Source organism: Schistocerca piceifrons, unplaced genomic scaffold (genome assembly GCF_021461385.2).
Source record: "Schistocerca piceifrons isolate TAMUIC-IGC-003096 unplaced genomic scaffold, iqSchPice1.1 HiC_scaffold_901, whole genome shotgun sequence".
Lineage (NCBI taxonomy): Eukaryota > Metazoa > Arthropoda > Insecta > Orthoptera > Acrididae > Schistocerca > Schistocerca piceifrons.
Window position 1 is genome coordinate 1 of NW_025729170.1, and position 288,358 is coordinate 288,358.

The 288,358-nt window shown below is 43.2% G+C and overlaps 1 protein-coding gene across 1 annotated transcript; it reads right to left on the reverse strand.

Moving 5' to 3' along the window:
- Nucleotides 1-5,662: 5,662 nt before the first annotated feature.
- LOC124771264 (heat shock 70 kDa protein 14-like) lies at nucleotides 5,663-162,231 on the reverse strand (the record flags this gene model as incomplete). The annotated part of the gene is made up of 8 exons (XM_047249295.1): nucleotides 162,081-162,231; nucleotides 161,839-161,919; nucleotides 161,459-161,693; nucleotides 94,557-94,755; nucleotides 48,334-48,495; nucleotides 30,691-30,949; nucleotides 21,111-21,326; nucleotides 5,663-5,854 (listed from the first exon to the last, which is right to left on the reverse strand). Coding segments are annotated over exons 1-8 (1,404 nt in total), but the record flags the coding sequence as incomplete, so codon positions are not given.
- Nucleotides 162,232-288,358: the final 126,127 nt, after the last annotated feature.

The following is a 288,358-nucleotide window of genomic DNA, read 5'->3' on the forward strand; positions in this document are numbered from 1 at the left end:
AGACTGGCAGTTCTTACCCCATCAGTATTTCTTTCCAAATTGTAACCAGTGTGTGTACCAAATCATAAATTTTTCCAGGGGTTTACGATGAGTTGTTTACAGACGGCTTTGCTCGTATATCTACATGTCAAATTTATTTCACACATATTTAACATATTTCATGCATATTTGTACATATATTTCGACTATATGTCTAGCGAATTTCAACCTGCAGTTTCATTTTCAGGCATCTTAATGTTTATATCGTATCTGCTGAGCTACATGCTGTATAGTGACATAATTTTGCAGGTACATAAAGTGGCATATGTGATACAGTCTGCAAAATGTGTTGTGAATAGAGTTAGTAGTAATGAAGTAATAAATTAAAAAATCATGCATGGTGTGGCCGTTTCTCAAGCATCTCTCTGTGTGTAATGTCATATCTCCTGTACTGTATGTCATGTAATGATACAGTCTTTTAGGTACATTCAGTGGCACATGCGATTACTGTTTCCGAAATGTGTTGCAAATTGAGTTAGCAGCAAAGAAGTAATAAATTTAACCATCATGCTTGGTGCAGTAGTTTTTCACGCATTCACTGTTTATGACCTCATACCTCCCGAACTAAATGTCGTACAGATCTCTTATGTCCATGATTTTGGTGTTCATGTTTAATTACAAAATAGATTACATGTATGTATGTATGGTCCCAAACTGGTGGTTCGAGAGGTTTGCAAGAAATAAGCTCTTGTCTAATAGAACACCTGACTCTCCATGGCAGTAATGGCAAACATATTTTCACATACTCTCGCTCATGCAGCAATCAAAACTGCAACACAAATGTTTTTCTCCGTCTTATAAAATACCTGCAAAATACGAGAGGTAATACAAACTATTGTCTTAAAAGTTCCTTCCGCCAGGACACAGTTACCTTCCAAATGATACAGATTTTTCTTTTATTAAAAAGAGACTAAAAACTAGTCATCACATCTTTTGTCTAAGAGATCAGTATGATGATGTTCTTAGCTGCAAGGAAAGTAACACTGATTACCTAACAGAAATGAACCACGAAAACTTCCATTCAACAGCAAACTTAGAAAAATGTATCACCCATAGGAAAAGAAATGTTGAAGGTGAAACAATTAACTAGCTGACAATGAGATGGATCAATACTGAGAAGGCTGAACCATTTGCTATCCAATATAAAACTACTTTCTCAGCAGAAATGCCATTTGGAAAAATTAATATCCCCACAAAAAATGGAAACTGACCTTTAGAAAGTCTAGCTGATGTTCCACATGGTCTTCTTTATAGTACATGAAGACTGATCTCCATGGTGTGCGGGAGGGGGGGGGGGGGGGGGGGAGACCGCATTTTCTACTTGTACATTAAGTACTATTTAATTACTTACATTAATACTTGTGATTTTTTCATGTAAAATGGTCCTGTTTGTGTTTATTTGTTTCATAAAATTGCCTGTATTCAAACCACACAATATTTTGTCAACACCTTTCAGTCGGCAATGTGACTCACTCCATACAAAGCAGTTTTTCTTATGGGAGAGACAGCCATTGAATTTTTTTATATATTTATAAAGTGCTGAAAACGTAACCTTAACATCAGTTTATTCTAAATATGCTGAAAAATTTTAGAGCTTTTTTTAAAATAACTCAATAACTAATTGTTTGTACTGAACATTTTCATTTGATGGAGTCAGTCAGCTTGGCTTCTGAATGCCCCATACATGCATACATATATACGCACACCCACTTTTATAATTTGTATGGATGAGGTAAAACTGTGTGGTTGTGCAGCAATTCTGGATGTTCTTCCAGATGCAGTGAAATACATTGCAAGTTATACTGCATTTAAGTACCAAAACAATGGTAAATTGTTAGGTATTCCAGTAGCAAAAAGTGAATTAGAAGAGTCTATTGCAGACTGGATATCAATTACATCTCACGATGATCATTACTCTCCAATACGAGCACGGAAAAACAACATGTTGCAGTTTGAAGGAGAATTTGTTGATTTTAATGGAAACGGAGTGCGCAAACAAAAAAATGTTGTAAAGTCTCTGTGCTCTATTTTGAAACAGTTTCCACACAGTTACTGCTCTTTATGTAGGAACAAGAACATTCATTTAAGGATTAGGTCTCTGAATCAATAAGCAAAATTGGAAACTATAAAGAGATATGCACAAGGAGGAAGCTGCTATGGATTTCACCTTCATCTGATAAACAGCAACAGAAATGTGGAACAGTCTACACTACCATCTGTTTCTACACCAAACAAGTGAGTTATGTTTCATCTTAATTATCATTTCCTAATGTGTAATACATCTGTCATGCCACTTTATTTAATTTGTTTAACTATGTATTGAACCAAATTGAAAGTAAAATGAATGAATAACACCCCAAAGCAAGTGTGGTGCAGTACATCTACTGAATAATCAAACTGCTGTGCTATGCTATGCTGTGCTGCCTCACCGTGATGTCAGCGGGCTCCCGCCAATAGATCGCATTTCTGCTGGAATGTCCCACACCCCCATTCCCACCTCCAGCCTGATACCCCTTCCTTTCAGATGTTTCATGCCATACACACCAACGGTCACCTGACCAATTAATCTGGAAAGGCCATTTATCGTCACTCAGTGAATGTCCAATTGTGGTATTGGCATGCAAATTCCAGCCTTCACCACTGAGCTGACGGTGCCAGAACTGCTGTAGCAGTGGCTTAAGACTATGTCATACACACAGGATGCAGGCATTCAAATTTTCTCTTAGCTTCAGTGTAGGTCAGTCTGTCTAGCGTCTTGTACTCCACGATTTTCCTTTCGTTCTGGAGAATCCTGCAGTCAGGCGAGCAAGGCGAATGGTGCTCTCCACAGCTGACCCAGATGGGAGGCAGGGCACATGGAGTATTGGGAAGTGATGGGCGTCCGCAATCTCGGCATGTGACGCTAGAAGTACAGCGGGAAAACATATGGCCGAACTTCCAGCACAGGGGAGGGATATAGGGCTTTACATCACACCGGTAGACCATCACGTTGACCTTCTCGGGCAATGTATCACCCTCAAAGGCCAAGATGAAGGCACCGGTGGCCACCTGATTATCCTTCGGACTCCAGTCGACACGCCACACGAAATTTACACCTCACCGCTCTAAATTGGTGCGCAGCTCATCATCGGACTGCAAAAGAAGGTCTCTGTGAAATATGATACCCTGGACCATGTAAGTGATGGTTATAGAAATATCCCCCAGCTTGTCACAAGCAAGTAACTCCCGTGACTGGGCAGAAGATGCTGTTTTGATCAAGACTGACCCAGATCTCATTTTGGACAAGCCCTCCACCTTCCCAAACTTGTCCTCTAAATGCTCAACAAAAAACTGAGGCTTCATTGTCATGAAAGATTCCCCATCAGCTCTCTAACATCTAAGGTACTGGCGCGAATAAGATCCGCTGCCATCCTTAGCATGACGTTCTTCCCATGGTGTGGCCAGGGAGGGGAATAATTTGGGGTCATACTTCTGTGCGTTGAATTGAGCTCATGATCGCTTAGAGACTGCTGGTGTTTCACCACCAGTAAGAGATGATGGACTACGCTTCATCATGTGCCATCCGCCCTGATGCCACCCACTCTGACCAGGGGCGCTTCCCACAGGCGCAACCCAGCCGTAGCAAAGGCCACCTGGCAGGATGGCCATTGCCGGGAGTCCCGATACCCCAGAGGATGGGCATCTACCCCTTGGCATACATAGGGAGATAATGGCGCAGGCATCAGCAGAGCAATCCCTGTGTGGTCGGGGGGCTACAACCAACAGGGTATGTGGCAGCCCCACCACAACGGACTGGCTACCGAGCTGGATATCAGGTGCAAAGAAGTCCATGGTCATCGTCGACGTAGAAATTGACACTGCATAATGCATGGTCGAAAATGAACCCAGGAAGGTGTGCTCGCCCAAGAGATGGAGAATGGGCAGGACTGCAATGCAGCAACAAGAAAGTAGGCTAAAGATCTCAATGCACGATGGACACGATCCACCTTATAAGGCACCCTTCCCCAGTTGGCTCGCTCTTCGGGAAAATCCGAAGAATGGAGATCAAACCCTACAGAGGACCATCACATAAAGGCCGAAATGTGTGAAACTCCTTTCAGTCACTTCGTACGACAGGCAGGAATACCTCGGGCCTATTCTAAACCCCGGACCCACAGAGGGATTTCACAACCTTTAACTGAGGAGGAAGCACGTACTGAATTATCTGCTCAAAAACTTGAGAAGCCCTCCCATGCTCAATATTTATTTTGCAATAATACTGACCCTCTATGAGCAGTATTGACAGTCTGTACAATATATTGAAGGAGACTAGAGAGCTTTAAACAATTCTGACACACATTCACTATATGGCAATGTATATTGTACCATGTAAGGGCAGTGATGTGCAATAAACAGCAGTTCCTACTGAGATCAAGAGAAATTCAATTCACACTGAATGAATTTCTGCAGAGAAATGAAAAAATTAGATGACAAAAGATCAGGGCGTGTGCTGGAGTATGTATATTAAAGCATCATGCAGTACTTTGTAAACAGGCACAAACTTCATTTCTCAGATGCCATATACCTCATTGTCCAAAATGGCAGAGGGAACTGAAGCCCATGTGTCATGATAGTCAGCAGAAAAGTTTATTTTACTTATAGTAGTTTTCAGAATTGGCAAATAGGATCAGGGCAGCTGTCCTGTCAGCATAAATGTTTTTCTTCCTTGCACTCCACAGACATCAGATCACATAAGTTTTCAATTAGTAATCAGTAAATAATTGTTTTATTTTTTTTTTATTTTTTTTTGCAACAGTTGTTACCGTAGAGGACACACAGAAAACACAGCATGTGTACACAATAATTTACAATTTCCTTGTTTAATTTTTAATTAGTTTTTGTTGTTTATGAAGCTACAACACAGTGAATGAGCCAGTGGCCCATTGAAACATCTACTGGAAGATTTTCAGGCTAATTTCATCTATTCTGCATAATTTCTGCTTGTGTTTTGCAAGGCAAGCAACAATACATATGAGTTCCACATTTTTGCGCACCAACATGTTCACTACAAAGGCATGAATATTGCGCAATTTTATTGTGCTGTCCTTGGCCTTGCACTTTCCTGCAATATATTGGCACAATACTACTGTGCATACATATTAAGTGTGTGAGGGGCCCCGTCACAAAAGGTGTTCAATAATGTAGAAATATGGTGCCTGTTGAACTTAGCAGAGTAACAAATTATTCACATATTGATTAAACCATTCTTTAAGAATGCCACTCTTTGAATTGGGACACAATCATCTTGGAATCAAGTGTCCTCCTCATAGAACTAAGGTGGTTGAAATTCATGGGTGATCTCTGCTAGTACCCACAGTTTCATATTTTAAAACAGAGGGTTTTTTCATTACTTCGACTATGATTTGTGTGTGTGTGTGTGTGTGTGTGTGTGTGTGTGTGTGTGTGTGTGTGTGTGTTTGACTGGAGGGGAGGGGGGGGGGGGTTCGGCACTGCCTATAGGTGCACTAAGGAATATTCTCATCCAAGTTATCACTTTTATAAATTAAAATTAAATTGTCTGCTAAATTTTTACAAAAAAATCTACTAAAATTATTAGACGGAATGTGTACAAACTTTTACTTACATTTCCCAAAACTACAGCTCCCTGTTCTTTGTCTGTATCATCATCATCATCATCATCATCATCATCATCATCATCAGCTTCAAGAACCTGAACTACTATACTCTCTCCTGAGAGTGTCAATGGAAGACTCTTTGTAACCTTGACCGGAACAGGTGTCTGTGCTGGTATAACCAACACTTTATCATCGTTTGCCTGAAATGCACAGACCACATGAAACTGCCAAATGACATATTAAGGTATTCAACATTTTTAATATTTATTTCAGTAAAGAAATAAGAACCACAGCAAAGTGAATTAGTAGATAAAAATGAAACACACAAAAGTAGTTAGGAAGAAAACTGACAGAAAAATATGACAAAAGTTTAAAAAAATTTGATTTCTTGTTGGTTTTATATAGTTTTATGTTATCTCGCATGAAAGTGGATGAAGGTTATGTCACAATGAATTGAACTTGAAAATAGCAATACAGGAAATGTGGTGCATTCAAGGTATTCTCACACTTTTTGTTCAATTGATTTAAATATTATTATTTTGGTCTACTTAAAAATCAGTTATTAATTAGGATTCTCTCTCTCTATTACTTTTTGAAGCATTTTCTGGCAAAATTGTCTGTTCTTGTAATAGGGCACGTAACTGTTACTCCAACAACCAATAGAAGATCTCACAGCATCCTTATCACATTATACCTAATTATTCCATTTGTTTTGATTACAATCATGCTGTCTCTCCAACACAGCCACTATCACTAAATCTATTAAGCACAAATGTATTAACAAAAGGCATCATACACCTCTCTGTCATATACATGAGAAGAAATTAGGACATTATCATTTTTATCCATTATTCCTTGGTCATAAACCTATATAACTGCTCATAGTTTAGAAATTTTATAGATTAATACCTGATGTTTGTACTACTGCACACTTGTCTTTATCTCAGAAAAAAGACAAAAAAAACCTGATAAGACATCAGCCCTAGGTGACCACACAATGCCAACCCTTCACTGTTTCACCTACTGCCTAAAGCATCATTGAATGAAACTACTGGAAGAATATGCAAACTCAGTCATTAGTGTCAGCATTCAAAACAGGAACCAACAATTTTCCTGCAAGATGACCGGCAGCTGTTTCCAGAAAAACCAGTTTTTCTGTCAATGACACCCAGTCATAGAACATTAAAAAATACATCCACAACTTTCCCCTGTCTGCATGGATGCTGCAGTTCATTTTAAACAATGCTATGGTGCCAACTGTACATCTCATAAGCAAGTAAATGTACTGTGATAACAGAATGCGACTCTTACCTCATTAAATATAAGACAGCATACCATCACCATTAGTTTGGAATTTTAGTGGATCACTGCTGCTGTCTGTGAGAAATATTGTCACATCAAAACAAAAACACGACACTTAGAACTCAAAGCATGTTTATTATCGACACCAAAGCACCCAGACCAGAACTGACCTCCTGCATAGAGACTACAGATATTTATACAGACATTTAATACTCCAGATTATTCAAACATTACAAACATAAGATATTTCTAGAACCTCCCAGAAATGATAAACACTAAATAACAAATAACTGCTAGTGGTCGGATCTGAACTCGTGACCAACAGCACACCCGCTGACAATGCTAACCACTACACTACACCACTACACTTCACGTGCCACAGCTCGCTTCATCATTAGTTCTCGCTGGAGCAGACTACAGCACCCTAGATCTAGATCTCGTTAACGGTCGTCCGTATGGCAGTGCTGGTGGATTCTCACGTTGTGGTCACGTCATTATATCCTCTTCACTAGTACAAGCATTGAAAGTAGCCCCTCCCTTCAAAGCTCCAGGATCCTCGAGTCGGTCTTCAGTTTTCTCGAACCTCCCACCGTCAGTGTGAGTCTCTGGACTGTAACAGGGCTTCACACAGAGGACTCGTGCTTTCATCTTCGTGACAAAGGGTTACAGTCCTCAATGTCGTACGTTATTATGTGACACACAATTAAGGATACGACGAGACCCAAACTAGGACTACAGTAACATTTTCAATAGTCTCACTATCCGCACAGGTATAAAACTCCGTACCGACTCCCCTCGGCTGTACTTCACCGGTCGGTGCTCGGCGTTAAGAGTGCATTCGGTATTTAATCTGGGCATACAGGGTTCATATTCGAGCCAGCTGCTTTGCTCCTTCGGTCTTTGTAATGCGCTTCATTTAGTCATCTCGAGTATCGTCCAGCCGAACCAGGAATAGGGTATCCACAGTCGTTTTGGCCTCGTAACCACAGAACAGAAAGAAAAGTGAGAAGCTTTCAGTTTCTTGCTTCGCTCAGTCGTGTGCGAATGTCACTACAGTCAGTACCGATCCCACTCTCTCTGTTCCGTGTCGACGTACATCAAGACCGTACCTGCCAACCTGTTACTAAAGTGTACTGTGAGGCCATTCGCGTGTGGAAGGCGTGCAGTATTTTCCTGGTCAGCCTCGATTTTCTAATGTTATGTCAGCACGTCCGTAACTGAGAAATACTTTGCTCCATCGAAGAAGCCCAGGGTGTCATCGACACACAGCAACGGACAGACATCTTCCTTTGTGATATTGTTCAGTACCCGAGATCTGACACAGAAATGCCATGTTCCATCTTTGCTCTTCACAAGGACCGTCGGAGAAGACCATCGAAGAGGACCGAGGACACACTAAACATTCAATGCTGTTACCTCACAGCATCATCTCCACTTCCTCCGGGATCATCCGTCATTCTACCAGAGAAACTTTATACGAGTGCCGGCCAATTGGTGAATTATCCTTAGTGTCGATACGGTGTTTTACCATAGGCTGCTTCCCTGGCTGCTCTTCGCTCGGGATTTGAAAGCGTCCGAAAACTGATGCAGAAGGACCACAACTGACATTGTCCCTCGGTGACGTCAGGTCCCATCGGCAGTTCGATACTAGCTTCCTTCCCCGTGTCGTCTGTAGTGGTAGTAGAGCACGTTTCTTCACCGGTGTCACTAAGCTGACCCTCCTGGACTGGTTCGGCTATCTCTGAGCACGTACCTTTAGGGACGAGTTGTGGCTGCTCGTGACACTCCTCGCCCATCTAGAATGCTTATTGTCACCACCGGTCTGTAGATTTCTTTCGGGAGATGTCTTGACGTCGAGGAAGGGGTAACGATGACTTCGGTGGCGAACAAATGCCCGGAAGCAATCTTTGTTATCTGTTGTTGTTGAAATAGCTTTATCAGTGTGTAGCTCTGATCTTCCACACTGTGATGCCCGCAGCAAGTTTCCCCTGAAAATAATATTGTGACTTTGTTCTGTTTAAATGGCAAATTTTAAAGGCTGTGTTCTGTTATCGATAGTTATTCCTGCAATACGTGTTCCTGTCAGCTACACATATTTCCTTTTTGTGACTTCCACACAATTATTTTCATATCACAGAAGGCAGTATTCTTTAGCTAGCAATAAGCATTTGACATAACAGAAAAAGAAGCCCCAGAGTTCACTAGCACCTGACACAGTCGGCCGTGAATGATGTCGGTGAGTTTTCCTGACATCTCGATAACTGTTGTCCGCAGACGATTTCCATCTGTGGCAGCCTTTCGGTGGTTAGCCGAGTGGCCAGTACCTCCGCACAGTGACAGGAAATGCCTATGGCGTGTTGGGGAGTGACCCATTGTGGATACAGTGATTAGCTTCGGTCCACAGATCGACTGTAATCGTTTGCAGTTGACTGGTACTAATAGCACTGTTGTGATTGCTGATGTCTTGTGGCATAATAGTCATCTAATAGTCTTCTTCCGCTGCAGTAGCGTACAAAGTATCCACGCCACCAACAGTGAAAACAAACTGTTTGTTGTCCTCCACTCTCAAATGTCTGTTCTTCTGCAGGGCATTTTACATGGTGGATTAGTTGCTTGTACCTGTGTTAGTTGGATGCTAGGTTATGACCTGACAACAGCAACATAAGTCCAAGTCCATTTTTCATGGCACATCCCACAGGTGGTGGAGATTAGTGTCAAAGAACAATACACTTCTCCTTCAACATTTTCTATTACCTCCTGATGTATGGGGTCTACATTACTGGTCACCAATTCTTGAGTGTACTTGGTCTGACAGTTCTGGCTGCCACAAAATGCTGTCTCTCTTCTCTTACAATCTGGTATATGAGAGTAGTGAGATCATGGTGGTCTTCTTTAACTTCCACAGGGACTACTTTCAGGAATCAACCCTCTTCCTTTCTATTGCTTTTCCTTGATGTGCTTGTACCACTTGATGAATTCTTCTGTTGTTGTAACATTCTGTTGATTGTCACCAAAAGTTTCTTTCAGTTCAGCCTGAAATTCATCCCTGGTATTGAGCTCATCATCTTTGTTTTATTTATTTATTTATAATGTATTTTACATGTACTACATAGGACCATATTAAGTAGCAAATCTCCATGGTCATGGAATGAAGTCAGTATATGAAATTGACTTCAGAAAAGTAATAACACAAAAAATAAAATACACACAAATCCCATGCAGATGACAAGCTGCGAATATATACTAGCATAATCAACAATATAATACAGAATTAACTTAATTGTTTTCCAGGAACTCCCTGAAAAATTGAAAAGAGCGAGCCATGAGGAAAGTCTCCAGTTTAGACTTGACAGTGCAAAGATTACTGCTACGGTTTTTTAATTCTTGTGGCAGCTTACTGAAAATGAATGCAGCAGAATACTGCATGCCTTTCTGTACAAGAGTCAAGGCGCAATACAAATGCAGATTCGATTTCTGCCTACTAGTTGCTAATTCTCGGAATACGCTCATATTGTTAACAACAAACGACACTAAAGAAAATATACACCCATTAAAAAAAGTTAAGCACATAATTGGTTCTCGCATCTCAAATTAAGATAGATATCTTATACTGTATTTTTTGATGTCACGGAGTATTATGCAAATGAAAGCTATACATTCTCTTGGAACCAATTGTGAAATGAAAAAGGAACATTTGGGAAAAAAAGTTGCAATGACCTCCAACATCAAAAAACATTAAATGGTTTGTATAGCACACTGTTCAGTAATGCGTAGGTCCTCAACGAACCCTCAGGCACTCTTGAATGGGACAGGGCGCGCTCAGTACCAAATCATTGCAGGCCTCTTGGGACGTTTGTCCCACTCCTCAATGGCAGCATTCCTGAGAGCTTCAGTCATTAATGGAGGATACTGATGACTAGAAATCGCTCTTTTGAGCACGCTCCATGTATGCTCTATGCAGTTATATCAGGGGAGCATGCTAACCAATCCATTCCTCAGATCTCACATCCTGTCAGATACCAACACACACTGAGAAGTCTCTGCAAAACAACTGACTATGGGTTGTAGAATGTTGTTTTCATACACTGCAGTAGTCATGTTGCCTTCAATTGGAATGAGTGGTGTGCGGTGGCCCTACACGATACCTGGCCATAATAAAATTGAGCCACCGGATTGTTGGTGACATTCCACAGTCATTTAGAGATGTCTATATTCCCCTTTTCGCCTCCATATGCAAATAGAGTTGTTGTCAGGATGCAAGCCTATTTGCAATTCACCTGTTAACAGCATTTTGGTCCATTGGAGTCGTATCCAAGGTTCACGTGCTCTAGCCCCTCTTACGCAAGCACCCCTGTGATGTGGACGAAGTGCTAGAGTCTTGAGAGGTCTTCAGCTGTACGAACCCCTATCATAAAGTCTGTTGTGCACCTATTGGCCTGATAATGATATTTGTGATGTTTCTTTCTCTCATATTCTGTGTGAAGTTGATATCCCCACAGCAACATGCCGTACTTATTCTCCGAGCAAAGAGTCCTCAAAGTTGGTGGAAGAAAAGGGGTTCTAATACAAAAAAATATTATCTAAGCATTGAAAGGTCTCATCACGTGTAGTTCTGAATCAACTTGAATGCAGATTGCAGCACCAGCATTTTGTGCAGTATTGACAGTATTGGTTTTTGACAAAATGTTTAAATATTATAAACAAAATGCTATGTATTTCTACATTGAGTTAATTTGGTTGTGACAGAGGTAAGAAAGTGTTCATATGTCGTGTACTGTACAAGTTGCTCCATATTTTATAAAGTGTAATTTTTTTTTATATATTGCAATTTTCCTTCAATTTGGATACTGTTATGTGTACTTATGTGTGTATGTGTGTACGTAGTATGAAGATTGAAGAAAACTGCAACAAGATGAAGGCACTCAGAAAAGGCCTCCAGAACTGTGGCTTCCAATCGAAGCAGATGAGACCATCTCTCCCAACACTAGCACTGGTGGGGAGATAAAATGTTCCAAGATTCAAGGACCCAATTGAGCTGACGAGCCACCATCCATTCTAGTAACTTGCAGGGGACACTGGTCAGACTGCTGGGCCGGTAACTATCAAGGGATGATATATCCTTGCTAGGCTTAAGGACAGAAACCTCAATCGTCTCTCCACTGAGAGGAGAAAATGCCTCAGAGCTAAATATGATGGATCTGTAGAAAGGCCAACTTTAAGGGCAAGGACGGAATGGAAGGCTGCCACTGATAACCTTGAAGGGTGCGGTGTGTAGCCCACACCCACGATGAAGAGCCAGAAGAACACAGAGGGTACAGAGAGCATTCCCAAAACACCCGTTTGCTCAGGTTGTGTAAGTAACGGGCTTTGGCGCAAAGGTAATACGGAGGACAGGTGCCGCTTCAGATGTTGCAAGGTGCTACAACAATTGCAAACAGTGGTGGCAATAGCCATGCTCTGCCATGGAACTGGCCAATGGTGACTGGTGCCCATCAAGTGGGAACAGCAATGCCCGCAGCACAGACTTTCTCATCTGACACATCACGGACGACAACCTGACAAAGAAGGTGGAAACACGACACGGGAGGTATACAGAGGACAATGACAGAAATCTCAGCAAGGAAACCTGGTCATCAGGAGGTGGGGAGGGAATGAGAGAACCAACGGGAAATGGTCACTACACAGAGGTCATCATGTGGCGGCCAGGAACGAAGGACGAGAGGGGAAGAGAGGAAATCAGTGGCAGAGGTGCCACATGCAGCACTAAAAGAGTAGGGGAACCATCATGAAGATGACACAGGTCATGGTCTGCAAGAAACTGGTCGAGGAGGAACCCCTGACTAGATGAAGAAGCACTGCCCCACAAAGGGTGACAGGCACTAAAATCCCAAGGAGGAGGAAGGGAGGGGTGAGTTGCCGGAGAGCATTTAGGGCAGCAGATATAGGTGGCCTGGCAGGGAGCGAGATAGAGATTGCAAACTGTGATGGCAGAGTCCAAGTGGACCCAAACGGCAACCGCTTCCAATGTGGTATGAATGAGACCCGTGTACTAACAATATCCATACAGACCAACATGCAGACACCCTCAGAAGCCCTCAATGGGCCAACCTGGTTCTGACAGAAAGCACAGAACTCAGTAAGGGACAGTAAGTGAGCATTAGTAAAATGAGATTCCTCAAGAACAACACAAGCTGATGAGTGAAAGGCAATACGGGATTGCAACTCTGGGAGGTGAAGGTAGTATTCGTTACAGTTCCTCACTGAGCGGGTATCGAAATGGGAGTTGAATGGGCTGGAGCCAGTCACGTCACATAAATTAGATGTCAGACTCAGGTTGTGAGCGGGGGAGATGACACCTACAGGAGACATTGTAGGAGGGGGCCTTGTCCTGGTATTTATGTTTTCTCTTCTTCTCTTTCATAGGTTGAGGAGGGCAGAGCACAGAGGGAGAGCACGATTTGAAAGATCCAGAACTGAGAAAGAGGAGGCAACCTTGGGGCACACAGACTGTATGTCCTGTAGCCGAGTTGTGGTAGCTGATGCTGATAGGAGGGGTCACGGGAGGGACACCCGTCACTCTTGGGTGCTGAAGAAGGGAGGCACTTCTATGACCGAGGAGGTGGAGTGGCACCCAGAAGGCAGAGCGTGAGAACCACAGGGGAGGGGCCAAGCAGAGGGGGCAGGACTCTGATAAGAGACACATAAGAGGGCGAAAGGATATAACAGAGGCAAAAATTGAAGACATCAACACATCGTCGATCCAGGAACTTATAGTCTTGTATCTTCCTTTCTTTCTTGTAAGCTGGGCAATCTAGTGAGCACGAAGTGTGATGGTCATGACAATTTACGGACACAGGTAGCAGAACACAGGGGCTCCCCCCCATGAAGTGGGTGGCCACAGCCACCACATAGAGGGTCTGCTGTACATTGGGAAGGCATGTGCCTGAAACCCAAGAACCAAACGCAACTCGTGGGTGGCAGGCTATACAGGCTCACGTCACACCAATCTCACATAACCTTGACCTCTTGAGAGGGTATCTCCCCAAAAAGCCAGAATAAAGGCGGCGATATTGGTGTGGGCATTTTTACGAGCTTTCTGCACATGTTAAACAAAATGAACACACCATTGTTCCAGATAAGCCTGCAGTTCCTCATCAGTTTGAAGGATGAGGCCCCTATGGAAAATGACTCCCTGGACCATATTCAGAGACTGGTGACGTGTAACAGACAGCGGGGCATTGCCAAGATGATCACAAGCAAGAATAGCTGCAGATTGGGTGGAAGAAGAACCTTTGATCGACAGGGAACCCAACTGCATTTTCCACAAAAAATAGCGGATTTGTGGGGGTGAATGTGTCCCTGTCCATCCTAGTGCAGACCCAGTAGCAGGGAAGGTGTTTCAGTCCAAGCCGGCGAGCCTGGACCTCCTCCCAGGGTGTGGCCAGGGAAGGGAAGGTGGCAGAATCATAAGAAGCAGCATTCAATGATACATTACTACTTTAAGACACGGCCATAGGAGAACGGCCAGGTTTTTGGAGCTCGATATGCCTCTTGTGCAAAGTATTCACCTCGATACCACTCACTTCGATCAGGGGCTCTCCCCATGGACGCCACCCAGCCATGACAAGAAGCATCTGGTATGGTGGCCATAGCAGTGAGTTCTGATTCTCCAGAATAACAAGCAACCACTCCTAGGCACATATGAGGAGGCAACAGCTCAGGCATCAGAAGTGTGTCCTGTGTTGTCAAGGGGGTCAGTCAGATGGGTACATAACAGTCCCACCACACGCGCTGGCTAGACGTGCTGGTGATCGAAGTGGAGGGGGGCTATGGCAGGGAGGGAAGAGAGGAGGGAAGTGGGCAGAGGAATCCATGCCATAGACACTGAGGAGGGAGTTCTTCCCCAAATGGCTCACACTACAAACAGAAAATTTAGATGTAAATGGAAGGAGGATAACAGCAGTCAGCTGCAGTGGGACATTCAGTGGAATCATCTTAATGTCCCCGTGTAGCTGACAGCAGTGACCGCCCTTCCATTTACAAATAGTGTTCACAGTTGCAGTAGCTACATGGTGTGTGTTCTTTTGAAGGAACAAACACTACGCATTCACGTAAGTCTGGACGGGCAATGGATCCACTTTCTTCAGTGTGAATGCACGAAATACATCTGACCTCCTGTGGGAAACTGAGTAGCGATGGGAGTATAATTGACAGGGACTGCAGATAGGTACCACTTGGCGGGAGTGTGGATTGGCCGTGAGACGTACCAAAGTAGTTCACACAGTTGCGATAATGCTTTGTCCTGGATGTCACAATGGTTATCGCACCTCCCTAGTAAGCAGGAGATCCCGGGCTCAAATACCGATCCAGTACACATTTTCGCTTGATGCCGCCGATTCCGCTTAATGTCCCCTTCCAATTACATATAGTGTTCACAGCTGTGGGATCTGTGTGGTGTCTGTTGCTTCAAAAGAACAGACACTACACATTCATATAAGAAAATTTAGAAGTGGGGTCAAACCACAAAGAGGGACCAATAACGCCAAAAAGGATGAAAGAGAAAAAGCGAGGGAAACAAAACTGCAAGGAATACAGGAAACCAGATGGATAGCCAGGTCGACGTAAATAAGATAATCGAGGAAGGGGGAGGAGGTGGCAGCGGGGAAGGAGAGAAGGCAGTGAAAGGACACGGGGGAAGGAAATGCAGCCCAGGAAGGAAGAATGGTCTGCAATAACTTGGGGCCCTGTGAGCACCATGCACGAACTCATGGAAGAATTCTGAGCGCCCTGGGGCATGTTAGTTGAAGTGTGCAGGGGCAGTGGGTTACCAAATAATGAGGCTAGGATGATTATGGGACTGGATGATGTGTTTTCAAGATGACTCATCTGCAACTATTGCTTGGTAGTCATACTGACAAAGGATTGTCCTGCATTTGCAGCAGAGTAATGGCTGCTTTCACAGGTTGCCTGGCTTCTGTCCACACTTCTGTCCACATTAAACTGACTAACCACCAACGATACTTTTATTTCAACAGCTGTTATCCCTTTCACAAGAAAAAATCCCTCGCATGCTGCGTAGCCACCCAAGAATGACATATCTGCAGTGGTGAGAACCCCCTTGCTCAACATGCTGAAGCCTTCACAACGGTTTTCACAGACACATGATACAACCCCCATCCCCAAACCTAGTCCACAAACATATTTACTGTGCCATTGCCTCACACATCCCCAATCCTACCACAATCCCTACAAGTCAGTTACAAAGCAGCACTTCCCTTGTGAACCTGCATCACCCTGGCTGGAACAATGGAACCATATCCATCGCCAGGGCTATGATTATATCTCATCCTGCTCTGAAATGAGGGACATCCTACCAGGGATCCTTCCCATCCCTCATAAAGTGGTGTTCTGTCGCTCACCCAAACTACAGAACAGCCTAGCCCATCCCTATGCCAACACTAACTCCCAACCCCATGACACAGGGATTATATCCCTGTGGCAGACCAAGGCCCAATCCAAGCACCCAGCACGTTCTACCCCCATCACAACCACTGCATCTGCCGCAAAACAGCATTGGCACCATTAGTCTATTTTTGTGTGTGTGTGTGTGTGTGTGTGTGTGTGTGTGTGTGTGTGTGTGTGTGTGTGTGTGTGTGTGTGTGTTTTATACTCTAACTCTTCAATGGATAACTACAAAAGTCTGCAAGTGTTCTTTCTTTTGTCTGTGCCTGTCAACATCCCAACACTTCTGCTTTTCATCGAGTGGTCTTTAATCCTAAAGTTTAAGTTCTTTATGTGACGTAAATTTCAACAATTCCATTTCAACTAGTTTTCCACTATAATTATTAGCTTTTTACCTCCTTATATGAAATACCCTTGTTTATGACAATGTGAACTTAAGTTTTCTTCTTGAAATATAAAAATGGATTGTTATCACATCAAGGAATTAGTTATATTTAAAAACAAAGATGATGTGACTTACCAAACGAAAGCGCTGGCACGTCGATAGACACACAAACAAACACAAGCATGCACACAAAATTCTAGCTTTCGCAACCAGCGGTTGCTTCGTCAGGAAAGAGGGAAGGAGAGGGAAAGACGAAAGGATGTGGGTTTTAAGGGAGAGGGTAAGGAGTCATTCCAATCCCGGGAGCGGAAAGACTTACTTTAGGGGGAAAAAAGGGGTATACACTCGCGCGCGCGCGCACATACACACATATCCACCCGCACATACACAGTCTCACAGTTTTGTGACTGTGTATGTGCGGATGGATATGTGTGTGTGTGTGTGCGCGCGCGAGTGTGTGCCCGTCCTTTTTTTCCCCCTAAGGTAAATCTTTCCGCTCCTGGGATTGGAATGACTCCTTACCCTCTCCCTTAAAACCCACATCCTTTCGTCTTTCCCTCTCCTTCCCTCTTTCCTGACGAAGCAACCGCTGGTTGCGAAAGCTAGAATTTTGTGTGCATGTTTGTGTTTGTTTGTGTGTCTATCGACGTGCCAGCGCTTTCGTTTGGTAAGTCACATCATCTTTGTTTTTAAATATATTTTTCCCACGTGGAATGTTTCCCTCTATTATATTCAAGGAATTAGTTATATAGTAATACCTACATCTACATCCATACTCTGCAAGACACCTGATTGTGTGTGGCGGGGGGTACCTTGAGTACCTCTATCGGGTTCTCCCTTCCATTCCAGTCTCTTATTGTTCGTGGAAAGAAAGATTGTCAGTATGCCTCTGTGTGGGCTCTAATCTCTCTGATTTTATCCTCATGGTCTCTTTGCGAGATATACGTAGGAGGGAGCAATATACTTTTTGACTCCTTGGTGAAGGTTTGTTCTCCAAACTTCAACAAAAGCCAGAGCAAACAAACAAAGACCAACACGCATCAATTAAACAATCAGAGGAAAACGAAATCTTAAGACAGCCACCAGAACAAGCACAAATAGAACACGAAGTGACACACATGTTAGATATAGAAGAAAAAATTCAGCTGACATATATAGAATACAAAGACACAAATACAGACATCAGACCATTCTTGCATAGACCGCCAAATAACCCACAAGTCGAAACAACAATAAAAACTATCAACAAAATCATACACAACAAAATAAATGAAAATACAACTATGGAAGAGTTACAACTACTGGTTTATATAGGAGCACTCACTACACTAAATATACACACTAGGCAGAGATCAGAACAAACCAGTACACAGAAGAAACCCACAAAACCAGCATGGCAACACAGGCTACAGATCAGAATAGAAAAACTGAGAAAAGACATCGGACAGCTAACACAATTTATAAGAAATGAAATATCAGACAAAAAACGAAACAGGTTAGGTAAAATCTCACAGCAAGAAGCAATAGAGCAATTAGATGAAAAGAAGCACAAATTACAAGCATTGGCCAAACGACTTAGAAGATACAAAAAAAGTGAAAATAGAAGGAAACAAAACCAAACATTCAACACAAACCAAAAGAGATTTCACCAAACAATAGATAACACACACATTAAAATAGACAATCCACCAAACATAACAGACATGGAACACTTCTGGAGCAACATACGGTCAAACCCGGTACAACATAACAGGCATGCACGGTGGATACAAGCAGAAACAGACACATACAAGATGATACCACAAATGCCTGAAGTGATAATTTTGCAACATGAAGTCACCCGAGCAATTAATTCTACACACAATTGGAAAGCCCCTGGAAATGATAAAATAGCAAATTACTGGCTAAAGAAGTTCACCTTAACACATTCACATCTAACTAAATTATTTAACAGTTACATTGCAGACCTGTACACATTCCCTGATACACTTGCACATGGAATAACCTATCTGAAACCTAAAGATCAAGCAGACACAGCAAACCCAGCTAAATATCGCCCCATAACATGCCTACCAACAATCTACAAAATATTAACTTCAGTCATTACACAGAAATTAATGACACATACAACACAGAACAAAATTATAAATGAAGAACAAAAAGGCTGCTGCAAAGGAGCACGAGTATGTAAAGAGCAACTGATAATAGATACAGAGGTGACATATCAAGCTAAAACTAAACAAAGGTCGCTACACTACGCATACATTGATTACCAAAAAGCTTTTGATAGTGTACCCCACTCAGGGTTACTACAGATATTGGAAATATACAAAGTAGATCCTAAATTGATACAGTTTCTAAACATAGTAATGAAAAACTGGAAAACCACACTTAATATTCAAACAAATTCAGATAACATCACATCACAGCCAATACAGATTAAGCGTGGAATATACCAAGGAGACTCATTAAGTCCTTTCTGGTTCTGCCTTGCTCTGAACCCACTAGCCAACATGCTAAATAATACAAATTATGGATACAATATTACTCGAACATACCCACACAAAATCACACATTTGCTATACAAGGATGATCTAAAACTACTGGCAGCAACAAATCAACAACTCAACCAATTACTAAAGATAACAGAAGTATTCAGCAATGATATAAATATGGCTTTTGGAACAGACAAATGTAAGAAAAATAGCATAGTCAAGGGAAAACACACTAAACAAGAAGATTACATATTGAAAAACCACAGTGACTCCATAGAAGCGATGGAAAAAACAGATGCCTATAAATATCTAGGATACAGACAAAAATAGGAATAGATAATACAAATATTAAAGAAGAACTAAAAGAAAAATATAGACAAAGGCTAACAAAAATACTGAGAACAGAATTGACAGCAAGAAACAAGACAAAAGCTATAAATACTTATGCTATGCCAATATTGCCCTACTCATTTGGAGTAGTGAAATGGAGTAACACACCCCTAGAAGCACTCAATACACTTACACGATCACAATGACACAAATATAGAATACATCACATACATTCAGCAACAGGAAGATTCACATTAAGCAGAAAGGAAGGAGGAAGGGGATTCATCGACATAAAAAACCTACATTATGGACAGGTAGACAATTTAAGAAAATTCTTTCTAGAACGAGCAGAAACTAGCAAAATACACAAAGCAATCACTCATATAAATACATCGGCTACACCACTGCAATTTCATAACCACCTTTACAACCCTTTAGATCATGTAACATCAGCAGATACGAAGAAAGTAAATTGGAAAAAGAAAACACTACATGGCAAGCACCCGTATCATCTAACACAGCCACACATCGATCAAGACACATCCAACACACGGCTAAGAAAAGGCAATATATACAGTGAGATGGAAGGATTCATGATTGCAATACAGGATCAAACAATAAATACCAGATATTCCAGCAAGCATATTATTAAAGATCCCAATACCACAACAGATAAATGTAGACTTTGCAAACAACAAATAGAAACAGTAGATCACATCACAAGTGGATGTACAATACTAGCAAATACAGAATACCCCAGAAGACATGACAATGTAGCAAAAATAATACATCAACAGCTTGCCTTACAACATAAACTTATAAAACAACACGTTCCCACATACAAGTATGCACCACAAAATGTACTGGAGAATGATGAATACAAATTATACTGGAACAGAACCATTACAACAGATAAAACAACACCACATAACAAACCTGACATCATACTCACCAATAAAAAGAAGAAATTAACACAACTAATCGAAATATCCATACCCAATACAACAAATATACAAAAGAAAACAGGAGAAAAAATTGAAAAATACATCCAACTGGCTGAGGAAGTCAAGGACATGTGGCATCAGAATGAAGTTGACATCATACCAATTATACTATCAACTACAGGAGTCATACCACACAATATCCACCATTACATCAATACAATACAGCTACATCCAAACTTATATATACAATTACAGAAATCCGTAATTATTGATACATGTTCAATTACCCGAAAGCTCCTAAATGCAATGTAACATATACCGTACAGTTAAAAGGAAGTGACGCTTGATCAAGGTCCGCGTCACGTCCCATTTTTAACCAGACTTAACGTCTGAGAAAGTAAAGAAATAATAATAATAAAAGTATTTACGCACACCAACCATTCAAAGTCACTCAAGAAGTTCCTAACTGCTGATCTTCACAAGGAGATCATGTGATGATATAGGACTAAATCAGAACTATACTAACTGAGTTCCTTACCTTCATAAAAATTGATTTTGTTACAACTGGGATATCATATGATAGATGATCACAACCTGGGTCAAATGGTTCTTTCAGATAACTACCATGCTTCGCAGCACCCAGGGCAATCAGTTCATCGGGATTTACACTACATAATAACTCTGAATTGGGAAACATTTCTGAGACAGATTGCTGAATTATCGGGATTTTCGCAGATCCACCGCACAGGAGCACCTAAAAGAAATATTTCAGAATTCTGTAGTACACTCATAACATTAGTAGAAATAAGGAAAGGTCTGAAAAGTTAAATAGACATACAAGAGGGAGCTTATGTAACTAGTAACATAAATCTTACTCTGGTCAATATAGTAATTCTTAAACAATTCAGTAATGTGTAATCAAACAATGGAAACTCCAGAAAAGAATATCAGCAATGTAGGAAAAGACAGATTGCTACTTACTGTGAAGAAGAAACAACAAGTTGCAGACAACACAATTAAAAGACACTCACTTATAGCTTTTGGCCACAGCTTCATAAGTAGAAGGCAAAACACACACACACACACACACACACACACACACACACACACACACACACACACACACACACACACAGCCACCAGGTGAAATGATATGTAAAGTAGCACACTTTGTTTGACAGAAACAGCTTTGTGTTTCACAAGTGAGTCAATGGAGGAGCAGCAGCAATGCGAGACAATTTGCAGTATGGTATCACTTATAAATCCTCATGCTCTCTAGAGACAGCATCACAATAAGCATGTGCAGTGCAACAAAGAACAACAATTGTATGATGCCTCTTCCCCATATTTTGACTCACTGAACAGTCAATCACAAATTTATTTCAAATTAACTATACCTGTTACCAATAAGGATGAGAACAGCTTCATGTGTAAGACATCTCAAAATATAAACACAAAAGGTATAAATCTGACAGAAAAAACTACTTTACAAGACAAATAAATGTTAGTTTGAGTTGATATCTTCCTTCTAAATGAAGCTCAGCAATCTACGTACATCACAAAAGACACAATATACAGAATATACTGTATGAGCTACAAAAGGTACATGGCCTAGCCAAAAGAGCAGCCAATTTTCCTTTATATCAGTGTCAATGTGTGCTGGATGTACATCAGTGCACATGACCATTTTCATACATGTCATGGCATTCACACAGCAAACTCTCCACAGGGTATCTACTGTAGACAGTGGAATAAGTCTTATAACATTGGAATAGAACAATTATGGAACACACAGATCTCTTACAGGGTGTATACGGGGACAAGGAGAAAAAATTCCTGGATCTCCCAGTGAAAAATACATTTTCTCCCGTGCGAAAATACACTTTTTCCCTGTTAAGTGACATACTTTCCGTCAGAACTGTAAAACTTATCAATCCTTTGAACGGATATGGTTTTATACAGCAGGATAGAATTTCTCAGCACTTTAGAAAATGAAACTCAGGGGGAAAAAACACGTTCTGGGAAGATCTTTGATGGGCAGCAACATGTATGCTGCATATTTTTGTATTAAGAAAGTATAAATTCGAATTCCACCAAAGGAAAAGTTGATGGCTTAAGTTAATATCCATAGTGTTGCTACACGAAAAGCAAAGCTTTCACATAGAATATTTGTCTCGAATATTAATAAGCTACAGGAGAAGCTAAGCTTTCACATATAATGTTCATCTGTTTAGTGCATGTTCCACTTTAAGATACATCACACAAATACGCCAGTAAAATTTTTAATACCGACATAAATCTCTGATCTTCTGGGCTCAAAATTCTTCTAAATGGCTCGTCATCAAAGAGTTGCTTTTTAAATGAGAGCAAACACTCTGCGATTTAAGAAATTCATTGTACATTCTTGTACATAGTTCCGTTTGCGTAAAAGGAAATTTACTTTGAAAATATCGCTTTTCGAACCGCAATTCTCAATATTTTCCTGCGACCTGTTAAAAATAGATTCATTTCAGCAGTTGCCAGAGAGCACCAGATAAGAGGCGTCACCACGCTTGCACAGCTACGGTGACGTAGGAAGCCCGTATGTTCGTACATGTAAAACATTAAAAGATCTTTCTTACATTATGTCATAAGATAAACAAGACATCAGAGGACACACCAAGAGCATCGGAAGTTCGTGAACCATACTAAAAAGCATAGTTTGACTTAAAGCGCACATTCGCATGTCCAGATTCCCAATGATGTAGGCCTCAACCTCATATTAAGCTTTTCAGTGTGGTTTTCAGGATGTAAATTTTCTTGGTGTACCAGTACTGTATTATCTCATGTTTGGATCTTTATTATGGCATAATTCCGTACGTGCTAGAAGATGGAATCGTGCACTTGAAATGCAGTGAACAGCTGAAACTAGCCTATGGAGTGGAATTAAACACTGCGTGTCAAATTTACTGCCTCAGCAGGAAAGCTTAATAAAAGCAAAATTTCTTTAGAAAACCGACAAAAATAACTACACTGTTCTGCAAGGTGATTAATGCTTGACTGTCAGAAAGGTGGAAATAAAATAAATTCTGAAACTAGTAACACATTTTAGCCTACCATAATTATGTGAATGTATTTTAATTCACTTGATAGCTCCCAACCACAGAAATATGTCTTTTTTTCATTTGACGTGAGAGCAGTAAACGAAGAGGAAACACAAAAATCACTAAACGTAAACACGTGTCACGTGGAGACCCTCCACTATAGCTCAGACTGCTCTGCACACATAAAAAAAAAAAAAAATTCAAAAAAGTTCATTTTGTAGCGCACATCTTTCTGAAGAGTCTGATACATAAAACATGTATCTGAGAGGAAATGTAAGAGATGTTATTTGGTCTTAAGTGTGCCAAAGTGCAGTGCCACGCCTCTTCAAACAACGTTCTTATACCACACATCACTGTATTTCGCTCTGTGTAACTCAAAGGTGTATATTTTGTAACGGATCCCATCAAACTATTTCAGGACTGTGGAAATTAAAATTCCTGTAGTGTCTCTCCTTCTCCCAGTCAGCCGGTTTGACATTCTGCCCCTCTTATTTTTAAAAAACATCCAATTAATACTGGATGGGATTATTTGTAACCAGGAGAATGAGAACTACTCACAAAATCAGGACTCTTTATTACCTATTAGCTAATAACTTGCTCTTCTGTGTGACATAAAATTAAATATAGGATACCTAAAACCAGTAAAGACAAGAGACATGCAAGACAGTACACATTTCTTCAATCCTTAGGTCCTAGTGATTTTTCTCTCTAATCTTGCTACAGCTTTACATGGTGTGCTTTCCTTTCTGCGAAAGAGCTATTACCTCATCAAAGTTTGTCAAACATTTTGCTACATGATAAATCGAAATGTCGTCTAATACTGAAGAAGCTGTTAATACAAATAGTACCCAAGAATGGTGTGGTTTCTCAATCTAACTACATCTGTTTTGTCACTGTTTCCTGGATAAAACGAAATAGGCCATTCCAATACTGCAGCAATTGTAACACACACCAAATAAGGAAGACTGTTTTGGCAATAATGATCATTTTTATATTACAGCAATATAATTCACGAAGTAGCAGCACAAAATATCTATTTTCCTGCTACAATCAAAAAGCTTTATGTTAGGAACTAGTTTCAAATTTCATTCATATGCTCCAGTTTCATGCACGAGAATAAAATTTTTGTATGAATTTGGAATCGTCATATTCTTCCATAATTTGTGTGATGTCCCCATTTCTTCTCCTTCCTCGTACTAACAAACAGTCTTGTCATCATTAACTCTGTAACTATTCCTACTACTGTCAAAACTCATTCTCCGTTTAACTTTACTAACCCTGTCACAATCACTGGTTTAGTTATCCAGCGATTATTCTCCGGTTAGGTGTTAGTATGTGTTCGTACAATGCATTTTCCGCACTACTCCCAGAATGGAACTTAAGCAGCTGCTAGCTCGTGACTACAACTGGCCCTGTCTAATGTAGCGATGTGGCCAAAAATTTTCTGTCAAAATTCACTTTCTTGGATACACCGAGAAGATAATACATAATCTTTCTTACCTGTTATTCCTGTTAGCCATTTATTTCAACTATGGTAATCTGAATCTATGGATTTCGCTAGTAATTATAACAACGCTGAACATTTGCAATTGTTGCCCGGTTCAGATACAACTGTTTGCGCGCCCCCCCCCCCCCCCCCCCACTAGATCCAGGACTGCTGCGCACGCGTCAATGTGGCAGCTTGGGCGCGCCAGTAAAATTTTTCCAGGTACCCCATGTGGCTGGTTGCACAGCCAACAGCCACATTTCTGTAGCCAGAAGCGGGAGAAGGTATCACTCACATGCGTGTGCATGAGCCCGCTCGTAACTGCTTAAATTAATCTAATTTAAACAGTTGTGACGCCACACTCATCGCAGGCAATTCGTTGTTATGAAGCATTGCATAGTCTTCCTACAGCCTTTAACACATTTTGCTGTTGACAGACAGCTTGTACGTGCACTGTGTTATTTTATATGGCGCATTTCCTTTGCAATTTAAGTTTTATTTTCATTTTTTTCTCTCGTTCATGTTTTAATGCTGCAGTATTATTCTGGAGTAGCGGGATACACTAATATCCTTTGTTAGAGTATTGGTTCTTACCAGTCAAAGTTACACAAATTTAACTGGAAACTAAAACAACGAAAAATTTCCAGAATTCTAAAAAATTCCCTGGTTTTTCCTGGTTTTCTCCCGGATGAACAAATTCCCGGGTTTTTCCCAGATCTCCCGGTTGTCCCGGGTCGTATACACCATGTCTTACAGATTGGGGAAAACAGCAACAGTATAGAAGATGCCAACATAAAATATGTTTAAGATCAGGTCAACTGCTTTAGGAATGGCAAGGGAGTGACAGACTGCCTCTGTCAATGCCAGTGTCACCTTCTGACATGAAGAACCACTTTCAGGATTAAAAATTTGTGAAAAATAGACTCTATAAATGACAACTGATGAATTGTGCATTACCAAATGTGCTCCACATCATTGCCCTGGAAGAAGATGGCAAGCAGATATTTTGCCTGCTTAAAGGCAAAATTCATGGAAATCTCTGGAAATTTAATTACTGTGTAATTCTTCCTTTGAATCACACTGATATGAAATGAAACCTTGTGCTTGCAGTTTAGTATGGAATCAAAGTGACAACTGATGCAATAGCACTCATTGTCCTTCTCAAAAACCACAAAGAAAGGAAAAGGAAGATAATAGATTGCAATGTACCGTTCATTGTAATTAGAGAGAGAGAACACAAGCACAGATATGATCAAAATGAGGAAGGAAATAGGACAAGCTTTTCTGTAACGAACAATCCCAGCAAATGCTATATCTATTTCAGAGGGGGAGAGGGAGGGACTATGACAACCCTAAATGTGAATGGCTCGATGTCGATTTGAATTCTGGTCCTTCTGAATATGAATTCAGTGTGCTAACTACAGTGTTCCCTGGTGCAGGGTGGAGTGGCTATGAGCCAGCACGGTGCAAACAGGCGACGGAGGCGAGGTGGGAGCCCGAGAGGTTCCAGGGAAAGGCAGCTACAAATCTAACAAGTTCTTACATTGAGACATCTCAGCTGCTCGATAGACTATCAGTGGCCAGCTGGCCACTGAATTCCACTGTGCTGGCTGCTCACATTCCACACAATACTGATGCGGCTTTTGCCCCGAGCGTTTGCAGCATGTTCTTGACGATGCTGTGTGGCCCCGGCTGACACCCAGCTGAGTCACAGTAGGGGATGCCTACCATGTGAAGATGCCTAGTGTGGATACCTGCTGCACTCTGAGCAGTGGTCAGCCATGCTACTGGAGATGACCTGGTGTAGTCCACTGCAAATTGGGACTAATTGTGGGGAGGGACTTAGTGTATAGAGCTGTTGTCCATCTGTGGCCTCAAACCAGTGACTTTTTATTGGCAGGTCCACGTGGTATCCTCATTTGGCAAAACCCTGTCGCCCCAATTCGGCTACAAGACTAAGAATAAATCCATTACAAAAATTACTTGTACTTATTGTCAATAGCAGTGCACCATTCATTCATGCATATGCAGCACTATCAGTCACGTATCCAAAAAATCCACTGCCACTGTCAGTTTGGACAACTGCCTTGCCCTTTGCTGCATTAGTATATGCAGTACTGCTGAGTTCACTGTTTCAACAAGCTAACCTACATCAAAACACTGCACTGGCCTTGTTGAATTATTACAGTGACAACATCCCGTGCTCGCCTGCTTTCATAGCTGTGGCAATGCACTGCTCAGATTTACTCTAATATGGCCATACATGAGAGTTGAGATAAACTTGGGTATTTAAAAAAAAAAAAAAAAAAAAAAAAAATCCAACCCAGTGGGTCAAATTTAGTTTTTGTGGGTTTTATTGTTTTTTCTATTTTTCACATTGACGATAGTTCAATTAAAATTCCTATTATTAACTTATTCAAAATGTAACCCATTCTTACAATTACTTTATTAGGCCCCTTTTCTTGCCCTGCTAGCACTGCATCCATTGAGAGGATCTTCTCCACCTACTGGCTTGTTTGGTCAAAATTAAGAAATAATTTAGGAGAGAAAGGACCTGACAAATTAGTGAAGATCTAAAAAATTTCTGCATGCTTCAAAAAGAATGTACTTTACATTCATTATTAAAGTTTTTTTCTGGTAGTGTAAATGTTATTTATCTGTGTGTCTTATATGGCAAGAAAAGTTAAATACAATATTAATTAAAAAATTCTTCCGATATTAAATAGTTGCCTCGATGGCTTCTTTGAATTTGAGTAAGGCTAACTATATTGTGTTATACTACTTTACAAGCGCCCCCCCCCCCCCCCCCCTACACACACGCACGCGCACCCGCACCCGCACGCGCACCATTTTCATATCACACTACTTGTTTGTACAAATTACAAATAAATTTTATACCCAAAACAACTAGCAAGTTGCTGACGTGTTAGATACGGCATCAAATCTTTCTTACTAAGCTGCTTATTGCTATTTGCTTAGAAGTCTTCTTTTTGCACTTGTTTTCACTTCTGGCAATTTAAACCTTCATGGCTTGTCCCAGTGCTTCCTTTTCTCTTAATCCTAAATTTACACCTACTCTACATTCACACTACAAAGTTATACTCTCACTCTCTCTTATGCTCTATGGATCTAGTCTACTAAAACCTGGATTATTGGTGGTTTATGCTGATGACTGGCTCTCCACCTCAAAAGAATAAAAGCTACACGCACCAGAGTCAGAGCCACTGTAGCACTTGGTACTGCAGCACTCACATTCATTGTCATATGTCGTCATCCTTCTCTGAAATGCTCTACGTGTTGCATTAAGTGCTTGGATGAAATGACCCCTTCCTGCACAGCAATAGATCATTCCAGGGAATGGATTAGGTCAAGTTCTAGAGTTTGATTAATAAATTTTACATTCTGCATTGGTAACAACTCTAAAGGCACATGCGGCAATTACAACTTTGTCTGTGAGATGTTCAATTGCACAATTCTTGTAATTGTGGCTAGTAGATGGAAGGTTCACCCTCTTATGTCACATGTAGTAACATTTACTAATAACCTACTTACCATTTTAAAGTTCAATCCGTCTGGCCTCCATGAGCTTCCCCAGACTTCTATGTATTCCAAAGGCTCGATACGTGCTCACAAATTGTTATTCAGTGTGTTTTTCTGTCAATGGGTGACCGCCGATATGGTGTGCCTGTGTCTTCTGCACTGAGGAAACTTTATAATCTTCTCACACCATGATGAGCTGCTATGCAATTACAAGAGGTGGTTTGCTAGCCTCAGAGCATACAGTGGAGCTGATCATAAAAGGTTTGGTGGCCAACACTATTTCCGCATGATTGACTGCTTCACAGGTTTTCATCTAGAATGACTGAGCATACTGACACATCACACAACCATAATCAACTTGAGACCAGGCAAAATGCACTATATAAAAAAAAAAAGAGCTCTTAAGTTCTGCCTACTTCCCATATTCTGTGACCAACATATCTAAAAATACTGAGTGCTTCCAGAGTTCACTCATTTTGCTTTCTTACATACAGCAGCACAGTTTGCGACAGACTAATCGGAGTTGAAAATCTTGACAATTGAACTGAAGCAGCTAAGACATATGAACTAATATTCTCATTTATTTGCCTTGCACTTGCTGCTGGTATACACTAGACAGCAATACTCATGGTAAATAAAAGAAGAAGTGAAGATTAGGGTCTTATAGCCCACCAATGACAAGGAAGTGAGACTACGAGCTCAGTGTATGCAGGTATCGGGAACGAAATCGCCCACATCCCTTTCAAGGGAACCGTTCTGGCATTTGCCTACATTTATTTGGAGAAATCACAGAAGTTTAAATTTCACACTGTGTCCCGGATGGTTCAGTGGTTACTGCACCTGTCTAGTATGCAGGAGAGCCCAGATTTGAGTCTCGGTCCAGTACACATTTTCGCTCATCGCCACCAATTCCACTTAACGTCCTGCGGCAGCTGACAGCAGTTATCCCCCTTCAATTTACATATAATTTTTCATAGCTGCAGATTCTGCACCGTGGTGTCTGTTCTTTTAGGCAAACATTATGCATTCACATATTTTGAGAATTTACACACACACACACACACACACACACACACACACACACAGTGTTTCCTAACAGGAAACATAGGTAAGTGAAAAGAACTGGTGAATAATGTAAAATCACCACCACCACCACCACCACCACCACCACCACCACCTTGCATCTGTGACATACAATGAAGAGCCAAAGAAACTAGTACACTTGCCTAATATCGTGTGGAATGTGTGGTTCATCCATAAAGGAGACCAAGTATAGAATACTAGTACAACCCATTCTTGAGTACTGCTCGAGTGTTTGGGATCCCCACCAGGTCGCATAAAAGGAAGCATCGAAGCAATTCACAGGCAGGCTGCTTGGTTTGTTACCAGTAGGTTCGATCAACAAATGATTATTACTAAGGTGCTTCGTGAACTGAAATGGAAATCCCTGGAGGGAAGACCACATTCTTTTTGTGAAATACTATTGAGAAAAGTCAGAGAATCAGCATTTGCTGCTGACTGAAGAATGATTCTACTGCCATCAATGTAGTACATTTTGCTTAAGGACCATGACGATAAGATAAGAGATATTACAGTTCATATGGAGGCACGTAGACAGTTGCTTTTTCCCTTGCTCTATTTGCAAGTGGACAGGAAAGGAAATGATTAGTGTTGGTACAAGGTACCTTCTGTCATGCACCATAAGATGGCTTGCCGAGTACATATGTAGACATAGAGCTTGAAAATTCACCTGAAAGTATGATGCTATGGTCATAGCCTTGAATCACTGACACAGAAGAGCAATACAGTATAATAAAATAAAAAATAAAAAATAAGAAATAGAACATGAGCATTATCACAAGAAGAAACACCTGACTCAGAATTGTTACACAGTGCAAAAGGGAATGGTAAATGGGAGGGTTGGGGGCATGGAAGGGTATGAGGGACTGGGGAAGGGATGGAGAAAGAGTAATGTTGTAAAATGGTAGTAACTCTACCAGATGACTCACCTTGTTTATGTCTCTGCAATCGATACCTGCTTGGCTCAGTGCTTCTTCTATGGGGGCAGTACACATTTTCACAGCTGCACTAATCAAATTTTCAAATCGTGCTCTTGTAACATTGTAGCTAAAGTCTGTTCCTTCACACAAAGACTCAATAAAACAATGAGCTGTACTCATTGTGGACAAAATGTGTTTGCACTGCTCTGCAGCATTGTACAATTTAGCCATAGCACGCCGACTATCATTTGGATCCAACTTCCATTTCCTGCAATAAGAAGAAAGTATTATGTTTAAATGGCCCACACATATTGAATAATGGTATCACTAGTCAGTCTTCCTTCTTTTATTAAAAATTTGGAAAGCAAGCAGTTAAGGTTGTTATAGTAGTTTTTCACCACAACAACTGCTCAGTTTTTGATGTGTTCCAATAAAAAACTCTATAGTAGAATTAAGGGAACTGATAATTACATATCAAAAAGATAGATTACTACTCACCACATATGGGAGGTGCTTGGTGGCAAACAGGCACACTGAAAGAAGACTGTTTGACACTGTAAGCTAAAATACTAAGTCCTTTGTCAGATGTAGACAATCTCTCTCTCTCTCTCTCTCTCTCTCTCTCTCTCCTCCCCGCCCCGCCCCCACCCCTCCATATACACACTATGGCCCAATGTCTCCACTGTTTAAAAATACACACATTTAGACTGTATCTCTTAATACATGGTGTTCTGCATTTATTGTAGCACCACAAAAGGCAGAAATGACAAAAAGGGGGGGAAATGAAATGGCAAAACTTAATTGCGTGCTGGTTCACAGCCACCATAAGAGGCTCATACCAATTGATAAGACCCAATGATTTAACAGGATATTTAAGGTACCTAGATTAAAAGACAGCCAAGTCCATTTCTTTTGAACATGGACTTCCAAGCAGCATTAAAACTTCCATAAAATGTGTACACGTTATTAAGTAAAACGCAATAATATCCTTCAAAATCAATGACGAGTCTATTCAAAAATAACGTCAAAATTGCATTTCAATGCAAAACGCCCAGCTTCAGAGACAATCGCTTCAAAAACTAGTCAACTAACTGTAAAGTTCTTACAAGTTCGTTATATAGGAGACCATGTTCATATAAGCAGACACCTGACTGCACATGAGCATGGAAGACAGTGTTGTTCGGAAGTGGATTTTCTTTAGTTTTGAGTCTAAATATCCTGATATCTGTGACCTGATTTTATATAGGTTACAAACAAATATTCTGTTATGGAATATCATTCATATAAGTGATAAAAACATTCTCTTCCCTGGAAACGGGAGGGGGGCAGGCAATAGTGTATAGAACACTTGTGAGACCCATTATTGAGTACTGCTAGAGTGTTTGGGATCCACATCAGGACGGATTAGAGGAAGACATCAAAGCAATTCAAAAGCGTGTCGGTAGATTTGTTACCAGTAGGTTCAATCAACATGAAAGTATTGCAGAGATACTTCGTGAACCCACATGGTAATCCCCGGAGGAAAGCTGGCATTCTTTTCCCGAAACACTACTGAGAGAACTTAGAGAATCAGCATCTGCAGCCAACTGCAGAACAATTCTACTGCCACCAACATAGCATCACATATGGACTGCACAGACAATGTAAAAGAAATTAGGACTCGTATGGTAGCATATGAACAGTCATTTTCCCCTCACTCTGTTTGCAAGTGGAACAGGAAAGAAAATGACTAACATTCGTACAAGTTACCCTCTGTCGGGCACCATTAGGTGGCCTGCAGAGTATGTATGTAGATGCAGAACAGAGGAGGTTGCAAGGTATTATGTTATTTCTTTCTCGGTACAGGAAATTTTAATGACCAACATAATTTTTTTAATTTTCGTTTCTTCTAAAAATACCACGCAATGCCTGCTCCTAGCAGCTGACTATCTGAGCAATTTAGACAGAAGTCTGGCACTGAACATAATGTCCTGGCTTTGAAGGTGTCTTTCCTGTGGTGTTACCACACCATTGGCATTTGTAGCACCACATTAGATTGGGTACCTAAAGTTTTACTTTTAGTATAATAAATAAAACCTTGATGAGTTCTAGGATAGCCAACTGAATGTTACGGTAAAGGCAACAGTTCTCTACAGTTCACCATTCACTTACATCATCAAATTCCTCTCTTCTGTTATGCTTCCGATTCCCCACTACTTTTTCAGTTCAGCAGTGTCAATGTCCATGACGTCCCTACAACTTACAAGGCCTTATGGTAGCTGAGGGTATCGTGTTTTTCTACTCCACAACAAAGACATTCTGACAAGATTGTGCCTTTCAACAATGATCAAAGTTCAATTTCCTGGTGCAGTTCCAGAGGGTTTTGGTGACTGCTAGTGACCCACCCGTAACATGGAGATATTTCTTTCGTCTTAGTTGGGATCCACATGCATTCCCACAAACAGCTTGGGTTCTGTACAGTCCACCCAGATAGAGAGCACTTACTGCCTATGTAGGTGTTATAAAACTACGGTGTGGCAGGTTCACCTGAGGTTACCACTAACGACCATTTCGCCTCAATGGTCATCCATCGTATCAGCACACATCTATAAGGTCTTTTCTTCTTCTTTTTTTTTTTTAGAGAGAGGGAGGACATCATGCTTCAATTGTCATAGCCATGTAGTGTACCAATTAAGTAAACCTGGCACAAATAATGCTGGGCAAGCCAGTAATCAACAGACTGCACAAAGAGTGGCCTAGTTGGTTGGTTTAAAAGAGTGAGGAAGGGACCAAACTATGAGGTCATCGGTCCACTGTTCCAAAGGAAACAATGCCACAAGGGTGAGAGTAAGACAATGGGACAAGACCAAACAGAATGAAAGGAAAAATGACAACGACTGAAGGTCAACACACTTAAATGGACAAAAGGGGGCAAGAAAACCACAAAGACGCAAAAAACAGGTAGAAGATCTTAAATCAAAAAAGCACGTTACCATGGCTGGCTGACAATGAGGATAAAAAGGAAAAGCCAGCCACTCTGCAACACATTAAAACCCCCACCCTGAAGGCACGAGGGTGGAGGACACACAGGAATGAAGGACACGTACTAAAACTTGGAGAAAATGATAAAACACACCCTCAAGAATAAAATGTAAAACTAAAGCTGCTGTTGAGGCATTATTGCCCAACACTGAAGGTAGGGTGCTGGGAAGGTTAAAAGTCCGCCGCAGAGCGGCGGAAAGTGAGCAGTCCGGCAAGAGATGGACGACTGTCATTCGTGAGCCACAGTGACACTGAGGTGGGTCATCACGAAGGAGGAGGTAACCATGAGACAGCCACGTATGGCCAATGCGGAGCCGACAGAGAAACACAGAGTCCCTGTGAGAGGCACGCACAGAGGTCTTCCACACATTCGTAGTTTCCTTAAGGGCACGCAGAGGCACGCACAGAGGTCTTCCACACATTCGTAGTTTCCTCAAGGGCACGCAGCTTGCTGTGCATACTGAGGTTATGCCATTCTGTCTCCCAAAGCCACAAAACCTTGCGGCGTAATACTGAGCTCAGGTCAGTTTCAGAGAAGCCGATCTCCATAAGCGGTTTCTGCATAGCCCGTTTAGCCAACCTGTCGGCAAATTCATTGCCTGGGATTCCTACTTTACCTGGGGTCCGGACAAACACCACTGAATGACTGGACCATTCCAGGGCATAGACGGACTCCTGGATGGTCGCTACCAAAAGATGATGAGGGTAGCACTGGTCAGTAGCTTGTAGGCTGCTCAAGGAATCAGTACACAGGATAAATGACTCACTTGGGCATGAGTGGATGTGCTCAAGAGCACGAGATATGGCCGACAGCTCTGCAGTGAAAACACTGCAGCCATCACGCAAGGAATGCTGCTCTATATGTCCTCCGTGACCATAGGCAAAGCCAACATGACCATTAGCCATCGAACCATCGGTGTAAACCACTTCGTGGCCCCGGTACGTGACGAGAATCGAAGCTGCAGCCTAGATGTACACGACTGAGGTGTTCGTGAATGAACCTCAAGTGTAGGTGGTGAGGGCAACAACTGAAGTTCAGACAGAAGGGTTTGAACACGAACTGCAAGTGTAAGCCCTGACCTGGGCCGCCGATGCAGGAGATGAACCGCCACGGGCAGGAAAAGGAGACCGAAATTCAGATGCGCAAGAGAACTACAAACGTATGCAATGTAACTGGAGAGCAACTGTGCACGCCTAACCTGCAAAGGAGGGACTCCGGCCTCCACCAGGACACTATTCACCAGACTCATCCCAACAGCGTCTGTCACTAGGCAAACGCCACAGTGGTGCACTGGGTCGAGCAAACGCAATGCTGAGGGTGCAGCCGAACCATAAACCAGACTCCCATACTCAAGGCGGGATTGAACAAGGGCTCTGTAGAGCTGCAGTAGCGTACAGCGATCTGCACCCTAATTGGCGTTGCTCAGGCAGCGAAGGGCATTGAGGTGCTGCCAGCATTTCTGCTTAAGGTGACTGAGGTGAGAAAGCCAAGTCAATCGGGCGTCAAAAAACAGTTCTAAGAATCGATATGTCTCCACTACAGTGAGTGGATCGACATTAAGGTGAAGTTCTGGTTCCAGATGAACAATACAACACCAACAGAAGTGCATTATACACGACTTTGCGGCCGAAAACTGGAAACCGTGGGCTACAGCCCATGACTGCGCCTTGTGGATGGCGCCCTGTAGGCACCACTCAGCAACACCAATACTGGTGGAACAGTGTGAAATTCAGAAGTCGTCTGCATACAGAGACAGTGGGATGGATGGCCCTACAGCTGCTGCTACACCATTAAGGGCCACTAAAAATAGAGATACACTCAATACGAAGCCCTGCAGGACCCCTCTCTCCTGGAAATGGGCCGAACTATGGGAGGCATCAACCTAGACACGGAAAGTATTAAGTGACAGGAAATTTTGGATAAAAAAAACAGGAGTGGGCCTCTGAGACCACACTTGTATAATGTGGCAAGGATATGATGTTGCCAGGTGGTGTCATATGCTTTTTGTAAATCAAACAAGACGGCACCTAGGTGTTGGCATCTGGAAAAGGCTGTTCAGATGGCAGACTCTTGGGACACAAGATTATCAGTGTTAGAGCAACCCTGGCGGAAGCCGCCCTGGCATGGAGTCAGTGGACCACGTGACTCCAGGAGCCAACACAACCACAGACACACCATACACTCCAGGAGCTTACAAAGAACATTGGTGAGGCTGATGGTCCGATAGCTATCCACTTCAAGCGGGTTTTTACCGAGTTTAAGCATCGGAATGATGGTGCTCTCCCACCACTGGGATGGAAAGACGAGACGCAACTGATCCGATTGAAGATGACAAGGAGATGTCACTTGTAGTCAGATGAGAGATGTTTAATCATCTCACCATGGATCTGATCTGGCCCAGGAGCTGTGTCAGGGCAATGTGCAAGGGCACTGAGGAGCTCCCACTATGTAAATGGGGCGTTATAGGGGTCACTGTGGGGTGTAGCGAACGAGAGGGCTTTCCTTTCCATCCACCGTTTCAGGGTGCAAAAGGGAGGGGGGGGGGGGTTAAATCGCCGAAGCAGAGCCTCAAGCATAGTGCTCAGCAATCGCGTTAGCGCCGGTTGACAACACACCATTGATGTTAATGCCAGGGACACCTGTTGGGATCTTGGGATCTGGTACAAAAAAGACGTCTGATCTTCGTCCAGACTTGGGAAAGTGACGTACGGCATCCAATGGAAGAGACTTATCTCTCCCAACACTCCTCCATCCATAATTTGATAATCTGGCGAACGCCGACAAGGAGCCGCTTAAAGGCTATGAGGTGATCCAGGGAAGGGTGCCACTTATGCTGCTGTAGAGCTCGCTGATGCTCCTTAATTGCCTCAGTGACTTCTGTCAACCACCAAGGGGGCATCTAAAAGAGCGAGGGATTGCGTTTTCCTCTGCATTAACGACTGTTGTAGTCACCTGCTCAACCATCACACCCATGTTACCCTGTGGGGGAGAGTCAATGGTGCCCGCAGAGGTGAAAGTTTCCCAGTCCACCTTATTTAAAAACCCATCTCGATAAGTGACCGTTGGCCTGATGCCAGGGCAGTGACAGGAAGATGGGGAAGTGGTCACAACTGCACAGGTCGTCATGTGCTCTCCAGTGGATATATGGGAGACGTCCTGGGCTGCAAATGGATAAATCAATGGCTGAGTAACTACCATGAGCCACAATAAAATGTGTGGTGGCCCCAGTATTTACGAGGAAGAGGTCGAACTGAGACAGTAAAGCTTCGACATCACTGCCTTGGCCACTAAGTACGGTGCCACCCCACAAGGGGTTATGGGTGTTAAAATATCCAAAAAGTAGGAAAGGTTTAGGGAGTTGATTAATCAGTGCAGCTAATACATTCAGGGGTATTGCACCATCTGGAGGAAGATATACATTGCATACAGTTATTTCCTGTGTCGCCCTTATGCTGATGGCCACTGCTTCAAGAGGGGTTTGAAGGGGCACTGTTACACTACAGACTGAGTTTAGGACATAAATGCAAACTCCAGCTGACACACTATTATAGTTGCTACAGTTCCTTTAATATCCCTTATAGCCATGGAGGGATGGGATCCGCACTGCCGGGAACCAGGTTTCCTGAAGTGAAATGCAGATAGCAGGTATCAAGCTTAACAGTTGCCGTAGCTCAGCCAGGCGGTGGAAAAAGTCACCGTGATTCCAATGAAGGATGACATCATGAGACTGGGAAATCAGTACCCAGAACAATCACCTCTGGCTGTTATAACGGCCTTGATATGCCTGGGCATTAAGTCAAACAGAGCTTGGATGGCATGTACAGGTACAGCTGCCAATGCAGCTTCAACACAATACCACAGTTCATCAAGAGTAGTGACTGGTGTATTGTGACGAGCCAGTTGCTTGGCCACCATTGACCAGACGTTTTCAATTGATGAGAGATCTGGAGAATGTGCTGGCCAGGGCAGCCGTCGAACATTTTCTGTATCCAGAAAGGCCTGTACAGGACCTGCAACATGCGGTTGTGCATTATACTGCTGAAATGTAGGGTTTTGCAGGGATCGAATGAAGGGTAGAGCCACGGGTCGTAAAACATCTGAGATGTAACATCCACTGTTCGAAGTGCCGTCAATGCGAACAAGGTGTGACCGAGACGTGTAACCAATGGCAGCCCGTACCATCACGCCGGGTGATACGCCAGTATGGCGATGACGAATACACGCTTCCAATGTGCTTTCAGCGTGATGTCGTCAAACACGGATGCGACCATCATGATGCTGTAAACAGATCCTGAATTCATTCGATAAAATGATGTTTTGCGATTCGTGCACCAAGGTTTGTCGTTGAGTACACATTCGCAGGCGCTCCAGTCTGTGATGCAGCGTCAAGGGTAACCGCAGTCATGGTCTCCGAGCTGATAGTCCATGCTGCTGCAAACGTCGTCGAACTGTTCATGCAGATGGTTGTTGTCTTGCTAACGTCCCCATCCGTTGACTCAGGGATCGAGACATGGCTGCATGATCCGTTACTGCCATGCGGATAAGATGCCTGTCTTCTCGATTGCTAGTGATACGAGGCCACTGGGATCCAGCACGGCGTTCCGTATTACACTCCTGAACCCACCGATTCCATATTCTGCTAACAGTCATTGGATCTCGACCAACGCGAGCAGCAATGTAGTAATATGCTAAACTGCAAGTGCGATAGGCTACAATCCGACCTTTATCAAAGTCGGAAAAGTGATGGTACGCATTTCTCCTCCTTACACGAGGCATCACAACAACGTTTCACCAGGCAACGCCGGTCTACTGCTGTTTGTGAATGAGAAATTGGTTGGAAACTTTCCTCATGTCAGCATGTTGTAGGTGTCACCACCGGCGCCAACCTTGTGTGAATGCTCTGAAAAGCATATCATTTGCGTATCACAGCACCTTCTTCCTGTCAGTTGAATTTCGGGTCTGTAGCACGTCATCTTCGTGGTGTAGCAATTTTTATGGTCAGTACTGTAGGTCCTCAGCAGATGCGAGCATCTCCACCTCATCCCCAGATGCAGACCTTGTAGGTAGCGGTGGTGTGGGTGCCACCACAATTTCCTTGGTCATAGAGGTCTTCTTTTTGGACTTTTCTCTCTGCTCCTTGGGTCTCTCTGGCTGAGAGGGTTTCACTAATTCAGTCTCCGGGACTCAGGATGATTGTGAAACCCTACAACCAGCTACTTTTGGGCACTTGGGCCACTGGCAGCATCATCTTTCCCACTAGCAGAAAGCTGGGAAGGGAGTGACCCAAGGGATCCCTTCCTGGCGAGAGGAGCCGAAGAAGACTTACACTTCTCCAGCTGAGAAGTGGGGCTGGTGTCCCCGATGGTTGGTGGGGCAGTGCTCCCGAAATAGGTGATGCGGGAGCAACAGGAGGGAATTGCCCCCTCCCCCCCCCCCCCCCCCCCCCCCACACCAAGGGGGCAGGCGTAGCCTTCTGGCTCCAAGAGTCGAGTGGAATTCATGGAACTGATGGAGCTACAACTGTTCTCATAGCGGCAGCGTGTGAGGTGGTCATAGCCACAGGGTGTAGGCGCTCATATTTTCTCTTAGCCTCAGTCCAGGGTTTCGTATTCCATAATTTTCCTCTGTTTCTGTAAAATCCTGCAGTCTGGCGAGCAAGGTGAATGATGCTCACCCCAGTTGACACAGATGGGAGGCTGGGCACATGGAGTATTGGGATGTGATGGACATCCATAATCTCAATGTGACGTTGGAAGTAGAGCGGGAAGACATATGGCCAAACTTCCAGCACTTAAAGCACCGCATCGGGACACGGATATAGGGCTTTACATCACAGCGGTAGACCACCACCTTGACCTTCTCAGGCAATGTATCACCCTCGAAGGCCAAGATGAAGGCACCGGTGGCAACCTGATTATCCCTCAGACCCCAGAGGACATGCCGGACGAAATGTACACCTCGCTGCTCTAAATTGGCGCACAGCTCATCTTCAGACAGTAAAAGAAGGCCTCTGTGGAATATAGTACCCTGCACCATATTTAAGCTCTTATGTGGTGTGATGGTAACAGAAACATCCCCCAACTTTTTACAAGTGAGTAAAGCCCATGACTGGGCAGAGGATGCTATTTTTATCAAGACTGACCTAGAACGCATTTTGGACAAGCCCTCCACCTCCCTAAACTTGTCCTGTAAATGCTCTACAAAAAACTGTGACTTCATCGAAACAAAGGAGTCCCCATCAGCTCTCTTACGTACGAGGTACCAGGGTGAATAAGGTTCGCTGCCATCCTTAGCCTGGCGTTCCCCCATGGGAGGGGAATGATTTAGGGTCAGAATTTCTTGCATTGTACTGAGACGTGGAACTCTTAGAGACTGCTGGTGGCTGATCACCGCCAAGTGATGATGTGGTACACTTCATTGCGCATCATCTGCCCCGATGCCACCCACTCTGACCAGGGGCCCTCCCCACGGGCGCCACCCAGCCACAGCAAAGGCCACCTGGCACGATGGCCATTGCCGGGAGTCCTGATGCCCCAGAGTGACAGGCATATCCTTGGCATATGTTGGGAGTTAACAGCGCAGGCATCAGCAGAGCCATCCCCGTTTTGTCAGGGGGCTACAACCAACAGGGTACATGGTGGCCCCACCACAACGGACTGGCTGCCATGCTGGATATGAGGTGCAAAGAAGTCCCTGGTCATCGTTGGTGCAGAAAGCGACACTGCACAGTGCATGGTGGAAAACACATTCAGGAAGGTTCCTTGCCCAAGATATGGAGGATGAGCTGGACTGCAATGCAACGGCGAGGAAGTGGGCTAAAGATCTCTATAGACAATGGACAGGATAAACCATGTAAGGCGCCCTTCCCCAATTCGCTCACTCTTTGGGAAAATTTTGAAAAATGGAGGTCAAACCCTACAGGGGACCACCCCACAGAGGCCGAAACGTATGAGACTCGTTTTTGTCACCTCTTAGGACAGACAGGAATACCTCGGGCCTATTGTAATCCCTGGACCCGCAGGGGGGAGTGTGTGTAGTGATCGGCCGCATACGGTAGGTCGATTAGATCGCTAACTATCACTAGTAGCTGTTGTAACGTTCATACTGTAGGCAAAGACACATTTTTATCATAGCAGTTCATCAACACATTTCTTTATTCGTTTGAATTTTGTAAATGATAGAATGACGACGGAATAAGAGAGATAATAATTGGAAGTGTAAAACTATGTGAAATGGTGTGATTTACATTTAATATTTTAAAAATTACATTCAAATCCTCTGCTTGTAACTTCTTGTTATGCATATTAGAGTGCACAGGTAAAGGTGGCTGTCAGCAACAAATAAGACAAAGTAGATGAGTGTAGGCTTTCACAGAACACGAACGGGGGAAACTGGAGGACACTTCAGATTTGCATGTTCAAGATGATACATGTAAATAAAGTACAGCTATTAAGAAATGGAAAATGAGACTAAAATCATATAATATGGATTTATGTGAGGATTAATGGTGTGAGTGGTCACGAAAACAAATCTGTTATACAATAGAGAGACTTTCATTGACAAAGAAACCATGTGATCACAAGGTGTGTAAAGATACTACTAAAGTGCACTGCTATAAATTAACATTATATGCAGCAAGACTATTTTCTAATACTCTTAATATGCTCCTTGTTATTATTATGTATAAAACATTAACTCCAGCAGCTTACTCATGCAGAAATAATATATGAAAAGGAAGATTTGTTACATATATTAAGACAGAACACAAGTTCAAAAACATTAAGGCAAGTTGTTTTTGAAGTGATCAGCATACAGAGAAGTGTATCTGTGAATTATATAGATACCCACAAAGAAATTTTAAACTATTTATAAGGAATCTGGATTCCTTACTGTGCTATCTGTCAGGCAGCAGCAAGCAGTTAATGGTCTGTGGTGACTTCAATGCACATTTTCTAAAGGATCCTGATAGGAAAAATAGGGAACTTTATTTGGATCACACAATTTGATTCCAGTAATTAACTTTCCAACACAGATGGATAAAGACTGTAGGACCCTAATTGGTTTTAAAGCTCAAAGCCAGAAAAATACCGTTTACCCAGTAACAAATGCTCTCTCTGAACATGATGCACTGTTTGTTAGGATAAATTACCTAGTGCCTTACAGTATGGATACACTTAAGTGGAAATCAGAATAATTAATGCCTCCACAACAGATGTTTTTAAGAACAGCTTACAAGAGATAACCTGAGATGAAATTTATGCTGAACCAAATGCTAAATTAAATTTTATCTATTCCATGATAAATTCATTTAATTATTTGAAAATACCTTTCCATATAAGCTAATTAGAAAGAATATTAAATGGCCATATGAAAACCATGGATCACTACAGCGATTAAAATATCATCTTCAAGGAAAAGGAAAATGTACCTATTAGCAAGAACAAGTATTGATCCAGCTGTAGTTGCACACAACAAAACTACTCAAAATTACTAAGAAAATTTATTAAAAATTCAAGAAACCTTCACATCACGTCAGAAATCAGTAATTCTGACAACAGACTTGGGGCTTTATGGAATGCAGTGAAACGAGAGACAGGACAACAAGGCACAGGGTATCACCACTACTGAACTGAATGGCAGTGATGTAATGATGAGTCACAGGTAGTAAGTACATATAATAATTGGTAGAAAGTATAGGGACATACAGTTAAAGGGGAAAATCACAGCAGTGTGTTGAAACTCTCATAAAATTCAATCATATGAATGTATTACCAACTTCTCCTTCTGAAATTCAGAAAATTATCCATACTCTTGAAAATAAAAGCTCATCTGGTTTAGATAATGTTTCCAATACAATATTATAAAGTTTTGTTCCAATATAAAAAGCATGGTATTATCTGAAATATGTGATGTATCACTAACATAACTCATTTTTCCAAAGAGGCTGAAATATTCTGTTGTCAAACCTCTCTTTAAGAAAGGTGATAAAAAGAGATGTCAGTTCAATAACTACTGACCAGCTTCACTGCTGACACCATTTTCCAAAATGTTTGAGAAAGTGATGTATTCTAGAATATTATCTCACCTTAGCAGCACTGATATCCTCAACGAACCACAGTTTGGGTTTCAGAAGAGTTGCTCTACTGAGAAAGCCATTTACATATTCCCTTGCCAAATTTTACGAGCACTAAATAATAAAATAGCGCCATCTGGTATTTTCTGCAACTTATCTAAGGCATCTGATTATGTGAATCGCAGCATTCTCTTAGATAAATTGAAGTTTGTTGGGATTGATGGTATAATCAACCAATCAATGCCATAGCTACACGAAAGACTGCAGAATGTTGTACTTAGTAAGTCTAGCAATATATTCCAGGGATTTAATTTTGGAACTCTTAAAACAGCTTAGTTCAGCTGCATTTGCACTTAGAATCATTGTAAACCTTGGGGAGACAAATCAGTAAGGTGACATATTTTGCATACTTTAATTCAATAATGTCATATGGAATAATGTCCTAGGGTAACTCGTCTCTCTTTTGTAAGTCTTCGTTGCTCAAAAATGTGGGCCCAGAATATTATGTAATGTTCACTCATGATCATCTTGAAGACATTTGTTTAACTCTAGCAATACCAACACATTTTTCCCGACAGTTGCGCTAAAAAAATTTTTTTAAACAGAAATATTCATTATCTGTTCTTTACTTGCATCAACAACATACTTTTTAAATACATACTAATATGTAAGTAAGGTCCAGAACCTAAAAATATCTTTTACCAAACTCTTAGTAATATCAACGCACTTTCAGTAATGTGGGCTATCAATGAGTGCTACTTTAAGCCCGCCATAAAAATAATTTAAGAAATGGAAATTTCATCAAGATTTTTATTTACAACATACTACTTAAATAGTTACTGATGTGCAAGTATGGACCTAAACCTGAAAATATTTAGTATGACATTCACTGGGAAAGTGACATCTAATCCTAAGATTTAAATTTTTGGGGTAAGTTTAACTGAAAATTTTAAGGCATTTGCAGAATCTGGTAGAAGAATTCATTAAAAATCTATAAATATTTCTTTTTTAATCTTAAAATATAAAGTAACTGACTAGATTACGATATTTTTATAAGGCGGACATTCCACCAGGACATGAGCAAATGTTTGCAAGGGAATGATACTGCCTACGGGTAAATTAAGAGGGATTTGGAAAAAAAGAGAAGCAGCTGTATGAATATCATGAGCTTAGATGGAGAACCAGTACCAAGCAAACAGGGGAAAGCAGAAATGTGGAAGAAATATATAGATGAGCTATACAAGGGAAATTAAGTTGAAGGCAATATTATAGAAAGGGGAAAAGGAAGTAGATGAAGATGAGATGGGAGCTATGATACTGCAAGAGTAATTTGACCTAGGACCAAAAGATCTATGCCAAAACAAGGCCCCTGAGGTACATTTTTATCAGTAACATCTGCTGATGTCCTTTTGAGAACCAGTCATGACAAAACTACGCACCCTGGTGTGCAAAATATATGAGACAACAGGCAAAATACCTTCAAACTTCAAGAAGAATAATTCCAATTCCAAAGGAAGCAGTTGCTGACAGGTGTGACTATTACCAAATATCAGTATAGTAATTCACGGTTGCAAAATACTGAAATTATTTACAAAAGGGAAAAACTGGTAGAAGCCAACACCAGGAAAGATTAATAGCAATTATAAGGGTTGAAGGGCATGAAAGGGAAGAAGTGATTGAGAAGGGAAAGAGACAGGGCTCTAGCCTATCCTTGGTGTTATTCAACTGGTACAATGAGCAAGCAGTGAAGGAAACCAAAGAAAAACTTAGAAATAGTGTTTACGGGTAATCATGCACAGGGCTCAAGTTTATGTCACACACTGTCCGTTTTGCTATCAAGATGTAATTCCACTGTTTATGCCCTGGTTCCTTCTATCTTTAAATTTATATTTATCAACATTTACTTAGCAAATATTTGGTTACATATCCAGTTATTTTCTGAGCTAATATTTCCCATCATTTCAAAATGGTAAGGATCTGTAACAAGAGTTATGCTATCTTGGTTGATTAAATTGCCTTCCCAGTCTCTCATACATGCTTCTCTTATCTGGGCACAAGCAACCCATCCTAATGAATTTTTTGTACCAGTGCTAAATGGCCTTCCTTGTTGGTGGCTTCTTACCATACTTGGTTTTAAGCATCCATTGAACAGCTGTAGTACACTCGTTTTTGTCGAACTCCAACACACAGAAAACCTGCCACGTTTGCGACTAGCCCTTACTATCGGCAAATTACCAAACTACATGGTATACATGGAAAAAACCTACAGGGTTTCTCTTCAAGACGACATGTATGGTATCTGTACAATGTTTGGTTCTTACGCAATAAATAATTGAAAGTGTTCCCGGACTTTATGTACACCCTGTATTAAAGCTACACAGTTTTTCTCCATTACATTATCTCACATTATAATACATTTCACCATATAAATGCAACCTTGCATGGGTTTGCAATACTAGCATTGACAACTGCTATAGCCAATTTTCTGATCACATCCTAATAATTAACAGTAAACCTCAGTGAAGATTCTTTAAAGAATCTAACACTCATGTATAAAACAGTTTCAGACTGTATGATTACTCTACAAACGAGTTAATGTGTTAAATATATTTGACATTAAACATGTAAGTGAGAAGAGTTTAGAAAAGATTTGAAATTACATGTAAAGTTAGTTGGAAGTTGCTAAGTGCTCTCATTCTCAAATTCTGGGTGAATATAGCCTGGACAACTTGCACGCCCTGAGTTACACTGCCTCAAGATACGTACATCATTTCTAACTATAAGACTTTTATTACTGTGCCCGACTTTTAACATAAGATTTATACCTCTTAATGAGTAAATTATGACAGAATTTTAATGTTTTAAATTTGGTCAATAATTAAATGAAATACTGAAAGTCAAATTTTTGTTGCCCTTGGAAGCCATCAGATAGGCAATCTGTAACTGGAATCATGAACCATATGCCAAATAGTGGGTTAGATGTTTAGTAACACAGTTTACACAACAAACGTAAGACTATGAATACATCTCAATACTGTTTCAAATTGCATCATACATGTATTCTATTTCAAGGCAATTTATACTTTTCATCATCACTGAAAACTCATTAATAAACCCAAGACAATTTACTGTTCTTAATATTACTGTGTGGAGTGTAGCCATGTATGGAAGTGAAACGTGGACAATAAATAGTTCAGACAAGAAGAGAATAGAAGCTTTCGAAATGTGGTGCTACAGAAGAATGCTGAAGATTAGATGGGTAGATCACATATCTAATGAGGAGGTATTGAATAGAATTGGGGAGAAGAGGAGCTTGTGGCACAACTTGACTAGAAGAAGGGATCGATTGGTAGGACATGTTCTGAGACATCGAGGGATCACCAATTTAGTATTGGAGGGCAGTGTGGAGGGTAAAAATCGTAGAGGGAGACCAAGAGATGAATACACTAAACAGATTCAGAAGGATGTAGGCTGCAGTAGGTACTGGGAGATGAAGAAGCTTGCACAGGATAGAGTAGCATGGAGAGCTGCATCAAACCAGTCTCAGGACTGAAGACCACAACAACAATATTACTGTATTTCATACACCACTGGCAGTCTTCTGTAGTGTTTGGAAAAGAATTAACAGTAAAATATTATATTTTCAAAGGAGACAGGTGCATTTTGCACATATTGTCAAAATGACCAACTACTAGGAGCGGGACAACAATCATCACTACACATAATACAAAGTGTGATAAAAAAAGTAATAGGAATATTTTTATTTCGTGGGCTTCATACATCTGATCTTCAATTTCTTTCCTTTTTTTCTCTTGTTGATACACATGTTCCTGATATATGTTTGGGATTTTCAGCTGTTTTAAATATTTATTTTATTGTTCACAGTCGAAAAGGTTATACGTGTTTTCAGAGTCCCTGGAAAATGTTTTACTTTCGAAAAAGGTGGATCAAAGAATTTACACTAAATTTTAAACAATGGAAACTCCAGGCAGGAATATCCAACATAGGAAAAGATAGACTGCTACTTACTGTTAGTTGCAGACAGGCACAATTAAAAGATGCTTACGAATACGCTTTCAGCAACAGCCTTCATTGCAAAAAGAGACACACACTCCATTCATTCACACAAGCAAGCACACCTCATGAACTACTGACCGCCAACTCCGGCAGCTGGGGTCAGACCTAAGATGCTGGAGTTGGTGGTCATGTGTGCGTGAGGTGTGCTTGCTTGCGTGAATGAATGGTGTGCGTTTCTATTTTTCCAATGAAGGCCATTGCTAAAAGCTTATTTGAGTCTTAACTGTGCCTGTCTCCAATTTAGTGTGTTATCTTTACAGTAAGTAGCAATCTATGTTTTCCCCACATTGTTGCACTAAATTTTGCTTGAAAAATTGAATAAAGTGTAGCACAACATTTGAAATACTGACTGTGGCTTTTGGCAACTCTACTATGAGTAAGACAAGAATTTATGAGGGGTATGAACATTCCAAAGAGGGTTGAGAAGACAAAGACAGTAACCGTTCTGGATGCCCTAGCACATCATTACTTATAAAGTGGAAGTAGTAAAGAAAATGGCTCTGGAAAACCACCAAATCACCATCAGAGACGTTGCTGATGATGTCAGTGTATCCTTTGGCTCATGCCAAGTTTTTTTTTTTTGTGGGTGTTTTGGGAATTAAACGTGAACCAGCAGCAAAGTTTGCTCCAGAATCATGGAATTTTGACCAAAAACGTCACCACCTAGACTCCACTCAGGAAATGCTGAACAAAGTTGACAACAATCCAGAACTTCTAAATAAGATTAAAACAGGTGACAAAACATGGGTATACGGGTATGACACCAACACCAAGACCCAATCATCCCAATGGAAACTGCCTGAAGAGCCAGGACTGAAAAAAATTCAACAAATTCGATCACATGCCAAGGTTCTTCTCACTGTTTTCTTCAATGACAATTGGATAGTGCATCAAGAGTTCTTGTCTTATGGTTGTACAGTCAATAAGGAACACTACCTGTAAGTTAAGTGCTGTTTGCATGAAGCAGTCCTAAAAAGAAACCTGCCAGAACTGTGGCAAAACTACTCGTGGAAATTGCACCACGATAATGCTCCCGTTCACATCTCAATGCTTGATCACAATTTTTTGGCAAAAGCCAAAAACGTTATGTCACCTCAGCCACCAAACTCACCAAACATGGCCAAATGCAACTTCTTCCTATACCTGAGGTCGATGAAAACAATGAGAGAACGTTGTTTTGACACCCCTGATGAGATAAAAACAGAATCACTGAAGGAGCTGAACATCATAACGAAAAGTGAATTTCAGAAGCACTTCCAAGATTGGAAAAAGTGCTGGCGTAAGTGTATCATATCTGAGGGGGATTACTTTGAAGCGGAAAAGGCTGATGATTATGAATAAACTAAGATTCTTTAGTAAAATAAAAATTTCCATTACTTTTTGATCACAAATCATACATAGGGTAATTATCAACAATATTACAATAACACAGTGCCAAAAAGAGAGACATCTTGTAATAACAGAGACCAATTGAACTCACTGGTGAAATACTTCGGCGAGGAAGTTGGCAAGTATTTCTGTGAACTTGTCCCCTCCGAAGTTTGCTTTATACACATGGCCTTTCACTGTGTACATTCCTGCACAGCACAATACAACTGTAACATCCATTGTAGCTCCCCCCAGGCGATAAACGAGGCACATCCTGCAGGAGGTATGTAATCATTACTCATAAATTATTTATAAATACAAATTATATAATTACAAACAATGTTATACTAAACAACGATTACTCAATTTCTGGATAAAAAAAACACAAAAAATTAAACCCAGTAATTATTTACAAGAACTGACTAATTTATATATGGGAGTATACAGGTTTGATTCCACATCCTACCATCCAAATTAAGGATTACACAAAATAACAAGAAGAATACATAAATTTTCTCACATGACATCTGTCCTCTACGTTCTTGAAAGATGCTGTCACCATTAAAACAACATATTTCATTATATTACAGTCCAAGCAGAAACAACTGAATAACACATGCACATATTTCTGTATGTGGTTTCTTTATTTTATCAGATAAAAAGGAAGAAATATAAAAGTTTAACATTTTGTCAACCCAGAACATTAGGAACAGAACATTAGCTCATGAGGAGATGTGAAGGAAATGGCACTGGAATCAAATTATTATTGCATTTCTCTGAAGTGAGAAGAGGAAATCACAGAAAACTTAAATTAAAATGGCCAGGTGGAGATTTGAACCTCACTCATCTTGAAAGTGAGTTCAGATTTTGGTTTGTTATATCAACTCAATTTGAAAAAATTTAAGAGAATCATTTGATGATTACATTTCAATTATGTCCCTTTTTGCAGCTCTCTCTCTCTCTCTCTCTCTCTCTCTCTCTCTCTCTCTCTCTCTCTCTCTCAATAAAAGTCTGAAGCCTCCACATACCTCACCACCATAAACACACTGAACAATGGATGCCCATACAGGACATGGGGATTTGCACCTAAATTATATTTATACAATTTATATTATATTTATATAATTTATAGGTTTAAGATCATTATCAAGATCTATAACATCTACCACACTGTCTGCAAACACACTTTGGTTCACATAGATAACATAACCAAATATCTGCATTTTACAGTTCTGAAAAATTACACCCTGTTACTGAATTTTCCTTAGCATAAAATGCAAAAGAGACAGAGCCTCAGAATGTAGAACAGCTGTACAGCCGGTACTAGACTGTCTGCGATTCTAAACTGTTACTTCCGGAGCCAACTAAACCAAACAACCAGAAATGAATGAAGTCATCACCAGCCAATGGCACTGCCCGATAACTATGACCTGCTGCCTTTTCAGGGATTGGGATTCTGTTGTATAGGGGTAATTATAAGGAATGTTACTTACAATCAGTGAGGTGCCAGTATTGTAATTTGGCTGGGAATGACTTCCTATGCATGTGAGTGGTGCCAGCTGTGTGCAGCACAAGACAAAGCAATGGCCACAAAGTGCATCAGTGTTCTGAATAACACTGGGCTATTATCCTTCATAAGGAATAGTGTAGTTTGTTCTTGTAACCGTGCCTGTGTGTATTGTGGTTGATGCTTTCATTAGAGTGGTGTGTTAAGAGTTTGCACAAATGCCAAAAACAGAAACAATGACAATCCAGGAAATGGATGAACTCTTGGCAAGGCAGTTTGCCGAGCTAAAGGAGATAAATGAAGCTTTGCAAAGAGAGGGAGACTTTTAATAGCGAGAATGAGCATAAACAAGTGGATGTAGTGGAAGCAAAAGCTTTGGTTAGTTCACCTATCCCTTCTCTGGATCCTGTCACAGCTAATCTAGCAACTCCTTTTTCGGATAGGGCAACCGAGGACGTCTCAATGTTCAGTGATGACCTGGAAGCTGCCGCTAGGTTGGGCAGTTGGTCAGACAAGACATCCTTGGATGTGTCTAAATTACAGTTGGTTGTGATGCAAGCAGCATACATCAGTACCATCAAGTGCTGGATAAAGCACAGACATTTAAGCAGCTTAAGAAGGCCCACTAACCACGTTATCGCAAGCAGAATATTGCAAGGCTTTTTTAGAGAACAGCTTAATGGGTTGTCTCAAAAGTGAAGTGAGTTGGTAGAGGCATTCATAGGCAGAATTAGGAAAATCAATGCTAACTTGTACGAGCTTACACAGAAAGTAGAAGCAGACAGAATTACTCCACAAGAAGAGGAGAACAGGAATCAGATGTGTTTTTAAGAGGACTTCCAGCAGACATGTCAAGGAGAGCGACAATGGAAAACCCGAAGGATTTTGCTGCCACCATTATGGCTGCTAAGCAAGTGGAAGAGATCAATATTGTGGCCTGAGGACAAGATAAGGGTTGTGTGTTTCTTTTTCCACACAAAGGTGAAATGCTACAGCTGTGGACATATGGACCATGTTAAAAAGCAATGCAGAAAACTTCAGTGTTACAAATGTGGGTGGGTACTGACCTTCAGATGATGCGTGTTGCAGAGGTACTGGAATGCAATAACAAGATGGACATGTTGCACTATATTGTGCACTGAAGCCTGGTACATGTGAAGGAAATAGATGGGGATTGTATGGTTTTGGAAAGTGTGGATGATTTTAGCTCTGATAAGTTGAGCTTATAGATTGCAAACTTGGAGATCATGGACGAGTATAATCTGGGTAGGTCGTGTGAGGACCTTTGCCACAACCAGACCATCAACACAATTGCATTATGCGAGAAGGTAAAACAATTTGGAGGGAAGAGATAAGTCAACAATGAAAGCCTTGTTAATATGATTTGTCAACCTGTTCAATCCCGGTCAATCATTACCTGCAATACTGGTAACTCGCCATACCATACCAACGGTTAACAATGCTCTAGTGTATGAGAAGCCGTACAGGATACCTAGGCAGCTCTAACCTATACTGGAAGAATTTATTGATCAACTGCTGGCTGAGGGCAATACTGAAACAAAGTTACAGTCCATGGGCAGCTACCATTGTAATAGTCCTGAAAAAATCATAGAATGGAACAAAAAAGCATAGATTTTGCTGCATGAGCGGTGATGGACAGACATCCTGTACTAAATATAATGGAGATTAGAGAGAACTTAAGTCAATGTAAATACTTCACAATGTGTATGAGGAGTGGTTATCACTGTTGGAAGTGGTTCTGGAAAGGCGGCCAAAGACCACATTTACTGTCCCTTGGAGTCACTATCAATATTTTAGGCTGCCATTTGGTCTTAAGAATGTGCCAGCTATCTCGGAGGCTATTAGTATCCGATGGAGTGCTCAGAGGATTAAAATCAAGACTGTTTTTTATCTCAACAACATAATTGCATTTTCTAAGGATATGGAAGAGCACATGCAATGGTCAGAAGAATTCTTTAAGAGGCTAAATCCAGCACAGTTAACACTCTGTAATGAGAGAAAGATGTGAATATTGACGCACGCCTAACTTCTGCAGAATGTGTTTTCTTACCACCACAAACTACATAGCAGTTTCAATCATTTTTATGGTTCTGTAATTAATAATGGGAATTCATTGAAGAGTTTGCCGAAATTGCTAAGCTATTGAATCATTTGTTGAAAAAAGGTGTGGAATTTCCATAGTCAACTTTTAGACAGCATTTGAAAAATTGAAGGGAGCATTGACAACAAACCTGGTACTGATATTCCCAAACTATGAGGGACAATTTATTCTGTCATGTTTCACTAGGCATGGCCTCCACCTCAGAAGGTATGGGAAGGGGAAGCTGGCAAAGCTTATAGACGACAGTGTAGTGGGTGTTGGTAGGATCACTCATGGAAAAATTCCTGTAGTAGTTGATGTTGAAGCTGCACCTATTTTAGTGTGAAGACAGCTGATATGTATACCTGCTAAAAGGAAGTCCCTCTAACTAAAGGCTTATATTCAGAGGAAGTCATGTTTCCAAGAAGAGAATGAATTAGCATATTTCATCAAAATATAAAAGGTATTAGAGATAAAGTTAGTGAACTGCTTACAGATGTGATTCTGGAATTATTGGTATACTGGAGTACCACATAATAATTTGACAATTCAGGGGCTTCCTTTACCAGGATACAGATTAGCTGGCTGTTTTTCAAGGAGTTCTTTGTGGGGTGGGGAAGTTGCTTCTTGTTGTTGTGGTCTTCAGTCCTGAGACTGGTTTGATGCAGCTCTCCGTGCTACTCTATCCTGTGCAAGCTTCTTCATCTCCCAGTACCTACTGCAACCTACATCCTTGTCAATCTGCTTAGTGTATTCATCTCTTGGTCTCCCTCTACGATTTTTACCCTCCACGCTGCCCTCCAATACTAAATTGGTGATCCCTTGATGCCTAAGAACATGTCCTACCAACCGATCCCTTCTTCTAGTCAAGTTGTGCCACAAACTTCTCTTCTCCCCAATCCTATTCAACACCTCCTCATTAGATATGTGATCTACCCATCTAATCATAAGCATTCTTCTGTAGCACCACATTTTGAAAGCTTCTGTTCTCTTCTTGTCCAAACTATTTATCGTCCATGTTTCACTTCCTTACATGGCTACACTCCACACAAATACTTTCAGAAACGACTTCCTGACACTTAAATCTATACTCGATGTTAACAAATTTCTCTTCTTCAGAAACGCTTTCCTTGCCATTGCCAGTCTACATTTCATATCCTCTCTACTTCGACCATCATCAGTTATTTTGCTCCCCAAATAGCAAAACTCCTTTACTACTTCAAGCGTCTCATTTCCTAATCTAATACCCTCAGCATCAACCGACTTAATTCGACTACATTCCATTATCCTCATTTTGCTTTTGTTGATATTCATCCTATATCCTCCTTTCAAGACACTATCCATTCCGTTCAACTGCTCTTCCAAGTCCTTTGCTGTCTGTGACAGAATTACAATGTCATCGGCGAACCTCAAAGTTTTTATTACTTCTCCATGGATTTTAATACCTACTCCAAATTTTTCTTTTGTTTCCTTCATTGCTTCCTCAATATACAGATTGAATAACATCGGGGAGAGGCTACAACCCTGTCTCACTCCTTTCCCAACCACTGCTTCCCTTTCATGCCCCTCAACTCTTATAACTGCCATCTGGTTTCTGTACAGATTGTAAATAACCTTTGGCTCCCTATATTTTACCCCCGCCACCTTTAGAATTTGAAAGAGAGTATTCCAGTCAACATTGTCAAACGCGTTCTGTAAGTCTACAAATGAGAGAAACGTACGTTTGCCTTTCCTTAATCTTTCTTTTAAGATAAGTCGTAGGGTCAGTATTGCCTCACGTGTTCCAATATTTCTACAGAATCCAAACTGATCGTCCCCTAGGTTGGCTTCTACTAGTTTTTTCATTCGTCTGTATAGAATTCGCATTAGTATTTTGCAACCATGACTTATTAAACTGATAGTTCGGTAATTTTCACATCTGTCAACACCTGCTTTCTTTGGGATTGGAATTATTATATTCTTCTTGAAGTCTGAGGGTATTTCGCCTGTCTCATACATCTTGCTCACCACATGGTAGAGTTTTGTCAGGACTGACTCTCCCAAGGTTGTCAGTAGTTCTAATGGAATGTTATCTACTCCTGGGGCCTTGTTTCGACTTAGGTCTTTCAGTGCTCTGTCAAACTCTTTATGCAGTGTCGTATCTCCCATTTGATCTTCATCTACATCCTCTTCCATTTCCATAATATTATCCTCAAGTACATCACCCTTGTATAGACCCTCTATATACTCCTTCCACCTTTCTGCTTTCCCTTCTTTGCTTAGAACTGGGTTACCATCTGAGATCTCAATATTCATACAAGTGGTTCTCTTTTCTCCAAAGGTCTCTTTAATTTTCCTGTAGGCAGTATCTATCTTACCCCTAGTGAGATAAGCCTCTATATCCTTACATTTGTCCTCTAGCCACCACTGCTTAGCCATTTTGCACTTCCTGTCGATCTCATTTTTGAGACGTTTGTATTCCTTTTTGCCTGCTTCATTTACTGCATTTTTATATTTTCGCCTTTCATCAATTAAATTCAATATTTCTTCTGTTACCCAAGGATTTCTACTAGCCCTCGTCTTTTTACCTACTTGATCCTTTGCTGCCTTCACTACTTCATCCCTCAAAGCTACCCATTCTTCTTCTGCTGTATTTCTTTCCCCCATTCCTACCATTTGTTCTTACGCTCACCCTGAAACTCTGTGCAACCTCTGGTTTAGTCAGTTTATCCAGGTCCCATCTCCTTAAATTCTCACCTTTTTGCAGTTTTTTCAGTTTTAATCTACAGTTCATAACCAATACATTGTGGTCAGAGCCCACATCTGCCCCTGGAAATGTCTTACAATTTAAAACCTGGTTCCTAAATCTCTGTCTTACCATTACATAATCTATCTGAAATCTGTCCGTTTCTCCAGGCTTCTTCCATGTATACAACCTTCTTTTATGATTCTTGAACCAAGTGTTAGCTATGATTAAGTTGTGCTCTGTGCAAAATTCTACCAGGCGGCTTCCTCTTTCATTTCTTAGCACCAATCCATGTTTACCTACTACGTTTCCTTCTCTCCCTTTTCCTTCTACCGAATTCCAGTCACCCATGACTATTAAATTTTCGTCTCCCTTCACTATCTGAATAATTTCTTTTATTTCGTCATACATTTCTTAAATTTCTTCGTCATCTGCAGAGCTAGCTTGTACTACTGTAGTAGGCATGTATTTTAAATTAACTAAGGCCTTTGATTGTGTAGATCACAAAATACTGCTCCAGAAGTTGGACCATTACGGAATACGGGGAGTAGCTCACAATTGGTTCACCTCTTATTTTAGCAACAGACAGCAAGAGGTTATTATTCACAATGTTGAGAATGGCTGTGATGTGGGGGTCTCAGTGGGGTACAGTCAAGTGGGGGCAGACCCTGGGATCGGTGTTGGTGCCACTCCTGTTCCTTATTTATATAAATGATATGCCCTCTAGTATTATGGGTAACTAAAATATTTCTGTTTCCCGATGACACTAGCTTGGTAGTAAAGGATGTTGTGTCCAACATTGGTTTGGTTTCAAATAGTGCAGTTCATGACCTAAGTTCATGGCTAGTAGAAAATAAACTAACACCAAATCACAGTAAGACTCAGTTTCTACAGTTTCTAACACACAATTCAACAAAACCTGACATTTTAATTTCACAGAGTGGGCATATTTAGTGAAACTGAACAGTTAAAATTTCTAGGTGCTCAGATAGATAGTAAACTGTCGTGGGAAGCCCACATTTAGGATCTTGTTCAAAGACTTAATGCTGCCATTTTTACTATTGGAACAATATCTGAAGTGAGCGATCATTCGACACAAAAATTAGTCTACTTTGCTTATTTTCATTCGCTTGTATCATATGGTGGTATATTTTGGGGTAAGTTCTTGTTGTATTGTAGATTGCATTTACTTAAATTTATGGATTGACTTTTTTTGGGTTCATATACATTTTATTTTTATCTATTATTACTTTTATGTTGTAATTTCATGTACTGACATGTTCCATGACCTGGGAGATTTTCTCCTCAGTTTGTTCCTATGGAACTTGACATGTAAATAAAATAAATAAAATTAATTTGAATGTTGATTTTTGTGCATCATTATCTGACAGGCCATTACTAAATTTGATCACAATGTGCTTCTCAATTTGAAGACAAGCTATTGAAAACAATACGTATGATCCTGCGACTATTTCCCCACGCTCTAGTTGCAAAGTGTGACATCTTTATGAGATTGGAAGTTTATTAATGTTATTTTTGCTGTAAATTAGTCAAAAATATAATATTGAAATCTTTACCAAATTAATTTGATGTGTATCTTATAAACTGAGATTGACAAAGTCCTAAGTCTGGAAAGTAAAGTCATCTCATCGAACTGAGAGGTGAAGTGAAAACTATACTTAAAAATAACCCATCTTTAATCCAGTTTCTAAAAATATGGATTGTACCTAGTAAGATGTCCTAGGTCTTTGAGGCATGTGGTTTACAATATATCATGTGAGTTTGGTGTGAATTATTACATCAGTGTAATCACATTATTAATGAACAGTGCAAGAAACACTCCAAAATGTATAACTAAGACGTTGTGAGAAACCATTCATTGCAAAGCATGGTGTTACCAACACACACAAATTATTATTTGACAACACTGAAATCCTGGCACACACCTTGTGTTACTGGGATTCATTTATCAAGAAAGCAGTGGAGATCCACAAGTGTCCTAAATTTTTTAATGGAGTTGATGGCGTCACCTGAATCCCAACATGGAGGAAAGATCTAGAAAACAATATAAACCCCATACTAATGTGAGTGGCTGATCTGTTTCCTTATCATTGTTGTGGTATTATTGGTAAAGCGAGCATAAGCATGAGCATGAGCAGTACTAAAGAAAGCATGAGAGCTTTAAATCTGACATATGTGTTGACTAGAGTTTGTTTACATCTTACAGTTTGTCATACCAAGGTATTAAGGAGACATTTTGGGAACTTGCTTACCTGTTTTGGTGAATTTCAGTAGTTGTTTCTGTTTGAGTGAGTGTATGTTCAGTGAATTCTGGAAGTAGTCAAAGTTACAGGTTTTTAGTTATTCCAAGATAGATACCAGAGACTTTATGCTCATTTCATTAATAATGTATCAAGTTACATCTTCATTTTAATATTTGGTGGCTAAAATCTGCTTCATTTTAAATGATCAAGACTTTTTATTAAAAAAAAAAAATACACGGACTTGATCAAATCTGGTAGAAGTAATATTACTGAATATATTGCTGTGTTAGTCTAGAACAAAATTAGGTAAGTAGAACCCAACAACGTACAGATACTAACTTTATATAAATTAATCCATTGAGTAGGAGGAGTTGTCAAACAGAAATTATTTCAGTTGTTTTTAAAACTTTTATTATGTGCCTGCACCCTTAATTTGTAGGTGATGTTTTCAAATATTTTTACAGCTGAGTAAGTTAAGTTGTGCATAGTAGAGGCAATTTTTTTCCAAGTGTTAGACTTACAAACAATACTACTATTTTTAAATTGTGCCTGATGCCTCACAACAAACTTCATAAGAGAGGTTGTTAGGATGCCTAAATTTTTAAACAATTGCCTTCATGAAGTTTGAGGATGAACACCAGATATTCTCACAGAATATTTCTGTATGATGAATATCTTGGTAGTAAAGGATGTTGTGTGCAACATTGGCTCGGATTCAAATAGTGCAGTTCATGACCTAAGTTTGTGGCTTGTAGAAAATAAACTAACGCTAAATCACAGTAAGACTAAGTTTTTAGTTTCTAGCACACAATTCAACAAAACCTGACGTTTTAATTGCAAAGAATGGGCATATGATTAGTGAAACTGTAAAGTTCAAATTTCTAGGTGTTCAGATAGATAGTAAACTGTTGTGGAAAAGCCAAGTTCAGGATCTTGTTCAAAGACTTTGTGCTGCCACTTTTACTATTCGAATCATATCTGAAGTGAGTGATTATTCGACATGAAAATTAGCCTACTTTGCTTATTTTCATTCGCTTATATCATATGGTATTATATTTTGGGGTAACTCATCCCACTCTAAAATGATATTTTTGGCTCAGAAAGAGGCAGTTCAGGCAATAAGTGGTGTAGGTTCATGAACCTCTTGTCGAACCCTGTTCACGAGTCTGGGTATTTTGACATTGGCCTCTCAATATATATATTCCTTAAAGTCATTTCTTGTTAACAATATTAGCTTATTCCCAAGAATAAGTAGCTTTCACTCAGTTAATACTTGCCAGAAATCAAACCTGCATTTGGATCAGACTTCCTTAACTGTTGTGCAGAAGGGTGTGCAGTATACTGCTGCACCCATTTTCAATAAGCTACCACAAAAATTCAAAACTCTTTCAAATCGAAACCGAAGAGTTTCCTCATAACTCACTCCTATTCTGTCAAGGAGTTCATTGAAAAGTTAAGTTGATACTTTTTGTATGGTTGATTGCATTTACTTAAACTTATGGACTGACTGACTTTCGGGTTCATAAACATTTATTTTTATCTGTTATAACTTTTATGTTTTAATTTCATGTACTGACACGTTCCATGACCTTGGAGATTTGCTCCCCAATTTTGTCCTACAGAACCTGACATGTAAATAAATAAATAAATAAACTAAATAGACATGAACAGTCAGGTGATTGAATATATTCCCAGTTAGGATGTAGATGGCAAGGAACACTTGACAGAATATGCATTGATACAGATGAATAAGTAGAACAGAACTATTCAACCACAGAGATGGAAATGTTGGCTGTTATTTATGCTATTACGTATTTCCACTATTATTCGTACACGAAAAAGTTTAAAGTTGTGACAGACCATGTTGTGTTGAAGTGATTGCTGGGACCACAAGAGGCTCCAAGTATGTTAACGTATTGTGCTCTGAAATCAAGTGAATTTAACTATGAAGGCATATACCAATCAGGAAAGAAAAACAGAATTTTTAGAGCCCAAGAAGGAAGATTTGATTTCAAGTATTTAGGGCACAGCTGCAGTCCACAAAGCACTATGGCCTGTTGTGTAGGAATATGAAATACAGCCCCAGTGTGGTGCCAACTGCGCTTGAAATGATTAATGACTATCATATGAGCTTATACATGGTATTTCATTACGAATGGTCTATATTCAAGGATATTACAGGAACGATCATTCGAAGCGAAAAAATCTGGTAAAGATGGACTCCAAAATGCACGTCGTAAGAGCTCATATTCGATACTGTGAACCAAATCTCTTCTACCATGAGCTCTTTGCTTTCCATATTTTGGTAGGTGGGTAGTATGGGCCAAACCAAGAAAAAATTGTGTACTAAACATAGGCTCTAAAATGCATACCTTAAGAGCTATGAACCCTTGTTCAGTAGAAAAGATGTCTTTCACAGTAGCAAAGCTATTAAAGATATGCATTTTTGAGTCCACATTTACCTGACAATTTTTTCTTGTTGTGGTCCATTCTACCTCATCCCAAAATATGGAAAGCATGTTTCATAGAATCAAAGATGAAGAAAGCTCATAACTGTTACAGTATGCATTTTAAAACAAGTACAGTGGCAAAGACAATGGTGAAAAGCTGGTTGCTGAAGTTTAGTGTTCCTGATACAATAATTACAGATCAGGGCACTAATTTTATATCCAGTATGATTAAGCACCTATGTCATTTACTAAGCACTCACAAGCTCAGGACTAGCCCTTGGCTCCCTCAGTCTATCAGGAAAACAGAATACATTCACTGTACAGTTGGTAAGATGTTGAGTAGTTGTTGTGAACTTCCATCACAATGATTGGTACATTTACCTTCTGTATGTCATGTCAGCTTACAATTCTGATGTCCAGTGTAGTGTTGGTCCATCACCATATGAGGTAATATATGGTACAAAACTGACTTCTGTTTTTGTGGTGATTAAGCCTAAAATTGGAAAAACTGGGAATCAGTTACGAAGTTTGCAATGACATTACACAATGTTTGGAAGAAGGTAAAGACAGCAAACACAGATGCACTAGAGAGTCAATAGCAAATAGGATCACATATAGACCAATTACCACAGCTCAGAATTGGTCAGTGGGTCTTAGTGATGAATCCCTGCTCACCTACGAACAAAACAATGAAATTTCTGATGACGCCACAGACCATAGCAGGTCATAAAAATGAAGTCACTCATTAATGAAAAGTTATAATTACGAACAAAGACTCCCATTGTTCATGATGGACATGTTAAGCCATTTAAGGGAACTGTGATGCTCTACTTCAAGTGCTGACATCACTGCCAGTAGAGAGCACTAAATCTAAGAAAGCAAGGGAAGAAGGATGAGCAAAGTGTACATTATGTGCCTTACGCAATTAGATCACAATGAGGAGTAACAATGATTGTTTTGTTTTAAGACATTAAAACAACTAAGGTCATATGCGTCCATGTCAGAACAGTAGAACACAAAGATGAGAAAGGAGTTAAAAGCAACTACAATCAACGGACAGCCTCTCTTGGAGAAGCAGCCATAAAGACAATGGAGGTCCTGAACTAAAGATTAAATATCTTTCGCCATACTGCTACAACGGATAAAAAGCAAAACACGGTCAACAGCTCTCTCACTGTTCACTAAAATGGCCGATAAATTGGACAGCAAACATACAGTACAACTTAAGTGGTTAAAAAAGGGCATCCCATAAGGAAATGCCAAACAGTTAAACGTTGATGACAATGAGCGTTAAGAAAGTGGTGGGAAACACCACTTAACAAATGATGGCTAAAAAGACAGTGCCCAACACTCAACCTAGCTAAAATGATCTCCTCGTGGCAAGGGGGCCAAGAGAAGGTTGTCCAAGCTACTGGGAGAGGTTTAATTCCCTGCAGCTTATTACTGTGAAGGGAAGACTAGTGGTGATGCCAAAGTGACACCACTTGCTGACAGATGGCGATAAGCAGATCATCGGAAGGAATGGAAGAACTAGCTGGCTGAGGTAGGAGGACTGCAACCTTGGCAGCAGCATCAGCAGCCTCGTTTCGCATCAGACCAATGTGACCAGGAACCCACATAAACATCACTGTGGCCCCATCAAGAGTGAGGAAGTGAAAGCTTTCCTGGACCCACTGCACTAAGGAATGGATGATGTGCATCACACACAGGCTCTGAGGGTATAGAGTCACAGCAAATGACACAATCGAACAGCCTGTGTCGCTGGATGTATAATGTGGCCTGATACAGGGTACCGCTCTGCTGTAAATACTGAGCAGTCTTCCAAAAGCTGACACCAAAAATGCTCTGTGGAAATAACGAAAGCACACCCAATACTAAGGTCAGTCGGAGAGCCATCAGCATTCAAAAAGGTACTACCGCGAAGTTCCGTACGAAGATCGAAAAATCTTATGGGGATAGAGCGAGTCTGGAGTAGTCTCCTTATGAATCAAATGAAGTACAAGGTGAACGTGAGCCGCTGCATGAAGCCAAGGTGGTGAAGGGTTCACACCCAAAGGAAAAGTGGCAGGTAGTTTTAAGTTAATCTGCTGGTGCAATAACCGAAAGCAAACTCCAGGAGATAACAGAGAAGAGGGACATGCACCATACTGACGGTCAAAGGAGGAGGCATAGGATGAGTAGCCAGGCACGGCAGACAAACGGCATGCATACCTGCTGAGGAGAGCATGTATGTACAGTATGTAGTGGGTTGTTTGGGTGCACGACAGCAAGGTCTTCAGCGCCCACTCCCAGTAACAGATTAAGATGGGTGCCAAGAAAATACTCAGAATAGTAAGATAAAACAGAACGTAAAATACAGGTAACAAGCTTGGAAAAATATGTGCCTACCCACACCGAAGTGTGGGACGAAGCATGCTGTCAGCAGTGAAACTTGGACAACACAGGAAGGAAGTGGTAGAGGGACCTAAAACAATATAGCAGATGGGAGTGGCTAGCTGACCACAAGGAAAAAAGGGAGGAGCCAGCCACTTTGCAAGACACAAAAACCTCCAGCCTAGAAGTTTAGACCAGAGTCCAGACACCTCACAAAACTTTAAAATCCTAGACACATACATCTCATCATTAGCTAAAACACAGGGCAGATCCCCATCAACTTGTGCTTCTGCCCTTGCATCACGGTATGAAATGCAGTCTGTTAAAACGTGCCAGACAGAGATGTGCGCACCACAAGCATCACAAAACGGGGGATCCTCCCCCCCGTAATAGAAAGCTATGTGTGAGAGGACAGCGCCCAATCCGAAGACGCACGAGGGTCACTTCTTCCCACCTCAGCAACCGGCAGGAGGAACACCACAGCCGAGTTGTTGACTTCACCAGCAGCAGTTTATTGGCAGTCACCGCCAGCAATTCTTCCTCTCACAACTCCACGCACTTCTTGTGGAGTGCAGAAATGACTGACTGCTCTCTGCAGGCCTCCTTGGCAGCCCGATTGGCCCATATTCCTACATGACCAGGCACCCAGCAGAAGGACACCTCCTTACCCTGCCGTTGGAGCAAGTACAGTTGGTCATATATCAGCTGAACCATCTCCTCAGTTGGGTACAGATTCTGCAGTGATTGTAAGGCACTAAGAGAATCAGAGCAGAGGAGAAATCGATTGCCCCAAACATGATCCATCCACTCCATTGCCTTCAGGATCGCATGGAGCTCCGCTGCGAAAACAGTATATTCATCAGGGAGGCGAATCCGGGTAACATATCAGGTAACATTACAGAACAGCCAATGAAATTCTCCTGTTTGGAGCCATCAGTGTAAATGACGGTAAAACCGTGACGCACACCTAAAATGTCAAAAAACAGAGATTGGAATGTAAAATCTGGTGTACTATCTTTCTTAAAATTAGTCAAATCTAAAATAAGTCTGGGTCTCCGGAGGAGTCAAGGTGGAAATCTGCTTCAACCGTGACGGGAAACATGAAGACAAGCCATATCCATCGCAGAGAGGCAATCCCGTGCATGAATCCCCTAGGGCCGCATCGCTCGTTGCCGGTTATGAAATAGCCGTGCCAGAGGAAGCTGAGCAATGGTATGGCATGCAGGTGTGTATGATATGTAGTTTTACACGCCTGGCGCACCATAAGTAGCCGCCACCACATATGAAGTGGCGGTTCACCAGCCTCTGCACAGAGGCTTGGTATGGAACTAGTTCTGAATGCCCCAGTGGCCAACCGAAGCCCTTCATGGTGCACAACGTTCAACATCTTTAAGTAAGAAGGCCTCTAAGACCCATACACCATGCACCCATAATCGAGCTGAGATAGCACAAACGCCCTGTAAAACTGGAGCAGACAAGTCCTGTCGGCTACCCATGTACTGTGGCTAAGATATTTTAAAATACTTAAAGCCTAAGCGACAGTCGTTTTAGGTCTTTAAGATGAGGTAACCACATAAACTTCGAGCAAAAAACGGGCCCCACAAATCTCACCGTGTCTTTAAAAGCAAGGATAGTGTCCCTCATCCTCAACTCAGTAAAAGGTTACAAACGAACGAGAACGGTGAAAAAGAATACATGTGAACTTGTCAGTGGAAAACTTAAAACCACTCTTCTGCGCCCAGTCATCCAAATGTCTAAGAGTAAGTTGCAACTGATGCGTTGTTGTTGCAAGGCTTGAAGAAGAGCAAAACAAAGAGAAATCATCCACAAACAAGGAACACTGGACAGGACTTTTCACTATGGAGGTAATGCTATTAGTAGTGATGGCAAAGACAGTCACACTTAAAACACTACCCTGAGGGACACCGTTCTCCTGCTCAAAGCAGTCAAACAGGACGTCACCAATTTGGTATCTAAAATATCGTGGCGAGAGGAAAGACTGAATAAAAAGAGGAAGACAACCACGAAAATCCCATCCTTTTAGCTGCTCCAGGATGAGACGCCTCCAAGTGGTATCGTAGGCCTTCTCGATGTCAAAAAATGCACCTAGAAGGTGATGATGGTGGTGGAAAACTTGCTGTATAGCCACCTCCAGGAGGGCAAGGTTATCGAAGGTGGAACAAACCCTCCTGAACCAACACTGAAAGCGACTAAGGACTTGCCGGGATTCTAACATCCAGACAAGGCGCTGGTTGACCATCCGCTCCCAGGTCTTTCTTGTGCAACTAGTGAGGGCAACACTATGGTAGCTACTTGGGCTCGTGCGGTCTTTCCAGGTTTTAAAAAGGGAATTAAAACTGCCTCATGCCACGAGTCAGGAAAGTGACATGACGCCCAAATGGCATTAAAAAGTGCGAGGAGAATTTCTTTGTTGCGCCTTGTGAGGTGCCGTAGCATACTGTAATGGATCCTGTCGTGACCAGGTGATGTGTCACGATAATGCAGAATCCAACTCCCACATGGAAAATGGGCAATTGTAAATTTCATTAGAAGTGGACTGGAAGTCCAGAGTATACCTCTCAGCAAACGCTCTATGGCACTGGAAACCCGGATCCTGACTGGCTGTTGCAGTAACCGTGGCAAAATACGCTGCCATAGTGTGGGCAATGTCTCGTGGATCCGTGTGGAGAGTGCCATTATTCATTACAGCAGCCATGGGTCACCTCCCTCCTCTCCCAGAAATTCTCCTGATGGTCTCCCACACAATGGAACTATTGGTGGAACGATTAATGGCGTTCAGGCACTGTTGCCACCACCTCTTCTTGCTCTCTCTAATAATGCGGCGACATTTTGCCCTCGCCACCTGAAAGGTTGCAAGATTCTCAGCAGTCGGCCGACACTGGAACTGGCGCAGAGCCGCACGCCTGGTCCTGATTGCAGAGCAGCATTCGGCACTCCACCAAGGGACTGGTTGCCTCTTCCGGTGGCCTGTGGACTGTGGAATGGATGCTGTAGTGGCATGGTGGACCATTTTTGTAATATGATCCACCCACGCCTCAACATTCGCACAGTGTTCGAACTGGGCCAACTGGCTATAAAGTGTCCAGTCGGCCCCACTGAGCACACATCGCGGTGGTCTCCATTTGGGACCCACGCCATCTGGCAGGTGAATCCAGATTGGGACGTGATCACTGCCGTGCAAGTCAGTGACCACTTCCCATTGAGCACTGGCGGCAAGAGCTGGAGAGCGAAGCGAGAGGTCAATGGCAGAGAATGACCCAGTCACTGTGCAGAAGTGAGTGCTCTGTCCTCCATTGAGCAAGTAGGCACAGGATGACAGGAGAAGCCTCTCAACTGCTCTACCCCTGGGACAGGTAATGGCAGAGCCCCAAAGTGCATTGTGGGCATTAAAATCACCACAAATAATGAACGGCTGGGGGAGCTGTGTAAGAAGGTCAGTGAGGGCTGCTTCATCAAGTGCATCATGTGGAGGCAAGTACAGAGAACATACGGTCAATGGATGACGCACGTGCACAGACACAGTGACGGCCTGTAAAGTAGTCGTATGAGAGAGAGGCGAGGAGTGGTAGTCCATCCTGACGAAAATACCTACACCTCCTCCAGCTCTCTCTCCACGAAGGCTGTCCTTTTCGTAGAGTGTATAGCCTCATAGCTCAAGGGAGTATGATGGATGGAAATAAGTCTCCTGGGGACACACACACATAGTGGTCTACCCCGAGAGAGTAGACAATGTTCCTCCACATGCGTCCTGAACCCCGGCAAGTTCCACTGAAGTATGGGAGCCACCTATGACGGTGGTAGCACCTTCATCCTGGCTCTCCGATGGGGTGGGGAGACTGCATCAGGTGGAGCAGCAGGAGTGAGGCGAGATGATTGCCCCACACATACGTTATACTCCATCAGCTCTGGGGAAGAGACAGAAGAAGCATCACATAAAAAGACATCTGCATGGTCGGACGGTTTACCACATGATCTGACCCGCTGTTGCTGCTGTATAGGATCTTTCTGCGGTTTGGTGGGCTTTGGGGGGAGCCGACGTGGGAATGGTAATGGACGTACTGGGCTTTGGAACAGCCTCAGCTGTCGGAGGCGCCAAGGGCTGGCCCAAGTTCACCACTGTACCTGTGTCTGCCGTTCGAGTTGGGACTACAGGCTCAAACACTGGCTGCGTTGCACGTGCACTGACATCTGCAGGTGTTAGTGCTAACACTCACCACCTCTGTCTGCGTAGAGGCATCGGCCATTGGAGTAGACTTCTGAACCATGGATGCAAAAGATGTAGCAAATGTGGCAGGTTGCATTGACTTTTACATCTTCTTGGCCTCACCATAGCAGATATGCTCGGTTGTTTCATTTCCTGGACTTTGCATTCCTCTAAAAATATTCGGCAGTCCCTACTCCAAACAGGGTGGTTCCAGAGCAATTTATACATTTGGTTGGAGACGAGCACCCAACTCCTTCATGAGCAGCCTTACCGCAGTTGCCTATGTCGCTTCGCCTTTACACCCTAAGGTGGTATGCCCAAAACGCTGGCATTTAAAACAGTGCATTGGGGTTGGGAAATAAGGCCTCACACTAAGGCAAAGAAAGCCAGCTTCAACATGGTCAGGAAGTTTCGTGCTACTGAAGGTCAGAATAAAGGAGTTGGATTTGCTAAGATTGCCATCAATTCTCTTCATGATATGTTGTACATCAATGATACCTTCTGAAGGCCACTCACGTTGCAGTTCTTCCCTGGGAATGTCGACTAGATCCCGGCATGTCACAACATCTTTGCTATAATTCAAGGCGCTGTGCATTTCAGTGTCTACGGCATACTCCCCAAGGCATTTAGCAGATTAGAGGTTAGTTGCTTGCTAGGAAGTGGAAGTTTCCACTAGCAAGGTCCCATTACGGAAACGCTTCATCGATTTTAAGGAGCCACAGATTCTCTTCAATCTCTTTTGTATATAGAAGGGCGAAACCTTCCCGAAACTACCCTCCTCCTGTTTCACAATGAGAAACACGTTCTGATTACCAGAACGCATTCTGTTACCAAAGACTTTACGTGTCAAAGAAGTGCCAGAGTCAGGGGGACTGCGTGCACAAGCCATCTTAAGAGAGTGGGTGTTAGAACCTTCCAGCAGCCCACCCTTTCTGCTGGGAGGAGGAAAAGAGGATTTCGAAGGATCCATTTCGGTCCCATGAGCAGCTAGGGCACTAGAAGCCCACCTAGACAGAGCCCCACGTGCCTAGGTAAGCCTTATAGAACTGAGGTGCAGCAGGTTCCCCAGAGGTTGTCCACTAACGAGTGTTCCATCTCAACAGCCATGCATCTTATCAGCGCGCAGCACACCTTGAGACTGAGGGGTTGTTTATAAGAGGTTCATTCCATCCTCACGATCCGGGCGGTCAAGCAGAGATCCCCATTCCCTGAGACACACAACATTCCACTGCCGCACAGCATGGTGGTCGCTGAAATATGCCCACAGCTTACGGTGACGGGACTGGCGGCATTTACCAGTTCCCAGCTCAGAACCCCAGGGTCGCCAAGCCCGTACCAGGCACATGAATGCTGAGCCCCTGGGGGCACTGAGGAGAGCGTCATGTATTGTGAGACAGTCACAGTTTGGCAGCTTCTGCATAGAGACTCTCAACCAGGGTAGTGAGAAAGGCGCCAGTGGCCAAACGGATGCCACCATGATGGATTGTGCTTAGACGGCGTAAGATGGATGGATGTACAGATGCATAAATGAAACATTCATAGTCTACTTCCAAAAGGACAAGGGACCGGTGCAAATGGAGGAGGGTGATCCAATCTGTTCCCCAGGAAGTACCACAGAGAACACACAGGATACTGAGGGACAGAGTACAGTGGGCAGCCCGGTACGTCATGTGGGGGGGGGGGGGGGGACCAAGGAAGTTTCCAATTGAGCATGAGCCCCAGAATTTCGTAGTTTCAACAAATGGAAGAGCAACAGCCCCAAGATATAAAGATGGTGGAAGAAACCCATTGTGCCACCAGAAATTCATACAAACAGTTTTGTCAGTGGAAAACTGAAAGCCATTGTCGATACTCCATGATTAAAGAAGATTGAGACAGTGCTGAAGACACAGCGCAAGCAGACAAGTCCATGGAGAATAACAATAGATGGCAAAATTGTCGACAAAAAGGGAGCCGGAAATGCCTGTTGGGAGACACGCCGTAACAGGGTTAATGGCGACAGCAATGAGAATGACAGGATGGAATCGTGAGGCACACCGTTTTCCTGGATAAAGTTCTCCGACAAGGCAGAACCCACACATACCTTGAAAACCCTGCCTTTTGAAAATTCCTGAAGGAAATAGGGCAAGTGGCCTTGGAAGCCCAACATGTATTGAGTAGAGACAATAACAGTCCTCCAGCAGGTGTCCCAGGCTTCGCCCAAATCAAAAAACACTGCCACAGTCTGATATTTCCACAGAAAACCATTATCGTATGAGTTCACATAGTGATAAGATGGTCAATTGCAGAACGGCGTGCTCAAATCCACATTGTACAGTGGTTAGTAAATTGCGAGACTCAAGCCACCATACCAGCCTGTCATGACTCATACAATCCATCACATTCCAAACAAAGCTGGTGAGAGAAATAGGGCAATAGAGAGAAGGAAGGCATCTGTCCTAACTGGGCTTAGGTACATGTATGACAGTGGCTTCACGTAAGCATCTGGGAAACATGCCCACTGTCCAGATACGATTGTACATATGAAGGAGAAAGTGGTTGCCCGAAATAGAAAGGTGAACATCGTCCAGCCCTGGGGTGGAGGAGTGGGATGAAATGTGAACATGATTGAGCTCCCTCATAGTAAAAGCAGTGTTGTAACACTCAATTCTGGGAAGAGAAGGGTATCACCTGAGCCTCAACCCCTCGTTTCCGATGGACGGAGGCAGGGTGACAGTGGGTGGAGCTCAACACCTCCGCAAAATAGTGGTGTTGGAAGATAGCAATAGGATCCACAACATCATTATCTGCTATGGTCAGGACGGAAACTGGGGAATGGACCTTGGTCCCAGAGAGCTGCCCGAGTTTGGCCCACACGATGGAAGAGGGAGTGGAACTGTCAAAAGAACTAGTATTCAGCTGTCTTTTTTGCCATCCCAAAGAACACGACAACACTGCACATGCAAGTGTTTATAACAATTACAGTTCTGCATCATAGGATGATGGTCAAAAATGAGGAGCCCATGTCTCCGTGTGCGAATTGGATCACAGTATACCTCAGTCAACCATGGGACAGGGACATCGTGTGGTGAAGACGAAGTGCGAGGAATGGAATATTTTGTGGTGGTTAGGATAACTTTGGCAAGGGATTCTACCTGGTCATCACAATTGTGGAAAAGTTGTTTGCCAAAGGTCGCTAGGGAGGAGTAAAGCCGCCAGTCGGCTTTAGAAAGCAGCCATTTTGGTTTGCACATTGGGAGGGGGGGGCGGGTGGTGGGGAGTGTGTAGGAGTCAGCAAATGGATAGTGCACAGTAGTAAATGGTCACTCAAGTATTTATCACAGAGAATAGACCACTGGAGGCTACGGGCAAACTGGGCAGTGCGGAATAAGAGGTCCAAATGGGAATCAGTGGGTGTCGAGTCTGACAGGAACATGGGTGTTCCAGCATTAAGGCAGATGAGGTTGAGTTAATTGAGGTCAGCCAAGATGGCATGTCAAGGACAGGTTTGCAAAGAGCCCCAAAGGGGATGATGTGCAATAAAGTCATCGAGCAGCAAAAAGGGGTGAGGGAGTTGCCCAATCAGCTGGTGGTAGTCTGCCCTGGTGACACCGGAAGATGGAGGAATGTAAACAGTACGAAGGGAAAAGGTGAAGCAAGGAAGGAAAATGCGGACTGCAACAGCTTGCAGCTAGGTGTTCAGAGAGACGATGTGACTATGAAGGTCATCCCAGATGAGCAGCATGACTCTCCTACGAGATGGAATGCCACCTCATGGGGGAGGTCAAATTGGACCAGAAAGAAATGCAAAAGGTCAAAGTGATTGTGAGGACACAATTTTGTTTCCTGGAAGCACAGAATAAGAAGACGCTGCTATTCCAAGAGCATCCATAATTCCTACTTGTTGGATCTAAGGCCGTGAATGTTCCACTGGATGAGAGGTCTTAATGGGGAAAGGGGAGGGGAGAAAAAGTGAAGGGGTGTCACCTAGGCAGCTGCCAAGTGCCAGCCTTCGAAGATACTCTGCTACAGGGAATGGTGCAGAGGCTGGAGGATCTTGCTCCACGAGATCTACAGAGGCATCGACATTCTCCCACAGTCACTCTGTGGAGTCCAGGGCAGAAAAACATTTGGTGTTGCGCACTGGTGACACGGAGGTCAGCCAGGTGAGGGTGCCACATGGTGAAACCATTGATGAGGATCTCCATGCAGACGAAGGAGAAGACCGTTTGCCTCTGTTTTACTTCTTGGAGTCTTTGTGGTTGGCAGATGATGATTCAGGTGTTTGTTGGCTGGAGGGACGTGAAAACTCTTTGTAGGAGTATTCCTTCTGTTCTTTCCAGCCTGCTGGTTGTGGAACAGGTGATTTCGCCGAGTGAGGTGAAAATTTGGTGGCCGGTTGCACAGTTGGAGCAGAAAGAGATTGGGATGCTACCATGACAGGGCGATTTTACAACATCTTTTGTGGAACGAGATGCAGCAGGAATGGTATCGTTAACTGCCGGATGGTAAAATGCAGGGTTTCTGACTAGCCAATAACTTACGACTGACTGGGTAAGGTACTTTTTCCATCACCCAGATCTCCTGGACAGCCCACTCATCAAGATACGTGGGACAATCAAGGAAGGAGGCTGCGTGGTAGCCATTGGAATGATACAGCGAGGAGAAGGAGGAGGAGGAGGAGGAGGAGGCGGCAGACACTTGTTCTTGTGAGCATCCATACCACAGGTTAAACATTTGGCCAGGTGTCGACAGGACAGTCGAGTGTCACCCAATGGACTTCAATGAAGCCTTAAATCGGTAAGTTTGGATTTCTGCCTCAGACAGACCATCGATCAGCCTACTGTAAATAACGCCAACGAAGAATTCAGTGTTCCACGGGCCTCGTCACGGTTGTGCTTAACAATCACAAGTAGTCTTCAAAAGTACAGTGCCACTATGTAAACGAGAGCAGGGTTTTACAGGGCCAGTGGTTGCATCAATACCTTTCTGAATGATGACTGAATTAATCGTAGCAAAAGACTGACGTCTTCAGTACACGAAACCACAAGGAACTGCAGTGCAGCTGGGAGGGTCATTGAATCGTTAGATTCTTTCAGTTTATGTTTTGTGTACTGAGATGATGACGTTGGCTAACTGAAGGAAATACCCCACGATTGCCAGCGTCTCTGATGGCACGCTCCTTCCAATTGTGGTGGCCCTCCTCAGAGGGGGGGGCACGTCCACCTTAGGTGATTGTTCACACCTCCCAAATGCCTGACAGAGGGACCAATTGGCAATTTGGGATGGTGACAGCTCAGGCTATCAACCCTCCCTGTGCCCGGCCTGTACCAAGGGATAGGTGTGAACCCTACCTGTCAACCCGGGGATGGGAATTACACATTAGCCAGTCCTCTGTTATGCATCAGATGCATGAGCCAGCCTTCAGGAGGGCGCAGAGAGGAAGAAGAAAAAGAGGATTCTCAAACACTGAAGTGGAGGAAAGATAGGAGAATGGGGAAAAAAACACAGTGGAATGACTGTTATGATATCAGGCTACTGAAAATGCAGGATACATTCCCAAAATTATCCCGTACATGCTCCGCAAGGGAGGGGAAAAAGAATAGCAAGAGGATAGACGTGCAGCACGAAAGGGAAAAGATGCTGCAAAGGCTGGGGCTTCGTGGTAGCCAAGCATGAACTCACCAAAGAATGACGACACTCCTGGGGGGTGGGTGGGGGCGCATTGTGTTTTGGGGCTTCCTTCACAAACATTCAAACGGGTGCAATAACCCTCGTGATTCCACATCCCTTCACGGGAGGTGTAGTGGACACATTACAAAACTGACAATTCAAAACAAGAGTTTTAACCTCTTGCCACTGAAGTTGAGACGTGATGCACAAGAGATAAGGAACAAAATACAAAGACTGCAGGAAACATTTGTGGAATTGCATTGGGAAGCAGAAAAAGGAGTATTAACAAAAATACAGGGAGAATACCAGCGGTTATGACTTTTGTACGAGAGACAGAGAGAACAGTTATATTAGGTAACGGACTTAGCACGACGAGCATTGGCGAGATTAACAAGGATGGGGTAACAGTTCAAATATCAGTGTAGTTCCCACTGTTGAGTGGGGATACACGGTTCATCTGCGCTCAGTGAAATGGAGAGCCATAGGACAATTTGTATTGGTAAAGCAGAGGAAGTGTCACTAGTCTTAGACCGGAAGGAAACCTACGTACTGATGTTGGCATACGATCGTGCCGAAGAGGGAACGGTACAGTATGTCTGAAGAGGTGGGTTCAGGCTAGTGTGCTGGCATGTGAAATACAACTACTTTCAGAGGAGCCAGAAGTAGCCAGATGTCAGAAGGGAGCACTAACATTGCACCCATATTTTCCAAAATTAGGTTCACTATGTATTTTCCCCCACAGGTGGCAATAGTGAACTGCTAAGAGCAAGAAAGGCCGAAGGGAATCACAAGGTTAGAGTTACAGAACGACGGAATGCTAGTCAATGGTATGTAGCAGGGACAATGTTTCGGCTTCCAGCTACTATCACCGGAATAACGATGAGAAATCTGACCCAGCATTTATTGTATTGGCTGGAGATACAGCCAGACATGTTGACTACTAAGAACCTAAACACCAACCTTGAACTGAGAAGTACATCAAACACCAATCAACTGGATAACTGGTAGCAATTAAGGATTACCCAAGTAAGATAGAAGTACAACCTACTTTTTAAATGACAAGGAATAAGTGTGATTGCTAATTGTAAAATGTTTGAGAGAATGTGTTAAGATGCGAGAAAGGGATCAAATGATTGTACTAGTTTGTAAATAACTCAGTGGGAAGACTTTTTCGTGGGGGCACAAGATTGTCCAGAGGACTGACCTTAGTTAAGATGTTTCACCATTAAGAATATGGTCAATGAACTTGTGATTTAGACCAGACTAGAATAAGGAAGAAACAAAGTGTCCCATATACAAAGGTCATTTTGTGAATATATATCAAGAGTTACAGAAGCACTTTAAACAAAATCTGGGGCATACTTTTTAAAGGCGAGGGGTGTGTGGCACCACAAAATATTGTACTTGGTGTAGCCAGGTAAAAATTAAGACACCTTCCCTGGTAATGCAAGAAGCCATAGAAAGCATGAGTGTTAAGCAATGCCCTAGTCTGACGCCAATTCTGTAAAACGACAACATATGGAGAGACGTGGCAGCACTCTGTTGATCACAAACTATGAAGAAAAAAAAAAACTTGTTCAGAGTGTAAGAACATTCATTCAGGGATCTGACAAAGCAGAAGATGTTAGCCAGTGCCTCCAAAGAGTGAAGTTGGTTAATATTACCGCTCTGGTTATGTTCCTTCAGGAGATGACAAAACAAGAACGGCAGAACGAATTTATTTATCACCAGTCAAAAGTGGTGTCAGGCTACTACGGTTTCTTGCCTTTTCCAGGCTTGGGGTGCCGCTGTCTGAAGTGACCAGCAGACTCTCGTAGTCCCTTCACCGCCCCTGTATCGGATCCCTATTCTCAGATGTTCCCAGACATGCTAAGTCTACTGACACCCAGCTACGAAAAGCAACCTATGTTGATCTGCTGTCTACTCATCCAACAGTCTGCAAGCTTCTACAGAATCATAAATCCCATCCTGGGAACTCTACTACTGCTAGTCACAGTGCCACTATTCGTGCCGTGTCTGATGTAACAATATTAGTGCCTCTCTTCCGGCGGGTTTCCTGGTGGCCTACAGTATGAGCGTGGAGACTTGCAGCCAGACTTCCACCATTGCAAGGGTAAGTGGGCTTCCTGTTACCCACTTCTGCTTCTGTTGGCAGACTCCAATGCTGGGGGTTGCATCTCCTGTTTTGGGAGCCGCAATGAGGTCTGGTACGCCTCTGCGAACCCTGTGCCGAGATGTTCTGCTACAACTAGGCAGTGCAGCAGACAAGCAGGAGAATGACCTGCTGCTTCTGACATCAATCACCACGACAACACTGGCCATGAGCTGACAATAGCATCCCTCGACTGGGCGCGTACTGCTCGACCTACAAGCACTATTGGCCTGGAGCAAAGTCCCGACTACTGTTGTTCTCTGAATAACAAATGTTAACGTTGTCAATACTGTTTTCGTAACATCCCAAAAGGAATCTGCCAGGTATCCACTCACCTCACAGCTGCTCACCCTGACCTGGGTGACTAATAATGACCTTCTGACCTTGATCTACCCATCACTGACAGGGACCTCAACAGTCGACCAATGTGGTCATTACAATATGCACTGGTACTGCCCACTTAAAACTCTACAGATATTTCCCTTGGATGCTGTTGAGCCATTACAATCATCGTTACCATTATTTCAACTCTCAATTTGGGGGGGGGGGGGGGGGGGTGCTAATGCCAGAAAATGCTAGAATTGTATTGGAATCCCAGTAGTGCAGTGACATTTGAATCCTAGTAGTGCAGTGAAGTTCGCTGTGATTAATGTATATTCTACTTGTGTGTGTTCCTTGTGTTAGTTATATTAGTTATTAATTTCTATACTCTATATAGTGTTAAGAATGTAGGTTGCAGTAGGTACTGGGAGATCAAGCTTGCGCAGGATAGAATAGCATGGAGAGCTGCATCAAACCAGTCTCTGGACTGAAGACCACAACAACAACAAAAAAAACATATAGTGTTAATATAAAATGAACACTCCTTGGGTCCATCTGCATCACCACTAATTCAAAGGGACAATCTGGCAGGAGCAGTATGATTTTGCAAAACAGACTTATGATGTTGCTGTGTACACAGAGTGGGGACTCACTTTGTTACTGTTCAGTTTACAGACACATTATAGCATCAACATTACGCTGAATTTAATTTCACCTTTGCCTGTTATGTGCCACAATCTGCACAAAATCCCAGCTCCTAAAAACATTTCTGCCATATTACAATTTGGTGACTGTTGCACATCACTCTTTTGAAGAGCTTCCATTCAAAAAATTTGAAGTTCAAGAGCAGTGCAGGAAATATTCACTGAATTTAAGAGATTTAAGAGACTGTGTCAAGAAGTAAAGTCACACAAAAGACCACGCATTGTTTAATACTTGGCTCATCCAGGTTTGCATTGATCCTCCCATATAATATTCTCCACAACTGTGGACTGAGAAAAGTGTGAGCAAATTTAAAGTAACTAACTGTGGCAATATACAACATGACTGTTTGTGCAGTTATCACTTTTACAGCCACACAGTAAATACAGGCAGTATTGCAAATTTCAACAATACAGCAAAGCCTACCAATTATTTCTGATAATACCTAGCGTAAACAGCAACAATTGAATATGCATTCCCAGGTTAAAAGCCCAGGTAAACAAAACCAAATGATTCATTATGAACTGGCTGAGAATGCAGATAATTTTTAGTTCCTTTCTATAGTTCCACTGGACTGACCATTCACAGTAAGATACCTGCTTTCTGGTGTGTTCCAATTTTTTTCCCCCTAAACAGTATTGGATGAGAAAGCAGTACATTTCACGACAATTTCAACAAAGCAATAGAAAAACATCTTCAAATTTTAGCACTGTATTACAGTATAAGCAAACTGCACAACCACTTCAAATACTGTAACATGGCAGTAATTACTAAATTTGTCAAACATTTATCAGAGCTGGTTAGAATGGGACATGGGCAGCACTGGGATTTCAAATCCAGCCTCACCATTGGCGAATCAACACTTTCAATATTCTCTCAACGAATAGCAATCTGTAATTTGTTTTATACACTAGTAGTTTCATATGCCCTTTTACCTGAAACTGCTTCTTAGATCAGTATTTGGAAACTGAACTCAGGAATTTATCAACAATATGTTTCAAGGCAGTCCATTCATCCTCATTTACAGACTATCGTAAGACATTGTGTATAATAATAATCTTCTATAGATACACAATTTCACTTCTGTTTTCTAAGGAAAGTATTTATTGATAAACTACAAAGCAAGGGACTGTCTGTAAGTGCTGCTTAAATTGTTTATTGAGATTCTCATGTGCAGTATAAACAGAAACAGTCTATCACATATACCAAACACACAGAAAAAAATAAATGATGTTCCAATAAACTCATCAAATGTACAATATGCTAAAATGTCCGTAAGGGAGGAAAAGTTAAAAGACAATTGTTGGAAACACATTCCATGATCTCATCTATTCATTACATGCAAAATTGTTAATATATTGTAGTTTCCAAAAATCAAGAAATATGCCATCTATTCAAGTGCCACAACCTACAACCACTGTACAATTTTTGACATGAAAAGAGCAAGTAACATTTTTTAATCTCTGTGAAGATACTTAAAAGGACCAAAAATTATGATTTAATGTCCTCTCAAGGGCAAAGTCATCAGAGTAGGAACAAAAGCTTGGATTGGTTGGGGGGGGGGGGGGGGGGAGGAAATCAGCAATCAGCAGTGTCCTTTTCAAAGGAACCATCCTGAGATTTGTCTTAAGAGATTTAGGGAAGCCACAGAAAATAAAACTCTGGATGGCCATATGTGGATTTGAAAAACTGACCTCTTGAATGTCAGACCACCATATTAGCCACTTTTTCCCCTGCTAGCTCAGATATTTAAAGAAAATTTGTTTAACTTCTTTTTTCTATAAAATACTTATAAAGGTTGGCCCACAGGAAATAGTATATCTTCAATTGGCCACCCTGCAAAGGTGTAGATTATTCACACCATCTACTGGATCTAATCAGGTCCACATCATATGCCATTCAGTTCAGTATGGAACACTGGCCAGTGCATATGCATACTGAGGCAATAGGGGAGTTATGTCACATGCAGAGCATTCCAGCAGTCTATGCTCCATGGTAGAGTCTGCCTTTTCCATGTTCCAGACAGATGAAACAATGGTGTAAGACAGACTGTGGAGCCAGTGTGAAACATAAGGGACCTGAAATGACAATCTGAATGCCAGTAAATATCCAATGATTTCATGCAGCTCTGCAACAAAGCCCACAGTGATCAGTCTGTCACCATTCCAGACCATCACAGATCCTTCACACGTCTTTGCTGGGGATTGTGAAATAGGATTTGAAGTTTCCTCCTTATAAGATGCAAGTGGCTCAACAGTTACAGCGGGGAGATAAAAGTGAGTTGGTACAATTTCCACGCAATGTTACTGGATAGAATTGACCAGTAAGAGGTATTTCTGATGAATCTCGTGATGTTTGATGAAGCAAACTTTCATATGAATAGGTTTTATCAATAAATCAATCTTTCAATATTACTCTAGACACAAATCTGTAGCTCATTCATGAAAAGTTGCAGGATAGCTCACATGTCATCATCTGGTGTGCTTTTTGACAGTTCACTGGAATCATTGGGCCATATTTTTTTGAAGACAACAACAATGGGAAGTCAGTACGTGTCAGTTCTGAGCAGTATGCGGCCTTTATCAATAATTTCTTCAGTCCACACAGTGCAGGGAAGTTTTCATCTAAACACAATATGGTTTGAGAAAGATGGGGCTTTTAACTCAATTACTAAACTGAGGTGCCACTTTCCACATCGATTACTATTATGATTCAGTGTTATCCCATGGCTAGTGAGAGCACCTGATCTTTCGGCAGCAAATTTTTTTCTGTGGGATCATCTTAAGAAAAAAGCTTTTTTCATGGCTCCACAATACTGATCAATTGAAAGCCATGATACATAAGGAGACAGAGAAAATTCTTCAAGAAATAGTTGAGAATTCAACAAGGACCTTCCACAAACCTCTTTAGCAATGTATCACCAATGATGTACATTTTATGAAATAAACTTTTGTTTGGCTTTTCAATAATGGTAACGTGTGTAGAACAGTTACCTATAAGTTATACTGGTCTAAATATAAGCTAAACTTCGTAATAACCAAATGAAAAGTACTACTTCCTGAGGGCAACCCTGTATTGGAACAATTTATTAAGCACTTCTGTGATGTTCTTGGTATGGTTAAACAAATCTAAATTGTAAACCTCTTATTTGAATCTCATCCATTAACCCAACTTGGTAAGGACACCAAATTGCCAAAGAATTGGTCAAATGAAGGTTTCATAGGTGAGCTCCTTTGTGAATAAATTGCACTTCCTACAAATCCTTTCAACAAATAAAAGCCTGGCTGGCATCTGATTTCCCCAAAGTCAGATTTTTGTGTCTAGTCCACCTTATATCACTAAGCACATGAACTCTACATCCTGATTTCTATGACTGATCACTGATTGGGTACTCAAACATTATTATACTTTTCATTTATCTAGAAGCACAATATTAGATTTATTTATACTGACAGTCAGTAATCAGTCTTTGCACCAAGTACTGATAAATTACAAGTCTTTCTGGAATTTGTAACAATTTTCTAATGTCAGTATTATCTGGCACAACATAACACAATAAAGTGAACAGTAATCCTACTGAAACTTCTTGGTGGATTAAAACTGTGTGCCAAATTAAGATCTGAACTGGTAGGAACCTTTGCCTTTTATGGGTAAATGCTCTACCAAGGGAGTTATCCAGAAACGACTTGCAACACCACCCCCCCCCCCACCCCCCCCCCCCCCCCCCACAGTTCTAATAATATTCCTACTGTACTTCCGTTCAGTACACAGGATGCTACTTTATTTCTATTTGTGGATCCCTTTACTAACAACATAGTGGACTCTTATTTGCAAGCAAGTCTTCAATCCTGCTTCATGCCTGTTCCGATATTTTAAAAGCATATAGCTTATTTACTATGCAACAGTGTAGAACTGCACAGCACATCTGATCACAAGGTTTTCCTGAAATGAAAATTACTTAATTGTGACAAATCAAAAGTTGAAACTCATGCTTTCAATTTTCTCGTCCATATAGACAGGAAATCGAATTCGAGCTACTAGGTGCCACCCCCAGACACTCCTACATTGCTGTAGGATAGGCACGGGTAACCTGCGGGCCTAATTCACATAATTACTTAAGCTCACAGACCACTTTTCAAGTGATGCAATATTAGTGCTTCAGGTGCAGGAAGTGACAACTGTAGCACCTGTGACAATGTTTATGGGAGTGACACACCACTATGAATGGCACCCTGCTGCCATTTAAAACAGCACATTTCCTGAGTAGTCAGTAGTTTTCATGTCATTGTCACCTGTTACCAATGTTTACAATCCATCAATGTATAACATAGATGTAGGCAGTACGCAATAAGTAACATGTGGGGGAGTCAGCGGTGGTATAATTGCATTATGCATGTGCAGAGTAAGTAAAACTTACAGTGGTCTGTGTCACGAGTTGCAAACCCGAGGCAAGGTGAGCATCAGCAGAAATATCCAAAAATAGGTCTTGGATGGAGTACAATGTGAGTGCCTCACACTCTCCCCAAAAATTTCTTCTGCAGGTCAAACTGAAACCAATGATGGGCCAAATCCGGCCTGCAGGCAACTGGTTGCCCACCTATCCTATACATCATCAGTACTATTGTCAGTTCTCAAACAGCCAATCACATAAAATTCAAGAAAGGAAAAAGCATTGCAGCATATGCAATAACCAGTATCACAAGCATAAATTTCAGATCACTCCAACTTCTTCAATAGATACCAGGATTTTAACTCTCAAGAGTAAGAATTTTTCATAAGGATGATAGTATTTCAAGCAAAATATTAAAAGCATGTACTTCAGCTACAGCTGATGTTTACATCCATATTTTTAATGCATCACTTTCACAAGGTATCTTTCGAGACCAGCCAAAGCCCAACAATATTAGAAAACTTTTTAAGAAAGGTAATAGGACAGACGTTAATAACTAATGACTAATTTCACTATGAACTTCATTTTCTAAAGTTGCTGCAAAAGGTAATGTATTGAAGAATGGTCATGTCTATCTACAAATATACTGTCAGTCAAAATTTGAATGCCAGATGAGTCTCTCCACTAAATATGGCCTCTACCGTTTCACTGACCACATACTGAAATATCTGACTGGCGAGTCAATACCTACCAGGACGTTCTTGTGATGTATGTATGACATTTGATTTTGTAAATCACAACATTGTTTTGGATAAACTTAAAAAGTTCAGTTTTCAAGGTACAATGCTTTAAGTGGTTGAATTTATACTGCACTGACAGGAAGAAAATGGCCATGTTAGATAGCTCATGAAGTTTTAATGATGAATCTCCCCCTGAGTGTGGACAAATTATTACAGGCATTCCATAGAGTTCAATTCTGGGAAAACTCCTGTTCATGATATGTATAAATGATCTTCCACCTTACAGTAATAAAGCAGAAATGGTGTTCTTTGATGATAATGCAACAATCACAATCAAGACCTTCAGAGGTGTGACAACAGACTGATCAATAAAAGAAATGCTAAAAAATATTGATTCTCGGAATATTACTTAGAAAACATACACTTCACTGAAATCTGTACAAGGCAAGATATATCACCAGCAACAATAATTGAGCACTGGGAGATGGGAAGCATGTAAAATCAATTGTTCAAAATTCCTAGGTGCATATATAGACCAAAACTTGAATAGAAAATCACATATTACAGATTTCTTAAAATGCTTGAATTCAGCAACATTTTCTCTACATGTAATTGCTGATTTTTTTAATGATAGCATTAAAAAACCAGCTTACTTTGCACACTGTCATTCATTGATGTGACTGGAAATAGTTTTTTTGAGGCAATTCTACACACAGACACTAAGTATTCATCATACAGAAATATTCTGTAAGGATATCTGGTGGTCATCCTCAAACTTCATGAAGGCAATTGTTTAAAAATTTAGGCATCCTAACAACCTCTCTTATGAAGTTTGTTGTGAGGCATCAGGCACAATTTAAAAATAGTAGTATTGTTTGTAAGTCTAACACTTGGAACAAAAATTGCCTCCACTATTCACAATTTAAATTACTCAGCTGTAAAAATATTTGAAAACATCACCTACAAATTAAGGGTGCAGGCACATAATAAAAGTTTTAAAAACAACTGAAATAATTTCTGTTTGACAACTCCTCCTACTCAATGGATTAATTTATATAAAGTTAGTATCTGTACGTTGTTGGGTTCTACTTACCTAATTTTGTTCTAGACTAACACAGCAATATATTCAGTAATATTACTTCTACCAGATTTGATCAAGTCCGTGTATTTTTTTTTTTTAATAAAAAGTCTTGATCATTTAAAATGAAGCAGATTTTAGCCACCAAATATTAAAATGAAGATGTAACTTGATACATTATTAATGAAATGAGCATAAAGTCTCTGGTATCTATCTTGGAATAACTAAAAACCTGTAACTTTGACTACTTCCAGAATTCACTGAACATACACTCACTCAAACAGAAACAACTACTGAAATTCACCAAAACAGGTAAGCAAGTTCCCAAAATGTCTCCTTAATACCTTGGTATGACAAACTGTAATATGCAAACAAACTCTAGTCAACACATATGTCAGATTTAAAGCTCTCATGCTTTCTTTAGTACTGCTCATGCTCATGCTTATGCTCGCTTTACCAATAATACCACAACAATGATAAGGAAACAGATCAGCCACTCACATTAGTATAGGGTTCATATTGTTTTCTAGATCTTTCCTCCATGTTGGGATTCAGGTGACGCCATCAACTCCATTAAAAAATTTAGGACACTTGTGGATCTCCACTGCTTTCTTGATAAATGAATCCCAGTAACACAAGGTGTGTGCCAGGATTTCAGTAGGTAACACCATGCTTTGCAATGAATGGTTTCTCACAACGTCTTAGTTATACATTTTGGAGTGTTTCTTGCACTGTTCATTATTAATGTGATTACACTGTTGTAATAATTCACACCAAACTCACATGATATATTGTAAACCACATGCCTCAAAGACCTAGGACATCTTACTAGGTACAATCCATATTTTTAGAAACTGGATTAAAGATGGGTTATTTTTAAGTATAGTTTTCACTTCACCTCTCAGTTCGGTGAGATGACTTTACTTTCCAGACTTAGGACTTTGTCAATCTCAGTTTATAAGATACACATCAAATTGATTTGGTAAAGATTTCAATATTATATTTTTGACTAATTTACAGCAAAAATAACATTAATAAACTTCCAATCTGATAAAGATGTCACACTTTGCAACTAGAGCGTGGGGAAATAGTCGCAGGATCATACGTATTGTTGTTTTCAATAGCTTGTCTTCAAATTGAGAAGCACATTGTGATCAAATTTAGTAATGGCCTGTCAGATAATGATGTACAAAAATCAACATTCAAATTAATTTTATTTATTTTATTTACATGTCAAGTTCCATAGGACCAAACTGAGGAACACGTCAGTACATGAAATTACAACATAAAAGTAATAATAGATAAAAATAAAATGTATATGAACCCAAAAAAAAGTCAATCCATAAATTTAAGTAAATGCAATCTACAATACAACAAGAACTTACCCCAAAATATACCACCATATGATACAAGCGAATGAAAATAAGCAAAGTAGACTAATTTTTGTGTCGAATGATCGCTCACTTCAGATATTGTTCCAATAGTAAAAATGGCAGCATTAAGTCTTTGAACAAGATCCTAAATGTGGGCTTCCCACGACAGTTTACTATCTATCTGAGCACCTAGAAATTTTAACTGTTCAGTTTCACTAAATATGCCCACTCTGTGAAATTAAAATGTCAGGTTTTGTTGAATTGTGTGTTAGAAACTGTAGAAACTGAGTCTTACTGTGATTTGGTGTTAGTTTATTTTCTACTAGCCATGAACTTAGGTCATGAACTGCACTATTTGAAACCAAGCCAATGTTGGACACAACATCCTTTACTACCAAGCTAGCGTCATCAGCAAACAGAAATATTTTAGAGTTACCCATAATACTAGACGGCATATCATTTATATAAATAAGGAACAGGAGTGGCCCCAACACTGAAACGGACTCACATTCCACAACAGCAAACAACAGATTTAGAGATATGGGTCCTATTGCAACATAGGCATTTAAATCTAATACTGCAGAGCATATCTGGCAAGAGCTCTACAAAAATACAAGATAAAACAATTCATTGCATCAACACAATAAGTAGACCTCTAAACAAAATTAAAACTATAATGCAAGTAGTGAAAGAAGTTTGACAGTAGTAGGTGGCTGCTCATCATATTACATCTCATCACGGTTCGTGTTTTGAGACAGCCTTCTTTTCTGCAGCTACCCAACAAAAGCATGAACATTTAATCAGTTATTAAAATAGTGGCAAGACTCATCTGTAAATAAAAAGTATCAATTAGGCTGGAAATGACCTGTACAAATTATGTTAGAGGTACTCTGTCTCAAAGACATGCTGAACAGGGGACTCAATCACTTTATAACTTATGTAGACAATATCAAGGCAATTTTCTTTCTATCAGTAATTTTTTTTTTTTGTTCTCCGGAGAAGAAAATGTTTATGAAAAAAGGAACATATGGCCAAGGACGGCAACCCATCTCGTGGTGGAGTCTTGCTGCTTATTCGTGATGACATTCGTAGTCAAACACTCTCACTCAACATCCGGCTGCAAGCTGTTGCAGTCCGCATTATCCTTCCTCGCTTCACCTTTTCTCTTTGTACCGCCTAAATCCCTGTCATTCGGTTTCAGCAGGGCAGACTTCCTCTAGCTCGTTGGGAAAGTCCCAAATCTTTTTGCTGCTCAGTGACTTTGATGCGCATCACCCCCTTTGCAGCTCTTTGTGAACCTGTCCGTAAAGTGCCCTCTCGGCTGACCTTCTCGATCAACTCAACCTCTTCTGCCTTAACACTGGAGCACCAACGTTCCTTTCAGACTCGACACACTCTTATTCCCATTTGGACCTATCATTCTGCACTGCCCAGCTTGCCCGTCGTCTCGAGTGGTGTGTTCCCTTTTAGACATACTTGAGCAACCATTTCACCACATCCTATCTGCCGACTCCTCCCTCATCTACTTACTAAATTAATTGGCAGCTTTCAAAGGCAGACTGGAGGCTTTACTCCTCCCTGGTGACCTTTGACAAACGACATTTCCCCAGTTGTGATGACCTTACAAACGTTATCCTTACCGCTGCAGAATGTTCCATTCCTCACACTTCCACTTTACCACATCATGTCACAGTCCTTGGTGGACTGACGCGTACCGTTACAATTCATGTGCAGAGACACACTCTCAGCGTTTTTAACACTGGAGAACTGCATTTGATGTGAACAGTCGCGTGCGCAGTGTCATCACCCTCTTTGGGATGCCAAAGGAGCTAGCTGGATTTCATTTACTAATGCTTTTAACAGTTCCGCTCTGTCTTCCATTGTGTGGGCTAAATTCCAACGACTCTCTGGGCCCAAGGTCAATTCACCAATTTCTGGCCTGATCGGAGCAGATGATGTCATTGTGGAACCCATTGCTATATCCACCACCTAGGGCCACTATTTTGCAAATATTTCAAGCTCCACCCATTACCACCCTACCTTCCTCCATTGGAAACAAATGGAGGAGGCTTGGGTAATACCCTTCTCCTCTTAGAATTTTAAATGCTACAATGCAGCCTTTCCTATGTGGGAGCTGATCATTCTCACTGTATCCCCATCTTTCACCCCACAGCCGGATGATGTTCGCATTCAGATGTTGCAGCACCTTTCTCTTGTGGGCTAACATTTTCTGCTTAATACATACAACCACATCTGGGTAGATGGCATGCTCCCCAGATGCTGGTATGAAGCCTTCATCATACCCATTCCTCAGCCCAGTAAGGACAAAGACCTTCCTTCTAGCTACCACCCCTTTTCCCTCACTAGCTATGTTTGCAAGGTTTAGAACATATGATTAATGCCCAAGTGGTATGGTGACTCAAGTCTCGCAAATTACTAACGACTGCACAGTGTGGATTTCAGGCGTGCCATTCTGAAGTTGACCATCTCACCACTTTGGCAACCCATGTCATGAACAGTTTTCTGCAACAATAACTGACTGTGGACGTGCTTTTTGATCTGGAGAAATCCTTCGGCACCAGCTAGAGGACCGGTACCCTCTGTACTCTTTACATGTGGGGCTTTCCAGTCTGCCTGCCACGTTTCCTTCAGGAATTTTTAAAAGACAGACTTCTCAAAGCACGTGTGGAATGTGACTTGTAGGACATTTTTATCCATGAAAATTGGATGCCTCAGGGGTCCATCCTGACATTCGTTGTCCTTGCTATTGCCATTGACCCTATTATGGCCTGTCTCCCGCTGGGTATTTCCGGGTCCCTTTTTGTTGACGATTTTGCCACCTATTGCAGTTCCCCATGGACTTGTCTCCTTGAGCGAAGTCTTCAGCATTGTCTCATTGTCTTCACTCATGCAGCATCAACAATGGCTTTCGCTTTTCCACTGACAAAACCATTTGTATGAATTTCTGGCTGCACAATGGGTTTCTTCCACCTTCTTTATACCGGGTGATCAAAAAGTCAGTATAAATTCGAAAACTTAATAAACCATGAAATAATGTGGATAGAGAGGTAAAAATTGACACACATGCTTGGAATGACATGGGGTTTTATAAGAACTGAAGAAAAAAAAAACCATTTTGCTAGACGCGTGAAAGATCTCTTGCGCGCGTCGTTTGATGATGATCGTTTGCTCAGCTGCCACTTTCATCATGCTTGGCCTCCCAGGTCCCCAGACCTCAGTCCATGCGATTATTGGCTTTGGGGTTACCTGAAGTCGCAAGTGTATCGTGATCGACTGACATCTCTAGGGATGCTGAAAGACCACATCCGACGCCAATGCCCCGCCATAACTCCGGACATGCTTTGTAGTGCTGTTCACATTATTCCTCGACTACAGCTATTGTTGAGGAATGATGGTGGACATATTGAGCATTTCCTGTAAAGAACATCATCTATGATTTGTCTTACTTTGTTATGCTAATTATTGCTATTCTGATCAGATGAAGCGCCATCTGTCTGACATTTTTTGAACTTTTGGTTTTTTTTTTTTTTTTTGTTCTAATAAAACCCCATGTCATTCCAAGTATGTGTGTCAATTTGTACCTCTCTATCTACATTATTCCGTGATTTATTCAGTTCTCAAATTTATACTGACTTTTTGATCACCCGGTCTTGGGCCTGTTGCTCTACCGTTTGTTGAAACTACGAAATTCCTGCGGCTCATGATTGATAGAAACTTTCTTGGTCCTCCCACATGTCTTACCTGGCTGCCCGCTGTACCCTGTCCGTCAGTGTTCTACGGGTCCTCAGTGGTACTTCCTGGGGAGTGGTCTGGACCACCCTCCTCCGTTTGTACAGATCCCTTGGCCTTTTGAAAGTAGACTATGGATGCTCCGTTTATGCATCTGCACATCCATCCATCTTACACTGTCTAAATACAATCTACCACCATCGAATCCATGTGGCCACTGGCACCTTTTACACCAGCCCAGTTGAAAGTCTCTATGCAGAAGTTGCCTAACTACTGCGGTCATAACGACATGATGTTCTCCTCAGCAGATACACATGCCATTTGTCTGCCATACCTGGCCACTCATCTTATGTCGCCTCCTTCAACGGCTTATTTGACCGCCAGTAGGTGTGTCCCTCTTCTCCGTTACCTCCTGGAGTTCACTTTTGGTTACTGCTCCAGCAGCCTCACTTCACGCTATCTGCCACTTTCCCGAAGGATGTGTACCCTTCACCACCCTGACTTTCTGTGGTGGCCCATGTTCACCTTGAACTTGATTCGCTTCCTTAGGAGACTTCTCCAGATTCGATCTATCTGTGTAAGTTTCTCAACCTTTGCACGGAACTTAGTGATACTACCTTTGTGTACACTGTTGGCTCTCTGAATGACCATGGTGTCTGGTATGCCTGATCATTGCCACCGACCATTTTCGATATCTGCTTCCAGAACACTGCTCAGTATTAACAGCAGAGCTCTTTGCTCTGTATCAGGCCACACGGTACATCCAGCGACACAGGCTTTTCAATTTCGTCATCTGCTCGGATTCTCTCAGTGATTTTCAGAGCCTCTGTATGCTGTACACTGTCTATCCCTTAGTGCAACAGGTCAAAGAAAGCTTCCACTTGCTCTGTCTTGATGGATGGTCTGACAGGAAACAAAGCTGCTGACACTGTTGCCAAGGCTGCTGACACTGTTGCCAAGTCTGCAGTCCTCCTACATCATCCAGCTAGTTCTTCCATTCCTTCCGATGATCTCCATGTTGTCTTTTATCAGAAGGTGGTGTCACTTTGACATTAAAATTGGTCTTCCATTCATGGGAACAAACTCCAGGGAATGAAACATCTCCCAGAAGCTTGGCCGATCTCCTCTCTCAGCCCTTTCGCCGCAAGGAGCTGATTTTAGCTAGGTTACGTACTGGGTACTGTCTTTTTACCCATCGTCATTTGTCAAGTGGTGACCCACCATCACTTTGTGCTAACTGTCATCAACCTTTGACCATTAGCTGTTTCCTGACCAAATGTCTCTCTTTTAACCACTTACGTTCTACTGTATGCTTGCTGTCTGAGTTATCGGTCGTTTTAGCAAACGGCACATTGGATGTTGATTGTGTTTTACTTTTTATCCATCATAGCAATATAGCGAACGACATTTAATATTTAATTCATGGTCTTCATAGTCTCTATGACATATTTCGTGTACCTTTCTCCAAGAGTAAGTCCTTGTTTTGCCTGCCTTTCCTTCCGTTGATTGGGCTTAACGTGCAGTCACATTTAACTCCTTTTTCATCTTGGTGTTCAAAGGTTCTGACATGGGCGTGTATGACTTTAGTATGTTGTTGAAGTTACAGTTTGTATGCGGGACAGGAGTGCCAACAGAAATTATTTCTTTTTTCTCTTTTTGCAAGTAGTTTGTAACAACTGTTCACAGCTTGTGACTGGTGGATTACTATTCTAAATAATCTGTTCTTAATTATGACTACAATAAAAACACTACCATTCTTATTTAATTAATGATGACATTATAACATCTAACAATGGAAAATCCAGGATGGAATAATGTCAGTATTATGAAAAAGATAGATTGCCAATCACCATATAGCAGAGATTTTGAGTCGCAATCTGGTCTCGACAACCAGAGACTGTGTGTGACTGACTCTCTCTATCTCTCTATCTCTGTGTGCGTGTGTGTGTGTGCGCGCGTGTGTGTGTGTGTGTGTGTGTGTGTGTGTGTGTGTGTGTGTGTGTGTGTGTGTGTGTGTGTGTGAAAACTTACTTGTTTGACAGTCTTTTAATTATGCCTATCTGCAATTCAACATTTCTGCTACATGGAGAGTAGCACTCTATCCCTTTCATAATACTGACATGGTTTTATGTATTTTAGGTATGCTAGATTCACAATTTCTGACTCATGATGATGACCTATTCAATCGGCAGTTTATATTTCAGAATATAACATTCTTAAGAGGAGTTGGTTGGTTGACTGGATGATTAAAGGGACCAAACTACTAGGTCATCAGTCCCTTTTTCCTCAGACAGACAGGTCTACATGCCTGTAGATCAGATAGCCTACCACACAAAACCCAGGGGAGGAAAACCATAAGGTCTATGAAGGTGAGATAATGGACAAGAAGAAGAAAGAAAGAAAGACAGAGAGAGAGAGAGAGAGCGCACAAGGAATGTGTTCCCTCTAGGGAGCAGCCAGAAGCCTCCGAAAGCACAGTGCAATGCAATGAGGGAACATACAGCCCAGTCCTCCCCCCCCCCCCCCCCCCTTACCAGATTTAGCCCACTCAGAAATCACCTAGGAAAGACTAGCAACATGGACACGATGAGAGAAGTACAGAGAGACAAAAGACGAACAAGTCTAACAGACCATGGGGGGGGGGGGGGGGGGGGGAGGGGAGTAAAAGAGCAGGTAAGGTGAGGACCAGGCTGCACCACAATGCCCAGATAGCCACAGCACGGACTTGGCAGAGGAGGCAAAGAGTGTTCTGCCAACCCATCAATGGGCCAATATGGGTAAGTGGACCTACCTTGAAGAGAGCGGTGAAAGCTCCCTTCAAGAATAAAACGTAAAACTAAGTCAGCCACTGAGGCACTGTCTCCTAACACCAGAGGCAGCGCGTGAGGGAGATTAAGAGCCCACTGCATGGTGGCTAAGTTCGGACAGTCCAGCAAAATGTGGACCACCAGCAAATGGGAACCACAATGACAGAGAGGTGGGTCTTTGCGACAGAAGAGATGACCAAGAGTTAGCCAAGTATGGCCAATACGCAGCCAGCAAAAGGACGATCAAGTCTTTGAGAGAGGCCCACATGAAGGACCTCCACAGATTTGTAGTCTCCTTCATCACCCTACTTTGTTTGGCAAAGTCAGAGTGAGCCATTCCTGATTCCCTAACCTTCATGGCATAATACCGATCAGAGGTTCATTACTGGAATACCAACATCACAAATCAGTTTACAGGTAGCCAGTTTGGCCAGGCTACCAGCAAGTTCATTTCCCAGGATCCTGATGTGGCCTGGGGTCCAGACATACAGGGAACCCTGGATAGCAATTACCAAGGGACGGTGAAGGTAACATTGGTCAAGAGATGCAAACTGCACAAGGAGTTGCTGAAGATGAGAGAGGATCCACCGGTGCAGAAACTAATATGTTCAAGAGCACGAGAGATGGCTACCAACTCCGCAGTGAAAACATTACAACCATTTGGCAGGGAGCACAGTTCAGTGTCACATGCGAGTATAAGCAAAGCCCACGTGACCAGCACCCATTAAGTCATCAGTACAGACTACTTCTGAACCCCAAGATATGACAAGAATGGCTAAAAATTGGTGGCAGACGGCCTCAGAAGGAACCGAGTCTTTCAGATCTGGTGATAGGTCAAGACAACGCTGTGGCCGAGGGATGCACCACGAATGTGTAGTGAATGGGCCTGGAGGAGAGGTGATAGAGGAAACAACTGGAGTTCAGAGAGGAGAGACAGGATGTGGATTGCGATTGTAATCCTTGATCTGGACTGCTGTTGCGGGGGATGGATTCCGGTGTTTCGACGGGATTGTATCAGGGCTTTGTAAAGCTGTGGAAAGGTAGTACGATCTGCATCCCAGCTGGTGTTACTCAGGCAGTGAAGACTATTAAGGTGCAGCTAACACTTTCGATCAATCTATCATAGATGGGGAATCCACGTCAACTTAGGATCTAAGACCAGTCCAAAAAACCAAAATGTTCCCACCACATTGAGTAGTTGGCTGTTGAGGTAAAGTTCTGGTTGAACACTACAATGTTGACAGAAGTGCATAACATGAGTTTTGACACTGTAAAGTGAAAGCCATGGGTGAGGTCCCATGACTGCGCCTTTCCTATGGCACCTTGCAGTCGATGTTCAGCGACATCCATACTAACAGAGCCCTGTGGTACCCCATTCTCTCGTCGGATTGGGGGAGGAGGGGAGGGGGGTGAGGGTGGTACTGTGGGAAGCAGCAAGTTGAACCTGCAAAGTATGGTGGGATAAGAAGATGTGTACAGTAGCTAGGATGTGGGGTCTTAAGCCTTTTTCAGGTCGAAGAAGATGGCTATAAGGTGTTGATATTGGACAAAAGCTGTTTGGATGGCAGACTCCAGGCAATCCAGATTTTCAGTATAGAGTCACCTCGGCAAAACCGCCCTGGGATGGAGGCAGAAGACCCCGAGACTCAAGGAGCCAACACAGCCGCCAGCTCACCATGCATTCAAACAACTTGTAGAGAACACTGGTGAGATTAACTGGGTAATAACTATTCATCTCTAGAGGGTGCTTGCCCTGTTTCAGTACTGGGATGACGATGATTTGTCGCTGTTGCAATGGGAAGTCGCCCTCACTCCAGGATGCAGTTAAAGATGGCAAGGATGTGACACTGACAATCCACAGATAGGTGCTTGATCATCTGGTTGAGGATGTGGTCCGATCCTGGGGCAGTGGGCTAGGACACTGACAAATCCCCACTCACTGAATGGAGCATTATACGGATCCAGGTGGTGTGCAGTAAAAGATAACTGCTTTTGCTCTACCCACTTTTTTAGGACACAAAAAAGGGTTGACAGTTCTCAGACTCAGAGGCTCTAGCATAATACAGAGAAAAATGTGGCATCTGTGTTAGTGTAGATGGCACCATTCAACGGAACACCACCAGGTACACCTGCAGGTGCCTGGTATCTGTAGATACATCTGACCTTGGCTCAAACCTATGAAGGGAAGGTTCACGGTCTGATGGTTGAAGCGTACTGTTCCTTGCATTCTTGTTTCCATCGTTTTATTGGATGGCAGACCCAGGCATGGAGCCACTGAAAGGCAATAACGTGCTTCATCGATGGGTGCCACTTATGGTGCTGGAGAGCTCGCCTACGATCTCTAATGGCCTCTGCAATTTCTGATGACCATCCAGGTATTGTCTTCTGTCGGGGTGCACAGAAGGAACAGGGAATCGCCAAAATCAGCTGCTCAAATAACGGTTGTAGTTGTATTCTGGACTGCCTCATCAATATCTCCATGCAGTGGGGAGCCAAGGGCAACAAAAGAGGCAAAAGCATCCCAGTCAACATGGCTGAGAGTCCATCTGGGCAGGCGTCCATGGGAGTGACGCTTTCTTTCACATCACTTCGGTATAATGTCACCCTGACCTTTTCAGGTAATGAATCACCATCAAAGGCCAACATGAAGGCACTGGTAGCGACACTGTTGTCCTTTGGTCCCCAATGTACATGACTAACGAAGTGTGCACCCTGGCACTCCAAGTTGGTGCATAGCTCAGCATCAGATTGTAAGAGCAGGTCCCTGAACCATATTTAGACTATTATGGGGAGTGACAGTCACCGGTATGTCACCCACCTTGTTAAGAGCTAGTAGCACCCGTGATTGAGCAGAGGATACTGTTTTGGTCAAAATTGACCCACTTTTCATTTTAGAAATGGCTGCCACTTCCCCAAGCTTGACTTCTATGTTCTCCACAAAGAAGAAGGGTTCTGTGGTCAAGAAGGAATCCCCATCAATCCTTGAGCAAACTAATTATTGGGGGGACAGGGGGGGGATATTTCTCTGCTTGCCGCTTAGCCCTATGGAAGGAAACATTTTATGGTCATATCTCTCTGCACTTAAATAGTACTTTCCTTCCATAGAGACTGCTGGGATCATACAGCTACCGGCGGAAGATAACTTCATCCGATTCATTTGCGGCTCATCCGCCATGGTGCCACCCACTTCGAATGGGGGTTCTTGCCATGTGCGCCACCCAGCCGCAGAAAATGGCTACGTGGCCAGTAATCCGTTGCTCGGAGTCCCCGTGTCCCAGTCACAATGGGCACATGCACATAAACCTTGGCATACATGGGAAGTTTTCAGCTCAGACACCAACAATACAATACCCACGTGGCCAGGGGGCTACCACTGTGCAGCTATTTGATGACCACCATGACAGGATGGCCACCATGCTGGAGCTTACACTGCATTGGGTGACCTTCCCTGCATGGTAAACATTTCTGGAGAATCTGAAAACTGATGGCAGGTCAAACCTAACAACGGGGACTATGTCTTTACTTAATGAAAAGTTGTAGAAAACAAAAAAAAGCAGAAACTCTAATCCCAGTCACAAACGAGATCTGAGCTGGGTCTGCATCAAGAAAACCATACAATGGAGAGGCAGAGGGAGAAAGTGACAGTGGAAGTATAAGCTTGCAGGACAGAAATGAAGTAATGCTGCAAAGCATGGGGCCCCATGGTAGCCTAGCAGGTAGGTACTGACACGAGAGTTGTGAGCCCTCAGGGGCTAAATGAGTAATATTGTCATTGAACCTTGGTGGGTCCTTCCCCACATCTCACTACATCCCATCACACAAACTCAACCAGCATGTTTCTGACAAGGCTTGTGAATTTCTCCCATTAATCAATATTCTCCTTCCCAGATGTAAATAGTTGCTCAGATGGTTTGTTGTCATTTTATTGACACATCATGCACAACTTTTCATTCAACACCACTGATCAATGATGCTGCTGCAGCTCTATGTTTGTTGATTCATCCACTTATTTTCACTGAATTGAAAAGTTCACATTTTTTTATTGACAGCATAAATTGTATACTTACATCGTATGTATTCTACTTAGTTGGCTGTCCAAGATAATTTTCAGATAAGATATTTAGTACAATTTCACTTGAACCGCCATCCCTGCCATCTGTGTCATGCACGGCTGGCTAACAGGAACCTCTCCTATGGCTAAAACACGATCAGGTAATTTATCAGAAATATTTTTCCACAAATCTTCCGTAGCATTCCATGCCATCTCAACTGATGTAGTGTGTCACCAATAGATAGTTTTAGTAAGAAATTTTGGCCCACCTTTAAGGCTTAACTTTACCCAAATTATCTATTGTTGACTGCATTTATCTCATTACACAAAAAGAGACTTGTCACATATATATTCCAGTCAGAATTTAAGATTTTGTTTCTAGTTTTACCCAATTTTCTGTTCCACTTGCTACACTAGCTGTTTAAGCACTGTTTAAGCAAGTCACAGTAATTCAGTGATCTTGCCTTGAACACTTGTCCAGTTACCTAATATTCAGTTTTCATTTTCACAGTTGACTTATATGGCTATTTGATCTCCTCAATATGAAATACATGTGAAGTGATCATGGCTCTTTGGTGTTCAACATCTAAAGGTAAACAGGCTTACAAAGTAATTTATCTAAAAAAAAAAAGGATGCAAACTATACTGCAAACTAGACATATTGCCCTATTGAAGGAAATTCTTTCTGCGGGTACTGCATGCCTAACCAATTCAGAGAGGCACTTTAAAATTCTACATCCAATACAGATTAAGTCAAGGAATCTGCACCCAAGATCACCAAAAAATCAATGGAGCCTCTAGTTTAAATCAACCTGGCTCCAAACCAAGGATTCCAATCAATACTGGGCATGAAATAACAAATTGTGAACTGTGATTCCATTAGACGAGTGACAATAACCCTGTTCACCACCAGAAGGAACTAAGATGATGACAAGCATTACTTACAACCAGCTGTAACCATTGCACTAAACAGATGGCTGCAGAGCTGCTTCTGTATCTCAGACGAGACCTTCCCATAGTAAACATATGGGATATCCAAAGGACTTCCTTTATGATCTGATTGTTATTTCCCTGAGGAGATCCATCATCTGCGTTAAATTGGAACACCTAATAATGAGCAATCTGACCGTAGTCTAGATCATGCAGGATCATTGACCTCAGGGTCAAAAGATAAAGCAACTGATGTAGGCTCATGTAACAACAGTAAACATGTCTTTCTCATATACACTTCACTATAAAATAATATTTTACTGCTATTTATGCAGATTTCCTCAACAAACTGAACCACTGACATCTTAACATAAAAGTTTCATCTGTTAATAAGAAATTAATAATTTATTTGGAGAAATGTAACCCACAAAACACAGCACTGAAACGTATCACTGTGGAATGTTTATCAGCTCTATTGATGAAAACATCAGCCTATGTGCACATGCTATGCAGTGTTTTGGGGCCAAAGCCCTCAGAGTAAAGTCTAAGGAGAAAACATGCATTCCTCCAATCTTATTTAGGCTAGTCAATAGTGGAAACAACAATTTCAATAATGAGCAGCATATTCGCCCTAAAATATATGTTAACAATGTTGAACACCTCATTTCGTAGCTAAAGATCATGCAGATTGTTTCATAACTTATCACCAACACCAAGAATAACATACTGCATTACAGCACTCACCCTCTCTCATCTGGGGACTCAACACCATAGCCTTGAGCAAGCAAGGCTGCTATAGGTTCACTAATTACTTGCAGAACATCGAATCCTGCATCTTCCGCAGCATGTGCCAGTGCCTGGCGACTACACTTTGAAAAATTTAAGGGGACACACAGGACTGTGCGCAGATCTGTATCTGGAGGTACACATGTGGAAGCAAAGCCTGAAACAAATAACAAAAAAATAAAGAAATGCTTTACATTACTACCAAACCACAAGCTTCATATTTGTATACAAACACTATATTTATTGTTGATTGACAGCTAGCTGGCTGGTCGTCAGTAGAGTCAATGCCTACAGCTTATTCTTTTCCATCAAATAATTTGAAACACTTAAAAAACTCACAGTACAAATATGATGCAGCACTGGAAAACTTGTTAAATTGACATGCGACCCCATTAAAAGCAGGATCTTGCATTCGCAACATAAGTATTCCTGTAAATTGCTTTGTTCTACCACCAAATTCCTCGAAAGTTACAGAATCAGAAAAGCTACCCATAGATTAGTTCGGTACCTGCATCAAAAATTTGTAATTCATTTTTTTTAGGGGCAGGAACATTTTGTGAATGGGCCAAAGAGTTTTGTTACTGTAAAGTATTGATTCCACTGTGAGAGTACTTATTAGTTACATGTTCAAAAGGAAAACTCTAATAGTTTAATCATTTTGTGTAATAGGACAGTGTGAAAAAATGAGTGAAAAGTCACCGAGACCAAATCATTCTCTCTATTTCAGCAATCATATTCCCACTTGACAGCTTCTACAAGCAAAACATGTCAAATCACTACACCAAAGGAAGTCAGCATTTAGAAGATAGAAGTATATCTGTGATAATACAGGATGGATGTATTTAACCATTGCACTACCTGATAAAATCTGTAGCCACTCTTTGGTGACTATGTCTTTTTATCCTGCACAAAAAATGTGTATAAAATTTTAAAGCCCAAAACTTCTTCAAATTGGCTGCCTTGTTAGGATCCAATTCTGTACAGATTGCTCGCAAAGATAGCAACCAAAGTAAGATTGTAATTTTGACATGTTACATATACACTGTCCAGTCACATTAATGTGACCATCAGTCGAAAGCCTGAATAACCACCTTTTGCTGCATAGACCACTGCGAGACATGCAGGAATAGTGATAGTGAAGTTCTGGAGGGTAACAACACGGATATGGAGCCATGCAGACTCCAGTGCCATGGCCAGAATGTGACAGGTTTCTCTTGAGAATCCACCGCGAGAACAGCTCGATCGAGGTGGTCCCACAGATTATCAACCGGGTTTAAATCCAGAGGGTCTGGTGGCCAGGGGGGTACAGTAAATTCATCCTGGTGCTCTTCATACCACACACACACACACACACACACACACACACACACACACACACACTCACACACACACACTCACACACACTCACACACACTCACACACACTCACACACACTCACACACACTCACACACACTCTGTGACACATTACATTGTCCTGCTGGTAAATGCCATTGTGTGAAGGAAAAAACGAACTGCATGTATGAGTGAACATGGTAACCAAGGCTAGATGCATACTTATATCAATCATCTGTGCCTTTCAGAATGACAAAATAACTCGGGTAATGCCTCGAATATATTCCCCAGACCATAAAGCTGCCTCCCCCAGCCTGGACCCCTTTGCTTTCAGATGATTCACACCGTGCACACCAATGGCCAGCTGTCCAATGGAGCATAAAACGTGATTCATCTGAAAAGGCAACCTGTCACCACTCAGTGGACACCCAGCTGCAGTGCTGGCGAGCTAATTCCAGTCTTTGTTGCCGATGAACACCAGTTAGCAAGAGTGCACAAACCAGGCACCTGCTGCAGAGAACCATACACAGCAATGTTTGCTGAACGGTCATTGAGGAGACATTTTTGGTAGCCATGGGTTTATCTGGGCAGTCTGATGCGTAGCTGTTTTGGAAATTCTTCCACCCTTGGCCTGAAAGTCAATGATCATGTCCTTCTGGAAGTCAGATAAACCGCTCTGTTTCCACATTATAACGACTGCGATGTTTTCCATGTTCCCCAACACACTTTATATACCCTCCCCCGCTGGCGCTGCCACCTGCTGTTTGTGAGTGGTTATTCATGCTGATTCCAAACATAGGCAGTGGTCACACTACTGTTACTGGATTGTGCATAACACCTTTGTCAGTCTCTGGATTAATTACAACAGAGATATGTTGCAATTTTTTCCAGCTAGTGTGTTGAACAACAGAATCATTTTAAGTAATTACTGCTCACAATCTAACAATGCGGGTATAGTATTAAGAATGGAGTGTCGAATGATACAATTTATACTCTGAGGAATATCTCCTATGATGCCCAAATGGATCATTAAGTAGTTAAGATCCTACTGTCAGTTTATAAACTAGTTGTATTATAAGAAAAACATGAAACAGACAGTATTAATACATAACTGACAAACAAAGAATCATAATAATATGAGTAAATATACTGCTACAGATTTCTGAAAACAACTATCAGACAACATATATAAGTGCCTGAAGGTCAGTGCTCTTAGTATCTTTTCTTAATAATGTCTGTAGCTTCTGTCTGTAGTTTTTATGCTTACACTAGCAATTAGTGAATAATGGAAATCCAGTCAACCATGTTTTCAGACAAAGATAAAGAAAAGAAGGAAAAATAATGTCTAAGGTAGGGTGGACAGTGATCAGTGATGTCTGAGTAAGCTGTATTGCCTACTCAAGTTGTGTACACACACACACACACACACACACACACACACACACACACACACACACACAAGTTACAACTCTTACAACACTAGACAGTATAAAATGTAATTACAATTTTTCTACTTTGGAGCAAAGCAGTTTGATACATTTCTTAGAGTAGCTTAATACATTTAATCAAGAAACAAATTTGCTAACTGAAAACCAAGTTTGCACTACTTTCTAACTAAAGAACAATCTCTGTGAATTTAGTTTAGTAGTGGCATTGGTGAGCTCTACTGTAAAGAATGGAAAGTTTGAAAAGTCATCACCCCTCTGTGTCATAAAAGGTGAAGTATTAGTTTATTTGGCCAAAGATGGTGTCAACAACCATTCCATGGTACACTTGGATGTATACAACTAAAATGAATTTGGGGGACCACAGGAAACCTAAGTCAGGCTGGCTGGACTGGGATCCAAACAACTTTCCTCCAAAATACAAGAACAGCATTCTTGATCACTAACCACCACATTCCATCAGTGAAGCTTAAAGAAGTCTACACACACTTTTGGTAAAACTCCATCTTATTCTTTACACTCCCTATACAGTTTTTGATGTACAAATCTAAAACCACTCCTGATCATAACTGTTTGTTGAACAGATAAATTATGCTTGAATTCAGTAAGTTCCCAAGGTAATTATTTGATTCATTACTGTAGTCATACTTGAAAAGACAGATTCATCTCAGATATTTAACCAGAGTTATGTCAGTAACAAGCATTTCACGGCAAGTCACATGGGGGATAACAACTGCAAAGCAAAGCAATAATCTGAAGGTCCCATCATGATCATAGTCCATGGTGGGCTTCAGTTTATTAGTAAAATATTGGAAAACTGTGGTATCCTTACAAATTTACTATGGAATATTCCTCAACCATCTGGGGTGAGTGACTGAAGCTCTGATAAAGTCAGAGGCTACACATGTGATCTGGCAGACATTGTGAGAAATATGTCAACAAATTGATGAAAATGAATATTGGAAACTTTAAGTGGTTCATCCCGCAGTTCTCCACATTTCTTCCCATAAATGTGTATTACGTAAATTTAAATAAATTCAACAGAAATAGCACGAGGTACAGAAATTAAACTATTACAGCATGTGAATGAGCGGATAGGTATTCGCAGACAAACTGTGAGAGCCACACTGCACCTGTGGTCATACAGCTCAGGGAGTAGAAGTATTGACTACGAAAGGCATAGGTTCAAGTCTGAGATTCAGTCAAGTGAAAAGTTTTATTCTGAAGGAAAATTTCATTACATGTACACTCCAATGTAAAGTGAAAGATTCATTTTTATTAAACACATGTAATCATATCAGCCATTTCAAATGGAAAAAAAAGTAGCAAAGCAATTATTACTTCTTGTTCATTCTTACGACACAAACCCAGGCCCGAGGACTGCATGGGTAGCAGAGGCCAGCAGATTGCACAGTTACAAGAGTGATGGAAGGTCAGGACAGAGGGACTGGTCCCCCACCTCCACAGGCACACACACTGTGATCCTCTCAACCATCCTCCAGTGAGAAGGGACACGAGGCACAGGTGGCGGTCACCTTAGTTCCAGCCTGAGCATCGGAAGTGACGACAGGGTGCCAAATGCGACTGTGGTCACAGCCAGAGCTGTTTCGTGTTGGTGGGTCAGACAGTCATGTCTGGCCTTAACATCAAGCCACTGATGCTCTCTGTCACCAATGATGACCCCTTGGGTCCATCCCAGACACCAACTGCATATGCATGCCCAGACAGACATTCCACCCACATGCAGGCCTATAGGCAGGTTTGGCACACAGCACAGGATGCAGGAGGTCTAATGGTGTACAATACCAACTCAAATGCAGTATTTCAGCCAGATGATGTCTGCAAGGTCTTTAGCAGCTGTGTTTTAAATGTATGGACCATCTGCTCAATCTCCCCATTAGGAGCACAGTGAAACAGGGTGGTTATCGCATTACAGCCACAGACAGCCTAAAGCTGCATCTACGTAAATGGGGGCTAATTATCCAACACCAGGGAATAAGTGGCACTCCCTCAAGGTAGAATACCATCATGAGGTCACAAGTGGTAGAAATGGTGGTAATGAACAGCATCCACGCCACGTAAGGGAAGTTTTGAGAGGGTGGCCACCACCAAAAGCCACATAACAACCTGAAATGTCACGGTAAAATCAACGAGGACCTTCTCCGACAAGTTATCAGGATGGGGCCACGACGAGGAACCTTGACCGTGGGACAAGTGATTGAGAGATCAGGCATGACACGAGCCGTGTGCGCATTCAATGTCTGCATTGATGTTGGGCCAGTACACGTGCTGTGGGGCTAGTGCCTCCATACATGTCCTCCACCAATGACAAGCACAAAGGAGCTGGAGGATGCGGGGACAGAGCGAGGATCGAATGATGGTCAGGTTTTCGAGAGTCCTCTGCAGCCATCATTAAAACATCATTTGTAGCATTGAATCAGTAGCATAACATGAAATAATTGTGAAAGGCTAGATCAGTAAGGCTCAAAACATTCTCTGGACACCTCTCCAGTACCTCAGACAAAACTTTCAACAGGACGGGATCGTGAAACAACACAGTGGATACCTCACGTGCAGTCAGAAGGAATTGAACCAGGATTTATTGTGGATGTTGGTCCAGGGGAAACAAACTGTTTCCTTGTGGTTGAACTGCACATTGGCACCAAGAGGAATTGGGGGTAGGGTGTTCACGTTGGTGAGTTGGGTGAAAGTGGATTTCAATTGATACCCAATCAAAAACAATGCCCAATTCTGCAGACAATGCATCATCTTTTCCAGGAGTTTAGAACAATGCACAAACAACAAAATCAAGGCTTTGAGCTTTGCAGTCGCTCAACAGGTGTAATTTGCTGCCATACAGTCTACATTCCAGAGGTGAGAGCAACTGGCCATTCACTACTACCCGACACCTTATGGGACAAAACAACCGCTATACCATATCGGGAAGTGTGTGTCTCGAGTGTCAAGGGCAGGTCCAATGCATATAGTGTCAGTCACAAGGCCACCTTGAAACTGTACTTAATGTTCTGATATGCCAATTGGCAGGTGGTCAACCACACAAATTTGACACCCTTCTTGCATAGTCGATCTAGGGGATCTGTGATTTGTGCCACCTAGGGAATAAACTTGGCACAGAACATGATTCTACCCAGAAACAACTAGCTGCTTAAGGTCAGTAGTGGCCAACATATTAGTGATTACGTCAATGTGGTCACACGTGTGCACGATACTATAGCGACCTGGGGTCACTGGGGCCTCTAAGGTACAGAGGCTGTGAAGTGGTGGGTTGTGGAAGCAGTGGTGCTGGCCAGGGATGGACAGGTATAGTGTATTTTATATTTCTTGAATTACAGCACTGGAGTGTCTAGATAAAGGAGACCATAATTAGGGTGATTTGGGGTGCAGCAAATGCAGAGCGCATAAGATATCAGCTGTTGTTGGTGCAAAACTTGCAGAAGTGGAATCCCCTGCCTCTGTGAGAAGACTAATCACGGGGCTAGTCCAGAAGGCACCAGTCGCAAGTCGGACCCCACAATGGTTGATGGGATCTAGTATCTACAATGTTGAAGGTGACACAAAACCATAGACAAGACTCCCGTAGTCTAAACGAGACTGGGCATGTGCTTTGTACAATCGCAGGAGAATAGAGTGGTCTGCACCTCAGGTGGTATCGCACAGACATCTGAGAACATTGAGACGTAACCAGCACATCCTCTTCAGCTGGCGAAGACGAGGGAGCTGTGTCAACCGGACATCGAAGACCAGACCCAAGAAGAGACGGGTGTCCACCACCTCGAGGGATTGGCCATCGAGGAACAGGTCCGGATGAGGATGGACTATATGGCGACGGCAGAAATACGCGACATACAATTTGGTCACCGAAAACTGAAAGCCATGGGAGAGAGCCCAAGATTGCACCCGGTAGATTGCCCCCCTGTAGACAGCTTTCTGCAGCGCCCACGACAGAGGAAGCGACATACGTACAAAAATCGTCAACATACAAAGACGCGAACACTGTCGGCCCAGCAGCCACTACCAGTCCATTAATGGTGATGAAAAAAAGAGGGACGCTCAGTACAGAACTCTGTGGAACCCCATTTTCTTACTGATGGGAAGTGCTGTAGGAGGAACCAACTTGGACCCGGAAAGAGCGACATGAAAGAAAGTTATGGATAAAAATGGGCAGAGCACCACAGAGGCCCCAGTCGTGAAGGGTGGCGAGGATGTGGTGGCACCAGTTGGTGCCGTAGGCTTTATGCAATGAGGTGTTGCCAATGCGCAAAAGCCGACCGGATAGCAGACTCCAGGTGGAATAAGTTATCCAATGTAGAGTGGCCACGGCAGAAACCACCTTGAGTCGATGACAAAAGGTCGCAGAATTCGAGGATCCAAACCCCCCCCCCCCCCAGCCGCCAACTCACCAGGCGTTCAACGAGCTTGCAGAGGGTGTTGGTAAGGCTAATTGGACAGTAGCTACCCAACTGAAGAGGTGGCTGCCCAGGCTTCAACACCGGAATAACAATGCTTTCCTGCCACTGGGTAGGAAATACCCCCTCACTCCACAGATGGTTGAAAAGGGTCTGTACATGACGGTGGTCAGCCACCGATAAGTGATGGAGCATTTGGTTATGTATCCAATCCAGTCCAGGAGACGTGTCAGGACGAAGGGTGAGGGTGCTGGCGAATTCCCACTCGCTAAATGGGGCATTACAAGGCTCCAAGCAGCGAGAAATGAAAGACAAAGGCAGTCGTTACGAGCGCTGTTTGAGGAGGAGGAGGAGGAACAAGGGCGGATACTGAGTCGACGCAGAGGCTTGGGCAAAGTGTTGAGCGAAACACTCTGCAACAAAGTACAGATGGGAAGGACAACACCATGCACAGAAATTCCTGCAACGGGACAATAGCCAAAAATTTGCATGAGTTTTGCCCAGTCTTGTGAAGAGCAGGTGTGTGGTCCTATGGCAGATACATACCATTACCAGCAAATCCGTTTCTGAAATTTGATTGCAGCAATTTCCAGAGTCCACTATGGGACCATCATACCATCATTTGACAGGGGAGGGGGGAACCCCGAGGAAGAAGGGATGGCTGAAACAGCTGTGGCAAGAATGGCGGCAGTTAAAGTCTGTGTAGACTCATCAATACTACGGTGTGGTAGTATGGGGGGGGGGGATGGTAGCAGAGGAGAAGGCACCCCAATCAGCTTTAGAGAAGGCCCACCTGGGAGGGTGACGGAGCAAGACATACTGAAGGAAGGTCAAAACAATCGGGTAATGATTGCTGTCGCATAAGTCATCGTGGACACCCCACTGAATGGAGGGGAGAAGGCTGGGACTGCAGATGATGAGGCCAATGGAAGAGAAAGTGCCTTGTGCCACACTTAAGTCTGTGGGAGTACCGGTGTTACAGAGGTCAAGCGCTGCCAGAACAGATTCAACTGTCCTGCCCAGGGCAATAGTCGGGTGACTACCCCAAAGAGGGTTGTGGGCATTGAAGTCCCCTACAAGCAGGGAGGGAGAAGGGAGTTGTTGAAGAAGGGTGGTTAGGGCAAGGGATGTGGGTGGCCTGTCAGGCAGGAGGTAGAGATCACAGATTGTGATTGGAGTGGTCAGATCGACCCTGACAGCAATTGCTTCCAGAGTGGTATGGAGGGGAACCCATTTACTAAAAATGTCTTTCCGCACCAAGGTGCAAACACCACCAGAAGCCTGCACAGGGCCAATCTGGTTTCAACAGAAAGCATGGAACCCATGAAGGGTGGGTGAGTAAGAATTGACAAAATGGGTCTCTTGGAGAACAATACAAGCAGCAGAGTAGGAGGAAAGAAGGGGCTGCAACTCCAGGAGGTGACGCAAATAGCCATTACAATTCCACTGGAGGATTCTCAAGCTGGAGTCCAAATGGCAAGCGAACGGACTGGAACCGGTCACGCCACCGAGTCGCCATCCATCACCGATAAGGATGGAGTAATGTCCATATAGGTGGGGTCAGACTGTTGGTTCATTGGCTGGAGGAGGGGAAGGTGGCACATCAGGGGGGTACCTGAGGGGCCTTTCGCTTGTTCCCTTGTTCTTGTGTTTCTGCTGCTTCTCTTGTGATGGAACAGAAGGGCAGACTGCAGTGTGGTAGGACACAGAATTACACCTGACAATAGCGGCCCCCACCAGCCGCAGATCATGCGGCCTATGTGGAGCTGCAGATCACCTTTCAGGGGGTGCCGGGAAGAGGAGTCCCGGGAGGGAGCTCCAGTACCATCGGCTGCCAAAGAAGGGGAGCGCTTCTCTGGCGGGGGAGGGGGATTAGCACCCAAAGGGGTGAGGGTGAAAGGGAATTTGGGCGCGGCTTGGAAGAGGAGGGGGTACGAAGGGGAGTGGACGTAACTGAAGCAAAAGCAGAAGTTAGAGGCACAGGATGGAGACGGTCATACTTTCGACAAGCCTCGGTGTAGGTAAGTCGATCTAAAGTCTTGTACTCTTGAATCCGTCATTCTTTCACATACACCAGGCATGCTGGCAAGTGCGGAGGATGCTGCGCATCACAACTGATGCACACAGGCGGAGGACCACAGGCACTCCCCTCATGGAGGGGGCGCCCACAGTCACCACAGAGGTGATAACTGGTGGAGCGGGAAGACCTGTGTCCAAACCGTAAGCATTTAAAGCATCTCATCGGTGGTGGAATGTAAGGTTTTACATCACACCGATACACCACCACTTTTACCTTCTCTGGGAGGATATCCCCCTCGTAGGCCAGAAAAAAGGAGTCTCTATCAGTGTGATTGTTTTTAAGGCCTCGCTGTACAATGTGGATAAATCGGACTCCTTGCCGCTCGAGGTTTGCATGGAGCTCCTCGTCAGTTTGGAGAAGAAGATCCCAGTAGAAAATGATACCCTGTACCGAGTTCAAAGATTGGTGGGGTGCGACGGAGACTGTGCTGTGGTCGTAAGTCCCCTAGAACTTAGAACTACTTAAACCTAACTAACCTAAGGACATCACACACATCTATGCCCGAGGCAGGATTCGAACCTGCGACCGTAGCGGTTGTGCGGTTCCAGACTGTAGCGCCTTTAACTGCTCGGCCACTCCGGCCGGCCTCTGCAGACTGGGCAGGAGAAGATGTCTTTATGAGCAAAGAACCGGACTGCATTTTACTCGTGGATTCCACTTCATGATACTTATCTTCAATCGCCTCAACAAAAAAACAAAGGCTTGGTTGTGGCAAAACTCTCACCACCTGTCCTGATACAAACCAGGTACCGAGGGAAAGGTTTCAACCCAAGTAGGCAAGCTTGACCTTCTTCCCATGGGGTGGCGAGGGAGGGGAAGGCCAAAGGATCAGAAGGACTATCATGTCTACTATCACTCTTAGAAATGGCCAAAGAATGGCCAGGATATTGAAGCCTTTCCCACTTCATATGCAAGGCGTCTGCCCTAGTACCACCCACCCTGACCAGGGGCTCGCCCAGTGGGCACCACCCCGCCATAGCGAGGGCCGTCTGGCACGGCAGCCATTGCTGGGAGTTCTGATGCCCCAAAGTGATGAGCATCAACTCCTTGGCATACACGAGCCGTTAACAGCTCAGGTACTAACAGTGTGATCCCTGTGTTGTCAGGGGGCTCAGCCAGTTGGGTACTTAACAGCCCCACCACACGGACTGGCTACCATGCTGGTGACCTAGCATGAAGGGGGGCCAGGGTGCAAGGGGGAAAATGGAGGGGTGGGGAGGGGAGGCTGAGATGAGCCTCCAACATGGAAACTAGGTAGGGAGTTCATCCCCAAATGCTCACACTGACGGAAAATGTTGGAAATGGAGGTCAAACTCCAAGGGGACCAAAACGCTGAAAAGGAGATGGAAACAGCAAACTAAACAATTGCACATACCAAAACAAAGCCGGGAGGAAAGCCAAGTCGACATGAATTCCACCAAGAGGGAAAGGAGGGGCCACGGGGAAAGGAGCAAGGACAGGAAAGGAAAGGAGAGGAACAGGGACGGTAATGCAGGTCTGGGAAAAGGAAGGAGACTGCAAATAGCTCGGAGTCCTGTGCACGCCACACACGTACCCACAAAGGGACTGTCGGCCCCCTGGATGGACATACGACGTAACTTCCAACATTGAAAACACCACATTGGGGGAGGGATATAGGGCTTCACATCACAGCAGTAGACCATCACCTTGATCTTCTCAGGTAATGTATCTCCCTCGAAGGCCAAGATGAAGGCACCGGTGGCAACCTGCTTATCCCTCGGACCCTGATGGACACGCCAAACGAAATGTACACTTCGCCATTCTAACCTGGTGCACAGCTCATCGTCGGACTGCAAAAGAAGGTCCCTGTGAATTATGATACCCTGGACCATATTTAAGCGCTTATGGGGCACGATGATTACAGAAACATCCCCCAGCTTGTCACAACAACTGAGTAACACCCGTGACTGGGCAGAGGATGCTGTTTTGATCAAGACTGACCCAGATCTCATCTTGGACAATCCCTCAACCCCCCCCCCCCCCCCAAACTTCTCCTCTAAATGCTCAACAGAAAACTGAGGCTTCATTATCATGAAAGATTCCCGATCAGCTCTCAAACATATAAAGTAGCGGGGCGAATAAGAGCTGCTGCCATCCTTAACCTGATGTCCCTCCCATGGTGTGGTCAGGGAGGGGAACAATTTGGGGTCTTAATTCTGTGTGTTGAATTGAGCCTGTGAACGCTGAAAGACTACTGGTGTTTGACCACCAGTAAGAGATGATGTACTACGCTTCATCGGGTGTCATCCGCCCTGATGCCACCCACTCCAACCAGGGGGGCTCCCCATGGGTGCCATCCAGCCACAGCATAGGCCACCTGGCAGGATGGCCATTGCCAGGAGTCCCGATACCCCAGGAGGATGGGTATCTACCCCTGGCATATGAGGAGAGTTAATGGCGCAGGGATCAGCAGAGAGATCCCTGTGTGGTCAGGGATCTACAACCAACAGGGAACATGGTGGCCCCACCGCAATTGACTGGCTATGGTACTGGACATCAGGTGCAACCAAGCAAACAAGTCCATCATCATTGTCAGCATAGAAACGATACTACACAGTTGATGGAAAAATACGTACCCAGGAGGGTGACCTCGCCCAACAGTTGGAGAATGAGCAGAAGTGCAAATCCACGTCAACTAAGGATGTGATGGGTATCAGCGCACGATGGACACGATGCACCATGTAAGGGGCACTTCAGGAAAATTTTGAAAAATGGGGGTCAAACCCAACAGGGGACCATCACAAAGGCTGAAACATGTGAGACTCCTTTTAGTCACCTCTTACGACAGGCAGGAATACCTCAGGCCTATTCTAACCCCCGGACCCACAGGGGAGTTTTTAGACAGTGTAAGAAGGATGGACATGCAGATGCATAAACGGAACACCCATAGCCTAGTTTTGAATGGACAAGGGATCAGTACAAACGTCCGATCCCCTCCCCAGGAAGTACCACTGAGGACACACAGGACACTGAGGGACCAGGTGCAGCATGCAGCAAGGCAAGACACATGGGAGAACCATGAAAGTTTCCCATCAAGTGCGAGCCCGAGGAATTCCATTGTTCCAGTGAACGGATGAGCAACAGGCCCAAGATGTAAAGATGGTGGAAGAAACCCAATGCGCTACTACAAATTCATACAAACGGATTTGTTAGTGGAAAATCAAAAGCCATTGTCAATGTGCCATAAGTAAGACGATTGAAACATCGCTGAAGATGCCTCTGAAGGCAATAAATCACAAAATCATTACTGAAACAGGAGCCAGAGATGCCTGGCGGGAGACAAGCCATTATAGAGTTAATGGCTATAGCAAAAAAGGATGACACTCAGGATGGAGCCCTGAGGCACTCCAATTTCCTGGTTAAAAGCGTCCAACAAGGCAGAAACCACAGTTACATTGAGAACTCTGTCTTGTAAAAATTCCTGAAGGAAATGGGGCAAGCAGCCTCTGAAGCTCTTCGTATGGAGAGTATGAAGGATACCCGTCCTCCAGCAGGTGTTATAAGTTTTCTCCAAATCAAAAAACACATCCCACAGTCTGGTACTTCTGCAGAAAACCATTCACGACATGGATTGACAAAGTCATGAGATGGTCAACTGCCGAACGGCAGGCTAGGAATCCACACTGTGCAGTAGTTAGTAACTGCGAGACTCAAGCCATCATACCAGCCGGGCATTAATCATACATTCCATCAGCTTGCAAACACAGCTGGTGAGAGAAATGGGGCAGTCGCTGGAAATCTGCTCAGATGTCATTGTATGTATGGAGGAGAAAATGCCTTACCCACAAGAGAAAGGTACTGCAACATCTGAATGTGAACATCGTCCAGCCCGGGATGAAGCAAGAGTGTGATCTAGCTCCCTCACAGTAAAGGTGGCAGGATTCACAATTATGAAAGGAGAAGGGTATCACCCGAGCCGTCTCCACTCATTTCAGATGGAAGACGGCAGGGCAATAGTCGGTAAAGCTCAAAATCTCCAGAAAATAGCGACCTAAGGTGTTGGAAACAGCTGTGGGGTCCAAGACGACACCATCTGCTACTGTTAGGCCGGAAATTGGGGAATGGACCTAGGTCCAAGAGAGAAAACAAGTAAATGGAATCTAGCTAGTATTTTTGCTGTCCCGAAGAAGCCTCCTCCAATAACTCCTTTGACCACCTGCATGGGGCATGCCCCTCTTCTCTAATACCTCCTGGAGTTTGCTTTTGGCTAATGCACAGCAGCTTAACTTCATGCTACCTGCTACTTTTTCTTTGGGTGTGAACCCTTTACCACCTTGGCTTCGTGCAGTGGTCTGTGTTCACCTTTTACTTCATTGGATTCCTAAGGACTTGCTCTGTCCCCATAAGTTTCTTGATATTCGCACGGAACTTCATGGTAGTACCTTGGTGCACATTGATGGGTCTCTGACTGACCACGATATTGGGTATGCCTTCATCACTGGCACTAAACATTTTTGATATCAGCTTTCAGAACACTACTCAGTATTTACAGAGCTGGCCCTATATATATATATTAAATATGTCTGCTTGAGTCTGTATGTGTGTGGATGTATATGCGTGTGGATGTATATGCGTTTGTGTGCGAGTGTATACCTGTCCTTTTTTCCCCCTAAGGTAAGTCTTTCCGCTCCCAGGATTGGAATGACTCCTTACCCTCTCCCTCAAAACCAACATCCTTTCGTCTTTCCCTCTCCTTCCCTCTTTCCTGATGAGGCAACAGTTTGTTGCGAAAGCTTGAATTTTATGTGTATGTTTGTGTGTCTATCGACCTGCCAGCACTTTCGTTTGGTAAGTCACATCATCTTTTAGGGCACAAAACTGCTACAGTCATAAGCACCCATTCTGTGGCTTAGTGAAGGGTAAAAAACCGTATGTCAAATCAGCAGCAATGGGAGCAAAACTCAAGTAGGAGGGAAACTAAAAACGGAAGGAAATCTTAGAAAATTGCTATTGACGGGAGTTGTTTTCTCCAAAAGAAAGCTTCAAATGACCGATGTCTTCTTACTAACACTGATAAACTCAAGGATGCGATAAGGTGAGCGTGCATCATAAGTGAAAGGTGTCTCACCGTCCACAATTGAGAGCAGTGGGGACAAAATGGGGGATGATCCCCACTTAGAAGATGTCAGTGGCTAAAAAGACAGTGCCCAATCCGGAGTCTAGTTAAAATTACCTCCTCCCAACAGCAAGGCTGGGAGGAAGAGGTCCAAGCGCAGGAAATAGGTTTTATGTCCCGTAATTTATTATCCTGAAGTGCAGACCAATGTGTGTGCCATAAAAGAGCAACACGATGACACAAAATGCTCTGTAGATCGGCAAAGGGAACCGTGTGAACAGTGGGCCAAGGAAGAGAGACAGCAGCCTTTGCCAATATATTGGCTGCCTCATTTCCGCAGATACCAACATGCACTGGGATCCAGAGGAATGCCACAGTGAGAGGATGGGGGGTGGACAATCACCCTCATGGGCATCCCTGCCACAGGTAACGCATTTGGCCACATTGGAACATGACTGGGTGGTATGATTAAACCTCTGACACCGATAGCAACATGTAGGGTTGGGGATGTACGGGTGAAGTGAAATTACCTCATATCCCATTTTAATGTTCGATGGAAGTTGAACTCTGTCAAACATCAAGAAGAGAGTGTGGGTTGGTACCAATTCCTTTTCAACTCTTTTCATTACTCGATATACTACCATTACTCCCTGATCAGACAGGTAATTTTGAATGTCCTCATTTGATAATCCGTCAAGTGATCGGGTATAAACCACCCCACGCGATGAGTTTAATGTATGGTGTGCTTCCACCCGGACAGGAAAGGTGTGTAGCAGTGTAGTTCGAAGCAATTTGTGTGCTTGGAGGGCACTGTCTGTTTCTAACCACAAGGTCCCAATTGCATAACTGGGAACAAGACTTTACAGGACACCTTTCTGAATAATGAAAGGGTTTACTGTTGAGAAGTCTTGACCTTCACAAGATCAAGAAACAACTAGGAACTTTCTCAGTGAGGGAAGAGTTTTCTGTGGCTGAGACTCACTAGCTTTCTTTTGTGGAAGTAGAAGAAACCATTGCGAAAGTATCACCCATGATTACTGGCGTCTCTGATGGCGCAGTCCTTCCAAGTGGGGGCCCTCTCTCAGGGCACTCCCACCTTAGGTTATTGTCCACACCTCAGATCACACCTTCCGAAGAACTGACAGAGGGTCCAATGGGCACGTTCGGAAGGTACCAGCTCGGCTAATCGCCCCTCCCTGGGCCTGACCTTTACCAGGGGTTACGTACATGTCCTACTTGTCTACCCGGGATGGGGAATTACGCATTACCCCATCACTGGCTACACGTGAGAACACATTGGTCGGCCTTCAGACACCCACACGGAGGAAAGAAACAGGAAGGGAGGAACAAAGAAAAAGGATAGAAGAGAAGAATTCTCAATAGCCCAAGTGGAGAAGAAGATAAAGAGGACAATCATGGAAAAGAAAAGGACAAAGTAGGGACAGAGACTTTCCATTATAGAGATGAAAGAAGAGAAACCACGTCATAGAATTACAAGCGTCCGTCTCCAGATGTAAATGTGAAACATACTTCCAAAGAGAGGGAGAAGGGGAAGAGGAAGGGAAGGGGCGGGGTGGGGGGAGGATGCAGAAAGGGAAAGTATGCAGCCCAGAAAGGAAAAAGAGCTACACTAGCTCAGGGTCCCGTGCTTGCCACACACACATCCACAAAACAGTTGTGGACCCCCTGGGTGGGCCAGAGCCTCTTGCGTGCTGCACACCATCCATCCCTTAGTGCAGTGGGTCCAGGAACGCTTTCACTTCCTCACTTTTGATGGGGCCACTGTGATGTTTATGTAGGTTTCTGGTCACGTCAGTCTGATGGGAAATGACGCTGCTGTTACTGCTGCCAAGGCTGCAGTCCTCCTATCTTGACTAGCTAGTTCTTCCATTCCTTCTGATGATCTCCTTATTGCCATCTGTCAGCAAGTCGTGTCACTTTGGTAAGACCATTGGTCTTCCCTTCATGCGAACAAGATCCGGGGAATTAAAACTCTCCCAGCAGCTTGGCCGACCTCCTCTTGGTCATCTCACCATGATAAGATCATTTTAGCTAGGTTGCATGTTGGGCATTGTCTTTTTAACCATCACCATTTGTTAAGTGGAATCCCTCACCACTGTATGCTCATTGTCATCAAACTTTTATGGTTCGCCATTTCCGGATGGAATGTCCCTATTTTTTAACCACCTATGTTCTACTGTATGTTTGCTGTCTGAATTATCGGCCATTTTAGTGAGCAGCGAGGGAGCTGTCAACCGTGTTTTACTTTTTATCTGTTGTAGCAGTATGGCGAAGGACATTTAATCTTTAGTTTAGGACCTCCATATTTGATGGCTGTTTCTCCAAGGGAATGTCTGTCCATCAATTGGGCTTGTAGTCGCATTTAACTCCTTTTTCCTCTTCTGACATGGGCGTGTATGACCTTAGTTGTTTTAGCACCTTAAAACAAAACAAAACAAAACAAAACAATCATTATTACTCCTCATTGTGATCTAATTGCGTAAGGCACTTAATGCACACTTTGCTGATCCTTCCTTCATTGCTTTCTTAGATTTAGTGCCCTCTATTGGCGGTGATGTCAGCATCTGCAGCGGAGCATCACAGTTCCCTTAAATGGCTTAACATGTCCAACGTGAACAATGAGGGGGTCTTTGTTGGTAATTACAACTTTACATTAATGAGTGAATTCATTTTTATGATCTGCTATCGTCCGTGGTGTTGTCAGGAATTTCTTTGCTTTGTCCTTAGGTGAGCAGGGATTCGTCACTAAGACCCACTGGCCAACTCCAAACTGCAGTAATTGGCCGATATGTCCTCCTGCTTGCTCTTGACGGTCGATTGCTTCTGTGTTTGCTTTCTTTAACTTCTTACAAACATCATGTAACGTCTTTGCAAACTTCGTAACTGATTCCCAGTTTTTCCAATTTTAGGCTTAATCACCTCAAAAAGAGAAGGCAGGTTTGTACCATATATTACCTCACATGGTGATAGACCAACACTACACTGGACATCAGAATTGTAAGCTGACATGACATATGGAAGGTAAATGTACCAATCATTGTGATGGAAGTTCACAACAACTACTCAACATCTTACCAACGGTACAGTGAATGTATTCTGTTTTCCTGATAGACTGAGGGAGCCAAGGGCTAGTCCTGAGCTTGTGAGTGCTTAGTAAATGACATAGGTGCTTAATCATACTGGATATAAAATTAGTGCCCTGACATCGAAATAAGTGTCCAAGGAATAGAAAAGCAACTGGAATCACTTGACAGAGGAAAGTCCACTGGACCTGACGGGATACCAATTCGATTCTACACAGAGTACGTGAAAGAACTTGCCCCCCTTCTAACAGCCATGTACCGCAAGTCTCTAGAGGAATGGAAGGTTCCAAATGACTGGAAAAGAGCACAGGTAGTCCCAGACTTCAAGAAGGGTCGTCGAGCAGATGCGCAAAACTATAGACCTATGTCTCTGACGTCAATCTGCTGTAGAATTTTAGAACATGTTTTTTGCTCGCGTATCATGTCGGTTTTGGAAACCCAGAATCTACTCTGTAGGAATCAACATGGATTCCGGAAACAGCGATCGTGTGAGACCCAACTCGCTTTATTTGTTCATGAGACCCAGAAAATGTTAGACACAGGCTCCCAGGTAGATGCTATTTTCCTTGACTTCCGGAAGGCGTTCGATACAGTTCCGCACTGTCGCCTGATAAACAAAGTAAGAGCCTACGGAATATCAGACCAACTGTGTGGCTGGATTGAAGAGTTTTTAGCAAACAGAACACAGCATGCTGTTATCAATGGAGAGACGTCTACAGACGTTAAAGTAACCTCTGGCGTACCACAGGGGAGTGTTATGGGACCACTGCTTTTCACAATATATATAAATGACCTAGTAGATAGTGTCGGAAGTTCCATGCGGCTTTTCGCGGAGTAGTATACAGAGAAGTTGCAGCATCAGAAAATTGTAGCGAAATACAGGAAGATCTGCAGCGGATAGGCACTTGGTGCAGGGAGTGGCAACATAGACAAATGTAATGTATTGCGAATACATAGAAAGAAGGATGCTTTGTTGTATGATTATATGATAGCGGAACAAACACCGGTAGCAGTTACTTCTGTAACATATCTGGGACTACGCGTGCTGAACGATTTGAAGTGGAATGATCATATAAAATTAATTGTTGGAAAGGCGGGTACCAGGTTGAGATTCATTGGGAGAGTCCTTAGAAAATGTAGCCCATCAACAAAGGAGGTGGCTTACAAAACACTCGTTCAACCTATACTTGAGTATTGCTCATCAGTGTGGGATCCGTACCAGATCGGGTTGACGGAGGAGATAGAGAAGATCCAAAGAAGAGTGGCGCATTTCGTCACAGGGTTATTTGGTAACCGTGATAGTGTTACGCAGACGTTTTGCAAACTCAAGTGGCAGACTCTGCAAGAGAGGCGCTCTGCATCGCGCTGTAGCTTGCTCGCCAGGTTTCGAGAGGGTGCATTTCTGGATGAGGTATCGAATATATTGCTTCCCCCTACTTATATCTCCTGCGGAGATCACGAATGTAAAATTAGAGAGATTCGAGTGTGCACAGAGGCTTTCAGACAGTCGTTCTTCCCGCGAACCATACGCGACTGGAACAGAAAAGGGAGGTAATGACAGTGGCACGTAAAGTGCCCTCCGCCACACACTGTTGGGTGGTTTGCGGAGTATAAATTTAGATGTAGATCTGTAATTATTGTATCAGGAACACTAAACTTCAGCAACCAGCTTTTCACCATTGTCTTTGCCACTGCACTTGCTTTAAAATGCATACTGCAACAGTTATGAGCTTTCTTCATCTTTGATTCTATGAAACATGCTTTCCATATTTTGGGATGAGGTAGAATGGACCACAACAAGAAAAAATTGTCAGGTAAATGTGGACTCTAAAATGCATATCTTTAATAGCTTTGCTACTGTGAAAGACATCTTTTCTACTGAACAAGGGTTCATAGCTCTTAAGGTATGCATTTTAGAGCCTATGTTTACTACACAATTTTTTCTTGGTTTGGTCCATACTACCCCCTACCAAAATATGGAAAGCAAAGAGCTCATGGTAGAAGAGATTTGGTTCACAGTATCGAATATGAGCTCTAACGACGTGCATTTTGGAGTCCATCTTTACCAGATTTTTTTGCTTCGAGTGATCATTCCTTTAATATCACTGGATATAGACCATTCGTAATGAAATACCATGTATAAGGTCATATGATAGTCGTTAATCATGTCAAGCGCAGTTGGCACCACACTGGGGCTGTATTTCATTTTCCTACACAACAGGCCATAGTGCTTTGCGGACTGCAGCTGTGCCCTAAATACTTTAAATCAAATCTTCCTTCTTGGGCTCTCAGAATTCTGTTTTTCTTTCCTGATTGGTGTATGACTTCATAGTTGAATTCACTTGATTTCAGAGCACAATACGTTGACATACTTGCGAGCCTCTTGTGGTCCCAGCAATCACTTCACAAATTTAAACTTTTTCGTGTACAAATAACAATGGAAATACGTAATAGCATAAATAACAGCCAACATTTCCATCTCTGTGGTTGAATAGTTCTGTTCTGCTTATTCATCTGTGTCAATGTATATTCTTCCAAGTGTTCATTGCCATCTACATCGTAACTGGGAATACATTCAATCACCTGACTGCTCATGTCACACGACAGAATAAATTCTCACTCATAGTTTGGGAACACTGGTACCAGGTTCGTTGTCAATGCTCCCTTCAATTTTTCAAATGCTGTCTGAAAGTTGACTACGGAAATTCCACATCGTTTTTCAACAAATGATTCAACAGCTTAGCAATTTTGGCAAACTCCTCAACAAATTCCCTATAGTAATTACAGAGTCCTAAAAATGATTTAAACTGCTTTGTTGTTTGTGGTGGAAAGAAAACAATTTCAGCAGAAGTTAACCAATTTGTCTTTTTTTTTCTTTTTTGTGGGGTTTTAGGGCACAAAACATCTAAGGTCATGGGCACCCAGTAGAGAACCACAGAATGCTGGGACCGCAAGGGTAAAAAATCGTTGCGAGGTGAAAAAAAAAAATCTAAAACATCAAGACGTTATGGAAGAGTATCTGAAAGACATCGACAAGACACCGGAGTCACCAGGTCGAAATCAGATCTCTTGTCATATTACTGCTTTTTAAAAAACTTAAAAAGCAAGCCACAGCTCGCACGTCATCTACCAAAATGTCTGGCAAAGCGGTGGTAGCGCAACCCTGAGATGTACGTGGCTAAAATATGGGCAGAGGACCAGGAAATGTCTGACCGTTAATGGCTGGCTACAGAAAGGACAGCTGGTTGCAGGGTCACCACTCAACAAATGGTGGTGACTAAAGCGGCAGTGCCCTGCTCGTAACCAAGCTAACAGTACTTCCTCACGTCGAGACAGCCAGAACGAAGTCGACCAGGCTGGTGGGTGAGCTTTGGCTTCTCTTAGTTTGTTCCCATGAAGGGAGCACCACATGCCAAAGTGAGATGATGCGCCAATAGAGGAAAGTACAAATATCTTGCAAGGGAACAGAGTAAGAGGCGGGCTGACCACAATGGACAGCGGCCCTGGCTGCAGCATCAGCTGCGTCATTCTCAGGCAAACTAACATGACCAGGAACCCACATGAACATCACTTGGGCTCTCCCATCCGGGAACAAATGGAGGCAGTCCTGCATCCGCCGGACGATGGGGTTGACTGGATCGGGATCATCTAGACTCTGAAGGGTACTGAGAGAGTCGGAGCAGATCACACAACGAGTGAGCTGCTGCCTACGGACGCAGTGAACAGCCTGATAGAGGGCACAAAGCTCTGCTGTAAAAATTGTGAACTGGTCAAGAAGCCGGTATTGAAACTTATCGGTCCCGACGACAAAAGCACAGCCAACACCGAATGGTCTATATTCAGGGATATTAAAGGAACGATCATTCGAAGCAAAATAATCCGGTAAAGATGGACTCCAAAACGCATGTCGTAAGAGCTATGAACACCTCATATTCGATACTGTGAACCAAATCTCTTCTACCATGAGCTCTTTGCTTTCCATATTTTGGTAGGGGGTAGCATGGACCAAACCAAAAAAAAATTGTGTAGTAAACATAGGCTCTAAAATTCATACCTTAAGAGCTGTGAACCCTTGTTCAGTAGAAAAGATGTCTTTCACAGTAGCAAAGCTATTAAAGATGTGCAATTTAGAGTCCACGTTTATCTGACAATTTTTTTCTTGTTGTGGCCCGTTCTACCATCATTGTACAAAAATATGCTATCGGCAAGTTGTGAGCGATAGGTCAGCTGGGGAGTCAAATTCTTCGGGAACAAGCTGAGGTGAAAATGGAAACAAACCTGTGTCTGAAGCCAAGGTGGTGAAGGGCTCTCCCCCATTCGGAAAGTGGCAGTAAGTGTGAACTGCAGCTGCTGAAGCAGGTGACGAAAGCTGTCACCGGGAGGCCACAGAAAAGAAACATATATCTCGTACTGGCGGTCAAGAAAAGGTCAAAGGTTGGGTGGCCCGGCAGCATGGAAGAAAGCCGATACGCATACCTATCGAGTATGATGTCATGCTGGTATGACAGTGGTAGTTCACCAGCTTCCGTGTAGAGACTTTCAACAGAGCTAGTACAGAAGGCACCGGCGGAGAGACAGATCCCCGAATGGTGTATTCGGATGGCCTAAGATAGAAGGCCGTGCAGAGGAGTAGACAATGCATCCATAATCCAACTTGGAGTAGACAAGAGATTGATAGAGGCGGAGGAGGGCAGTCCAGTCAGCTCCCCAAGAGGTACCACTCAATACATGAAGGACATTGAGGGATTGGGTGGAGCGTGAGGCCAGGTAGGACATGTGGGGAGACCAACTGAGTTTCCTATCGAACATAAGCCCTAAGAACTTTATTGCATCCACGAACGGGAGAGCATTTTGGCCCAGTCACAAGGACGGTGGAAGAAATGCCTTGTTCCACCAGAAGTTGACGCAAATGGATTTGGTAGTAGAAAAGCGGAAACCATTTATGACACTCCACGAATAGAGATGGTCCAGACAACACTGAAGACAGCATTGCAGGAGACACATCCACTGGGAGCTGCAATAGATAGCAAAGTCTTCAACAAAAAGAGAGCCAAAAATGCCAGCTGGAAGGCAGTCCATAATAGGATTGATGGCTACGGCGAAGAGGACGACACTCAGTAAGGAGCCCTGAGGCACCCTGTTACTTGTGAAAAGGTGTGAGATAAGGAGGAACCTACACATACCCGTTAAAAATTCCAAGATGAAAGTGGGAAGACGACCACACAGGCTCCATGTGTGCATAGTACGTAGAACGTAGAATGCCTGTCTGGCAACACGTATCATAGGCTTTCTCCAAATCAAAGAAAACGGCCACTGTTTATCGCTTCTGCAGAAAATTATTCATGATGAACATCAACAGGGTGACGAGATGATCAACCACTGAGCACCGCTTTCGGAACCCACACTGAACATTAGTAAGAAGATGGTGTGACTAGAGCCACCACACTAATCGACCATTTATCATGGGTTCCATCACCTTACAAACGCTGCTGCTAAGGGAAATTGGACGATAGCTGGAAGGAAGAGATTTTATCTTTACCAATCTTAGGTAGGGGAACAATAGTAGCTTCATGCCAAAGTGTGGGAAATACACTGTCAGTCAAAATACAGTTGTAGGTATTCAGGAGAAAGCGTTTTCCCACAGGAGGAAGATTCTGCAGCATGAGGACTTGGATTGTATCGGGCCCAGGAGCAGAAGACCAGGATGAGGAGAGAACACACTCGAGCTCCCTCATGGTAAAAGGAGTATTGTAGCATTCTCGATTCAAAGAGAGAAAAGAGGTTGCACGAGCCTCCTCCGCCTGCTTCCGAGGAAGGCAGGCAGGATGGTAGTGGGTGGAGCTAGAAACCTCCGCAAAGTACCGGCCCAAAGCACTGGAAATATCGACAGGGTCGACTATGACGTTTCCCGCCACAGTCAGACCAGGAATCAGGGAGGGGGTGGTAGTCCCAAAAAGCCAGTGCAGGACACCCCAAGTAAAGTAAAGTAAATCTGTTGAACGAGCTGGTGAAGGAAACCCAGCATGCCTTCCTGCTTTCCTTAATAGTGCAACGGCACTGTGCACGTAGTTGCTTGTAGCGGATGCAGTTCGTTAACATAGGACGACAGTGAAAGACACGAAGCGCATGTCGTCGGACACGAATCGCATTGCCGCACTCCACAATCCACCAAGGGACCCGGACCCAATGGAGAGAAGTAGTAGTATGGGGGCTAGAGGATTTGGCAGCTGAGAGAATAACATCCATGAGGTGCTCGACCTGATAATCACAGCTGGAATTGGCCGTTTGTCAAAGACTGCCAAGGAGAAATATAACCTCCAGTCAGCAAGAGAGAATTACCAATGAACGGGCAGCTGTGGTGGGGTATGAGTGTACAGGCGAGTCACACAAGGGAAGTGGTCACTCGATTAAGTATCGGAAAGAGCACACCACTTGAGAAGTCGAGCGAGCTGAGCACAGCAGATCGAAAGGTCTAAGTGGGAATAAGTGTGCGTGAAATCAGGGAGAAACGTGACTTTGCCACCGTTAAGGCACACAAGATTAAGATGATTAAGAAGAACTGCCAAAAAAAGAACCTCTCGGGCAGGCGACAGGCAAGCCTCAAAGAGGATGATGGGCACTGGTGTCAACGAGGAGTAGAAAGGGTGGAGGAAGCTGAGCAACAAGCTACATCAGGTCTGCCCTAGTGACAGCAGAAAACGAAGGGATGTAAACAGTGCAGAGGAAAAAGGTAAATTCGGGAAGGAAAACTCGGACAGCAACTGCTTGCAGGTGGGTGTGCAATGGGATAGGATGATGACAAACATCATCTCGTAGAAGCAGCATGACCCCAACTACAAGCGAACATTGCGATTGCAGGAGCAGCTGGAGGTACACCCTGTTAGACTGAAGGCCATGGATATTTCATTGTAAAAGGGCCATAAAATTTAGGAAAACTGGAGAATGAAGAAGAAACACTCACCTCGACGGCCGCTTAGGGTGAGCCGTCGAGGGAGGATGGCCACTGGAATCCACGGGTGGAGGATCTTTGTCCATCAATTCAGCAGGATCAATGGAGCTTCCCCGGTGTCGATCAGTTGAAAAGGGCTGACGAGTCAAAGAGGGGGAAGACTGTTTGCCTTTAGATGATTGTTTTAGCTTTTGGCAATTGGCAGAATGGCCAGACGGCTGCAAACTCGAAGTACGCAAGAAATCTTCCTGGGAATATTCCTTTATGAATTGACGGTTCACTGGCTGCATTGCAACTGTCTTCGTCGGTGAGGGTGAAGAACGGGTAGCAGAATCCGCAGCCAGGGAAGCGGGAGATGGAGTGTCAGCTTGAAGGCCACCATTGAACTGAACTGTAAGTCACAAGTTTGCGTAGCCGTGTTTTTCATGGGATGGGGTGAGGCTAACACGGTGCTGTAGCTTCCAGACAAAGGGACAGTCGATTTACGGCTTGCCGACAGTTTCCGGGCAACAGGAAAAGGTACCTTCTCCTTCACCCTTATCACCTGAACAGCCCGCTTGTCTTGATAGATGGGACAAGACAAGAAGAAGCAGCAGCATGGTCTCCATGACAATTAACGAGTGGGGGGAAGGAGGTGGACAGGTGCCTTCGTGTGCATCCCTGCTGCAAGTGACACATTTGGCTGTATTTCTACATGACGTTCTGGTATGATTGAACTGGTGGCATTTATAACATCTGAACAGATTGGGAATTTACAGGCGCACGGGGCCTGCATTTATCTTGGTAGGAAGCGTTAACTGAACTAAAGTCAGGAACAATGTGCGAGGCAGCTTCCTTTTTCATAACTCGATGAACAGCATTAACACCCTGATCCGATAGATAATTAGTTATTTCACACTCTGTCAAACCATCCAACAGCCAGTTGTAGATAACACCACGGGACGAGTTAAGTGTCCTTGTGAGCCTCCACTTTTAAACGATATTTGTGGATGATTTGGGCCTTGAATAGTTTCTGGGCCTGGAGAGCACAATCAATTTCCAAAAGCAGAGTACCACTGCGGAGTCGAGAGCATGACTTTACCGGGCCGGTGATGCCATCAACGCCTTTCTGTATAACAAAGGGGTTTTCAGTAGTAAAAGTCTGGTTTTCGTCTAAACGTGAGACCACTAGATATCGAGGCGCAACAGGAAGAGACATTGAGGCATGAGCCTCATTCCACTTTCGTTTACGGGAAACACTCAGAGAAAGAGAAGGAAAGTCAGTCATTGGGAGAAAGTCGCCCACGATTGCCAGCGTCTCCGATTGTGCGCTCCTTCCAGCCAGGGGCCCTCCAAAGGGGAACTCCCCGCCTCAGGTGATTGTCCTCACCTCAGGTCACACCTCCCGAACGACAGACAGAAGGACCAATCAGCAGAGGAGGAAGGTAACAGCTCAAGCAATCACCCCTCCCTGGGCGTGGCCTGTACCAGGCGGTACATGGGGGGCCTATATTCCAACTCAGGGCTGGGAATTACCAATTACTCAGTCTCTTGCAATGCGACAAACGCATGGGTGGTCATCAGGCACACACAGGGAGGAGAAAAAAAGATATGAAGGAAAGGAGGAAAGAAAGAATGGCCCCAAACACCGCAGCAGAGGAAAAAGAGAGCGGCACACGGAAAGAGCGGCACACGGAAAGAGCGGCACACGGAAAGAGCGGCACACGGAAAGAGCGGCACACGGAAAGAGCGGCACACGGAAAGAGCGGCACACGGAAAGAGCGGCACACGGAAAGAGCGGCACACGGAAAGAGCGGCACACGGAAAGAGCGGCACACGGAAAGAGCGGCACACGGAAAGAGCGGCACACGGAAAGAGCGGCACACGGAAAGAGCGGCACACGGAAAGAGCGGCACACGGAAAGAGCGGCACACGGAAAGAGCGGCACACGGAAAGAGCGGCACACGGAAAGAGCGGCACACGGAAAGAGCGGCACACGGAAAGAGCGGCACACGGAAATACACTCCTGGAAATGGAAAAAAGAACACATTGACACCGGTGTGTCAGACCCACCATACTTGCTCCGGACACTGCGAGAGGGCTGTACAAGCAATGATGACACGCACGGCACAGTGGACACACCAGGAACCGCGGTGTTGGCCGTCGAATGGCGCTAGCTGCGCAGCATTTGTGCACCGCCGCCGTCAGTGTCAGCCAGTTTGCCGTGGCATACGGAGCTCCATCACAGTCTTTAACACTGGTAGCATGCCGCGACAGCGTGGACATGAACCGTATGTGCAGTTGACGGACTTTGAGCGAGGGCGTATAGTGGGCATGCGGGAGGCCGGGTGGACGTACCGCCGAATTGCTCAACACGTGGGGCATGAGGTCTCCACAGTACATCGATGTTGTCGCCAGTGGTCGACGGAAGGTGCACGTGCCTGTCTACCTGGGACCGGACCGCAGCGACGCACGGATGCACGCCAAGACCGTAGGATCCTACGCAGTGCCGTAGGGGACCGCACCGCCACTTCCCAGCAAATTAGGGACACTGTTGCTCCTGGGGTATCGGCGAGGACCATTCGCAACCGTCTCCATGAAGCTGGGCTACGATCCCGCACACCGTTAGGCCGTCTTCCGCTCATGCCCCAACATCATGCAGCCCGCCTCCAGTGGTGTCGCGACAGGCGTGAGTGGAGGGACGAATGGAGACGTGTCGTCTTCAGCGATGAGAGTCGCTTCTGCCTTGGTGCCAATGATGGTCGTATGCGTGTTTGGCGCCGTGCAGGTGAGCGCCACAATCAGGACTGCATACGACCGGGGCACACAGGGAGAACACCCGGCATCATGGTGTGGGGAGCGATCTCCTACACTGGCCGTACACCACTGGTGATCCTTGAGGGGACACTGAATAGTGCACGGTACATCCAAACCGTCATCGAACCCATCGTTCTACCATTCCTAGACCGGCAAGGGAACTTGCTGTTCCAACAGGACAATGCACGTCCGCATGTATCCCGTGCCACCCAACGTGCTCTAGAAGGTGTAAGTCAACTACCCTGGCCAGCAAGATCTCCGGATCTGTCCCCCATTGAGCATGTTTGGGACTGGGTGAAGCGTCGTCTCACGCGGTCTGCACGTCCAGCACGAACGCTGGTCCAACTGAGGCGCCAGGTGGAAATGGCATGGCAAGCCGTTCCACAGGACTACATCCAGCATCTCTACGATCGTCTCCATGGGAGAATAGCAGCCTGCATTGCTGCGAAAGGTGGATATACACTGTACTAGTGCCGACATTGTGCATGCTCTGTTGCCTGTGTCTATGTGCCTGTGGTTCTGTCAGTGTGATCATGTGATGTATCTGACCCCAGGAATGTGTCAATAAAGTTTCCCCTTCCTGGGACAATGAATTCACAGTGTTCTTATTTCAATTTCCAGGAGTGTAGCTGTTATAACATTCAAGATCCCAGCATAACTGGCAGGCAATCAACCTTTCAACCAGATTGCAGAGACCATCGGTCCATCTAAACAGATAGTAACTATCAATGGAAATGGGATTTTGATCAGCTTAATGATGGAACAATGACACTAACTTGCCACTGTGAAGGGAAGACACCATTGAGCCAAATACGGCTTAATATCCTGAGAAAAGGCAGCAGTTGAGTAACAGTCAGACTTGTATCAGTGAAAGGTTCATTACATAATTCGGCATGCCAAGATGTGAACAATAAGGGGATGTTTTCATTTCATCTTGAAAGCAGTCGCATAAGAAGAGGTCACCACCATCGTCATGAAGGGGGACGGAAAGTTGTAAATCTTTGGCAGTCCAGTCAACTACAGAGCTTGGCCCACACCTGAGGTACAGAGGCATACGTTCCCAGGGAGGAGACTTAGCACTCCTAGAATTTCTTACTATTGTGTTTAATTAGATAGTAAGCCTTAGCATGAAGTCACTTAAAGGTGATACAGATCGTCTGCAAAAGATGTTGCTAGAAATGTTGCAACATACTTTGGCAATCCTGAACAGCTATTGCAATGTCTTTAGTCCACCATGGCACCAGTCGGTGATGGAGGGGACCCGTAAAATGGGGAACAGCAGCTCCAGCAGCATGGGTGATCGCATCAGAGATCTTGCACATCCTTATCAATGCAGTCTAATAGAGAGGGGGCGAAGTTAACGGTATAGTTATACATCTGCCAGTTGGCTCTTCAAAGCAGCCGCTGTTGTAGTCAATCTATCTGGCAGTATCATGTAGTGACCAACACAGAAAAGCCACGAGATTGGGGGAAGAGATGGTAGATCGACAGGCGAAAAGATGTCATGGGGGCACAGAAGTGGGTTCACTGTCGACGCACAGTTCACGGTCAATAAGAAGTTGGTCAGTCAGAAGACTCCTACCAGAAGAAGTGGTATGCCCGTAAAGGAGGTAGTGTGGATTGAAGTACCCAAGTAGAATAAGAAATTGGGAAAGTTGCTGCAATAAGGTGGTCACACTCACTGAAATATCAGTACACTGGAAATCACCCCTTTTTAATCTGGCTGTTTAACTTACAGAATAGAGCACAAAGCTATAGTGGAGGACAAACTCGCACATGGGATAGGTAATATCAATTATACTATTAAAGATATATTATTGCATAAATAAATTAATTTATGAGGCATGTCCGGAATGTAAGTATTGTTTTGGGGGAAAAATAAAAAACCTCATAAAACATTTTTTCAAACTAAAATTTATTTTTACAAGAAAGATCATTTCTTAGACTATTTTTCTACATAGTTGCCACCATTGTTCAGACATTTGTCATAGAGGGAAACCAACTTTTCTATGTCCAGTTCATAGAAAGATGTTGCCAGTGAAGACAGCCAATGATGAACAGAGTTTTTCTGAGTATCAACACTGTCAAAGCACCTTCCTCCAAACTTGAGCTTTACATTCAAGAACAAATGATAGCCAGAAGGTGCAAGGTCAGGGCTGTACAGTAAGGTGATCGAACCGCTCCCAACCGAATTTCTGAACAAGGTTTTGTGTGAAACCAGCAGAATGGGGACATGCATTTAATGAAGCAACACAATGCCTGGACTGAGCATTCCATGCCTTTTGTTTTTAATTGCACGTCAAAGTTTCCTCCATGTTCCACAGTACTGAACTGCACTGAGGATTTCACATCTGGGAAGGAACTCAACAAGCAGAAAACTATGCAAAAACTGGTTGGTTGTTTGACTGGGGTTGAAGGGACCAAACAGCAGGATTATCAGTCCCTTGTTTCAAATGCTGTCCATTGAGACAGACTGACATCTCACAAAAGTCAAAACAAGAAAAGCTAAAAGGCTAAAAAACATAGAAGTGCAGTCGTGTTGTCAATGGTGAAAACAAAATGAGGGAAGTCAAGAAGTGAGCAACTCTAAGGCTATGCTAGAGGCAGGAAATATTCCACCTCTGATGCAGTACAGGCAAGACCACCTGCTATTCAAAAGCGTTCAACTGCTAGAATGTGGAAGTGTGTATTGTAAAAGGAGACTAACCAATTCTAAAAAGTGGTAAAAACAGAGTAAAAGGGAAAGAAAAGAGGATCTTGGCCAAGGAGGGGAGTCAGGGATCTCCAAACACAGCTTACAGTGGGAGACACCCCAACCCTCATCACCCTGCCCCTACTCCAGAGCGAGAGGAGGAGGAGGATATTAGTGTTTAATGTCCCGTCGACAACGAGGTCATTAGAGACGGAGCGCAAGCTCGGGTGAGGGAAGGATTGGGAAGGAAATCGGCCATGCCCTTTCAAAGGAACCATCCCGGCATTTGCCTGAAGCGATTTAGGGAAATCACGGAAAACCTAAATCAGGATGGCCGGAGACGGGTTTGAACCGTCGTCCTCCCGAATGCGAGTCCAGTGTGCTAACCACTGTGCCACCTCGCTCGGTACTCCAGAGCGAGATTAAAAACCTTAAAACTGAGAATAAAAACCACTTTCATGGAGGAAACAGAACCAGTTCGACCATCCGCGAATCTTTTGCCAACATTAAAGGTAAAGTGTGGGGAAGTCTGTACTTAGTACGCAGAGCCAAAAGAAGGGGGCATTCCACCAGAAGTGGGCTACTGACTGGAAGGCTCCACAATCACAAAGTGGGGGTGGCTCATTACGCAAAAGAAAACCATGGGTCAGCCTGGTATGGCCAATGTGGAGATGACACAGGGTGGTCTAGTCCTTTTGGGAGAGATGGAAGGAAAAACGCCACAGGACAGGTGTCACCTTAATTGCATGAAGTTTAATAGACAGGGAGGTAGCCTCCCAAGAGTTGGCCCATGATTGTGTGAAGTGGGATTTGATGTGAAGCCGTAAATCCGCCCCATGAGGGGTTACAGAGAAGGGGAGCGTCAGTGACTGCTCACAGAGCTAAACAATCAGCAAGCTCATTACCTGGTATACCCACATGACCAGGGACCCAAAGGAAGTCACCGGAACAACAGCACAGTGAAGATAAGCGAGACAGTTGTGGATGGTCGAGACCAAGGGATGGCGGGAAAAACCCCGGTCAATAGCGAGAAGCCACTCGAGTCCGTACATAGCAAAACACGGTGGAGTTGGAACTGTTTAATAAAGGTAAGGGCCTGGGAAATTGCCATCAATTCCACAGTAAACACGGCACATGTAGTTGGCAGGAGATGATTTTCCATGTCAACGGAGGACGTGAAGGCATATCCCACACAATCAGCAGATTTAGAGCCATCAGTGTAAAAAACAACAGCACCCCAAAACTCCCATAAAATTTGGTCGAAAGCACAATGGAACACCATTAAAATCATGGCGAAGAGACGCAAGGCAGAGCCCAACTGGTAAACCCGCCTGAGGGCGGGAATCAGGTGGGCAACGTCCTTGGTCTGGGAACAGAACAGGAAAGGAAGGATGAGTGGGGGAGGAACGGACAGCAATTCCATAAGGTGCTGCACGTGTTAGCCTTGTATTTAGCCATATTCTTAATTTTTCCTTTAGGAATGGTCAGTTTCCTGAACGATTAAAGTACTCAGTAGTAAAGCCACTTTATAAGAAGGGAGAAAGGGATAATGTAGATTATTTTAGAGCTATTTCTATGCCATCAGTGTTTGCTACAGTTATTGAAAAGGCTGTGTATGTAAGGATAATTGATCATTTTATATCACACGATTTGCTATCAAATGTAGAGTTCGGCTTTAGAAGTTGTTTAACAACTGAAAATGCTATATTCTCTTTCCTCTATGAGGTACTGGATGGGTTAAACAGAAGGTCTCGAATGCCAGGCATATTTTTTTTATGTAACTCCGGCATTTGACTGTGTTGATCACAAAATATTGCTCCAGAAGTTGGCCCATTATGGAATATGGTGATTTACTCACAATTGGTTCACCTCTTACTTTAGCAACAGAGAGTAAAAGGTCATTATTCATAATGTCGAGAATGGCTGTGATGTGGGGTCTCAGTGGGGATGCCCCAGGGATCAGTGTTGGGGCCACTCTAGTTCCTTATTCATATAAATGATATGTCCTCTAATATTGCGAGTAACTCTAAAATAATTCTGTTTGCTGATGACAATAGCTTGGTAGTAAAAGATGTTGTGTGCAACATTGGCTTGGTTTCAAATAGAGCAGTTCATGACGTAAGTTCATGGCTTGTAGAAATCACAGTAAGACTCACACAATACAACTAAACCTGATGTTTTAATTTCACAGAATGGGCATATGATTAGTGAAACTGAAAAGTTCAAATTTCTAGGTGTTCAGATAGATAGTAAGCTGTCGTGGAAAGCCCACACTCAGGATCTTGCTAAAAGACTTAATGCTGCCATTTTTACTATTCGAATTGTATCTGAAGTGAGTGATCATTCGACACGAAAATTGGTCTACTTTGCTTATTTTCATTCACTCATGCCGTATGATGTTATATTTTGGGGTAACTCTTCACATTCTAAAAGGATATTTTTGGCTCAGAAATGGGCAGTTCAGGCAATAAGTGGTGCAAGTTCACGAACCTCTTGTCAACCCCTGTTCACGAGCCTGGTTATTTTGACATTGGCCTCTCAATATATATATTCCTTACTGTCATTTCTTGTTAACAATATTAGCTTATTCCCAAGAATAAGTAGCTTTCACTCAGTTAATACTTGGCAGAAATCAAACCTGCATTTGGATCAGACTTCCTTAACTGTTGTGCAGAAGGGTGTGCAGTATATTGCTGCATCCATTTTCAATAAGCTACCACTCGAATTCAAGAATCTTAGCAGTGATCCACGAGCTTTCAAGTCGAAACTGAAGAGTTTCCTTGTGGGTCACTACTCCTATTCTGTCGAGAAGTTCCTTGAAAACTTAAGCTGCTTCTTGTTGTATTGTTGATTGCGTTTACTCAAATTTACGGACTAACTTTTTTCGGGTTCATAAGCATTTATTTTTATCTGTTATTACTTTTATGTTTTAATTTCATGTACTGACATGTTCCATGACCTTGGAGATTTCCTCCTCAATTTGGTCATACGGAGATTGAGGTGAAAATAAAAAATAAATAAATAAATTCATACACTTCCTATGTGATTCCCCCTTTGTGTACATTTATCTTGGGACTGATTCAAGCTAACTCAAAATTAAGAAACAATATAGAATACATGAACAAGTTTGGAAAGTTAGCTTTCTCTTAAGAAAGTGCAGCAAACTGTAATCAACCGAGAATTTGGGACATTAAGAGAGGGAACACATTTTTCTCTCTGTGCAAATAGTAGGATTTAGTCTCACAATAAAATGTCATTAGAGATGAAGCACAAGCTTGGAAGAGATGAAGCACAAGCTTGGAAGTAGAAGGGTGGGGAAGGAAGTTGGCTATATCCTTTTTACAGGGACCAACCCAAGCATCTGTCTAACAATTTAGGGAAACCCCAGAAGATCTGTATCTGAATGATTGGATGATTGTGTGAACCACAATCTTTCAGAAAGAAAGTTCAACTTCCACTTGGTCTTTCCCAGTAATAAATACTGGACCTGCATTCAGGAGGATGGTGGTTCAAATCACTTGGTCTATCACAGCAAAAGAACACTTGCAAACAGTCTACACACATATGACTGAATCACCAACAACAGATAATTAAAACTGTACCACTAACAGCTGTATGAATCAGATGAAGTAGTGTCACATAAGTATGCCACTGAAAGGCATGGTCTCCTTATGGCGATATTTAAATAGCAATCACTGTAAAAATGAAGTTGCGGCAACAGTGTGCATACATAGTCAGAGGATGAGCAAACGACTAATTGGCAATTCATGTAGAAGAGGACATTAGCACAGGGAGAACTGACCTCCTCCTCCTCACCACCAACTTAGCTATGCTACTATAGAAGACTTTTCTGGCAGACACTGGAGTGGTAGTGATACATTATCCAGAACACCACATGGTTTTGAATCAGTTGATTAACCATCAAATGTGGGGAAGCTTCAGTTAGTTTTGAGGGATTTGGTTATGATCAAACTTTCTTCGCCAAATCTCCCTTAACTGGCATCACTAGTATAACAAAATTTGCAGTGTCAGACATTACCCATACCCACCCTCCCTCCCTCCCTTTCCTGTGCATTAGAATTAAACTGGATCAAAAATTTTCAGGAAACATAACTTACCCCTTCTCTTGCAATTTTTTTAAAATTTCATTTACAATCTACGGGGTGAGGCAAACAGAAGTAGCACTGGGAACATAGTTCCAGTGTACAATGAAACACAGCAGAGAAAAGGAAATACAGTACTAACAGAAAACAGCAGATCTTGAAAGTAATCACCATTTATCTCTTGGCACTTTTGGGCCCTTATCAGCAAGGTGCTGAAGATGGATCGAAGCTGATCTGCTGGAATTACTGCAATATCATCTGATATGTTCTGCTGCAGTTCTTGAAGACAACGAGGGTTGTGGCAATACACCTTAGACTTGAGGGCTCCCCCCCACAAATTAATCTCACAATGATAGATCAAGTGACCTGCTTGGCCAGCCAGGGCCACAACAAGACTGACCTCTCCTAACAACTCAGTAAGGCATGTAGACTGTGTAAATGTGCTCTAAAGGTTCAGCCGGCTGTATGGGGAGTTGCTCCATCGTGCTGGAAGTAACTGTATGTCTTTTCCCTCTCTGTCAATGCTGCCACAAATGGTCGTCTAATCATATATTCTTGCCCGAGCTACTTTTATTTGCCCCACACTGTACGTACCAGAATACTAGGAGAAGATATGTCTATTACTCAATAAAGGTATTTAGACTTCAGCCGCCAGTTCTAGTTTGCATGACAAGAAAGATCAAATATGCCAAAGTGCATTAGATATGGTGGAAATGTACACATCAGGCTACACCGTATATAAATCTGTTATCAAAATCTTTATGTTTGATACACATTCGTTGACTTCCTGCTCACGATCAAATTGCAGCCTTCCAAATTAATGTAAACCTGTCATGAAAATCACTGTTTCGGGATAGGTGGCACTACCATACTCCAGCCAGCAGCTGGTGATCTAATTTTAAATAGTGTGAAGCAGCCATACCTAGAAGAAAATTTAGCTCAAGCTGATAATTACATTTCTTATAAATCTTAATGTCAAGATGAGAAAACTAATACATCTCTGTGATCCAAGAGCAGTACGGGTCATTCCTTTAAAATTATAGTTTGGTAGCTCCTAAGGCGACCATGACAGGATTTAGTCATATTCAGTACATGGGTACCTACATATCTTAATAGAAAACTGCCAAATAGCACTGTTATAACTCTAACCATTTTTGATAAATTCAAGTTTGAAGACACAATGGTGTGTACTGGTCATTAGTAAAGAACCAATTTCTGTATTTTCACACACTTGCTACTCACTAATGAGGTGACCTACAGACCTCAAGTTTTTTAGGCATCTACTATGCCAGTCAGTAAGTTGATATATTGCATAAAAAGTAGGATACATCTTCAGTTTTTTATTAAAAATGTTGAGAAACACACTTTTCCATGATGTGCTTTACATTTGTGATTTCTTAAAATCATAACATTCCAGAGGGGAACAGTACAGACTTCATCTTATGCACTGTAACTCTTTAGTGCTAGTATCAAGTATAAATGGCAATTGAAACTGGTAGTTCTTACCTTCACTTAAAGATGACTCCATCACAAAAAAAGTCAAATTTGACGAATTTCAAAGTCCTGTGGGGTACATAGACAACTGTATCACAACTTTATTTTTTGCTGAAATTTTTACATATCGGGTAACAACGTTAGGTGCAAAGAAGAAAATGAAAATGCCACTTACACATGCCATCCACATTCAACACTACAGAGCACCGATAAATAAAAACGTGTATTCTTTGTTTTTTTCCCCCAAATATATGTGTGGTTCACCTGTGGATAAGAACTGTAAACACTTCAGAGCTGAAAACAGTTATCAGTCTTTTTCTCAGTACATATGTTGCACAACATGGCACTGATCGAAGTAGTAGGTAGTGATTCAGCTACCGTAAAAAACAGGTTGATCCAAAATGTGTGTAAAATGTAACAGAAATGTAAGAAATGGTATCTTGGGTGATTTGTGGGATCATTGGAATCACTTCACTTGTGCAAACATTACCACAAATGACCAACCTGAAGAAAGCACAGAGTGGATTTGTCCTAGGTAACATTGTAAAACTTATCTGATGAAGATAAAACTTCTTTGTTATGAATTATTGCTGAGCTACAAGAGTACTTAAAAATACTGAGTGATGAAAACCAAAGACTCCAGCATACCTTGGAAGAGAGTAATCATCAAGTATGTCTCAATATATCTAAACCAGAAGGATTGCCAGAAAGCAAGGGTACGACTTTAATAACTCACAATAACAGGTCCAGCAGAGCATGCGAAACTATGAAATCAAAGAGGAGTCCTTACAAACCCATCAACATGAGAAGGATTTTGTTCTATCAATTAACAACAAACACAATTCATTCCAAAACATGGATGATATTGAAATCGCATCAGCATGCTCATCTGGTAAGGCAATGCAAGACACTCAAAACTTAGTAAATAGCAAACTAGTATATAAGAAGAAATGTAAAATCAAGATTAACACAGACAGTTATGCGCGAGGATTATCAGTTATGTTAATGGAAAGTGGACCTTCTGTGCCGGAAGAGTTTAAAATAGAAGGAATTGTTAAATTAGGGGCTGGTTTGCAAGATGTTTCAACATCTATTAAGAAAGACGGCACAGCCCCCTAGTACAAAGAATTTGTAGTAGTAATGGCTGGAGCGATCAACATCAGCGGAAATGAGAGGAAGACAGCTACATTGACACTGAAGAAGACACTAAGTGTTAACCCACACCAATATGATTATCATCGATGTGCTTCATCAACATGATTTGCCTCAGTAGTCATGTGTGACTAAGGAAGTGGAGCAAACCAAGAAGAAGTACAAAGCTATCTGTAAACACTTTAGGAATGTTTCCTTACCTAACACTAGTTGTTACCGCAGAGTTTGGCATACCAAGCATGGCCAACATCTCAACAAACTAGGTAAATGTGTTTTAAGTGATGCAAGTCTAAGAATATTATTGGATAAACTTAGGTAGGAAGACAGGTCAATACTCTGGGTTATGTTTCAACTGAGATGATAAAAAACTTACAGGATTAGACCAGGTTGGATGTTCCAGTGCCACATGAACACAACCTGATCAACTTTTACATAGTAACATTGGCCTACGTCAATTAAGTATATATGAAAAAAGTAATGCCAAAAGTAGAGTTTAGGACAGGCTACCTCAATGTTCAAGGTATGGCAGTTACAAATCTAATAGTTAATGATTTTTCAAATGAAAACATGTTGGACATTTTATATTTAAGTGAACATTGGTGTAAAAAGGAAGGGCTTAGGTACAAAGTACTGAATGATTACACATTACCTAGTTGGTATAATAGAGGACTCGTCTTCATCACTTGCATGGGGGAGGGGGGGGGGGGGGGGGAGGAGGAGGAGGTAGCAACACACATAAAAACATCTCTTGGGCCAAACTGTGGTAGGTCATATCTCAACACCCTTTGTGTTGAAATGCATTAATGCAATTGGAAATATCACATCTAGTAACAGAGTCTTGAGCTAGATGTAGGAGTAGTGTACAGGCCACTGATGACCTCTTAATGTACATCTGTACTATACCAAAATGGGAAACAGACAAATTCTCATCAGTGGGGATGTCAGTTCAAGTTTTGACATACTGCAGCACAAAAAAACTGTGACTGAGCTCAAACATGTGCTTCAACAATTTAACCTTTTGTATGTTAACTGTAAACCTACAAGAGGCCCTACCTGTCTTGGCAATATATTTACAAATATTAAGAGAACTTTTATGTCCTCTAATGTAATTAGTGTCTCTTTCTCAATCATGATGCAGTATTTATTAGACGTAGTATTGTAACTTCCAACACCTCCAAACCAAAATCTAGAATTGTGACTACTAGAGCAATTAGTAAAGAGAAGATTGATAGGTTTAGACATGCCCTCACTTGTTAAAACTGGGACTCCCTTTTCAGTAGGCTTCAACGTTGTTCCTCTGATACTGTTTTCACTGAGTTTTTCTCTGCATTTTTAAATATGTTTGAAAGCAACATTCCTCTGGAAAAATTACAAGAATATTAGTAGCAGCTTAAAAATAAAAAAGGATTGGTGTACTCCAGAGTTAGGGCAATTGAAAAATACTGTCATAATGTATTCTGGTGCAAATATAAAAATTATCCTCAACTGCATAAAGTATTGTATGCTAAAGGTATATATAGGTATAAAGGTATATGCAAGTATAAATAAAATAGAAAGAAACATTCCACATGGGAAAAATATATTAAAAACAAAGATTCCATGACTTACCAAGCGGGAAAACGCTGGTAAATAGGCACAATAAAAAACACACACAAACACACACACAAAATTTCGAGCTTTCGCAACCCACGGTTGCTTCGTCAGGAAAGCGGGAAGGAGAGGGAATGATGAAAGGATGTAGGTTTTAAGGGATAGAGTAAGGAGTCATTCCAATCCCGGGAGCGGAAAGACTTACCTTAGGGGGAAAAAAGGACAGGTATACACTCGTGCACACACACACATATCCATCCGCACATATACAGACACAAGCAGACATATTTAAAGGCTGACTTACATCTCTGCCCATACTCTTTACCTTTAAATATGTCTGTGTGTGTGTGTGTGGGGGGGGGGGGGGGGGGGGGGGGGGGGGCGCGCGAGCGAGCGAGCGAGTGTATACCTGTCCTTTTTTCCCCCTAAGGTAAGCCTTTCCGCTCGCGGGATTGGAATGACTCCTTACCCTCTCCCTTAAAACCCATATCCTTTCATCTTTCCCTCTCCTTCCCTCTTTCCTGACGAAGCAACCGTGGATTGCGAAAGCTCGAAATTTTGTGTGTGTGTTTTTTTATTGTGCCTATATACAAGCATAGATAGGTAATCGATGAAGCAAATGAACTACATAATATAGCAAACTGAAAAGTCAACATAAAAAGCCAGGAGTGTAATCAACTCTATTGTACACACCAAACAAATTGATATTACCATAACCCAAGAAGAATTTAATAAATTTTGCATCCAATCTACAGAAAATATTAGTAGTACCACAAATAAACCTCCATGAAAATGCACTTAGTATAATGGATAACTGGTTCGAAAAGCATCCCCTGGGCATGTTTACTTACACGGAAGAATGTCCAAAAACCATTCCGAAAATAGTGAAAAATTTCAAAAGCTAAGCTAGTGTTGATACCTATAAACTGTCTTGCAATTTGTTGAAAGACGTTATTGACTGTATAATTTATCCCCTAACTTACTGTGAAAATATATGTCTAGGTGATAGTAAGTTTCTTGATCTACTAGAAATTTCTGGAGTTGTGCCTATATATAAAAAAGGCAAAAAGAACAGTCCCGCTAGTTGTAGGCCTATATCCATAATCCCTGTACTCTATAAAAATTTTTATGATCAAGTTAGTACTTATCAAACAATGGAAACTGCAGGTAGGGAAAAAAAAAAAAAAAAAAAAAACCACACACACACCGCCGTCACCAACTCCAGCATTCTGGCTCGAGATGTTGGAGTTGGCGGTCACGTGTGCTTGCTTGTGTGTGTGAACGATGTTTGTGTGTCTCTCTTACTGATGAAGGCTGTCTTTTAACTGTGCCTGTCTGCAACTTAATGTATCTTCCTTATGGTAAGCAGCAATCTGTCCTTTCTTCCAAGTTAGTGTTTACTTGGATAAATTGGATACAATTAGTGACAAATAATTTGGATTTAGAAAAAGTAAATCCACAACTGATGCAATGGATTCTCTAGTAAAATTTGTCCTAGATGTGTTCGAGGCTAAGGGGTATTCCCAAGCTACATTCTGTACCTGAGCAGAGCTTTGACTGCACAGAGCATGATACTTTGTTGAATAAGTTATTCTACTATGGTTTTGATGGCAACAGCTTAAATACGTTTCAATCTCTGCTACAGAACTGCACACCAAGTTTTTTTTTTTTTTTTTTTGGTGGTTTTAGGGCGCACAACGTCAAAGGTCATTAGCGCCCAGACTACGTTACGAATGCACCGCGAGGCACAAGTTTAAAACAGCAACTAAAAGGGAAAACACGATAAAAGACAGATTGACAGGCATAGGATTAAAAAAAAAAAAAAAAAAAAAACAGCATAATCAAATGCCCTTATACAGGTTTGTCAAGTTGATAAAACGAAGAACGCGAGCAGCTGCTCCTGGGTCATCCGCTAAAATGGCATCTAGAGTACATGGCAGGCCAAGATCAAGACGCAGTGTATTAAAATCCGGACAGGACGTTAAAATGTGGCGGACCGTCAGCAATTGCCCACATGGGCAGAACGGCGCCGGCGCAGCCGTCAGCAGATGGCGATGGCTGAACCGGCAGTGTCAAATTCGTAACTGGGCCATAACGACCTCCTCCTGCCGAGAAGGGCGTGAGGAGGACGTCCAAGCCGCGGGAAGAGGTTTCAAGGCCCGAAGCTTTTTTTTTTTTTTTAGGGCGCAAAACTGCTATGGTCATTAGCGCCCGGTCCGTGACTTAGGAAACAGTAAAAACCGAAAATGGAAACCAGCAGCAGTGGGAACGAAACTCAAAAACTTGGAGAAACTAAAAGCAGAAGGAAGGCTTAAAAATCCACTACAGAAAGGGGTTGGTTGTCCCCAAAAAAAAAAAAGCTTCAAATGACTGACGTCATTTCACTGGCACTAATAAACTCGAGAACGCGATCGGCCGAGCGCGTGTCATCTGCTAAAATTGACGATATATCAGGCGACAGCTGTAGACAGGTGCATAACGGAGTAAAATGGGGGCACTCAATTAAAAGGTGTCTTACCGTCCAAAGCTGAGAGCAGTGGGGACAGAGTGGGGAAGGATCGCCGCTTAAAAGATGTCGATGGCTAAAAAGACAGTGCCCTATCCGGAGTCTATTTAAAATTACCTCCTCCCGACGACGCGTTCGGGAGGAAGAGGTCCAAGCACAAGGAAGAGCTTTCACGTCCCGCAATTTATTATGGGGAAGTGTCGACCAATCTGGGTGCCATAAAAGAACAACACGATGACATAAAATGCTCCGTAGATCGGCGATGGGAATCGATTGAATAGCTGGCCGAAGAAGAGAGACTGCAGCCTTGGCCGCAATATCAGCCGCCTCATTTCCACAGATACCAACGTGTCCCGGGAGCCAGAGGAACGCCACCGAGACGCCCCCAGGTGGAGCAAGCGCAGACAGTCCTGAATCCGGTAGACCAGAGAGTGCACAGGGTAAAGAGCTAGGAGACTGAGGAGAGAGCTGAGAGAATCTGAGCAGATAACATACTGTATCCGCTGATGGCGGTGGATGTAGTGGACAGCCTGGAGAACAGCGTAAAGTTCTACAGTATAAACCGAACACTGGTCAGGAAGCCGAAACTGATTTAGGGTGTTGCCAACAATATAGGCACTCCCTACACCTAACGATGTTTTCGAGCCATCAGTGTTAATAAATGTGGCTTCCTTCATTTGTGCACATAGAGCAGCAAATGCCCGGCGATAAACAAGTGAAGGGGTACCATCCTTGGGAAATTGACAAAGGTCACAGAGCAGGCAGATCCGGGGACGGAGCCAAGGCGGTGCTGTACCCCAAGTTGTCAGGAAGGTTTTAGGAAAGCGGAAGGAAAGAGAATGGAGCAGTTGACGAAACGCGGACTCCCGGTGGTAGTAGGGAGGAGGGGCGGCCTGCATACCCTACATCAAAGCAGGTGTCGAAAAAAATGTCATGGGCTGGATTAGCAGGCATGGAAGACAAATGGCTAGCATAATGACTCAGAAGGACTGCTCGCCGATTGGACAGTGGAGGTTCAGCAGTCTCAGCATAAAGGCTTTCCACAGGGCTGGTGTAAAAACCTCCAGACACTAAACGTAATCCTCGGTGGTGGATAGAGTCGAGACAACGAAGAATAGACGGCCGAGCAGAGGAGTAAACTATGCTTCCATAGTCCAATTCCGAGCGCACTAAGGCGCAATAGACGCGGTGAAGGGCCACTCGGTCTGCTCCCCAGGACATACCATTCAGGACACGGAGGGTGTTGAGCGATCGCAGACAGCGAGCCGAAAGATAGGAAACGTGGGAGGACCAGCACAGTTTTCTGTCAAACATAAGACCCAAGAATTTAGCGACGTCCGAAAATGGAAGGTTGACATGTCTTAGATGTAAGGAGGGTGGAAGAAACTCCTTACGTCGCCAAAAATTAACACAAATGGTCTTACTGGGAGAAAAACGGAAGCCGGTTTCGGTGCTCTAAGAGTAGAGGCAATCGAGACATCCTTGAAGACGTCGTTCAAGAAGGCTGGTCCGTTGAGAGCTGTAGAAGATCGCAAAATCGTCCACAAAGAGGGAGCCCGAGACATCAGGAAGGAGACAATCAATAATTGGATTTATGGCAATAGCAAACAGTACAACACTTAGCACGGAGCCCTGGGGTACCCCGTTTTCTTGGGAGAAAGTACGGGAGCGAGTAGTGTTCACCCGCACTCTAAATGTGCGCTCTGTCATAAATTCGCGAAGAAAAAGGGGCAGCCGACCTCGAAAGCCCCAAGAGAACAGTGTGCAGAGGATGCCTGTCCTCCAACAGGTATCGTATGCTCTCTCCAGATCAAAAAATATTGCTACTGTTTGGCGTTCCCGGAGAAAATTGTTCATGATATAAGTGGAGAGAGAAACAAGATGGTCAACTGCAGAATGATGCTTTCGGAAACCGCATTGGGCAGGTGTTAAAAGACTCCGGGACTCCAGCCACCAAGCTAAAGGGCAATTCACCATACGCTCCAAAACCTTACACACACTACTCGCGAGAGAAATGGGGCGATAGCTAGAGGGGAGATGTTTGTCCTTTCCAGGTTTCGGAACAGGAACGACGATAGCTTCCCGCCATCGTCTGGGAAAAGTACTGTCGGTCCAAATTCGATTATAAAGGCGAAGGAGGTAACGCAGACTATGGGTTGATAAATGCAGGAACATTTGGATGTGGATACCATTCGGTCCTGGGGCGGAGGAGCGAGAAGAAGAGGGTGCATGTTGGAGTTCCCGCATGGAGAAAACAGTATTATAGCTCTCGCGACTTTGAGAGAAGAAAGCAAGAGGTTGCACTTCCGCTGCATGTTTCTTCGGGAGAAACGCTGGTGGCTAATTTGAAGAGCTCGAAATCCCAGCAAAGTGTTTACCCAAGGAGTTAGAAATTGCGACGGCGTCCACTAACGTATCACACGCGACAGTGAGCCCAGAGACCGGGGAGAAACTAGGCGCGCCTGATAACCGTCGAATCCGACTCCAAACTTCCGGAGGAGGGAGTGAAGGTGTTAAATGAGCTAATAAAGAATTTCCAGCTCGCCTTCTTGCTATCGCGGATGATGCAACGGCATCGCGCACGGAACTGCTTATAGCGGATACAGTTGGCCAAAGTAGGATGGTGGCGGAAAACGCGAAGAGCACGTCGCCGCTCACGTATTACGTCACGGCATGCCTCGTTCCACCAAGGAACTGGGGGGCGCCGGGGCAATTCGGAGGTGCGTGGTATTGAACGTTCCGCAGCTGTAAGAATAACGTCGGTAATATGTGAGACCTCATCGCCGACGCTAGGAAAGTGACGGTCATCGAATGTCGCTAGAGACGAGAAAAGTGTCCAATCGGCTTGGGCAAACTTCCAGTGTCGCGGGCGCATATAGGGCAGTTGGGGCTGCAGTCTAAGGACACATGGAAAGTGTTCACTCGAGTGTGTATCATCAAGGGCGAACCATTCGAAGCGCCGAGCTAGCGGAACAGTACCGACCGAAAGGTCCAAATGAGAGAAATTTGTAGTAGAGGCAGACAAAAACGTAGGGACCCCAGTGTTGGGGCAAACTAGATCCGCTTGGTGGAAGACGTCTAGCAATAGTGAGCCACGTGGACAAGGATGTGGAGATCCCTAAAGCGGGTGGTGGGCATTGAAGTCCCCAACCAGCAAATAGGGGGGTGGAAGCTGACCAAGAAGATGAAGGAGATCAGCTCGTGCCATTGGTGTGGATGATGGAATGTATACAGTACAAAGAGAAAAGGTATATCCAGAAAGGGAAAGACGGACAGCGACATCTTGGAAGGAAGTGTTTAAGTGGATTGGGTGATAATGGAGAGTATCACGGAGAAGAATCAGGAGTCCTCCATGGGCTGGAGTGCCTCCAACAGAGGGGAGATCAAATCGGACGGACTGAAAAATGGGGGAGAACAAAGCGGTCATGGGGACGCAGCTTTGTTTCCTGAAGACAGAAGATGACCGGCGAGTAGGATCGTAAGAGGATCGACAATTCATCCCGATTGGCTCGAATGCTGCGGATATTCCAGTGGATAATGGACATAGGGTGAACAGAAAATGGAGGAATGTGACCAAGGTTGCCGTCAACTCAATGACTGCTCAGAGCTTGCGACCGACAGCATGGAATGGCATTCAGCCGAAGGCAGAAGATCCTGATCCATAGGTTGTTCAGGAGCAGCTCCTGCCACCAGCGATCGGCCGGTTGATCGGTCGCCAGCAGTGCGCCTCGGCGACACAGAAGACGGCCGAGGGCGATTTCCGCCAGGTGGTGCTGTAGATGAGACACGCCTTGGCGGAGAAGGAGATGAACTGGGTTTCTTATTAGCCTTCTTGGAAATATGATGTTTAGATGAAGGAGGAACCGATGGTTGTGAAGTTAGGGTACGTAAAAAATCTTCACGAGTATGCTCTTTTTTCAAAGTCTTGGTGTCTGACTTTTGGGCTCGAGATTTAGCAGAACCCGATGAAGAGTGAGCCATAGAGTGGGCAGGCGAAAGTGGTGAGGTTGAACGGGCGATCTTTGCGCTGGCCGATCTGACGACCGTGGCACTAAAGGTGAGGTCACAAGTCCACGTGGCCGCCTCCTTTGTTGGCTGCGGATAAGCAAGGACAGTGCTGTATTTTCCTGTCTGAGGCATGGTGGGCTGTCGACTGGCGAATAATTTTCGAGCAGCAAAGGTTGACAGCTTTTCCTTCACTCTGATTTTTCGTCTTTAAAAATGGGGCAATCTCGAGAGGAAGCAGCGTGGTCACCCATACAGTTGATGCAGCGAGGGGATGGACATGGACAAGCACCCTCATGGGCATCCTTGCCACACGTAACACATTTGGCCGGATTGGAACAGGACTGGCTGGTGTGATTGAACCGCTGACATTGATAGCAACGCGTAGGGTTTGGGACGTAAGGGCGAACGGAAATTATCTCATAGCCTGCTTTGATTTTGGATGGGAGTTGAACTTTGTCAAATGTCAAGAGGACAGTGCGGGTTGGAATGATATTCGTGTCAACCCTTTTCATAGCTCTATGAACAGCCGTTACACCCTGGTCAGACAGGTAGTGCTGAATTTCGTCGTCAGACAATCCATCGAGGGAGCGTGTATAAACGACTCCACGCGTGGAATTTAAAGTACGGTGCGGTTCCACGTGGGCAGGGAAGGTGTGGAGAAGTGAAGTACGCAGCAATTTTTGTGCCTGGAGGGCACTGACTGTTTCTAACAACAAGGAGCCATTCCGTAATCTGGAACAAGACTTTACAAGACCTGCAATTGCGTCGACACCTTTCTGAATAATGAAAGGGTTGACCGTGGAGAAGTCGTGACCTTCATCAGACCGAGAAACAACAAGGAACTGTGGCAACGATGGAAGAACTGTCTGTGGCTGAGACTCAGTGAACTTACGCTTGTGAGCAGACATAGTGGAAGGTGAGGAAACCATTGCAGAAGAATCCCCCATGATTACCGGCGTCTCCAATGGCGCGCTCCTCCCTTGTGGGGGCCCTCTCTGAGGGCACTCCCGCCTTAGGTGATTGTTCACACCTTCCGACAAACGGACGGAGAGACCAATCGGCACTTTCGGAAGGTATCAGCTCGGGTAATCACCCCTCCCTGGGCCTGGCTGTTACCAGGGGGTATGTACGTGTCCTACCTGTCTAACCGGGGCGGGGAATTATGCGTTACCTCGTCACCGGCTACGCAGGAAAATGCGTGGGTAGGCCTTCAGACACGCACAGGGAGGAAGAAAGAGAAAGGGAAAAACAAAGAAAGGGAAAGGAAAGAAGAGAGGTCTCAAACGCCGCAGCGGAGAAAAGGGTAAAGAGAAGAGGTAAGGAAAAGAGAAGGACAAAGGAAGGATGAAGACATACAAGCAGAGACGGCGAAGAATGCGTTACATTTACGAACGTCCGTCTCCGGACGTAGGCACAAACCATACTCCCAGAGGGGGAGAAAGGGAAGGAAAGAGCCAGAGGTGAGGGGTGGGGGGGGGGGGGGGGGGCGAAGACGGGGGATAGGGAAGGATGTGGAAAATGAAGGTATGCAGCCCGGAAAGGAAGGAGGGCCATATTAGCTCGGGGTCCCGTGCTCGCTACGCATGTATCCACAAAAGAGTTGTGGACCACCTGGGGGGCCGAAGCTTGTTGTTCGTAAGTGCAGCCCAATCGGCATGCCACAGCGATAAAATGCGCCGACAAATGACCCTGCTACAATCTGATGAAGGGACACAACAAGAAGCTGTCCGAGGCTGGAGGACCGCAGCCTTGGCTGCGGCATCTGCAGCTTCGTTCCCAGGGATACCGACATGGCCAGGAACCCACATAAAGCTAACCAGAGAACCGTCGTCCACCAGCTGCTGAAGAGAGCGTTGGATCCGGTGCACGAAAGGGTGAACTGGATACGGATCACTTAGGCTCTGGATGGCGCTCAGGGAATCGGAGCAGATGACATAAGCAGAATGTCGGTGGCGGCAGATGTAAAGAACAGCCTGGTAGAGGGCAAAGAGCTCAGCTGTGAAGACCGAACAATGGCCATGGAGCCGGTATTTGAAACTTTGTGCCCCGACAATAAAAGAACACCCGACCCCGTCATTGGTCTTAGAGCCACCTGTATAAATCAAGGTCATATTAATGAACTTCGAACGAAGTTCGACAAAACGGGAGTGGTATACCGAACCGGGGGTAACCTCCTTTGGGAGCGAGATGAGGTCAAGGTGAACGCGAACCTGAGCCTGGAGCCAAGGTGGCGTGTGGCTATCGCCCACTCTAAAGGTTGCAGGGAGTGAAAAATCAAGGTGTTGAAGGAGGCGACGAAAGCGAACTCCAGGGGGTAGCAGGGCAGAGACATACAACCCGTACTGACGGTCGAGAGAGTCGTCAAAAAAGGAATGATAAGACAGGTGGTCGGGCATTGACAGTAGCCGACAGGCATACCGACAAAGCAGTATATCGCGCCGGTATGCGAGTGGCAATTCACCGGCTTTGGCATGAAGACTCTTGACAAGACTAGTACAAAACGCTCCGATTGCAAGACGTAAACCCCGATGTTGTATGGAGTTGAGGCGGCGTAAGATGGACGGCCGTGCAGAGGAGTATACGAAGCTCCCATAATCCAGCTTGGAGTGGACGATCGACCGATATAGGCGAAGTAGGACGGTTCGATCTGCTCCCCATGACATACCACTGAGAACACGGAGGACATGTAGAGAACGGGTACAACGGGTACAACGGGCAGCCAAATATGACACATGTGGAGACCAGCTAAGTTTCCTGTCAAATGTAAGACCTAAAAATTTTGTTGCCTCCACGAATGGGAGAGCAACAGGACCGAGTCGTAAGGACGGTGGGAGAAATTCTTTGTAGCACCAGAAGTTAATACAGACCGTCTTCTCGGCAGAAAAACAGAAGCCATTGGCGACACTCCAGGAGTAAAGACGGTCAAGAGAACGCTGAAGACAGCGCTCCAGGAAACATGTACGCTGCGCGCTGCAATAGATGGTAAAATCGTCCACGAAAAGGGAGCCTGATACATCAGCTGGGAGGCAATCCATTATTGGATTGATCGCTATGGCGAAGAGAGCGACGCTCAAAACTGAGCCTTGTGGCACCCCATTCTCCTGGCGAAAGGTGTCTGACAGGACAGAACCCACACGTACCCTGAACTGTCGATCCATTAAAAAGGAACGAATAATAAGTGGGAGGCGACCGCGAAGGCCCCATGTATGAATGGTGCGAAGAATGCCCGCCCTCCAACAGGTGTCGTAAGCCCTCTCCAAATCAAAGAACACAGCCGCGGTCGGGTGCTACCGCAAAGAGGTTATTCATAATGAAGGTCGACAAGGTAACCAGATGGTCAACAGCAGAGCGGCGCCTACGAAATACAAATCGTACATTGGTAAGTAGGCATCGAGATTCGAGCATCCAAACCAAACGAGAGTTAACCATTCGCTCCATCACCTTACACACACAGCTGGTAAGCGAGATGGGTCGATAACTGGAAGGCAAGTGCTTGTCCTTCCCCGGCTTAGGAATCGGTACAACAATAGACTCGCGCCAGCATGCGGGAACATGTCCCTCAATCCAGACACGATTATAAGTATGAAGAAGGAAACCTTTACCCGCAGGAGAAAGGTTCTTCAGAATCTGAATATGAAGAAAATCAGGCCCTGGAGTGGAGAACCGTGGCCGGGCAAGTGCATTTACGAGTTCCCGCATGGTGAATGGGGCATTATAACTTACACGATTCGAGGAGCGGAAGTTACGTGGCCTAGCCTCCTCTGCCTGTTTTCGGGGGAGGAAGGCAGGGTGGTAATGAGCGGAGCTCGAAACCTCTGCGAAAAAGCGGCCAAAGGAATTGGAGACATCCTCAGGGGCCTCAAGGACGTCATTCGCGACCGTCAAGCCAAAAACTGGTGAGTGGACCTTAGTGCCAGATAGCCGGCGCAGGCTATCCCAGACAACAGAAGAAGGGGTAAAACTGTTGAAGGTGCTTGTGAAAGCAGCCCAGCTGGCTTTCTTTAATAATATGACGACACTGCACACGTAATCGTTTATAATTGATACAATTCGCCACTGTAGGGTGGCGTTTAAAGGTGCATAAAGCACGTCGACAGGCACGTAAAGCGTCCCTACATGCTGTGGTCCACCAGGGGACCGGTACGCGACGTGGAGAAGAAGTAGTGTGAGGGATGGGATATTCAGCAGCAGTGAGAATGACTTCCATGAGGTGTGCGACCTGACTATCGCAGCTTGTGAAAGTTTGATCCTGAAAGGTCGCCCTGGAAGAGAAGAGCCCCCAGTCTGCTTTGGAGATGTTCCAACTAGTTTAGCACGGAGAGGGGGTATGATGCAGGAGATGGATAACACACGGGAAGTGGTCGCTCGAATATGTATCAGAAAGTGCATACCACTCACATCGGCGCGCAAGTTGGGTAGTACATATAGAGAGGTCTAAATGGGAATAGGTGTGATATGTGTCCTAAAGAAAAGTAGGGGCGCCAGTATTGAGGCAGACAAGATTGAGCTGGTTGAAAAGGTCTGCTAACAGAGAGCCCCTCGGGCAGGATGCTGGAGAGCCCCAAAGGGGATGGTGGGCATTGAAGTCTCCAGTTAACAAAAATGGTGCAGATAACTGAGCAATAATTTGCATCATGTCTGCCCTGGTAACGGCAGACGACGATGGAGTGTAAACGGTACAAATGGAAAATGTAAAAGTGGGGAGAGTAATTCGGATGGCAACTGCCTGCAAGCCGGTGTGCAATGTGATGGGATCGTAGTAAATATCATCCCAGACCAGCAACATAACCCCTCCATGAGCCGGAATACCTACCACAGGGTGTAGGTCAAAACGCACAGAGGTGTAGTGTGCCAAGGCAATTTGATCGCATGGGTGTAGCTTCGTTTCCTGGAGGGCTACGACGAGCGGACAGTGCAAGCGGAGCAGCAACTTCAAGTCCTCTTGGTTTGAGCGAATGCTGCGAATATTCCAGTGAATAAGTGCCATCGTGAGAAGAAAAGGAAGATGAAAGAAGGGGTCACCTCGAAGGCCGCTGAGGGCCTGGCTTCGAGCGAGCTCTGCCACCGCTATCAGTAGGCGGACAGTCATCGTCCATTGGTTCTATAGGTTCATCGGCCATCTTGTTAAGATGGCCGGGAGGGGGAGCTTTCTCTGCAGGTGAACAGCCAGATGTTCGGCTACCAGCGGTGCGGCCAAGCAAAAGGGATGACGGCCTGGGGCGGCATCGGCTGGGTGGCGCAGGAGAAGAAATGTGCCGTGGCGGAGAAGGAGAACTGTGCTTCCTATGAGCCTTCTTGGAAGGTCGTTTAGTTGAAGTACTGGTCGATGGCTTGGAGTTCGAGGTACGTAGGAAGTCTGCACGGGACGGTTCCTTCTTGAAGGCCCATGCATCTGACTTCTGGGTCTTCGTCTTGGCAGAAGCTGATGAAGGTGCTTGTGTCTGAGGGGTGACGGGAGGAAGAGGAGACATCGACCGCGCGATCTTGGCACTGGCCGAACGGACGACCGTGGTGCTGAAGGTCAGATCGCATGCCTGTGTCGCCACCTCCCTGGTAGTCTGAGGACAGGCAAGGACAGTACTGTATCTCCCCGCTGGGAGCAGCGTGGGCTTCCTACTAGCAAATAGCTTGCGAGCAGCCGAGGTGGACACTTTCTCTTTGACCCGAATTTCTTGGATACAGCGTTCTTCCTTGTAGATGGGACAGTTGCGGGAGGACACTGCATGGTCACCATGACAGTTCACACAACGAGGAGACGGAGGTGGACAGTCACCCTCATGGACATCCCTGCCACAAGTGACACATTTAGCCGCATTGGAACAAGACTGGCGAGTGTGATTAAAATGCTGACACTGGTAGCAGCGCGTAGGTGTCAGGACATAGGGGCGAACAGAAATAACCTCGTAGCCCGCTTTGATGTGCGACAGCAGCTGAACACTATCAAAGGTCAAGAAAAGTGTCCGGGTCGGTACAAGGTCATTGTTGACCTTTTTCATGACCCTACGGACAGCCGTCACGCCCTGCTCAGCGAGGAAAGACTGAATCTCCTCGTCAGTCAATCCGTCGAGTGATCTAGTATATACAACACCATGAGACGAATTCAAAGTGCGGTGAGCCTCCACCCGGACAGGGAACGTGTACGGGAGTGTGGCCCGAAGCAGTTTTTGTGCCTGAAAGGCGCTCTCAGTTTCCAGTAACAAGGTACCATTACGCAACCTGGTACAACACTTGACCGATCCGGCTATGGAATCTACGCCCTTCTGGATAACGAAAGGGTTGACAGAGGAAAAATCCTTTCCATCCTCAAATCGAGAAACTACCACGAATTGTGGGGCAGGCGGTAGTACTTTTGTCACTGGTGGCTGGTCAAGTTTCCGTTTGTGGGCAGAAGTCGAGAGAGAAGAAGAAGAGAAATCCATTGCGGAGGAATCCCCCATGATTGCCAGCGTCTCCGATGGCACGCTCCTTCCTTGTGGGGACCCTCTCAGAGGGCACTCCCGCCTTAAGTGAATATTTACACCTCAGGTCACACCTCCCGAGAAACAGACGGAGGGACCAATCGGCATGGTCAGAAGGTATCAGCTCAGGCAATCACCCCTCCCTGGGCCTGACCTTTACCAGGGGGTATGTGCGTGCCTTACTTGTCTACCCAGGGTGGGGAATTACGCGTTACCCCGTCACCAGCTACGCGTGCGAACGCGTGGGTCGGCCTTCAGGCGCGCACAGGGAGGAAGGAAGAAGAGGAAAAAGAAGAGAGAGAGGGAGAGAGAGGACAGACTGTCTCAAACCCTGAGACGGAGACCGAAGAAGGCAAGGAGAAGGAGGCAAGGAGAAGGAGGCAAGGAGAAGGAGGCAAGGAGAAGGAGGCAAGGAGAAGGAGGCAAGGAGAAGGAGGCAAGGAGAAGGAGGCAAGGAGAAGGAGGCAAGGAGAAGGAGGCAAGGAGAAGGAGGCAAGGAGAAGGAGGCAAGGAGAAGGAGGCAAGGAGAAGAAGGCAAGGAGAAGAAGGCAAGGAGAAGGAGGCAAGGGAAAGAGTAAGGAAGACAGTGAGATGGAGAAGAACAAAGAAAGGAACCAACAATGGAAGGAACAAACGAGAAGAAGTGAAAAACCAAAATGACCACAAATATAGGTCGTGGAACCATCCGTCTCAGGACACAGGCGCTAACTACCCCCTTGAAGGGGAGGGACTCCTTTTAGTCGCCTCTTACGACAGGCAGGAATACCTCGGGCCTATTCTAACCCCCGGACCCGCAGGGGGGCACACACCAAGTTGTGTGCATTGATAGCGAGAAGTCAAATTTGGTTTATGTTAGGCCTGGAGTGCTACAAGGATCGGTGTTAAGACCTTTATTGTTTTTATTACTAATCCGTGTTTATTTATAAATTCTCACATGACAACATCAGCAACATTGACTGGATATGCCAGTTGCTATTATAGCCGACCAACAGGCTACAACAGGGAAGCTGACAAGCTCGCACACTAACGCACAAAGAAACCGCCAACACCGCCCTACACTGTTAATCCAATATACAACCTATCAAGACACTAAATGATGATGAACCTAACTGTTACTGGTATGCTGACACTGACCGAGAAGCTGCAGCCGCCGAGAAACACCACTGCACAACATCAAAGGCATCTGCCTGCAAGATACCCACTAGAATCAAAATCTAGCCTTGCGTGACCTGTTGCAGACAGCAAGAAAACTGCTACTGCTCGTAAAATCTGACCCAACTATCACACAGGTTTCTTTCCCTTGGCTCTTGCCTTGGCACTTTTTTCCCTTTTGCCCTTCAAATCGCTGCCTTTCGATCAACTTTCGACTCAATCTATCTCCAGATGAGCGGATATGATTGGTTAATCATAACCAGACATATGCAAACATCGCAGTACCTACAAGGCCAACACAAAACATCTTTGCATATTGGTTAGTTTTCACTGAGTGAGGCCTCGCAGGATGTGGGTACTGCGATGTTTTCTTACTAAATGAAAGGCGCTAACTACCCCCTTGAAGGGGAGGGACTCCTTTTAGTCACCTCTTACGACAGGCAGGAATACCTCGGGCCTATTCTAACCCTAAATGATGATGAACCTAACTGTTACTGGTATGCTGACACTGACCGAGAAGCTGCAGCCGCCGAGAAAGACCACTGCACAACATCAAAGGCATCTGCCTGCAAGATACCCACTAGAATCAAAATCTAGCCTTGCGTGACCTGTTGCAGACAGCAAGAAAACTGCTACTGCTCGTAAAATCTGACCCAACTATCACACAGGTTTCTTTCCCTTGGCTCATACACAGACACAGCAGACATGTCTGTGTATGTGCGGATGGATATATGTGTGTGTGTGTGTGCGGATGGATATGTGTGTGTGTGTGTGTGTGTGTGTGTGTGTGTGTGTGTGGGGCGTGTTTATAGGTGGCGTATTGTTGCGGTCGGTGGTTCTCTCTGGTGGTGTGTTTATGGGTAGCGTTTTATGTGGCATATGGGGTTCACTTGTGTGGTAGCATTGCATGTGTGTAGTATCAGTGGTGACTGTGCCTTCAGTGGAAAATATTTCAATGAATTAATGATTTTGGTCTTGTTATGTTGACGTTACTGTAGTTTCTTTTCTGTTCATGTGTAAATTTTGGTAAATTTCTTTGCTTTTGTCTTTGGTAGGTATGGATATGACTGACAAGGTCAACAGTTTTTGGTTGCCTGCGATGATGGGGGACAGTGCGTTGTCTCTAATAGAATTTCTTCAGCAATGCGGGCTGTTGGCTGAAGCCGTGAAGTGTTCAGTGTGTCGTGAAGCAATGAGACTTACTAAAGTTTTGGCGTCTCTGACCAGGGATGGCTATATGTGGATGTGTCGTAAGGATAACAGGTCAAGGGAAGTGTTTGATTGCAATTTTGATTTCCTAGAAAGTGTGTGTGTGTGTGTGTGTGTGTGTGTGTGTGTGTGTGTGTGTGTGTGTGTGTGTGTGTGTGTGTGTGTGTGTTTTCGATGTATTTTCATGTTTGTTATGTTTACGTAATGAAGTCATAGGCGCCATATTGGAGTCATAGTGGACGGTCGTTTCTGCCATACTTGTGACGTCATGGGTCAAAGCAGACGGGTGGAATCAGACGCTTCTGTATAAGCTACTAGTAAACAACCTCTTTACCCAGTTGACAAATGTATTGGAAATGAAAATGCTGCTCTCTAACATATAATTTCTAGTATTACCTATTTCATGTAAACTAAATTACATTGATATAGTAGTTCATATAGAAATGTACGCTTATGACTGTCTATTGCTGTAAGAGCTGAATGATAATAAATTATTATTATCATTATTGTTACTATTATTATTGTTATTATTTCTTTCTTTCTTTTCTCAGACGTTATGTCTGGTCAAAAATGGAAAGTGACGTGGACCTTCATCAAGCGTGGCTTCCTTTTAACTGTGTGGTATATGTTATATTGCATTTAGGAACTTTCAGGTAATTGAACATGTATCAATAATTATGGATTTCTGTAGTTGTTTATACAAGTCTGGATGTAGCTGTATTGCATTGATGTACTGGTGGATATTGTGTGGTATGACTCCTGTAGTTGATAGTATAGTTGGTATAATGTCAACTTTATCCTGGTGCCACATGTCCTTGACTTCCTCAGCCAGTTGGATGTATTTTTCAATTTTTTCTCCAGTTTTCTTTTGTATATTTGTTGTATTGGGTATGGATATTTCAATTAGTTGTGTTAATTTCTTCTTTTAGTGGTGAGTATGATGTCAGGTTTGTTATGTGGTGTTGTTTTGTCTGTTATAATGGTTCTGTTCCAGTATAATTTGTATTCATCATTCTCCAGTACATTTTGTGGTGCATACTTGTTGGTTGGTTGGTTGGTTGTTTGAGGTTAAAGGGACCAAACAGCAAGGTCATCAGTCCCTTGTTTCAAATAGACTCCATTCTGCTAACGGGACATCTCAGAAAAGTCAGAACAATAAAACGGAAAAAGGGGAAACGTAAAAGGGCAGTCACATTGTCAATAGTAAAAACAAATGAGGGAAGTTGGCAAGAGAACGAACCCAACACTATGCTGAAGCAGCATAGCCAAGACCACCTGTTACTTAAAAGGTACAACTGCTATAATGCAGAAAGTACGTATGGGAATAGAAAAACTAACCAAGCCTTAAAAAGAAGGGGTAAAAACAGAGTAAAAGGGAAAGAAAAGAGGATTCCGGTCAGGGAGGTGAATCGGGCATCTCTGAACACTGCCTACAGTGGGAGACACCCAAACACTCACCGCCCTGCCCCAACACCAGAGGGAGATTAAAAACTTTAAAACTGAGAATAAAAACCACTCTCCCGGAAGAAACCTAGAACCAGAGAGACCATCCGGGAATCGTCAGCCAACATCAAAGGTAAAGTGTGGGGGAGCCTGTACTTAGCACGCAGAGCCAAAAGAAGGGGGCATTCAACCAAAATGTGGGCCACTGACTGGAAGGCTCCACAACCACATAGCGGGGGTGGCTCATCACGCAAAAGGAAACCATGGGTCAGCCTGGTATGGCCAATGCGGAGACGACACAGTGTGGTCGAGTCCTTGCGGGAGAGGCGAAAGGAAGAACGCCATGGGCCTGGATTCACCTTAATGGCACGAAGTTTATTAGACAGTGGAGTAGCCTCCCAAGAATTGGCCCATGACTGTGCAAAGTGGGATTTGATGTGAAGCCGTAAATCCGCTGCAGGAGGGGTGACAGAAAACGGGGGGGTAAGTAACTGCTCCCCCAGCCAAACGATCAGCGAGCTCATTACCCGGGATACCCACATGGCCCGGGACCCATAGGAAGTCAATAGAACAAGCAGCACGGTGAAGATCAGCGAGATGGTCATGGATGGCAGAGACCAAGGGATGGCGCGAAAAACACCGGTCAATAGCAAGAAGGCCACTCATCGAGTCCGTACATAACAAAACGCGGTTGTGTTGGGATTGTTTAATAAAGGTAAGGGCCCGGGAAATTGCCATCAATTCCGCAGTAAACACCCCACATGAGGGTGGCAGTAGATGATTTTCCGTTCCAACAAAGGACGTGAAGGCATACCCAACATGATCAGCAGATTTAGAGCCATCAGTGTAAAAAACAACAGCATCCCGAAACTCCCATAAAATTTGGCGGAAAAAGGAACGGAACACCACCGGGGGGATGGAATCTCTCGGACCGCGGCGGAGATCCATCCGAATTCGAGGCCGAGGAACTAACCAAGGTGGGGTGGAGGGGAGGGAGCGAGGAAGACAGGACAAAGAAGGAAGCCGAAAATCACGGTTAAGAGACGCAAGGCGCAGTCCAACCGGTAAACCCGCCCGAGGGCGGGAGTCAGGCGGGCGACGTCCATGGTCTGGGAATAGGATAGAATAGGAAGGATGAGCGGGAGAAGAACGGATAGTAAGGGCATAAGACACCAGAAGCTGGGACCGCCGAACAGAAAGGGGGGGGGATCCCAGCTTCAACCAGGAGACTATCAACAGGGCTAGTAGGGAAGGCACCGGTGGCCAAACGGATACCACGATGGTGGACCGGATCCAGCACGTGCAGCGTGGAAGGAGCAGCTGAACCATAAACTTGACAACCATAGTCCAAACGTGACAGAACTAAAGCACGATAAAGACGGAGGAGGAGGGAACGGTCCGCACCCCAAGAGGAGTGGGCAAGGAAGCGAAGGACATTGAGTTTACGGAAACATCCTACCTTCAGGAGTCTGATATGGGGCAGCCAAGTGAGCTTGTTGTTGAAAAGAAGACCTAGGAAACGAAACTGTGGAACCACAGGCAATCTTTGTGCAGCGAGATAGAGCTCTGGATCAGGGTGGACCGTAGTACGGTGACAGAAGTGGACCACTCGCGATTTTAAAGGAGAGAATTGAAACCCGTGTGAGAGGGTCCATGCAGAGGCACGCCGTATAGCCACCTGGAGCTGCCGTTCTGCAGATGGCATCGAGGAGGAACTAACCCAAATGCAGAAATCATCCACATACAGGGCAGGGGCGACCAAGGGACCGACAGAGGCCACAAGTCCATCGATAGCAATGAGGAAAAGAAGGACACTCAAGACAGAACCCTGTGGGATGCCCGTCTCCTGGGTCCGTGGAGAACTAAAAGCAGTACCAACTCGAACTCTGAATGACCGATGGATCAGGAACTGGCGGATAAAAATCGGGAGTGGGCCCCGAAGACCCCACTGATGAAGGGTTAGTAAGATGTGATGGCGCCAGGCCGTGTCATAGGCCTTGCGAAGGTCAAAAAACACTGCAACCAAATGGCGGCGCTGGGAAAAAGCCTGCCGAACTGCGGATTCCAAGCGAAGTAAATGATCGATTGGAGATCGTTCCTCTCGAAAGCCACACTGGTAAGGGGACAATAGATCCCGAGATTCGAGGACCCAAGTGAGCCGACGGGCTACCAGCCGTTCAAGTAACTTACAACCAACATTGGTCAAACTAATTGGCCGATAGCTGTCAACAGATAGGGGGTTCTGACCATGCTTAAGGACAGGAACCACAATGCTATCCCTCCACTGAGAAGGGAAGTCACCCTGGAGCCAGATACGGTTAAACACCCGAAGAAGATGGTGCCGTTGTGGAGCACTGAGATGTTGAGGCAGCTGGTTATGAATGGAATCTGGGCCAGGGGCCGTATCGTGAGAAGAAGATAGAGCAGAAAGAAATTCCCATTCAGTGAAAGGTTCGTTGTAAGATTCTGACTCACAAGTGGTGAAACATAAGGTGACAGCTTCAGCCTGCTGTTTTTGATGAAGGAAAGCAGCTGGATAGGAGGCCGACGCTGATGCCACTGGAAAATGGGTCGCAAGATGTTCTGCGAGAACTAATGGGTCCGTACAAATGCCATCTGGGAGGTGAAGGCCTGGGAGGGTGGACTGCCGATGGCAACCTTGGAGAGAGCGAAGTGTAGCCCATACCCGTGACAGAGGGACAGTGGAACCAAGGGAAGAAACGAATCGTTCCCAACATATCCGCTTGCTCTGTTTGATTAAATAACGGGCTTTAGCGCGAAGGCGCTTAAAGGTAGAAAGGCTGGCTACAGATGGGTGCCTCTTAAAGTGTTGCAAAGCTCGACGGCGATCACGGATGGCAATGGCAATGGCCGTACTCCACCACGGGACTTGCCGACGACGAAATTGTCCAGATGAGCCCGGGACAGCAAGGTTAGCAGCGCGAACAATCGCGTCAGACACGTCACGTAGGACGTCATCAATACAACCCAACAAAGAGGGAGAAAACTCGACCTGTGCAGTATATAGAGGCCAATCGGCACAGTGGAAAGACCAACGAGGTAACCTCTCCATCGGGGAGCGGGAAGGGAGCGTGATAATCAACGGGAAATGGTCACTATCACAAAGGTCGTCGTGTGGCGACCAGTGTAATGAAGGGAGGAGAGAGGGAGAAGAAAGAGAAAGATCAATGGCAGAAAAGGTACCATGACCACCACTGAAATGAGTAGGGGAGCCATCATTAAGAAGGCACAGGTCGTGGTCTGCAATAAATTGGTCTATAAGAAGACCTCGTCTAGATGGAAAGGCACTGCCCCACAAAGGATGAGCATTAAAATCCCCAAGGAGGAGGAAGGGAGGAGGAAGTTGCTGAAGAAGGGTGGTTAAGGCAGCAGGTGTAAGAGTCCTGTCAGGAGGGAGATAAAGATTGCAAACTGTGACTGCAGAGTCTAAGTGGACCCTAACAGCAACCGCTTCCAATGTAGTTTGGAGAGGAATCCACGTGCTAGCAATGTCTGTACGGACCAACGTACAAACGCCACCAGAAGCCCGCAAGGATCCGACCCAATTTCGACAGAAAACACGGAACCCACGGAGGGTCGGTGAGTGAGCATCAGTAAAATGAGATTCCTGGAGAACCACACAAGCTGCAGAGTAGGACGAAAGAAGGGATTTTAATTCTGGAAGGTGACGATAGTATCCATTACAGTTCCATTGGAGAACCACAGAACGATGGTTTAAAGGAGGGCTGAACATGCTAAATCCAGTCATACCGCCGGGTCCCCACCCGTCACCGACAAGGAGGGGGCGACATCCATAAACGACAGGTCAGAATCCGGTTGTGAAGTCGGGGAAGGGACCTCCGTTGACACCAGAGGCTCTTTGTCCCGGGACTTATGTTTCTTCTTCTTTTCAGGCTGAGATCGAGGAGGGCTGTGTGGCATAATGGAGCCAGCTGCAGCAAGATCAGGAACAGAAAGAGACCGGGCGACCTGGGGGCTGATAGACCGCGGCTCTCGCGGTCGCCGCGCTGCAGCAGACCTTTGACCTGGAAGGTGCCGGGAAGGGGCATCCCGGGAGAGGCGCCCTTGACCGGCAGATGCCGAAGGAGTGGGACACTTCTCCGGCTGGGGAGGGGGAGCAGCGCCCAGAGGAGAAGGTGTGGGAGCCGCAGGGGAGGGGGGAAGGAGAGGGGTCCGGGATGGGGGTAAGGAAGGGGGAGGAAGGGATGAAGATGTAACCAAGGCGTAACTAGATGTCATGGACACAGGGTGCAATCGTGCATATTTCTTACGGGCCTCTGTGTAGCTTAAACGATCAAGGGACTTACACTCCTGTATCTTTTTTTCTTTCTTATAGACTGGGCAATCTGCTGAACGTGGAGAATGACTACCATGACAATTTACACATACAGGAGGGGGAACACAGGGACTCCCCTCATGGAGTAGACGTCCACAGTCACCACAGAGAGGGTCCTGGGAACAGCGAGAAGACATGTGGCCAAAACGCAAGCACTTAAAACACCGCATAGGAGGTGGGATGTACGGCTTCACATCACAGCGATAGACCATAATCTTAACTTTCTCAGGAAGGGTATCCCCTTCAAAGGCCAGGATAAAGGCACCAGTATCAATACGATTATCTTTAGGACCCTTCTGAACACGCCGAACAAAATGAACACCCCGCCATCCGAGATTGTCCCGAAGTTCCTCATCAGTTTGAAGGATGAGGTCTCTGTGAAAAATCACACCTTGTACCATATTTAGAGACTGGTGAGGGGTAATGGACACGGGAATTGTGCCAAGATGGGTACAGGCACGAAGGGCCACAGATTGGGCAGCCGAAGCAGTTTTTATCAGCAACGAACCCGACCGCATCTTGCTCAGGGAGTCCACTTCGCCGAACTTGTCTTCAATGTGTTCCACAAAGAATAAAGGTTTGACACTGGTGAAAGTATCTCCATCAGTCCTGGTGCAAACTAGATAACGGGGGAAAGGTTTTGCCCCTAGACGACGGGCCTGACCCTCCTCCCAGGGGGTAGCCACGGAAGGGAAGGCCGAAGGGGCAAGAGAAGAAGCACTTGGGGAATCAGTACCACGCAGAGAGACGGCCGCAGAAGAGCGGACAGAGTTTTGGACCCGTATGCGTTTCATCTGCATAGCGTCCGCCCTGATACCACCCACTCCGATCAGGGGCTCTCCTCACGGGCGCCACCCAGCCACAGCAAGGGCCGTCTGGCACGGCGGCCATTGCCGGGAGTTCCGATGCTCCAGGAGGACGAGCAACCACTCCAAGGCATGCATGAGGAGGTCACAGCTCAGGTATCAGAAGTGTGATCCCTGTGTGTTCAGGGGGCTCAACCAAAAGGGTACATAGCGACCCCACCACACGGGCTGGCTACCGTGCTGGCTATGCACCCTAGCATCAGACAACGACGTAAAAGAAAAGGTGGAATGTACTAGGAGGGCACACGTCGGAGACACTAGGTAAGGTGCTCTTCCCCAAATGGCTCACACTACGGAAGAGAAATTTTGGAATGGAGGTCAAACCCCAGAGGGGGACCAAGGAATGCCAAAAGGAGGAGATGATTACGCAACAAAGCCGGAGTATAAAACCAACAGAACCAGGAGGATAGCGGGGGCCAACATAAGCAAGGACACCAATAGAGGGAGGGGAGAGGGCGAGGGGAAAGGGGTATGGAGGGGAAAGGAGGGGAAGGGAAAGGAAATGCAGCCCGGGAGAGAAAGAAGGCTGCAATGGCTCGGGGCCCCGTGCTCGCCACGCACGTATCCACAAAAGAGTTGTGGACCCCCTGGGGGGGTGCATACTTGTATGTGGGAACGTGTTGTTTTATAAGTTTATGTTGTAAGGCAAGCTGTTGATGTATTATTTTTGCTACATTGTCATGTCTTCTGGGGTATTCTGTATTTGCTAGTATTTTACATCCGCTTGTGATGTGATCTACTGTTTCTATTTGTTGTTTGCAAAATCTGCATTTATTTGTTGTGGTATTGGGATCTTTAATAATATGCTTGCTGTAATATCTGGTGTTTATTGTTTGATCCTGTATCGCAATCATGAATCCTTCCGTCTCACTGTATATATTGCCTTTTCTTAGCCATGTGTTGGATGTGTCTTGATTGATGTGTGGCTGTGTCAGATGATACGGGTGCTTGCCATGTAGTGTTTCCAATTTACTTTCCTTGTATCTGTTGATGTTATGTGATCTAAAGGGTTGTAGAAGTGGTTATGAAATTGCAGTAGTGTAGCCGATGTATTTATATGAGTGATCGCTTTGTGTATTTTGCTAGTTTCTGCTTGTTCTATCAAGAATTTCCTTGAATTTTCTACCTGTCCATAATGTAGATTTTTTATATCGATAAATCCCCTTCCTTTCTGCTTAATGTGAATCTTTCAGTTGCTGAATGTATGTGATGTATTCTATATTTGTGGCATTGTGATCGTGTAAGTGTATTGAGTGCTTCTAGGGGTGTGTTACTCCATTTCACTACTCCAAATGAGTAGGGCAATATTGGTATAGCATAAGTATTTATAGCTTTTGTCTTGTTTCTTGCTGTCAAATTTTTTTCAGTATTTTTGTTAGTCTTTGACTATAATTTTCTTTTAGTTCTTCTTTAATATTTGTATTATCTATTCCTATTTTTTGTCTGTATCCTAGATATTTATAGGCATCTGTTTTTCCCATCGCTTCTATGCTGTCGCTGTGGTTATCCAATATGTAATCTTCTTGTTTAGTGCGTTTTCCCTTGACTATGCTATTTTTCTTACATTTGTCTGTTCCAAAAGCCATATTTATATCATTGCTGAATACTTCTGTTATCTTTAGTAATTGGTTGAGTTGTTGATTTGTTGCTGCCAGTAGTTTTAGATCATCCATGTATAGCAAATGTGTGATTTTGTGTGGGTATGTTCGAGTAATATTGTATCCATAATTTGTATTATTTAGCATGTTGGATAGTGGGTTCAGAGCAAGGCAGAACCAGAAAGGACTTAATGAGTCTCCTTGGTATATTCCACGCTTAATCTGTATTGGCTGCAATGTGATATTATTTGGATATTAAGTGTGGTTTTCCAATTTTTCATTACTATGTTTAGAAACTGTATCAATTTAGGATCTACTTTGTATATTTCCAATATTTGTAGTAACCATGAATGTGGTACACTATCAAAAGCTTTTTGGTAATCAATGTATGCGGAGTGTAGCGACCTTTGTTTAGTTTTAGCTTGATATGTCACCTCTGCATCTATTATCAGTTGCTCTTTACATCCTCGTGCTCCTTTGCAACAGCCTTTTTGTTCTTCATTTATAATTTTGTTCTGTGTTGTATGTGTCATTAATTTCTGTGTAATGACTGAAATTAATATTTTGTATATTGTTGGTAGGCATGTTATGGGGCGATATTTACCTGGGTTTGCTGTGTCTGCTTGATCTTTAGGTTTCAGATAAGTTATTCCATGTGCAAGTGTATCAGGGAATGTGTATGGGTCTGCAATATAACTGTTAAATAATTTAGTCAGATGTGAATGTGTTGAGGTGAACTTCTTTAGCCAGAAATTTGCTATTTTATCTTTTCCAGGGGCTTTCCAATTGTGGGTAGAATTAATTGCTTGGGTGACTTCATGTTGCAAAATTATCACTTCAGGCATTTGTGGTATCATCTTGTATGTGTCTGTTTCTGCTTGTATCCACCGTGCATGCCTGTTATGTTGTACCGGGTTTGACCGTATGTTGCTCCAGAAGTGTTCCATGTCTGTTATGTTTGGTGGATTGTCTGTTTTAATGTGTGTGTTATCTATTGTCTGGTAAAATTTCTTTTGGTTTGTGTTGAATGTTTGGTTTTGTTTCCTTCTATTTTCACTTTTTTTTGTATCTTCTAAGTCGTTTGGCCAATGCTTGTAATTTCTGCTTCTTTTCATCTAATTGCTCTATCGCTTCTTGTTGTGAGATTTTACCTAACCTTTTTCGTTTTTTTTTCTGGCATTTCATTTGTTATAAATTGTGTTAGCTGTCCGATGTCTTTTCTCAGTTTTTCTATTCTGATCCGTAGCCTGTGTTGCCATGCTGGTTTTGTGGGTTTCTTCTGTGTGTTGGTTGGTTCTGATCTCTGCCTAGTGTGTATATTTAGTGTAGTGAGTGCTCCTATATAAACCAGTAGTTGTAACTCTTCCATAGTTGTGTTTTCATTTATTTTGTTGTGTATGATTGTGTTGATAGTTTTTATTGTTGTTTCGACTTGTGGGTTATTTGGTGGTCTATGCAAGAATGGTCTAATGTCTGTATTTGTGTCTTTGTATTCTATATATGTCAGCTGAATTTTTTCTTCTATATCTAACAAGTGTGTCACTTCGTGTTCTATTTGTGCTTGTTCTGGTGGCTGTCTTAAGATTTAGTTTTCCTCTGATTGTTTAATTGATGCGTGTTGTCCTTTGTTTGTTTGCTCTGGGATGTTTGAGTCCATTACTGTATTTTCTTCTTCTTCTGATTGCACATTATTTTGTTCCAATATTTGTTGTACTTGTTGTTTGATGTTTTCTAATTCTGACTGGTGTATCCTGTTATTTTTTATTATTACACGGATCTGATCAGCTAGTCATTGATCTGTTAAAAATTTTAATTCTGGGTATCTGATTATAAATGTTGTGTATACTTGTGATCAGTATCCAGTTGTGTTGGTTCCTAGGTTTGTTGCTTGGTAATAACAGAGCATGAGGTGTCAATTAACTTCATCTGACCATCTCATCCTCTGTTTTTGTTTTCCTTCTAGGGTGGTTGCAGGAAGCATATCCTGCAAAACACCTCTATTTGGATTTGAATCATTTTCCAGTTGGCTAGCAGTGTCGTTACCATTGTGGGCGGGCATAGGGTTCAAGTGTCATCCCCGACCATGACGGCGCTTGTCCAAGGCTTCTTTAGTTCTGTCCTGAACCAACTAATCACACTAAAAGGGGGATTAGCCCTATTAGTGGTTTGTTCTTTTTCGTCACCTTTTACGACTGGCAGAACATACCGAAGGCCTGTTCTTTTCCCGGGCCTCCACCGGATTTTTTATTATTATTTCACTGTTAGTTGTCTTTTCAGTGTAAAGAATTACAATAGATAACTTTGGTGCACAAATGAGGCGATATATTTCTATTCTGTTTTACTGTAAATTAAAAACAAACTTCAGCGAAAACTAAGAAAAGCAGCAAGCAATAATGAGAGACGTTAAGAACTTTGAATATATACCGGTATATGCTGATATAGAACCTCCACAAAGAAAAATTTCATAAAAAAAATAAAAAAAATCAAATACAAAGATGGAAACTGCATTTTTAAAACACACACACCTTGCATATAACTGTTTTCCTTGATATCTTGATGCAGAAATGAAATGAGTTCACTTAAAGGTAAGAGATATGATTTTTCTCCAAAGCACTTATTGTCATGTTTATAAAACTGTGCACCATGTCTTTGTAATGATAGGACATCTGCCTTAGACGTCACAATGGCAAAGGGTAGCCAAACAGCATCATTCCAACTGGACCATGAAAGGAATTGTGAATCTGTAGGGGGCATATAGTTGATCTCAACATCTTTAAATTCACGTGATTGGTGGAAAATGTGTCTTGTGTACCAGATTTTGTGGAATTTGAAAGCCACATTCTGCTCAACTTGCAATCGTTCCCAAAAAGCATTTTCACGAGTTTCCATAGCAACAGTGCTCCCATTTGCATTCATTGGAAGTCTCTTCATTAGAAAGGTGATAGTAGCAATGACTAGAAATGCTTGTTTCAATTGGGTTTCTGAAACTGTCACTGTGCTGTACCTGTATTTCAAGAAACCTTCATGCAATTTTATGTGAATCTTCTTGTTATGAACCATTGTGGAAGGAGTCTTTAATTCCTTGCACAAAGTCTTGAAATATTATCATTTTCGTAAGATATAACTACTTCTTCTCTGACAATTCCAGGTAACATCTTTTGACCACTCCTGCATTCTGGAGCAGCAATTAAACCATGCATCTCTTTAATTGTTCTTTCTCCAAGTCCGATGTGCTCTAGGACACCAACAGTAGAAGTTACTCTGACAATACTCAATAAAGGTGGAGCAGATAAAAACTTGAAACTGTCCATTACGAGCTGAATTCTACATTTCTGAGTTAGGAGCTCCTTATATCGGAAAATTGGTTGCATTGTTCACAGGGCACTCCAGACAATACAGGGTGCTAATATGCTTTGCTTCTTCACAGATCAAGTAACATTAAGGTTTCTCAGAACACAGGTACAGTATAGCAATGACATTTCCAGTAATGTGATTGCACCACACATTACTACTCACTGCAATTAACACCTTTATAATAAAGAGACTTCCCACATATAAAAAAGGAGCAGTGTCGCAATGGGAGCTCATGAAATGGTTTGCAGAAAAGGTTGCAAGTCAGGCAGAACGTGGCTTTCAAATACAACAAAATCTGGCACACAGGACCCATTTCCCAGGCATCACATGAGTTTAAAGATGTTGAGATTAACTGCATGCCTACTGCTGATTTACAATTCCCTTCATGGCTAGCTTGGAATGATGCTGTTTGGGTCCCCTTCTCCAATGCTACTACACGTCAGGCAGATTCCCATCATTACAAAGACACAGTGAGGAGTTGTATAAACATGACAACAAGTGCTTCGGAAAAAAATAATATCTCTCACATTTAAGTGAACTCATTTTGCTTCTGCATCAAGATGTCGAGGAAAACAGTTATATGCAAAGTGGAAGGGTTTTAAAGTTAGTTTCCTTCTTTATATTTGAATTTGTTTATCAAAATGTTCTTCGTAATATTTTTGTATCTGTACATATAAGTACATATTTAAAGTTATTACTGTGTCTCATTACTGCTTACACCATTTCTTATGTTTCATTTAACTTGTCTTTTTAAGTTGCAGTGACAGAATATGAATGTATCACCTCATTTGTGCACCCACATTGTCCCTTAATTCCTTACACAGGAAAGACACTTAACAGAGAAATACAACATACCCACTGAGAAAAATGATTCATAACTGTTTTCAGCTCTAAATTGTTTATAGTTCTGACCTACAGGTCAATTTTTCAAGGAATACACGTTTTTATTATTAATGCCCTGTATTCTTTGCAGATAAGATTGCTGACAGATATATAAACATTTCAGCAAAAAATCATATTGTGATTCAATTGTCTATGTACCCCACAGGACTTTGAAATTTGTCAAATTTGCCCTTTTTTGTGATGGAGTCATCTTTAAGTGAAGGTAAGAACTACTAATTTCAATGCCAAAAGCTTGTCATTGTTATTTATACTTAATGCTAGCACTAAAGAGTTATAGTGCGTACGATGAATAGTGCATTTTTTCCCCTCTGTGAAGTTATAATTTGTAAAAAATCACACATGTAAAGCACATCATGGAGAAAGAGCAATTCTCAACGTTATTCATAAAAAACATAGATGTATCCTACTTTTTATGCAATATATCAACTTAATGACTCACACAGTACATGACTAAAATACTTTATGTCTGTAGGTCACCTCATTACTGAATAGCAAGTGTCTGAGAATACGGAAACCGGTTCCTGACTAATGACTGGGTACCCACCCATGAATCTTCAAACCTGAATTTATCAAAAATGGTAAGAGTTAGAACAGTGCAATTTGGCAGTTTTACTACTGAGACATGTGGGCATCCATGTTCCAAATATGACTAAATTCTGAAATAGCCACATTTTCACCCCCTGTGATATTACATGGAATGAACCATACTAGCTACTCGTAGGAATATGAGATCGGGGCGATACGCATAAAACATTTCTACATACCAAACAGCTTTTTGTAAATGCACGTCATGGCTCCTTCTGGGGTATACACAGCAATCTTGTCTTCATCTCGGATTTCATATTTCAGGCCTCCTTCAGTCACTATTTTACATTTCACTGACTTGATATGATGCTCAAGTTCGTCGTCAGGAATACTGTCATTTAAGAGTTTCTTATTGCGAACGATTGTACATGTGGCATTTCTAACAAGAGCTGCCTTCGCTGGGAGTCCAACAGTCTGAAACACATTCGATCTCTTAAATTTTGATCACGAAGCGGAATTACGGAACAGTGGTAAACCAACTAAATTAAGAAGTAACAGGCAATTTGAGCTTAGAGGGCACTATTCAAATAAACTGCTGCTTAGTACAAAATTTCCTTACCTCTTCACCGTCTACAAACGCGACTATTGCAGGCATTATTCTGTTGCCACTGTCGTCGGCTATAATATCAACTTTCCCATCCTGAGAAACAAAACGTAAAATAATGTCAAAGTTACATTGATATGATCTTATTAGAACGTTTCTCACGAATACATTCGGGCTAGAAGAATAATCGTTCATGACTTCACTTCTGGCACATTAGAAGTTCTCAGTGAACAACAAATATGAAAAACATTACCAACCTTACAATACGCCAAGCAGGCTGAAGAATTACCCACATGAATGCCAAAAACACCAGCCATTTTGTTAGTCTTCGACGACAACAAACCGCACACGATGCGCGAACAACACACTACTGCCGCCAAAACTCAAATATTAACGCGTCTTTGTTTTCCTCTGCATAGCGTTCAAAGAAGTATTCTGCTGTCAAAGACGTAATCAAGGATGTTAGAAGGGGAGATATGTCAGTCATAAAAATAAGAAATACGAAAATATTCAGTAATTAGTACGAATTTCATTTTTCCAGATGCCACTAGCGAAATAGCGCATTATTAAAGAAATAAAAATATCAATACTGAATTGTTAATTGAAAACATTTTCATAAAAAACCAAAATGAAATTGTTATCCATATTATCTTTCGCGTTTCATGGTGTTTTTTCTGTGTAGCTTAAAAATCTGATATTTGTTAATTGCAATGAGCGCAATTTTCCATCAACTCGTTTAGTATAATTAATTGTGTAAAGGAACGTCTGTCGGTAATAACGCGGATAAGTCAAGGCTGTGCATAAATAAGCCAAAATCGTTTTGCCTATTTATTTGTTATCATCTCACCAAAATTAAAGAACAGAAGAGTGGGATCATGTAGAAATGTGTAATGAAATAAGTCCGATATTTCCATGTATGACAGACTTAATTAGTATTTGCATTTGTAATGGGTGAATTTTTCCCTGTGAACTGTTGTGATACCTGCCTATTACGAACGCGAGATCATTTTACTTTGCGTTCGTCTTTAGTATCCGAAAGATTTCCAGCTCCTGCTGGGTGATAAATTAGTGTTGTAGAAGCTGTTTAAAGTCGTAGCAAACACCGCAGTACCTTGATCTCTGTTGTTAAACACTACTTGTATGCAATTTCGTCAGTGTCATTCCAACCCATCTTATCGTGCTTTAATAATTGAGACATGGATGTAAGAACATACTAGCAGTGCGGGACTGCATGAAACAAATACTGCACTGTATGACCATAACGAATGTTCCTGATGCGTTGCTACATTCTCTTTCCACCTTTAAAACTCTGCAGCAAAAGTTAAAAGTGTGTGAATCACATACACAGAAAGCTTATGTGGCACTGGCAACAATAAAATAATTTGGCTTCTACAGAACTTCAGCCTAAATTTGTATTGTCTCATGCATACGTATCTTTCACCTAGACAATGGTACCATATTCTTTAAGGTCTTCCTTTTTTTTTCTAGTTGTGTTACAAAAAATGCCGCAACACTCCGGTCACAATTTTCAGTTTTTACGTTTTCTCGCAAGGAGTCAATTTCTTCCTAGGCTATTCGCTTAAATAATTCACTGAAAATACATCACAACCCACGTTATCGCACTAACTACAGAAACTCAAAACTACTTTAGCACGATGACAACCCAAACTCAAATGAACACAATGTTACCCGTTAAACTCAGCACGTCTATTTTTACCAGCAGAGGGCACCAGCAAATATAACAACATGGCACCTAGAAACACAACCAACTCAAAAACTCCACATCGTCGTGACGTCACACACCACAATACCATTACGTCACGGGTCAAAGCAGACGGGTGGAATCGGACGCTTCCGTTGATCCAGCCAGAAGGCATAAACAAAACAAAAAAAAAAAACTTCTTTAGGTTGGCCATTGCCACTGCTTGTTCTGTCATTGCGCATTCTTCAAGAACGTAATTATGAAATTAATTTCACTGACAAAAGTGCCAATGATAATGTGTGAGGTGGTGATGGTTGGTACAATTTTAATTAAAATCTATAATACAAACGTAAATTTCCTATCCAATCCTTATAAAAGTATATTTATATATTCTGTGTGTGGTATATTTTGAGTTATTTAGTTTCAATGTCAAGTAGTAAGGGGTACCCTTTACTACTTGAAAATAGTACAGTTACTAAGCGCACCTCCTTCCGCATGGAAAGAAACCTGATAGTTTCATTATATTGCACTGATAAATGAAAATGGAAGTGGCACATATACACACTTTCATGTTATTCTATGGAAGTCTCTAGGAGACAACACATTTAAGTTAAGAAAGGTTCCTCTACACCCAGGGTCACCTTGACTGCTGGCTGGTGACAGTCTGGGATAGGAAGGGAAAAGATTAATTGGAGGATGTGAAGTCATACTGCATATTAATGCAAGGGCCTACTAAATTAATTTTCTGGTGATAAATCCATTGCTCTATATAGATTAGAATCACAAGTCTAGTAAATTTTGGTTTCAGTTTGCAGGCCTGTAATTTCCACAGGGTTCTCATATACATCTACATCTACATCCATACTCCGCAAGCCATCTGACAGTGTATGGCAGAGATCGGTAGCTGTTCATCTCTTACCGAGATGATTGAACATAGAAAATGTGGCAGAAATCAGAGATGTTTAACTTGAAAGGATTGCTTTGTGGTGTTTACATAGAATGATCCACTAATGTCCTTTTTCATTACATTCCTCACAGAATCAAGCAAATACTTCCCGCCTTCCTCCCCTCATCTGATCTAATCCTCTGGAAACTGATTTACTTGAATGTCAAACATTGCTCACATTGAAGCTACCACTTTGGAAACAGCTGCTGACATTTCAGGTAATGTAATGTAATGTATTAAGTGCTCTAGGTTGCTGTATGTGTACCCATCCATGCAAAAGTAGATACATCCAAAAATAATTTAGTCTTCCTCTGATAACTAAATTATAACTGGGAATTCACACACAATGTTCTACAGAGAACTTTAAAGTGTGGCTAACAAGCTATATCTTTGGCCTGGTTTATATATATTTTTTCCAAGTTCTTATTTTTGTATGTGCTGGCAGTTTATTGTGACCCCTGTAATTTGTATATGGTTAGGAAATCCGTGTATTTACGCATCGTAATGTGCTGTGATTGTATATCTCACATTGTACCTGAATTTTATTGTAAATGACTAATACATTTTTTAAATGCATGACATGGAGCTATCTATCTTTCATTGCACTACAAGTTTCAGCATTATTTATTCACCAGTTAAATGTCATAGGAATAAGAACAATCTACATGAAGATTACCTACCAGCTGTCCACCTGGATGAATGGCCACTACCAAACTATAGCCAAGAGGAAAGTAGACCACCCTGTGGCACAACATGCAGCTGAACACAACATGCCTGATTTCAATGGCTGCTTTACCAACCAAGCCATCCACCACCAGCTTTTCTCAACTGCACAGATTGGAGTTACCCTTACAACACATTCTGTGATCCTGTAATTATCCCGGACTCAACCTATGGTAACATACTGTCCCCACACCCTCCACCCAACATTTCCCACCCTCTCTGTCCTATTACCTCCTCCCCATTCTCATCGCCTACACTCTTTCTTTGTCATCCTCTGCTAATGCACCTGCCCATCTTTCTCTGCTCCTCTCCTTTTTCATTCCATTTTCCCCAATTCCCTGCTCCACAACCTCCTGACGCTGTGCCTGATAGCGTTCTAGTACCTGCACACCTCGCAAGATGACACTCCTTTCTTCCCTAACCTATACACTGCTAGCACTTCCCCTTCCCTCACCTCATTCAAATTACTGCTTCTATCTTACAGTATAGTTGCACTCCAGCCTGTGCTGCCAGAGTTGGCAGTCAGGAAACGATGGAGAGGCTTCGGTCCTGCCGTAGCCCTAACAGTTCACAACCCCACAACAGACCACAGCAGACCACCCACCCCACTGCCGACCCACACCAAACCCAGGTTTATTGTGCAGTTCAGCCCCCATTTGACCCCCCCCCCCCCCCCCCCCCCCCCGGGGAACATCTCATACCAGACAAGTGTAAACCCCAAATGTTTGCGTGGTAGAGTAATTATGGTTTACGTGTACATGGAGACAGAATTTGACATAGTGTGACTGAGGTGGAATAAGGGGAACCAGCCCTCAATCGCTGAGGCTTCCCACTCGGGAAACAGCGCATTAGACTGCACGGATATCTGCGTGAAGTGTGCTTGCTTGTAGTAATGAATGGTGTGTGTTACTCTTTTTCCAATTGACTGTGGCCGAAGGCTTATGTGCAAGTGTCTTTTAATTGGGCCTATCTGCAACTTAGCAGGTTATCTGTATGGCAAGTAGTAATCTATCTTTTCTGCTCTGTTAAAAGTACCAAATACATAATGTAAAAACGAAAAGATGGAAAAGGTTTCACACAAAGATGAAAGTTCCAGGTATTGAAAATGAGATCTTTTTATCAAAACAAAGTTATTTATCAAAATGCAAGTATAGCTACAGGTCTCTGATTGTTAACAAAAATTCAGTCTTTGAAGCAATCAAACTATGTGTGTATCTGAAGTACAAAACATAAAAGGTGCTACTCAAGTAATTTCATTCTTCTATAATATTGTTAAAAAAATACAGATTATTGGCACTACTGATATATCTAATAGATTAATGTGCACATCACAACAAGCAAAGTTTGATTACTGCACCATGCTTTAAAGAGAACAAAATGTGTGTGCATTATTTATCAAAATATTTAAAGATCTGTTGTATAAATTACGAAACACATGTAACATTACTGTTGACCTAACTTTCAGCTTATAAGTGCACTTGCCAATGACTGAAAAATGCTGTCACTCTGTTCAAACTACATGACACCTCAATGAAACAACATTGATACACCTTCATACAGGTTGGAAATGAGGGTTGATATGCTTTGAACTATCCATTTTCAGCTATTTTAGAAAGTCACCCAGGCATTATAGTGCATCCATGCTAAGTTATTAACTTTATCTTGTATTACAAAATGTTCTTGATCTTCTGCTGACATTGCTAACTTATGCTATTACATAGTGGAGACTACAAGAATCTTTGATGAAATAACATGCTGAACAGTGGACTGCGACTGCCACAACCTTAATTATGGGGACTGCCATGGTTGATACTACTGAGCGTAATGATGGTCATTTGATATGGTGACTACCATTACCCTGAATGTATGATGGGTACTGTTAGGGTATGAGGCTACTTGACACTTTGCCCCTATACAGGGTGTTACAAAAAGGTACAGTCAAACTTTCAGGAAACATTCCTCACACACAAATAAAGAAAAGATTTTATGTGGACTTGTGTCCGGAAACGCTTAATTTCCATGTTAGATCTCATTTTAGTTTCTTCCACCTACACTCAATGGAGCAAGTTATCATGATTTCATACGGGATACTCTACCTGTGCTGCTAGAACATGCGCCTTTACAAGTACGACACAACATGTGGTTCATGCATGATGGAGCTCCTGCACATTTCAGATGAAGTATAAGACCGCTTCTCAGCAACAGATTCGGTGACCGATGGATTGGTAGAGGCTGACCAATTACATGGCCTCCATGCTGTCCTGACCTCAACCCTCTTGACATTCATTTATGGGGGCATTTGAAAGCTCTTGTCTACACAACCCCGGTACCAAATGTAGAGACTCTTAGTGCTCGTATTGTGGACGGCTGTGATACAATACACCATTCTCCAGGGATGCATTGGTGCATCAGGGATTCCATGCGACGGAGGGTGGATGCATGTATCCATGCTAACGGAGGACATTTTGAAGATTTCCTGTAACAAAGTGTTTGAAGTCACCCTGGTACATTCTGTTGCTGTGTGTTTCCATTCCATGATTAATGTGATTTGAAGAGAAGTAATAAAATGAGCTCTAACATGGAAAGTAAGCGTTTCCGGACACATGTCCACATAACATATTTTCTTTCTTTGTGTGTGAGGAATGTTTCCTGATAGTTTGGCCTTATCTTTTTGTAATACCCTGTATGTCACCATGATACAGCAAAATTGTAACCAATTCTCCCATTTTACATACAGTTATAGATAAAAAACGAGCTCCTGGCCAGGCCGTGAATGCCAAAGGGCTATCCACTGGCCACCGTGTCATCCTCTGCATTGCAGTGTCAAGCAGATGTGTTATTGAGGGACATGTGATCAGCACACTGCTATCTTGGCCTTTTGGCACATTTTCTGGACAGTGGAGCCACTACTAGTCAGTCAAGTAGCTCCTCAGTTGCAATCACAAGGCTGAGTACATCCCATACCAGTCCTCCACCAAGGAAAAATCCTTGGCAGTATGGAGGACTTGAACCCAGGTCCTCCGTGTGCCAACCATTTATGCTGACCAGTCACTTATGTAGGCAGACAGTTATAGATTAGGCAAAAAATGTAATTGTACAAATTGCCCCATACATTGTCAATGGTACACGAAATTATAACAAATTGCCCCAATACACCTCGTGTTTCACAAAACTAACAAATTGTATCGTACGTCATCATTGTGACATGAAATTGTAACAAATTGCACCATATGTTGCTAACTAAGAATATGTATAAATGACATCAGCATAAATGACAATGTATGAAACAATTTCTTAGCAGTTTGTGTAACAATGACAATGAAAAGGGCTGTCTACTACAGTTTTGTGCAAGAATGTTGATGTATGTGGCTATTTTTGATAATTTTGTGTAAGAGTTGTGATATCTTGCACTTTCGTGCAACAACGTAGATGTATGGGGCAATTTGTTACAATTTTGTAAAGTAGTGCTGATGAATGGACCCATTTTTTTGAATTTTGTTTCGTGTTTGGGATACTATTTAAGATCCAGATCCAATAGCTGATACTCACTGTTGGGTTATAGCCACATGTGTCAACTTCTGCTGTTAGAATACTATTTGAGACCCAGTAGCTGACACTCACTGTCAGGTTATGCCACATACACTACAAGCTTTTGGTATTAGAATACAGTTTTGAGATCCAGTAGCTGAGACCAACTGACAGGGCATTATTTTTTTAATTGTTGAGTAAAATCGTACATTAAAAGTAATGGTAGTTGTACTGATCAGGATAATAGCAATCATCATGTAAACTTACTATCATGACACCAGTAGTATCCAACATGCGTTTCAGCTCATGGTAGACACCTTAATTGGGATAATGGCAGCCGCCAGTGTTAAGAATACTATTTGGGATTCAGTAGCTGACACCCACTCTCTGGTTATATCACATACACACACTGTCACCACAGATTTGGGGTATGGTGGAATTTGTTACAATTTTATATAACATGGTGATGTATTGTGGCAATCAGTTACAAATGTGCTGTAACATAACGATGCATAGGGCAATTTGTTACCATTTTGCTGTAACAGGCCTGTGTATGGGGTAGATTTGGAAATTTGTGTCAAGTTCTATGGGACTAAACTGCAAAGGTCATCGGTCCCTTGCCTTGTCGTTGTTGTGGTCTTCAGTCCTGAGACTGGTTTGATGCAGCTCTCCATGCTACTCTATCCTGTGCAAGCTTCTTCACCTCCTGATACGTACTGCAGCCTACACCCTTCTGAATCTGCTTAGTGTATTCATCTCTTGGTCTCCCTCTACGATTTTTACCCTCCACACTGCCCTCCTGTACTAAATTGGTGATCCCTTGATGTCTCAGAACATGTCCTGCCAACCGATCCCTTCTTCTTGTCATGTTGTGCCACAAGCTCCTCTTCTCCCCAATTCTATTCAATACCTCCTCATTAGATATGTGATCTACCCATCTAATCTTCAGCATTCTTCTGTAGCACCACATTTCGAAAGCTTCTATTCTCTTCTTGTCTGAACTAGTTATCATCCATGTTTCACTTCCTTACATGGCTACACTCCATACAAATACTTTCAGAAACGACTTCCCGACACTTGAATCTATACTCGATGTTAACAAATTTCTCGTCTATAGAAACACTTTCCTTCCCATTGCCAGTCTACATTTCATACCCTCTCTACTTCGACCATCATCAGTTATTTTGCTCCCCAAATAGCAAAACTCCTATACTACTTCAAGCGTCTCATTTCCTAATCTAATACCCTCAGCATCACCCGACTTAATTCGACTACATTCCATTATCCTCGTTTTGCTTTTGTTGATGTTCATCTTATATCCTCCTTTCAAGACACCGTCCATTCCGTTCAACTGCTCTTCCAAGTTCTTTGCTGTCTCTGACAGAATTAAAATGTCATCGGTGAACCTCAAAGTTTTTATTTCTTCTCCATGGAATTTAATTCCTACTCCAAACTTTTCTTTTGTTTCCTTTACTGCTTGCTCAATATACAGACTGAATAACATCAAAGAGAGGCTACAACCCTGTCTCACTCCCTTCCCAACCACTGCTTCCCTTTCATGTCCCTCAGCTCTTATAACTGCCATCTGGTTTCTGTACAAATTGTACATAGCCTTTCGCTCCCTGTATTTTACCCCTGCCACCTTCAGAATTTGAAAGAGATTATTCCGGTCAACATTGTCAAAAGCTTTCTCCAAGTCTACAAATGCTACAAATGTAGGTTTGCCTTTCCTTAATCTTTCTTCTAAGATAAGTCATAGGGTCAGTATTGCCTCACGTCTTCCCATATTTCTACGAAATCCAAACTGATCTTCCCCGAGGTCAGCTTCTACCAGTTTTTCCATTCGTCTGTACAGAATTCGCGTTAGTATTTTGCATCCGTGACTTATTAAACTGACAGTTCGGTAATTTTCACATCTGTCAATGTGTGCTTTCTTTGGGATTGGAATTATTATATTCTTCTTGAAGTCTGAGGGTATTTCGCCTGTCTCATACATTTTGCTCAGCAGATGGTAGAGTTTTGTCAGGACTGGCTCTCCCAAGGCTGTCAGTAGTTCTAATGGAATGTTGTCTACTCCCGGGGCCTTGTGTCGACTTAGGTCTTTCAGAGCTCTATCAAATTCTTCACGCAGTATCATATCTCCCATTTCATCTTCATCTACATCCTCTTCCATTTCCATAATTTTTTTTTTGTTTTTTTTTTGTTTTTTTTTTTTGTTTGGGGTTTAAGGGCGCTCAACTACTGAGGTCATTAGCGCCCAGTCACAAGTGTTAGAGCACATAGAATCTAGTAAAACTCAAGGGGGGGGGGGGGACCCCAGAAAGTTCTTACAAAGATGCAGATAAAATAAGTGAAGGAGTTAGATGAATTTGGACAAGCCAGTCAAAGCAATGAAACGAAGAACACGAGCAGCTGCTAGAGCGTCATCAGCTAAAATATCCTGTAAAGTAGATGGAAGAGACAGGACAACACGAGACTGACTAAAACGGGGACACGACAATAAAACATGACGCACTGTTAATGCATGACCACAAGGGCACTGCAGGGCTGGGTCACTGGAGAGTAGGTAGGCTAAACCAGCAATGCCCAATCTGCAACCTGGTCAGAAGGACCTCTTCTCGCCGAGATGGTCAGGAGGAGGTTGTCCAAGCAGTTGGGATCGGTTTTACTGCCCGGAGCTTGTTTCCTTGAAGTGATGACCAAGTATCCCACCACAAAGACACAAGCCTCTTACAAACAACCCCACTAATGTCAGATGACGGGACACAATGGGAGGCTGGCCGAGGCAGGAGGACTGCAGCCTCATTCCCAGGCACTCCTACATGGCCGGGAACCCACAGAAAGCTGACAGGAGAGCCATCAGCAGCAGAAGAATGGAGGGACTGCTGGATCCGTTGCACCAAGGGATGGACCGGATATGGAGCTCCAAGGCTCTGAAGAGCACTGAGTGAATCAGAGCAGAGTACATACGATGAATGGCGGTGGCGGCGGGCATACTGAATGGCCTGATGGATAGCAAAAAGCTCGGCCGTAAACCTGGAACACTGGTCGAGGAGCCGGTATTTAAAGGTGCCGGCCCCGACGACAAAGGCACAGCCGACACCATCGTCAGTTTTGGAGCCATCAGTGTAAATAAAGGTGCGACTGGTAAGTCGCACACGAAGTTCGACAAACCGTGAGCAATACACTACAGCCAGAGTACCCTCCTTCGGGAGCGAGCTGAGGTCGAGATAAATATGAACCGGAGCCTGGAGCCACGGTGGTGTCGGGCTCTCACCCTCTCTGAAGATGGTAGGGAGGGCAAAATCCAATTGTCGAAGTAGGCGACGAAAGCGGACTCCAGGGGGCAGCAGGGCAGACACATACAATCCATACTGACGGTCGAGAGAATCGGCGAAGAAGGACTGATAAGAGGGGTGGTCGGGCATTGACAACAGCTGGCAGGCATACCGACAAAGCAGTACGTCGCGCCGGTAGGTCAATGGTAATTCGGCAGCTTCAGCATAAAGACTCTCGATGGGACTAGTGTAGAATGCTCCGGTCGCAAGACGTAACCCCCAATGGTGGATGGAGTTGAGACGGCGTAAGAGGGATGGCCGAGCAGACGAGTAGACGAGGCTCCCATAATCCAGCTTTGATCGGACTATGGACCAATACAACCGAAGCAGGACAGTGCAATCCACTCCCCAAGATGAACCAATAAGAACTCTAAGGACATTAAGGGAACGTGTACAAAGGGCAGCCAAATAAAAGATATGCAGAGACCAACAAAGTTTCCTGTCCAGTGTGAGCCCTAGAAACTTAGTTGTGTCCACGAATGGCAGAACAACGGGACCGAGATGTAAGGATGGCGGAAGGAACGCTTTATATCGCCAAAAGTTGATGCAAACCGTCTTCTCTTCAGAGAACTGGAAGCCATTTGCCACACTCCATGAGTATAGGCTGTCTAGACAACGCTGAAGGCAGCGCTCCAGGAGGCATGTTCTCTGGGCACTGCAGTAGATCGCGAAGTCATCGACAAAAAGAGAGCCTGAGACATTAGGTGGAATGCAATCCATAATTGGATTGATCGCTATGGCAAAAAGGGCTACGCTCAAGATGGAGCCCTGAGGCACTCTGTTCTCCTGGAGGAAGACGTCGGACAATACGGAACCCACACGTACCCTAAAACTTTGATCTGTTAAAAAGGAATCAATAAAAAGAGGCAGGCGACCGCGTAGACCCCACCTGTGCGTAGTGCGGAGGATACCTCCCCTCCAACAGGTATCATAAGCCTTCTCCAAATCGAAGAACACGGCTACCGTTTGGCGCTTTCGAAAAAAGTTGTTCATGATGAATGTCGACAAGGTCACAAGGTGGTCAACAGCGGAGCGGCAGCGATGAAAGCCGCATTCAACATTGGTAAGTAGCCATCGAGATTCAAGAAACCAAACTAACCGAGCGTTAACCATGGGCTCCATCACCTTACAGACACAGCTTGTAAGAGAAATGGGGCGGTAACTAGAAGGAAGGTGTCTATCCTTCCCAGGTTTGGGTATAGGAACAACGACAGCGTCACGCCAATGCATGGGGACTTGACCTTTGGTCCAGACGCGATTGTAGGTACGAAGAAGGAAGCTTTTGCCTGCCGGAGAAAGGTGGGCCAGCATCTGAACGTGAATGGCATCTGGCCCCAGAGCAGAGGACCGGGACAGTGCAAGTGCACGTTCGAGTTCCCGCATAGTAAAGGGGGCATTATAATTTTCCAGATTCAGCGAGTGGAAGGAAGGTCGCCGAGCCTCTTCTGCCTCTTTCCTGGGAAGGAAGGCAGGGTGGTAATGGGCGGAGCTTGAAACCTCCGCGAAAAAGCGGCCGAAGGCGTTGGAGACATCCACAGAATCAACAAGGACCTCATTACCTGAAGTCAGGCCAGGTACCGAGGAGTGGGCCTTAATGCCCGACAGCCGGCGCAGGCCACCCCAGACGACAGAAGAGGGAGTAAAACTGTTAAAGGAGCTGGTGAAAGAGGCCCAAAAAGCTTTTTTGCTGTCTTTGATGACTCTACGGCATTGCGCTCGGAGTCGTTTGTATCCAATACAATTCGCCAACGTAGGATGGCGGCGAAAGGTGCGTAAAGCACGTCGTCGAGCACGGATAGCGTCTCTACAAGCCTCATTCCACCAGGGGACGGGAACGCGATGTGAAGAAGAGGTAGTACGAGGAATGGAACGTTCGACAGCATGGATGATAACAGCCATGAGGTATTCGACCTGACTGTCACGACTGAGAAGTTCGTGGTCCGGAAAGGTCGCCAGGGAGGAGTAAAGTCCCCAGTCTGCTTTCGGTGTGTTCCAGCTCGAAGGACGTGGGGATGGGGTGTGGTACAGGAGACGAACGACACAGGGGAAGTGGTCGCTCGAATAGGTGTCAGAAAGGACATACCACTCGAACCGACGGGCAAGAGTGGTAAAACAAATCGAGAGGTCCAAGTGGGAGTAGGTATGAGTAGAGTCCGAGAGGAAAGTCGGGGCGCCAGTATTGAAGCAGACAAGATTGAGATGGTTGAAGACATCCGCCAAGAGGGAGCCTCTCTGACAGGATGCAGGAGAGCCCCAAAGGGGATGATGGGCATTGAAGTCGCCAAACAATAAAAACGGCGGAGGAAGCTGAACAATCAGGTGCATCATGTCAGCCCGACTAACTGCGGATGACGATGGAGTGTAGACAGTACAAACGGAAAAAGTAAAGGCAGAAAGAGTAATACGGACAGCTATTGCTTGGAGTGGGGTGGTCAATGGGATGGGATGGTAATAAACATCGTCCCGAACGAGCAACATGACCCCACCATGAGCTGGAATACCGTCCACAGGGGTGAGGTCAGACCGCTCCCAGGTATAGTGGGGAAAAGCAATACGGTCAGTTGGGCACAACTTGGTTTCCTGGAGACCAAGGACGAGCGGACAGTGCAGGCAGAGGAGCAGTTGTAATTCCTCCCGATTAGATCGAATACCTCTTATGTTCCAATGTAACAAAGCCATCGCTAGTCAGAAAAAAGGGGGAACAAAACGGGTGAAGAGCTGGTCACCTCGATGGCCACAGAGGGCCAGGTTTCGAGGGAACAACGCTACAACCGGCGGGAGGCGGATCCTGTTCCATCGAGTCATCGCCAGCTGTGGCCACTTTCCCGGGTTGCGTAGGAGGGGCAGCATCATTCGCCGACATGAGGTCAGCTAAGCGCCTGGCAGCAGAGCGTCCCGGCGAAACTGAGGACGGCCGGGAGCAGGATAGGGGTGAGGATACTGTGAAAGGAGTGGACGCGACTGAGGCAAACGAAGTTGTCAACGTCATGGGATGGAGGCAGTCATACTTCTTCCTGGCCTCAGAATAAGAGAGGCGATCCAAAGTTTTTAATTCCTGAATCTTCTTCTCGATCTGATACGCAGGGCAGTCTAAAGATCTAGGCGAGTGGTTGCCAGGACAATTGACGCACCAAGGTGTTGGGGTGCATGTATGTTCCTCACGAAGAGGACGTCCACAATCGCCACAAAGGGGCTCAGCCCCACACCGTGACGACATGTGACCAAAGCGCAAACACCGAAAACAGCGCATAGGAGGCAGGACGTAAGGTCGCACGTCGCACCGGTAGCACATCACTTTTACCTTCTCCGGGAGAACATCCCCCTTGAAGGCGAGGATAAAGGCCCCGGTGTCGATGCGACGGTCTTTGGGGCCGCGCTGGACTCGCCGGAAGAAATGCACGCCTCGGCGCTCCAGGTTGGCCCTGAGCTCCTCATCAGATTGCAGCAGGAGGTCCCGATGAAAAATAACCCCCTGCGTCCTATTCAGTGCCAGATGCGGGACAATGGACACTGGGATGTCCCCTAGTCGGTCGCACGCCTGGAGCGCCGCCGACTGAGTGGCGGAGGTGGTCTTAATAAGAACGGACCCCGAACGCATTTTACTGAGAGCCTCGATTTCCCCGAAGATGTTCTCGATGTGCTGGACAAAGAACATGGGCTTGGAGGTGGCGAACGTCCCCCCATCGGTCCGAGAACAGACTAAATAGCAGGGGAAGTACTTCCCCCCAAGCTGGCAGGCCTGTCCTTCCTCCCAGGGAGTGGCCTAGGGGGAAAGGGCAGGAGAACCAGAACCAGAGACAGTACCTTTCTTTTTAAAAGACTCAGCCGCAGAGCGACCTGATACATGTTGTCGTTTCATCTGCGAAACGTCCACCCCGATACCACCCACTCTGACCCGGGGCTCTCCCCACGGGCGCCAGCCAGCCTCAGCAAGGGCCACCTGGCAGGATGACCGTTGCCGGGAGTCCTGATGCCCCAAGGGAACGGGCATCTACTCCTTGGCTGACGTGGGGAGGGTGCAGCTCAGTTATCGGCAGTACGATCCCTGTGTCGTCAGGGGGCTACAACCTAGAGGGTACATGACGACCCCACCACAACGGGCTGGCTACCGTGCTGGATTTCGGGTGCCATGGAAAGTCCATCATGATCGTAGGTGCAGATGGGGACGCACTATGGGCGTAACTTATGCAACCCATCAGGCGTTTAGGCCCAATTTGAGGAATAGTGGGTGTGGTTGCTACGCCGTTACAATGCTGAGTGCCAAGGTCTTAGTGCACTGAGGACCAGTGAGACACCATGTAAGGTGTCCTTCCCCAAAAGGCTCGTACTTCCGTAGAATTTTGAAAAATGGATGTCAAACCCCAAGGGGGACCATTGCATGAAAGGCCGAAACGGTTGAAACTCCTTCTAGTCGCCTCTTACGACAGGCAGGAATACCTCGGGCCTATTCTTACCCCGGACCCGCAGGGGGATTTCCATAATATTGTCCTCAAGTACATCGCCCTTGTATAGACCCTCTATATACTCCTTCCACCTTTCTGCTTTCCCTTCTTTGCTTAGAACTGGGTTTCCATCTGAGCCCTTGATATTCATACAAGTGGTTCTCTTTTCTCCAAAGGTCTCTTTAATTTTCCTGTAGGCAGTATCAATCTTACCCCTAGTGAGGTAAGCCTCTACATCCTTACATTTGTCATCTAGCCATGCCTGCTTAGCCATTTTGCACTTCCTGTCGATCTCATTTTTGAGTCGTTTGTATTCCTTTTTTCCTGGTTCATTTACTGCATTTTTATATTTTCTCCTTTCATCAATTAAATTCAGTATTTCTTCTGTCACCCAAGGATTTCTACTAGCCCTCGTCTTTTTACCGACTTGATCCTCTGCTGCCTTCACCACTTCATCCCTCAAAGCTATCCATTCTTTGTCTACTGTATTTCTTTCCCCCATTCTTGTCAATTGTTCCTTTGTGCTCTTCCTGAAACACTCTACAACGTCTGGTTCTTTCAGTTTATCCAGATCCCATCTCCTCAAATTCCCACCTTTTTGCAGTTTCATCAGTTTTAATCTACAGTTCATAACCAATAGATTGTGGTCAGAGTCCACATCTGCCCCTGGAAATGTCTTACAATTTAAAACCTGTTGCCTAAATCTCTGTCTTACCATTATATAATCTATCTGATATCTTCTAGTATCTCCAGGGTTCTTCCATGTATACATCCTTCTTTCATGATTCTTGAACCAAGTGTTAGCTATGATTAAGTTATGCTCTGTGCAAAATTCTACCAGGCGGCTTCCTCTCATTTCTTAGCCCCAATCCATATTCACCTACTATGTTTCCTTCTCTCCCTTTTCCTACTCTCGAATTCCAATCACCCATGACTATTAGATTTTCATCTTCCTTCACTACCTGAATAATTTCTTTTATCTCATCATACATTTCATCAATTTCTTCGTCATCTGCAGAGCTAGTTGGCATATAAACTTGTACTACTGTTTTAGGTGTGGGCTTCGTGTCTATCTTGGCCACAATAACGCGTTCACTATGCTGTTTGTAGTAGCTTACCCGAACTCCTATTTTTTTATTCATTATTAAACCTACTCCTGCATTACCCATATTTGATTTTGTATTTATAACCCTGTATTCACCTGACCAAAAATCTTGTTCCTCCTGCCACCGAACTTGACTAATTCCCACTATATCTAACTTTAACCTATCCATTTCCCTTTTTAAATTTTCTAATCTACCTGCCTGATTAAGGGATCTGACATTCGACACTCCGATCCGTAGAACGCCAGTTTTCTTTCTCCTGATAACGACGTCCTCCTGAGTAGTCCCCGCCCGGAGATCCGAATGGGGGACTATTTTACCGCCGGAATATTTTACCCAAGAGGACGCCATCATCATTTAATCATACAGTAGAGCTGCATGCCCTCGGGAAAAATTACGGCCGTAGTTTCCCCTTGCTTTCAGCCATTCGCAGTACCAGCACAGCAAGGCCGTTTTGGTTAATGTTACAAGGCCAGATCAGTCAATCATCCAGACTGCCGCCCCTGCAACTACTGAAAAGGCTGTTGCCCTCTTCAGGAACCATACGTTTGTCTGGCCTCTCAACAGGTACCCTTCCGTTGCGGTTGCACCTACAGTACGGCTATCTGTGTCGCTGAGGCACACAAGCTTCCCCACCAACGGCAAGGTCTATGGTTCATGTGGGGAGTCCCTAGCCTTACACACTACTTACTCTAACTTATGCTAAGGACAACACATGAACCCATGCCCGAGGGAGGACTCGAACCTGCAACGGAGGGAGCAGTGCAAACCATGGCAAGACGCCCTCGACTGCGCAGCAGTGTAGGGGGTCAATTTGTTACTATTTTACTGTAAAATGGCGATGTATGGGGCAAATTGTCATATACTCTCCATTGTGCAGTATCATAAGTTAGCATTATCAGCAGAAGATGCCAAACATTTTGTACTGCAAAATGAAGTTGATACACTAACTTGGAGTCACTATAATATTTGGGTGACTCAAAAGTTGTTGAAAGTGGGTAGTCAACAGCTTAACAACCCTCATTTTTTTACCTATATGAATGTCTGTTCAGTGTGCTAGTTCATCAAAGTGTCATGTATTTTCCACTGCGAGACAGCAGTTTTCAACAAGTACACACTTTAAGCTATAAGTTAGATCAGCAACAGTGACAGTGTGTTTTGTAATATTATGGAACAAACCCTAGTATTTTTGATAAATAATATAGACAATTTTTAATGTTTTTAAAGTGTGATACAACAATCGATTTAGTCTCATTGCCTAGCGCAGTTTTGCCTATAACTTATGTCAGTAGTCCAAATAAGTGAACCATGTGATATTTTAAAATGTTATAGAACAATTAAAGTATGACAGTACTGACATGTATGTTTGGTAAGTGAAACCTTTACATATTTTGATAAATAAAACAGACGATTTTATTTTGGTCCAAAGACTGAATTTTCGACCATGCTCAGTGACCTGCACTTATACTTGCATATTATGATATACAGTCCGTGTCTGTTATGTACAAAAAAATCTTTACATATTTTCATAAGTCATTTTATTTTGGTGCAATAATCGAATTTTTGGGGTATCGAAATTTCCGCTCTGTATGGAACCTTATCTAGTTTTCATCGTTATATTTGTGTTGCAGTTTAAGCTATATAATGCATTAAAGAGCTCATTAAACTGTGCCATTTTTGATACAGTATGGTATGTTCAAGGGTCAGAAAACGTAATGGTGGCTAAACATGCTACCAAAGATAGATCCCAGATCAAAAGTAATTGAAAAGCTAAAGTAATTGAAAAAGCTATAGTAGCCAGGTAATAACATTAATTATATTTTTCTTGGTGCATCATTTTCTTTTCTCCTAAACTGATGCTTGCTCAGTTTATACTTGCAACACAGCCTCAATTAGGTGTAGGATGAAGCGTCAACGGCTACTGCAGCATTTTATTTTCAGCCACATGTGTTTTGTACTATTATCGAAAAATTTAGACATAGAAATAGCATTGCAAACTTAATTTTAGAGCCAACAGTCGTGTTTTATGCGTCAGGTCCAAGTTACTCAGTAACTGCGCTCTTGCAGTAGCTGACACATCATTTTAACTAGCATGTGTTTATAGATCAATAATACAGATGATATAAACGTGGAAACAATATTGACATTATCATTGTTTGTGCTTAGAAATTATTGATAAATACTACAAGACATGGACGTACTGCAAGTTACACACTTTATGTATTTTTGACAGACATTTTGGATATGGAAATAACATTATCATAAACATTATGTTGCTAATGAAGCTTATGTATTTTTGAGATATATTTTAGACTTGAAATTAACATTATGACCTTTGATAGGCATATTATTTTATCTAACATGTGCTTTGTACAGCTACAGAATAATAATACTGACAATTTAGATTGGTTGTTTGATTTGGTGAGAAGGGACTAAAGAACGAGGTCATCAGACCCATCAAATTGGGGAAGAATGGGGAAGGAAGTTGGCTGTGCCCTTTCAAAGGAAAAATTCCGGCATTTTCCTGAAGCGATTTAGGGAAATCATGAAGAACCTATATCAGAATGGTCTTAAACAGGTTTGAACCATCATCCTCCCGAATGTGAATCCAGTGTGCTAACCACTGCGCTACCTCATTTGGTGACAATTTAGTTGTGTAAATATTTAATTTGGGGGTCCATTGTGCCTTACACCAAGTGAGGTGCAGTGATCGAAATATGGTCTTTGAGAAGTGTAGCTTAATCTGCAAGTTTGATCAGTGGTAGTGTCAGAAGCATTTTGATATATTATAAAGATATTTTAGATGTGAGAATATTTAACTTTAGCATTCAGTATACCCTGCACCAAGAGTAGTATAAAGATCGAACTATGCTCACTGACCACTGTGAGGTACAGGGAATAAAGATAAGGACTAGCTATTTCGTTACAATGGTTGGTAAAATACTAGAATATCATTGGCTGTTCCATTTTAATATCCAGTATAATACTGGGCAGTGGTTGGAGGAGAAGGATAGGGATTGGAGGGGGGAGGGAGCTGGACATGGCTTAGGAAGAGGACGTGCCTTACCAATTTCTTGGACCGTGATGTAACATACAAAGAAAAATTTTGTCCCAGAAATTGTTTTGCTCTACAATTTAAGACCACCAATAGCATTTAGGTAGAATACCATTACTGAGACTCTAATCTATCATTTGAGAAACAATCCTGATAGGTTAGAGATAAGAAGACATTCGTAACGATTCGTTAAATACCAGAAATAGGGTAATAGAGGAAAAATTAAAATTTTTAAAAATACTATCACCTAATACTGAACAAGGGCCTCCCAGGCATTGGCATAAGTTTTGGTGAGATTGGTCATCTTCCATTGTAACTAAGTACGCATGAACTAGTTTCGAGTTTTCCTGCCCCTGCCAAAATTTTATCCACAGTTGCTAATTTGGTCTATAAGATTATTTTGAACTTCCTACCAAGAGGGTGTGAGATGCCTCTTTACATACTGCAGTTGCCTTGTTCGGAATCCCTGTCCCTGTCAAAATTTGCATTCCCACTATGGGGAGCAGGAATGTGGATGCAGTGACCTACTTCCACTTTTGATGTCCCTAGCACTATTAGCTCAATACAGTGTCAGTGTTCAACAATCGCTGTCTTGTATTAGAGAATCGCACCTGTCAATTTTGTAGGAAGGTAGTGAGACCTGGACAACTTAGTCTGGAAACGAATGTTTTGTTGATAAACTACAAAAATATGTACGGAGTCAGTCACATTGATAAAAGACCAATATTTCGAATAGAAATCATTTACTCATAAATGCTATGATCTTTATCATATGTTAGTAATTCGAAAATTCTTACTTGTAGTGATACTTCGTGATGAGTGTGTCTCACCCATCTCTGGTTTGAGAATATTTTTTCACACAAGTGACTCATGATATGGTGCCCCACCTCACTTCTCCTTTTTCTCATACTCATCTGACCATGTTAGTTTTCGTTACTAACCCGTTCTCTGCTGAGGACGTGTATACACATCCTGCTATGCCGATCTCGAGGTGCTGTGGACGTGTATAAGCTCGCCGTTTGGGCTTTCCTATTGCGCTGTGGACTTCTGCGTCCTGACCTGTTGAGTTCCCGCTGCTGTGGACGAGTTATTTACACGTCTTGCTGAATAAAAATGTTTGGTGTATTTATTATACAACGTATGTGCCTTAGTGCGTGTTATCATTCGCAAAAAACGTCGTTTCGATATCTTGTATCGTTTATGAGGTATGACTATTGTTATGACCACGTGATTCCCGATGTGCAAGGATGTGAATGAGTTCATTGCTCCCGACCGTCCGTCGGATATAAAACCCAATAACTAGTGTACGAAATGAGATATTGTTCTCCTCTCAATTTTAAATAAAATTTCGATATCCTACATACATTTCATTCTCAGCAATTTTAGGGCTAAAATTAACCACATACAACGTTGACGCAATGCACTTTTACCTCTGCAGACTCTTAAAAACTTTGTGCAATGTTTTACTTAATTTGACGTCGCGCAGTAAGTATGATGGATAGCGAAAAGAAATTCAGATCCTTATTGAGTGAAGATATCCGACTATAAGATGCGCAAATATCAATTTTTTTCATCTGATTGTTTTCGAAATATCGAATGGTAACTTTTGTGTTAGCAGACGAGCCAACACCGTGTTACGAGTGGAGGCCGAAATGCACGCGTTTTAGCTCACGCAGGCTGGCGTGATGAGGTAAGAACTATACTGACGTGAGGTCTGGAACATGACAAGGAATGAGAATCCAGAAAGCGGACGTAATTAGTTTGATACTTTAATCCATTAATGATGAACGTCGCTCTTGACTTACATGATTCACAATATGATCTGTTCAGAATACATACTTGAAGACAGTAATTATAGTGACCGAATATGGCGCCTTGCTAGGTCGTAGCAAATGACGTAACTGAAGGCTGTGCTAAACTATCGTCTCTGCAAATGAGAGCGTATGTAGTCAGTGAACCGTCGCTAGCAAAGTCGGCTGTACAACTGGGGCGAGTGCTAAGGGGTCTTTAGACTAGACCAGCCGTGTGGCGGCGCTCGGTCTTCAATCACTGATAGTGGCGACACGCGAGTCCGACGTATACTAACGGACCGCGGCCGATTTAAAGGCTACCACCTAGCAACTGTGGCGTCTGGCGGTGACACCAGAGTAACTATTTCGTATCGGCCAGAACGCTACCTCTCAGCACGGGCATTCCAACATTTAGTGAGTAGTAGAGCCATAAAAAAGCCACCCTCGCCATATAATGGAGAGAGCATGTCTGCAACAGCAAAAGGACTAATTGTGATATTTCGTGTATAGAAATATTTGGTTGTGACGCCTCTGATGCCCCTTCCACATTGGCACCTCTCTCATGATGGTGCCCCAAGTGATGATTTGTGTTGTTTGGACTTTAAACAGGGTGGGCCCAGGCTCACTAATAATATTCTTGGCCCACCTTCTGATGTACACAAAAAAGATGGTCAAATTTCAGAATAGAAGACTAAAGCTAAAATTAAAATAAACTGTATATATGAAGGGGTCGGAGAGATAGTCACAAGCCACATCGAACTAGTTTTGAGATACAGCGAATTTAAAGTTCCACGGAGGTCTGAAAATGTTTGATACAAAATAGAAACCTTATTTGTACTGCAAACACTTGCTTAATAATTGCGAAGCATGTTGTTAAATAGTCAACTCTCTACATGCTATAAAATATTAATTTTAGAATGATTCTAATTAAGATTTAGTCAACGGTGGCTTATGACTATATCTCCCAAAAAATTGTTTAAAACATAAAGTATGAATTTGTAAGGATTTATTTTAACTGCTCTTACACAGCAAGCAGAATATATAATTTTTACACATTAATATACACGTATCAGGCATCTGAGATGTATAAATTACTTTTTCCTTAATACAGTTACATCAAGGAAGTTCCTCTACCTCATCATTGTACTCGTTATTTCCAGCAGATGAAGGAAAGAAATCTTGATTTGCTGCAGGTATGTATATCATAAGAGACAGTACATCACCAATTTTTTTCTGGTTAATTGGTAGTGACTTTCTGTACTTTATTGGCAGCTGATATGGATTTGGTTCAACTAGCCTTCCTTTCTTTTTGACACGAATATCCACTGACATGAAAGCTCCTATGTCTGAATAAGAGTGCTTTACACTTAGCTTGAAGGGATCTTCAGACTCAAACTTAAAGTGAGTAGCTTCACAGTAATGGTTGGGATCTACAGACGTCGATTCTGTACGTTTTGAGATCAATGTCTCCAGGCTTTCCAAACATCTGAAGTCTTCTATTTCCATTTTAGTTACAATGAAAAGTTTTGGACTCGCAGATTTTATTACGTCTGCCCATTCATCTGGAGTGTACACTGTTGGACGTCTGTTTCTTGCATACCGTTCAATGCGACCAAAATCACGACCGCAAGGTAGCATGGTGTGACCTACCACAGGGAAGTAATGCTGTAGAGAATCAAATCTTTTGGTAGCGACAAGGGATCTTTGCAAAGCAATAATAATCCAGTTCTTTGCCTGACCCTTGCAGTTGTCTGTGATTATGTGGAGATGTTTTGTCTGATGATTAGTTATCTTCAAGTACTTCAATAAGCAGCTCCCAGCCTCATCTGAACCTCGTCCTCCATCTTTCTCGCTCCACAGAAACGTATAACCTTATTTGATCCACAGTCGTTGATACCATAATCGTATGTCCATATTTTCCTCTTGTAAAATGCTCGACCAACTGTTAGTTTAGGTGTGGGGAACGTTTGCTGCATGTCCATTGCTATCACATGATGCTCTTTCGAATTTTCTTTAGCCAGAGCAGTTAAATATGCAATCATATTCTGTCCTCTGTCAGCCTTTTTGAGATGCAGCTCATATTGTTGTTTCTTTTCTGTGACTTCTTCGGCACATAGTTCTGGGTTATTTATTGCAATTAGAAATCCATGAATTCTGAACAGGTGTCACTTTTTGGTAGTTTGAAGCCAATGTTAGATTCAGATACGATAGTTTCTCTGAATTTACTTTCAGATACTGCAGGAACCTGCTTTTCCTTGCAGCATTCTGAGTATTTATCTCGAAATAAGGAAGCAATTGTGAAATCACAATCCAAATACACTTTATTAAAAAACTAGAGACCCACCTCGATTGCGAAAATAGCACCTCGAGGCGGGTTTCTAGTTTTTTAATATATTAATCAACGATTGCTGACGCGCTGCGATGTTGAAGGTTCTCAAATACACTTTATTGAGGTTCTGTTGCCTACTGTAATGACTGTTATACACTCCTGGAAATGGAAAAAAGAACACATTGACACCGGTGTGTCAGACCCACCATACTTGCTCCGGACACTGCGAGAGGGCTGTACAAGCAATGATCACACGCACGGCACAGCGGACACACCAGGAACCGCGGTGTTGGCCGTCGAATGGCGCTAGCTGCGCAGCATTTGTTCACCGCCGCCGTCAGTGTCAGCCAGTTTGCCGTGGCATACGGAGCTCCATCGCAGTCTTTAGCACTGGTAGCATGCCGCGACAGCGTGGACGTGAACCGTATGTGCAGTTGACGGACTTTGAGCGAGGGCGTATAGTGGGCATGCGGGAGGCCGGGTGGACGTACCGCCGAATTGCTCAACACGTGGGGCGTGAGGTCTCCACAGTACATCGATGTTGTCGCCAGTGGTCGGCGGAAGGTGCACGTGCCCGTCGACTTGGGACCGGACCGCAGCGACGCACGGATGCACGCCAAGACCGTAGGATCCTACGCAGTGCCGTAGGGGACCGCACCGCCACTTCCCAGCAAATTAGGGACACTGTTGCTCCTGGGGTATCGGCGAGGACCATTCGCAACCGTCTCCATGAAGCTGGGCTACGGTCCCGCACACCGTTAGGCCGTCTTCCGCTCACGCCCCAACATCGTGCAGCCCGCATCCAGTGGTGTCGCGACAGACGTGAATGGAGGGACGAATGGAGACGTGTCGTCTTCAGGGATGAGAGTCGCTTCTGCCTTGGTGCCAATATTGGTCGTATGCGTGTTTGGCGCCGTGCAGGTGAGCGCCACAATCAGGACTGCATATGACCGAGGCACACAGGGCCAACGCCCGGCATCACGGTGTGGGGAGCGATCTCCTACACTGGCCGTACACCACTGGTGATCGTCGAGGGGACACTGAATAGTGCACGGTACATCCAAACCGTCATCGAACCCATCGTTCTACCATTCCTAGACCGGCAAGGGAACTTGCTGTTCCAACAGGACAATGCGCGTCCGCATGTATCCCGTGCCACCCAACGTCCTCTAGAAGGTTTAAGTCAACTACCCTGGCCAGCAAGATCTCCGGATCTGTCCCCCATTGAGCATGTTTGGGACTGGATGAAGCGTCGTCTCACGCGGTCTGCACGTCCAGCACGAACGCTGGTCCAACTGAGGCGCCAGGTGGAAACGGCATGGCAAGCCGTTCCACAGGACTACATCCAGCATCTCTACGATCGTCTCCATGGGAGAATAGCAGCCTGCATTGCTGCGAAAGGTGGATATACACTGTACTAGTGCCGACATTGTGCATGCTCTGTTGCCTGCGTCTATGTGCCTGTGGTTCTGTCAGTGTGATCATGTGATGTATCTGACCCCAGGAATGTGTCAATAAAGTTTCCCCTTCCTGGGACAATGAATTCACGGTGTTCTTATTTCAATTTCCAGGAGTGTATTTCGGTATGGCGTTGAGAAATTCTCTAACACTTTGTACAGCCTCGTCTTGAAATTTATGTGGGTAGTTTCCATGTTTTCCTGAAAGAGAAAAAAGATGAGCTTATATCCTCTTCCTAACAGAAATATTCGTATAGCACTCAGTTTGAGTACATTCCTAACTTATAGCACAGAGGAACATGAAAACCTCTTCCATCTTCTTTTGGCACTGAAAATCCCTGCTTCATTTGATGTTGCAAATTCCTCATTCTTCGTGCTTGTATCTGTAAGCCATGAACCCTTAGGAAAGCTTCCTTGCAGATCATGATTTCTATTCTGCATACCCTCACATTATAAGAAAATGTAACATCCCTGGATGATATTTTCTTGGAAGTCTTTTTTGGATAGCTTTGAAAGAAATTATGACAAATATAACAAAATGAAATAAATATACAAAATATTAAACAATTTGTATTTAAATAGTGAACAAACATCCGCTTTTTCGGTTCCACTTTCATACAGCTCATGAGGTAAGTATTCTGGGCATTAAAGGTTCTTATGTCCCAAAATGAATGAACAATGTTTTCTTCCTCTCCAAGCAGTTTTGTGAAGCATTTATTTAAACAAGTACAGGGACTTCCTATAGTAGCAGCCTGAACAGTCTTGGGGGTTTTTAAAGACTTACATCGCTGACCAGCATTTTGTCGACGTTTTGCTTTATTTTTCTTCCACTGATCAATATTTCGCTTTCTTTTTCGTGAAGGCTTTGGTTTTTCGGGTGATTCTTCATTTATTCCACTTATTTCAAGCTATAATATGAAGAGCAAAATAGTCTAAGAATTTGCGTGAGATATAGTGATAAGCCACACAAAATACTAAATTTCGCTAAAATCACATTAATGAGAAAATATTTTTTACACATCTTTTGCCTTTAAAACTACATTATTGCAGCATTAAGCAGTAATATAAATGTGCCCAACAAGTTTCATCATTAACGCACAGGATGGCTGTCAAATGCGTTGGCAATGTTGTGAGAAACAAAGTCACAAGCCACAGGAAATTAATCACCAGAAATATCCCGTTTTATATACTTACCGAAACATCATCTGAGCTGGAACAGCTGGTTGATGGATGCCAAGATTCATCACTGTTAGGATCCAAAGGGTAAAGCTCTTCACTTCCTCTAATCTCTGTGTCAAATATGCGTTGAAGACCCGAAGACGCTTCAGACGTTCCTGACCCACCTGCCATTTAGCCGTGGCTTGTGACTATGTATCTTCTGAAAATACCACCAGATGGCACAGCATGGAACTGCACTCCACCATAGCCTACCATCTGTTGCAGTAACACAGAACTTTTTCAACACATTGTGAAGAAGACATTGTTAACATGCCGCAACATGAAAAACTCAATTTTGTGAAAGTTGTGGCTTATGACTATCTCTCCGAGCCCTTCATATTTACAGGCATCAGGTAAAGCACTCCATCAATTTGTCAAACAGATTTGTATTGTCCCGTATTATAGCTGTAAACCGAAACAAATATATTTGAAGTGAATTTTATGAAAAAAGCTAACGTCAACCTATATACTGATGCCTACATGCTGAGCTACAAGTTAACAAACCAGTCGATCGATCTATCGAACCAACAGTTCTTCCCCAGTTTTTGTTTTCTATTGGCACGTAAGTTTTATAGTTTGCATTAATTGTGAACAATATAATCATATTTAGTATCATCATGGTGTGTGATTTGTTTATTGTAGTGAATTGTATGTGATCATAGTAACATGACAGAACAGCTTAGCATATCAGTTTTCTTGAGTCGCCAACGAAAAGTTACTAAACCAAATTAGGACATTACAATCTCTTTGTCTGTAACTGAAGAGTTTAAATTTCACGATCCAGGAAATGAAGTATATAAAAATCTTTTTATGATCATGAAACAGTAGCAGAAGAATTAAAACAGTTGTAAAATGAAAATCTGAATGAAAATAAAATTAACGATTTATTTTCTATTCCTAGCAATAGCCCCAGCATCTGCTTGAGTTTGTGATACATCCACAAAACCTACTGATGAATCAAAAAAACCTCTATTATGGCATTTTCCTTTTCACTTGTACTGAGACAAATGAAAATTCCAGCCAGGTTGGTACGAAATTCGCCCATGGCTGGAATATAGTATCATACGTGATGCTGCATTTTGTTGTATGTATCGATTATTGCATGCCCAAACTGAAGACAGAAAAACAGAATTGGTTAGTTTTATGAGTGAGTGTTTCAGTAATTGCAAAAGAGCAACTGGGTCTAATTCTCCCTATAAGTAGCATGAGAACGCCTGCGCAGCCACTGACCGAGCGCGGCGTCGCATTCCCCGGACTGCGCGCATCAGCATGTCTCCACCACGACACGAGCGGTGGGGTTGAGCTACCGGAAAATGTATTGGGAGAACCAACAATAAAGAGGAAGATAGCTAATAACAGTCACCTTCTACCCAGCCACGCCTTACAACCCCAACCACGACACTCGCTCCGGTCATCGTATTACAAAATGAAATTCTTAGCACCATAATCATGATCGTGCTAGAACATATCCCAGATGAAGCAAAACAAGCCCAGTATTCTGAGTTGATTAGTCAAAAGACTATTCAAAAACTGAGTAACTATCAACTGTAATTGAATAATGTTTGCCAGCCGCGGTGGCTGAGCGGTTCTAGGTGCTTCAGTGCAGAACCGCGCAACTGCTACGGTCGCAGGTTCGAATCCTGCCTCGGGCATGGATGTGTGTGATGTCCTTAGGTTAGTTAGGTGTAAGGAGTTCTAAGTTCTAGGGGACATATGACCTCAGATGTTAAGTCCTATAGCGCTCAGAGCCATTTGAACAATTTTTGAATACTACACTCCTGGAAATTGAAATAAGAACACCGTGAATTCATTGTCCCAGGAAGGGGAAACTTTATTGACACATTCCTGGGGTCAGATACATCACATGATCACACTGACAGAACCACAGGCACATAGACACAGGCAACAGAGCATGCACAATGTCGGCACTAGTACAGTGTATATCCACCTTTCGCAGCAATGCAGGCTGCTATTCTCCCATGGAGACGATCGTAGAGATGCTGGATGTAGTCCTGTGGAACGGCTTGCCATGCCATTTCCACCTGGCGCCTCAGTTGGACCAGCGTTCGTGCTGGACGTGCAGACCGCGTGAGACGACGCTTCATCCAGTCCCAAACATGCTCAGTGGGGGACAGATCCGGAGATCTTGCTGGCCAGGGTAGTTGACTTACACCTTCTAGAGCACGTTGGGTGGCACGGGATACATGCGGACGTGCATTGTCCTGTTGGAACAGCAAGTTCCCTTGCCGGTCTAGGAATGGTAGAACGATGGGTTCGATGACGGTTTGGATGTACCGTGCACTATTCAGTGTCCCCTCGACGATCACCAGTGGTGTACGGCCAGTGTAGGAGATCGCTCCCCACACCATGATGCCGGGTGTTGGCCCTGTGTGCCTCGGTCGTATGCAGTCCTGATTGTGGCACTCACCTGCACGGCACCAAACACGCATACGACCATCATTGGCACCAAGGCAGAAGCGACTCTCATCGCTGAAGACGACACGTCTCCATTCGTCCCTCCATTCACGCCTGTCGCGACACCACTGGAGGCGGGCTGCACGATGTTGGGGCGTGAGCGGAAGACGGCCTAACGGTGGGCGGGACCGTAGCCCAGCTTCGTGGAGACGGTTGAAAATGGTCCTCGCCGATACCCCAGGAGCAACAGTGTCCCTAATTTGCTGGGAAGTGGCGGTGCGGTCCCCTACAGCACTGCGTAGGATCCTACGGTCTTGGCGTGCATCCGTGCGTCGCCGCGGTCCGGTCCCAGGTCGACGGGCACGTGCACCTTCTGCCGACCACTGGCGACAACATCGATGTACTGTGGAGACCTCACGCCCCACGTGTTGAGCAATTCGGCGGTACGTCCACCCGGCCTCCCGCATGCCCACTATACGCCCTCGCTCAAAGTCCGTCAACTGCACATACGGTTCACGTCCACGCTGTCGCGGCATGCTACCAGTGTTAAAGACTGCGATGGAGCTCCGTATGCCACAGCAAACTGGCTGACACTGACGGCGGCGGTGCACAAATGCTCCGCAGCTAGCGCCATTCGACGGCCAACACCGCGGTTCCTGGTGTGTCTGCTGTGCCGTGCGTGTGATCATTGCTTGTACAGCCCTCTCGCAGTGTCCGGAGCAAGTATGGTGTGTCTGACACACCGGTGTCAATGTGTTCTTTTTTCCATTTCCAGGAGTGTATTTACATGGTAACACGCTCGAAGGTATCTAGGCTTTGAACCATCAAAATAACTACACGCGTCTCCTTTGATAGTCTGCATATAAAATAAGTAGCACACTGTGAAGATAATTTAAATTACTGTGTTGCACAAACTACAGTTCTGAGTGGTTCTTGTGTAGTTGTTCAAGCTCTTAAGCAGGGAAGTCACACAAGCCATATATACATGCTGTATGAACCATAAGTTGAATTTCATCATAGTAGCAACATGTAGAGGGATCAAGACACAGTAGATTTTTTTTGTATGACACTGCAGGAACTTTTATGAGTAGGGGAGCAGTGCAGAAAATGTTTATTGACGCACAAGAAAACTGAAGAGGGGAGAAATGAAATTAAAAAGTTTGTGACACTAGATGGACTTGTTACTATGGCTTATGTTTGGCTACGAATAAGACAGTTGAAGGTACCATTGTAACCCTAATACACATTCTGGCAGAAAATTCAGAACGAGATTTAGAAGCATTAGGGTTTTGTGCAAACTTCAATTTTTATTTTCTTTTTCTTTTATGTCTGTTCTCAAGTTTGCTAGAAAAGTGCATCAGTATATGGTTTCCTTCAGGGCAAAAACTGTGATATTGTTGCTGGAATCAACTTAATAGAAGCTACAAGTGATCATTTCAACCAAATGCATAGATCAGGCTTAGGTTTCACTTGTGTATGGAAAGAGAGTGTAGATATGGCAACAAAACTAGGTGCTGATGTTCCCAAAGACTCTGCTTTTCTTCGTAGAATTCGAAAGCTGCCAAAACATCGTGATTAATAGGTTTGTGATTTGCTGAATAAAGATAGTCTGGAACCTGTATAACCAACTGGTTTCAAATATTTAGTATATGATAAAGTTTTATATATAATAGACAATGAACTTGAGAGATATTTTATTTCAAACTCCAGAATAATTAAATAAATCACTTGGAAATTAGTTGACAACATACTCAGGCAAGATGGCGTCTACTGTGGTTGTTCATAGTGATCAAGCGAAAAAAGTTACAGTTTTGTCGTAAAAAATGCGAATTGTGGGAAGTGTGACAGTGAAATAGTGAAATATTGAGATCCTTTTGTAGCAGTAATGGTACAGGTACGAATGTTATGCTGCTATGTAAAGATAGCAGCACATTAAAAGTGTTTCAGTTGAAGTGAATCTGTATTATTTCTCTTTCCCATGTACTTGACATTAACGCTGCCAAGATTGATAGTTAGTTCCGTGTTATAACGTTTTAAGTAGGGAAAGTTTAATTATAACCACCCGGTACGTCAACAATACATGGTGTAGCCGGTATGCTCCCTAACCTGTGTCCTTTATTGCACAAAACTCGTTATTTAACGTATGGTATAACCACGTATCTGCGGTAAGAAAACGTTGCGGCATTTTTCCTAAAACTGCTACAGTGAAAAACGCCCATATAGCCTTACCCTTAGCCTTAAGCTAAACAGCAGTCAGTTTAAAAACAATGAAGAGAAAAAATCCTCAAAGGAAAGAAATCAGCCCTCCACAATCAAGTGCCTTGTTTCGACTCTCTCATTACCGGTATTTTCTCACAGAGAAGATGGTATTCTTCGCTTCTAAACTGAAACGTCTATTAATTGAACTCGCCCCTCCTTACATTCATACTTAGGTAAATTTCTACAGACGCCCACGCATCGATGAAACTCTTCCTTTAAATACCAGTCTTGCATCTTTCTTCCCAAGGCTCGAGTTTATATGGTCGTTAACCCTTAAGTCAGTGCTAACAGATACTCATATACAGGATGGTCCATTGATCGTGACCGGGCCAAATATCTCACACAATAAGCGTCAAACGAAGAAAACTACAAAGAATGAAACTTGTCTAGCTTGAAGGGGAAAACCAGATGGCAATATGGTTGGCCCGCTAGATGGCGCTGCCATAGGTCAAAAGGACCTCAACTGCGTTTTTTAAAATAGGAACACTTCAAGCTGTCGTTGCTTTGAACCTTCCCTTTGAGTACAATAGTAGATTCCGTTACATTGAATGGAAAAGGCACAATGCCAAGTTCTGTCCTGAAGAGTAACTCTTCTAACAGTCTGTGCTTTGAACCTTTTCCGGGGGTTCAGAATTAGATTCTGATGAACTTCTGCAGCATTTCTGTATCAATTGGACCTTCACATTGACAATGAAACACACAAACTGCATCCATATTGAATACAAAAGGGACAATGCCAACTTTTGTCCAGGGGAGTAACTCTTTAAACAGTGTGTGCTTTGAAACCTTACTGGGAGTCCAGTATTAGATTCCGATGCACCACTGCGGGTATACTGTAACCCTTCGCCCTTCATATAGACGTTGAAACAAAAAAAAATGCATCGGCATTGAATACAAAAGCCACAATGCCGACTTCTGTCCAGGTGGAGTAACGCATCAAAATGTCTGTGCTTTGAACCATTTCAGAGAGTCCAGTAGTAGATTCCGATGCACTACTGCATTTTTACTGTAACCCTTGGACTTTCTTATAGACAATAAATCACAGAGATTGCATTGTGATTGTATACAGAAGGCACAAAGCCGACTTGTGTTCAGAGGAAGTGACGCTTCAAACAGTCTGCGCTTTGTACCTTTTCTGGGAGTCCAGTATTAGATTCCGATGCACTACTGCAAGTTTAATGTAGCCTTTGGGCCTTCATAGTGACGATGAAACACTGAAAATGATTCGGGATTGAAGACAAAAGGCACAATGCCGACTTCTGTCCAGGGGAGTAACGATTAAAACAGTCTGTGTTTGAACATTTCCTGCGAGTCTTGCAGTATATTCCGATGCACCACTGCAGGTTTACTGTAACCCCTGGACTTTCACATTGGTGATTAAATACAGAAATTGCATCGGGATTGAATACAAAATCCACAATGCGAACTTATGTCCAGGGGGAGCAGCGCTTCAAACAGCATGTACTATGAACCTGACCTGGGAGTCCAGTAGTAGATTCCAATGCACCACTGCAGGCCAACTGTAACCCTTGGACGTTCACATTGCCGATGAAACACAAATGTTGCATCGGGATAGAATACAAAAGTCACAATGGCTACTTCTGGCCATGGGCAGTAACACCTCAAACAGTCTGTGACCTTTCCTGGCAGTACAATAGTAGATACCGATGCACCACTGCAGCTTTACTGTTACCCTAGGACCTTCACATTGACGATGAAAAACAGAAACTCCATCGGGATTGGATACAAAATGCACAATGACGACTTGTGTCCATGAAGAGTAACGTTTCATATAGTCTGTGATATGACAGTTTCCTGGGAGCCCAGTATTAGATTATGATTCACCACGACATGTTTATTGTAACCCTTGCGCCTTCACATTGACAATGAAATACAGAAATTGTTAGTAACGCTTCATACAGCCTGTGATATGACACTTTCCTGGCAGACCAGTAGTACATTCCGATGCACCACTGCAGGCTTACTGTAACCCTTGGGCCTTCACATTGACGATCAAACACAGAATTACATCGGGATTGGATACAAAATGCACGATGACTTCTGTCCAGGGCGAGTAATGCTTCATACAGTCTGCGATACGAAAATTTCCTGGGAGACCAGTATTAGATTCAGATGCACGACAGTAGGCTTACTGAATCCCTTGGATGTTCACAGTGACGATGAAACACACTAATTCCATCTGGATTATATACAAAATGCCACAATGCCGACTTCAGTACAAGGGGAGTAACGCTTCAAACAGACTGTGCTTTTTCCTGGGTGCACAACAGTAGATTCCGATGCACCAAAGCAGTTTTACTGTTACCCTTGGACCTTCACATTGACGATGAAACACACAAACTGCGTAAGGATTAAATACAAAAGGCACATGCGGACTTCCGCATAGAGTGAGAAACGCTTCAAACAGTCTGTGCCATGAACCTTACCTGAGAGTCCAGGAGTAGATTCAGATGCACCACTGCAGGCTTACTGACTGTGCTTTGAACCTTTATTGGGAGTCCAGTAGTATATTCCGATGCACCACTGCAGGGTTACTGTAACCCTTGGACTTTCACATTCACCTTGAAACACAGAAATTGCATCGGAATAGAATATAAAATATCACGATGCCGACTTCTGTCCATGGGGAGTAACACTTCAAATGGTCTCTGCTTTGAACCTTTTCTGGGAGTCCAGTAGTCGATTCCGATGCACCACTGCAGGCTTACTGTAATCCTTTGACGTTCACATTGACGGTAAAACACAGAAATTGCTTCGGGATTGAATACAAAAGGCACAATGCCGACTTCTGTCCAGGTAGAGTAACGCTTCAAACAGCCTGTGCCTTGAACCTTTACTGGGAGTTCGTTAGTATATTCCGATGTATCACTGCAGGCTTACTGTAACCTTTGGAGTTTCACATTGACCTTGAAACAGAGAAATTGCATCGGGATGGAATACTAAAGGCACAATGCGCCTTTCATGACCCGCCTTCCAGCGGAAACGTCCAAGCCATGAGATGCCGATACATGATATTCTGAAGCCACTACAAACAGAATCTCCGTTAAATTTTCAAGAAGACACATTTGGACGTTCCGCCAATCAGAGGCGTTATTGACTCCTGGAATTCTGGTACATAGACTAATTTAATTTTAAAAATTTAAAAATTAAGAAAGTAAATAAGTGAAAGAAAATAAAAATATATATACAGGGTGTTCCACTGATCGTGACCGGTCAAAATATCTCACGAAATAAGCGTCAAACGAAGAAAACTACAAAGTACGAAACTTGTCTAGCTGGAAGGGGAAAACCAGATGGCACTATGGTTGGCCCACTAGGTGGCGCTGCCACAGGTCAAAAGGATCTCAACTGCGTGTTTTTAAAAATAGGAACCCCCATTTTTTATTACATATTCGTGTAGTATGTAAAGAAATATGAATGTTTTAGTTGGACCACTTTTTTCGCTTTGTGATAGATGGTGCTGTAATAGTCACAAGTTGATAACAGGAAGTTACGGTATATTGGTAATTTTTACTTATGGACCGTCTGACAGCAACTGAATAAAACACAATTTTAGTGCCATACGCGTTTCGCCTTTATTTTCTGCAAGGCATCATCAGTGGCCTGGAATATGTACATATGTTAGCTATTTAATTTACATTTTTGTCACAGTGCCTATAGGTTATAAACAGTTCTGGTGGTTGGTATTTCCTATTAAGTAGTAATGTTTTGAACTGTACTTACAGGTTGCGTGGACAATTTCTTACATATTACGCTCCTGTTGCATTTTGTGTGTTGTTCTTCTTCTTATGAACGCCAATTTGCGGTTTTTCCCCACATTCTACAGTACTGTGAACTGAACGCTTGTTTTAATGCAATGTTTTAGTTTCTGTTGCCGACTGTCGAATGTTTTTGCCAAAGATCGAATGTTATTGCCAACCCTATGAGTGTAACTACTGAAGTATCTGTGGGCTGTTCGTGTATGCATGTGTGTGTGTGTGTGTGTGTGTGTGTGTGTGTGTGTGTGTGTGTGTGTGTGTGTGTGTGTGTGTGTGTGTGTGTGTGTGTGTGTGTGTGTGTGTCCAGATGGTGTGGGGAAGAGCTTTTTTGTTTTATGTAATCATTTCCTTTACTAAGTGTAGTAGGGAGCCTGTGCTGATGTGAGTTTGTTCATTTATCACATGTTTGTTTTCTGCTATGGCTTTCTGGATGTGGAAGTTTTCTTGCATTTGTATAAGATGTTTGTCATGGTTGCTTATTCTCATTATTTTCATTTCTTGTTCCATGTTTGTAGGATTATGGTTATAATGTTTTAAATGCTCTGCAAAAGTGGAATGGTTTGTTTCATACTTCCAACCTCTGATATGTTCTTTGTATCTTGTTTCAAAATTCCTGCATGTCACGCCTATGTATACTGCATCACAACTTTGACAGTCAAGTTTATATATTCCTGATTGTTGGAATTTGTCCCTCTTGGTAGCTGGCTGGCTTAGGTGTGATTGAAGGGTTTGCCCAGGCTTATATGCTATTTTGAAACCCTGTCTCTTTAGGATGTTTGCACCTCTGTGTGTTAGTTTATGTGTGTAGGTCATGGTGTATCATCTGGTTCTTTTCCGTGTGGTGTTGTCATTGTGTGTGTTTGTTGAGTGTGTTCGTAAGTTTTCAGCTTGTGAGTTCATTTGTATTCTGGAAATGTTGTGTTAGTTTTGTATTTGTGCTTTTATTTTTTGATTGATCGTGTGTACCACATGTGTGTTATACCCGTTGTTCCTAGCTATTTGTATGATTGTACTCACATCTTGTTCATAGTTTCTCTTGCTGAGTGGGATTCTGTGTAATCTATGTAACATGTGTCTTAGTGCTGCAAGTTTTTGGCTGTGGGGGTGGTCGGATGTGGAATGTATTATTGTGTCTGTGGCTGTTGGTTTTCTAAAGATGTTAAATGTATGTTTGCCATTTTATTTTTTAATAGTAATGTCAAGAAAATTTATTTGATTTTCTTTTTCAAGTGTGAATTTTATGTTCTGATGAGCTTTGTTTATTTCTGAATGGAGTTCATCTATTTTTTCACTTGGCTCATCTACCAGACAAATAATGTCATCCACATATCCTTACCAATATGTGATTTTGAAACTTTCATTTGTGGTTATCTTTTCAAATATCTGATTTTCTAGGTGACTGATGAAAATGTTTGCTAGTGTTCCTGATATTGGGGATCCCATGGGCAGTCCATCAGTTTGTAGATAATATTCTTTCTCAAACTGAGAGTAGTTTTGTTCAGTTGTCAGTCTGAGCATATCTGTTATTTTCTTTATTGCGTCTGTGGTGAGGTTGCTGTGGGATGAGAGATTTTGTTCTATGATTTCTATTGTTTCTGTGATAGGGATGGAGGTATACATATTTTCTATATCGAATGAAATCAGTGATGCTGTATGTGGTACCTGTATGTTCTGTATGTTTTCTACTAGGTTTCCTGTGTTTATCACTGTTCTGTTTTCTACTTTATAGTGTTCTGTAACTAACTTTTGGAGGTGTTTGGCTATGCGGTATGTTGGGACTTTCTTTAAGTTGACAACAGCTCTCATTGGCATTCTGTCTTTATGTACTTTCAGTTGACTGCGGAGTGTTGGTGCTTGTGGGTTTTTCTTTGTTAAGTAGTATTTCTGTTTGTCTGTGAGTGTGTGTTCAATGGTTCTCAGTGTTCGTTTCACATTTGCCTGGAATCGTTCAGTTGGATCTGACTTCAGTTTTTGTATGGCATTGGTATTTATGTATTCCTTGGTTTTTGTGATGTATTGCTCTTTATCCATGAATGCTATTACATTTCCCTTGTCTGCTCTTGTTATTAATATGTTATCGTTTGTTAACTTTTGTTGTAACCTTTTCATAGTGGCTGCTTCTGTTTGGTTGTTCTTATTGTGTGTCTGCTGTGTTTGTTTTATTACGCATTTTATTTCTTCTTTTACTAGTTCTCTTGTCAGTCCTATGTTTATTTCATAATTATTTTGTTGTTCTTCACGTGTAAGGATGTGTTCAGTTTCTACTATGAGATTTTCTATGTAATGATTGTTCACTTTGCTATTGGTGCAGTGTTTCAAACCTTTTTCCAAGAGCATTTTTTTCATTTTCGTGTAATTCTGTCTCTGTTAGGTTAACTAAGCGTGGATGGAATGTGTGTTGGTGTTCACGTGGTTTCACATTTAAAATGTTAATGTATTTTTGCGTCTTTTTTACTGTTGGTTTCATTATCTTCTGTTTATGTTTGTTTTGTAAATGTTTCATTGCTGTGTATGTGTTGTGTTCAGTTTTTTCTACTAGTGTCATGAAAACTGCGGCGTTAGCTACGTTTTTTGCCAATTCTAGATGAGTCTCACAGAGCATCATGTTTATGTGCTGTTTTTTCGAATAGAGCATCTTAATTTCATGTAGTAACCAATATCGTCCTGCAAATGACTTCGACTTTTGTGCCACTGTAGAACTGTTTTTAACCTTTAAATTAATGTAACTTGGAATTAAATCGTTCTTTTTGCATGTTTTGTTGAATTTTATGGGCTGTATCGTCTTATGGAGTTTCAGATGTATTTTCTTGAACCTGTTGTGCACGTTGACAGGGAACGCTTGGCATAGCTGTCAGACGGTCCATACGTAAAAATTACCGATATACCGTAATATTACATGCAACTGAGGAAGACAGGACTACAAAAGCTGAAGATAACAGGAAGGTTTTTTAAATTAAAATACAGAACATAGGTACGTTTGAACATTTTATTTCGAGTGTTCCAATGTGATCCATGTACCTTTGTGAACTTATTTCTGAGAATGCATGCTGTTGCAGCGTGATTACCTGTAAATACCAGATTAATGCAATAAATGCTCAAAATGGTGTCCACCAACCTCAATGCACTTGGCAATACGTGTAACGACATTCCTCTCAACAGCGAGTAGTTCGCCTTCCGTAATTTTCGCACATGCATTGACAATGTGCTGACGCATGTTGTCTGGCGTTGTCGGTAGTTCACGATAGTAAATATCCTTCAACTTTCCCCACAGAAAGAAATCAGGGGCCATCAGAACCGTTGAACGTGCGGGCCATGGTATGGTGCTTCAACGACCAATTCACCTGTCATGAAATATGCTACTGAATACCGCTTCAACCGCACGCAAGGTATCTGCCAGACATCCATCGTGTTGGAAGTACATCGTCATTCTGTCATGCAGTGAAACATCTTGTAGTAACATCGGTAGAACATTGTGTAGGAAATCAGCATACATTGCACCATTTAGATTGCCATCGATAAAATAGGGGCCAATTGTCCTTCCTCCCATAATGCTGCACCATACATAAACCCGCCAAGGTCACTGATGTTCCACTTGTCGCAGCCAATGTGGATTTTCCGTTGCCCAATAGTGTATATTATGGCGATTTACGTTACCGCTGTTGGTGAATGACGCTTCGTCGCTTAACAGAACGCGTGCAAAAAATCTGTCATCGTCCTGTAATTTCTCTTCTGCCCAGTGGCAAAACTGTACACGAAGTTCAAAGTCGTCACCATGCAATTCCTGGTGCGTAGAAATATGGTACGGGTGCAATCGATGTTGATGTAGCATTCTCAACACCGACGTTTTTGAGATTCCCGATTCTGGCGCAATTTGTCTGCTGCTGATGTGCGGATTAGCAAAATGGCTCTGAGCACTATGGGACTTAACTTCTGAGGTTATCAGTCTCCTGGAACTTAGAACTACTTAAACCTAACTAACCTAAGGACACCACACATATCCATGTCTGAAGCAGGATTCGAAGCTGCAACCGTAGCGGTTGCGCGGCTCCAGACTGTAGCGCCTAGAACCTCTCGGCCACTCCGGCCAGCGCGGATTAGCCACAACAGCAGCTAAAACACCTACTTGGGCATCATCATTTATTGCAGGTCATGACTGACGTTTCACATGTGGCTGAACACTTCCTGTATCCTTAAATAACTTAACTATCCGGCGAACGCTCCGGACACTTGGATGAAGTCGTCCAGGATACTGAGCAGTATACATAGCACACGCCCGTTGGGCATTTTGTTCAGAATAGCCATACACCAACACGATATCGACCTTTTCTGCAATTGGTAAACGGTCCATTTCAACGCGGGTAATGTATGACGAAGCAAATACCGTTCACACTGGTGGATTGTTATGTTATACCATGTACTTATACGTTTGTGACTATTCTTGTTTCATGAATTACGGCTACAGTGCTGTATGTGACATTTGAATCATATTCATGTGGGACAATTGTGCATGAACTCGAGCTGCATAGCCATGGAAGCAAGCTGTATGGACGAAACAGCGGCTTCAGGAAGATGGCTACAATTACTATGTTACCGGTACATCAAAAGTTTGCACTAATAAACGTCTGCACTAATAAAATAATTATGTGCTCCATGTTCGGAAGATGTGCTGAATCCGCAACCCTCTTCCTTTTTTAATGAATATCGCTCAAGTTGGCATTGAGAACTTTATTGCGTCCACTACCGGTTTCGTATTTTGCATCAGTCCATTTTTAAGTTCTTTGGAAAAATTCTGTGCAGAGGGACAACGTGGACGCAGTAGTTTCGAACAGCATCTAGAGTGCTTTTCATTAAATGAATAAGAAAATAGTATTTTCTTTCGAGTCCAACGATCGCGCAAAATGTTTTTACTTCTCTGACCCTTCACTATCGCAGACTGCTGTCAACTGTTTCAAAATTCCAACCGACATTCACCACTCCAGTGGTAGGCTTAAGGTACTCGTGCTGGGACAGGTGCTACTTACGTAACGTAGAATGATGTTTATGGAAATAACTATGTACGCAATGGCTTTGTTTGTCACTGCTTGGGGAGTTTTCTTTTCGTGCAGAAGATTTAAAATCATTCTCCAATATTTCTTGGGTCAGCCAAGGGACCAAAAGCCTCAAGAAGACACATCCAAATGAAGAAAAAAAAAAAAGGGAATGAGTTTTTCTTTTACTACTATGCTATGCAAGGTACGTAGGTCTATAAAAAACCGCACAATTCACACAGTCCTGTCAGTAAAGCATTCTCTGCTGTACTTCTCACCCACATTCAAGTACTCTTCCTATTTGTAATAGGGCCAGGTAAGTTCACCTAGTTGCAGAAGCGTCAAGGATATGTATTTATGGGATTTCTGTTTACTGCAGATGTTTATGTGTAGTCTCATCATGTATTCATCATGATCTTGGAAACTGTTTATGACACTAACATTCATGAGTCAAAGTTGGAATCCGTGAAATCATACAAATAGTTGGGTGTAACTCTTTGTAGGTACATGAAATTAAACGATCACATAAGCTCAATCATGGGCAAAGAGGGTGGCAGACTTTTGGTTATTGGTAGAATACTAGGGAAATGCAGTCAGTCTACTAAAGAGACACTAATAGCTTATGAATCACTTGTGTAGCCCATCATAGAATATTACTCATGTGTATGGAGCCTGTATACCAAATGGGACTAACAGGCAGTAATGAATGTATACAGCTGATGGCAGCAGGAATGGTCACAGATTTGTTTTATCTCTGAATGAATGTCACAGAGATGTTGAAAGAACTGAACTGGCAGATCCTTGAGGATAGACATCAACTAGCCCACAGAAGTCTGCTTACAAAGTTTTGAGAAGAGGCTTTAAATGATGGACTGAAGAATATACTACAATCTCTTGCTTATCACTCATATAGTGATCGTGAGGACAAACTTATCGATTAAGTACGGCACACACAGTGGCATTTCAAGAGTCATTCTTCCCACATTACATGTGTGAGTGGAACAGTCAAAAGCCCTAGTAACTGGTGTTGGTATGATGGGACATACCCTTTGCCATGCAGTTAGCAGTGGTTTACAGAGTATGAATATAGATTTTACTACCATACAATTCCACTGCCCATACATAGGTGCAAATTTTAATCTAACTACAGATATTAAATACTATGCCACACTAGGCTCACAGCCAGTTAAATGCAGTGTATCAAAAGCAGAAGAGAACTTCATGCAGATGTTTTTAAACTTATTTGTTTAATTGTTCAGTAATATAAAAAAATTCTTTTCATTACTGTCTCTGACATGGAAGTTAATACTATTTGATCATGTCAATAGCCACTTCTTGTCATAATAGTACTGATACCAACAAACCAGGATTCTGCTGCCATGATTATTTAAAGTTATGATTTACTTTAACTGCCTTGAAAAGTATTAATTTATTATTGGTGTCCAATATCTGTTATGATATTTCGTCACTTATTTACTCTCCAAGCAGTGTGTGAGCTTTACAGAGGTAGCCAATGGAGTTAGAGCAAATATGGATCATCCAGATCAATTTATGAGTTATTTTAATATCATGAGAATCTACCTTCAGTGAGGGGATAAATGGCATATAAAGTTTTCTCTCACCACATACTACCACCACTCCCCCTGTCCCAGCTGGCAGCTGCTGCCGAGCGGTTCTAAGCACTTCCACCCGGAACCGCGATGCTGCTACGGTCACAGGCTCAAATCCGGTCTCGGGCATGGATGTGTGTAATGTCTTTAGGTTAGTTAGATTTAAGTAGTTCTAAGTTTAGAGGACTGATGGCCTTATATGTTACGTCCCATAGTGCTCAGAACCATTTGAACTATTTTTGAACAATACAGTCCCACACACTTACAAACACACTTATTCATTTCTGTTTAAGAAATACACTTTTACGTGATAACTCCCTGGCAGACACCATCTCTAATATGCAGCACCATACCTTGCAGACGTACAACTCTCCATTTTAATAATCTGATATTTGTCATTTACTTCAAAACATTGCTAAAATGATCTTCAACAGTGTTTCAGCTAACACTGAGGAGCTAATTTACCATCACACTGTCATCGAGTTCATTAGAAAAGGAGTCAGCTTAGTTGTAAAAGCGTGGAGAAAGAGATCAACTATAGCTTGGATGAAAGATTTCTCAGTGTGAGATACTGACATAGAAGTTTCCCACTAAGTTTTGACACAGTTACATGTTCAGTCCTATTTTAACCTATGGATGTGGGAAAATGAATGCTAGAAATGCCATTTTATGCCACTCAAAGCTGATGGAAAATCAGATGCTGTCTAATTTGTGTCTTCATAATTGATTTTATAGGCCTAATGTTAATGATAAAGGCTACTTTCAACACTAATAGGAGTGGGAGTGAGAGAATTCTAACCAATTTCAGCTGTAAGTAGCGTGTAATCAAACCCCATTCTTATCTACTATTGAACAAGTGCACTTCTGACCTAGTGTAGGTGCTGCTCAAGCAAGTAATGCAATGTGTTCATGACACTGCCCAAGGAAATGTTCAGAATCTTTGTCAGTTTATTTAATTATCAACAGTTTTAACTTATTTATTTTTGATGAGACAGATTAATTAAACTCTGTAAATGGAGATTTCACTGCAGTTATGTTACATTCATGCTGATACATGTTCCTTAAGTGGTCCTTTCTAAATAAACTATTGCTGTGATACAGTTATGTGCCTTTTACATATGGGTGTGGCATTGTTCTTTTATTGGTGTGGATTTCAACACTTCACTGTATGAATTATGACATCTGAATATCTTCCTAACGATACATGTCCTCCTTTATCCAGCCTAGGGCAGATTATGAAAGGAATGAATGATAATACGCATCAGTTCAAAGTTTAATTGAAATAATTTTATGTTCGCATCCCCCACTGATGTGTAATGTGAGGAATTTTAGTATGTTCTTGGCATATTGAGTGAAAATTATTTTTTAAATTTACTAAAACAGATTTATTATAGACAGATAATTACATTTTCATGCCTCTACTACTAGACATGATTTTTTTTTGCAGGGAGACAAAAGCATCACCACTAAAACAACCTTGTTTCCCATTTCATCTATCCATTATCAGCCTCATGTGGATACAATGTACACAGTGCATTAATCTGGTAGAGGCTTTATTATCATTTCCTTAGAAATTTTTCTAATGAAAGATGTTAAAGTAAATGAAAACTGCTTTGCATCTTTTAATACGAACATGACTAATTTGAGAGTGTAGAAATTGCTGTAGATTCTTGCAAACTTTCACAAGTGCATAGGTTTTAATCATTTCTTTTAACTGTGACTGAACTTAGAAAACCAACTTTATGTGTCAACTTAAAGTAAGTTATTTCGTTTTTATTGGTACTCCAAATTGAGAGTCACTTTTATGAAGTGTTCAGTTGAAGTGCACCCTGTGATGGAAGTTACTTTTACAGTGGTGAATTTTGTTAGGCACCCATTTTGGAAGCAAATTGACATTACTGACATATACTGATCAGTCAGAACATTATGACCACCTACCTAAAAGCCTGTATGTCCACCTTTGGCATTGATAACAACAATGATGCGTTATGGTATGGAATCAGTGGGGCCTTGCTAGATCGCTGGAGGGAGCTGGCACCACATCTGCACACGCAAGTCACCTAATTCCCGTAAATTACTGGGATGGGGTGGGGCGATGTCCTCCGACGCCACGTTCAATCACATCCTGGATGTGTTTGTACGGGCTCACATCTGGCAAGTTGGGGGGGCCAGTGTGCTAACTGGAAATTGCTACTGTGTTCTTCAGACAACTCTGTCACTTCTGGCATTGTGACATGGTACATTATCTTGCTGGAAAATGCCACTGCTGTCTGCAAACATTATCCTCATCAAGCAGTGTGCACGGTCTGCAACCAGTGTACGATAATCCTCGGCCATCTTGATGATTTGCACCAGCTCAACTGGACCCACGGATGCCCACGTGAATGTTCCCCAGAGCATAATGGAGCTGTCACTGCCCTGTCTTGATTCTGCGGTACAGCTGTCAAGAAGCTGTTCTCCTGGAAGATGACTGATTTGCGCCCTCCCATTGGCATGATGAAGAGGTATCAGGATTCATCAGCATCAGACCTTGTGCCACTGACACTGTCCCACCTTCCAGTACCAATGATCACGTATCTATTTCAGTTTCAGTTGTCGACATCATGATGTTAACATTAGCACATGTATGTGTTGTCGGGTGCAGACTCCCATCATAAGGAGCGTTCAGTGCACTGTGTGTTCAGTCACACTTGTATTCTGACCAGTATTAAAGTCTGATGTTACTTCTGCCACAGTCCACCATGTGTCCTATTTTACCAGTATGCCCAGCCTATGACATCTGACACCTGTAATGAGGGGTGGTCGCACAACTGCACAGTGTCTGGATGTGGTTTTACCTTGGTTTTGCAACATGTTGAAGACTCTCACCACAGCACTCCTCATACACCTGAAAGCTATGCAGTTTCTGAAATGCTCATGCTGAGCTTCCAGGCTATCACAATCTGCCCTTGGTCAAACTCAGACAGGTGGTGTGCCTTACTCATTCTGCACATGGACAGCACACTCACTGACACTACATGCACCATGTATATGACTGACTAGTAGTCATTCCACACACGTCACTCTGCTGTCACCTGGAAGGGTTTATATCAATGGTGGGTTATTGGTCACAATGTTCTGGCTAATCAGTGTTAAGGTTATGTAAACGTTACTCTGGTGCACCATTTGCACTCAATACTTGCTAAAAATTTAGATTTTTAGCTGCAGCAATATAATGAAAGTATTTTATGAATAGGCTTTCCCCTGTGGCCTTCAACATGTTCGCATTTTACACATATATTGCATACATTTCCTCCACCCCCCTTCCCATCTCTAACTTTTCGTCGTCCTGTCATTGTGTCCACCTCATTCTCCCTTCCTGCTCCCTCTGTCCTTACCTATTCTCTCCTGCTATCTATCTCTGTCCATCTCCTCCTCTATTCATTTCGACATTCCCGTATGTGGTCCCATCCGCATGTATGGCTGCTGTATAACAGGTCAAAAGAGCAGGTCAATACTACTCCCACAACACACGTATCATTTGTGAGTGAGGCAGCCTACATATCTGAGGCTTGGGAAACCTTTTCTTGCCTCTTACTTATAGCCTGCCATGAAAATTATCTTCATAACACATGCCAAAATTACCCCTACACAACATGCCTGTCTTGCAGGGCAGCATGTAAGGCACAGTCTAAAAAATAGTGGTTTGGACTGAAAAACATTCCTGGAGAATAGCTGTTATTCATCTTCTGGTTTGGTTGGACCAGATCAGTAGCATTATCAGTCTCTTGAGAGAGCTGACAAGAATAGTCAAAGGTGTCACATAAGGAGCAAGCATGAGGGAGAACTGCAGTAGAAGTATCACTTATCTCCTAGTTCATATGGAGTTCTTCAAATTTATCCTTATTTTCATGGAATTGGAAATCAAATTATTTGATGGTAATAATAGTAGCTTACGCACCACTCCCTCTTCCCTACTATAAAAAAAATGTAAACATTTTCTTTTCTTACGGCATTGTATTACATTCATGAGTAACACTTAATTTAACAACATTTGAGAACTCGATGTTCCGTTAAATTATAAATCTTGTCAGGCCAAATTTCCAAAACATACCCACCGTACATTATGGCATAGACCTACACACAAAACCTGTGATTTCCAGTGCCTACCAGGCTACTCTGCACACTGCAATATTTCTCATGATGGCACACCTGGAGCTCTGTAGTGGTTCTGGAATGAACTTTGGATACCCCTCAAACAAGTAGATCAAGAACTGAGAGAAAAATTTAGGAATACCATTAATGTACAAAAGTTTTTATGTGAAATTTTTGTAAGAGATATTACTTTTTGCTGCTTGAATTTAACACAAAGAAAAAGTGAGACTAACTTTTAATTAGTGCTCCAGGGTGGAAATCTTTCTACTGCTCACGCTGAAAAATTCTGCAGCTGCAAATTCACATAATCATACTTATTTCATCTTATTAACTGACAGGGAGTTTCTCTTTGACATTGCCGTAATAACATTAAAATTAATGAAATATGAGCAGTAAGAACATCATGTAAAAAATATGATGTAGGTGTACATTCATATCACAACATCTGAGCATATTGTGGGTAGTAGTTAACAGTTTGTGTTAGATCAGTTAATATATTGTGTTGTACATTGAGGTGACTAAAGTCATGGGATAGTAATATATGAAAATGTAAAGATGGCAGTAGAATTGTGTACACAAGTTATAAAAGGGCAGTGTATTGATGGAGCTGTCATATGTAATTCAAATGAAAAGGTTCCGACATGATTATGGCTGAATGACTGGATTTAAGAGACTGAACATAGAACAGTAGTTGGAGCTGGACTCATGGGATATTCCATTTCAGAAATCATTGTGAACTCCAATATTCCAAGATCCACAGTGTCAAGCGTTTTCTGGCAATACCAAATTTCAGGCATCACCTTTCATGACAGACAATACAGTTTCCAATGGCCTTCACTTAATGATGGAGAGCAGTGGCGTTTGTGTAGAGTGTCAGTGCTAATCAGACAAGCAAAACTGCATTAAAAAAAACCGCAGAAATCAATGTGGAATATATGACGAACATATCTGTTAGGACAGTGTGATGAAATTTGCTATTATTGGGCTGTGGCAGAGATGACCAATGTGAATACCTTTACTGACAGCACTAAATCACCTGCAGTGCCTCTTCTTGGACACTAGATGGCTGGAATACCAAGGCCTGGTCAGATGAGTCCCAGTTTCACTTTGTAAGAGCTTATGGTAGGGATCGAGTGTGTCACAGACCCCTCGAAGCCATGGACCATGTTGTCAACAAGCCACTGTGCAAGCTGTTGGCAGCTTCATAATGGTGTGGGCTCGGCATACATGGAACGAACTGGGTCCTCTGGTACAACTGAAAGAATTATTGAATGTAAATGGTTTTTTGGCTATTTGGAGACCATTTGCAGCCATAGATGGAGTTCATGTTCCCAAACAATGATAAAATTTTTATGGATGAAAATGCACCATGTCACTGGGCCACAGTAGTTTGTATTTTAAGAACATTCTGGATGATATGGCCAAATGATTTGGCCACCCAGACTGCCTGACATGAATCCTGTCAAACATTTATGGGACGTAATTGAGAGGTCAGTTCACGTACAAAAATCCTGCATCAGCAACTCTTTTACAATTAAGAATGGGTATAGAGGCAGGATGGCTCAGTATTTCTGCATGTGACTTCCAATGACTTTTGGAATTCATATCCTCAGTGCTGGCAATTTTCTGGAGGGAAGATTATGTTCTTGTCATGAAACACCTATTGAAAAAAATTAGAGAATAAGCCCCTGTGACAGACCACAGAACAACTTTACTGCACACAGTAAAGATCATGAAGAGAAAAGAACACTTCTCGAATTTTCTCCTGTATTGTGGCCGCCATACCTCGGTTCATGCTAAATGTTAAGGTCCTAGGTCAACTGCAAGGCACCTAATGCGGCCAATAATTGTATTTTCGATAACTAAAACGTGACTTGTACTACTCCTTACATGTCGACTGCATAAACTTAGAAGCTTCTATTTCGTACAGAGTGGTGCGACTGCATACCTCAGCAGGCGACATTAATTGCCAGGCGATAAATGTAAATGTTTCCGAGAGAAAAGCGGCCAATGTGACGATCTGTCAATACGTCATTATGAAAACAAATGACAAAACGCTATGTTTACTTCGGTTTTTACTACACAGTAACACTTTTCGCATTTTCTCCTGTATTGTGGCCGCCATACCAAGCTGAGTTACATACAGGTTACAAATGTCACCTGTGAAAGATGATGAGAACAGCTAGTTATGTCTTTAGATTTTTCTGTTTTCTTCGTAGATTAATTCTTAAATTCCATTAGTTTTCTTCTATTTAAGAGGTGCAGTCTCACATTTTCATAACTTTAAAGTGTAAATTCAGGCAGTGTGTAGCAAAGTAATCATTTCTCTTGAACGACTAACTACACTGCTCGGTTAGGCATGTGGACCGTCAATGTGGAGGCTGGCTGTCCGGCCTCGCCCATTCCTCTGTGAGTCACTCCTCCGACGGCATCTGAGCAAGCACACAGGGGGAGGGGTTTACTACTTATTGGGACCACTGGTGTTGGACACATTAGGGCGATCCTTAGGGAAATATTGTTCAGAGCCAGAAAGATAGCCAATATGCACTCGGTATGTCTGTCAGGGAGCCTCATACGAGATGAGGTGGCTTTGCCTGTGGCTATCGTGCTTGCAGGGTGCAGTCATCTGCGAGGAGTGGCATCAGTTCCGACAATGCCTTTTGCAAGGGTTCCGAGGTCATCCTCGGTTCGTACAGATGACTGGTGTAGGTGGTGGAGGCTGCTAGCCTCACATATGGAGTGCAACCACAGCTCATGATGTGCAGTATTGTTTCCAGAGTTGACTGGGGTCCTACGGTCTGGAGCTGAGTGGACAATCTCTGCCAGAGGCTTTGTTGAGTCTGACAGTCTTGGCTGGACCTGCATTATTGGGTGGATAATTGTAGGACTCTCCTTGACAGGTCAGGGTGCACTACACAAAGGGAGCAGCTACTCAGGTAAGTACTTGCGGGGTGCAAATGGTGGTTTTTAGGCTAGATGGTAGTCTGAGATACTCTGATGAACACTCATCAGTTGACATGCAGATAACAAAATCAGACTGCATTCAGAGTGAAGACACTTTGAAAAATTTTATCAGTTAATTGTTGAAGTATTTGCAAGAAAATTCCCAAATTTATTTATTTATTTACGTATGGCTTATTTAGCCTGACTAGATTAGAGTCTCAAGGCCCTAACTTGTGTATGACCAGGAACAACACATACAAACAATATTACACAGAAAACACAATAATAATAATTTGCATTATTAATGAAAAATAATAACTGATAATAACAGTAACATTAATAATGATGATAAAATAATATATTATAACAATAAGTTAAGACACAAAAAACTCAATGCTAATATGTTGGATTATTAATAAAAAACAACCCCCCTCCCCCCATGGGCCTTGCCGTTGGTGGGGAGGCTTGCGTGCCTCAGCAATACAGATAGCCGTACCGTAGGTGCAACCACAATGGTGTGGTATCTGTTGAGAGGCCCGACGAACGTGTGGTTCCTGAAGAGGGGCAGCAGCCTTTTCAGTAGTTGCAGGGGCAACTGATCTGGCCTTGTAACCAAAATGGCCCTGCTGTGCTGGTACTGTGAACTGTTGAAAGCAAGGGGAAACTACAGCCGTAAATTTTCCTGAGGGCATGCAGCTTTACCATATGGTTAAATGATGATAGCATCCTCTTGGTTAAAATATTCCGGAGGAAATATAGTGGGTGACAATGGATGGGGGGTAAGGAATGAAAGAGGAAGCCACCTGGTAGAATTTTGCACTGAGCACAACTTAATTGGAGCTAACACTTGGTTCAAGAATCATAAAAGAAGGTTGTATACGTGGAAGAAGCCTGGAGAAACTGACAGATTTCAGATAGATTATATAATGGTAAGACAGAGATTTAGGAACCAGGTTTTAAATTGTAAGGCATTTCCAGGGGCAGATGTGGACTTTGACCACAATCTATTAGTTATGAACTGTAGACTAAAACTGAAAAAACTGCAAAAAGGTGGGAATTTAAGGAGATGGGACCTGGATGAAATGATTGTACAACCTCTGGTTTAGAGTTTTAGGGAGAGCATAAGGGAACAATTGTCACAAAAGGGGGAAAGAAATACAGTAGAAGAAGAATGGGTAGCTTTGAGGGATGAAGTAGTGAAGGCAGCACAGGATCAAGTAGATAAAAAGATGAGGGCTGCTAGAAATCCTTGGGTAACAGAAGAAATATTTAACTTAATTGCTGAAATGTGAAAATACAAAAATGCAGTAAATGAAGCAGGCAAACAGGAATACAAACGTCTCAAAAATGAGATCGACAGGAAGTGCAAAATTGCTAAGCAGGGATGGCTAGAGGACAAATGTAAGGATGTAGAGGCACATATCACCATGGGTAAGATGGATACTGCCTACAGGAAAATTAAAGAGACCTTTGGAGAAAAGAGAACCACTTGTATGAATATCAAGAGCTCAGATGGAAACCCAGTTCTAAGCAAAGAAGGGAAAGCAGAAAGGTAGAAGGAGTATATGGAGGGTCTACTTGAGGACAATATTATGGAAATGGAAGCGGATGTAGATGAAGATGAAATGGGAGATATGATACTGCGTGAAGAGTTTGACAGAGTAGTGAAAGACCTGAGTCGAAACAAGGCCCCCCGGAGTAGACAACATTCCATTAGAACTACTGACAGCCTTGGGAGAGCTCGTCCTGACAAAACTCTACCACCTGGTGAGCAAGATGTACGAGACAGGCAAAATACCCTCAGACTTCAAGAAGAATATAATAATTCCAATCCCAAAGAAAGCAGGTGTTGACAGATGTGAAAATTACCAAACTATCAGTTTAATAAGTCACTGCAGCAAAATACTAACGTGAATTCTTTACAGACGAATGGGGAAACTAGTAGAAGCTGACCTTGGGGAAGATCAGTTTGGATTCCATAGAAATATTGGAACACATGAGGCAATACTGACCCTACGACTTATCTTAGAAGCTAGATTAAGGAAAGGCAAACCTATGTTTCTAGCATTTGTGGACTTAGAGAAAGCTTTTGACAATGTTGAGTGGAATACTCTTTCAAATCCTGAAGGTGGCAGGGGTAAAATACAGGGAGCGAAAGGCTATTTACAATTTGTACAGAAACCAGATGGCAGTTATAAGAGCTGAGGGACATGAAAGGGAAGCAGTGGTTGGGAAGGGAGTGAGACAGGGTTGTAGCCTCTCTTCGATGTTATTCAGTCTGTATATTGAGCAAGCAGTAAAGGAAACAAAAGAAAAGTTTGGAGTAGGAATTAAAACCCATGGAGAAGAAATAAAAACTTTGAGGTTCACCGATGACATTTTAATTCTGTCAGAGACAGCAAAGAACTTGGAAGAGCAGTTGAACGGAATGGACGGTGTCTTGAGAGGAGGATATAAGATGAACATCAACAAAAGCAAAACGAGGATAATGGAATGTAGTCGAATTAAGTCGGGTGATGCTGAGGGTATTAGATTAGGAAATGAGACGCTTGAAGTAGTATAGGAGTTTTGCTATTTGGGGAGCAAAATAACTGATGATGGTCGAAGTAGAGAGGGTATGAAATGTAGACTGGCAATGGGAAGGAAAGTGTTTCTATAGAAGAGAAATTTGTTAACATCGAGTATAGATTCAAGTGTCGGGAAGTCGTTTCTGAAAGTATTTGTATGGAGTGTAGCCATGTAAGGAAGTGAAACATGGATGATAACTAGTTCAGACAAGAAGAGAATAGAAGCTTTCGAAATGTGGTGCTACAGAAGAATGCTGAAGATTAGATGGGTAGATCACATATCTAATGAGGAGGTATTGAATAGAATTGGGGAGAAGAGGAGCTTGTGGCACAACTTGACTAGAAGAAGGGATCGGTTTGTAGGACATGTTCTGAGACATCAAGGGATCACCAATTTAGTATTGGAGGGCACCGTGGAGGGTAAAAATCGTAGAGGGAGACCAAGAGATGAATACACTAAGCAGATTCAGAAGGATCTAAGTTGCAGTAGGTACTGGGAGATGAAGAAGCTTGCACAGGATAGAGTAGCATGGAGAGCTGCATCAAACCAGTCTCAGGACTGAGGACCACAACAACAACAATAAAAAGTTATAATAATAATAAACCCCGTGGAGGTCCGGGAAAAGAATAGGCCTCCGGTATGTTCCGCCAGTCGTAAAAGATGACAAAAAGAACAAACCACTAATATGGCTAACCCCCCTTTTAGTGTGATTACTTGGTTCAGGACAGAACTAAAGAAGCCTTGGACAAGTGCCGTCATGGTCGGGGACGACGCTTGAACCATATCCCCGCCCACAATGGTAACGACACTGCTAGGCAACTGGAAAATGATTTAAATCCAAATAGAGGTGTTTTGCAGGATATGCTTCCTGCAACCACCCTAGATGGAAAACGAAGACAGAGGATGAGATGGTCAGATGAAGTTAATCGACACCTCATGTTCTGTTATTACCAAGCAACAAACCTAGGAACCAACACAACTGGATACAGACCACAAGTATACACAACATTTGTTACCAGATACCCAGAATTAAAATTTTTAACATAACAAAGACTAGCTGATCAGATCCTTGTAATAATCAAAAATAAGAGGCTACCCCAGTCAGAATTAGAAAACATCAAACAACAAGTACAACAAATATTGGAACAAAATAATGTGCAATCAGAAGAAGAAGAAGAAAATACAGTAATGGACTCAAACATCCCAGAGCAAACAAACGAAGAACAACACGCATCAATTAAACAATCAGAGGGAAACATAATAAGACAGCCACCAGAACAAGCACAAATAGAACACAAAGTAACACACATGTTAGATATAGAAGAAAAATTTCAGCTGACATATATAGAATACAAATACAGACATTAGACCATTCTTGCATAGACCACCAAATAACCCACAAGTCAAACCAACAATAACAACTATCAACACAATCATACACAACAAAATAGATGAAAATACAACTACTGGTTTATATAGGAGCACTCACTACACTAAATATACACACTAGGCAGACATCAGAACCAATAAACCCACAAAACCAGCATGGCAACACCGACTACAGATCAGAAAAAAAAACTGAGGAAAGACATCGGACAGCTAACACAATTTATAAGAAATGAAATAACGAAAAGGGTTAGGTAAAATCTCACAAGAAGCGATAGAGCAATTAGATGAAAAGAAGCAGAAATTACAAGCATTGGTCAAACGACTTAGAAGATACAAAAAAAGTGAAAATAGAAGGAAACAAAACCAAACATTCAACACAAACCAAAAGAAATTTTACCAGATAATAGATAACACACAAATTAAAATACACAATCCACCAAACATAACAGACATGGAACACTTCTGGAGCAACATATGGTCAAACCCGCTACAACGTAACAGACATGCATGGTGGACACACGCAGGAACAGACACATACAAGATGATACCACAAATGCCTGAAGTGATCATGTTGCAACATGAAGTCACCCGAGCAATTAATTCTATGCACAACTGGAAAGCCCTTGGAAAAGTTAAATAGCAAATTTCTGGCTGAAGAAGTCCACCTCAGCACATTCACATCTAACTAAATTATTTAACAATTACATTGCAGACCCATACATATTCCCTGATACACGTACACAAGGAATAACTTATCTGAAACCTAAAGATAAAGCACACACAGCAAACCCAGCATTAACATGCCTACCAATATGCAAAATATTAACTTCAGTCATTACACAGAAATTAATGACACATACAACACAGAACAAAATTATAAATGAAGAACAAAAAGGCTGCTGAAAAGGAGCACGAGGTTGTAAAGAGCAACTGATAATAGATGCAGAGGTGACATATCAAGCTAAAACTAAACAAAGGTCACTACACTATGCGTACATTGATTACCAAAAAGCTTTTGATAGTGTACCCCACTCAGGGTTACTACAGATATTGGAAATATACAAAGTAGATCCTAAATTGATACAGTTTCTAAACATAGTAATGAAAAACTGGAAAACCACACTTAATATCCAAACAAATTCAAATAATATCACATCACAACCAATACAGATTAAGCGTGGAGTATACCAAGGAGACTCATTAAGCCCTTTCTCGTTCTGCCTTGCTCTGAACCCACTATCCAACATGCTAAATAATACAAATTATGGATATAATATTACTGGAACATACCCATACAAAATAACACATTTGCTGTACATGGATGATGTAGAACTACTCGCAGCAACAAATCAACAACTCAAGCAATTACTAAAGATAACAGAAGTATTCAGCAATGACATAAATATGGCTTTTGGAACAGACAAATGTAAGAAAAATAGCATTGTCAAGGGAAAACACACCAAACAAGAAGATCACATGTTGGATAACCACAGCGACTGCATAGAAGCGATGGAAAAAACAGATGCCTATAAATATCTAGGATACAGACAAAAAATAGGAATAGATAATACAAATATTAAAGAAGAACTAAAAGAAAAATATAGACAAAGACTAACAAAAATACTGAAAACAGAATTGACAGCAAGAAACAAGACAAAAGCTATAAATACTTATGCTATACCAATATTGACCTACTCATTTGGAGTAGTGAAATTGAGTAACACAGACTTAGAAGCACTCAATACACTTACACAATCACAACACCACAAATATAGAATATATCATATATATTCAGCAACAGAAAGATTCACATTAAGCAGAAAGGAAGGAGGAAGGGGATTAATCGATATAAAAAACCTACATTATGGACAGGTAGACAATTTAAGGAAATTCTTTATAGAACAAGCAGAAACTAGCAAAATACACAAAGCGATCACTCATATAAATACATCGGCTACACCACTGCAATTTCATAACCACTTCTACAACCCTTTAGATCACATAACATCAACAGATACAAGGAAAGTAAATTGGAAACACTACATGGCAAGCACCCGTATCATCTGACACAGCCACACATCGATCAAGATTCATCCAACACATGGCTAAGAATAGGCAATATATATAGAGATGGAAGGATTCATGATTGCAATACAGGATCAAACAATAAACACCAGATATTACAGCAATCATATTATTAAAGATCCCAATACCACAACAGATAAATGCAGACTTTGCAAACAACAAATAGAAACAGTAGATCACATCACAAGCGGATGTACAATACTACCAAATACAGGATACAGCAGAAGACATGACAATGTAGCAAAAATAATACATCAACAACTTGCCATACAACATACACTTTACTGGAACACCACATAACAAACCTGACATCATACTCACCAATAAAAAGAAGAAATTAACACAACTAATCGAAATATCCATACCCAATACAACAAATACACAAGATAACAGGGAAAAAAATTGAAAAATACATCCAACTGACTGAGGAAGTCAAGGACATGTGGCATCATGATATAGTTGACATTATACTGTCAACTACAGGAGTCATACCACACAATATCCACCAGTACATCAATGCAATACAGCTACATCCAAACGTATATATACAACTACAGAAATCTGTAATTACTGATACATGTTCAATTACCCAAAAGTTCATAAACGCAATGTAACATATACCGTACAGTTAAAAGGAAGTCACAGTTGATCAAGGTCCATGTCACTTTCCGTTTTTAACCAGACATAACGTCTGAGAAAGGAAAAAAGAAATAATAAAGATATAGTAATAAGAACAATAAAATAATAGAGGCATTATGAATGATATTGATTAGTTTGAAGCCTTCCTTGGTATTAGAAGAAGTGGAAGAAATAATGGAGGAGGAAAGGGTTGAAATTAAAGTGACAATGGCTTGTGGGAAAGAAGGTAATATCAACAGAGAACTCTGTAAAAAAGAGGAGGGAAAAGTGGAGGGGGAGGGAGGGTTGACGACAGTGAGTTGCAAGAAGAGATACTTCACTGTTGTGATATAAAGCGAGTCATTAGCTCTCTTCTGAAGTTTGAAATGATTTTATTTCTCTAATCTTTTGAGAAAGATTGTTCCAAAGTCAGGATCCTCATACAGAAAATGATTTACAGAAAATGGCAGTGCTGTGTTGTGACGCAGAGAGGAGTTTATTTTATTGAGAATGAGTATATCTGCTGTGCTATTCAGACAGCAGTGTAAGACTTGAAGATAAATAGGCAGGAGTGCAATGATTGAGAAGATGATGCAGCAAACCGCGTGGAGTGGCCACACAGTTTGAGGCGCCGTGGCATGGTTTGCACCCCCTCCCACAGGAGGGGCGAGTCCTCCCTTGGGCATGGGTGTGTGTATTGTTAGTTTAAGTAGTGTGTAAGTCTAAGGACTGATGACTCACAGGTTTGGTCCCTTAGGAATTCCCACACATTTGAACATCTGAACGATGCAGCCAACACAGTGTATGTCTATCAGCACACAGGCATGGCAATTGTTCATAGGAGTGATATGGTAAAAATAGTGTAAGTCACAAATGTATCACAGAAGCATTTCTCGTCAGTTTCAACTGACATGAGGTCTCACACGAAAATCCTCAGAGAATAGGATCACCGTAAACAACGAGGGGAGTGTTAGTGATTCTACAAGTTTCTTTTTAAGTTCGAGAGGAAATATCTTTTTGTATTTCTGTAGTGAATGAAGTGTTCTGCATCCATCGTGATAAGGCAAGTAGGTCAGCATTTACTTTCTGGATGGCTGAGCGAAGATTTGTTTGGCTTGCACTTACGTATAACTGCAGGTCATCAGCATATAAATCATATTCACAGTGGGAGACAATACTCGACACATCATTAATATATAACGAGGAAAGTAATGGGCCCAATACAGATCCTTGTGGGTCCCTTGACACTAAGCTCTTTCTCTGTGACTTCTCTGTTTCAGTCATTACACATTACTGATGGCATGTAAGATATGAGTGGAACCACTGTACAGCATGATGTGTACATTATGAAACCGATTCTAAAAAGTACTGGATGGATCATTTCTAGTCTGCACATGCCTTATATGTGAAACCAGAAGCTTTAGAATTCTCCAGTGAAGAAGAATTTTTAAAATGGAAAGAAGAAATGGAATGTGCTACACATTCCAAATTCATTAAAAGCTGTGGCACTAAATTTTACAATGATGGCACCAAATGTTGTCATGTTTGCCATCGCTCAGGTCATTATCTCCAAAGGTGATGGGAGCAGACATCTAAAATTGACAGGGAGCAACAAAATCAGTGAAAAGTGCCCTGCAAACATTAAAATCTAATACAAGGAAACAAAATGCCATGTTACTTTTGTGTCAACTCATGTTGGTCACGATCTGGACCTAGGTCATCTGAATCTGACAGAAAAAGAATGGATGAAGATAGCTGAAGACATTGCTGCATGAATCTCATTTCCTACTGTCCTCCAAACAATTGAAGAAATAGTGCACAATTCAAATTTGGAGAAAGTGCATCTTACAATGATGCAGGATTTGCATAATTTGCAGCTGCATATAAACTGTCTTCAAAGTCAGTCAGACATACAAATGATGTGATCAGTGTTGAAGCTTGGGTGCAAGAAGTGCAGCAAAGTGATAATCCATGTGTATTGTTCTATAAGCCTCAAGAAACAATGATCTACACCCTGCACTGAGAAGTGAAGACTGTGTTAATTATAATGAATGACATAAGCAAAATATAGAAGTGATTGTATTTGTGTTGATGGAACTCCTAGCCTAAATGGCTACGATTTTGAAGTTACAACATTACTTGTACTGGGTGATATGAGGCAAGGATTTCTGTGTGCTTTCCTCATATCTAACAGGAATGACTGATGTTTTGAGTATATTTTTCAATTGTGTCAAGTTTCAGTTTGAACATATTTCCCCGAAAGTATTCATGACAGTTCTGGCTGAATCGTATAGTATTGCTTGGAACAAATCAATGGGATCTCCTGAAATGAGACTTTTCTGTACCTGGCATGTCGACAGAGCTTGGAGAACCAATATTAAGAGCAAAATTCAAAATTTTGACAAGAGAAATGAGGTGTACAAACTCCTTAAGACGTTAATGCAGGTAAGAGACATTGCCGTGTTTCAGGTATCGTTGATAAAAGCACTTCAGAAACTCAACAGCGATTCAGAAACATCACAATATAGTTACTACTTCCAGATGTATTATGAAAAAGATGTGAAGTGTTGGGCATATTGTCATAGGATGCAAACCGGCTCAACACAGACATGCACCTGGTTAGTATGCATAAGACACTGAAATACATACATGGTAACGCAAAGCAGGTAAAACATTTGGATAAAGGTATACCTGCATACATGTTGCTTGTAACAGCAAAGCTCTTTGACAGTCTCTCTTAATTTCTCTCCTTTCCGGTACTTACCCGCTTCACCTTCTTTTCTGCTCTCTGTCTAAACTGCAACACTTTACTGTCTGCCACTCCCACCATAATATCCTTCCACCTCCCCACCCCAGCCTCCTCCTTACCACCACCCAGTTGCCACTGGTGCAGCTGCTCGCAGTGTGGTTTCAGTTTGCTGAGACTGCAGGCGCGCACGCGTGCGCGTGTGCGTGTGCGTGTATATATATCCACTGCTGACAAAGGCCTCATTGGCCGAAAGCTATAATTGTGTGAATCCTTTTTGTTGTGCCTATCACAACTCAGCATATTGAGTGAATGCTTGGAGAATCCAGTGCTTTCTAAGTATGGCAGATTAAGTATTTGCAGGTTCCAGCAGAACTGATAGAATTACTGGGTGAAAACTCAGTGGCATACATGGCAGTGAGATATGCAACGTTTATCACCTGGTATGTGAATGTAATTCTGTGAAGTGGACCACACTGCATGTGATTTATCTTTTATTTCACACATACTCAATGCCATGTTTCTGTTCTATGTATGGAACATGATTTAAAAGCCTGTAAGTGTCAGTACATGTGGGCAACAAACTGAGCCAACCAAGGCAGCAACAGCTCCCACACATCACACCAGGTATGCGATTATTTCTGCCTTATGCACAGTAGTGAAATTCCTTGTGAGACATCAATGAATTTAAATACACTCAATGTTACTTTTCTGTGCCAATGCCCAATGCCTGTATTTTGATTTAATGTTTAACTGCTTACTCACAGTGGCTGTCACTGAGTAAGAGGGGCAAGCTTTTGACATAGCATGACAGCAAGAGCTTCCACACAGCCCACTAGGTATGAGATTAATTCTGTGTTATGCACAAAACTGAAATGCCTTGTGATACGTCTACGAATTCAAATATCCTCATTGTCACTTTTCTGTTCCAATTCACAATGACTGCATTTTGATTTAAGTTTAATTGAATGCTATTTTTTGTTTTATGTTTATATTTTCTTGGTAAATACAACTTGAGTCTTGCTCTTGTTCCATCGTCATGGACAGAAAGGTTTGCGCAGTAATTACCAATGTTATTTTTGATATGTACAACTGGCTGGTAAAGGTGTTCACATGGTGCAGTTAGAATCCACAGTGTTTAGAACAGATCTTTGCAATGACCTCAACTATTATTTTTGGTTATCATTCTTGTGGCTCTTTTCTGAAGTTCAAAAATTGTGTTCATATTTTGTGCATTTTTTCCTCAAAACAGAATGCCATAGCTAATAACTGACTGTACTTATGAATAGTATGTAACTAAAAGACTTGGCATGTTATACACTGATGATGGGATTCTAAGGGCATAACATGCTGATGACATTTTGTTTGCAAGTATCTTTGTGTGTTCTCATCACTTCAACTGAGAATCAATATTCATTCCTAGAAATTTTGCATTGTTAGACAGTCTATAGAAGTGAAATCTACATTTAACATTGTCATTTTCCCTCTTCAAACTGAAATTCATGGCATTCATTTTCGTTATGTTAAATGTCACTTTGTTGCTTATTGACCAAGGCACAGATTAGACAATTTTAATGTCCTTCACTGGAATGTACAGTGTTTATCTAATAAGTTGGAAGTAGTGGAAGATGTCATAGAGACTTATCACTTAGATGTAGTCTGTCTCGTAGAACACTGGTTAAAGCTTGATGAAATAGATCTATACTGGCCTGAGGGCTACACCCTAGCTGACAAATATCGTAGAACTAAAAAATCATGGTGGGTGTGATATTTCTAAAAAAGGGATTAAATATGAACCAACAGCAAAAGTTAAAGCATTATCTACAGAAATGTTATGTGAAATTGCAGCTGTTAGGTTAACAGATTTAAATTTAATAGTTGTAGCTTTGTACTCAACTAAGACTGGAGGCAATTCAACAGATGATTTTATTAACAAGTTAGTGTCTTTATGTGAGACAGTCTGTAAGTATAAGTGTAGGAAAGTAATCTGTGGAGATTTCAATTTGAATTTTCAGTTGTCCACTATCTATAACTCATATGCAAATAATTTATTAAATTCTTTTGGTCTTTATATTCCAACCACTGAAATAACAAGGCCACATTATAAAGGTACTAGTACCTGTATTGACAATATATTTGTATCAAATTAGTTAATGCATCTCAAGTCAGAGATAATTAAGACCTGAGTATCTGACCACTGGCCACTACTTCTTAGAACAGATATAACAAGAAATTGTAACACTGACTCAGTGCACATGGCAGGAAAGAAAGTATGTGTGGTCAATTATGATAATCTAAATATGTTTAAGTCTCATATTGATAAAAGTAATTGGTTGCAGGTTTATCGAGAACATGCAATAGATAGAAAGGTGGAAGAACTCGTACCTACTCTTTCTGTATATGCTAAGATGTCCTTTCCCATTAAGTTACTAAATAATAAAAAGGCACTAAGAGTAAATAAGGTCAAGAATGAAAAGGTGTTGAAGATCAAGAGGGAGTGTGATGAATATTGTGACTGGTATAGAAGTATAGGTTCTGAAGTATTTAAAGACATGCTCACAGTGAAAAAGAAAAGATCAAGACAGGCTTTAAGGGAAGCTAGGTGTAAAAAAAATAAAGATATAATACTAACATCTGAAAATAAGACACGTGGAATGTGGAATATCATTAACAGTCAGTGCAACAGGAAAATGACTTCACAGGCTGAAGGCAGTAATCTGAATGCTGCACAGTTAAATACATAATACATTCTTCACTGAGAAGGTGCAGGATATAATAAAGGTGATTGGCACTTCCAATATAGCCACTGGCCATAAATACTACCTGAGAAACACCACAAAGCCTGAAAGTATATTTAGCTTTAAACTGGTCAAGGTACAGGATGTTACTAATATACTGAGGAAAATGAGGAACAGTTTTAGTAATGACGTTTATGGTTTAAGTTCAGCCATGTTAAAGTGTGATTCAGTTCAACTGCCAGAATTGATAACACATGTAGTAAATACATGTATTTTGGAGGCTCAGTTCCCAAAGGCACTAAAGTTTGTTAAAGTCACTCCAATACACAAAAAATGCAGCCTCTCAAGTTGTGATAATTTTAGGCCTGTTTCAATTGTGCCAATCTTTTCTAAAGTGATAGAAGCTATATTAAATAATCAAATAGTAAAATACTTTGAAGAAAACAAAATCTTCACTGACATTCAATTTGGCTCCAGATCAGGGTTAGGAACTGTTAAATCTGCCTTATCACTTTTAACACAGTGTGTGAAGCAACTAGAAAGTAAGCTAGTGGTTCAGAATAAACTCTTTGATTTATCAAAAGCTTTTGACACTGTCTCATGAAATCTTATTGAACAAACTGCAATTCTATGGCTTTACAGGAAGTGCTCTGGAATTGATAAAATCTTATCTAAGTAATAGAGTGCAGAAGGTGGTTTTTAATGGTGCAGAATCAGATTACTTACCTGTGGGCATGTTCTGTACTTGGCCCAATTCTATTTATTATTTATATAAATGACTTACCATGTAACATAGTTGGGCCGTCAACTAGGACGTACTTATTTGCAGATGATCTTGCAGTCTGTATAACTGCAGAAACAGCACAGAAGGTGAAATATGAAGCAGACCAGAGCACTGTCAAAGTTGAAAATTGGTGTAAAGCTAATTCCCTTTGTGTCAACCAAAAAAAAGAATTTCTTCTTGAGCTCAGCATTTATGAAACTGATGAATTTTTAAGGGAGGCAAAGAATATGGTATGACTACACTTTGTGATCAGTTTTTATATGCTTCTATATATGAGTAAGTCTGTAATTGGCTAAATTTACTATGCAATATCAATTTGTACCGGAAGTTTCTCTGTTTTGTTTTTGTGTGAAGGTACCATAATTATTTGTGTAATATTTTCTTGTTTTTGTAATTATTTGTGTAACATTTATACTATCTATTATTGACTTTTGTAATGCCCTCTGAGGTCTCTATGACAATAAAAATCAATTGATTGTAAACTTCCGTGAAAGTTTCATTTGCTTTTTCTGAGAGTAGTTCTCTTGTTTTCTCAGTGACTATAATATTGCTGTCATCAGCGAAGAGAATTTTTTCGCCATGAGAAACACTACTGGGAAAGTCATTGATGTATATCAGGAATAGTATTGGTCATAATTTGATACCTTGCGGAAATCGCATATTAAAGTATTTTTGGCCAGCCGTTGTGGCCGAGCGGTTCTAGGCACTTCAGTCCCGAACCGCACGACTGCTACGGTCGCAGTTTCGAATCCTGCCTCGGGCATGGATGTGTGGGATGTCCTTAGGTTTGTTCTGATAAGTGTTTTACTAAATGTTTAGATCTATTTGAAGTATGTGTTATCACTATTCTTTGTACCCTATCTGCTAGGTATGATCAAAACCAGTCCTTAGCTACCACTCTTATTCCTAATGCTTCTAATTTATTTAATGGAATCTTGTGGTCGACTGTATCAAAGGACTTAGAAAGATCATGAAGGAACCTTCTGACAGACTCTTCTTTATCAAGAGCATCAAGTACAACTTTTGTGCATTCTACCACAGCGGACTCCATATGTTTGCCACATTAGAAATGAAACTGATTCACTTAAAAGATTGTATTTATTCAGGTAATTCATTAATCTGTTTTTCATAATTGCTTCTATTATTTTTGAGAATGGTGACAACAGGAAAACTGGCTGGTAATTTTCTGCATTACCTTTCTTAACCAAAGGCACAACTCTTGCCTGTTTTAACTGCTCTGGAAATGTCCCTGATGTAAATGATTTATTTATTATGTGTGTTAAGGGACCTTGTATAACCTCTATGCATTGTTTTAGTACACACATTGGTACTTCATCTAAGCCTACTGACTTTATTTTTTAATTTTTGAACAGTTTTACTGGCTTCATTATTTCTGATTTGAAGTAACATCATTGTATTTAGTGCAACATTATTTACAGGGGTTATATTTGTTTTGGGGAATTTTTGTTGTAACTTCCCTGCCATACTTTAAACATGCTCATTTACATAGTTTGATAAGTGTTGTAGCTTATTTATTACCTTATCCCCCTCCCTTAGCAGTATGTTACTCTGTGTTTCCTTGCCTCTCCCCATTCCCATTTTTATAACATCCCAGACTGCCTTGCTTTTATTCCCTGCATTATATATTACTGTTTCATTAAACAACTTTTTTGCAGCTATCAGCACCTTCCTATAGATCTTTTTGTATCTATGATAGAAATTGAAGAATTCTGGATCATTGTGACTCTTTTTCATGGAAGTGAGGTATTTAAGTGTTTGGGAGGACTTCTTAATACCTGCTGTTATCCATCTACTTTTGTGTGACATTGATACAGACATGCATACTTTTGGAAATGCCTTTTCAAAGTTCAATTTAAATAATGTGGATTCTTATTCACATTGGTTTCCTTATACACTTCATCCCAGCATTGTTTTGCTAGTTCCTTTGAAAAATCTTATTTTCATTTCTGATGGATGTCGTTTGTAGGCTTGTAGTTTAGGGAATGATTTGATGTCTCATTTTACTGTTGTTATTTGACAGAGATGGTCTGATAATCCGAGATCTTTTACAGCTACATCACATTTTTCCCTGTCCATATTTGTGGCCACATGGTCAATTACTGATGAAGTCACTGTAGTAACCCTTGTTGCACTATTGACCAATAGGGACAGGCCAAAACTTTGAAGTATATTTATGAGGGTGCTGCTGGATTCATTTATGATATTCGTGTTGATTTTAATGTCCCCACACAGAATTGTGCTGAGCTTTGTACTTGAGACTATTTAGAAATTCTATTAATTTATTGAAAAACAGTGTCCACACTATCACTGGGAGATCTATACACACACAAAATTATTAATATCTAGGTGATATCAAGCCCTGTTAATTCAAACTGCTGGAGATACTCTTTAGGCAGGGGAACCTGTTGTCTAGATTTATCCTAAAAAAGTCCTACTCCTCATACTGATGTCAACAGGTATTTGACCATGTGTGGCCTGAGATCCACCCCCTATACTTTCACGAATCAGCTGTACCAATCTTTCCTTGCCAGTCCTGTTTAGGTATAGGCCACGACTAGTGAAACCCCGTCTGGCGATAGTCCCGACAGGCACCAGAGAAATGTGAGCAAAGTTGGCTACCCTCAGAGCAATCCCCAACCCCACATTGATTCGCCTCACATCTCCATCAAGGTGTGGCCAACTGTGACACCGGAACAGCTCAACAAAGTGTACGTTGGTGCCACGAGTCAGGGAAGCTATCTTTCCCAGGTCACCACCTATGTCACATGCCCCATCCCTGTCCAAACTGTTTCCCACCCCACCCACTATCACTACATGGTCTTCTTTTGTAAAGTCCTTACATAAAGACCCTAAGTCCTCTATTGCATGACTTAGCCCTGCATTTGGCTGGAAGATACTGGTGGTCTGGTATGCTGCCCCTAAACTTTCCTGTAACTCGGGGCCTACAACTCACCCATGGCTACTACCTAGCAGCAGCACTTTCTTCTTCCTAACATTTTGTGTATTTCTAAGCTTCTTGGCCTCATTTGAAGTGTGCTGCACATTTCTTGCTCCTCTTTCTACCAGAGGCTCTGGCAGTGGTAGACCCATGTTTTTGGGGTTGATGATAAAACTATCAGATCACTTTCTCTTTCTTCCTATCCTCCTACAAGCTGCCAGCTCGCAACCACCCTCCTCCTCCCTATCTCTCTTGATCCTTATCAGTTCCATCCTTGCTTCCTTCAACTGTGCCTCAAGGGCACAGATTTTCCTTTCCTGTACCCCAATCAATATGTTCCTTGCATACTCTGCAGTTCCAGGAGAGAGCCTCTTCTGTTCTCCCAACATTCTCCCCACTACATCTCCCCCCACCTCTCCCTCCTCCAGTGAAAATATTTCCTACAATATTAGCAACAAATCCCTCTACTCTCAACACTATAACAGCTTCGACATTTCTCACTCGTGATCAGTTTCGAAAGAATAATTAAGTTTTAAATTTGTCAAGGACACTAGATTGGCTATATGTAAACAAAAACAACACGAAGGTCTTACGTGCCGTTATTGTTGTTTTTGTACTGATTTAGAGATACAATGACAGAAGAATGTATTAGTAATTACGTTGCTGTTAGAGAATTTACTTTAGTGTTTGGTTTATAACTCCAAAAATGTATGCCTTGATCACCTCTAACTAGTTAACAATATGAAATGTGTTAGTTAAATACAATTTAAAAACTTTTAATTATTCTTTTATTGTGACAATAGACACTGATGAAACTAGTAGCTGTCTTTCTTAAACGAATTTTGCACTATCAAGAAAACTTGAAAAGAATTTGTGTTTTGGCATGCAAAATTTCACGTTATGTTGCAATTATCGGGACTTCAGATTACACGAAGGTGCTTTTCTTTTTTTTTTTTTCAAGAATAAGCTCTATGGGGACGCAAATTTTCAGTTGTGTGACAAGAATGGACACTACAGCAAATATAAGAAACAAAGGAAATTTAAATTTGACACTATTTCCTCTCAAATAAGTTCTTTGGGCAATTCCTGGCCGATTTGGAGAATTTATCCTCTCAGACGTTGGGTGTTGTGTTGCACTTATCATCATTTTACCTTTTGTTTAGATGCAAAAAAAAAGCAGTATCAACTGATGTAGACTTGCAGTAGGCGGCCGATTGCTCCCGCATACGATCTCCTGGCCAGAAATGCCATACTGTCATTTCATTTCACGCTAGGTATGAAACTGATTCTCTGTTATGCACATTATTGAAATGCATTGTGAGTCATCTCTGAATTAGTATATGCTCAGTCAGTTTAATATTAATTTGCAAGGCTCTAGAGTAAGCAGTGTGTAGTTGTGTGCACTATGGTCCATTGTCGTGACCCCTAGCATGGCAATACAGCATGCGACTGTAACGTGTCAACAGCACTGGGTAGTGTTGTCTACTTCACTGGATGGTGGTGCATGAGAAATAGAGTTGTCACGATGGCCAGTCTGACCTCAGTACCGCAGGTTTGCATGTTGGCCAGTGGGTATTTGGAGCAAATCCATTAATACTCAGATATGAAGATTTGTTTATCTTTGAAATCACGGAATCATGTTTCTATATATGCTCCATACCCCCTCCCCACTCCCCAGTGGAAGGGGGTCACAATTATTTTGTGAGTTTGTGTATGCAGCACATGAGGCTTCTAGTAATTGGATCCTATCTGCATTAACTTTCCCGTGCTCGTCCATCCCTGTCCTCAATCCTTCCCCTCTTCCCCTTCTTTAGATCTCTGTTTCCTTGCTTACATTGGCCTGGCTATCTTTTTTTTCTATCCCTTACAGTATTATTCTTCTTGCTTTACACTTTCCTTTTTGGAGTTTTTGGTCCCTCTTTGGGGATTCAACTCCTCTAAATTTTGTCTCCATGGTGTGAGCCAGCTGGGGAACACCACCATACATGAAGTCTTTGGCATGTGGCCTTACCACCTCTTCCATTTTTTACCTGACACCATTGTCCTTTTTGTGCTAAGCATAGTAGTCATTTCGTGTGCTTGGGGTGTTATGTACTCTTTTGATAGAGTCCTCTGAAAACACAGGGATGATAGTTCTGATACATGAGCTGCTACCTCCCTGTGTATGCCTAGGAGTAGTGGCTTGTCATTCTGGAGCATTGGAACTCCCAGCAACAGCCCCTATGCCACGTGGCCCTTGGTGTGGCTGAGTAGTGCACAAGGGGAGAGCCCCTTATTGCTTTTGGTGCTATCAGGGTGTACACTGTGTATCAAACACATCAGACTTAAAACTGCCATTCTATGGCTGCCCCTTTAGTCAGGAATTACTTTTCATGGTACCCCTCTTCAACCTACAGCTTTCCCCTCCCTCGATATCCCCCACTCGCTGCCCTTTTGGTTCAACAGTCTAAGCTCCTTGTTTCCTATCCCATCACCATCTTCTCTTTTCCCTCACACCCCTTCTATTTTATATTTTAGCAGCTCCAGGACATTGCCCACCCTTCAGATGAGTTTAGCAATTGGGCTCCACCTTGCTGCTCTTTGCCATGATTTTTATCTTCCCTCTTTGTCCTGTTCTCCATTCTCTCCAAACACTTCCTTCCCCTTGGTTAGTTCCTAGATCCCAGATTCAGAGGGATCTCTTCTGGGGGGTCTTTGTTTCATTGTCGTTCTGCCAGATTTTATGGGAGTTTCAGGCTGCTGTTGTGTTTTAATGTAATGGCTCTAGGCTCTAAATCTGCTAATCGCAAGGGATGTGCCTTCATGCCTTCTGCTGGCAAGTAACACCATTTCTTACCTGCCACATGTTGCATGTGTACTGCATAGTTAATGACCATTTACCAGACTCTTCAGTATGTTAAACAGTCCTCTCTCACCCACGTTATGTGCAGTCTCAACAAGTGCCCTTGAGGCTATCAGACAGTGGTTTTCCCTCCCTCTTCTTGGTCTATGACATCTTGACCATGCTGGTTGTTCAATTGACTTTCTTTGGGTTCCCACTCATGTGGGTATCCCAGGTAATGAGCTGATGATCCTGTGGCTTGGGGGTGTAGCCCTTTTCTGTGACCTCTCTGGTGCTGGGTTTGCAGCTTCGTGTCAGATTCCTGTCAGATTCCTTTTTGCTCAGCCTTGAGCTGATTCTTGGAGGCCAACCCCCTGCCCAATAAACTTATTGCGATAAGGGGACTCGCCGCACGGCCCACTGGGGATCTACCATCCTCTGCGATCTTCGTATTGGTCATACAAGGTTGAATCATAGCCTCTTACTCCATAATGATCTGTTCCCCACCCCTCACTGTCAACCATATTTTACGAGACTCCACTATCATTTCGCCTTTTGCACTAAATACGCTCTTCCATTCTCCATTGTCACAGATGGTAGCCGACAACCTTACATACTTACATCTGTCTTTGGTTTTCATCATAAAAGTGGTTTGTCCCCTAGATTTAAGTACATGAATTCTCTTCCACAATTGGAGGCCCTCAGTTTGGAAGGCCTTCATCATTGCTTTCATGCTGGTCAGGTTTTCCTCTCCATTTTGAGTTGTTTCATCCCCGCCCACTCTTCTTGTGTCGTCTCCCCCTCGTGTTGTCCCCATTGTGTCGCAGTCATGGTGTGAAGTGGGAACTGGGGTGGGTTAGCAGCGATTCCAGCACCATGTCACACACAGCGCCATTGGGGTGTCTTATAATCTTCCCCTTCCGCCCTCCAGTTCTTTACTCTTCCTGCCACCCAAGTGTTCCGTCAGCATCTTCATTTGCCTGTTTTGCTTTGCCATCGACTAGATTGTGCTGTTGGTTTGCTGCTCCCACAGTCTGTCACTTTGGATCTTGGGCCTAATGATGTCACTGTTTGGTCCCTCTCCTCATTCAGACAATCAATCAGCATCTGCAGCCAGCAGGCAAGCAGACTAGGTATCTGATCTGTTAGCGTCTGTGTCAGGGTGTTACTAGCATTAATGACAAGTTTGAAATTATTACGTGTTTCCAAATACAAATAGGCATTTTTGTTCCCTGATAAATTAGAACTACAAAACTATATGCCTAAATTTAGGAAATAATGACCAGTTAAAAACAGAACATTCTGGAATAAGAGTTATTTGGTTACAGATAACTTTTGAAATAGGGGAATTTAAAAAAAAAAGTAAAATTATACTGCAAATTGGAACAAAAAAGGCTTTCAGTTGAGTTATATTGCTACATTCAGAATTACTCATTACTAATTCCAACTGCATGTGTTTATACTGATACTGAAATTATTATTTATTCGCAAAATTTATTTTTTGGTAAATGAGTTACATTATCAGGAAAATTTATTGTGAACAATCAGGTGTTAGTATATTCCTTGCTAGAATATGAAAATATTTAATCTGTTTAACAGTTGTACTAGTGTTACTAGATCAAAAATAAATACATATACCAAGTTGATGATTGCAACTCACTCTGTTGTAATTTTGGGATGGTTGTCAAATGTGTGGCCATCACCAGCAGTGCACTGAGCCTCAATCACAGTGATAACGGCTTGGGAGGGGATTGACCCAGCGATGCTAGCATTCTAGGTTGGTGGCACAAGCCCCATCAGTTTCTGGTGATCCCACGTGTCAGCAGAACTGCCGTATCAGAGGCTGGTGAAGAAGGAAGGAATATCGACATTTGACATTCTGTCAACGGTGAGGTCGTCAGAGACAGAGCAAAAGGTCTGATGGTTTCAAGGATGGGGAAGAAAATCGGCCTTTGCCTTTCAAAGGAACCATTCCAGCATTTGCCTTGATTGATTTAGGGAAATAATGGAAAACCTAAAACTGGATGGCAGGACACGGAATAAAGCCATCATGTTCCTGAATAATGTGGTGTAAACCTTCATCCAGAAGTGTTCTCAGTAACTTTGTTTATTCTGTATCAGGAACTGCCATGGGTAGGCAGCTTGAGGAATTTGTTTTCTTTGCTGAAAACAGTCTCCTCTGTGGTGCACGTTTTCTCTTGTGACTCCTTTGTGTGCTAATGAAAGAGATACTACTATTGGCATGAACAGCATCTACACTAGCCTTCAATGAAGTTACCATTTTGTTGGCCAGCTGAACTTGAGTAACTAACATACCAGAAACAATTTCTGCCAGTACCTCTGTGTCACAGGAACTGACTGGCTTCAGAATTTTCTTCTCTCTCATTAATGAAAGAAATGCCTCCAACATTTGTAACTAGTACATCTGGTAATTCAGAAATTTCAAACGGATTTTCTTCTGTACTCTCTACATGGCAAACATTATGTATATGCTTGGACATATTTAACTTAATGCTATAATCAATACATGCGTAGTAATATCTATGAATGCTTACTTTACAGTCAGTGCCCACTAATTTGGCTTACAGTGGAAAATATTTTCTTCCAAAAGGCAAACTTCAAGTGATTTTGTGGCTGGTGCTTCCCAACCTCTGCCTACCTTTCTAGTTGAGTCCTTGTTCATCAAAATACTGAATTTGCGCTTATGGTGAATGTTTTTCATTTTACTTGTTAGTTTTTCTTTCACAATGACAATGAGCCTGTCAAACAGATTTGCTGTTACAAGCAACGTGAATGCAAATATACCTTTATCCAAATGATTCACCGGCTTTACATTACCATGTAGAGGAACTGGTGGTAAAATGGACCCTGCAACAAATATGCCCCCCTTAATATCTTAATAACATTTAGCTGAACTGTAGTGTTGATAGCTGGAACTAGTGTACTAGTATGCTCACTGGCCTGTAGGAGCACTGGAAGCAGGTCAGTACAGTGGTTGAGTGACTGAGGTTATATTTTTCAAGCTCCTGTTCAAAATTGAGAGGTATGTGAATTTCACTTTATTAATGAACCATTATTGGTTAATACTTAGATGCAAGCACCATGCATACAACCTAGTAAGTATTGGCATCAGTTTCAAATAGAGTAAAAGGTGTGGTATTATTGCATTTTTAAGCTGTTTACACTAGTTTACAAGGTGTAAGTGACTGTAATATGGACCCCAGGGTCCATATTATAAGCAGACCGTTAAATCTGGCACCTAAATGAACCCCCACAAGGCAGGTGTGGGATGAAAACAAAATGTGAGAGGCAGTGTCTGCTGTTGTAGGAAAAACGATGGGAGTTAAAAAAGCAAGCATCGAAACATTTTGCTGTCCCAAAAACAACTCTGCGCCAGTATGTGTATGAGGCTAATACCTCACAGATGGCAGATGTTGAAACCAAATAGCTTGGAAGAAAACCAGCTCTATCAGCAGCCCTAGAAAGTGAACTAGTGGTTTACTTACAGTATATAGAGACGAAAATTCTATGCTTTTACTAGTATGGATGTTAGAAAAATGGCCTACCAACTTGCAGTTAGGAATGGAATTGCAACAAACCTCAGAAATGAAATTGCTGGAAGGGTTTGTCTTGACCATTTTCTTCGACGTCATCAAGATAAGCTTTCAATTAGAAAGCCAACTGGAACATCATATGCTCGAGCAAAAGGCTTTTCCCATTCTACGACTTGCTATAAGCTGAATACTGGAAACAAATATCCAGAAGATCGTGTATGGAACGTTGACAAAACAGGCCTTAGTGTAGTTCAGACTAAGATACCACAAGTAATTGCGAGCAGAGGTAAACGCCAAATTTGTTCTCTGACAGCTGCGGAGTGTGGGTCTCTAGTAATGGTCATCTGTTATCTGTTTGCTGAGTGCAGGAGGTCTTTATGTTGCCCTGATGTTCATATTCCCGAGAACGGAAGAGGGGGGAGACCATTGTTTCAACTGATTTGCTGTACAATAAAAGAGTTAGAAGCCATTATTAAGAAAAAAGAGGAAAAGAACTTTGCCAAAGACCCCCTAGTGAGATAAGCCTCTACATCCTTACATTTGTCCTCTAGCCATGCCTGCTTAGCCATTTTGCACTTCATGTCGATCTCATGTTTGAGACGTCTGTGTTCCTTGTTGCCTGCTTCATTTACTGCATTTTTATATTTTCTCCTTTTATCAATTAAATTCAATATCTCTTCTGTTACCCAAGGATTTCTAATAGCCCTTGCCTTTTTACCTATTTGACCCTCTGCTGCCTTCACTACTTCATCCTTCAAAGCTACCCATTCTTCTTCTACTGTATTTCCTTCCCTTGCCAAAGAGAGACACTATATCATAGGATCCAACATGTTTGCTTTCATGGAGCATCCACTGCCAAACATTCTCGCTGTAGTGAGTCTTAAGTGCACCCATAAATGTACGATCTAGCGGTTGCAGGACTAGAAAAATTAGCCTCAATAACTTGGTCATTCTTAGGCGGCAGTTCATTGTTACAATTTTCTGAAACCTGCCAGCTTGATCATCCTACCTGTTGGCGTGGTCTTTAGCTGGCGTGCTAGGTGAAGGCAATTCCAATCGTTCAGCTCCAGATATAATAAACCTCTTCCATAACAGTTGTGATGATAAAATTTATTATAGGTTAGCGACAGATCCATTTCACGTTGACGTGGATGTGGATGTGGATGTGTTGCCCGACAAACTACAAGAGGAAGTCTTAGAAATTAAAAATGATTCCACAGCGAAGTAAGACTTGAATAAGATGGATAAGCCTTTATTTTGGGTGAAATATCTCACGGTGTATCCCAGCACAGCAGAACAAGCACTGAAACTGTATTTACCATTTTGAAGCACTTATTTGTGCAAAAGAGCATTTTCAGAGATAGTGGCGATAAAAAATGAGCTTAGAAGCAAACTCAGTATTGCCAATGATTTACGTTGCGCAGTTTCTGCTATTCAGCCAAGAATTCAAAATCTTGTCAAAAATATGCAAGCTCATCCTTCACATTGATTTATTTGTTTGTTTCTTGCCATATGTGTGTGGAAATAATATTTTTATAATAAATACGTCACATAAGAACTTGTTATTTTCCTCCTAACTATCCTTACAAGTAGGTAATACTGTAAAATTACAAAAAACTATTTCGAAGAAACAATATAAAATAAACATAGTGATTCTGATTTAAATATAGATACTGCGTATCATCCCTATGGATTCTGATGTAACGTGTGGTATATTATTTCAATTAATAATAGTATTTCTTCTGGCTGAAGACACAGCGAAAGTTTATCCTAGATATAGCAAGCGTAGTCCTAAAATCGTATACTGGTGAAGAAATGGTGTGCAGCAAGGGAATATAATCAAGGTAAGGAAGTTGTTATATTCATATTTTTTGAAGTTCTGTGTAGTCTGCAAAATTATTTCGTAAAACTTATTTTTATATTGTTTTTATTTTTTTTTGGTTCTGGGAACTGAGCCTTTGTCGCTGTTCGGTAACTGTCGTCGTTGACATAAATGCCAACCTATGCGCAATGACAATGGGGAGCGCTATAGGCGTACAAATCAGTGATGTTCGTTAACACTGTGACTGAGTGACTATTTTTGATAATGAGTGAAAGTAATAAGCTACACTCAACTTAAAATAACGGCCCGCATCCACTAGTCTGCAAAGGTCGCAACTATTTTTCCTTGTTTACCAAGGACTTTCTTTGCTTTAGGAGTGGCTTATAATCACTAGACTAGACTGATGACGTAATAACTGTGACTCGATACATTAACAGCCCACCATGTTACTTGACGTCACCATCAAATTTTTCAATAGTTTCTTGATAATTAATAAAAATCTCTTTTTTTGGGGGGGCAGGGAAGTTTTCTTTTCAGCAGAAGGGGGGCATGACAAACAAAAGTTTGGGAACCTCTGGACTACATGATGTCCATAAACTTGTACTTAGCTCTCGTCTGTAGAACATCACGTCATTCTTCAGCAAATAATGGTGACAAATGTTAACCGAGTTTTTATCTTTCCACTTATGTTTGACCCTTAACACCTCTGGGTCTTTGTTCTGTTCGTTTGAAATGTTTGAGAAAGCTGTTTTATGTAGTTTTCAAAAGGAAGTCCTCTTATGTAGTACATACCAATTTGGTCTTCATCTGCCCCGAACTTCGTTTTACTTGGGTTTGCACCATGTGGACACCGGGCGAAAGGATTTGCTAAGGTGTTTGTCGGCCCTGGACGTATTTTACATAGAAATCATACTCTTGCAAGATTAACATCCACCCTGCTACTTCCTTTAGGTTTGTCTCCTCGTCACACATCTGTGTAATCGTGTTTAATTTGGATTTTAGAACTTGGCAAGTATTCTTTAAGTGTGACAGTACTTCACGCTGAGATTCTGGGGAGTCGTCTCATTGTATATTAAGTGTATGTGTACTCGCACCCTGATTCTACTCGTTATATTTGTTATCGGCCACTGTGAGTTGCAGATTCATATTTTCAGCTGTGTTGTCATTTATTACGACGCTGTTTTCTATGTCTGGTGTGGTGATTACATAGTCTGGGTAATACTACCGTACTGTGTCCTCATATGTCCCAAAATTGTATACATTTGGATCTGAGTTATCAGACCACATACTTTACTATCTTGTTCGTTTTCCGATCCAGACGAAATATTGGCTCTTATTTTCCTCTCCATTATCGACTTGTTCTTCCCGGTTTTGTTCGATTCCCTCTACCCACAATGCCTCAGACACTTTCTGCTTGTCTTACAAAGTTTTGTGGAAGGATTTTAGTAGATCTTGTAGCTTGTCGAACTTTTGATCAGGTGTACTTATCCGTACTTCCCTCTTTTTTTCTATGACCTATATTAGCGGTATTTTGTCGGTTAATACTATCGTCTTGATCAATCCTAACTTTACCGGTTACAGCAGGATTTGTATCGAGTCCGATGTCAGTTTTGTCTGCCAGGAGGAAGTCTGCATCGGTGAATACGGACGGGTCCGTGGGCCATACTCCAGTAGCTTCGAAACCTTTGATAGCGGTTTTCATTGTTGCACTTTTGATGAAAGCTGAACCAAAAAGCTTTGAAATTTGAAAGACCACCGCAGCCTGCACATCCCTCGGTCCATACGCGGAGTCAGTGGAGCGGAGAGGCGACTGGTATATATACCACACCACCCGCCAGCCTAAGACGTCCGTCAACAGGAGTAACCTGACGATGATGGCACGCTACGCCGTGACTGGAACACGATAGTAGGAAAAGGAAGAGAAGGAAACGTAGGTGAATATGGATTGGGGTTAAGAAATGAAAGAGGAAGCCGCCTGGTAGAATTTTGCACAGAGCATAACTTAATCATAACTGCATGCCCGAGAGACCTTCAGGCACATTCATATTATATTAATATCCAGAAAAACTTTAATTTCTTATCATTACTGAATTTCAACACAGTCTAACATGTGTTGGACTGTGACGATACGGTAACAACTTTGATACAGCTTCCAGTTTGCGGAACTGGCGGCTGTTTAGGGGAGGCCCTTTGGGCCGGACTTAATCCGGGTGAAATCCTGGCACTAAGGGCACGTGTCGGTTATGCCGTCGGCACACGGACTGTTCATTCGAACGTAGAGCATTCAGAATGCCGAGTTTCTACCGTCATAGCATGGAAAACGCACGCTGGGGAGTCTTTCCAAACGTGCGGAGCAATATCTAGCAAGACAGATATTCTGAAAGTGTGTGTGAATGTCGACCAACGAGATGGAAGAACGCCGCGTACGTCACATGCACGCCATCTTTCTTCAGTACAGACTCGCCATACGCCATACTGGCTTTCAGTTGATGTTGGTTTCAAGGTATAGTCTGTCTGTAAACTCGAGAGCGAACAGCGCTTTTCGTGGTGCAAGTGGCATTTTCCGGAAGAACCCTGCCACTGGCCTACAGGGGCACCCAAAATCAGTTGCCCGTTACCTGTCTAGCGGCGCAGATCGGCGTGCAGTGATGTACAATACGTCGTTTCTGTTCGTGAGGTCTTAATTGCCAGTGTCAGTCAGTTAACGTTGTGTAGGCCATACTCACTGACATACATCGGTATCCGGAAGTGCTGGACAACCACGTTGCATTGCAAGAAAATTGCAGAAAACGAAGAGGAGCTATTTGCGGACTACATTTCCCCACCATGTTATAGTTCTGGGTGGAGATTTTCATTTGCCAGATATACCGGGTGATCAAGAAGTCAGCCGGCCGAGGTGGCCGAGCGGTTCTAGGCGCTACAGTCTGGAACCGCGCGACCGCTACGGTCGCAGGTTCGAATCCTGCCTTGGGCATGGATGTGTGTGATGTTAGGTTTAAGTAGTTCTAAGTTCTAGGGGACTGATGACCTCAGCTGTTAAGTCCCATAGTGCTCACAGACATTTGATCAAGAAGTCAGTATAAATTTGAGAACTGAATAAATCACGGAATAATGTAGATAGGGAGGCACAAATTGACACACATGCTTAGAATGATATGGGATTTCATTAGAACAAAAAAAAAGTTCAAAAAATGTCCGACAGATGGCGCTTCATCTGATCAGAATAGCAATAATTAGCATAACAAAGCAAAGATGATGTTCTTTACAGGAAATGCTCAATATGTCCACCATCATTACTCAACAATAGCTGTAATCAAGGAATAATGTTGTGGACAGCACTGTAAAGCATGTCCTGAGTTTATTGCGAGGAATTGCCGTCGGATGTTGTCTTTCAGCATCCCTAGAGATGTCGGCCGATCACGATACACTTGCGACTTCAGGTAACCCCAAAGCTAATAGTTGCACGGACTGAGGTCTGGGGACCTGGGAGGCCAAGCATGACGAAAGTTGTGGCTGAGCACACGATCGTCACCAAACGACGCGCGCAAGAGATCTGTCGGACATTATGTGAGCTTCGTTTTTTTTGTTCTAATTAAACACCATGTCATTCCAAGCATTTGTGTCAATTTTTACCTCTATCTACATTATTCCGTGGTTTATTACGTTTTCAAATTTATACTGACTTTTTGATCACCCGGTAGACAAACATTCATAACGGGTGGCAGGGTCAAAGAATCCAATGAAATTTTTTTAAGTGCTTTATCTGAAAACTACCTTGAGCAGTTAAACAGAGAACCGACTCGTGGCGATAACATATTAGACCTTCTGGTGACAAACAGACCCGAACTATTTGAAACAGTTAACGCAGAACAGGGAATCAGCGTTCATAAAGCGGTTACTGCATCGATGATTTCTGCCGTAAATAGAAAAATTAAAAAGGTAGGAAGATTTTTCTGTTTAGCAAAAGTGACAAAAATCAGATTTCAGAGTACCTGACGGCTCAACACAAAAGTTTTGTCTCAAGTGGTGGTGGTGGTTAGTGTTTAACGTCCCGTCGACAACGAGGTCATTAGAGACGGAGCGCAAGCTCGGGTTAGGGAAGGATTGGGAAGGAAATCGGCCGTGCCCTTTCAAAGGAACCATCCCGGCATTTACCTGAAACGATTTAGGGAAATCACGGAAAACCTAAATCAGAATGGCTGGAGACGGGATTGAACCGTCGTCCTCCCGAATGCGAGTCCAGTGTGCTAACCACTGCGCCACCTCGCTCGGTTTGTGTCAAGTACAGATAGTGTTGACGATCAGTGGAAAAAGTTCAAAACCATCGTACAATATGCGTTAGATGAGTATGTGCCAAAGAAGATACTAAGAGATGGAAAAGAGCCACCATGGTACCGCAACTGCTGCGGAAGCAAACAAACATAGCCAAAGCCTTGCAGACAAACAAAAATTACGCGAAGCGAAATGTAGTGTGAGAAGGGAGGGCTATGCGAGAGGCGTTCAATGAATTCGAAACTAAAGTTCTATGTTCTGAATTGGCAGAAAATCCTAATTTTGGTCTTATATCAAAGCGGTAGGGGGATCAAAACAAAATGTCCAGACACTCTGTGACCAAAACGGTACTGAAATAGAGGATGACAGACTAAGGGCCGAAATACTAAATGTCTTTTTCCAAAGCTGTTTCACAGAGGATGACTGCATTGTAGTTCCTTCTCTAGACTGTCGCACAGATGACAAAATGGTAAATATCGAAAAAACGACAGAGGGATAGAGAAACAATTAAAATCGCTCAAAAGAGGAAAGGTCGCTGGACCTGATGGGATACCAGTTCGATTTTACACATGGTACGCGAAGGAACTTGCCCCCCTTCTTGCAGCGGTGTACCGTAGGTCTCTAGAAGAGCGTAGCGTTCCAAACGATTGGAAAAGGGCACAGGTCATCCACGTTTTCAAGAAGGGACGTCGAACAGATGTGCAGAACTATAGACCTATATCTTTAACGTCGATCAGTTGAATTTTGGAACACGTATCATGTTCGAGTGTAATGACGTTTCTGGAGACTAGAAATCTACTCTGCAGGAATCAGCATGGGTTTCGAAAAAGACGATCGTGTGAAACCCAGCTCGCGCTATTCGTCCACGAGACTCAGAGGGCCATAGACACGGGTTCCCAGGTAGATGCCGTGTTTCTTGACTTCCGCAAGGTGTTCGATACAGTTCCCTACAGTCGTTTAATGAACAAAGTAAGAGCATATGGACTATCAGACCAATTGTGTGATTGGATTGAAGAGTTTCTAGATAACATAACGCAGCATGTCATTCTCAATGGAGAGAAGTCTTCAGAAGTAAGAGTGATTTCAGTTGTGCCGCAAGGGAGTGTCGTAGAACCGTTGCTATTCACAATATACATAAATGACCATGTGGATGACACCGGAAGTTCACTGAGGCTTTTTCCGGATGATGCTGTGGTATATCGAGAGGTTGTAACAATGGAAAGTTGTACTGAAATGCCGGAGGATCTGCAGCGAATTTAAGCATTGTGCAGGGAATGGCAATTGAATCTCAATGTAGACAAGTGTAATGTGCTGCATTGAAAGATAGATCCCTTATTTAGCTACAAAATAGCAGGTCAGCAACTGGAAGCAGTTAATTCCATAAAATATCTGGGAGTACGCATTAGGAGTGATTTAAAATGGAATGATCATATAAAGTTAATCGTCGGTAAAACAGATGCTAGACAGATTCATTGGAAGAATCCTAAGAAAATGCAATCCGAAAACAAAGAAAGTAGGTTACAGTACGCTTGTTCGCCCACTGCTTGAATACTGCTCAGCAGTGTGGGATCCGTACCAGATAGGGTTGATAGGAGACAGAGAGAAGATCCAACGGAGAGCAGCGCGCTTCGTTACAGGATGGTTTAGTAATCGCGAAAGCGTTACGGAGATGATAGATAAACTGCAGTGGAAGACTCTGCAGGAGAGAGACTCAGTAGCTTGGTACGGGCTTTTGTTGAAGTTTCGAGAACATACCTTCACCGACGAGTCAAGCAGTATATTGCTCCCTCCTACGCATATCTCGCGAAGAGACCGTGAGGATAAAATCAGAGAGATTAGAGCCCACACAGAGGCATACCGACAATCCTTTCCACGAACAATACGAGACTGTAATAGAAGGGAGAACTGGTAGAGGTACTCAAGGTACCCTCCGCCACACACCGCCAGGTGGCTTGCGGAGTATGGTTGTAGGTGTAGATTTAACGAGCGTTCGATCGTCTGTAATGTTATGTTACAGCGTGTGTTAAGGAGGTGACACGAAAAGAACTGTTGGCTACTGTTAACCGTTCCAAGCAAAGTGCTCCAATTTATGGAAACGTCAGCCTCGCCACAATAGGACGCTTAAGGACGGAACGCGAAAAACCGCGTGGTTTACAGGGATCGCCACGAAGGAAAACTAGTAATTTTGGGAGGAAACCCGTCGTCGTAGACAATTTCATAAAATCGATCCTTCCACAAACGATGGAGGACTTTTACATAAACCAAAAAATAGTGCCGACATTGCGGAAACTACTTATTGCCGTGAAACAAAAAATCCATTTTCCGTGTTTAAACCAGTTTTACTCATAATAGACTCACCAAAAGGAGTATTTAACTTCCCTAAAATTCCATACACTTTATTCTTAAAACAAACTTTATTAAAGACTTTCTAATCTTTTTTACACAAAACAAATAATCGTTGATGCTACCAAAACACATGTATACTTTTTGACAGCAGACAATAGAGCAAATAGCCAATGTGTATAACGTTGTACACATACTTTTCAGACACGTTTACGAAGGCAGTGACAAAAAAATTAGTGCAAATCGGACTAGTACAACACACGAAATTGTAAATTTCTTGTTACTTTTTAAACATTCATCGTGTTGCAAGACTTGTTAAGTTTCAACGCAGTCCTTAAAGAAAACTTCTATCCTTTAGTAGAAACACAAAGTGAGAATAATTCTTAAATTCTACAGATTCATTGCGCTTTATGGGGTAGCAGTAGAGGAACATACATTCACATGAACAGGCATTCGGTTCCCATGTTTGCAGAAGAATCCTGACTTACGTTCATATGTTATTATTTACTCTATAGCGTTGTGTTTCGGAAGAAGCTATCGTCTTTTGTATTCTTTACGGTATTAAAACATTTGTCTAAAAATTAACTCTGCCGGGCCGTATATGTACACGGGGTCGCCACCGATTTAAAGCGCGCGCCGAGGTAGCTGGTAATGTGATTCTTGTTTGCGCCTCAGCGGATCCGAATATTTTTATTACTAGTCTTCCTTTTTCTATTAGGATCTGATACTTTCTCTTCAGTGCAATAAAAGTATATTCTCTAATATTCGATGTTACATAAGTATAAGTACGTTCCATCTGAGGAAGGAGTTTGTTCGAATGGTTTAATCTACAAGACAGATTGCACTACTTGCAGTAAGATATTTCACACTCTTGTTATAGTTTTCTTATTTCACATGTTGTGAAGATTCTGCTGTTGAATAGGAACGATTGTAAAATAAGACTTTTAATCGCGCTATTTGTTACCGAACTTTTAGAAGCTGATGTCCTTTCTGACTGGACTTAACACTTCTCTTTCTGCCTTATAACACGTCCACAGATACTACAGGTAAATAAATTAGTGAAATCAATGTGAAGTGGAAATTAGAAAATAAATGAAAAACTTAGTTTAGCTTAGAAGAGTTACACACTGGCAAACAGCGGGCAGAGCAGCAGAGGCAATGACCGTGAAGTCAGCACGTTCAGGAGAAGCCATTGCCCTCCCCACAGAAGCGGAAACTGTCGCCCGTCCGGCTCACGTGTTTCTCAGTTGTCACATGTGATCAAAGGCCCTCGCCTACATTCCGAGAGCCAATGACCGACGTTAAGAAGATTCTTCGCGAAGCTTTTCGGCGTGACAGAAGAGGCAATGACCGTGAAGTCGTTCACCTCCAGTGAACTGAAGTGAATGAATACGCGAGACGCAGTGGGCCCGACAGTAGTAACTTTCAGTTCAGTTCCGGTACAGTCGGTGCTGAAGACCGTCATGCAGGAAGAGACTACATCGTACACAGAAGCACCGAGTCCGCCGCTGTAATGGAATAGCGAGCAGCAGCCTCGGCGCCAGAAGACAGAAGTTAGAAGGTATTTGAGGCTTGATTTTTATGTACCCGAGTGACTCTTGAGGACGGGAAGGAGACTGCCTCACATCAGCAGTCACGTGTGACCTCGGACGAAGATCTGACAGCCGAAGACTGGCAAGCGGGAGTCCGTCGTTCGAGTCAGGGACACTGGCCTTCTCGCGCCGCTCCGCTGGCCGACACACGACACACGCGGCCGCTTAGAGAAGAGAAACACTGGGACGCCACATCCGAGGTATCACCGTCCGATTCACAACTTCGTCCTCCATAATTAAACGGGCCACCTCGCGATGCGCGTCTCCAGTCAACTGGGCGAAATGGCGACACGAGATACACACCACCGTGTGTAATCAGACTCCGCCGCTCACGCAAGCAGAAGGCTTTGCAAACGACACAGCTGCCGCTCTCACAGCCAAAACAATCCAGTAAGGAAACCATTGTACAAAACTTTCCATAAAAGTTATCTTATGTAAAAATGCTTTTTGATTCTATCTCATACCTGAGCCAAGGGAGAACCCACCCTGCACAAATGTTGTTAAGAGAGGAAAAGTAATTTATTTAGTGTTTTTCACACTGACACAATGCTTTAGAATCAAATGCCCTTTCCAGTAATTCTCTTCCTGACAGTTGACCAGCGCCAACAGAGAAAACCCAGTCACAATACGGAGTAGCGGGGAGCAGAGAGTATTCGTCGTGAGGGGTACCGTTGAGAATAACGACGACTACAGATACGACGTGTCCTCTGTGACAGGGGATGAAAAGCAGTTCGGTATAAAATTAACGAAGAATGTTAACAAGTTGGAAATTACTACAATAATAGTGATTGCGATATTTCTGTCGGCAGTTTAAACCAAGTAGGTGAGCGAGTAAGGTAACCAGGAAAATAACTGCAGTTGTGCCATAGCATACAATGTAAAGAATTTCAGGTAGATAGTGTCAGATTAAGTAATACTACAGTTGATGGTAACAGTCGAAGACACTAGTAGGAAGACAATTGCGGAGTTACAGTTACAAGAACAATAGGTAAAGGCACAGAAACAGAGATAGTTGCAGAGTTGATACAATTTCAAGATAGTATTCAGAGAAGGAGAGATGTTGCAAAAGATTAGTCTTAAATTAAGGTGAGAGGTGTTAAGTTTTCGCTTTGGCTCGCGTTAGTTTCTCTTAATGCTGTTCAGTCCTGACAAGTTTGTAAATGCATTCTTTTCAGGGGCTGTCTTAATTACGCTGCCGTCCAGAGTCCGTACATTCTGAAGGCCGAAATGGGGTGTGGCGCTGTTTTAAATCCTTAGACGGTACTTTGTAAGATCTTGTCTTATTGCAAGCCCTGTTCTTGCTATTTTTTTCTTCTTGTGGCTGAAGATCTGCGTCCTTTTTCGGTGTGAGACAAACTTAATTATTAGACGAGATTTCGAAGCACCTTATAATCTACGCACCATCCAATAACTCATACCAATGTCTACCTTACCTATGTCAGTGCTTAATATTTCTCGTGCAACCTGTATAAGGAGGTCGTCTGTGTCTTCCGGCTCATCTTCGCTACGCCAAACAGCCGCACGCTATTTCGCCTTTTTATGTAGACTGAAGGTGAAGTGAGGAGAAACGAAACGGAAGGAACTATTAAGGTAAGCTGCCCTGGGACCTTACGCGGAATCAGCGGCAATGCGGGAAAATGTATGCCACACTGGGACTCGAACCCGGGGTCTCCTGCTGACAAGCCGTCGCGTGAACCACTGTGGCAGCCGGACACGGCGCCGAGTGCTGCCTCGGCACCCCCCCGAGCCCGCCTACACCCCCTACCGGCTGTGCCCTCCACTCTCCCTACTCTGAGAACGCAACTGTGCGTCCGCACTCAATGTGGTAGATTCATTGCTCGTAGAGGCGAATCAGCTATATGAAAGCGTGTTGTCTGTTTATTCAAACATGTCAGAAAGAACAGACATCGCGTATCCCTAATATTTCGCCTTTACTCCCCTCTCGGAAATTAGTCACACTCAAATTATTCTCGGGACCGAGAGCTGTCAGACTCCAAGTATAAAGCTCTGAAATGTTTACCGATTCGTGAAACGTGTATCGAAAAGACATATTCAATGCCACTGTGGGGGAAGCGTTTACCGATTGCGACAAAAACGTTGTTTCTACTCCAGTCGGATTTGAGTGTGGCTGTGAAGTTATCTGGTAATGTATGACAGGTCTAGGTGAAAAGAAGGTAATGTTGGATGTTATTACCGGCCTCCCGATTCCGTCGAGACAGAGTTATTCAAAGAAGGTCTACGCTCAGTAGTGCGGAAGTACCCAAATCGTGCAGTATTAGTTCCGAGCGTAGACTAGGACACCTATGGATTCGTTACAAGGTTTCCACATAAGTAGCCTTGCTAAGTACCGTTGAACACGTTTTTTCGAAAACGTGTCTTGAGCAGCTAGTTCTAGAGTGCACATACAATGCAAATACACACATAAAAAAATCTGCATGGCCCCTGTTCCCAGAACTCGGGAAGATAAACGTTGACTGTGGATATCGTATCACACACACAGTCCCTTTGACTGTTTAAAGATGTCACTAAACCCGACCAAAGATGTGAGCAACCGTGTATGAGCAGCGCCTATTACACAGACGGGGTCCGACAGCCGATCCGTTCCAGTCATTCCACCACAAAGTAGGTACACGGCTCGTGTTGTCTGTAGTTCAACCGTGCCTAGACCTTCAATACAGCGGTCCGCATTGTTAGTTTGTGCCAGGAAGGGCTCTCAGCAAGGGAAGTGTCGAGGCGACTCGGAGTAAACGAAAGCGATGTTGTTCGGACAGAGTAGATACAGAGACACGGGAACTGTCGATGACATATCTCGCTCAAGCTGCCCGGGGGCTACTACGGCTCGGAGGAAGCCCGACAGCAACGCCAACATGTTGAGTAATGCTTTTCGAGCAGCCACAGGATGTCGTGTTACGACTCAAACTGTGCACAGTAACCTGCACGTCTTCACTCCCAACGTCCGTGGCGAGGTCCATCTTTGCAACCACGACACCGTGCAGCGCGGTACAGATGGGCCCAACAACATGACGGATGGATCTCTCAGCATTGGCATCACGTTCTCTTCACCGATGAGTCTCATATATACCTTCAACCAGACAATCGTCGGTGACGTGCTTGGAGGCAACCCGGTCAAGCTCAACCCTTTAAACACACTGTCCAGCGAGTGCAGCAAGATGGAGGTTCCCTGCTGTTTTGGGGTGGCATTATGTGGGGCCAATGTATTCTCTGGTGGTCATGGAAGGCGCCGTAGCGGCTGTACGATACGTGAATGCCATCCTCCGACCGATTTTTTTAATTTTTTTAATTTTTAGTACAACGATATCGGCAGCATACTGGCGACGCATTCGTCTTCATGGACGACAATTCGCGGCCCCATCGTCTTGTGGCTGACTTCCTTCAGGATAACGACATCGCTCGACTAGTGTGGCCAGAATGTTCTCCAGACATGTGCCGGCCGGAGTGGCCGTGCGGTTCTAGGCGCTACAGTCTGGAGCCGGGCGACTGTTACGGTCGCAGGTTCGAATCCTGCCTTGGGCATGGATGTGTGTGATGTCCTTAGGTTAGTTAGGTTTAATTAGTTCTAAGTTCTAGGCGACTCACGACCTCAGAAGTCAAGTCCCATTGTGCTCAGAGCCATTTGAACCATTTTTCTCCAGACATGTACCCTATCGAACATACCTGGGATAGACTGAAGAAGGCTGCTCATGGTCGACGTGACCCTCCAACCACACTGAGTGATCTACGCTGAATCGCCGTTAGGAGTGGGGCGATCTACCTTGATGAACTTGTGGATAGTATTCCACGACGAATACAGGCGTGTATTAATTCAAGAGGATGTGGTAGTGGGTATTAGAGGTTCATGTGTGTACACCAATCTGGGCAACCACCTCTGAAGGTCTCGCTGTATGGTGGTACAACATGCAATGTGTGGTTTTTATGAGCAATAAAAAGGGTGGAAACTATGTTTATGTTGATCTACATTCCAATTTTCTGTGCAGGTTCCGGAACTCCAAGAACCGAGATGATGCAAAACTTTTTTTTGAAGTAAGTATTTTAGAGCATGTAGCTACAAAGATGCCTGGACTCACCGACGGTGTCACTACAGAGACAGGCGTTAGTGATAATGACATCATCATAGCGACGATGGTTACTTAAGTTATTAAATCAATCAAGAAAGCTAGGAGAGTAGTTTTGCTAGAAAGAGCAGAAAAGCGGTTGTTAGAATCTCAGACAGCGAATGGACATTATTTAGTTCCAGTATGATGGATGAAGAGTAATTATAGGTCAAGTTTGAACAGATTGTAAATCGTACTGTGGAAAAGTATGTGCCTAGTAAGTGAATGAAGGATGGAAAAGATACATTGCGGAAAATGATGAGGAAACAAAGACTGTTGCACTCTCAGTTCAAAATAGAGCGGGCTAACGACAAGTAAAGGTTAGTACAGATTCGAGCGTCTGTGGAATGATCGATGCTCGAGCATAAAGCTGTCACCGTTATACCTTAACAAATTATCTTGAAGAGATCGCGAGACTACTCTGGTCCTACGTAAAACCGCTAAGTAGGGCGAAGCTTTTGCCCAGTCGTCGACCAGCCTGGTGTGCTAGTAGAAAACAACAAAACGAATGCCGCAGATTTATTTCATGTTTAAGAAATATTTCACGCAGGAGGATCGTAGAAACATACAGTCGTTCAACTCTCGTGTCGACACCATGGTAATGGACATTATGGCCTAGAGAAGCAGCTGGAAGATTTGGTAACAAATTAGTCGCCAGGTCCTGACGGAATACCGATTCGGTTTCAGAAACAGTACTCTACGGCATGGGCCCCTTACTTAGATTGCATTTATCGCGAATCTCTCGCCTAACGCAAAGTCCCAAGTGACTGGAAAAAAGTGACTCCTATATACACTACGGGCCATTAAGATTGCTACTCTACGAAGATGACGTGCTACAAACGCTAAATTTAACCGACAGGAAGAAGATGCTGTGATTTACAAATGATTAGATTCCCAGAACATTCACTCAACATCGGCGCCGGTGGCGACACCTACAACGTGCTGACATGAGGAAAGTTTCCAACAGATTTCTCATACATAAACAGCAGTTGACCGGCGTTGCGTGGTGAAACGTCGTTGTGATGCCTCGTGTAAGGAGGAGAAATGCGTACCATCACGTTTCTGACTTTGATAAAGGTCAGATTGTAGCCTATCGCAATTGCGGTTTATCGGAGCGCGTCATTGCAGCTCGCGTTGGTCGAGATCCAATGACTGTTAGCAGAATATGGAATCGGTGGGTTCATGACGGTAATACGGAACGTCATGCTGGATCCCAACGACCTCGTATCACTAGCAGTCTAGATGACAGGCATCTTATCCGCATGGCTGTAACCGATTGTGCAGCCACGTCTCGATCCCTGAGTCAACAGGTGGGGACGTTTGCAAGACAACAACCATCTGCACGAACAGTTCGACGACGTTTGCAGCAGCACGGGCAATCAGCTCTTAGACCACGGTTGCGGTTACCCTTGACGCTGCATCACAGACAGGAGCGCCTGCGATGGTGTACTCGTCGTCGAACCTGCGTGCACGAATGGCAAAACGTCATTTTTTCGGATGAATCCCGGCTATGTTTACAGCATCATGATGGTCGCATCCGTGTCTGGCGACAGCGCGCTGAACACACTTTGGAAGCGTGTATTCGTCATCGCCATACTGGAGTATCACCCGGCGTGATGGTATTTGGTGCCATTGGTTACACGTCTCCGTCACCTCTTGTTTGCATTGACGGCACTTTGAACAGTGGACGTTACATTTCAGATGTGTTACGATCCATAGCTTTATGAAAACAAATGACCAAAACGCTTTGTTTACTTCGGTTTTTACTACACAGTAACACTTCTCGCATTTCCTCGTGTATTTTGGCCGAGATACCTCGGTTCATGCTAAATCTTAAGGTCGTAGGTCAACTGCAAGGCACCTAATGTGGCCAATAATTGTATTTTCGATAGCTAAAACATGACTTTTACTACTCCTTACATGTCGACTGCATAAACTTAGAAGCTTCTATTTCGTACAGAGTGGTGCGACTGCATACCTCAGCAGCCGGCATTAATTGCCAGACGATAAATGTATATGTTTCCGAGAGCAAAGCGGCCAATGTGACGATCTGTCATTAAGTCATTATGAAAACAAATGACAAAACGCTATGTTTACACCAGTTTCCGCTACAGTGACCGTCTCATATAGAAATTTCACAGGTCGAAAATTTACGTTAGAAATGTGTAGAAACAAAATCCTGTAAATATAACAGTGTCCGAATAATTTTCGTCGGCATTGTGGTACATTCAAGCATTTACACACATTTCATAACTCTTAAAGTACAATTCTTGGTTTCCAACGTCCTTTTTCACAAGTCAGAGTCCCTAACCACTACTCATTATTCCTTACCGTATTACACATATACATATTCGTCGTCGTAAAAATAACACCAAAACACCTCAGTCACATCTCAAAAACGTCGTAGCTTTATGCAATAATTTCAAAACCTAAAAAAAATTCTCTGCTCATTTCAATAGTGTCATCTACCTCAAACGTACTTTAAAATCATGCTCCCTTACCAAATATATCATTCAAAGCTCTCATAGTATCACAATGATTCCGAAAAAATGTGAACAGTTTACAAAGTACAGACAAAATACAATTTCATAAGTGTGAAGTTACCCAATTGTGTAATTGCGTAAACATGTGTCACTGATGTAGTGAAAAAAATGTTTATCTCTCAGTTAAATGATCAGATAGCTGTGTAATTCTGTGTTAGAGAAATATGGTACCGATGTGTAAAGTTGTATGAGCAAATACCATATTAGCTTGGGCTCCTTGTGCTTGCCAAACGCATGGTACACAAAGTACGCATGTAACCCCTGAGGATAAATGTAATTATATCCTCAAGTGTTACAGATTACAGCAATGGAATGAAATGTATCACGGAAAACTTTCTTTGTAATTCAAAAATCTTGAAAAATAAATGGCTTAAGTACAAAATTGATCACTCAAATGCATGTCCTGTAGCGCTAAATGTGCGTCTTGCTGTAAGATAATTCTGTGGAAGTGTCGTAGTTATCGTCCTCTGTAAGCAAAGTTCTGCTGAAGTCAATGTACTTACCTCATCATAAACGAAAGTGAAATGCTTTGCGAATAGATATCTTAGTTGTTATGTTTATTGGCGTGATGAAGAAAGTACTGTACAGTAACGTATTGTTGTGCCACGAAAAAGGCTGTCTCATTGTTGCTATACCACAAAGGTACTACTAAAACATGTTTTACTTCCCAGAAGAATTCAGAAAAACTGTGCAGATATAAAACAGATACACCGCAAAAGCAACAAGGTAAATTATGTCACACATTAGTAGCGTCGTGATATAGTCGATGATGATGATGATGATTATGATTATTATTATTGTTATTAGTGTTTTAGGGCGCACAACAGCGAGGTTATCAGCGCCCGTTCCCAAAAGTTCAAATCAGAGCCGAATCGTGAGAGAAGTGGTATTGTTCAAATTGCAAGATTGGACACAGCACATCAAAACGGAGATAAAACTAAAAATAAAATAGCAGTACAAACAGGGAAAAATAAGTAACGGTGGCTGAGTGACCACTTACAAATAATGGGTGACCAAACCACTGGACAGCACATTAAGACTTCAATCCCAATATTTTGGGAAGAAGGCCAGACATCACACAAAAACGTAAAACTCTAGTGACACTCGCCTCATTATTAGTTAAAAGAGAGGGTAGGTCTGGTGGGAAACTGAAATCTTCCCTCAAACCTGCATGTAAAACACACTCAGTTAAAATATGCCGTATCGACAACTGTGTCCCACATGTCTGACACGTTGGTGGCTCCTCACGACGTAACAGAAAACCACGTGTCAAAGGACAATGTCCTATTCTAAGCCGTGTAAGGGCTACTTCCTCAGCGCGTCGTTGTCGGAAGGAGGTGAGCCACGGTCGGACAGAATCCTTCACCGCTCGCAACTTCTTATCCCTCACGTCCAGCCACTGAGCCTCCCACCAACGCATGGCCTTCCGAGTCACGAAAGACATAATGGCCTGCAGGGGGACGGAACAGCGAGCAGGAGGTGGGATGGAGCAAGCCTCCTTGGCAGCCGCATCTGCAAGTTCATTTCCAGGAATCCCTATGTGCCCTGGAACCCAGCAGAAAATCACATCCTTACCCTGCTGTTGCAAGAGCAGGAGTGCGTCCTGCACCTCTTGCACCATCCGATCTGCTGGGTACATTTGTTGAAGAGCGTGTAGAGCACTTTGGGAATCGGAGCAGATGATGAATTTCGTGCCACGATGTCGGCGCATATGCTCTAATGCTTGCAGAATGGCAAACAGTTCTGCATAGTAAACTGAGAACTGCTCTGGGAGCCCTATCCGATGGACAGTATCGGGAAACACAGCAGAGCAGCCCATAAAATCCCCCTGTTTAGAACCATCCGTGTAAACAGTAGTAAAATCGGAATGGCGTTCTAAAATCTCAGTAAGTTTAATTTTAAAAAGGCGGTCCGGGGTACAATACTTCCTGTAAGCAGCCAGATCAAGAAGTAATCTTGGCCTTTGTAGTCGCCAGGGAGATCCCCTACTCCATCCCTGGTGGAGGACCTTAATGCCCTCCTGGTGTACCGACTCGAGACTCCTTTGCACGGCTGCCAAACGGCTTTGTTGCCGCCGGACGGTGGCGGAAGAGACGTGCCAGTGCCGGCTGGGAAAAAGTGTCGGACGCCAATGAAAGAGGAGTGGACTTGGTCCTGTACGCGTGCCGTACCACGAGAAGAAGACGCCGAAAGGACAGCGGAGGCTCTCCCGCCTCGACACACAGACTAGCAACCGGACTCGTGCGATAAGCCCCCGTTGAAAGCCTAATACCCTCATGGTGAATCACATCCAACATTTGGAGGTAGGAAGGTCTTGCAGAGCCATAAGCTTGACATCCGTATTCCAGTCGAGGTCGCACAAAGGCCTTATAAAGTTGGAGCAGACGTGCCCTGTCAGCGCCCCAGGATCTATGACTGACGCATCTAAGGACGTTTAAAGCCTTGAAACAGCGGACCTTTAGATCCTTTAAGTGTGGCAACCATGTGAGCTTCTCATCAAAAATAAGCCCGAGATATTTCACTTTTTCCATAAAGGGGAGAACAGTGTCTCCTAGTTTTAAAACAGGGAGATTAAAAAGAGAACGGGAACGGTTAAAATCTACACAAACGGTCTTCTCCAAAGAGAATTTAAAGCCCGTGGTCTTAGACCATTTCTCCAATCGCACGAGTGTCAGCTGTAATTGGCGTGTAGCAGCTGTGACTGAGGAAGACGCACAGAAAATGGAGAAATCGTCCACAAACAAGGAGCACTGCACGGGCCGTCGTACTGTGGACGCAATACTATTGATGGCAATTGCGAAAGCTGTCACACTGAGGACACTTCCTTGAGGGACACCGTTCTCCTGCTTAAAACGGTCAGACAGGACATTCCCAACCTTATACGTAAAATACCTGTCTGACAAAGGATCGGATGAGTGTGGGTAAACGCCCACCGAAACCCCACTCACAAAGCTGCCGCAAAATGGTATGCCTCCAGGTAGTATCGTACGCCTTCTCCAGGTCGAAGAAAACCCCGATAAGGTGTTGCTTACGTAGGAAAGCATCTTGTATCGCTGTTTCGAGTAGGATCAGGTTATCTAGGGTGGAATGATACCTCCTGAATCCACACTGGCAGCGGGTAAGTAAGGATCTAGATTCGAGAACCCACACCAGGCGCCTATTGACCATACGCTCAAGTGTCTTTCCGACGCAGCTCTTGAGACTAATGCTACGGTAGCTACTGGGTTCGGTCCGATCCTTCCCTGGTTTTAAAAGCGGAATTAAAAATCGATTCTTTCCACGAACTAGGAAAGTCGCCTGTCTTCCAAATTTCATTAAAAAGTTGAAGGAGGACTTCCTTTGACCGCAGATCCAACTGCTGCAGCATGCTATACGATATCAGGTCTGGACCAGGTGCGGTATCCCGAGATATGGACAGTGCAGAGTCCAACTCCCACAAAGAGAAAGGCTGGTTGTATTCCTCAGTCTTCTGTGAACGGAAATCAAAACCAGCCCTCTCTTGTGTACCCCGATAGCGCAGAAATTCTGGGTCCTGGCTAGAATCGGCCGTAATAGTTTGAAAAGATTCTGCCAACGCCCGGGCGATGTCTCTCGGAGATGTTAGGAGACACCCCCGCTCACGTATAGCGGCTAGTGGCGGTCGAGAGTATCGCCTTGAGGTCCTCCTAATGGCTTCCCATACTTTGCTTGAAGATGTTGACCTATTGATGGAGTTCAGGAACTCACGCCAAGACCTCCGTTTACTCTCCCTAACGATTTTCCTCGCCCGCGCCCGTGCTATCCGGAAAGTTGTCAGACGCGCAGCAGTGGGGCACCGACGGAATCTCCTCAAAGCCGCCCGCCTGTCTCTGATGGCGGTACGACAGTCGTCATTCCACCAAGGGACAGGCTGCCTCACAGGTGTTCCCTTTGACTTTGGTATGAATACATCAGCGGCATTGTGCATCACCGCCGTAATGTGATCCACCCAATCCTGGACGCCTTCACACCGTTCAAAAACAGCCAACTGCCGGTAGAGCGTCCAGTTTCCCTTCCGGAACAACCATTTCGGCGGCTGTGCGACACGACCCATTTCAACTGGCAGATGGAGCCAGATAGGGTAATGGTCGCTGCCATGAAGGTCGTTGTCGACGACCCACTGAGCAATGTCCGCAAGCACAGGCGAACAAATAGAGAGGTCTATGGCAGAAGACGAACCTGAAGCGGTGCTAAAATGCGTGGCCTGACCTGTGTTCAGCAGTATGACGTCGGAAGTCCTGAGCAACTGCTCAATCATCTGGCCTCTGGGGCAGGTTTTGTTGGAACCCCATAATGCATTATGAGCATTAAAGTCTCCTAAAATTAGAAAGGGACGGGGTAGCTGATCAATGAGCCGTGCGAGGGCTTCACTGTCAATGAGCTCAGCAGGTGGTAAATACAAGGAGCACACTAACATGAACCTGGGCCAGGATCCGAGCTGCAATCGCTTGTAGCGTCTTGGTTAAGGTCACAGGTGAGGAGTGGAATGTGTCCTTAATGAACACTGCCACCCCACCCTGAGCCCTATTACCAGTCAGGTCGTCTTTCCTGTACATGTGATATCCCGTAAGTGCAGGCGTGTCAGTCTCTTTAAAATGTGTCTCTTGCAAAGAGATGCAAATGGGGTTTGCCTGTACTAACAGCCGCAATTCTGCAAGGCGAGGTCTGACTCCATTCAGATTCCACTGAAGTATGGGAGCCATATCAGCGTTTCGGTTTAGATTTCCCCCTGTCTTTGCGCCGCGCTGGTGAGGCACTTTTAGAGCGAGTGGCAGCAGAGGGGCTGCCAGGTTCTGGGGAAGAGGTATCAAAATCCATGACAATGTCCTCATCAGTCAGGGATGCCATGACATCCGATGGTGCCTTTGGCATGTGTGACGTCAAACGCCGTGCCCCTTTCCCTGGTCCCGTTTTCTTTGTGGAAGCTGGGATTGGGGGAAGTGGAGAGGCACTCTGTTTCTGGAGGGCCTTCGAAGGCTTCACTGGAGCTTTCTCTGCAATAGCGGTGGGTGCAGGCGGAGCAGCCTGAATAGCTATATCGTTAGTGGGGGTGCTCTGGCAGGTACAAACACAGGTACAGGTATTTGTGGAGGATACTGCGACGCTGGACATGGTCTGCGTCGAAGCGTCTGCTCGCGACGCACGGTGGTGCACCAAGGAGGCATAGGATGTGGCAAAGACAGGGGGTTTTGTAGCCCTATACTCTTTTTTGGCTTCCACATAAGGTAGCCTCTGTCACCTTGATCTCCTGACTTTTTCGTTCTTCCGCAAAGACGGGGCAGTCTCTGCTCCAGACGGGATGGCTCCCAGAGCAGTTTATACACAGCGCTGGAGATGTGCAGTTGGTCCCAGCTTCATGAGCTGCCTTGCCAGATACCGCAGGTTGGTTCACCCCCACAACTCATTGTCGTATGGCCAAATCGCTGACATTTGAAACAGCGCATAGGGTTAGGTATATAAGGCCGAACCCTAAGTCTGAGGAAACCAGCCAGAACGTATTCAGGTAAGACAGGCGAATTGAAAGTCACAATGAAAGTGGCAGATTTCTCAGTGACTCCATTATTTCTACGTGTCCTTTGTTCCACGTCTACAATCCCCTGTGTTGCCCATTCTTGCTTCAGCTCGTCGACATCGATATCCATTAAATCACAGCAGGTGACAACGCCTTTACTGGAGTTGAGGGAATTGTGCAACTCGACAGTAACATCATACTCGCCTAACTTGGGTGACTTCCGAAGCAGCTCCACTTGCGATGCCCTAGTAGTCTCAACTAACAGGGTACCATTCCTCAGGCGTTTGATAGATTTCAGTGTACCTGCGAGTCCTAAACCTTTATGTATGTAGAAAGGAGACACTTTTTCAAATGAGCTCTCCTTCCTCTTAATCACGATGAAAACATTGTCATTTACGACTCCATGAGCCCTGTTACTCTTTTCCATCTGCATATCTGGAGGACTAGCCTCCCTCATGCGCTTGACTGATTGCGAAGTTGGTGAAGGGAAATACGTGGTTGCCATGTGCGTCCCACGAGCAGCTAGGGAACGAAACGTCAGCCCAGACAGAGCCCCGCATGCCTGGGTAAGCCTTATACAACTGAGGTGCGGCAGGTTCCTCAGAGGTCGCCCGCTAGCGACTGTTCCACCTCAACAGCCATGCATCTTATCGGCGCGCAGCACAGCTTAAGATTGAAGGGTTTTTTAGAGAGGTATGTACCATCCTCGCGATCCAGGCAATCAAGCGAAGATCCCCGGTCCCTGCGACACACAACGTTCCACCGTTGCGCCACACGGTGGTCGCTGAAGCATGCCCAGAGCTTACGGTGTCAGAGGACTGGCGGCGCACAACAGTCCCCAGCTTGGGGATCCCGGGTTCGCCAAGCCCGTACCCAGCACAGAAATGCTGAGTCCCCTGAGGGGGATATAGTCGTGTAGCTGTCAAATAAACTTACCACTGTCACCTGGTATCTCTCAGAAAGCACCTTGAATCCATAATGTATTTTCAAGTAAACCAAAATGTTGCATTAAAATCTCATTAGCAGTACTGGTAAATGTTCTAAGTATGTGAGCCTTATAGTCGTTACGTAAACGTGCAACTAACAAGCAAGAATGTACACAATAACACTGTGTCGTCTGTTCACAATGCATTCGTAATTTCTGTTTAAATAAGTTCTCTTGGTTCTTGACTGGATATTTAACTTCAAACATTGTTGCATATTAACAGATTCTAAGTCTGACAAAGCATACTAGTAATGTAAAGTGAAAAGTTATATGGCAAAGACAAAGTTAAAAAGCAAATTATCTTTCAATAAACTGTTTTACATGTGAAATGTGGTGTAAACCTTTACTCTTCCTAGTACGCAGAGTTTCAACTTCAACGCAATTATCATGTGGTATACGTCGGATTCTGTAAGGTCCATAGTAAACTAGAAAGAATTTGTGACTCAAGTGTTTCTTCTTATGTGGCAACGAATGAGCTTTAATGAGAACTTTCTGACTAATATACAATTTCTTTGCATTTGCTTTACCGTGTAGTTTTCTCCTTTTGTCTGCTGCAGATTTTATATTTTTAAGAGCCAAATCAATTATGTCTTTGTGTCGAAGTTTACGGGTATTCGGGAAAGATACAAACTCTCTGATTCTGTTCGGTGGTTCTTCATTCTTCAGTACAAGAATAGGTGGTAAAGCAGTGGAATCATGAGGCATTTCATTCAGCACATTTTGAAATAATTGTAAATATGTGTCCCAATGCTGATACTTTCTGTGACAGTCTGCAAAGCTTATTGATTTCTTTCATAATCCTTTCAGACAGGTTGCAATGTGGTGAGTACAATGAAATAAAAACAGGTTTGATTTTATGATTCCGAAGCATGCGTGACCAAACAGCAGATCTAAATTGCGGTCCGTTATCTGAAATGACTTTAGCAACGTGGCCAACTTCACGTAAGAAATTTTTAACAAAGGCGTTGGATACAGATCGTCCAGTGGCTTTACGTAACGGAGTGAAAGAAACAAATTTTGAAGTAAGGTCAACAGCGACTAGAACGTACGAAAATCCATTCGATGTTCTGACAAGGGGTCCCGATAGATCAACTGCAGCAAATTCTTTTAATTTAGAAGGAATGATAGGAAACAACAGAGCACGATTTTTTTTTGTGGGGTTTACAGGCGCTCAACTGCTGAGGTCATTAGCGCCCAGTCACTGTTGTTAGAGCACATGGAATCTAGTAAAACTCAAGGGGAAGGGGGGGGACACCAGAAGGACCTGACAAGGATGCAGATAAAATAAGTAAAAAGGTTAAATGTCTTTGGACAAGCCAGTTAAAGTTATAAAACGCAGAATACGAGCAGCTGCTCGAGCGTCATCAGCTAAAACATCTGGTAAAGTAGATGGCAGGGACAGGACAACACGAAATCGACTAAAACGGGGACACGACAATAAAACATGGCACACTGTTAATGCCTGACCACAAGGGCACTGCGAGGCTGGGTCACCGGAGAGCAGGTAGCGGTGGCTAACCCGGCAATGCCCAATCCGCAACCTGGTCAGAAGGACCTCCTCTCGCTGAGATGGTCGGGAGGAGGTTGTCCAAGCAGTTGGGAGCAGTTTTACTGCCCGGAGCTTGTTTCCTTGGAGGGATGACCAAGCATCCCACCACAACGACACAAGCCTCTTACATCCCCACGAACGTCAGATGACGGAACACAATGGGAGGCTGGCCGAGGCAGGAGGACTGCAGCCTTGGCTGCAGCATCCGCAGCCTCATTCCCAGGCACTCCTACATGTCTGGGAACCCACAGAAAGCTGACAGGAGAACCATTAGCAGCGAAAGAATGGAGGGACTGCTGTATCCGTTGAATCAAGGGATGGACCGGATAGGGAGCTCCAAGGCTCTGAAGAGCACTGAGTGAGTCAGAGCAGAGTACGTACGATGAATGGCGGTGGCGGCGGGCATACTGAACGGCCTGATGGAGAGCAAAAAGCTCAGCCGTAAAGCTCGAACATTGGTCGAGGAGCCGGTATTTAAAGGTGGCGGCCCCGACGACAAAGGCACAGCCGACACCATCGTCAGTTTTGGAGCCATCGGTGTAAATAAAGGTGTGATCGGCAAGTCGAGCACGAAGTTCGACAAATCGTGAGCAATACACTGCAGCCGGACTACCCTCCTTCGGGAGTGAGCTGAGGTCAAGATAAATATGAACCGGAGCCTGGAGCCAATGTGGTGTCGGGCTCTCACCCTCTCTGAAGGTGGTAGGGAGGGCAAAATCCAATTGTCGAAGCAGGCGACGGAAGCGGACTCCGGGGGGCAGCAGGGCAGAGACATACAACCCGTACTGACGGTCGAGAGAATCGGCGAAGAAGGACTGGTAAGCGGGGTGGTCGGGCATAGACAACAACCGGCAGGCATACCGACACAGCAGTACGTCGCGCCGGTAGGTCAATGGTAACTCGGCAGCTTCAGCATAAAGACTCAACAGGACTAGTGTAGAAGGCTCCAGTCGCAAGATGTATCCCCCAATGGTGGATGGAGTTGAGCCGGCATAAGAGGGATGGCCGAGCGGACGAGTAGACGAAGCTCCCATAATCCAGCTTCGATCGGACTATGGACCGATACAAGTCAAGCAGGACAGTGCGATCCGCTCCCCAAGATGAACCAATAAGAACTCTAAGGTCATTAAAGGAACGTGTACAAAGGCAGCCAAATGAAAGATGTGCAGAGACCAACAAAGTTTCCTGTCCAGTGTGAGCCCTAGAAACTTAGTTGTGTCCACGAATGGGAGAACAACGGGACCGAGATGTAAGGATGGCGGAAGAAACGCTTTATATCGCCAAAAGCTGATACAAACCGTCTTCTCTTCAGAGAACCGGAAGCCATTTGCCACGCTCCATGAGTAGAGGCTGTCTAGACAACGCTGAAGGCAGCGCTCCAGGAGGCATGTTCTCTGGGCACTGCAGTAGATCGCGAAGTCATGGACAAAGAGAGAGCCTGAGACATTAGGTGGAATGCAATCCATAATTGGATTGATCGCGATGGCAAAAAGGGCTACGCTCAAGATGGAGCCCTAAGGCACTCCGTTCTCCTGGAGGAAGACGTCTGACAATACGGAACCCACACGTACCCTAAACTTTCGATCCGTTAAAAAGGAATCAATAAAAAGGGGCAGGCGACCGCGTAGACCCCACCTGTGCATAGTGCGGAGGATACCTCCTCTCCAACAGGTATCATAAGCCTTCTCCAAGTCGAAGAACATGGCTACTGTTTGGCGCCTTCGCAAAAAGTTGTTCATGATGAACGTCGACAAGGTCACAAGGTGGTCAACAGCAGAGCGGCGGCGACGAAAGCCGCATTGGACATTAGTAAGTAGCCGTCGAGATTCAAGAATCCAGACTAACCAGGCATTAACCATGCGCTCCATCACCTTACAGACACAGCTTGTAAGAGAAATGGGGCGGTAACTAGAAGGCATGTTTCTATCCTTCCCGGGTTTGGGTATAGGAAGGACGGCATCACGCCAACACGTGGGGACCTGACCTTTGGTCCAGACGCAATTGTAGGTACGAAGAAGGAAGCTTTTGCCCGCCGGAGAAAGGTGTGCCAGCATCTGAACGTGAATGGCATCTGGCCCCGGAGCAGAGGACCGGGACAGTGCAAGCGCACGTTCGAGTTCCCGCATAGTAAAGGGGGCATTATAAGTTTCCAGATTCAGCGAGTGGAAGGAAGGTCGCCGAGCCTCTTCTGCCTCTTTCCTGGGAAGGAAGGCAGGGTGGTAATGGGCGGAGCTTGAAACCTCCGTGAAAAAGCGGCCAAAGGCGTTGGAGACAGCCACAGGATCAACAAAGACCTCATTACCTGAGGTAAGGCAGGTACCGAGGAGTGGGCCTTAATGCCCGACAGCCGGCGCAGGCCACCCCAAACGACGGAAGAGGGAGTAAAACTGTTAAAGGAGCTGGTGAAAGAGGCCCAACAAGCTTTTTTGCGTTCTTTGATGACTCTACGGCATTGCGCTCGGAGTCTTTTGTATTCAATACAATTCGCCAACGTAGGATGGCGGCGAAAGGTGCGTAAAGCACGTCGTCGAGCACGGATAGCGTCCCTACAAGCCTCGTTCCACAGGGGGACGGAAACGCGACGTGAAAAAGAGGTAGTACGAGGAATGGAACGTTCGGCAGCATTGATGATAACAGCCGTGAGGTATTCGACCTGACTGTCACGACTGGGAAAATCGTGGTCCGGAAAGGTCGCCAGGGAGGAGTAAAGTCCCCAGTCAGCTTTCGGTGTGTTCCAGCTCGAAGGACGTGGGGATGGGGTGTGGTGCAGGAGACGAACGACACAGGGGAAGTGGTCGCTCGAATAGGTGTCAGAAAGGACATACCACTCGAACCGACGGGCAAGAGTGGTAGAACAGATCGAGAGGTCCAAGTAGGAGTAGGTATGAGTAGAGTCCGAGAGGAAAGTCGGGGCGCCGGTATTGAGGCAGACAAGATGGAGATGGTTGAAGACATTCGCCAAGAGTGAGCCTCTTTGACAGGATGCAGGAGAGCCCCAAAGGCAATGATGGGCATTGAAGTCGCCGAACAATAAAAACGGCGGGGGAAGCTGAACGATCAGGTGCATCATGTCAGCCCGACTAACAGCAGATGACAGTGTAGATGGTACAAACTGAAAAAGTAAAAGCAGAAAGAGTAATGCGGACAGCTATTGCTTGGAGTGGGGCGGTCAGTGGGATGGGATGGTAATAGACATCGTCCCGAACGAGCAACATGACCCCACCATGAGCTGGGATACCGTCCACAGGGGTGAGGTCATACCGCTTTGAGGTATAGTGGGTAAAGGCAATACGGTCAGTCGGGCGCAACTTGGTTTCCTGGAGACCAAGGACGAGCGGACAGTGCAGGCGGAGGAGCAGTTGTAATTCCTCCCGATTAGATCGAATACCTCTTATGTTCCAATGAAACAACGTCACCGCTAGTCAAAAAGTTGGGGGAACGAGATGGGGAAGAGCTGGTCACCTCGACGGCCGCGGAGGGCCAGGTTGCGAGGGAACAACGCTACAACCGACGGGAGGCGGATCCGGTTCCATCGACTCGTCGCCAGCTGCGGCCGCTGTCCCTGGTTGTGTAGGAGGGGCAGCATCATTTGCCGACGAGAGGCCAGCTGAGCACCTGGCAGCAGAGCGTCCCGGCGAAACTGAGGACGGCCGGGAGCAGCGCCTCACGGATGGAGCGTCAGACGAAACGCGCCGGGGTGGAGATGGGGATAGAGACTTCTTCTTTGAGGCCTTCTTCAAAGGCCGAGGAGGCACAGGGATGGTGGGCCGGACCCGAAGAAGGTCCCCACGCGCGGGGTCCGTTTTGGAACGCCGGACCTCGGAAGCTGGGGTCCGGAACGTTTCCCCAATGGACGCCTGAGAAGAGGATCGCTTCTCATGTGGCGGGGGGAGAGGAGGAGGAGGAGGAGGAGGAGGAGGAGGAGGAGGAAGGGTGGCCCCTGGGGCAGAGGGGGCGGGGGCCACGAGGGAGGATGATTTGGAAGGGAGGGATTTGGGAGGCGGAGGCAGAGCCCCCTGATGGGCAGAGGAGGCAGGGGGGGCAGGATAGGGGTGAGGATACCGCGGAAGGAGTGGACACAACGGAGGCAAACGAAGTGGTCAACGGCACGGGATGGAGGCGGTCATACTTCTTCCTGGCCTCAGAATAAGAGAGCCGATCCAAAGTTTTGAGTTCCTGTATCTTCTTCTCCTTCTGATATGCGGGGCAGTCTGAGAATCTAGGCGAGTGGAGGCCAGGGCAATTAATGCACCGAAGTGGTGGGGTGCATGTATGTTCCTCACGAAGAGGACGTCCGCAATCGCTACAAAGGGGCTCAGCCTCACACCGTGACGACATGTGCCCAAAGCGCAAACACTGAAAACAGCGCATAGGAGGCTGGACGTAAGGTCGCACGTCGCACCGGTAGCACATCACCTTTACCTTCTCCGGGAGAACGTCCCCCTCGAAGGCGAGGATAAAGGCCCTGGTGTTGATGCGACGGTCTTTGGGGCCGCGCTGGACTCGCCGGACAAAATGCACGCCTCGGCACTCCAGGTTGGCCCTGAGCTCCTCATCAGATTGTAGCAGGAGGCCACGATGAAAAATAACCCCCTGCGTCCGATTTAGTGCCAGATGCGGGACAATGGACACTGGGATGTCCCCTAGGCGGTCGCACGCCTGGAGCGCTGCCTGCCGACTGTGTGGCAGAGGTGGTCTTGATAAGAACGGACCCTGAACGCATCTTGCTGAGAGCCTCAATTTCCCCGAAGATGTCCTCAATGTGCTGAACAAAGAACATGGGCTTGGAGGTGGCGAATGTCCCCCCATCGGTTCGGGAACAGACCAAATAGCGAGGGAAGTACTTCGCCCCAAGCCGGCGGGCCTGTCCCTCCTCCCAGGGAGTGGCCAAGGGGGAAAGGGCAGGAGAACCAGAACTAGAAACGGTACCTTTGCTTTTGAAAGACTCGGCCGCAGAGCGACCTGATACGTGTTGACGTTTCATCTGCGAAACGTCCGCCCCGATACCACCCACTCTGACCAAGGGCTCTCCCCACGGGCGCCACCCAGCCTCAGCAAGGGCCACCTGGCAGGATGACCGTTGCCAGGAGTCCTGATGCCCCAAGGGGACGGGCATCTACTCCTTGGCCGACGTGGGGAGGGTGCAGCTCAGGTATCGGCAGTACGATCCCTGTGTTGTCAGGGGGCTACAACCTAGAGGGTACATGACGACCCCACCACAACGGGCTGGCTACCGTGCTGGATTTCTGGTGCCATGGAAAGTCCATCATGATCGCTGGTGCAGATGGGGACGCACTATGGGCGTAACTTGTGCAACCCATCAGGCGTTTAGGCCCAATTTGAGGAATAGCGGGCATGGTTACAACGCCGGTACAATGCTGAGTGCCAAGGTCTTAGTGCACTTAGGACCAGTGGTACACCACGTAAGGTGTCCTTCCCCAAAAGGCTCGTACTTCTGTAGAATTTTGAAAAATGGAGGTGAAACCCCAAGGGGGACCATCACATGGAAGGCCGAAACGGTTGAAACTCCTTTTAGTCGCCTCTTACGACAGGCAGGAATACCTCGGGCCTATTCTTACCCCGGACCCGCAGGGGGACGGAGCACGATGTGAGATAGTAGATGGTTTAGCCTTTTGACAAAGTTTACAAATCGACAGGACTCTTCGAATTCTCTTTTCCATATTGTTAAAATAACAAGTCGTTCGAAGAATATGATAACGTTTTCGTGGACCAAAATGTGCGTAGCTGAAATGAATGTACCAAATGAGCTTATTAACAAAATCGCCAGGAATGCAAAGTACCCATAGCTTGTCATCAACAGTGTAGCGTTTGAACAGTATGTTGTTTCTAACCAGATAATAATGCCGAATGTGTGTGTGTGTGTGTGTGTGTGTGTCTTTTCATGCCATTTGCTTTTGATGTCTTTCCAAATCGGATCTTTATCTTGTTCATGAGCAATGTCCTTTAAAGATGTGGTGATGAAGTTTTCAAAGGCGACTTTCTGAATGTAAAGAATACTGAAATTTTTCTCGAGGTTGCCTTCTGTGGTACTTTTCTCAAGCCCAGCCGGTGCGCCTGACAGTGCGTCCGCAACAATGTTCTCCTTCCCGGGAATGTAGACTATTGTGAAGTGGAATTCTTGCAGAAACAATGCCCAACGTTTTAACCTGTCATGATTTAATTTTGAAGACATAAGAAATTGTAATGCACGATGATCACTGTATACCTTTACGTGCTTACCAGAAAGAAAGAAATGGAATTTGTTAAATGCCCAAACGATAGCTAAAGCTTCTAATTCAGTAACGGAATAATTTTTTCAGATTTTGTTAGCACTCGGCTAGCAAAAGCAATGGTTTTCTGAACGGTAGTGTCATTTTCTATGGCTTCTTGAAATAAATGGGCACCAAGACCGACTTTAGAAGAATCCGTGCTAAGGCAGAAATCTTGTGACAGATCTGGATGTGCTAGTATTGGCGCATTAAGTAGCGATTCTTTCAAAGAATTGAATTCCAACTGTGCTTGTTCGTCCCAGTTCCAAATAGTATTTTTTTCCAGTGAGAGAACAAAGTTTTGGTGTAACAAGAATTTGCATATTCAGAAAACGACGGTAAAAATTTACGAGACCTAGAAAACTGCGGACTTGTTTTTTTGTGGATGGAACTGGAATGGCTCTGATTGCTTCTAACTTTTCAGGATCTGGCTGAATGCCTTCAGAAGAAATAATATGTCCCAAAAACCTCACCTTTGACCTGCCGAATTCAGACTTTTCCAAGTTAACTGTAATTCCAGATTCTGCAAAAATACGTAACAAACTGTTGAGGATGCGATTATGTTGTTCCCATGAAGCTTCTGCTATTAGAATATCGTCCACATATAAGGTGATGTGACGTTTTAAGAACTCAGGTAATATGGAATTTAGCCCACGAATGAATGCGGCTGAAGAAATGTTCAAACCAAAGGGACGTTTCCGAAACTGATAGACGCCAAAACAAAGGAAAGCCGTGTATTTTCTACATTCTGGATGAAGTTCGATCTGATAAAAGCTGGATCTGAGATCAATGGAAGACACTTGTACACCATTAAAATTTTGAAGAAGTTCTTCCAACGTTTGCGGCCTGTCTGTTTCAGGAATAATTATAGTATTGATTTGTCTCGAATCTAAGAAGCCTGATCGATCCATTTTTCTTCTCAACAACATGTAATGGATTGTTGTATGAGCTTACTGCAGGCTCAATAATACCCTCGTCAAGCATAGATTGTATTTCTGTTCTAACACGGTCCCTATAATGTGCTGGAATTACATATGGTCTAACAAAATTTAGTATGCTCACGAACACGAAATTGGTATCGAAATCCCTTGATTGTTCCTGTTTTATGAGTAAAAACAGTGGAATGTGCTTGTAAAATCTCAAAAAGGTCCTGCCTATCAGTGTCATTACAATTCTCAATTGTTTGAACTTTATTCTGAATTAACTCATTAATTTCAAATATGCCGTCGATATCATCCCTGTCAGTACTTGCAGAGTGATTGTTGGTGTCTAGTTCCGTAGAAAATTCCGAACTGTTGTCTAACAGAAGGTAAAGCCGATTAATTTCCCCGTCATGGTTTGAGAGCCAATCTTCAAATTTCAAAGCTATTGATTTACCTTCCTTCTCTAAACTTATTTCCACATTGTGAAAGTTTAAGATTGCTTTGTATTCATTCAAAAAGTCTACTCCCAATATAATTTCCGTCGACAATAATGGAACAATAAGAAAGTTCATAGAGAAGCTGTGGCTTTGGCAAAGGAATTCTAAATTGGTTTGTTGGGGTACATCTACACTTTTTCCAAAGATTGCACCTTGTAATTTAATCTTACATACCGGAAGTGTGGGGCAATCGTTCGATTTGTTGCATTTGCTAAAAGCTGTTTCACTAATTACTGAAATGGGACTGCCAGAGTCAAGTACTGCCGTAAATTTTACGTCATTTACAGTAATGTGAATCACAGGATATGCAATGTTATGTTTTATGTCGTGTTCCTGGCGTAAGATGTCCCTAATGTCCTCCATTTTTACGTAATTACTAGCTACGGCAGCTGCGTCGTTAGTTTCATACGTACGTTTTGTGGCTGCCGGCGGTATGAGTCATTGCCTATTGTCTCTTTGTTGGCGCGCGTCGTTATTGGGGTTTGGAGACCTAACTTCTACAAATTCATTTTGTCGAGAGGGCCCTGCTCTGTTTGAATCCCGCCAGTTCTGATGCAATTCAGGTCTGTCGTTACGATCATATCGTCTGTCGTCATGTCGGTAGTTCCTGTAGTTTCTTTCTTCTCGGTTAAGTGGTGGAGAATTTCTCCCTGAATTATCACTGCACGGTGGACCGTTGCGTCTAAAGTTATTCTGTCTCCCGTAATAATAATTATTTTGGTTCCCATATTGTCTGTTTCTCTGATTGTCTCTGTGATAGTCATTACCGCAGAGAGGTGATCTTTCCCTGTAATTATTACTACTCTGCCACCGATTGTCATACGGGTGGTGTCTGTTTTGGTCACGATTTGTGTGGTGAGAATAGCCTTGTCGCGTCCAGTTATCGTTTCTGTCGTCACGGAATTGCGACGGATGTGACCTGTAGTGATTGTTTTCCTGTTTTCGCATCCCGCAACTGTGTGTCAATTTCTAATTCTTGTAAGAGTCCCTGAAAAGCTTCAATGTCGTCTTTGCAACGTCCTGCCAAAATAATGTGTCGTAAATGTTCAGGTAATTTGATTAAGCAAATGCGGATGAGTTCTGAGGGGCTGTATGGGTTTGACAGGTACTGATTCTTGTGCAGCATGTCTTCAAAATATTTCACAAGACTGGAAAATTCAGATTGTTCGAAATGTTTCATCATTATGATGCCATGTTTTACTCAGTCTTGTGTGGCTTGAGACCAATATGCTGAGAGGAAGGCATGGTAAAACTCTCCTTCACTGTGGCAATCGTGAATGACCGATCGCATTCTTACAGCTGGTTCATTCTCTAAGTAGCCACACAAATTCTAATCTGCGCTCTAATGACCAGTTGGGAGGAAAACAATGAGAGAATTGATGGAGCCACGCTTCTGGATGAATGTCATTGGCAGAATTCTTAAATGTTTTGAATTTACGTGTAGTAATGAACAGCTTATAGTCAAAGTCATCATGTCGGCGAGTCGCATATCTGTCATTGTTACGTCGTTTCGGCGGTTCCATTTCAAAACTCGGTGCACCTTGCCAATTTCTTTCATAATTTCCGAAATGCGCTGTGTTGTTATTTTGTGGCTGTTCCGTATTTCTATGTCCCTCTTTCTGTATTGGGGCGCGAGTGTCCTCTGAAATACGTAATTCTTGTATTAACTGTGTCAGCTGATCTTTTACTTCCCGGATTTCTCTTTGGTGTTGCGTATTAATCTGATTCTGATTTTGTTTGAATTTCCTTATTTGTTTGCACTCTTCTGTGTCATTCAGATTATCATCTACCTTCGTAGATAAATTAGTGACCTGATCCGAATGTTCGGCTACTTTCTCCGATAGTGAACACATTTCCTCAGTGTGTTTTTCTGAACCAAGTTTCAGAGTGTCCATTTGTGTTGAAATCTAATCTACTGTGTCCTTTAAGTTTTCTTGAGTTTTTGCAAGTTGCGTAGCCGAATCGGTAGATGCAACCGAGTCAAATTTAGCTTGCAAGGTGTCGTGATTTTCATGAACAATAGTTTGCAGTTCTTTTATGGCTGCTTCGTGACTCTGTAATGCATTTTCGTGACGCGAAAAAATAGGTTGGAAATGCTCACAAATTTGTGTTTTTACGTCATTACAGACTTTTTGACATTTCGATTCGATGTTATGTAACTCAGTAGTTAAATCTTCACGTGTGTGTTTAAGCGTGGTGTCTAACTTTTTAAGATTTTGTTCCACTGTGTCTAACTTTTGAAGCTTTTGCTGTGTTTGTCTCTGATTTTGTTGCATTTGTTGCATTAATTGCAATAATAATGTATTAGTGTCTGGAATCTGTTTCTCTATGCTTTTTGGCAGTGCATTTTCACCGGCAACATGCACACTTTGACAAGCAGAAAATGTGTCTCGACTCATTTGAGAAAACGGTGAGGACCCAAAACCTAAGTCTACAGTTTTTGCAATATTGTGTTCTGTAATTTCGGATTCCTGAGGCGAGCTGTTGCCGACCGATCGATCGATAATGCTTCCTTGTTCACTACCTGTTTCACTGTCTACATTATTTGCCGCCCGCTCCATTTCCCTATGCACAATTACCAAATTACTACTTCGAATGTCTTAATTCACTACACAGTGGTGCTGATAAACTACGCTCGTCGTCACTATTATTTCTCAGTTTACTTTGGAGCCTAGTGTTACGTTTTTCACACGCCATTGTCACAATATTTCACACGACAACACAAACACACAATTTGAAGAGCAAAAATAGGGGAACACATTAACATAGCACTGAAAATAATATCTAGATAATTGCAGCTGCGAAATACTTGGTGCAAATCCACATGCATGCCACAACTGTTTTACTGCACAACAACGAAAGACTGCAACTACAAAGGAGATTCTCTCTACAATTACGCGCTAGCAATAAACAATAGCTACACTAATTACACAAACTACAAGAAAAAATCAGAAGATTCCAGTGAGGTATCCTCAGCTAAGGGTAGACATATGAAACGTCCCCTTAGAACAATTGTACAGGACTGTGCTTAACCTGACAATATTTTTAGCGCAACGCAATCTGACTTTCAGAAATCCCTACAAAAGAATGGCACTGACTAACAACCTATGCATTTCACAAATCGCTTACCTCACAAAAATCTTCATTACTCTAACTACTGCAGTACAGCGAGCGCCACTACTGCCAGCTAAATAAAAGATTCAAACTACGGAAGGCACTAACTACTGATAGGGATAGTTAGCAAGTGAAAGATATTAATAGAGAACAAACAATGTATTTACCTTAATATCATCAAAAGTCATAATATATATAGCAGTTCATGACAAAGTACAAAACTCCGCCATCTCTCTCCCCACATCCACCACTGCTGGCGGCTCACCTCCAACTGTGCAACGCTACGCGCTGTTTGCATCCAGCTGCCTAACACTACCATGGCGAGTATTACAACAATGCAAAGCAGCCACAGACTGCTACGTAACGTTGCCAATAAGAAAACAAACAGCCTACTTACAAGGGTAGTGTTTCGGTAGGGCAGTTTTCTTGGCCAATTACCTTCGCTCTCGTGACCCTTTTGCAAGTGAACCTGGTACTTGGCTGTGACTTTAGTTCTAAAACGCAGCTGGTGTTGGGTTATTTTGGTGGGCTTTTCATTTGTAAGTTTGCTCCTCTGCAGAAGTTTGGTCTCTGTGAATGTTGGGAGGCGTTGTCGTCGGTGGTCCCTGCCTTTCCGGTAGCTTCTGTTGATGAAGGGGATATTAGCCACCTTTCGCCCCAGCAAGGTCGGCAGGTGCGTGAGTTATTAGGAGAGCTTCCGGATTTACTGAGAGATAAACTGGGGGTGACTAACATTCTGGAATATGACATTCGTTTGACCGATGACGTTTGTTAGGCAGTCCCCGTACCGGTTGTCTCCTCCCAAAATGAAAATACTACGAGGGAAGGTACGTAAAATGTTAGACCAGGGGGTTATTCGTCCCTCCACATCTCCGTATGCCTCCCCGATATTTCTGGTCCCAAAACATAAAAAGGGGGGGGGGGGGAGATTTCAGGCCAGTAGTAGACTACCGACGTTATAATGAGAAAGTCATTTTGGAATCAGTACCCTTTCCCGACCTCCACAACTCCTTTACTTGGTTTGCTGGCGCGATTTGGTTTACTGTACTTTACTTGAATCAGGCCAATTATCAGATTCCTTTGACTGAAAATTGTAAGCATGTTACTGCCTTCTGTACCGATTGGTATCTGTATGAATTCAATCGCGTTCCATTCGGTCTTGGTACTGGGGCTGCTGTTTTGACCCGTTTATTGTTGGGCGATTTAAAGTTACGTTGCGTCTGCAATTATTTAGGCGATCTAGTTATAGTAGGTCATTTGAAGAACATTTGCCTCAGGTCCTGGCTAGGCTCCAGACGGCCGGTCTAATAGTCAAACCACCTAAGGTTACGCAGGCGAAACCACAAATTTCCTTTTTGGGCCATATCGTCTCGAGGCAGTCAGTCCGGATCGATCAGGATCGCACGAAAGCCTTGCGCGCCTTGTCCCCCTCACAAGGATAAGCGGGCAGTGGCAAAGTTCATTCGTATGGTGAACCACTACCCCATACTACCCTCAGGGATCTTTTAAAGAGCGGGTGAGTAGAACTTGAAATCAGCCCTCATAATTTACCATCAAGGTAGTCCGAGTAGGTGGGACTCCAATTTACCGTAGATCAACTTTTCGCACTTAATACGGCGGTACACGAGGCGTTGAAAGTTTCTTCAGCTTCTTTATTGTTCGCCTATCTGGTCAATTCCCGCTTGTCGAACTTGTGGCCGATTTAAGACCTAATCCCCGAGCGGGTAACCCAATGTCTGATTAAGAGGAATTGGAATGGGGCGCGCCGAAATATTGCTGCCGCTCATGGTAGACAGGCATTGAGATGTAATCGCAATCGGCGGCAGGTTAAGTCCGGTTAAGTTTGCTTTCGGTTACCAGTGCGTGGTCACCTTTGGCCGGGGGTTGGTGGGGGAGGGGGGTGGGAGGGAGGTTGAGGTGTAGTTGTGTCCGGCTCTTCGAAAAGCGCGCCAGGCAGAGTGCTTTCGCTTCCCATCTAGTGTTTGCGGTGGCGCTTTCCGTTTGGCGCTTACATGGCCTGTCCATTAATTTATTCCAGATTATTTTCGTCATATTGGATACGACATTTGGAATTTTTCAATTTTGATATAAAAATCGTTATCAGAAGGGTCAAAACCCCATCATGCCCATATTGGACCAGATTTTAAACTTTTGGCTAAGTTTCCAGGATTCTGGCACTGTGCATCGCGTAACTTACTCCGCGCGCTGTACGTTATGAGCGCGGGTATCCTGGCAGCGGCCGTGCGTGAGAGTCAGCGCGACGCTGCGGAAACTACGAGGCACGGCCGAAAGGAACGTTTTAAGTGTAACAGACAATTATCGGCTGCAACTGCAGCGTGTAGAATACCATCGCTGAACGAAAAGAGAAAATCGTAAAGGTTTGCAAGAAGTCACTTTTTTCTACGTAACATTAAAACGAACGAAATATCGGAGACAGAGAGGCTTCCAGACTTCGTAAAGTATTTACGTGACAATTTTCTGAAAAATTGTCAAATAGCGACAGTCTGGAATTCTAAATGACCAGATTTAGTCTTTTCGGTCTCTTAGGCTCGCAAGTAGATATATTATTTTTAAGGTTCTGTGATTTGCCTTGTGAAGTAAAGCTCATAATTATTTCCGTTTGTCGCTTTAATTTTGGACACCACACAAGTAAAATTACTTAGAAAGTCATCATTTAATGCGATAGTAACCCCACAGTCCAGGAGAGGACTAAATCCATCAGGGAGAAACTCATCAGTAGCACGGATATCGTAAAGGTCTTAAGTAATTATAGATCGCTTTAGAAATGTAACATCGGGATGTCAGTATGTGACAATTTTTGTAAAGGATGTGATACCTGCTCGTTTTCGACGCTTCCGCCACCGGGTAAGGTGATATAAGGTGGTCAGCTCATCCTGTGGGAAGGAGCGGGATTTTGATCGCACCCTGAGTCCTTCCAGTTGTTGCCTATTTAACCGAAAATGCTTCGCCTTAACATGGACTTTCATAATCCGTAAGGGAGTTTGTCTGGCACCGTCAAAGTTGACGCAAGACGGAGTAATAAAATTCCTGCGTCCGACGGAGATACCTCGCTCTCAGCGCCGTAATGCATTAATGCTTTCCGGAGCAAAAGTTTGGCATGCCATGACCGCCATTCCGTAAGACAAGGGTAACGGTCCTGCGAACGAAAGCTACGAGCTCAAACCTCTAACGATAATCTCGATGGAAGGGGCCTTTATGAGGGATGTGTTCAGCATCAACAGCAGGCCATATAGTTTTACTGGTTGCAGCACATTATTTAAAGTTGCAGCTTCGGCACAGTGATCAGTGAAACAAGCTGGTATCACGTCTATCGCTAACAGCTGTCCACATGAAGTGTCAGAAATATAAAAGCCATCGAATCGGCTGCGGGAAGTAGCTGTAAAGTGCGTACACGAGAGTGGAATGTTGACCGATCCACCCGTTTCGTATTAGCGAAGAACGGACCAAATCGTCTACTTTCCTGAAATTAAAATTGTGGGTCTCATCCACAGGACGCAAAACAAAATCTTCGCGTAACAGAAGTTTCTGCGGAGTTTTACGAAATAAATGAAGTATATCCTTTTTATGAAAACGAGCGTGATCTGTGGAACTATCATATTCCTAAGGGGAATAAAAAATTAAATTAAGGTCACAAGAAATGCAGCTTATTCTTCGTCCAATATAAAGAACTTAGAAATCAGTCAGTCATGGGTTTTTCTGTATGTAAAATAACGCTGTACCAGTAGATAGTTCAGGAGCCACATTAAAGAAAGTAGAAAAACTGGGAAGAGAAAAATTGTCAAATAGCACTTCTTGCAAAAAATATCACGTCTTCACTTGAACCTAAGTAAAATGGTTCAAATGGCTCTGAGCACTATGGGACTTAACATCCGAGGTCATCAGTCCCCTAGACTTAGATCTACTTGAGGGGACTGACGACCCCAGATGTTAAGTCCCATAGTACTTAGAGCCAATTTAAATCTACTCGAACCTAACCAACCTAAGGACATCATACACATCCATGCCTGAGGCAGGAATCGAACCTGCGACCTTAGCAGCTGTGCGGTTCTCGACTGAATCGCCTAGAACCGCTCTGCCACAACGGCCGGCGAATCGTAAATGAACTGTCGCAACACCGCAAGTCTAAGCTTGGAACTAATTCTGTTCACACTCAAAGTAAGGAAGGTATAGGCACGCATCTATTTAGTACAAAAACTATGCAGTTTGTTACTTGCAAATGACCGCTAACAATGCATGGCAGAGTCAACGAATGAATGACTGTAGAGAGGTGGAACCCTCTCTCCCACCCTCTTTCTGCTTTTACTTTTCCGCGATGCCGCACGCTGAGGTAGAAAACACTGATGAGGCTGTTGGGTAAGGCGACTGCCTCATGGGGTAATGTGAGTGGAGAAGGGGATTGGGGTGGGGGGGAGGGGGGGGGAGGAATCGTGCGGAAATTCAGCATCAGGTACAGAGGATACACCCCACTTTCACAGGTGGGTGGTGCGGCTCCTAGAAATCAACGAAAAAGAAAACTGACTGTACGTCTTTTACCATCACATGTCCCGCTTGCACATTTGGACCGATCACGTTCTAAACAGCTACGGTTTGTGGCGTTCTTTCCCCATACGGGGCCGCAGAAGAATGGTAGTAATATATTACAGACTCAGGGATGTCTGGCAAGTCCATAGATATATTACGTAACTCCAGAACATGTCTACCCTCGCGTGATTCCGAAGGGGCGCTCTCTGTCTAGGGAGCCAAGTCGAAGGGATTGCGGGACGCTTTCGAATCTTGAACAGTAACCGACATGTTATCATCCGATCTAAACTCAGGGAGATGAGAGGCTTCCTCACTGGAATCTGTTCAGTAGAGCGGAGCAGCGAAGAGGAATCATCTGACTCCTCACCATCTTGCATCCGCCTACGCTTGTTTTGAAGTGGAAGTGGTGCCGGCGCGGAAGCTACAGTGGCAAAGTGCCTACGAGAGGTAACGGCGGAAATGCGCTAGGACCATCTCGAAATGACTCGTTTCGCCCCTCAAACTCTGTTAGGCACAGTGGCTGACACTTGGGAATCCAGGTCCGTTAAAGTTAGCTTCTTACGTTGTTAGTAAGTGGAGTTTAAGACCGTAACACGACACGAGCAATTTGTTCGGAAGTGTCCACTCTCCTTACATGTAAGACAAGTATCTTCTTGTCCTGTGTAAATTATATGTCCCTTCAAATACTCAGTTTGACACCCATGTCCACGGATCGGACTCCGCTATGAAATTGCAAACGATGTTGAGCGGATCAGCGTTCGCTCCATATATTCCGTGTATCCCCAAACGGAAGCAGAACTATCTTGAGGAAACTCGTCAGTCGCTCGTGTATTCTACCTCCGCGTTCGCCACAATAACCAAAATATTAGAGCCATGGCGACGAATGAAAGGGACTTCTTGTCCGTGCTGCAAAGCGAGCCTGTTAATCTGAAGCGGGTCTAGAATCTTGACTAAAAACTCAAACGATTCAGAATCTAAGTAAGACGTGTGAACCTGGTCTGAAGTGACCTTGATCGTATCTACAAGCCAAACATGAATTTCTAACAAACTGGGAGGCACATGATGCGTGGACTTGTCAGAACTAAAACTGCGGGAACGCTCCTGGGAGACATGGACGTCAAAATGAACCAAGACAACGCCGCGTCAAAATGGAATAACAAACACGAGACGGCGAGAGACAAACCACGATGTGACGTGGACAACAACTACTCACGCAGAACTGAGGGCAAACAAGGAAACGCTCGCAGCGTTACGATAGAGGCGGGAACAGGCAGAACCTTAACACCTGATGCAAACTTGGCCACTCTTTCTGCCAAGTCAAGGCACTGTTGCTCTCTCAAGTTACGGCCTCTGTCTCGTAGGTGGCAGTGGCTCCGTTTTCATAACTATTTCAATTCATTGTAATTCCGACAATTTGTACAGAATGTTTAAAATTATATACAAAAATCTTTCTCGTGGATCAGTATTTAAAGTGAGTAACGTATAGTTCAATCATTAATTAAGTAACATTAGAAATAGTAGCCACTCTGGCAACTAGTAACACCTGTGTTGCTCCATTTACTATCACACCTGGTAGTCGTAACCATTTCTTGTCTCTACCTATATTCTAAAAATTTTCCCCCATTTCACAGAAATAGTAAACTAATAACAGAAATAGCATAGTGCCACACTACAATTAAACAAGTCATTAAATCAATAGTAAAAACTAAATATCGAGGGTACAGGGTGCAGTCATCTTTAATCTGAGGCTCATGTCGACATCAGTGATGCGTGTAGCATGGGTTCTGAGGGCATCCCCCGTTCATGGGTGAAGCTGGCGGAAGTGATGAAGACTGCTGGCTTCTCTCACGGGGTTCAAACAGAGTTCATAATTTAGCTAGAACTGGTAGAGTCCTTCATTATGGAGCCGAGTGGAGCGTCTGAACCAGAGGCTCTGTCGATTCTGTGAAAATGTTGACTGAAGATTTACGGACTTGCGTTATGGGGTGGAGAGTTGAAGGACTCGCCATGACAAGTCGGTGTTGTACTGCACTATATAGAGCAAGCAGCTAGTCGGCTAGGATAGACTACGTGCGGAGCGTACATTCCTTTTTTTTCTTTAAGGAAGAAGGCTATGCGATAGTTTGAGGTCTTCTGATGAATGCTCGACCGTCGACCGCGTGGGGCTACATCAGACCGCGTACAAAATACTGACATTTCGACTGTCAAAATTTTAACGGTAAGTTTTTCCGGAGTATTTGTAACAAAGTACCTGAATTTAACGCTCTACAGGAAAGTTGTTGCGTACAAATTACACTCTGAACCGAAAGCTGGATGAAACCCAAAATAGAAAGTGAAATATTTAGCGAGGTGTGGAACGTATATCGAAAAGTCAGGTTAGACACCATAGGTGAGGGACTTAACGGCAGCGGACAAAATTGTTGTGCCTATGGAGGTCTGACTGCGAAATTCATGTGGATGGGTGTAACCGGCGCAGGTGAAAAGATAATGATCGTATGTTTTTACCGGCCACGCGATTCCGCCGTAACAGTAGTAGAATCAGTCAAAGGAAGTCTGCACTCAGAAACGCGGAAATGCGACTTTACCTTACAGAATATTGCCTGGGACCTCTGTAGATTCATTGCAGGTGGTATGGACAGGAAGTTTAGTTCTGAGCACATTTTCCGAAAATTGTCTTCAGCAGCTAGTTCGACAACCCACACCCAATGGAAATATTCTGTACCTTCTAGGTGCAAAGAAGTCTGACCTTATGGATAGTGTCAGAGAGACAGGTATCAGTGATCAGGACATAACGACGATTTCCAAAGTAAACAAATCTATTAAGAATACTGGGAGAGTTTTTATGCTAGAAACAGCAGATTAGCAGTTGTTAGCATCCTACTAAGCAGTGAATGGACATCATGTAGTTCCGATATGACGGACGTAGAGGAATTGTGGCCAGATTTAACCCGACTGTAAATCGTGCTCTGGAGACGTATGTGCCGAGGCGGAAATTACCCGCTCTGATTTAATAACGAAATCAGGAAAATGCTGAGAAAGCAGAAATTGTTACATTCTCGGTCAAAAAACAACAAAGAAGTGGCAACAGGCAACAGTTAATAGTAAATCTGGCGTGTATTAAAAGACTGTTGCGTGAAGCATACGTCCCCCGTCATACCTTAACGAATGATCTTGGCGACAATCTGAGAAAATTCTGTCCGAAGCTGAATTAGTATGTGGGTCGAAGGATTATATGCAGCCACTCGTCGAAACAAAATGGTGTAATAGGCAGAAAAAAGAAAGCTCAATATTTAAATATCACGGTTAAAACATCATTCACGAAGGAGGGTCGTACAGTCATACCATCGTTTAACCGCCGCACAAGATACAGAAATAATCCCTGGTGTTGAGAAGCAACTGATACAATTGAAAACAGGAAAGTCGCCAAGTTCGAATGGACTCCCAAGTCCGATTTATACAAAGTACTCTTCGTCAGACCCTTACTTAGCTTGCATTTATCGCCAATCTCAAAGCCAGTGCGAAGTTCCAAGCGACGGAAAAAGACCACAGGTGACTATCGTATATAAGAAAGGTAAACGAACGGACCAGCAAAATTACATACCAATATCCCGAACATCTGTCCACTGCAGAATTCTTAGGCATGTTCTAAGATCAAACATAATAAAGTCTCTTGAGACAAAAGCTTCCGTCCCCAAATCAGGAACGGTTTAGAAAGCATAGGTCGTGTGAAACTCAGCTTTATACATAAACGACCTGACGGATACGGTGGGCAGCAATCTGTGACTTTGTGCTGATGATTCTGTCGTATACCTGTACCGGTAAGCACAGAGGAAAACATAATGACTTAGACACAACATCTATTTAGTGTGTGCTCTGAATGTAGAAAACTGGAAGATGATGTGGATGATTTGGCAGAACACTGCACTACTTATCAAATACAGTGTTAGTGATTTTGTGCTTGACACAGTGACATCGATTAAATATACAGGCGCAACGTCGCAAAGCGTAAGGTCGGTAGTAGGGAGGGCGAATGGTCGTCTTCGGATTATTGAGAGAATGTTAGTGATCCCCGCCACGTTGGATTAAAGGAAGACCTCGAAACAGTTCAGTGGCGTGCTGCAGATTTGTTACCAGTAGGTTCGATCGACACGGAGATATTTCGTTAACTCAAATGGGAATCCCTGCATGTAAGATCACATTCTTTTCGCGAAACAATATTGAGAAAATTTAGAGTTGCGGCATTTGTCGATGACTACAGTACAATTCTACTGCCACCTACGTAGATTTCCCACAAGGACCACGAAACCAAGATAAAAGTAATTAGTGCTCGTACAGAGGCGTATAGACAGTAACTTTTCCCTCTCCATTTGTGAGTGGTACAGAAGAGGGAATAACAGTACTAAAAGGTACCTTCCGCCATGTTTACAGTACAATTGCTTGTGGAGTAAGTATGTAGATGTAGATATTGTTGACAAATGCAGCTTCAATGAAAGTAGAGTAGCCAGGCACCATTTCGTGACACTGTTAAGCTGCAAATAAAAGCTAAACTTAAAATAGATATTCTCGGGTCTTCTTATTCAGTTTTCCGGCTCAGCAGTCTCGCGGTGGCCTAGAACAATAACAGTTCAACACTCACTGCCTCCACCTTCAGGCTGCGATGAGGATGATGTCGCGGCGGAACAAAGCCGGCTGGCGATGCGTGGGCGCCGTGTGACGAAGCAGGATCCGATTCCCCGACCGTACGCTACGAGGAACGGGCAGGCAGGCAGCTTTCCAGATGGTCAGACACGCGCGCCCACAAGGCTTCCCTCTACGCACTGTCGCGCCCGGCCAATGTGAGCGGATAGCAACGCCTTACCCCGCCAGGCGGCGCTCAGCGATGCGGAAACCAGAAACTGTTTACAGTCTGCCAACGCTGACACCGTCGCGCATGACTTAATGAACTCGGAGGACATGTGACAGCACATATCGCCAGGACTGTCCAGCCAGCCCTTGAAACGCAAGATAAAGCAGAGCATTCCCTCCTCTACATTCATATTACGCAAACCACTATAAAGTGTACTGTGAAGTTGCTTACACTGATAATAAATTTAAATGTTAGGAAGTCTTCTCAGTCCGAATTTATCTTAAATGCAGGCTTGTACGCGAGTGAAACGTGGCGATAAGCCGTTCAGACAATAAAAAACAGAAGCGTATTGAATAAAATCCGCCGCAGCTGCTCTAAATCCTTTATTAAAGGCACGGCCGGTTTCGTAATTGAAATTACATCCTCAGACGCAAATCTGTGTAAAAACAAGAAAGAGACCGTGGACAGTGGTACGCAAAGACCATATCACAGTAATAAAAAGTGGCCACAAGGCTTATAGTAGTCAAGCCTCTTTTTACAGACCGATCCCAACCCCTTTTTAAAATTCGGGAAGTTCCACATAAACCGATAGTCATGGATTAAAAATGCGGCGTGAAACACGAACCTGTTAACAAATGGAACGAGAGAGTAGATTATAAAAAGCGTCGAAAAGAAAATGAAGGAGGGGCAAACACAAAATATAAAGTAAACGGTACATCTGCCGAAGCCGCGCCGGAACGGAATGCTGCGACTGCCATACATGAACTAGCAGGTTATGAAAACATAGCCCCGAGAGACGTGGCGCATACACGGATGCGTAAATATCATCCCATGATCTTTAAGGATCCGCAGCTCGTGCTCGTGCGGTAGCGTTCTCGCTTCCCGCGCCAGGGTTCCCGGGTTCGATTCGCGGCGGGGTCAGGGATTTTCTCTGCCTCGTTATGACTGGGTGTTGTGTGATGTCCTTAGGTTAGTTAGGTTTAAGTAGTTCTAAGTTCTAGGAGATTGATGACAATAGATGTTAAGTCCCATAGTGCTCAGAGCCATTTTGAACTTTAAGGAAACAGTTGGGAATCGAGCATACAAAAATAAACATATTAATAACTCATAGCCATAGGGATAAAAGCCTAGAACCTGTTGTGGGCCATTTACAAACATAACATTTCGAATTTAAATTCTTAAAATTTCTTACAATTTAAAAAAAATAAAAAATAAATTTGAAAGATTCTTAAAAATTTTCAGGAATCTAGAATCGTTCTAGCAAAGGCACCAAGGAAGAGTAGGTAAGGGGTCAGCGAAACTGAACCACACCATTCATTTAAGTAATCAAAGCTAGTCAAAATTACTTTATGACTTAATTCATTTTGAAAATTAAGTGGTTGATTTGAAAATTATCTTAATGCACTGTAGATCCCCTACTGTTCGAAGATATTGACAACGTTACCCTTGCGTCCCGTACGCAAAACTGAAAAACGTCATGTAATACCAGAAGCTGAGTGACACGTTCCGGATAAATTTGAACGCAAGGCATAACTGGAATACCAACCAGAAATTTGTTTCCTAAACATAACTTCCAACGACCTTCCAGTTTGATCCATATATTTCGACTGAATCATCACTTGTGATGTTGTAAGCACCTGACGACTTTTATTGTTCACGTTTCGTCATTTCCCTGTATTTAAATCTCGGTGCATTATTCCTAGGAATGAAATGTGCGGGAACAATATCTTTGTAGTCAACTGCATACCCATTGCACTTGAAGCAGTGCCATAGTACTGAATACTATGATAAGGAAAGACCCTAGGGCCATTCTCCTTCCCAGGGAGTAATGAAGACGAAATACCCTGTTGATCCTGGGCCGGAGCAGTCCTACGGCTCTTTCCTTTTTTTCTTTTTTAGAAGACTCTTGCCATTACTCGGGACAAAATGTACGTGAATTCCATTAGAATGTCCTATGAACTAGATGGCCCTATATTCGCGTTCATATGCTAGTTAACGTACATCTACATCTACATTTATACTCCGCAAGCCACCCAACGGTGTGTGGCGGAGGGCACTTTACGTGCCACTGTCATTACCTCCCTTTCCTGTTCCAGTCGCGTATGGTTCGCGGGAAGAACGACTGTCTGAAAGCCTCCGTGCGCGCTCTAATCTCTCTAATTTTACATTCGTGATCTCCTCGGGAGGTATAAGTAGGAGGAAGCAATATATTCGATACCTCATCCAGAAACGCACCCTCTCGAAACCTGGCGAGCAAGCTACACCGCGATGCAGAGCGCCTCTCTTGCAGAGTCTGCCACTTGAGTTTATTAAACATCTCCGTAACGCTATCACGGTTACCAAATAACCCTGTGACGAAACGCGCCGCTCTTTTTTGAATCTTCTCTATCTCCTCCGTCAGACCGATCTGGTACGGATCCCACACTGATGAGCAATACTCAAGTATAGGTCGAACGAGTGTTTTGTAAGCCACCTCCTTTGTTGATGGACTACATTTTCTAAGCACTCTCCCAATGAATCTCAACCTGGTACCCGCCTTACCAACAATTAATTTTATATGATCATTCCACTTCAAATCGTTCCGCACGCATACTCCCAGATATTTTACAGAAGTAACTGCTACCATTGTTTGTTCCGCTATCATATAATCATACAATAAAGGATTCTTCTTTCTATGTATTCGCAATACATTACATTTGCCTATGTTAAGGGTCAGTTGCCACTCCCTGCACCAAGTGCCTATCCGCTGCAGATCTTCCTGCATTTCTCTACAATTTTCTAATGCTGCAACTTCTCTGTATACTACAGCATCATCCGCGAAAAGCCGCATGGAACTTCCGACACACACGTAATGAGGTGTTATGTAATCTATAAAGCATTGACCGGAAAGCTGCCTTTTTGTACTCTAGAGGGTGATAGGAAGAGCTGTGAAGAATCAAATTCGTGTTTACTGGTTCCTATAAATGCCATTCTCTAAGAATTCCCTAACGTAGTGTCCAGAAATAGGATGTTACCATTTTTGGACATGTCAGTCACTATGTCAGGGAATCCTTTTGAGAAACGACATTCATAGGAAAACAGCAACCACGGATTTGGCTATTCGCAGCTCTTCCTCCTACCATCTGGAGTGTAAAAAGACAGGTTTCTGGTCAGTACTTCATGGATTACGTAACGCTCCGTTACATAAAGTAGCTTATGGACGCTAATATAGGGCCATCCAGTTCGTAGCTGGTTCTAATGTGTATCACGCTGATTTTGCCCCGAGTATTAACAAGAGCCTTTTAAAACAGGAAAAGAGAAAGAGCCGTAGAACTGCTCCGGCCCAGGATCAACAGGATGTTTCATCTTCACTACTCCGCTAGGATCTTCTCTTATCATAGTATTCTGTGCAATTGAACGGTTTCAAACAGAATGGGTGTACAGTTGGCTACAAAAGATATTGACCCAGCACATTTCATTCTTAGAAATTATGGACTGAAGTTTAAACACAGAGCCGGCTTCTGTGACCGAGCAGTTCTAGGCGCTTCAGTCTGGAACCGCGAGAGCGCTACAGTCACAGGTTGGAATCCTGCTTCGGGCATGGGTGTGTGTGATGTCCTTAGGTTAGTTAGGTTTAAGTAGTTCTAAGTTCTAGGGGACTGATGACCTCAGATGTTAAGTCCCATAGTGCTCAGAGCCATTGGAACCATTTTTTAAAACACAGAGCAAGGACGAAACGCGAGCCTCACGAGTCGTCAGGTGTTTACAACATCACCAGTGATGATTGTCAGTAGAAATATGTGGGTCAAACTGGAAGGACCTAGGAAGATAGGTTTAAGGCATATATCCATGTTGGCCAGCTTTGATCACTTAAATGAATAGCCTGGTTCATTCGCTCTTTCCCCCTTACCTCCTCTTCCTTCGTGCCTTTTGCTAGAACGATTCTCGATTATGAAAATTTAAGCTTTTTTTAGTTTTTTAAACGCTGTAAGAAATTTTAGATTTTAAATTCAAAATATTACGTTTATATACAGCCCAAAACAGGGTCCAGGCTCTTATCTCATAGTCTATGAGTTATTCACTTGATATTTGCTATCTTTATTAAGATGTTTACTTTTGTATTACTGGCACACTTTAACACTCTGATAAGGTCTTTGTGTAACCTTATGTACGGTCTCTTTCTCGTTTCTATTCAGATTTGCACCTGATGATGCAATCTGACTTACGAAACTGGCCGTGCCTTAAATAAAGGATATAGAGGAGGTGAAACGGTTTTTATTTGACATGCACAAGTTTCGCTATTGATGCCCGTCCATTAAATTCCGTGTGTGTGAAATCTTACGAGACTTAACTGCTAAGGTCACCAGTCCCTAAGCTTACACACTAGTTAACCTAAATTATCCAAAGGACAAACACACACACACCCATGCCAGAGGGAGGACACGAACCTCCGCCGGGACCAACTGGCACGTCAGGAGATTTTCTACGCCGGAGACTGGATGTTGTGTTGTCCTAACGTTCATATCGTCATAAGTCACATTCCACTGCGGAGATGGTTATATGAGATGTCCCGGAAGCCAATAGAAAATCATTTGGTCCCCTTGATTCAACACATTGTTTATGATGACATGTAATTGCTGCTTCAGACACATACTTCACACTATATTCTTCGACATTTGCTTTTCACCGACAAGTTGACGAGCAGTTATTGATAAGTCCTCTCCCACACAATCCGAGGACATCTCCTCAAACTCTGTGTTGTGAACAATTCTTTGTCGAGGACTTTTTTCCAACTCTCTTTGGTTTTGAACAATCTTTCTTCGCTCTCGTTTTCCTCCACAATTATAAATTTGTTTCAATTAAGGCGATTCATTGCAACGTTTTATCTGTTACAGGGAGTTCGGAAATTACAATTACAAACTTGTAGAGGCGTGTGAATACATAGCATTTTGAATAGGAACCCATGTCCAGAAACGTACCGTTTCTGTTCTACGAGGGTTTTATTTCAGATGTGTAACGTGACCAAGTCTGCTGCGGGAAGAGAAAATTGTCAGTCACTTATCCTGGTATGAAGTAGGGTAGACGGGATGACGTCTACTGCGTCTGACGATCACCTGATGTCACTTAACATCTGCCTTGCTACGAGACTGTTGTAGAGACAGAGAAACATCTGCTGGCACAAGTTCTGGCTGCTGCACTAGAAACTGAAGAGACACCAAGTGGGATGGAGAGAGTGTGTAACAGAACGTACTTCGTAGGGCACAGTGTCTGTGACAACGTAGGTGGTCGCCACATCGAGCTGCTGTTGTAATGCGTCATTACTGTTCTGCACGTACGGTACGGTGGGTTATTTTTGTTTTGAAATAACGTAAACACGTACTGTTTAAGTGTTCACACAAAAAAATGTGCTTAAGTTATAATTGGACGTTTCGTTATGTTCCTTTCCAGCTGCCACCTAATAATTGTGAAACGTCCCCTTAGAAAAATTATAAATGACTGTGCTTAAACTGACATACAATATTTTTTAGCGCAACGTAATCTGACTTTCAATAATCCCTACAAAAGAATGGCCATGACTAACATTAACCTATACCTTTCACAAATCACTTACCTCACAAAAATCTTCGTTACTCTAACTACTACAATACAGCGAGCGCCACTACTGCCAGCTAAATAAAGGATTCAAACTACTGAAGGCACTAACTACTGATAGGCATAGTTGGCAAATGAAAGATTTTGATAGAGAACAGACAATGTATTTACCTTAATAGTGTTCAAAAGTCATAATATATATAGCAGTTCATGACATCCATTCTTACAAATGTACTGTTTCTGATGGACACACGTCCAGATCATTCGCTCTCAAAATTCCTCCATTTCTCCCCCTACATCCACCACTGCTGGCGGCTCACCTCCAACTGCGCAACGCTACGTGCTGTTAACAGCCAACTGCCCAACACTACAATAGCAGATTCTAACAATGCAAACTAGCCACAGGCTGCACACAGCACAGCCAGTGATTTTCATACAGAGCACTACGTGGCGTTACCAATATAAAAACCTAAACAGCCTACATACAATTGTACTGCGTCACTCCTAACTCATGTCGTCAAGCAGAAGTGGATGAGTTCAGCGTCTGAATGAAAACCGTCGTGGAAAGGAAACAGTACTTATGCGGACAGGGTTTTCTATTCAAAATATTATGTACTCACTCCCCTCTACAAGTCCTAGAAGCTTGTAACGGAAATATCCGAACACACTACATTTATTTGCCTTTGTGGTCACATCTTGTTGCACCGTGTTTTGAATGTGTGACTACGAATTTCATGTTGCAAGTACTGTACTACTTATGAAGATTAGTCATGAACTGTAAACATTTGTAACCTCCGCCATGGATACGTAATAGATTGTTCTTTATTGTTTTCCAAAGCAGCTCCTCCAATGTCGATGCTCCGAGTATTAATTTTTATATCGTATAAGCAGTTTACAAAAATGTGCTTCACATGCATTGCTCATACAAGACATTGTACTGTCTGAAAGTTCTATTTTAACCATAAGTTCAGAATACTGACTCATAGCTGTAATAATATTCAATCCTCTGGCTTGTACCTGCAAAATATACTTTCTGGAGTTGTCCATTAACAATAAACAAGTGTCTTAAATGCCCCTCGAACCAAACGCAGGAACATCTACACACAATAACTGCCCATTAGTCGTGTGATATTCCTTACTCGTTACATAGGCGAAATATTAATTTGTTATTCTCATTATACATAATTCATATACATTCTTTATTTATGATGTCAGTTTTTTAAATCAAAAGTTTAAAATTCAAAGCTACTGTTTCGTGATTTTCTCTGTTTGCCAAAATCCATATTCATCAGCCGTATTATGTATTATGAACCAACAGCCCTCGTGAAAATATTGAACTTTCTACACTGAGTAGCCAAAGAAATTGGTACACCTGCCTAACATCGTGTAGGGGCCTCTCGAGCACGCAGAAGTGCCGCAACACGACATGGCATGGACTCGACTAATGTCTGAAGTAGTGCTGGAGGGAACTGACACCATGAATCCTGCGGGCTTGCCTGTAAATCAATTACAGTACGTGGGGGTGCAGATCTCCTCCGAACAGCACGTTGCAAGGCATCCCAGATATGCTCAATAATGTTCATATGTGAGGAGTCTGGTGGCCAGTGGAAGTGTTTAACCGTAGAATAGTGTTCCTGGAGCCACTCTGTAGCAATTCTGGTCGTGTGGGATGTCACATTTTCCTGCTGCAATTGCCCAAGCCCGTCGGAATGCTCAATGGACATGAATGGATGCAGAGGATCAGACAGGATGCTTACTTGCGTGTCATCTTTCAGAGTCGTATCTAGACGTATCAGGGGTTCCACTCCAACTGCACATGCCCCACACCTTTATAGAACCTGCACCAACTTGAACAGCCCCACGCTGACAAGCAGGGCCATGGATTCATGGGGTTGTCTCCATATCCGTACATGTCCATCCACTCGATACAATTTGAAACGAGACTCGTCCGACCAGGCAGTATCTTCCCAATCATCAGCAGACCAGTGTCGGTGTTGACGGGCCCAGGCGAGGCGTAAAGGTTTGTGTCGTGCAGTCGTCAAGAGTACACGAGTAGGCCTTCGGCTCCGAAAGCCCGTATCGATGACGTTTCGTTGAATGGTTCGCATACTGATAATTGTTGATGGCTCAGCACTGAAATCTGCAGAAGTTTGCGGAAGGGCTGTACTTCTGTCACGTTGAAAGATTCTCTTCAGTCGTCGCTGGTCCCGTTCCTGCAGGACCTTTTTCCGGGCGCAGCGATGTCGGAAATTTGATATTTTAGTGGATTCCTGATATTCTCTGTACATATTGCTACCTCGGAGAGGCTGTGTCCCATCGCTCGTGCGCCGACTATAAGACCACGTTCAGACTCGCTTAAATCTTGATAACCTGCCAATGTAGCAGCAGTAACTGATCTAACAACTGCGCCAGACACTTGGTGTTTTATATAGGCGTTGCCGCACTCAGCTCCATACTCTGACTGTTTACATATCTCTGTATTTTAATACGCATGCCTATACCAGTTTCTTTGGCACTTCAGCGTATTAGCGCAATGGGCCACTTCTTCAAATTAGTTACACAACATATGAAAAACCGAAGGGCGAGATATCGTTGCAGCTACTCAAGTTTTAGGCGTATACTGGGACACAACAATCGACAGTTTATACATTAATACGGATGACGACACAGAAAACTTATCTGATAGACCTAGTACCAAAAATAAACTATTACAGACTACAGCTAATTTTTGCGACTAGGGTTATTCTGTCAAGTGTGAATCATGGCAAAACTATTAGTCCAAGAAACCTGGTGTAGGGAACTGATTGGAATGAATTACTGTCCAACAATCTGGTAAAACGATGGAATACTTGGGTGTCCATTGTACCTCTATATCTCTCCGTATCCCGCAACTGATATTAACTACTAAAGATCACGATGTTCTAATTCAAGTATTTTGTGAAGCTTCGGAACGACCGTATGGGGCAGCTCTGTTCTTCCACAGTGTTCTACACGACAACACAATGATTCACTTAGACTGTAGCAAGAACAGACCTGTACCTATCAAAAGGATTATATTGTCAAGTCTGAAACTTCTAGGTGAACTTGTGGGAGCACTATTACTAAGTTATTTCTACACAGCTGAAAGGTACGACATTACTCAGGCAACTTTGTGGACGGGCGCCACAGTGACCTTGGGCTGGATACGCAGTTACGCGAATCGATGGAAGACTTTCATCTGCAATAGAGTGACGGATATTCAATAATACACGTCGCCTAGTCAGTGGAGGCATTGTTCTGGACGTGACAACCCAGCGGATCACCTGATACGGGGCCTTATTGATAATCAAATCCAATCTGCACATGTTTGGTGGCAGGGACGACCATGGCTTACACGCCCAGAGAAAGTTGGCCATCTGGTACTCCAAACATGAGTCTTGATCTCCCGTAAGAAAGGAAGAATGTAAAAAACCTGTGATGGCATTGCCTCTTGGCTTATAGGCATTTCCTAATTCAGTTCCTGCTGAAGATTAAATCGTACGACGGGTTGGATCCTCCGCTTCACACATAACATTTGTTACAAAGGAAAACTTTCTGAAGAGTTCACAAAAATCGATCTTGCATGTGCAAGCGCTTACTGGATTAAAACAGTCTAACGCCAATGTTTCACGCGGGAATTTCATGCACTCCAGAACGGTGAACCGACCTAGCAAGAATCTAAAATTGGACACTTTCATCTATTCATTCAAGATGGACTCATCCGTCTGGGAACAATGACATCCAATACTTGTAGAGTAGTTACATCACTTTACGAGACACCTCACCTTTTACAAATACGTTGATCTTCATCATCTTGGTGTCAGAATAGTGTTATTCGAACTTTGGAAAGAATTTAGGATATTTAAAGGTCCTCAAACCATTGAAGAGGTCCTTACCATGCAAGATCATGAAGAATCCAAGAGCACAAAAAATTGAAGCACCTTCACGTGCAGATCGAATGAGACCATCTAAGCTCTTTACTGTCAATGGCATAGACTTTGCAGGGCATCTCTACATCAAAATATGCATGACCATGGGAACGGCCTGTACAGCTCTCTTCGCAAGTGCAGCAACATGTGCAATACATTTAGAACTTTGCTCTAATATGAACATCGACACATTTTTGATGGTATCACAGAGATGGGCTAGTAGACGTCGACTGCCGCACACAATCTACACCGACAACGCAAAGACCTTTTACTCTTCCACAAAGAAATGTTGGAACTATGAAACTCAGTGACCACCTGAGAGACCCATCGCTTCTTCGCCAAGAACGGGATCGCTTGGAAATTGATTGCGTCACAAGCGTCCTGAGGGGGAAGATGGTGGAAGAGGATGAAGGGCGCCGTCAAGCGAAGCTTACAGAGGGTGTTGGGACGATCAGGATTAACTGCAGAACAACTCTGTATCATTCAGGCCATCACTGAAGCCTCAGCAAACTCGAGGCCAATCTCTCTGGGTGATGATACGGAACCTCTGACGCCAGCACAATTTCAGGTTGGTGAAGGCTTGTTAAAACTGCCCACTGGACCACAACCTACTGTCCCCCACAATCTGACTAAAGGATGTAAACTACGGCAAAAAGTGGCAGACGACTTCTGGCAAAGGTGGACAAGGAGTTTAGGAGATTCCATGAAGTTAGAGGCACATTGCTAGATCTTTTGCCTTCCGATCTGGTGATCTGGCATTCGTTCAAGAGGACGGACGCCCAAGACACATGTGGAGGAAAGGGAAAATGGAAAGCTGTATATAGCGGAGAGGACAGCAGACAGTACGTTCGGTTAAGCTGGTCGTCTTACCCTGGAGGTTGACGAGTGTGGGTGGGATGCTGGAAACTGAGGTGTTCTACACTTTTATATCTCTCATTTCCAATACTAATTTTCACAGACATGACATGACATGACTTTTGTTTACGTTTCGCGGCTTTGCCTTAGTTTCCGAGTGTGCATACTTAGCCTTATACCGCAATCTTAAGTGCATCTGCTATAGATTAACTGATTAAATACGTTCATTAGTGTGCTCTTCAAGCTTGCCATTAAAGCTTTTTCTTTTATTTGCGTATTCTTCCAGTAATCGCAAAAAGTTCTTTTTGGTTACATTCGGCTGATTAGGCCAAATTTTTGAACGTGCATACTTAGCTTTGTACCACAAATTTAAGTGCATTTGCTAATAGTTGACTTACACATTAGTTTCCAAAACATATTTAGTGTCCTTTTACATCTGTATTTAATATATTATCGTTAGCACTTAGTAAATCTCTTAACTAATTTCCAAACTACCATGGATACTTATTGTGTGAGCTGCAGTAGGAAAGTTAGTTCAGGGGTTTTGTGCAGCTGTTGTGACAGGTGGTTTCATTGAGGAAATTGTAGCGGCGTGGGAATTGGGGAAGCAAACGAGACTCTTCCCTTCTTGTGCAGGGTTTGCTCAAGAGATAGGATTGTAGCTGAAGAGGAGGAGAAAATTAGTGCCCTTCAGGCTGATTTGGACAGAGCGAGGGAGAAGCTGAAGAGGTTAAGGGGGGAGGAGGATAAGCAGCGGTGGGAAGTGGTAGCTAGGAACAGGGGCCACAAAAAGATAACAGTAGCTGACAGTTTCCCAATTGGCACACCCAATAGATTTGCCTTGCTACCACAATTAAGTAAGGAAGAGGCTCCAGTAGAAGTAAATGTAGCTAAGACGCAACAGAATCTCACTAGGAAACTAAATGTTTCAAAAAAAGTAGAAAGTAAGAGGAAAGTTCTGTTGCTAGGTACCATCCATGGAAGAGGTGTGGGCCAGATTTTGCAGGAAAAATTAGGTGACACGTACCAGGTACCAGGTCACAAACTTTTTCAAGCCAAGTACATGTCTTAGCCTGGTGGTAGAGGATATAGGTTCCTTGTGCAAGGGTTTCTCAAAGCAGGGTCATGTGATGATAGTGGGTGGAGTGGGAAACAGTATTCAT